General features: G+C 42.9%; 5 protein-coding genes across 7 annotated transcripts; 3 read left to right on the forward strand and 2 right to left on the reverse strand.

The window, feature by feature from the left end:
* Positions 1-2,250: 2,250 nt before the first annotated feature.
* Slc1a1 (solute carrier family 1 member 1) lies at positions 2,251-76,382 on the forward strand. Its single transcript, XM_036208752.1, has 12 exons — positions 2,251-2,460; positions 38,551-38,691; positions 55,869-55,961; positions 56,689-56,803; positions 58,247-58,289; positions 59,678-59,773; positions 63,757-63,941; positions 65,476-65,583; positions 67,433-67,555; positions 68,109-68,303; positions 73,323-73,457; positions 75,308-76,382. The coding sequence occupies exons 1-12, from the start codon at positions 2,361-2,363 to the stop codon at positions 75,552-75,554; spliced, it is 1,581 nt and encodes a 526-aa protein (XP_036064645.1). The 5' UTR covers positions 2,251-2,360; the 3' UTR covers positions 75,555-76,382.
* A 12,775-nt stretch (positions 76,383-89,157) lies between these two features.
* Positions 89,158-140,104, reverse strand: Spata6l (spermatogenesis associated 6 like). Its single transcript, XM_036208766.1, has 13 exons — positions 140,028-140,104; positions 135,772-135,909; positions 132,660-132,708; positions 126,555-126,596; positions 116,132-116,256; positions 113,712-113,789; positions 112,408-112,647; positions 109,680-109,779; positions 107,113-107,147; positions 106,207-106,391; positions 96,323-96,368; positions 95,298-95,399; positions 89,158-89,442 (listed from the first exon to the last, which is right to left on the reverse strand). Exons 1-12 carry the CDS (start codon positions 140,064-140,066, stop codon positions 95,310-95,312), a joined length of 1,167 nt encoding a protein of 388 aa, XP_036064659.1. The 5' UTR covers positions 140,067-140,104; the 3' UTR covers positions 89,158-89,442; positions 95,298-95,309.
* Positions 136,045-138,686, forward strand: Plpp6 (phospholipid phosphatase 6). Its single transcript, XM_036208777.1, has one exon. The coding sequence runs from the start codon at positions 136,216-136,218 to the stop codon at positions 137,089-137,091; it is 876 nt and encodes a 291-aa protein (XP_036064670.1). The 5' UTR covers positions 136,045-136,215; the 3' UTR covers positions 137,092-138,686.
* A 10,510-nt stretch (positions 140,105-150,614) lies between the features above and the next one.
* On the forward strand, positions 150,615-181,850 carry Cdc37l1 (cell division cycle 37 like 1). 2 transcript variants are annotated; one of them, XR_004946805.1, is made up of 8 exons: positions 150,615-150,928; positions 155,276-155,557; positions 164,104-164,194; positions 171,164-171,279; positions 171,926-172,048; positions 176,094-176,258; positions 177,068-177,188; positions 180,268-181,850. XR_004946805.1 is itself a non-coding variant. In XM_036208789.1 (7 exons), the coding sequence occupies exons 1-7, from the start codon at positions 150,797-150,799 to the stop codon at positions 180,364-180,366; spliced, it is 1,008 nt and encodes a 335-aa protein (XP_036064682.1). In that variant the 5' UTR covers positions 150,615-150,796; the 3' UTR covers positions 180,367-181,850. The 2 variants fall into 2 exon arrangements, 1 of the variants encoding a protein (XP_036064682.1); XM_036208789.1 differs by lacking the exon at positions 177,068-177,188.
* A 3,932-nt stretch (positions 181,851-185,782) lies between these two features.
* Positions 185,783-212,562, reverse strand: Ak3 (adenylate kinase 3). Of its 2 annotated transcripts, none has more exons than XM_036208827.1 (5): positions 212,485-212,562; positions 203,437-203,556; positions 191,550-191,722; positions 190,447-190,565; positions 185,783-187,185 (listed from the first exon to the last, which is right to left on the reverse strand). In XM_036208827.1, exons 2-5 carry the CDS (start codon positions 203,495-203,497, stop codon positions 187,065-187,067), a joined length of 474 nt encoding a protein of 157 aa, XP_036064720.1. In that variant the 5' UTR covers positions 203,498-203,556; positions 212,485-212,562; the 3' UTR covers positions 185,783-187,064. The 2 variants fall into 2 exon arrangements, with proteins under 2 accessions (XP_036064720.1, XP_036064711.1); XM_036208818.1 differs by lacking the exon at positions 212,485-212,562 and adding an exon at positions 212,067-212,371.
* Positions 212,563-254,769: the final 42,207 nt, after the last annotated feature.

Consider the following 254,769-nt stretch of genomic DNA (forward strand, 5'->3'; position numbering starts at 1 on the left):
AGAGACAGATAGAGTTAGATAGACAGATAGACAGATAGAGATAGATAGAGATAGATAGATAGACAGAGACAGATAGAGACAGAGATAGATAGATAGATAGAGATAGACAGAGACAGATAGAGATAGATAGCACACATTAGAGATCTCCAACTCCTCTCTCTAGTACTTGCCTCCAGCATTTCTTGGTTTGAGAAATCCCAAAGTACAAGATGCCAGCCATGGGGATAATGAATTCAGAAGTTCAGTCCCTGCTCCCATAAAATGGATTTGCTGTTGGCTTGAGTAGAGTTCATTCAGGATACCCAAGTTTCTTCTGCAAGTGGACATGTATCCTTAAAGACCTTGAGTTAAGCAAACCAGTTATTCAAGAACAACTTCCCCATCAGAGCTCTGTATGTGCCCCCTATACAGGAGGAATTAGTTCAATGACTAGGTATGGAGGCAGGCTTCCCACTTTAATCCCTCCTCCTCCTCCTCCTCCTCCTCCTCCTCCTCCTCCTCCTCCTCCTCCTAACGCAGAGAACTTGTGTATACTTCTTAACTTGATTGTGCCTAGGTTTGCCCACCCTCAAGATGAAGGTGAGGCAAGCATCTTGTTTGATTCTCGAAACTTCCACAAAATCCCAGGAGTGTCTGAGCACCCATGTCACAGATGAACTGAGACATCAGCATTAAGCAACAGGTTCAAGGCCACCTCACTCGTCAGCAGTGCAGGAACTGAAAGCAAGGTCCTCCCCACAAAGCAAAGGCTGTGAGGTAGACAAGATCTATTTCAGATCCCTCCCCTGCTTCCCATCTGCAGGGTGGGCTGGCTTTATAAATACAGTAGAGTACACTGGAGCACAACTGTGATGGACATTTCCAATCCCCAGGACACCGAGAAGGGAAAACATGAAAATGTGGTGCACCACTGCGGAATCCCAGCATATTCCACTGGGTCTTTTCTAAGTCCACAGCTCTGTTTTACAGACTGATTTTTACATACACATGATCAAATTACACATATAGTTTTTAACTTTTTTTTTCTTACCCCATGGTACTAAGGGACCCCATTAATTTCCCTTCTGTAGACTGCATATGGATTCATGTTTTATAATATATTTAACCTTGTTTTGCTTTTGTTTTTTTTTTCTACACTGGGCATTTGAGTTTGTCTTTTATCTATCTATCTATCTATCTATCTATCTATCTAAACTGTAAAATGATTCTTTTTCTTGATAGTTTGCCTTCTTCGGCCATTTTTATTTCCAGCTCTAGCCTGGGCACCCAGTGATCTTGAGTTCCCCTCTCCTGACTTTTTTTGAGAGTTTAGACCCTGGAAAGGAGATGATCTTTCATACTATAATGTACATGGTTAATAAAGTCTAATTCACTGTATTTTGAAGGTTTTTTCAAAATCACTTTAAAGCAAACTAATTGTGCAATGGGGTTCTAGCGATCAAGTAATCTGAACAAGCAGATTCCCCTGAAACCCAACTAGAGAGTAAACTCCGCAATGCCAAAAAGGTACTGGGCTCGCCTAGTTAAGGTGGTAATATGCTAAGGCAAGTAGAGTCTGCTTAAGTGAGGGTGAAAAGAGAAAGCGAAAATCAGCTAGTGCAGTTTGTGTGTCCACACTAACCTAGATTCTCCAACTACATCCCGAAAGGCATTTGGCCTTAGGGATGGGATGGGCCCGCCCACCTTCCCACACCAGCCAGGCCTGGTTCGAAGCCCTGATTACCGAGTGGTGGCCACAGAGCAAGTCCTAGGGGTGCAATTGCTAAATTGTGCAAGGCACCTAAAGAGGTCAATTGTTCAGGTGACCACCGTCCTCGCGCAGGCTGTACGACCAAGGCTGGGTCCTGACGGATCCTGTCTGAGCCGCGAATCAGAAAATTAAACAATCCCGCGGGGAATATCAGAGACCCGGTGGGAAAATTGCCCAAACCTCCTCTAAAGTCACACTGTGTCCCATCTCCTTGTGACTCCGGCGCCCGGGATCCAAAGCAGAAAGAAACGCATCCGCTCATCGAATCCCTTCGCACGGGGACCAGGGCTGTGTGTCCCCAAGGAGGCTGGCGTGGAATCGCAGTAGGTCGGCAGCTCCGCCGGTGGGAAGCCTCCACGCGGAACAGAGGGAGACCCGATCGCCCCACGCGCGCCGCCCCACCGGGACGCTCCGCCCTGCCTCGCTGGTTGGCCGCGGCGCTGCAGCGAGCGGCGGCGGGAGGAGCCGGGCGCGCCCGCCACGCAAAACCACCGTGCTCGGTCCCCAAGCGGCGGTGGCAGCGCTGACAGCAGCCCTTGCGCTGGGTTCCCGCGGCGCCCAGCAGCAGCATCCCGCATCCGCCACGCTCCCGGAGTCCCCGCTGGAGCCAATGCCCACCATGGGGAAGCCCACGAGCTCCAGATTCGACTGGCGCCGCTTCCTGCGGAATCACTGGCTGCTGCTCTCCACCGTGGCCGCGGTGCTGCTAGGTGAGCCGCGCGGGGGGCGAGGCGCGCGCCCGGGGACAGGCCGCGGGTCCGGGCCGGGTGGGCTCGGCGTGACGCGCGCTGCCCGCGTCCCCACCGGTCTGGGCCCCCAAGCTTGGGAGCAACCTGAGCGTTTTGCTTTCACGCAGGGGAACAATGCTCGTAGGGAACCCCCATTCTGGTGCTCTGCAAGCTGCTGTCCCTGCTTTCTCCAAAATGATCAAAGGGGCTTGGAAGGTGGACGGGGGTCATTTGAAAACAAGCAGGGTTTAATTTGATCTTCATCTTTAACTGTTTCACCACCACCACCTCGGTGCCCGGCCGAGACTGTATGAATTAGTTCTAGTTCTCCGTCGGATTTGAAAATACATCTGGGCCTGCGGGATGGTGGAGCCAAGTCCCTGGCAGGGGGTAGATGCCTTCTTACAGGATTCCCCATCAATCAGATTCATGCCTGAATTCCCACCTAGCAGTTGTGGCTCTAGGGAGGCCACGAGCATCCAGCGCTAAGAGAACTCAGCTCCCTTCTTCCTCCTGGGCTACCTGCTCATCACGTTTTTCTATTAAAAATAATGTACGCCGCTTTTATTTGGTTTCACGCTCGCGTGGGTTTAAGTGGCCCATGCCTGACATATGGCTGAGCCAGGACTAGGTGCCTGTCTGAGCCCTTGCTCAGAGGTTTGAGTTACTCATTTTCTGGCCAGGCTGTCTGTCTAAGGAGAGCTCGATAATGCACTTTAGGGCGGGAACCCTGTGGGTCTTTATATCCCAGGTGGGGCCGCCCAGCAGGTACTAGGTGCACCTTGAGGGAAAGTGGATTCCTAGGCAGTCTCCACCCTCTGCCTGGAGATTGCTGCCTCTGCTGGAGAAGAGATGGGGCAGCCGGTTCTTCTCCCTGGGTATTGCACTTTGCTCTTGAGTCTGGGAACACTTGGTGTTACCTGCTCTCTCCTCCAAGGTCTTCCCCCACCAAAAATAAAATGCCTTTGGAAGTTAATGGAATCCTTGAGGTCGTAGGGGCCCCTCCAGAACCTTAGGCAAAGGGAAGTCAGGCCACTAGTAAATAAATAACACCCTGGAATCGCCTTAACAGAGGACGTTTGTGCAAGGAAAGGGGGGAAGGAGAGCCGCTAGTGTTCACTTTCCCCAGTGCCAAGTGGTTTAGGGCATTTGGGGGGAAGGCTTATCTTGCGTCATCACATTTGAATAACAGGCCCTACTAAGAGTGAATGGATTTGAAGCCATGCCTTGTTTGTTTTCCCAATGATGAGTATAGAATTTATTTTTAAATCCTTTTGAAAGCTTTGGAGGTGACTAACACTTATGTCTCCTTCCCAGTTCTGTGTGTCTGCAGCCCTGGGCGCTCCAGAGATTCCACTGGGTCACCAACTGTTTCCAACCCAGCAGTCAGCATGAGTGCTAGTGCCCCACAGTTCACACACCAACTCACCAGAGGCCGCTCTCCAAAGAAAGTCCACCGGTTCCGCACTGGCCTTTGAACCAGTAGCAAAAGCGACATCCTCAGGCCAAGAAAAGGCTTCCTTCCTAATTCACAGGCATGGCCGGTGGTCTCAGGTGGACCCCTTTGCCCCGTTTGAGTGTGAGTGAGCCACATTGGAACTTGGTTCTGGCATTTTGTCTTAACCATAAATCCACCATTTAAAATTCCAAGTGGCCAGCTGAGGTCTTAGCAATCACTTGCTCTTTCTGAGACTCGAAAGACAGACTTAGGCATGTTGCCATCTGGTATGAGACGCCTCCAGCTCAGAATATCACCAGGGTGCCCAAGCAGGCACTTGCTGGGGTCCTCCTCTTTGCCACTCAGAGTCCCTTTGGTCCGAGTGAAAACTCGAACATGCCTTTGTTCAGACTTACACTAGCTTGCCTATTTAATAAGCAACAACATCCCAGCCACTTGTCCTAAGAATTTGTCAGCCCTATTTAGGTTGTCATAGTCAGGGTTTTCTACAGCTGCCTTAATTGGTCCAGCAAAATGACCAGAGCGCTCATGAAGCCTTCTTTGGGGAGTTTTGGGGCCTATAGACCTTAAAGGGGGGAGGGATGTTAAATGCAGTTAGCTCCTTTTTGAGAGCTTCTGAACACAGCCATTGAAATATTCGGCCCCCAAAATAAGTCAGCAGCTATTGCTATGTAAAATATTTTGGTTAATGAACCTAAGGGCAAAGTTTTCTTTTTTTCCAGGCAAGGTGTCATCCCAGGAATCAGGAGGTAGAAACAGGGAGATTAGGGGTTCAAGGTCAGCCTCAGCTACATAGTGACTTTGAGGCTGTACTGAGATACATGAGACTGTTTCAAAAAACTCTGAGTGCATGTGTTCGTGTGTGTGTGTGTGTGTGTGTGTGTGTGTGTGTGTGTGTGTACCTGAGCTCCTGTTTAAAGCCTCCGATTTCCTGAGACATAGCTAGCGAGGGAAAACTATTAAAGATCCTGTTCACTAGTGTAATGCTAACTTAATTTTTAATGATCAAGGAGACTTTTTGAGAGAAATGTTTGACAAATCCTTATTTCTAAGTGGGTGACTGTCTTTGATAATTTTTGTGAAACCCTACAAGACTGTGAAAATACTATTTCACCTGGGAGGTTCATTTCAATTGGCTTCCCTGTTCCCATAGGACAGTAGAACAAGCATGGTGCCTACAGCCAGGAGCCTGGACTTGACTCCCGAATCCCCCCAGTGCTGCTATCTAGACTCATTGCTTATTCTTTGGGATCCTCAGTTCCCTCACCTTAAAAACTATGACCAGAGTTAGTAAGACAGTGCGGAAACACCCAGTTTGTGGACGGCCTACAATAGGCATTCAGTAATGCTGCATTGAAGAAAATCTGAATTTCAATAGGAGAAAATGAATATTTTGTTTTGAAATTGAGTCTCTCTATTCTGCCTAATGTCCAGTTTATAATTTGAAGTCCATAGTATCGGTTTTAATGGCATTTGATGGCCTTCAAGCCAATGCCAATCTCTATAGCATTATTCACTTTAAAAAGAGGGAATAGAAAAAGTTAATGGCTTTGTTTTTTACCCTGTGGACTAATTCTTAACTTGCTTTATAGGCAGAAAGTCAGTGGGGAGAAATGGTGTGGTCTCAGTGGGAATTATGTCCGAGCAGAATTCCTGTGTGTGAGAATTTGGCCACCCAGGCTAGGGCAGCAGCGTAGAATGCTGGGGAGATCCATGGATTCCCTGTCCCATCGATATGGGCAGTATCATCTCCCCTCCAGGCTTTGTGTGGAGAAATCTGCAATGCTCAGCTTGGGAACTTTCCCAAAAGGCCATAGATACTGCTTGCACCACAGAGCTGTCAAACTTGTCCACTGTGAAGCTGTCCCTGTGAGCTCTAAGGAAGCAATCATCTCGCTATTGTACAAGCTCTGAGCTAATTACTCCCAGTTCTGAATACCGCCCTTCTCCAGTCTGTGTCTTCTGCCCTGGAATGGCTCTGGGCATGCCTGACAGTGTCATTTGGACCTGGTCTTGGCTTTTCATTGCTTCATTTTGGAGCCAGCTGTGAATCCCAGGACTCCAGACCCAGCTCTTCATCTCACTGGCATTGGTAGAGCAGGATTTAAGTGTACCTGCCTGGCATGGTGGCACACACCTTTAATCCCAGCGCTTAGGAGGCAGAAGCAGGTAGATCTCTGTTGAGTTTGAGGCCAGCCTGGTCTACATAGTGAAGCCAGCTAGCCAACAGGTTGTGCAGATATCTGGGGCATCCTGACTCCTTGGATACATAGCAGGGAAAGGTTGGGGGTGGGGTGGGCTAGAAGGTTGAGGTGAGAAAGGGAGCTGGTAACAGAGAGGGCCAGGTTCATGTCCAAGCAAGGAGAGGAAGGGTCCCGTCCAGGCAGTGGAAAAAGGAGGGGAAGGAGGGCCATCCAGTTCATTCCCGGTGGGATGCAGTCAGAGTGAGAGCGACTGTGTCTAGCAGGATCCGGAGTTCCAGAAAGGGGTTTGGTATGGGCATATGGAGGTGGAAGAGCCTCCAGGGGCCCTTGGGTGAAGCTAGGCAGGAAGCAGGGAGTCTGGAGTCTGGAGTCGGGTTGCAAGTGGAGTGGAGTATTAGGTAGAACTTCCCAGGCTCAGGAAGAGGTTAAAGCTGGGGACAGATGAACCCATTTGAACAGGGAGATGAAAAGACCCCCGAGCTGAGGATGCAGAGTGGGGGATACTGACCAGACACCAGCAGAGTTCAGAAGTAACCAGTGCTAGGGAGGGATGCTCAGAAGTCCTGCTGTGAGTGGAGGAGGGCAGGTAACCCCAGGAGACTCTCTTTGGAGGCACTGGGGTGCGAAAGGGTTGGCAGAAAGTGGTAATTCAGTGTTACAGCCAGAGAACCTTTTCCTGCTTTGTTTTGTGTTTTAAGTCTGCTTTCATTTCAAAGGACACAATCTTAAAGGTGGAGATGAGAGAGGGGAGGAGGGAGGAAGGGAGGGAAAGGAAGAGGGGGAGGAGGAGGGGGAAGGAGAGAGAGAATATGAAGAGAGAATGCATATGAATTATGCTGGGAAGAACAGGGCCCAGGAGAACTGAATGCTTGCCCACAGGGTGGAGGGACCCAGTGAAGGCTTGACCTGAACAGGGCACTGGATCTGCCTTTTCTGGTGGCAGAGCCTGGCTGGCTCTCACTCCTCCCCTGATCCTTAGCTAACTTGCATCATACTGTAGAGGATGCTGTTCATAGGTTCCAGAGACTAAGACATGAGCCTGTCCATTTGGAGGCCACCATTGAAGTCTTCGCTATGAGAAGAGTTGAGACTGCTGTCCAAATGACCTTGCTTAGAAGCAGATCAAATTATCTCATTGGGGGCCTTAAAACAGCCTATGTATGGCTGCTGGTAGAGCAGCCCTAGCGTAGAGAGGCCATCTCTTTAGCATGGCATCGCAAACTTTCCACTGTCTACATCCATCCCACAGCCTCCTTCTTCAACACACAGACAGCTCCACTCACCTTGAGTAATGCACCTTCTTCTGAGAGATATGAAGCACCCTCCCTTCCTGTTTTGCCTTTGATAAGATCTAGGGCTTGGTGTCACTATCATAAGTGCTGTATGTGTTTCAATCTATTTCATCTTTCCAGCAAGCATATTTCCAGGAAACTGAGGCACTGACAGGAAACTTGCCCAAGGTCACTGATCAAGGGCAGAGCTGTGATTCAAACCCTGGTGGTTTGGCTCCACAGACTCTGCTACTGTCCACCATACTTCCTCCTGATATACAAAGCCCACACCTGCCAGGCACTTGTTACTCTGTCTTCTGATTTCTCTGCCTCCCCACTAACCATGGGCCTCTGATGGAAGACTTTGTGCCCACAGCACTGTCTCATTTATTTTAAGGCTTTGTACATTTGTTGAATTGTTGAGCAATTTATGACCTAGAGTATTGGGAGCCACAAACATGGTTCTTGTTTGTTAAATGAGCAAATGAACACTGATTCCACCAGGTTCCAGTTCCTTCATGGAAGTTCTTTTCTGCTTTCTTCAGTCCCTCTACTGAAGTAACTCTACATAAGTAACTCAGTTTAACACTTAACTTAGTCTGCTATACACCAGGCATACTCATTTTTCTTTCTTAAAACTAGATTACAGACCCCTTGGGGTGCTCCCATGATACCTAGCATATACTCAAAAGCAGAATGAAACCATAAAATAATGCAACTGACTCTTAAAAATCCAATATAATCCAAAATCTAATATACTTTGGGGACCTTTGTTTCATGTCAAAAAGAAAAGGGTTTATATTATCTAAAAGAGCAAGGAAGAGTCCATTCACCCGTTAATTCATTTATAGGTAGTAGATTGTCTTTCCTGGTGAAGTGTTTGCTGAGAAAGAATCAAAAGCAAAAATTCTGAAATCGATTATCCATGTCTCCCAAGGACTCAAGAGCTGGACATAGTAGTAGGTGTGCTGCATACTTGTTCCTGGGTCATGAAGCCTCTGAGGATCCTTCTAGGGTTAAAGAACCTTTAGCTCCATGGTCATATAGTCACTCTTTATGTCACTGCTAGGACCCAGAGGAACCCCTGCACAGGGTGCTAGGGAAGTAGTGGGGAGCGTTACATGAAGATGGAATGACCTTGATGTCCCTTCAGCTGTTCAGTGACGTCTTATGTGAGGCAATTAACCAGGGTAACATTCTCCATCAGTGTCAGATGGTTCCCAACAGTAATCAGAGGGCTAATAAACACATGCATCTGGCCCTGACACATCTCTAGTGCAAAACATCACTGAAACACAGACTATTCCAACTTACAAAATAAAAAACATTATCTGGCCTTTCTTTAAAGTGATAGGAATAGCTTGGTTCTGTATGTTTAAAATCACTAACTTCTGTAGCATACAATAAATAATTTGATGTAGGGAAAACAAAAGGCATGGTTTCTCATATGTAATAACAGATTTATACTATTTTTTAGATTTGGGCTTTTGATGAAGAATAGGTTTATGTAGTTCTAGAAACTGGAGAAAACAAAATTGCTGATTTAGGAGCATATTTTATTTGCAATAGTATATTTAATCCACAGCTTGCCACAGACATGACATTAGCAATAATGGTTATTACAATGGGTTTTTGTGGCATTTTCTGTAAGTGCTAAGGTTGGTAGTTTGTTGGTTACATTTGTATCATTGACTTTGTAGATGGATAAGTATATATATATGCTCTTATGTGTTAATGAAGAACTGCTTAAGTTGCCCTTCCTGAGTACCTATCTATCGAGCATCTGTCCTCATCTATCCTCAATATCTCCTTAAGTAGTACCCAGGAGTCTTTCTAGATCTAAGTTCCACATACTGAAGAGATGAAACAGGAAAATTGGGCTTTATACCTCAAACTGCTGCCACAAAATAGAAAAGAAAAGGTGCTTTCATACCCTTTCTACAAAGCCAGCTTCATATACCAAACCAGAAAACACAAGAAAGAAAACTATAAACCAGTTTCCCTGACGAACATAAATATGAATCTGGGGGAAAGTCTTGTAAACCAAATTCAGGAACATAGTAAGATCAAGCACCGTGACCAAGTTGGTTTCATTTCCAAGGATTAGAGGTTGTCTAACATGTACAAAAGCAATGCACATAATACAGCATATAAAGATCCAAGGACAGAAATTATATGATCATTTCAATTCATGCCAGAAAAAGCCTTTGAAAAACTTTAGCATCCCTTCATGACAAAAGCCTTGAAGAAAGTAGGAGTAAAAGGAACATCCACCAATGTAAGAAAGGCTATCACAACAAACCAGTACCCAACATTATAGTTAATGATGGGAAAGTGAGAGCCTTTGCTTTAAAGTCTGCCAAGAGACAGGGATACCACTCTCTCACTCATTCAATTTAGCATTCAAAGTCTTATCTAGAACAATCAGATAAGAAGTAGAAATAAAGGGATACAAATGGGAAATGAAGAAGTCAAATTATTGTACTTATAGATGATGAGATCCTAAAATATCCTAAGGACTCCCAGAAAATGCTTAGAGCTAATAAGCACTTTGACTAAGGTAGTATAATACAAAAATCAAGTTTAAACAAAGAACAACAAACAAAAACACCCAGTAGCTTCTCTATCCTTCTGTCTTAGTTAGGGTTTCTATTGCTGTGAGGAGACACCATGACCACAGCACCTCATATAAAACATTTAATTGGAGCTGGCTTACAGTTCAGAGGTTCAGTCCATTATCGTCATGGTGGAAAACATGGTGGCATGCAGGCAGACATGGTGCTGGAGCAGGAGCTGAGAGTTCAACATTTTGATCCACAGGCAGCAGAAAGTAAACTGGCTTGAGCTTATGAGACCCCAAAGCCCACCCCTTAGTGACACACTTCCTCCCACAGAGCCACACCTACTCTAACAAGGCCACACCTCCTGATAGTGCCACTCCCTATGGACCAAGTATTCAAACACATGAGTCTACAGAGGTCATTCCTATTCAAACCACCAGTAGTGATCTTGCCAAGAAAGAACTCAGGGGGGAAATCCCATTCACAAGAGCTTTTTCAAAAACCTACAAACAAACCTATCTAAGAAGGTGAAGGATCTCTATGATGAAGATGGAAAAGCCTCCCATACACACAGATTGGAATAATTAATATTGTGAAGATGACTATGTTACCAAAAGCAATCCCATCAAAATCCCAGTGTCATTCTTTGTGAAACCAGAATAACAATCATAAAATTCATGTGGGAGTGCAAATGTCCCCAAATAGTCAAGGCAATCCTTAACAGAAGGTGCAATGCTAGAGGTACCACAATAGCCTATCTCAAATTATATAACAGAGCCATAATAATAAAAATGGCATGGAGCTTGTACAAAAACAGATATGTAGATAAGCTATAGCATAGAGGGCCCAGAAACCCACACAATTACAGCCATCTAGTATTTGACAAAGTTTGTCAAAAAACATACATAGGAGAAAAGACAAAACTTTAATAAACGGTTCTGAAAAAAATTGGATTTCTACATGTAAAAGAATAAAACTATCTCTGTACAAAAGTAAATTTGAAGTAGATCAAAGACCTTAGTGTAAGACCTGAAATGTGAAACTATTAGAGCAAAACAAACAGGACACTTCAAAATACAGGCATAAACAAAGGCTTTCTTCTGATCAGGAGTCCAGTAGCAAAGGGATGAAACCTGAGAATTGATAAGTAGAATTACGAGAAATTAAAAGGCTTCCCTGCAACAACAAAGAAAATGATCACCAGCATAGACAGCCTACAATATGAGGGGAAATCTTTATCAATATTACATCAAACAATCGTTTAATATCTAGGACATAAAAAGAATATCAATGGCCAGAGAACTGTCCCAGCAGGAGTGCTTGCTGCTCTTGCAGAAGACCCAGCAGCACCCATGTCAAGTAGCTCACAATTTTTTGTAACTCCATCTCCAGGGTATCTGATGCCCTCTTCTGGACCATATGGGCACCCCCTCACATGTGCACATACTCATGCACATACACATAATTAAAAATGAAATAAAAATCTTCTTTAACTGCAATGTTTAAACATCAGAGATTAACCAATCATCCAGTCAATAAATGGGCTAACAGACTGAATAGACAGTTCTAGAGAGAAAGAGTTCAAAGATCAATAAACACTTAGAAAGTGTTTAGTATTGTTATCCATCAGGGAAATGAAAATTAATTTTTTAATTCTCTCACCCTAGTCAGAATGGCTATGATGGACAGCACAGATCACATCAAATGCAGGTGAGGATGTAGAGGAAAGGGCAACTCCTGATGGGAGTGTGAGCTTGTGCAATCACTGTGGAAATAAGGATGGAGATTCCTCAAAAAGCTAAAAACAGAACTACCATATGACCCAGACATCTAACGCATATATATGTATATAAAATGGCCCATATGTATATGAGAATTCTAAGTGAGCACACCACAGAGATACCTACACATCCATGTTCCATGTTTATTGCTGCACTATTGACAATACCTAAGAAACAGAAACAGCCTAGATGTTCATTAACAGATGAATGGATGAAGAAAACGTAATACATATGTGCAGTGAAATTTTATTCAGGCATAAAGAAAAATGAATCTATGGCATTTGCAGGACAATGGACGAAACTAAAAATCATTATGTTAAGCAAAATAAGCCAGACTCAGAAAGACAAACACCTTTTTTCTTACATGTGGAACCTAGATTTAAGACTACATATGTGTATGTGTGTATAAGTCACAAAACTAGAAGCTAGATCATGGAAAATGTGTCAGAGATCTTCAGAGATGCAGCAATAGAGAGGGCAGTGGAATACTTGTGTTAAGAAAATTGAAGGAGCCGGGAGGTGGTGGCACACACCTTTAATCCCAGCACTTGGGAGGCAGAGCCAGGCAGATCTCTGTGAGTTCGAGGCCTGCCGGGTCTACAGAGTGAGTTCCAGGGAAGGTGCAAAGCTACACAGAGAAATCCTGTCTCAAAAAAATAAAACAAAACAAAAAAACAAAAACAAAAAAAAAGAAAGAAAAAGAAAAGAAAATCAAAGAAAACAATTGTAGAGGAGAACATTTAAATGGGGGCTGTGGGGGTAGGGGAGAGCAGGGGAGTAGGGGGAGAGCAGAGGAATGGGGGAGAGCATGAGAGTGGAGGAGAGCAGGGAAGTAAGGGGGAGCAGGGGAGTGGGAAGAGAGCAGAGGAGTGGGGGGAGAGCAGGGGAGAGCGGGGGAGGGGGAACAGGAGAGAGCAGGGGAGTGGGGGAGTGGGAGGAGAACAGGAGAGTGAGGGAGAGCAGGGGAGTAGGGGGAAAACAGGAGAGTGGGGGAGAGCAGGGGAGTGGGGGGAGCAGGGGAGTGGGGGAAAGCAGGGGAGTGGGGGGAGCAGGGGAGTGGGGGGAGAACAGGAGAGTGGGGGAGAGCAGGGGAGTGGGGGGAGAGCAGGGGAATGGGGGGAGCAGGGGAGTGGGGGGAGAGCAGGGGAGTGGGGGGAGCAGGGGAGTGGTGAGTGAGAACAAATGATACAGGTACATATAAAGATGCAGCAATACAACTCGTTAGTTTGCGTGCTAACCTTCAAAAGAAACTTTAAAAAGAAAAGGAAAAACGGGCTTTAGACGCCTGTGACGGCTTTCAGTTTGAAATGAAGCCAGATCAAACGGGATTGGAAAACAAAAATCTCCGAAAAGATTCTAATTTTGGAATGTTGTTCTGTACCTCAAACCTACTAGATCAAAACCCAAAACACATTATCTAAGCAAAAGTTAGAGAATGATTCTTACAAATGATTTCACATACCAGATTCTGCACATATGTGTCCCTTTCTTCTTAATGGCTGCCTTTTGAGACTGCTTTGAATGTAAGTTGCTAATGGTTGACAAAGATTAAATGTCTAGTTAAATGCTACTTCATCTGAAACACTGTGGTTTCTTGTTGGCTTTAACTTAACAAAACTATTACTTACCTTTCAAAACTTTCGAGCACTGGGCATAACAAATAAGGAGGCTCCAAATGGAGACACGCTGTGTAGAAAATTCTGCATGCTGATTCGGTGTGTGGTAACACTCAAAGAGTAGCTAAGGTGTGTGCAAAGCCTAGGAAGGTGCAGGAAGTAGGAGGAGGACTCAGCTCTGGAGTGCGTGTGCGTGTGCGTGTGCGTGTGCGGATGTGCACACGTGTGTGTGTGTGTGTGTGTGTGTGTGTGTGTGTGTGTGCCTGTGTGCTTGACTGTGTGTCCTTGTGTGTACATGCACACACATGCACTCCTGCTCACACAGATCAAGTGTTCCATATTAATTACTTGTGAGAACTGTGATTACCTTTGACAGAGCTGAGACTGAAAATAGATGTCCTAGAGAGTCGCAACATACTGGCCTGGTGCCAGAGAAGAGTGTTCGCCTAAGGAGCTGCTAATCTCCCCAGCGTCACTGGAGAGCAAGGGCCACTTTGACTGTGGGGACTCAAACACTTAGAAGGAAATGTGCTTGTCCTAGACAACATCGAGTGACCATTTAACCCCTCTCCCCCTGCAATGGTGTCTGTTACAGCGGCCAATGCTTTAACTCCTTTTTGTATTTTGCATGTTGAACATGCACCTGGTAGAAGACAGCATTGGAGACAGTTACCATGAACCCACAATTCTCTTCAAGCCCTGAGGTTAGCAAGGTGTGTAGCTGTAGAAGGAGAGCCTTCATCCACCTTGTTGAGTGCAAGAGAGCTCTGCTGTCATTAGCACACTCAGTGGTGACACCTCTGTTGTTAGAAAGGAAGTATTTCTGTGACTCCTTTCCAGAAATGCTGCCCCATTGATTCAGTACCTGCCAACAGCCTTCCCATGACCTTCCAGCAAACACTCATATCCCAGAAGGAGGGGACCTTTCCCCCAGCTTGTGGATGCTCTACATAGCTTGTCCTGAATGGGTTCTCCCAGACAGGTTCTCCCAGCTGTGTGAGCTCCAAGGGGTCATCTCCACTCAGCCCAGTCGGGAACAATGTACCTTGTTTGACCAGAACCAGCACTGAGGAGTAAGGCCCTCCAATGGCCCTCTGCTTAGCCTGAGGCTGTGGCTCCTGGGCCCCTTCCTTCCTATGCCCTGAGGTCCAGAGGCAAGACAATGTTCATCACAGCTCTATGTGCCAAGGAAGGGTCTCGACACCATCTTCTTGTGATCTTGGCCTGCGTGTTGGGATAAAATGGTGACTGTGGAGAGTTTGTTCTTATACTGTTTTTGTTCTTATAAATGCTGAGAGAACCATCTGGGATCAGTGTTCAGGAGCTTAAAACTATAATATGTATTCAGTCAAGGGGAAAATCCTCAGGGGAGAGAGCTTAGGTGAGTCAAATTATTTTTCTACTACTGTGCTACAGTCTGGAAGTTATTTGATTACTTATAATTCAGCAAAGATCTAAGCCAAGAACAGTGACCAAAGGTATACTCACCAGAAACGTCCAATTGCAGGAAGCCTGACCTCCTGCCTCTCCATACTCCTAGAAAATGAACCCAGTTTCTATGCATGTCTCATATAATTATGTTCTGAGACACTTAGGCACCTTGGTTTCTTTCATATAGGATTCCTGGAGTTGTGAGGCTTTCAGAGACATCTGTCTCCTTTGAGAAGTTCTTGTCTGTGGTTGGGCAAAGTAATGCTAATATTTACAGGGGATTGATTTCCTGTGGACTTCATTTGCCACTAGTGTGGCTAGTAAGTTGAGGAAGCATCTGATTGGTGATGAGGAAACAGAAATGTGGGCCTTGGGTCATGGGGGTAAGAACAGAAGTGCAAACCTGGGACTGTCTGATTCTAAAGTTTAAGTTAGCATTAAGCAAGGTTTCTTCCCTTTGAGGAAATCCTGATGTACCTAATTGGTAGTTAAGGACACTGTTAACAGACCTCTTTCTTACAAAGGAGTTAAAGGCTCTTGAATTTCCTCTTTTTTTTTTTTTTTAACCTGCTCTGTCTCTGGACTCTTCTTTACCTTGTCCTTTAATTAGGAGTATTTCACACTCTTTAGTCCTTTCTCTGTAAAGCAGATTTTTCTGTCCTGCCTGCCAGCTCCCAAATAACCACACAGAGACCTTTTGTTAATTATAAAACATGGCCGATAGCTTAGGCTTGTTTCTAACTAGCTCTTAGAACTCAAATGAACCCATTTCTATTAATTTACTTTCTGCCTTTATTGCCTTTACTCTGTACTGCCTATGCTGTTTTCCTGTGCATCCTCAGTGTCTCCTCCCAACTTCAACTTTCTTATTCTCAGCATTCTCTCTGCCCTGAAAAACCTGCCTAGCTGTTGGCCATTTAGCTTTATATTCAACCAATCTGAGAGATACTTCTTCGCAGTGTACAAAAAGATTATTCCACAACACTTCTCTTACATAAACTCTCTGTCTTAAGTTATATCTCAAATGAACTTAGCTAGTACTTGCTTTCTCATGATGGGTTGGACTTTGTGGCACCAATGCTCAGATGTTTCATCTACCATTATCCTGCCTATTGACGATGGCTCTTATTCCTATTTTTATTGTATAGACTTATCTGATTGCTCAGAGGTCATCTCCCTTCTTCATACCCTTATAGCCACAAATTTATATTCACGAATTATCAGTATTCACATCATCACCCCCTAGCCTACCCTGTGGCAGACATCACTAATTGATGACAACACCTTTTGCTTGGATACTTAAAACTGTGTTCCAGACAGCCACGGTTCATCAAACAGAATAGGCATATGAGATGAAAAGTATAGTCTGTGGCTAGGAAAATCAATCTATTTAGCAGCCAACGAGGAAAGTAATTTAAAGTGAACAAGAATGGACATTACTGGCAAGAGATGAAGAGTCAGATGTCTGTGATCTATTGCCTCAGTCTGTTTGTAGCAAGGCATGTGCAAGTATCACTCACATGAGACTATAGAAAGTGGTTCTGGAAGGATGCTCCAACATTCCTTGACTTCAAATGAGAACTGGAATTGGGGCGAGGAGTTCTTAGCAGAGCCACAGCTGCAGTGGCTGTGAGCAGGTGGGGCAGGTGTGCTGGAATATTTGCAATATCAAGGTCAGATAGAAGTTTAAGATCAGTGCACGGAACTACTATTTTTTTTTTTATTCTTTGGCTTGTAAAATTCAATTATTTTTGAATAAAATTTTTTATTCAGTTGCTTGTAAAATTCAAAACTGGGGGAAAATAGTTTATTTGAGTGCAAAGCTCTGGAAACTGAGAATTCCAAGTGTACAGGGCTATGAGGTGCATGTCAGCTCATGATAGAAAAGCAGGAAAAGCAGGTGTGTCCAGAAGAAATGAAATAGAGCACTGGTTCTCAACCTATGGGTCACTACCCCTTTGAGGGTCAAACAGCCCTTTTGTAGGGATCCCTAAGACCATCCTGCATATCACATATTTATTTACATTACATTTCATAACAGTAACAAAATTACAGTTATGAAATAGCAACAAAAATAATTGTATGGTTGGGGGGGGTCACCACAACTTGAGGACCTGTATTAAAGGGTTGCTGCAGCCGCATTAGGAAGGTTGAGAACCACTGAAATAGAGGAAATAGCCTCAGCTTATTATAGCCTCCTCCTGCAGTAATATATCAGACTGAGAGAGTTAGAACCCACACGGAGAAAGGGATTAATCCTCTCTTAATGGTGTACTCACTCCTTATAGCCCCTCCTCTGAACACGACCACCGCAGCAATGAGCTTTACAGGGGGCAGACCATTTCAGGCCTGTAACAATACGTACTGTTACATTTCTCACCTCCATCTCCTGAGGGGCTAGGAATGTTGTCTTTAATGAGTATGTCATTCAGATGACGTGTAGCCTTGCATCTGCTTCATAAGAGACGCTCAAAAAATGTTTTTGATGCATTACAAAACATTCTTTAGGGTTGGAGATTTAGCTCAGTGGTAGAGCACTTGCCTAGCAAGTACAAGGCCCTGGGTTCGATCCTCAGCTCAAAAAAAAACAAAAAACAAACAAACAAAAATCATTCTTTATCCTTAGCTCAAAAAACAAAACAAACAAACAACAACAACAACAACAAAACATTCTTTACCAAAGAATAAAACATGTAAGCCCTTAATGAGTCTATCCCATTGGTCCTTTATTGCCCACACACTTGAATGAGATTTTAGGGAGCAGTGGAGGATGTTGGGAAGCTCTGCTCTGGCCTCACTCCTTCCATTCCAGACCCTGCCCCTCAGAAAGCCTGCCAAAGGTGGGTGCCTCCCCTGGAGCTGCTCAAAGACCACACCTCTAGGGTATTGAAGACCAGGCCGGTAACCTTGCGACAGGGTTTCTCCCATTCCCCCGGGACCACCTGGGAATTCTTTGCTCAGATTTATTAATTAAACCTGGACTTATTAATTTGGCCTGATCTGACATTGCATTGGTGGAGTTGCTCGTTACCGGGAGATTTTTACTTATCAGCGGACAATGTGATCTAAGCCTAAGTTCTAGTTTTGTGGGTCCCAGAGAAGAATCGAGCCTGGTTACTAACAGCTCCACAGTCACCGTGGTAGGAGCTCAGCATGGCCCAAGTGGTCAACAGCACAGTTTGAAGGATGCTGGGTCCATGGCAGAGTTCAGTAGTGGAGAACATGGTCATCATTAGTGATGTCGGCCACAGGGTGGGACTGGGAATCTGAAAGAGTCCACACCGGTGCGCATGCCCCACCCATCCCACGCCACCCCTCCCCCCACAGGATGGAAGCAGGGAAAGAACCAGCCTGCTCTCTGGAGCAAAGTGGATTATTTCTGATTTCCAATAACTGGGTCTCAAGTTCGGGCTGGAGCAGCTGCAGATGCATACGGACGTCTCAAAGGAGCGGTTCAGCTGCTTCTACGCCTTACAGTGAATTTCCGTCTAGGTGCCCCTCCTCCAAGAGTCCTTCCTCTGCTTGTCTCTTCCACTTTCTGTCAGTCTGCTGCGTGTTACAGCTGACCTTGAGCAAACTGCTGAAGCTCTGGACTTAGTCATTAAAGTAGCGCATCACAACCCATAGAACCCATTATTCAGGTCAGGAACTAACCTAGCCATCCATGCATGCATTAACACCGGCACACTTGCACACAGGGTACAGAAAGGCCTTCCCCACAAGCCGGGTCTCTCAACCAGTGGGGTGCCTGCTCTAGACAGGATTCCCTTTAGTTGACTTTCCCCAGCCAGTTCTGCTTTCACTGGAGTATAGGAGGCTCCCCAGACTCCAGGGCACCCAGGACCCTGGGAGAAGCCTCCCGCTGTAGGAACCAATCCCTCCAACTTCATGCTCGAAGAAGCTTAGCCACAGTCAAGGGACAACCAGCCCATGAGTCAAGATGGCTTCCTGGGTCACGTTTAAGATGCATCTCAGAGCTGGAATTTCACGGGAAAATGGCAGAATTTATCCCCCTGCTAGTTCCTGTAGCCTAGCTTTCTTTGAATTTCCTTTTCCCTGTCACGATCAGGTTTGATGAGGTAGTGGCTGCCTGGACATGCGCAGTAAGTAGCAACGATAAACCATTGCTGGTTCAGTTTGGTGCAGCAGGTGTCAGAGACCTGCAGTATGTGAGGCTCAGTGCTGGGAGGTGGAGTACAGCGCTGGGCACACGGTGCCTCAACCTCCAGCTTGGGACAGAGAGACAGGGGCTGCTCAGAGGGTGTGACATGCAGATAAGACTCAGAAGGGGCCAGCATGACCGCAGCTCAGAGACAGGCCTAAAGAAAGGCAGTTTAAGGAGGACTGGGAAGACGTCTTGAGGCAGCGACAGAATAAAAGTTTTCCAGAGAGGAGCATCTGTGTGAACAGGGGTGTGGAAGCCAGACACTACAGAGCTTCTTTATGAAGCATCAGGCCGCTGGGCGGTGGTGGCGAACGCCTTTAATCCCAGCACTCGGGAGGCAGAGGCAGACGGATCTTTGTGAGTTCTAGGCCAGCCTGGTCTACAGAGCAAGAACCAGGACAGGCTCCAAAGCTACTCAGAGAAACCCTGTCTCAACCCCCCCCCCTCCAAAAAAAGCATCAGGGAGTTTGTGGTGACTGGAAATATAGAGACTGAGGTTGGGAAGGTGGCCTGCATCAACTAGGTACCCGACAAGAAACCAATGGCACACTTACTCAGACAAGTTTCCCCAAACAGAACCCCATCACAGGGCTATTATAGAGTCAGACAGAGTTACGGGAAGGCTGGGAGGGCCCAGGGACCAACAGCTGTGGCTTGCTATAATCTCCCTGGGGCCTGAACAGGCCATGTTAGCATGTTAGATGGGCTGAGGTTATGGCCGAGGGACCAAATGACAGGGCTTTTACAGCACTCAAGAAACCAAGTCACCTGGTCTACAAAGCAAGTTCTGGGACAGCCAGAGCTATTGTTACACAGAGAAACATTGTCTCAAAAACCCAACTATGTATATACAAAGCTGTTGCCAGAACCCTAGCAAGGAAGGAAAGAAAGGAGAAATACAGTACCTATTCCTGGCTCCACTATCAAGATCTTCAGCTTGTATTGCTCCTTGACTACATCCAAAACCAGAGAGCAAGGAACCCTGGGATAGATGGCCAGCACACAGAGCAGGACAAAGAGCGGCCGAGAGTGAACCTGGGAGGCAAGTGGGGACTGAGCCACCCAGAAGCAAGTGCACCAGATGCTGTGCCGAAGCATTTTCAGAACACCATTATCAAAAAGAAATAAACATTGAAAAGAAACAGAAGATCCAGGATTGGCCAGGAGTTATTACCATCATACTGGTGATAATTGGTGGCTGCCCCTAATGGCCACTGTAGGAGGTGAGGTAATAATGGTTTCAACCCTTCTGTAGCTCAATACCAACAAGGCCACTTTCATCCCCTTGACCTGCCCCACAAACTTCTGGCCCCATATCTGATAGGCCTCGCACCCATATCACCAGCCTGTCTTCATTGCAACTAGGCCGTATGTGTTTGACGAAGGAATTACTCAGAGAACCATAGCCACCTTCTCCCCTGCTTCCCACCTGTAATCTATTGGAAGTGCTAGAAAATCCAGTTCAAACAGGTTTAAGTCAGAAATGGAGGAGAGTGAGAGAATTTATGGCTCTCATAACTTAGGCATCCAAAAATATGGTGTATTCACTCCTGGGTAGAGCTGTATCCCGGGACTGAAGCCATGTCATCTGAACTCATTCTTTCCTTGTGTCTCATCTGTGCATCTCTGCACTCCTGTGTTGTTTTCAGTGGGCACAAGACTCCCCTGGCTAGCATGTTAGTTCCCAGTATTCAGTGTTTTCCTGTTCTGCACAAGAGAGAGGTTCTGATCCCTGTAGGATCAAGCTACACATCCCAGCCTCCCCTGAGGCTCCCCCAACCCTAATTAGGTCATAGACTCATTCCTCAACTAAGTCCTCAGACAAAGAATTGGCCAGATGGAGTCACTCCTTGATCCTACCCTGTTCCCTCAAATGTCTCCAGTAGGTGTGGGACTGGCTGCACCTGGAACCGGTTGAGAGTTAGGAGGTATATTAGCTTTTGTTGTTGTTCTTTTATATTTCCAGCTTTCATATTACATATTAATTATATAAGGTGATAGATTTCTTCTTGGCAACTCAGTACATGCATATAACATCTTTTGACCACTTTCAAAATTATTCTCTCCTCCTTCCCTGGTCCCTCACCTCTTCATAGTACTTCACTTTTCACTTATATGTCTTTGGTTTGGTTTGGTTTTTTTTTCTAGTTTCTACATATGAAAGGAAACATGCAATACTTGTTTGAGTCTGACTTATTTTGCTTAACATGATAATCTCCAATTCTATCTGCTTTCCTGCAAATGGCATAAGCTTTATTTTAGCTCCCCTGAGTGTATAGATACAGCCTTGTCCATTCTTCCGCTGACAGGCACGTAGGTCGATTCCACAATGTGGCCATTGGGAATGGTGTCATGATTAGCAAGGCTGAGTTAAGTGGTGCGGCTCCATCATGAAGTTGCTGTTTTGAACTTTTTGAAGGACCTCATACTGGTTTCCAGAGTGGCTGCACCACTTTACATTCCCACCAGCAGTGTCTAAGGGCTTTTTTTCTGTCTTGGGTTTCACTGTGACATGCTAATATATAGGTGTCATTATATTTTATGTTTTTCTGTTGATAGCCATTCTGAGTAGGATGAAATGGAATCTCAATGTAGTTTTGGTGTGCATTTTCCCCTATAACTACAGATGTTGAACACTTTTTCATATATAGGTCTTTTGTACTCACAAGTGTGTTTTAGGATTGTTTTGTTCCATTTGACATTGGGATTTCTGAACATGGACATCACTCAGTAATACATGCATTTTTATAATATTAAATGTGCCAATTCATAAACATGGGAGTTCTTTCTGTTTTCTAGTGTCTTTGACTTCTTTCTTTAGTGTTTTGGTTTTTACCATAGAGGTCTTTCTTCTTGGTCAACTTTATTTCTAGATTTGTTTGTTGTTGGTTTGTTTTGAGACAGGGTCTCTCTATGTATCCCTGGCTGTCCTGGAGCTCTCTATGTAGACCAGGCTGACCTGGAACTCAGAGATCTTCCTGCTTCTGCCTCCCCAGTGCTGGGATTAAGGGTGTGCACCACTGTGCCTGACATCCTAGATCATTTTAAGCTATTGGAAATGAATTTTCTTTCTTAATTCATTTTTCAGGGAGTTTGCTATTGGTGTATGAGAAAACTGGGAGATTGAATATTAACAGCCAAAACCATAGATACTGAATGATGATGTCCACAAACATCTTGATTTTCATCTGCTCTGTACCTAGACTGTTGCCTGGCAAGGATTAGTACATACTTGTAAGTTAAATCCTACTGCATTCATAATGTCAGGAAAGTCATTGTAGTGACTGTCTAGCCATTTTAACCACATCTTAATCGATTTTCTACCAGAGACTAGGTGATTAATAACTAAAGCTTTATTCTGCTTATTGTTCTGGAGGCTGCAAACTCCAAGGTTTAGGAGCTGCTTCTGCAAGACTGCTCTTGTTCATTGGAAATTTCTGCAGAATTCAAGTTGGCACTGGCATTATATGGCAAGAAGGATGCTCACAAGAGACAGACCCAAACTTGTGTTTAGAATAGATCCACTCTCAGGATAACCCATTAATTTAGTGGTTCTCAACCTGTGGGTTGTGATCTCTTTGGGAGCTGAATGGCCCTTTGACAGCTGGCCAAAGCCCATTGCAAAGCACAGATACTTACATGAAAATTCATAGCAGTGCCAAAATTACAGTTGTGAAGTAGCAATAAAAATAATTTTATGGTTGGGAGTCACCACAACTCTATGAAAGGGTCACAGCATTAGGAAGGTTGGGAACCACTGCATTAACCCCTTAATCCACGAATGGATTAGTTCTTGAGGGCTGGGTTCAAAATGGTCCAATTGCTTCTAAGGGCTTGTCTCTAACTCCTCAGAATAAGAATTAAACATGCAGAGTTTGGGTGGGATATTGAAATTATGGTAGCACATGGTTTGAGCCTGACTAAATTTAGACCAGAAACCATGGTAAAGTTTGAAAGAGCATGTCTTTAAACATTCAGCACACCAAATTTGCAGGAACAAAAACATTCAGACCATAACAGGAGGAGGAAAAGTAAGCAATGATTACAATGGAATTTCAACTTCAAAAATTCCTCACACTAAAAAATACTATAGCTAAAAATTCCTTATACTAAAAAATACTACAGCTAAAAAATTCCTCACATTAAAAAAAATACTAGAACTAAAAATTCCCCACATTAAAAAATACTAGAACTAAAAAAATCCACACATTAAAAAATACTAGAACTAAAAAAATCCACACATTAAAAAATACTATAGCACTAATATGTCTTTGGTGGAAAGTCTGAATGCTTTTGCCCTAGAAGTAATAAGACAAAGGTGTACAATAGATGTTCTCGCATGTATTCAGCATCTCAGTGGGAACTTTAGACAGTGCATGCAATAGGACAGGAAAAACAAGTGTGAGGCGCTGGGCGGTGGTGGCACATGCCTGTAATCCCAGCACTCAGGAGGCAAAGCCAGGCAGATCTCTGTGAGTTCGAGGCCAGCCTGGGCTACAAAGTGAGTTCCAGCAAAGCTACACAGAGAAACGCTGTCTCGAAAAACCAAAAAAAAAAAAGAAGTGTGAGGCATAGACAGACAGACATGTACACACACACACACACACACACACACACACACACACACACACACACAGAGAGAGATGGAGACACAGACACAGAGACAGACAAGCAGGTAGTCCTTACTAATAGGTGGCACAATTTTCTATGTAAGAAGTTATGAAATAACCCTTAATAGCAAGTTTGCTGTTTGTGAGGTCACCATACAAAAAAATCATTTGTTATTTCTATATTATAATAATGTACAACTGGAAATGGAAATTTTTAGGTATATAGATTAGCTCCCCAAGGCAAAAGATTGGAATACAGCTGATTCTAGAAAATTCCACATGCCAAAAACTCAGTTAATGTCATGTCTTTTGTGGAATAGGGAGCAGTAGGCTGAACAATACAACAGTGATGAAAGAAGTCAAGATCTCTGTGATTCAAAGGAAACCCACACTGGTTCATGGGCTAGATGACTAAAGACAACAGGAATGTCAGGTGTCCCACAGATGGTTTCTATAAACTTAATATGAATTTAATACAATTTTGATCAAAACATCATCAGGACTTTACTCAGGTAGGTCAGATAACCTGGTTCTAAAATTCATGCCAAAATCAAAGGGATGAGACCTAAAATAGTTTTGGAAAATAGGAAGAAAACTGGGGGAATCATACTGTTATTCTAACATGGTTAGTTAAACCAGTATAACAATAATGAAAGGCCCGGCACAGATCAATGAAGCAGGAAAGTGATTCCAGAAATAAACTTGCAAAAATGTGCCCAGCTGACACTTGACAAAGGTGATTCAAAGAAGAAGGGATATTCTTTTCAGTAGGTGACTTTGGAATAGCTGGACATTTTAGGTAAAAATAAATAAAGAAAGAAAAAGAAAGAAAGAAAGAAAGACCCATAGACCAAACATTACCTTTTATAATAATAATAATAATAATAATAATAATAATAATAATAATAATCCCACTAAGTCCAAACGGATCACAACTATAAAGGAAAAGAACAAAATATAAAACTTTAAGGAAAAAATTTTAAAAGAAAAAAATTTTACTTTATATAAAAATAAACCTTTTTCTTTATGAAAGACAAAAAAAGAACCAATAAGCTGCAGAGTAGGTGGCAACCATTGCAGATCACTTCTCTGATACATCTGCACTCCTACCAGAACATAGAAAGAACTTCCAGAACTCAGTAACAGGCAGACAAACCACCCAACTTCTAGACAGAGAGTTGCTTCACCAAAGAGTCTGTAACAAAGGAAAATAAAGACATGAAAAGATGTTTAGCATCAGATCCACTAGGGACCTGAAAATGACAGCCTTCCGGTCCTGCCAGATACCTGTTAGAATGTCTAAAGTAAGACATAAAGCTCCAAGTGTTGATGAGCAAGTGGAAGAACCAGAACTCCTACGCATTGCTAGGGCTGCTTAGAAAGCACTTTTTATAAACCTAAATATACTCGTACTATCCCCCAAAATCTCATTCTTGGATACAGACCCTAGAGAAAGAAATATTTATAGTCATATCAAAACAGGTACATAAATATTGACAGGCAGCCCTGCTCCTAACTACTCAAAATAGAAAACTCCTCAGATATCCTTCAATAAGTAGATGAGTAAGCAAATTACGGTTTATATGATACCATCTATGTGACAGTCTCAAAAAGACAAAGACATCATTGAGAACAAAGCCACATCCCTGGAGTTCCCTGAGTAACTTACAGGCAGGTACAGTAAAGATTCTCCTTTTCCCTAGCTATTGTTTATTGTTTATATGAACTTAGGAAGGGACATTTGAGCTTCCTAAATCTCTGTAAATTTTGTGGTCTTCCTGCACCTCATAAATTTCTTTAGCTTCCTGAATATTTTTTCTTTTTTTTTTTTTTTTATCTATTTATGTATTTATTTTGTTGTTGTTGTTTGAGTCAAGGATGTCCTGGAACTCATTCTGTAAGCAAGGCTGGCCTGGAATTTGGAGATCCACCTTCATCTACCTCCCAAGTACTGGGATTAAAGGCATGTGCCGCCATCACCTGGCTAGCGTCCTGAATTTTATGAACCTTCCTCCTCTTTCTAAGAGGAAATGTTTCAGCTGGGAGAAGATAGCTATCACAAGGAGGTAGAGAAGGTTTTCCAAACACTCATCTATTGAGTTTTATAGTAGCCGCCATGGCAAGCAGGAGAGTGGAGGAGCAAGGAGTGAAGTCCCAGCGCCACGGGCAGAACTCAAAGAGTGGAGGAGCGAGGTTGGAGGAAGCCCGGGGTAATCGTGCATGCTATTCTGTGTCGGGAATGACAGGGCTGGGTGTAGAAAAGAGACTCAGCTAACTGTTGGGGTCTAGGACAGGTAACCAAGGGAGTGTGATTTCCTGGAACCATGGGAAGGCTCTGCTGTTACATGCACACCGTCTCTGTGGCAGCCCTCTGGAACCTCTTTGCTTAGAGTCTGTTGTGGAGGAGATGTCAGCCCTCCCAACTCCAGCCATCTGCCAATGTCATGTCTGTGGCTGCTTTCAGATGGAGCAGCCATCATGAGCTGTCAGATAACTCTGCTTCTGTGACCACTTCCAGTATGGGTTTCTGCTTTCCCTGAAGAGAAGGACAAATGTGATGGGGGAGAAGGGGAATGGGAGGTTGCTGACTTCACGTCTTACCAACCTGTAGTCCTCAACCTGTCTTGGGGTCAGGTGTCATCCTTCCTGACCTGTGACATGACAAAGATACAGGGATGCTGCCATTTACCCTCTGTCTGAAGCTAGGAAATTTGGCCCAATTGTGTGCCCTTATACATGGCTGCCCTTATACTTTATCCTAAGTTTGCCCACTTTCCTGTCCGCTTTGGGGTCTTCACCATCTTTCTGCCTAGTCTCTAAGCCTGGTCCTTGTGCATGTTTGTTAGTCTGAAGTGTGTTGTGAGCTGAGCCGAAATAAACAGAAGTTGGGGTTCTTCCTGTTCTCAGTGGAAAATTTTGTTCCGCCATCCACTGGGAAATGTCTTTGGGCCTCCAAATTTTACACCCAAAATATCTCTATAATTGGAGTGGTTTTCTGGGAAGTAAGAATAACTGTAAAAGATCTGTATGTTCTAAAATCTGAATAGTGGACAATATTGACTTAGAATGCAAAGTGCTTCTTATGTTGCATTTTCTCCTTCTGTTTTTATTTCCTAAATAACTCTGTTGAGGTTTTCCGAGCAAAGCAACCAAAAGTGAGAGGATTAATGACAAAGCTTGGTGACAGAGATGGAACTACAACCCAGATTCTTGAATTCTCCTCCCATTACCTGACTGTCTATATTTGTACCAGGGACCACAGTATTTTGGAAGTGCTGTTCTGTCTGCTTTTGCTGTTATTATTGTCGCCCACCTCCCCTCCGCTGTCACCATTCAATCATAGCAGACACTGATTGAGCTCTCCTCTGGGACAGGGGAAGGGCTGAGTCTTGCCTTCATTATGTCATTTAGCGCTCACAATAGCCAGGTGCCTCGGCTCCTTTAACCAATATGGATACTCACTGAGGTTAAGTAGTTTGCAGTCACACTACTAGAAACTAGGATAGAAAAACTCCTGGAAATTCCTTGCAAGAAATCAGGGAGGCTGGAGAAATGCCTCGGTGGCTAAGAGCCCTTTCAGGAGATCCAGGTTTGGTTCCCAGCATCCACACAAACAGCTCATAACTCCCAATTCTAGGGATCTAACACTCTCTTCTGGCCTCTGTGGGCACCAGGTACAGATATGGTACACATCCACACATGCAGGAAAAACAGGAAATAAATCAGACCCACCGAGGCTGTAAACCATGTAGGGACCAGGACCTTCCTTCCACAAAGCTTAGCAAAATGGCTGCAAGTAGCAGGCATGAAGGTCATTCTCTCACTAATGACAGATGATGTTTTTAAACATCATTTGTTTTGATTGTTTTGTCTTCCAGTGCTTTGCAGGTAACATTCCTCTTACAATAATCCTGGCTTTCTACTGGTCGTTTTGATTCATTTCTACACTGTGGAAGTGGAAATGAGGCTCTCAAACACCTACCCTTGCAGGTTGTAAACCACAGTCTGCAATCACAACTTTCCTTAAATCGACGAGTCTCCTTTTAAGCTGTTAATAAACATGTCTGGCTTCCAACTATTATTTCCAGATGGTGAGACGTTCAGATCTGATAAGCTCTCCTACAGTCTACCAAGTGGAACAAATGCCACAGCTTTGGCAATCATTGTGCCGTTAATATGATGATGGGAAGAATAAACAAATTTCCTTATGTTGCTACCATCCCCCCACCCCAGGAAAAGCCATCAAAATAGTCACTAATCAAAATGTAAATGGATCACACTCAGTGTTAGTATCTGCTTTCCCCGCCCGCCCTCACTCCCAGACAGGTTGTTCTGTGTAGCCCTCCCCGGCTGTCCTGGAACTCGCTTTGTAGATCAGGATGACCTCGAACTCACAGAGATCCACCTGCCTCTGCTTCTGGAGTGCTGGGATTAAGGGCGTGCGCCACCACCACCTGGCTCTTCTTCCCATTTTAATCAATTTGTTCACTTATCTACAAGTGCTAAAACCTAAGCTTTTTATGAAAGCTTCATGTTCATGTGTGTGTGTGTTGTATTCTTTTAATTGAATGTAATTCACTTATATATACAATTCAATGGTATTTGCTGTGTGTAGTTTTTTAGTACAGCCATCATCATTATCTAATTTCCTATTTCTATTCATGTTCTCCTTCCCCTCCCCCATGGCAATGAGCGTTCCACTGTCTGTCTCTGTGGTTTGTCTGCTCTGGACATTTTACATTAGTAATAGCTCATATGTTTGGCTTCTTTCATTATATAAGGTTTTCAGGACTCAGCTAGGCTGGAGTGTGTGCCAGTCAGTGCTGTATTGCTTCTTATAGCCGAATAGCATTCCCCTGTGGAAATAGGCCTTACTTTGCTTAGAAGTTGATGGACATTCAGATGGCTTTCCCTTTTCGGGTATTATTACTGCTATTGTTGTGGACATTTCCTGTGGGGTTCTGTGTGGATGTCTTTTGTTTTCCTGGGTATATATCTTATCCACCTGGGAGTGGCCCCGCTGGGTTAGATGTTAACTGTGATGAACTTTTTAAAAGTGCTGCCAGTGTTCCACAGGGTCTGCACCACTCTACATTCCAACCCACAGGATGGAAGGAGTCCAGTTTTCCCATGTCCTTACACATTTTCTAACTTGAGTTTGTTACTGTTGGTGTTTTAATATGACCAGCCCAATGAGCACAAAATATTATCTTATGATTTTGATTTACTCATAACTAATCATTTATTTTCAGGAAACAGAGCTGTTCTCTCATTTCCTCATCTTCTTCAATGCCCCTGGTATAACGGACATTATTATACCTCACTAAAACCCCACCCCGATGTCCAGACGGTGCCCATCTAGCATTCTTGGGTACTTACAAGCTGTGCTTCACGTAGCCATCTGCCAGGTGGTCCTTATATTACGTTCTCCACCTGAGTTTCATCACTGCTTTCCTTGTCCACTGAGAAAAAGTTGGGGACCGAGGGGCTAAACTCATCATGAGGGACCCCACAAGTCCTGTAGGCTGGTAGCTGCCGCCTATCCCTTGTGACTGGAGCATCTGCTACAGGCCCCAGAAAAGTGTGGTTGTTTTTTTATTTTTGACTTTTAGAGATTTTGAATGTTATTATTTATTGGGATTGTATTTCCTATAATCCTCTCCATGATGAAAAGGAAACTTAATACAAGGATCTTTAGTAAATATATGCATATATATATACATATATCTCCATTAATTTATATACAGTCCAGCTTTAATAAATAAACCTTCTGATTAAGTTTTATATTAAGAATATTTTGAAAAAGAAATCATGACTCTTATGCTATTACATGAGATACTTATTATAATATATACATATATTTAAACCTTTATTAAAATCTATGTATATAACATTAAATTTATAGCTTAATCAAATCTTGTAACTAATGAATGTTCTTTTATATAAATAATTAGCATTTTAAGGTTTTATGAAACATTTAATATACCCAAAAATATTATTTTAGTAGATCTAAAGATGTTTAGAGTATTCACATTAATAAGATAGTGTGTATGTATTAGGTCTTTTAATATAGCAGTACTTAGATTTGTAAGTCTGCATGTGCATTTTAATTGGGCATGCCAAAATACAATTTTAGCATATAATAAAAATAATTTTTTTAGAAAAGGAGAACTGAAGTGGTCCCAACTTGTTAAAAAATTATTTTAACACAAACAACATATGAAAACAATTTCATAGACACGCAGGACACAATTACACAAAATCTAGGTGCACCTGCCTTAGAAAAAGATGGTACCAGGTTTATATAGCTCTGTTCCTTTAAGATGTAAGAAAGGCTTAGTAACACAGAAGACCAAAAGGTGAAGCTTATAGCAAAGATTTAAGATAATCTCCTCTGTCTCTCTGTCTCTGTCTCTGTCTCTGTCTCTGTCTCTCTCTCTGTGTCTCTCTCTCTCTCTCTCTCAATAGCTGAGGGGGAAGTACTTTTCTATTGTGTTTCAGGCTGCTCTCTAAAAGGTAAGGAAATAAGGTATATAAGGGATTGGGTTTATGATGATGTTCCCCAGAAAGGCGGTGGGACCCAGGAGCAGAGTACCTAAGAGTGTCCATTTGTGTCAGTGGTTCTCAAATATTTAGTGGGATTCTGGTCAGAAAAACAGAAGCAAAGGACACAGAACGTCTGTTTAACAGGCTCAGCCAAATGACCAAAAAGAAAACTCACTAACAAAGCTTGAAGATGGCTTTCAGCACAAATCCTTAGGAATGTTGGAGAGGAGCATAGTCTAAACTGAGATTTCTGCCTCTAAGACCAAAAGGGATTTCAGGACTGGATTGTATAATAAAGACAAGTTAATGTGGACTTGGGATAGGTAGGAGATAAAGTAGGGAAGCCAGAGAAAGAGATGAGTAGGGGCTCATTTTTAGAATTTACCTTTAGTTTTGATATAAACTCTAGAATAAACTCTAATGTTTATTTTAGCATTTCATCTCGTTATTATGAATTATCATTTTACATTTTAACTAATGCAGACTTCTTAAGAATTTTTAAGAATTTTATCATCCAGCACTTTGTTAATCACACAAGACAAACCTGTTTGGAGGTAGTAAATGTTCCCCCTTAGGGGGAACGCTAAGCCAGGCTATCCCACCCAAAAATGCTTTCAAGTTGAAAGTCAATAATTACCACATACAAAGCCAGCGGGAGTACTAGATGGCAGTTTCCTCTTTTATAGAAACTTTGTCCTCTGCCCCCACCCCTTTCCCTTTCTCATTTTGACAAAAGTATCTCAAAGGAGAAAGGGTTTTTTGTTGTTGTTGTTTTTGTTTTGTTTTGGTTTTTTGTTTGTTTGTTTGTTTTGTTTTGTTTTTCTTTTCCGAGACAGAGTTTCTCAGTGTAGCATTGGAACCTGTCCTGGATCTCACTCTGTAGCCCAGGCTGGCCTCGAACTCCCGAGTGCTGGGATTAAAGGCGTGCGCCACCACGGCCCGGCTTGAAAGGGTTCGTTTTAACCTACAGTTGAGGATGGAGCGGAAGTCTTGGTAGTGAAGGGGCTCCTCTCAGCTGTGGCAGATGTGTGAGACAGCTGGTTTCGTATCCATAGCTTGCTTTCTGTTTTTCCACTGTTTGTTCAAGATGGGACCCCAGACCAAAGGATAATGTCACCTATATTCAGCCCCCCTCCTCCCCTACTCCATTAAACCTCTCTGGAGAAACCATCACAGATAAACAAAAGGTGTGTCTTGTATGTAATTCTAAATCAGTCAAGGTGACAGTGCAGGTTTATGATCACAGCCCTCCAGCATGGACCTCTATGTTTCAGGGCAGTGAAGGCGTAGCATAAGATACTCAATACAAAACGACGCAGATTGAAATGTGACTTGTGGTTCAGATCTGCTTCAAGGTCAGCCTTGTTGGGAGGACATAAAGATGTTGGTTTACCTCCGTGGGGCCAGAGGGAGACCTCTTATCCTACAAGTTTGCAGAATTCAAACCAGAGAAAACCCATTAGATCCTGACCAAAATCAGCCTTCCTCCGGAATCAGAGTGGATTAATTTTGGTGCTAGACACTAAGGAGAGCTGAGTCACGTGGCTGACTTGCGGTCTTCATGCGCGTGTGTTAATCCCACAGAGGTGAGGAGAAAGACCACCAACCCAAAATCAATTAAAGTAAGCAATTAATTAAAGCAAGCTTTTTTCATTCCTGTACACAGGCTTCCTCTCCCCCAGGCAGGGTTCAAGAGGTCAGCATTGGATGTGAGGAAGACAAGGTTTTTATAGCTCAGGGGTAGGGGATTTCCAAATAGGGGATTTAGCAGACAAAATAGGCGGAGCTACAGGAGCAGAACAAGCAGGGGGGGGGGATCAAAGCAAGGTGATCATAACAGGTAGTCACAACAGGTAGTCATAACAGTCATAACAGGTAGTCACAACAGGTAGTCATATAACCTTGTGAAACACAGGTAAGGTTGCACAATGGTTATAAGAAACTTTTTGAAATGAAGACATGGTTGCTGTTTCCTGGAACAGGCAGTACAGAAACTGTTAAGAAACTTAACGTTTGTAGTTAAGGTTACAGGTGGGGCATAGACCAATCTTTGAGAAACAGAGGTTTAATCATAAACAGGAATGAATCTCATCTGTCTTTACTATAAAATGGCTTTCAAGCCTAAGATGGAGGCAGGCTGATTCTTCATATGTGCACATACATGTATGTACACCCACACGCATGCACCTGCCCACATACACACCTACATAGATACATGTACCCTATATACAAATATCCATACACACCTGCTCACACCCTTAAAATATTCTCTAATTATAAACCCACTAAAATGACAAGAAATGACATGTAAGAGAGAATTCAGTTGAGGTGTTCAGTGCAGAGGCTAATGTAGCATACATGAGTAGCTGCAGTGAGAGATGATAGGAAAATAAAAAATATCTCACCTTTTGTATATTTAGGTTGGAGAGTCTGTGGGTGAATTTTTGAACTTATTTTATTTACAGTGTATCTTTACCAATATAGATAGAACAGTGTTTTTGTGTTTAAGGACTTGAAAACAAAAAATAAAAGCTTTACAAACCCCTGGTTTCTAAGATAAATCTCTGTGATGAGCTTAAGGAGTGAGACAAGATAAGGAAAAGGTGCAGGCATGCTGTTGTATAGCGAAAGCAGAGAGCTGGCCCTGTGCACCCAACATATGCCTCTTGCCATAACAAAAGTTCCTTCTGTGCTTGTCACTAATGTGCAGCTCAAAATAGCTCCAGAAGGCCAGAAAGGCCTTTATATTAATGCTCAGTGTGATGCTATGGTTCTGCAAGTATTCCAGTGATAATTATTTTCCTTTGTCAGTAATGTTTATTTCAAGCTCAAATTAATTTATGTACTAGTGAACTATAATTTAAAATGTAGTGAACTATACCAACTATTACAGGTACAGGCAGGCATGTGTTTAGAATCTTTTTGCTAAATCCCCTCAAAAGGAATATTGTTGGATAGGAAATCAACTCCTATCCCAGGTTAGTTTTGTAACCATGGAAAGTGTAAGGGCCTGAGATTGGAAGAGGAGGAATAGGCTGAGCTGATGTTAGCTGCACCCCCCCACCCCCCACCCCCGCCTCTTTTTGCTTTATCATTTGTCCAGACTATGGAACATGAAATGGTGGCATTCCCTGAATCTTCTCTTCCAAACTTGAGTCTTCAAATTTAAGAATCCTTAGCTGGGGTCTTGATTAGTTTCTTCTTGTGTTCCTTATATGTTACTAATGTGTGTGTGTGTGTGTGTGTGTGTGTGTGTGTGTGTGTGTTAGCATAAGAGCTGGAGAAGGCATGGGCAGGTTTCAGTAGACATTCTGTGTTCCTATTCTAAGGTGAGAGAGTCAAAGGTAGAGTGAGATCCAGCCTCCTGAGCAGTAGAAGAGCTCTTTGGAGTCAGCTGATATAACGATTGCCCCAGCCTAAGGGAGCAGTTAAGTTAAAGAAGTTAAAGTTCACAATTGGTAAAATTTGAGCTCCTTCAACTACTACCAGTATTCTTCCTAATCTACCTCTGAACCTGCTTAGGGATCTCCTTGCAGATGTATGGGAAGGAAGCCCCAGAATGATGTATGTGTCCATTTCTAGGGCAGCTTGTGTCTAGTTAATGACTATATCTTTGAGGATTTCTCTTGGCCTCTGCCAAAGTTCTCTCTCATTAAAAAGGTCATTGATCTTCCCCCTCCCTAGTTGGAGAACTGTCCTTCCCAGGCAAACTTGGCTGTTCGCTTCCAGGTTAGAAGTTCTTCATGACACTCTCTGGCTTTGGAGACTTTGTACACCTTCATCCAGCCCAGCGTTCCTGATACCAGATGTGGACACTTGTTTGTAGGTAGAGTTTTTCTGTACTGCTGCTGCTTCCCAAATAACTGACACACAGACTCAATATTAATTACAAATACTTGGCCAATAGCTCAGGCTTGTTACTAGATACTCTTATACTTAAATTAACCCATATTTTTTATCCATGTTTTGCCGTGTGGCTTGGTACTTTTTCTCAGTGTAGTGTGCCCATCTTGCTCTCTCTGCATCTGCTGGCGACTCTCTCACTCTGGCCCTCTTCATCCCAGTATCCTCAGTTTAATTGTCCTGCCTAACTTTATCCTACCTTGCTATAGGCCAATCAACTTCTTTATTAACCAATGAGAGTAATACATATTCACAGTGTACAGAAGAATTATTCCACAGCACTTGTTGGCATGGAAACAGTAAATAAGAAACAAGCCAAACATCACAAACAAGATAGACAACACTTCATTGAAATTATTGCTCCTGAGCAACTGGGAGCCAGCACTGACCAGAGAGTTGACCAGGTTGCTCAGTAAAGAAAGGAAGAGGCAAGCATTTCATTGGGCTGTGTGAGTCTAGAACTTTCCATTAGTCATGGGTGTGAGTTTAGAAGATGCCTTTCTTCTTATGTACTAATACCCTAGCTTTATAATTCATGAACTCCCAGAATCAAGTTGTCCCAGGGATTTCTGAGTTTCCCTTACAGCTGACATTGTTGTGTTGAATAGACATCCTTAGTTAGTGTAGGCCTTGTGAAGCACTTGAGTTTCTACCATTGTCCTGAATCTGATGTTTCCAAATTTTCTGGAAACCAAAGTAAAGCACACTCACTCTCAAGCTTTACCCCTTTGTTGAGGTTACTCACCAGACCCTTTTAGATCAGGATGCCAGGGTGCTAGCTGCAAACCTCTGGTTGCTTCCTCAGAACTTGGTTCTTTGCAATGAAAGAAGAGCTATTGGGGTACTATGGCATTCAGCTTTAAACAAGCATGATAGAAATCATAATTACCAAATATAATGACCTATTTGCTCATCATGCATTACTTTCAACTATTCCACATAGCAGCTCCTTTGTTTCTCCCATAAAAATCCATATCTGGCTAAATGCTGAAAAAAAGAATAATCCAGTTTTTCCTAGCCAGCCTGCACTCATATGGGTCGGAGATGATTACAGGCATAGTTCTTGTTCATTGTTAATTTAAATGCAAAGGTTGAAAACATAGGGTCTGCTGCTCAGTGGAGCAAGTCTGTGGCTGCTCTTGTTATTAGTTCTGAGTATAGACACCTTTGTTTTTAAATACCAAGATTCCTTTTACATAAAAACCCAAGATTACCTGAAACAGCAAGCAAATTGAACATAAGCAATTTGCAAAGCAAGAAAAGAGAATGTCATGACTTTTAAATTTATTTAAAATATTTTGACTATTTTGGTATCTTAACTATTCATGAGTCTCTAACACTAGGTTTAGCATAGGAACTACATTGGATTGATAATACAGCTCTTCTGTTTTATAGCTACAATTTGGGAATTATCTAAGTATCAATACAAGTCAAGGCAGAATATATAGAAGACCAAAATTTAGGTAAAGGCTGGGGTTCTTCAAAATGTATCTTGTGGGGTTCATCCACTTTGACTAGAAGTGGGTGGATGGATACCTGTATTTGAGTGAAGATTATATTGTTCATTATAATTCATTGCCTTGTGGTGACTAACGGTGCCAGATGAGTTTTCTTAAACTCTTTGAGTTTCTGCATTTGCATATTCAGTGAGATCCTCTTTGAATCTTCCTGTGAATTAGTCATTTCCCCCTCCAGCTAACATGTCACTCATCAGGCTAACATGTCACACGCAGGGAAGAAAGGGGTGACAGTCATCCAACTCATTTATTTCTTGATTTTAAAAAAGGAGTGTGCATTGAGGGGAGGGCAAGACAAAGCAATTAGATGTTATTTGAAGGATTTGGAACAAGATATGAGAAAATCTTAATATTTTATGAGTTTTAGTGATCAAAGTCATTGTTAAATTGGGCCTCCACACAGCGGGTGGTTTTCACACAGACATTGTAAGGCAAGATTTCAGGGAATCTATAACATTTCTTATTTCTTTTTCTTCTTTTAAAAATAATTTATAAATAACCTATGATTTATTTCTGGACTTTTCCAAGCAGTGCTTTAAGACTGAGATTCATGTAGGTTACTGAAACTACAGCACATAAGATGGGGGCCTGGGCTGCTGGACACACACAAAATCCTTGTATTATTGAGATTAATGAGAGGCTCTCCTAGCCTGGGGATGCCTTTGGTTGCCAGGGAAACCAATTATGTGGTTCGACATTCCTAGGGGAGGGAGAAAGGGTCGATAAACCCATAGTCAATAACGTAATCAATCATGTCTGTATAATGAGGCTTTTATAAAGGTTTTAACACTTCTAGATAAATGAAGAAATGGAGTTTTTGGAAAGTGGCCCGCCACACAGGACGGGGAAATTCTGTACCCCTTCTCCCATTTGTGGGCCTGTGTGTCACCTCTCCTGGCCATTTGTCCCTGTGCTTTGTAATAGCCTTCATGTTCACTTCAGTCTTGTAATCTGTCCTAGCAAACCAACTGATCCCAAGGGAGGGCCATAGGCACCCTGATTTAGAGAAGTTCAGCCAGAGACTCAGGCCACTGCCCAAGGCTTATGGTAGGGGTTTAAAGTAGAGCAGCTTTCGTGAGACTGCACTTAACCTGGGGACCTGAAGATTTTTAACACTTGTGTTTACATAATTACAAATCTCAAATATAAGGAAATCAGGACCAGAAACTTCATAAAAGGACTCTTGAGGCTGGGGAGATGGCCTGGAAGTTAAAGGCATTTAGTACTTCTCCAGATGACCTGACTCCAATTCTCAGCACCCACTTGGGGACCAGCCTGCAGCTGCAGCTTCTGGGGATCTGATGCCCTCTTCTGGCCTCTACAGACACTGCACTCATGTGTGCAATTCCCTCAGCGCGCGCGTGCGCGCGCGCGCACACACACACACACACACACACACACACACACATCTATAATTAAAAATAAAAATACAATCTTTTTTTTAAAAAAAAAAAGACTCTTGATTTGATAGAGTTAAGTATTTCATGACTTTGGAATAATGAATGAAGAACATTAGACAACATTGGTATTCTAAAATGTTATTCCTGTCAAAGTAATAGTAATTTAGTTAGATGTGGTTCTACTACACACATATAATCTCAGCACTATAGCACAAATCCTAAATGGTCTTATAATAAGAACCCAGAGCCAGATATCAGGGTGAAAGCTGAAAGATCGGAGAAGCAGAGCAAGCCACAGCCACCATCTCTTACCTCACCAACTCCTCAGCCTGAAAAAGCCAAATTCCTGTCTCCTCCCACCTTATATTCCTTTCTCTGCCCAGTCATATCATTTCCTGTTTCAACCTTCCTAGTGCTGGGATTACAGGTGTGTGCCACCACTGCCTGACACTATTTCTCTTTTAGACTGGATTAATCTCAGGTAGCCTGGTGTGGCCTTGAACTCAACAGAAATCCAGATGGATCTCTGCCTCTGCCTCCCGAGTGCTAGAATTACAGGTGTGTGCCACTACTACCTTACCTCTATGGCTAGCTCTGTGGCTAGCTTTGTCCTCTGATCTTCAGGCAAGCTTTATTTCCTAGATTACAAACAATATATCACCACACAGCACTAAGGCAGGAGGATTGCAAGGTTAAAGCCACCTGGGATACATAGGGACTTGTCTAAAATCCAAATCATTAAAATTATAAAAGCTGCATAAACAGATGAATTTATTAAGAAATTATCTTGTAAAGGATTTGTTTATTCATTTGCTCTCTCTCTCTCTCTCTCTCTCTCTCTCTCTCTCTCTCTCTGTGTGTGTGTGTGTGTGTGTGTGTGTGTGTGTGTGTGTGTGTAGAACCTCATGCATGCAGGTGTATAAGTAGGTGAGATGAAGTCAGATTCCTTGAAACTGGAGTTACAGGTTGTTGTGAGACACTTCATGTGGGTACTGAGAATTGAACCTGTGTCCTCTCTAAGAGCAGCAAGCGTTCTTAACCATTGAACCATCTCTCCCGTCCTCAAAATTGGTTTTGTAAAATGCACTTATGAGAAAAATACAAATATACATAAACCATAAAATATGTAGACAGTCTCTGCTATGGATGAAGTATAAGGTGACCTGTGAAAAGATTTATAGTGGGTTACAAAAGATGATGGATTTGGGGAATGTGGTTTAGTGTTAGAGCATTCACTGAGTGTGTACGAAACCTGCACTTGCTGTTCAGTACAAAGGGGACAGGAGCGAGAAGAAACGAGACAAGGAGGGCAAAAAGTTTATGATGATGAAGTTTAGTCTTTAATGATATGTCGTTACAGTATATAGAACCAATGAGGAGGAAATGAAAACAAGATCTCTTAGGTGAAGAATATTATTTTTACATTTTTTTAAAAATGCATGCTTCCTATTCACTACCTTCTGGATTTTTTAAGTCTAAACTTCATAGATTTGCAAGAGATGCTCTAAACAGCTTTTCTCGCCATTGAAATTTGCATTCTGCAGTACTTTCCCCCAAATTATATGCAAGAGAACTAAAAGTGTTTCCTTTTCTCCCTGTTTTTCTTAGGCATTGCCATAGGAGTCTTGGTTCGTGGACACAGTGAGCTCTCAAATCTGGATAAATTCTACTTTGCTTTTCCTGGAGAAATTCTAATGAGGATGCTGAAGCTTGTCATTTTGCCATTGATTATATCCAGCATGATCACAGGTACCTTGTGTTCTCTGATTATTTAAGGAGCCCATGAGAACCTGGGTTGTTCTTTACTAATTATGGAAAAATCAAAACACATTGGGCACATTATACAGGCATGCACACAGACACACACACACACACACACACACACACAGAGAGAGAGAGAGAGAGAGAGAGAGAGAGAGAGAGAGAGAGAGAGAGAACCCTCATTTGCAAAGCACAAGGCATATTTCCCTTGACTTGAAGTGTAACGAGATTCTCAGAGTGGCCATTGCTTCATTATGTCGCTGTCCCTCTGTCCCTCTGGCACTGTTGACCACAGCGCAAACCTTTGTTTGTCCAACATGTGATGTCTTGTGCTCAAGATGCCATTTTTTAATGTATTATGAGTAAAACCCTATCTAGGGCACAGAATGGGGAAATGTATATTTGGCCATGGAAATGTCAGCTTATGTCCTCAGGAAAAATGTGGCTGTCAGTTTTGATCATACTTCCAGGAGCTGGCTCCTTTGGTTCCCAGCTCCAGCTTTCCTGCCTACTAACTTCTGGGCAACTGTCCTGAGGGTGCCTCTCTTCCTGGCTCCTCACCCACTTCCTCTCCTCCACACTAGCTACATACCTGCCCTGCAAGTCTGCCATGGTGTCAGCAGCCAAGAGCCCTGGAAAAGGTTTCATTGGAGTTTGCATCTTAGTCTAGGAGACTGGTCTTTTTAAATCTGCACTCACACCACAGTTGAGTTGGGAAATGGTTTCTCACTTTCAGATAATTATATTGCAGAGTTTCTTCAAACAGCAACAAATGTCCTATGTAGAGATTAACTTGATTTTTTTAATGCCATTCATCTGGAGTTGGTATGCTGCTGGGTGCATTCTGTGCTTCTTACACTGACTTTAATTCTGGCACTTGGTAAAAGGTGGCATGATGTCTCTCACTAGTGTTATGGGCTTGAAAACGCAAGGTTTTATATAACTATGCAATTGGGAGTCTTGACATGTCCTCTTTCCAGAACTCTCTTCTCAGTGTTGTGGCAAAGGCTCCGTCTGTTGACACTGACATTGGTGGTGCTGAGAGTGTGAGCATTTGCTGTCCTCAGCTGCATTGTCTGAGAAGCTGTCACATTTGCCGATTCCCAAGTGCTACACTCCAGTCAGACCAGAGCCCCATGCGACCATTTTTCTGAAGTGGCCTTGGTGTTCTTGGCTTATTGGAAACCTAAAGAGAACATTTAATTACTTTTACTTATGGGTTTAATTATGGTTAAAAATTAGCAGTTTCTTTCAAGCCTAATAGCCTGAGGGGTCAGAGTGGGAGACAGAAGATCTGTTATTTGTCTCATATAATGTTTGCTTAGTTAAATTATTGAAAGCATTTAAAGTTTGGAAGATTTCTTATAAACACCCAGATTTTTGGCATTTTAAAAAAAAATCAAATCTGCAAACACATGTTTCCCCACATCGATAGTGTCCTGGAGCAAGAGACAGCTATTCAATTTAGCTAGTACAAATGCATTTGAGGACACCCAAGTCACCAACCACCATTCCCTATTCGGTCCTCTCTCATTGCCTGCCTGACCCCTGTAAGCATTGTAGTTATAACAGAATTTTCTCCCTATTAAAGATCCTTAAATCAGTTCTTGTACTCTTTTAGACAATATGAAGTCATGAGCTTCTCTCTCAAGAAAAATATTCACATTTGTGCATATATAGGATATTTTGTATCTATACAAAGCTTATAAACTATGTGTGACATGGTTTGAGTCTTCTGGTTTATGGGGAAAGTAAAAAAAAAACACACCAAACTAATCCAGAATAGACAGCAGACCCAGAATTCATATAGTTAGCCAAAGTTTAGAAGAAAGGGTAAAAATATGTGTATGAATATGCTACTTCTATAATAGTGCATGTTTGGACAGTATCATTCTTGGCAGTAAATAACTCTTCCTGATTTGCAGTCTGGAAGTTTTTGTGTGTATCTTAGCCTTGCAAATTATGCAGGGAAACAACTTATGGCTCTCAGATTCCATCAGTAGCCCAGCTCTGTCCCAACCGTGGGCCACAGCTCTCGGCTTTCCCTTCACCGATCACCAGGAGCTAGAGCAAACACACATCTCATTCTTTTGATATGAAACAATGAAAGATCAAAGGCTTGAGGAACATCAACAAAAGCAGGGCTGGGAGGGAGATGCCACATTCATGTGTCTAATCGTCAGGCTAGTGAGGAGAGGGTCGGCAGGAATGTGGGGAAGAGGACCCATTTATACCTTTTCCGTTAGCATATCAACTTAGAAGCACTCTGGAAGGCAGCAGGGAAAAGTGTCTGACACTTTCAGCTAGTAATTCTTGACAGGTTTTTATCAAAGGGGGTATATTAATAGAGACCCATTCCAAGACTCAGGTGTAGTACCCTCATTTCATAATGATGATAAACAGTGTGAATGCATGTTACACACATAAGTTAATGTGTTGCAACTGCTAAAGGCCTGCTTGGATACACACCGAATGGCCCTTGAGAATGTTCCCAGTATAACTCAGAACAAAAGAAAGAAACAAATCATACAACCCAAAAGACAATGTGACAGTCTGGACTGTATTATATAGTTTTGCATTTTTAAAAGCTGGCCCAAAACTGTAAGACTAACAGCCTTTCAATGAGAATGGAAGTAAAATATGATCCATTGTGCTTTCTTTACATTTTTAGTGTTATTTTGTTATGATGCTTCTTTGTCTTGTTTTGTTTAAGAAGGAAATAGGAGAGTGGATGAGTTCGTCTCTGTGTGTTTCAGACTTTGCCTCTGCTATTCCCCTGCCTCCTTCCCTTTCCAGCTCTTTTCCTTGCCACAGCAATGCCACTTTTACCCTGGCATGCCAGTCCTTCCCTGCACTCATTGCCTCTACACCCAGAGAGAGGGTGATCCCCTTACCAATGCCTTTCCTTAGTGCAATAGTCTAATCCATTCCTGGAGGGGTGGGGGTACAACAGGAGGAAGTGTCAGGGAAGCTGTGGGTTGGGGGCAGGATTTAATCAGTCCTTCCGGAATAGGTAGAGGCAGAACTGCTAAGACTCGAACCCAAGACCAACAGAGTGAGCTCCTGCAGGAAAAACAAAATAACAACAGAAAAACTAACCTGTCATCAAAGTCTCTTGTGGACTAAAATGTATATGTTACAGCTGCATTTTTTTTTTTTTTAACATGGAGCATCCTTCTTAGTGATGTATGGTTAGGAAATCATGTTCATCAGGGAAACTGGAATTTAGACCTGATATTAAATGGTATGGGGTGACTGTTAATCATTTAGTCAAGAGGTGATAACAACGTGCAGGTATCTAAACAAAATGCCCTTATTTTCTAAATGCACATGGAACTGGGTAGAGGTGAAGTGACATAAGATCTCCAATATCCTTTAGAATGGAGGGGGTCGGGGCATGGTTTAGTGACCGGATTTCCAGAGATTGGGTGTCATAGGAAGCCAGAATTCTCACCATGATTTACATCCTGAAGAAAGAGTGCCCTCCTGCCATGGTGGAGATGTGTGCTTATGCTCTTTGAAAGTTTCAGGTTCTGAGCTAAATTCTTTCAAACTACTAGAGAAATGGGGGATGATGGTGCTGCCGGAAAACTGTGTCTCTGCGAAAGACTGGAAACAGGTATCCACGGCGCATGGGTTTATATATGCCTCACATTTCTTCATTACAATAAGTCTGATGGCTGGAGCCTTCCACCACCAGCACAAGATTGGCCTTTCCCATCTCACTCCAGTTTCTAAGGCACATCTTCCTGGATGCTCTTAGATACCACCCAGGTGAGCTGTGCTCCATCAGGCACAGCTGTGCCCCCATGCTGTCTACTGTGGCTGCTGTCACACCTCTGATTCTCACATGGTTCCCCTTCATTCCTGCATCTAATCAAGGGACTCGACAGTTCTCCATAGAGTGGATGAGGACCAAGCATTGCCAGGAACTTAGGCATAATCAGAAGCAGCTGAGACATCAGTATCCAGTCCCTTCCAGAAAGGGCTCTTCAGGGTCTGTGCTCATCAACAGGGCTCCCCTCTGCTTAGCCACCCCACTTCCAAGACAGTGGAGAAGCTTCTGCCCATACATGGGAGCATTCTAACATGTCACACCTCGGTCCCAACACCCAACACCTGATTCTAATGAGGAAAGACTTCCTTACCACCCAGGTGTCCTGTCCCAGGAAGCATGTCCTCTTCCTGTAATATGTACCATTGGAGACCATCCATCCCCCTTAGAGAAAGCCTCCTTTGATGCCTTGAAGGGTTGGTCTTTGCTTGTGAACACCATCAAAGTACTTAACCCTAGTACCTGCTGGGTTGTTGGATATCCACGTAGCCAGCAGATCCTGGAGAATGTCCAGGTCAGAATGAATCAGATCAATGTTGGCTTCCATGTGTCTTTCTTCCCCAGGTCAGGGAGAAGCTCATTCCTGTTTCCTGCAAATTCCAACAGCACACAAGGGTGTGCAGAGTGAATCGGGCGAGTTGGGGACGTCCCTCACCAATGGCTGGGGCATCCCAAGTTTATGCCGAGCTGAGAAAAGTCCCTTCTTTCCCTCCTTGTCTCTCCCAGGCCGTGTGCACGAATCCCAGGACTGAGTCCATTTCCTGAGCAGGACACATCACCAAACAATAGACATCAGTACAAACTGTCTGCCCTCCATTTATCAGAAACAGCCATGCCAGGATAGCACTGGTTGAATGATTGGGTGTATATCTGTGGTGAGATTCTCCAAGATACTTTGATGTTGTACTCGGAAGATCTCGAAAATATTGCTACAGATTATAAAGTGATTGTTACTCTAACTTCTACATTAGGATTGCAGCATGTTTCAGGTTTGGCTTCCACTATAAAAGGAAACCCCTCCTTTCCCTTAACTTTTTAACCACTGAAGCCTTCTGTGACCTTATGATTTTAAGGCAGGTGTAGTAACTCACGCCTGTAATCCCAGCACGTGGGAGGTGGAGACAGGAGGACCAGAAATTCAAGGCCAGCCTTGGCTACATAGTGACAAAGTGAGTTTGAACCCTAATTTGGGCTACCTAAGACCCTGTATAGAAAAAGGACCACTAACTATGTAATGTCTTGAGAAGGTGCTGTAGAATGAAAGGGTGGATGAGAACCAAGTGAAGTGAGTTGAAGAATTGAAGAGCCTTGCTATTTACACTGAGTCTTGCAAAACACGACCCATCAGATTGCTTCAGCTGGGGAGGGCATTCTTTTTGATATACAAGCTTTATTATTTAAAACAAAAAAAAAAAACCTTGAAAGTAAAAAAGCATCCCACACCCAAACTACCCAGACTCAAAGTCTACCTTCCTTTAATGCTGTCCATCTTGATTTACTCATGGTCTGCTGTGTGCTAGAAACACTCACACCCAGGAGAAAGACTCATGCCAGGGCCTCTCTCAGGCAGGGTTCATTCAGTGTTATTAACAAATGCTTATTAACCCCAACAACATGAAAACTAACAAGAAAGCAAACACACTTCTGAAAGGGTGAATTCCAGCCACCCACCTATTCATGGAACCAAGGTCCTCTGATAGCCAAGATGGGTGTTCCCATCCTCACAGGCAGACTTGAAGATGCATGTGTCACTTAATCATACAACTTGGTGTGCCCTGGAAGCCACCTGCTTGTAAACACAGTGGTTGACAGCCTGGATATGAACATCAGGAAGAAAGCATGCTGGCTCTTCTGGAACTTCAATAGTTCGTTATTTCACTCAGTTTTTTCTTTCTTCTTTTATTTTTATGAAATTACCATTTCAAGATGTTTTAGAGACTGAAAACCCTGGGCTGGAGAAGGCAAGGATGAGGCCCAACATGACATCCAGAACATGGGCTCATCCTGCATTTTAAATACCCTCTTTTCCTTCTCCCAGCCTTGTTTGGGAACTTGGATCTGAGCCAGGGCAGCTTTGTAAAGATGACTTAGACATCTTCCAGAGATCAAGGACATAGCTTTGATGCTAGAGGATTTACTATATTAATTTGGGTTCTATAACGCTTTCCACCCGAGGAAAGGGACACATACTGTAAAAGTGGTAGCCTTCCCATGAATGTGCTACTTGCACAGTAACAAAATGAAAATTGGCAGAGAAGTGGCTTTGCCAAGACCTGAACAGAGAATCAACCGCAGGTGAGCAGGCCTGCAGCTAGAACTGGTGCCAGCACTTTCAAGGCTCCATATGACTGGAAGAAACTCCCCCCACAGGAGTGTGAAGTACGGTAGAGGTTTTAGTGACTCTCCAATGTTCTAAAAGTATGGGTCTGGATCTGGGAGACCATTAATCCATCTTCAGTGAGCCAGGCTCTGTGGTACATCCACAATATATAAAGTTAAGGCCCATCCTAACGAGAAGGAGGATATTGCAGTGTCTAGTGGGAACAAGACAGTAGAGGCAAATATGAGGGGCTTTTGAAGGAAGGCTAGAAATCAAAAGAGAGGGGGAAGGGAATTCCATACAGAAGGGAATGGAGGAAGCCACAACATCTCAGGATAGATGTAAGACTTCAAGCAGAGTTCCAGAAACATGGGAGAGGCGGAAGTGAGATGAGAGGACACACACAAGACTTCATGTAACTCGTTAAGGGCTCTGACCAGCCTGCAGACTCAGGAAGAGAGTTACAACAGTGACGTCCACCTGTGTCATTCTCTGCAAATGGACACCTTGAGGAAGCTCCTCATGGGGAAGGATCCATCACAGCTAAACAGGAGAGTCAGACCTGGGAGCCACACTGCCTGGCTTTCAACACCGATTCTGCCGTTCACTAACTGTGAACCCTTGGATACATCACTTGTACTCGACTGTAAAAACTGGGTCCTAGTGCTTTTGGTCAACTGTCAAAGGTTTTTAGAAGGTCCCTGAATTGGCACCAGAAGTTACAATGGTCAGTATTAGGATTCGGTTAAATACGGGTGATGGAGCAAAGACTGACATTCAGAAATTGCCACCAATATTAAAAGACTCTGCCCACAGCTTGTGACATTCACCAGCATAGACGTTCTACCTAGAAGCCTCAGCTACCAATTGTAGAGAATTAAGAACTGCAAATGAGGACAATACAGCTGTGTTATGAAACAAAAATCATCTCACTGAGCTGTGTGATAGCTGTTGCTGTAAAAATATTTGTGTGGGCATTGGGAGAGAATAATTGAGTTACTCAGATCCTCTGTACCAGCGGTTATCAACCTTCCTAATGTTGAGACCCTTAAATACAGTTCATGTTATGGTGACCCTCAACCATAAGATTATTTTCATTGCTACTTCATAACTGTAATTTTGCTATGGTTATGAATTGTAATGTGTTTTCCAATAGTCTTAGGAAATAGGAAAACCTGTGTTTTCCAATAGTCTTAGGCAACCCCTGTGAAAAGTTTGTCTGACCCACAAAAGGGTTGTGACCCACAGGTTGAGAACCAATTCTTTGTACTGTGTTGAATGCATTCATTGAATAACAAGCCTTGTGAAGAGCTCCTGGGATCTTCTGAACAACTGACCCCAAACACCAGTGTCTCCAATATTCTGTGATACAGAAAAACCCAAACAGCAGAAGAATCATACACTGTGTGTGTATGTGTGTGTGTGTGTGTGTGTGTGTGTGTGTGTATGTGTGTTTATGTATGTGTGTGCAGTGGGGTGTGTTGTAGAGGTATGCATACCTGTGCATATGGGGAGTCCACAGGTCAATGTCTTCCTCTACCATTTTACACATTTGTTTTTAGAAACAGTGTTACTGAACCCGGAACTTGCCATTTTATCTAGGCTGGCTGGCTAGCAAGTTCCCAGGGCCCACCTGTCTCCCCCACATGATGCTGGGTTGCAAATTTCTACCACCACATCAAGCTTTTCTTGTGGGTGCTGAGTATCCAAACTCTAATCCTTTAGCCCGTTAGCCGTTGAGCCATATCCCCAGCCCCACTCACTGTTTCTTGACAGGCTTTGAACCATCAAACATGGACCACATGACAGCAGCTATGGAGTGATTCTACCTTAATCCTATCTAAGGATGAGTTTATTTTGTTAGCTTCACAGAGTGTAGGGTTGTGATGTAACCCTTTTTCAAGGAAATTCTTTGTATGAGTGTCTTTAAGTAACAGAGATGCCACAGTGAAACATGCGCACAAAAAATACATTCTGCATACTTCCTCTGCCTTTTCCATCCCAGAAGTATTCATCTTGACAGCTGAGATTTCCAGTACCCTCGATTAGCAAAGTGAGATTATATCCAGCCTTGTTTTCCCTAGAGAATGAAAAGAAAACATTTCAGAGTTTTAAAAATGGTCACATGTTTGTTTACACCTTGTTGCAACCCTAAGAAGTCGTCAAGTGGGCGGAGTCTTGTCTCCATCTGTAGAGATAAGGAAACCGGAGGTTGGAACAAGATTAAGCCACTTTCCCGAGATCACATTAATCACAGGGCAACACCTGGGGCAGATGAATTCCGTTCTAGAATGTTCTGCTTCCCAGAAGGCTGGGGTAGACAACCACACATGAATATGTTAGTCATACACACACACACACACACACACACACATTATATTTACTCCTTGTGTGTGTGTGTGTGTGTGTGTGTGTGTGTGTGTGTGTGTGAGAGAGAGAGAGAGAGAGAGAGAGAGAGAGAGAGAGAGAGAGAGAGAGAGAGAGAGAGAGAGAGAAAGACTTTATGAGGCTTATAGGCTAATGAGAAAAGTAAGTGTTAATGAGTCCTTTGATTTTCATTTTTAAGTGAAACCCAATAGGCACAGGATGCCAAGCATGGACTCTGGGTGCTCAGAGAAGGACCCCAAGAACTTAAAAGCCAGATGAGGAGTGGAGAATAATGGCTGGAGAGGAAGGGCATGAGTGAAGGCTCTGAGGGGAGCTCAGCCTGACAAAGAGGGCCGGGGTGTGTGTGTGTGTGTGTGTGTGTGTGTGTGTGTGTGTGTGTGTGTGTGATATATCCAGCATGTACACATGCAGGCTGCAGGGATGTCTGTGGGGTCTCATCTCCCAGGGTAAGAGTTCACTATTTTAGCCTCAATTCCACGGGAGGATTATACTGACTGGAGTGTGAAATTTTTAAGGTTTTAAAAGCTATATTGAATGACTGTGCAATGAAGGATCAGAGGGAGGGGAATGGATATGAGAATGCTTATCACGTGTGTTTTGTTGCTCAGTGACACACATCACTGACCATTGATGACGCAGCGGTAGGTGGCATCCTCACAGGCTGCGCAGGCCGAGCTTGCTCAGCTTGCTCCTCGATATCAACCTGAAGGAGATACAGGCTTTTAAAGACCACTGTGTACGGGACTAAATCGATCTTGGGGACAAAACCCATGCTTATTTCTCTTTGTGCAACTGGCCTCTCTGCTGGCGGCACAGCTGGAGGCACACCCAGACAGTGGTCTAACACTTGTATAACCCTGAACTTGGATGTTTTGTCCACTCAGACCTCTGGCGTGCTAGCAAACGCCTGACTTCAGTGACAGAGTTCATCATGACACCTGGACTAGAAGGTAGTGATTGTCATGAAAACTTCATTCTCAGGTGGGTGGCAGCTTCGTCAGAGAGCACTCTGAGGCGACTCTTGCCCTCGGATATTTATTTTTAAAGCTTGCTATTGTTTAGCCCACCCTGCTTCCTTTGTAGCGTGGTTATAAAAAGTTCAGATGATTATTCTGCTGGCCAAGTGCCAACCTCCCTGCTTGCTCGTCAGAGCCTCCTCCTGAGGTAAATAAAGAAAATGCCTTTTTCCTAAAATAAAGAGCCAGCAGGTGCCCTTAACTTCTAAGGACAACCTTGAGTTCAGTTCCTGTTTCCAGGCCACAGCCCAGCCTCAAAACTGTCTCTGGTTAGGAATGGCGATCTTGCCCTAGGCATTTCCATCCAATTCCATCCTGTCTGTCCTGGTCTCCTCTCCCTGGTGACGCCTCCTGCTCCTGTGGACTCTGCTCCAGGACTTCATGACATAGCTCATTATTAAGTGGTTCTTAATTCTAACCAGCCACAGACCTAGCTAGCCTGTCTACTCTATAATAAGTCAATACATTTTGTGGAAGTAGGAATTACAAAACAAACATCTGAATGGGTCTAGGAAGTGGGTGCACAGGAAATGAGGAAAAACAAGTTGAGGAGCCAGGCTGTGGTGGCGCACCCCTTTAATCCTAGTACTTGGGAGGTAGAGGCAGGCAGATCTCTGTGAGTTCGAGGCCAGCCTGGTCTAAGAGCTAGTTCTAGGACAGCCAGGACTACACAGAGAAGCCCTGTCTTGAAAAACAAATAAATAAATTGAGGGAACACTGAGAAGTTGAATGTGTTCTTTTGTGGACTTTTTTTTATTGGTGACAAGTATTTTCATCGGCTGCTCTGGGAACTGAAACTAAGCCACTGTGTGTAGGAGCTTTCTGAGGAGACGTCCTGCTTAGCTGACACAGTCAGTGGAGTGGACCTGTGGGTCGCTGGGGAGATGATAGCCTATAAAAGTGCAGCTCTTCCTGTCATGTGGAAAGCTTGGAGTACAAACATTCACAGAGCACTTTAATTACCACACCGCCGATCTAGGGGAGACTGAGGCTCGAGGCTTGAAATAGTAGAGGACCACATGCAAGAGAATGGAGCTTACTGTGTCTTCCTCTCATTGCCCCACGATGGCAAGGTGGAGCACATTCAAGGAGTTTTCTTAATGGAGTTAAGTCTAAGTCTGTTCCCTTGGCATGGCTGAGTGCCCACTTAATGCTGCACAGTCTGGAAAGGTGTGGAGACTGTGCCGTGTTGTGTATATGAGAGTCACAGGTCACATATGGCTATTTGAATAGAGAGTAATTTCAATTAAGTAAAATTATAATTCAGTGCTTCGGTTACTTAGACACCTGGCAAGTGCTCACTAGCCACATGCAGCTTGAGTCGACTTCAGAGGACAAGATAAACACAGTTTCCACAGTACGGGAAGGTACACGGGACAGGGCTGCTCTGGAATTTCATAGCACACGGAAGAAGTTGAGGTGTTGTAGCACATGAGAATGGGACCCGAGCTCCACCGCTCACATCCATAGCTTGCTGGCATGTTTCACAGCCACCTGAGCCAAAGATTGACCCTCTAATAATGGGCTAATAATGCCTACCTCATTAAGTTAAAATGAGAATTAAAGGATGTCTGTGGTCAATGTGCAGTCATTGCTCAAGACAGTGTCAGTTGCTGTCATCATCATCTTCTACAGATATGATGTATTTATAGTATCCAGACAGACATTTCATACTCATTAATTTCTTTGTTTCTATGATAGTTTTGAAGATAGAGCTGTTTTCCCATGTTCCTTCTCTCTATAGTGGTCATCAACAACCCCCCCCCCCCATGATGCACTGTAAGTCATCCAAAAGCCTGGGTTTAGGGGCTGTGGTACCCTCCCTTTTTTGTGACTACAATGGTAGAGAAAGTAGACAACACAGAGAAGTAGGATTGTTGATTTTAGCAACATTTTTGTCTGGCTGGGAAACATTAGTGAGTGAGGCAGATAAGAAAAACGGGAACAAAGATCTTCCTGAGGGTGAGCACAGGAGAATTGCTGCAGGTACTTGGGGTATATCTAAGACATTTCCACCAAAAATCCCATTTTTATAGAGCCTTTTGTTGCCAGCTGAGTCCTAAAGTCGAGGCTGAGGCACTGAACTCAGGGTGGTGAGAGGTGCTTCATCTCCTGGGAACAAGAAACAGAGAGAAAAATGGAGGAGCCAGGGATGAGATTGCCCCGTGTGGGGGGGTCTCTGCAAACACTGTGACCAGCAGAGTGTCGGTCTGTGGGGTGTTGGTCCAGGGAGGGCAAGAAGGAAATTTAGTTTAATACGACTCAGTAGCCAACGTTGGTTCAAAGTTGGAGAGTCTGACTCACAGTCATTTATTTTAGGCATATTTAAGCACAGCAAAATTTGGGGGAAAAAGTTTCCTGGTGATAATTAACTCAATCCCTTGTGCACAACAAAGCTTAAGACATGATTACATTGAAACTCCTGTAAAGTACATGTAACATCTTCCGTAAAGATGAGCTCATTCACTTTTGAATTGTGGCCCTCAGCTCTCTTGGGTATTTTGGTTGTCTTTACTATTGCAACTGCTACTTCTGATGGCCTTACTGTCAGGAAAACAAGTTCTCCTCAGCACACCAAACTCCATTCCTACCCACCACCCCACCCCACCCCACACACAAAGGACTACACTGACATCAAGGTTATTCTAGGATGTCTGGATTTTAGTCTTGTCCTGGAAGTTGGTGAACGAACCCTTAACAACATCTTGGGTGGACGCTAAAGGCCAGAGGCCTTCTCCAAGTGCTACCTTCCAGATGGGCAGTCCACAGGTCAAAGAACGTTGTTTAGAATGAGAAATAACTTGTTCTGTCACCTTAACAGCAATGACACCCTTGTAGAGTTTTCCTGCACTTCAGATATGTGTCAGGAAATACGAGGAGCACAATCCTCCAGCCACTTACGAAAACGGATAGGTCTTTTATGGTGTGAGGAATGCCTCTGAACACCACCTGTGCATCCTGCTGGCCCTTCAGCTCCAATGGCTTCCCTTTGGAGTTGCCTGTGACAACCTCTTCCCTTTTCCTGCTGCCCTGAACTCCAGGCTTGGCACACAGTTGTGGGACAACTCATGTTAAAATTGCAAAATCATTTCCTATGGTGATCCTTTGGCTTAAAACAGGATTCTCAGCTTGGAAATCAGGCAGTGTAGAATTTGAAACCTCCAAATGACAGCATGATGGAAAGTTTCTCAATCTGTCCCATCTCTCTCCTGGAAACTCAGAGAGCATCAAATGACTCCATTTGGGTAAGCATCCCCGATGGAAGGATGTGTTTCTAGCAGAGACAGGTGGTGCCTTCTACTGTAATACACCATCCCTTCAGACAAACCTCTCAAGACGAAGCAACATTGGGTTATCTTATTGGTAGCTAAGACTACTTGAAAGTAGACCTAACAATGTGGCCATTAAGTCTCTTGGCTTTCCAGTGCCATAGAAATTATTTGTATCCTTCCAGTCTTAGGTTTCTGAGGTATCTCACAGTAGCAAGCATGTATATAACACATTTGTTCATCTAGGAATAGTTTTGGAAATCATGAAAAGAGCTGGGAAATATGTTAGGGTGGATAATGAAATTACTATGATTTATTATTGTATTAGGTGCTGTGAGATGGTCTTTCTGTACCTGTGAATATGTGTTGTTACCATTGGTTACTAAAGAAGCTGCTATTGCCTATGGCAAGTCAGAATAGAGCCAGGTGAGGAATCCAGAGAGAGAGACAAGATGAAGAAGGCAGAGTCAGAGGAGATGCTGATGCTTCAGGGGGAGCAAGATATAATGGAACTCAGGTAACACTTTGAAGCCACATGGCAAAACATAGATTAATAGAAATGGGTCAATTTAAGATGAAAGAGCTTGCTAGCAAGAAGCTTGAGCCATAGACCAAACAGTTTGTAATTAACATTAAGCCTCTGAGTGATTAATAAGCTGCTGTGGGCTGGGCCGGACAAAGGAAAACTTCCAGCTACATTTGATGCCCACCTTTGGGCATTGATCCACATAGACCTGAAAAAGCTTAAAAAAGATTGTGAATGCACAGAAACGGAGCCACACTGGTCTCCCTAGTCTCACAGTCTCATGCCATCAGCAGCGCAGAGATGCATCTCCAGACAGCTGCCTGAGAGATGGAGCTGGCTGCCAGCTGCCATGAGCTAAGCAGCATGGCAGATTTCTGAAGTATCTCCCACAGATGGCAGAACAAAAAGGCTTCTCCCAGCCACTGCCTGCTGGACTGAGAACCAGCAGCCAAGGTGGCCACTTTGGTCCCAGCCACTTGGCAGTTTAAAGCAATGGTCAGAAAATAATTACAGATACACAATAAAACAGATTCAGATAGAAAATAAAAACCTCTAAATGGGTTACAATGTGTTTAAAAATATATGTAGGCTTGAGAAAGAAAGGAAAGGGGGTAAAGAAAGTTCTTAGAAAAGAAATAGAGTAATAAAAAGTATAATAAGCCATGTAAAGATGGAAAATACACAGAGAGTCTGGATACGGTATATTGTTGTGTTGTCTTTGAATTGTTTGACTGCTAAGGAAGGAGCAACAGCTGCTAAGAGACATTTGATTATAAATGTTGCTGGATTAATCCAACCTATATATTTTGAAAATAACTTAAAAATTTAAATCAAAAGATATGTTACTTTGGAGAAGAGGTTATGCTTCTATTTCCACAGGAAATGAGAGACTGTGGATTCATTCTGTGTTAAGAAAAATCAGGTTTGATTGAGGAAAGACCCCCTGAAAAATCTCCAGTGGGAACAGTGGCCCAGATGATCTAATGTTTGAGAGCACCTCTGTTGCAGTATCTTTTGAGTTCTGCATCCAGAAAGGCTTCAAGGCTGCTGGCTGAGATGATCCAGCCTCACAGACAACTCTAGTCAGGACTTGACCATAATCCCAAATTTTCTCAGGGTCCCCATCAGATTAATAGCACCCTTAATCATCAAGAAGTAGTCTAGAGAACTATGCCCACATTCTCAAAAATAAACTATGAATGTTTGTCATTGTTTAGGGGTGTTGTTTACAAGTTGTTATGGATAATGGTCAGGAAAAAAGGCTAAACAAAGGAGATTAGATTCAGGGAACTTGTTCTGAAAATAGAAGGGGGGACATATAAATGATAGGAAAAAAGGGTAGCTCCTTGACTCTACTTTAATCCAAAAATACAACTATTAATCTTACATATTTTACATTAGTATGGATTTTGGTTTATTGATACAAATTTAAAGTTAATTTTGTTATACTGTACGTATATTTCTACTCTTGTTTAGGGTATTATGTTCATGCAGCTCATTTTAAAAATGTAATATAGCCAGGCGGTGGTGACACACACCTTTGATCCCAGCACTCGAGAAGCAGAGGGAGGCAGATCTCTGTGAGTTCAAGGCCAGCCTGGTCTACAGAGCAAGATCCAGGACAGGCACCAAAACTACACAGAGAAATCCTGTCTTGAAAAACCAAAATAAAAATAAATAAATAAATAAATAAATAATAAAAATGTAATATATAATTAATAAATGCAGATTAATAGTCATCTATAACAGCAAACTGATGTGTTAGGTATGTTTTCAAGGTCATACAGAGATGTATTTCAGATAGATAGGCAATCTTCAAATACTGCACAGACCTACAGAATGTGGCATTTAAAATGTTTTAAGAACTTGGACTTTTCTCGACAGTGAGACATGTCTGCTCTTGCAGCACCAATTACTTTAAAGAGGATGATGGGCATCAAAGAAACTCCATATGGAGTTTTTTTTTTTTCTTTATGGCAAAAGCTAGCCATGTGGGCAAAGAAAGTGCCCTTGTCTCAACTGCTGACAGTATGCTGTCCAAATTGGACATGCAGGACACAAAAGAAAGTGACTGCAGAACTTTGTCAAGACAGGGTAGAATAGTCCTTCAAAAATCTTGCTTCACAGATAAGTCTGTCAGATATTCTAGGCCTGTAGGCCAAAGATGGATGCACCAATGTTGCAGAGGAACTTTGAGCGACTGTCCAGGCAGCCTGATATTCCTGTCATTAGGTAACATTTCACCCTTCTGGGGTCTTTGATCGAGTTGAAAACTAATAGTTATAGTTTTCCTTAGTTATAATAGAAAGTAAATTAGATACAAAACTTATATTCACCAAGATAAGATAGATAAATATTTTCTCTAATTTTGTCAAATGCAAATGATTGAATATTGTTACTGTAATTCTTACTTAATAACTTTAATAGGTTATTTTTAACTTAAAAACTTAAGTTTTACTATCTTAAGGTCAAAACCTTCCTTTTTAATTAGACAAAAAAGGGAGGGGGAATACTGTGGGATAATGCTCTTGTATGCTGTAAAGATTTGTCACTCAAATTTGTTTAGTAGAACACTGATTGGTCAGTAGCCAGGCATGAATTATAGGCAGGACAACCAGACTAGGAGAATTCTGGGAAGAGGAAGGGCAAAGTCAGGAGTCACCAGCCAGACACAGAGGAAGCAATATGAGAATGCTGCTCTGAGAAAAAGTATCACGCTACATGGCTAAACATAGATAAGAAGTATGGGTTAATTTAAGTGTAAGGGCTAGTTATTAATAAGCCTAAGCTATCAGCCAAGCATTTATAAATGATATTCAGCCTCCAAGTCAATTATTTGAGAAGCAGCTGCTGGGTATTTGGGAAGAGGCAAGCAGGAGAGAAACTTCCACCTGCACTTAGGTTCAGAGACAATCTGAAGATCCAACAACAAGGGACCAAAAAGCACATTATAGTCCAGCCACATGTCAGGCAATTTCTTTTTGTTTGTTTGTTTGTTTTGGTTTTTTGAGACAGGGTTTTCTTGTGTAACTTTGGAGCCTGTCCTGGAACTCACTGTGTAGACCAGGCTGGCCTCCATCTCACAGCGATCTGCTTGCCTCTGCCTCCCTAGTGCTGGGATCAAAGACATGTGCCACCACCACCTGGTACATGTCAGACAATTATAAACCAATGTAAATTATCTTTAGGGTAAGTTTGTGACAGTGAATACTAGTACTTTTATGTTAACTATAAAATTATCTATGTTTACAAAACTTTGAGAAGGAAATTTAGTAGAATGTTAACTATAGCTGGTGAGATAAAGTATGTTTGTGGGCAGGGGTGGTCAGTAGCTATTACCTTAATAATTATAGGCAGATATTATCTTCTCAGCTTGAGTCTCCTGATAGAAAAGACAGAGATGAACACAACTGTGATTTGCATGAATGTCACTGTACAATAAGATAATTAACTTGGTTCAAGATATATGGTTCCTCAATACTGAATTTCAAAGGAAGTTTATCTCTGCTATTGAGTGATATTTTGTACAGATCTTGACAGTGTCCATACATCACTTGCAGAAGGGGGACTCTTTCTATTTTATGACCAACCCCAAGAAAACCAGAGGCCATGGCCATGGAAATGAGCTGTGTAGGGAGTTTGTGCCCCACTGGCCTTCCACTTCTGAATTCTGCATTTGCAATTTTAAAGTGTTTGCTACATCTTACAAATTGTGTGAGATGCACCTCACGGCTCTTTATTAGAGTCCCTTGTGCTGGAAATCTGCCTTTTGACCTTAACATGACTTGACCTTTCTCCCCTCTCCCTCCAGGTGTCGCTGCACTGGATTCCAATGTGTCTGGAAAGATCGGTCTGCGCGCTGTGGTGTATTATTTCTGCACCACCATCATTGCTGTGATCCTTGGTGATGCTTAGTTCTAACTCCTTCCTCTACATATTTGTACCTTTGTGTTCAAAAAGTAATTGGGCGTCTTAAAATGCACATTTTAGCCATAAAGCAATATTGTCAGATTATCCTAGGCCTTTGATGCCTTTGAGTCTGCATAAGACCTTTTATGTGAACAAAATGCTGTAAGGACAGAATTTTGACTGTAGTACTGAGTATCAAAGTCTCTGATAAGAAACAGAGAAAGTGACATGTCTGTGCCCTGTCAGTATCACTTGGGAGAAAGATGTAAGGCCAAGAGTTATTATAATCTTAAACCAGATAATTAATCTGGAGTGGTGGAATATTATTAGAAGACAGTTCTGGAAAGGTTTCCGTGTATCTGCAGGTAGAAATAACAGAAAAGCATCAAACAAATAAAGTGCCTTTACTTCAAATTGTTCTATGCTGATTGAAGGCTGAAGAACAGGAGAAAGACTAAACCTAGTATGGCCAGAAGCTATTCTAGGAAGTCACTCATTCTTTAAAAAAGAGAAGCAAGAAGATTTCCTTGTCATGCATTTATTCACTTCAGTGGGGGCAGGGCAAAGTAGTAACTAAGGGTTAGCATTTTGTAGGGAACTTGGGGCCCTTCATGTCACAGTATTGCCTTGGCCACCTTGTCAACTGGTTCTCTAAAGGCCGCCCAGGATACTAGCTGCCCTGGAAGGTTTTAATTCTCTGTGAATACTGTCCTTGGCCACAGGTATTGTGCTGGTTGTGAGCATCAAACCTGGTGTCACTCAGAAAGTGAGTGAAATCAACAGGACAGGCAAAACCCCTGAAGTCAGCACAGTGGACGCTATGTTGGACCTGATCAGGTGAGTCTTGCTGGTGGGTGATTTCCTGGATGGGTGTCTGTGTAGTTGCACAAGGCCGCATGAGTGATTTAATGCTCTGATGTCCTGACATTTGTAGGTGTGTGTTAAATGAGTGTATGTATGGTGCACCTGTGTGGAGGTCAGAGGACGACTTAGCTTGTTGACCCTCTCCTTCTGCCTTACTTGAGTGAGGGTCTTTTAGTCAGCTTTTGTGCTGTATATGCTAGGACAGCTGGTCCTCGAGCTTCTGGAGGGTCTCCTGTATCTGCCTCCATTTGTACCATATAAGCACTGAGATTATCGATATGTACCACTGTGCCCAGATTTACATGAGTTCTTGGAATTTGAACTCAGATCCTATGCTCATGCAGCAAGTACTTTACCCACTGAACCATCCCCCCAGTCCAATATCTTAACATTTTAAATAATTTTTAAAATAATATGCATCCTCATTTTGCCATAAATCCTACAAATTATACCACCGGTCATTTCTACTTGCCAACCATGATTCAGAAAGTAATGGATAGACCAGGCCCCTGTCTGAGGGCTTAGCAGGGACAGAGATGCAGGAAATACCCTTGAAAAGATGCCGGGCAGAAGTGGGTGGCCAGTTCTGGGGGCTACTTGGAGAAATTCATGTTTTTATTATATAGAGAAACCCTTTTTTCTAAAGTGGCCAGTGCCACGAGCAAATTAACAAATTGAAAGTATCAATTCAAACAGATCAAATGTAAAAAAAAAAAAGTTATAGGATATGTACATATTGAGCAGTTTGGGGACTATGATTGTCTCTACTTGTAACCATGCACTGTAATTTCATATAATTTCTGCTGAATTTGCTGACTTATAAATGCATAGTTAGAATCCCTAGGTTCCATTTCCATAGAACGGAGCAACTGAATCATGAGAAATTGCCAAGAAAACCAAGTACTTAAATCTTTAGTTTTTCTCTTTATATTTCAACTGTCCTACCATACCTAACTTACCTGCAGAAAATACAGTCATTTGGGTTTCTTGAGTCTCCAAGGCATGTAACTTAGCTATTTATAGGGTCCATACAGTTTTCTTCACACCCATATTTTATTAGTTCACATATTTAATTTGGTAATTATGACAGAATTTGTAACTGGCATTAAGTACCCAAGAACAAATATGATAGACAGTTCTAAAAATGGAAAGATACAGAAAATCAAACAACTGTCTCAACTCTGAGTATCCATCTGCCTGTGCAGCATTTCCCCAAGAACAGCAAGGGTGTCACTTAAGGAATCTGTTAAGTGGAAGTTGACTAGGGGGACTCATCAAGTAATACTATGCAAAGCAGAAGCTAGAAGAGAAACTGGAGAATCTATCCTATGCTATCCCCAATTCTATTGATCTATAGTTTAACAGCCAAAACCATCTGTTGCCCTGATATAATCGTTCTTTCTGCTTTGCCAACAGGAACATGTTCCCCGAGAACCTGGTCCAAGCCTGTTTTCAGCAGGTAATATCAGTGGTTTTGCTCTTGAGTTGCCCCTGTGTTTCCATGACCCACTGAGACTTCATTTTCTCCAGTGACACAAGAAATGAAATGACCCCATCAAAACTTGACAGCAGAAAGTACATCTGTGAAGGATGGGGTTTCAGATGACTCCTGTCTTTAGAGCTTTCATGAAATGCGTGCCATGATTGACAGAGTTCTCTTCTCAGGCATGATCTTCTCTTCACGTAGAGAAAAGCAAGAGTCTGCCAATATGTTCTATTTTATTTATTTGTATTTTGGAGAGCCGTGTTATATTTGTAAAGAACTTGGACTTCCCGTAGATGCAATGCAATAGACAGAAGAGCTGTCCATCGCTTCCTTCTCATCCCTTTCATGGTGACCATTTGTGTCTAACTCACACCATGTTGACCAGCCCACCCAGAACTGGGCCTTCTCCTTAACATTAGGTGTCCATTGCTGGAGCTCCTCAGCAAAGCCATGGGTGTTTTACATTTTTTTTCTAATGAATGTTTACCATTGTCTTTGAGCCACTAAAAACCCCTTTTCTGTTTATCTGGACTCCTTAAGACAGCTGAGAAGATCACCAACTGCTGCATTCATTTACATAAATTATATGGACAGAGACCTCTATATAGACCAACAAAAATGGCAATTGCGTTGCTACGCTGTAGCCCCCACCAAGAACAGAACCACCTCTATTTAAGGGGTGCCTTTGCAGCTCAGTTACAGTGGTCGTTTGTAGGGTTGGGAGTTGGCAGAGATTCTGCATGGGGGACATTTCTTCCTAGCATCATAATATAGTAGCTTTTTCTCCAGCCACCATGATTGAAGCCTCATGGGACCAAACAGGCTGACAGGAGAAATTCAAACAAAATCTCACCCACAGCACAGCCCTGGAGGAACTCTTGATATGGACATAACCACCCAGTTATATCTTTCTCAGGACTTATTAGTCATCACGACTATTTTTATCAAAGCGCTAAGGTTATTTTTCCAGATTAAAAATGATGAGTTTATAAAAACAAAAATGGTTGACAGGAATCTCCCTGTCTGTGCAAGTACCTCTGGATAAAACCTGCTTCTCTTTGCATTATGTCTCCATTCACTTTCCCCTATCATGAAAGGGAGAGAACATTCTAGTATTACTGAATGGTAGTTGTGGAAGACTGGGGGGTTTAGATTTTTAGATCCCATTTTTAGTCCCAGTGCCTCCTGGGAAGGATCATCAAAAGCTAGAAGCAACAGAAGCCCCATCAGTAGAACCTTAAATGACAGTTATTTGGCCAAAATAACATCCCTGTGGTATAGCCCCAACTGGACGCTTAAAACAAACAAAGAAACAAACAAACTTCTTATTTTGTGTGCAACTGTTTTTCTCCAATGTGCAGTACAAAACCAAGCGTGAAGAAGTGAAGCCTGTCAGTGATCCTGGGAGGAATGCCACAGAGGTGTCTGTCACCACCGCCATGACCACCATGTCTAAGGTACCATCTGCCACCCCGGCCCTCCCTGGCAGGCATGTGCCAGTCTCAAGTGGCAAAAGGGAGAAAGATATTCAGTTTTATTAGTCACAGAATCCTTGTTTGTGAGTTTACCTCTTCTCCAAATGCATCTGCAGCCCTGAAACCTTTCGTGGTTCCCGCCCCAGAGTGGTACAAAACTGAGTTGCCCACAGTACCTGAGTCCAAACTGAGGTTGCATGAGGCTGCGATATATCAGTTCATTTTGGATTTCATTCAATAAACAAGCATCCATGCTGGTATATGTTTTTCCCAACTTCTGTTTTCTTTCCGTGCATTTTCTTGGTGATTTTTGTGGTCTATTTATTTTATTTTGTCCTGTATTGCATTGAGGATCTCTTTCACTGACTGTTCATGTGTGGGGGTGATAAGGGATACTGGGAATTGAACACTGGGTCTCCTGTATACCAGAGAAGCATTCTACTCTTGATCTAGTTCCCCAATGCATGCCCCCACCCCATCTCTCTCTGGCTATAATTTTGGGTACTCACATATTTCTCATGCACTTTGCTCATAGTCATCCCTGTAATCTTTTCTGTTCTGTCCTCCCTAAGAATCCCATCTACTCTCATATGATATACATATTTGTATGTGTGTGTGAGACTCTACCACTAAGCTATGCCCTAGCCCTATAGACTTTTCAACCTAGGGTCCATATATAAGGGGAAACATGCAATATTTGAGTCTGGCATATTTTGTTTCCATTCCATCTATAATTCTTTTTCCTGCAGATGATATAATTTCCCTCATCTTTGAGTCTGGCATATTTTGTTTCTGTTCCATGTGTACTTTGTTTTTCCTGCAAATGACACAATTTCCCTCATCTTTATGGATGAATGAAACTCCACTGTGTATGTACACCACATTTCCTCCATCCCTTCATCTGTCAGTCAGTGAGTACCTGTCGCCTGTCTTTGCTGTTGTGGCCAGTGCTGCAGTGAACATCAATGTGCAGCGGGGACTTGGAGTGTGTGCCCAGGAGTGGGGCTGCTACATTATAGCTGCTCCGCCTCTGCATGCTCGCCAGCACTTGCTTTCTTACCAGCAGCCACTATGACTGGGGTAGGATGGAATCTCTGTGTCCTTTCAATTTGTATCTCCCTGATGGTGAAAGATACTACACATTTTCCATATCTTTATTGGCTATTTATTGATTTTACTATATAAAACGGATGGAAGCATAGTAATAAAATGCTCTGTAATATTTCTAAGTACAAGAACACAGTGATGCACTTTGCAGAGAAAATATATGTGTTAAAGAAGCTTCATTCAGGCGTGAGTATAGTCCTGTTAGCTGTGAATTCCATGTTAATGAATCAACGTATAGAAAATTATCTCTAAATAGAAAAGCACATTAAACAGTGTCATGCACTGATTGCTTGATATAAATGATTTGACAAGGCTGTGTATTTCTCTGTGGAACTTTATAGAACATGACTACCAGGAGTAAGGAACATCAACTATTCAGAGAGAAAATGATGAGCCTTGTCACTGTACCTCAGCCACTCCATACAGTTCAGTACCTTGGGGGACTGTTTTAGGTTAGCAAAGCACAGAATACAGGCCCCTGCTTCCTTGCCTGAATCTCTCTGCCTGTATGTGCATCTGAATGCAGATCATCTTAGACTTCACAAGGATGAATGGCATGTGTGCCAGGTTCCCTCATGGAATCCAGCACCACTCCAGAATCAAGTGCCACCAATGTTTCTGTAACAAACTCATGCATGTTTTGCCAAGTAAGAAACACAGTGGCCTCATCTCCATTCAGAATAGATTTTGTCGAAAGAGTGGACCATAAAATTATCAAGAAAATCAATAGACTGTGAGAGCTATTGAGGTTTCCAGAGAATCAAATTTGTAGTTTTTAGGCCCACAGGAGACTTTTGAATGGTCTCAGAGGAAATATTGGCTCTGGGTTTGGAGTGGGAAAGGAGGAGGGAAATTTAGGAAGAAGAATATTCAGTCAACTTACTAGTTAAATTAAAGCTGGATATGATAGTGCATGCTTGTAGTCCTAGTGCTCAAGAGGTTAAGGCAAGATCATGAGTTTGAAGCCACCCTGGGCTACCAAATGAGTCCATCTAAATAAATAAGTAGGGGCCTGGAGATATGGCTCAGTGGTTAAAAGCACTTGCTGCTCTTCCAGAGGACCTGAGTTCAGTTCCCAGCCTCCCCATTGGGTAGCTCACAACTATCTGTACCAGCTTCAGGGATCTGGTACCCTCTTCTGGCCTCCATGGACATCCCCACATGCATAGCATAAACACACACACACACGAATAAAAGTAACAAATAAGTGAATAAATATAATTTAAATTCAGTAGGCCATTGTTGGCTCCCTGCTTCCTACTGCAGAACACCTTCCTTTCTCCCAACTATGGCCATGGGTCCTCTGTAGCCAGCCTTCTTATTGCCTCCCAGGGTGGGAGTGGGGCTCTCTTCTATGCAGATCCCCCTTTTACTTGCTCCTTATTCCTAACTATTGATAAGATTTCACAAACAGTGTTCTGAGCACCCTCCATATTGGAGTTGCTGCTGCACATTAAGAGGATAGTGGAAGAACAGATATGACATCGTGTGACAATATGACAGATTTGTCACATCCTCAGACAAGGAGTGACAATGTCAACTTCAGAGAAACCAGGGTGCTTTGGGAGTATTGGGGGCCATAAAGGATGAGGAAGAATCATTGAAGCAGGCTACAGAGGCCTGGTGCATCACATCTTCTGCCTATGGTGTACATCGTTCTTGAACATGCTTTATCTTTTGGGTACTATGGTGGTTTGAAAGAAAATGGCCCCCAAAGGGAGTGGTACTATTAGGAGGTGTGGTCTTGTTTCAGTGGGTGTGGCCTTGTTAGAGGAAGTGTGTCACTGTGGAGGCGGGCTTTGAAGTCTCAAATATGCTCAAGCCACGCCCAGTGTCTCAGTTCACTTCCTGTTGTTTGCCAATCAAGATGTAGGACTTGAGGTTCTAGCACCATGACTTCCTGCATACTGCTATGTCCTGCCATGTTGATAATGGACTGAACCTCTGAAACTGTAAGCTGCCACCTCTACTAAATGTTTTCCTTCGTAAGAACTGCCGTGGTCATGTCTTCACAGCAATAGAAACCCTGACTAAGACAGGGATCTACCCCTCACCTAGCTTTCCCTAACCTCACAGACAGCATTTATGCCCTAGCTTCTGTGTGACACTTGTAACTCACACTGTGGCTGTGCAGTTAAGATACTAAAACCATCTTGGTATTGGCTCATGTTCCTCACAGTTCATCTTGTCTCTCCAGCTACATTTTAAAAGCTTGTGCCATAGCCTATGCAGTTAGAACATTCTAGCTGCACCATAAACATTTGTTCTGTCATAAATAAGAAATTACTGGTACCCCAGGAGCTTATCAGGATAATTCTTTATAGATCTGGTCTGTCCTACACAGATTATGTTACCTCTTAGTAAATCTCGTGCTATTTTTTGCTCAGAATGAAGAAGTGATTCATAGTATCAGCTATCGGGCTAGTTTTCATAGCTTTAAAATCCTGATGGTCACATAAGACCGAAGATAGTGATGAATGTCCCTCGGCTTCATTATCAGGAAGGGACAGATGGTATAATGTCCTCCAAATGTTCATGCTGGTAAACACTGTGTAGTTCTTGCATTATTAATTTCTGTCTTTAAAAAAAAAAAAGTCTCCAAATGTAGCTAGTGGTTAACCCTGAAAAATACCTAGAGTCTAAAATTCATAAAAAAAAAATCACAACATTGCTGCATTGGAATTTTTAAAAAGATGTTCACAGATGGGCTTGTTAAAAAGAAAAAACAACACCTTAAACTTCAGTGGCAGGGGGCAAAGCGTTTCATGGGTAGGCTTTCTCATTATCATTATACGTCTGACTCAGATCACTCAGGTTCCCATCATGCTTCAGTATATTTTCTTGGTTTTGGTCCATAGAACACAACAAAGGAATACAAAATCGTGGGCCTGTATTCAGATGGCATCAATGTCCTGGGCTTGATCATCTTTTGCCTCGTCTTTGGACTTGTCATCGGAAAGATGGGAGAAAAGGGACAGATTCTGGTGGACTTCTTCAATGCGTTGAGTGATGCAACCATGAAAATCGTTCAGATCATCATGTGGTGAGCAGCGCTGATTAATGCCATTTTGCTTCCCCTGATAACACCTTCTCAGAACTGGAAAGAAGAGGCTTACCTTCCTTAGTGGGTCCTTACTAGAGAAGGCAGACATTTAAAATCAAGACGGGGCCATGTTGTTCAAATCTAAGATGGTTTTTTAATTAAAAAAAAAAACCCAGAGCCAGATATCAGGGTGAAAGCTCAAAAATCAGAGAAGCAGAACAGCCAGCCACTAGTTCTTACCTCTATGAAATCCTCAGCCTAAAGAGAGTGAGTTCCTGTTTCCTCACACCTTTATACCTTTCTCTGTCCAGATGTCACTTCCTGGGATTAAAGGTGTGTGTGCTTCCCAGTAGTAGGATTAAAGGTGTGTGCCACCACTGCCTGGCTCTGTTTTCTCTCCTATACTAGGTCAATCTCATGTAGCCCAGTGTAGCCTTGAACTCACAGAGATCCAGACAGATCTCTGCCTCCAAGTGATAGGATTAAAAGTGTGCGCCACCACTACCTGACCTCTATGTCTAATCTGCTGGCTGGCTCTGTCCTCTGATCCTCAGGCAAGCTTTATTAGGGTACACAATACATCACCACAGGAGTATTAACTAATTTCACATCCTCTTCTGGAATTAGTCTAGTCCTGAAAGTCTGTCAGACATTATCTCTTGCCTCGGGCCTGGAGAGCAACCTACAGCTACCCAGCATTCCTGTCAGAAAGTTCCTGGGGTCTAGGAACAGAAGGTGTTTTTCCTTTTAGGTCCTATACAGAAATGAAATTCAAAATATCACAACTGTTCTAGCCTGGGCATAATCTGAATGAGAAAACTGTCTCCCTGCATCCAGAGACACCTCCTATCTGTCCTGCCGCTGACATGCCCAAAAGTTCAGCTTTCCTGGGAGGCCCCTCGTTCCCCTAGTTCACATGCAATTGGCTCGACATTTTATAACCCAAATGGCAGGAACTGACAATGAAATATCCAGTGGTGACAGCCAGGGAAGTCACTTAATCCCACTAAAACCTCAGCGTCATCACCTGCAAGAAAAAGATAGTAAAACCTTCCCCAGGGCTAGGGGAAGAGCATCCAGTGAAATGACGTGTGTAAAGTACTTCCCCAGCGTAAGACGCAGCTAGATGGAGCTCCACAAACGGTGCTATTGTGGTCACACCGCTGCTGCTACTATTGTCTCTATGCATGACACCTGAGAAGCAAGATGATCATGGCTGGAGAGATTTGGCTCATAGGAGATGAGCAGATATGATGGTCACCAGGGTTTATGTGCACTGTGTGTGTGATTCTGTAGCGCACATCCTTGCCAGCTGCCCTTAATTTGGAGTTGAGTAGAATGAAGAGAGCATGCAGGTCCTAAGGACATTAGAGGCATACTGGCTTTGAGGCTGTACCCTTGGCTTCCCGTGGGCCTCCCAGTGGAATGAGCATGCACACTGAGCATGCCCACAACTGGCTTCTCCCCTCCCCAGCAACCAGTCTGAGAAACCCCCTGATGACTGAATTGTGTCTTTCTTGTGCTTGCTTTCTAGTTACATGCCCATTGGTATTTTGTTCCTAATTGCTGGGAAGATCATAGAAGTTGAAGACTGGGAAATATTTCGCAAGTTGGGCCTTTACATGGCCACGGTCCTGAGTGGGTATGTCGGACTCAAGAGAAGAAACTGAATTCCTGCAGAAAGGCCAGGGTGTAGCTGGTTGGATGTGGCTTTTCTCCCCTGCACAGGGAAAGATGGGGTTTGGAGATAAGAGAGCACCAAGGCTGCCCTTTAACAGCTGTGCTGTAGGTGGATCATGCTGTGCTAATTGCCAACTCCTGGCAGAACAGCTTGGACCAGACTTTGCCATTGCCTCTATTGGTTGGGTTTAAAGCAAGAGAAAAACTCATTTGTAGGCTCTTGGGGCTATCTCCTGTCCTCTCCTTCCTTCAGAATGCAAACTAATCAAGGAGGAAAGAGTGCCTCCCCCATATCCCAAGGCTGAAAGAAATTAAGAAGGACCTAAATAAATTCAACCTTAAGCACATAGGACTGGTTTTGGTTCTGATGTTCTTGTTGAGCTGGTAGCTCTGCTGTGTCTTGTGTTACCAGGGTGTCAGGGTGCCAGGGAGATCATCAGGCTATTTAGTAAGTGTTTGAGACCTTTCAGAACCCATAAAACAAACAGGAAGGCGACAGGGTTGAGTCCCTTGCATATTTCTTACAATCCAGCTGTTGGCTCCTTCAGAAGAGATGTCATAGGTTATGAATAGTTCCAACACCCGGCCAAGGACAGAATGGTCCTATATACTGAGAAATGTGGGGCAAGAGAATGAGTAAATGACAGATTAGTTTTCCCTGGGCCAGACACCCACCTTGAGCCATTGGCTTCCCTCTCCGAATCTGGCTACACTGAGGAGTTCCCACAACACAGCGTTAGTTGTTAACCCGGCGTGCTAAAAACACAGCTTCCCAGCTGTACAGAAGCAGCTTGGTCCTACAGCGGGAGGGTCGGAGTTGAATTGCTAGACCACAGAGATCAGAGAGGTGGGGCTTCTACCTTACGCCAGCCCTGCACTAGAGCTGCTGAGACAGGCAATTCCAGGGATGGGGTGGACAGTGATGTGCCTGAGGTCTGGGATAATAAGCCATTTCAGAATGGGGTTCTGTTGAGTTCTTGTCTCTTGCTCTGTTTGTTTCTAACATAATGTCATAGCTAAGATCTCAGGATCCTCTGGGCTAGGAGGACTCTCTCCTCAGACCCTCAAGATTCCTATTTGTAGTGATCACTGCTTATTACTCAATCTTGTCTAACTGAACTGTCAGCTTGCTACTTACGTGTCCACACCATCTGCTGGTGGGTCTCATTTAGTCAGCCCCATGTAGAGCAACCTGTAGATTCCAACGTGAGGCACTCTGGGAGGACAGGCATAATAAAGAAATGAGGGCCAGGTCTAAAGTACAAGTTTCTCCTTATTGCAACTCTGACTTCCCTCTTCAATAGTAGCCACCATTCACGAGCCTAGTCCAAAGTGGGATAGGGTGGGCTGTGATAAAAGCTATAATGAGGTATCATGGTTGGGGACAAATGTGACCTTGAGAGGAGGATCAGCTCAGCCAGGGAAGGGAGGTTTAAGAGAGAGAGGAGAGAGAGAGAAAGAGAGAGAGAGAGAGAGAGAGAGAGAGAGAGAGAGAGAATTCTGTAGAAGGTGGCAGAGAGGAACATCATCACACACTGAGCAAGAATGTCAATTAGAGATGGAGATGATGTGACCCTCAGTGAGCTTGGAAATCTATTCAGCTACATGATTTGCTGATAACTTTGATGTCTCATTTGCTGATTGAGCCTTGACATCCCCACCTGTGGAATGGGGATATGGTTTCGATGTCAGCATCCCCATCTCATTGGGTCTTTACAAAAGCTTAAAGGTGTCATAATTGGAAAAACTGATTGAAAACAAGGCTCAGGTCTGAGGAAGTGGTATTAAGGCCTTCTCCCTCTCGTCTGCAGGCTTGCAATCCACTCCACTGTAGTACTGCCACTGATCTATTTCATAATTGTGCGGAAGAATCCTTTCCGATTTGCCTTGGGCATGGCACAGGCTCTCCTGACGGCGCTCATGATATCTTCCAGGTAACTATAAGAGTGTCTTGGAGGAGCCTCCAGATGATGCTTCATTGGCTTTTGTCACTTGGTGAAGATGTCTCCAGCTTTTGGAGTTTGGATAGACACCTTTGAGAGATGGTGCCTGTATTCTCTGTCCATCTCCTTGAATGTATTTCTCCACCCTTTGGAATACTCCCTATACTCTTGCTGTGGCCCGATACTCAGAAAATATCCTGCTGTAACTGGGGTCAGTGGTAGGTACAGCACCTTCTGATTCCTGGACTGGCCAAAAGTACCAGCACACAGGCTGGAGAGGACCCAGGTTCAAGTCCCAACACCCACATAGTGGCTCACAAATGTCTGAGAACCAACAACTTCTTCTGGCCTCTAAGGGCACCAGGCACACAGACATGCATTTGGGCAAAACACCCATACACATAAAAATAAGAATCAACTATTTTCTTCATTACTAGCATGCTGTGGGGCCCTTGGTTCACTTTTTGGAAAACAGGGGTTCTTTTTGGGTGGAGACTGAGGCCTGGCATTCTTAGACCTAAATTCTTTTCCCTTGATGCCACAGTTCAGCAACTCTACCAGTTACGTTCCGCTGTGCAGAAGAGAAGAACCAGGTGGACAAGAGGATCACAAGATTTGTGCTGCCTGTTGGTGCCACCATCAACATGGATGGCACTGCCCTCTATGAGGCCGTGGCAGCTGTGTTTATTGCGCAGCTCAATGGCTTGGACTTGAGCATTGGGCAGATCATCACCATCAGGTGAGGCACAGTGTCTGTCACTCTTCTTTGCAACACTGCTACCTGGACTGGCTCAAGTTAACATGATCCCTGAAGACGGACCAAGAAGGACCCAGGCATGAAATGTCCTATTGGTTCAAAAGTCCCCACCCAAGATGAAGACAAGGGGTAGACTTGTGGTACATGAGATTCCTGCTTCAGGATATGGGTAGCTAAAGCATCTCTCTCTTCAGTTTAGTGTGACCAGTAGGTGTCAGATAGTGCCAGGCACAGCTTAGACACTTAAGACTCAGGGTTAAATAAGCATCAGCTCTAACAGGAGTCCCTGGTGGGTGGGGGTTAGATACCCAAATAAATGCTGGATCTGTCATTGGACTCTCATGAAAAAAATGATTGGGAGGGGGGGTCACAGGATGGCCCCAATGAGGGAAGGATCAACTCTACTTGGGAAGAGGAGGGAAGGATTCCTAGAGGGGCGGGAAGTATAGATGAATCTTAGATGAGGAACAAGAATTTTAGCAGGAAAAAGACAAAAACTAAGAGCTGAGAACAGCAGGAGTAACTCATGGCCTAATCGAAGTCAAGATTCTTTGGCCATAAAGAGCCCTGTGTGGAGAATCTAGTATAACATTTTATCATATCATAGACAGATTTGCATTTTAAAAAGATAACTAGCAGTATGATGGGAGGCTTGGATGGGAGCAGGACCACCAACTAAATCAGTAAGTCTCCAAATGACCTATATCAAGATGGACCTCTGAGTTAGTGAGTCAAAGAGCCACCTTGTGGATTCAAGCTAAGGGACAGGAAAAGGCTGAGATGCACGGTTTGAGCTAATCAGAACAAGAGACGCAAGGGGAAAACAGTTTATACTTCTTGACACATTCAATTTGAATTCCTTTAAGAATTCAAGGGGTAAACTGGGCGGTGGTGGTGCACGCCTTTAATCCCAGCACTCGGGAGGCAGAAGCAGGAGGATCTCTGTGAGTTTGAGGCCAGCCTAGTCTCCAAAGCAAGTTCCAGGAAAGGTGCAAAGCTACACAGAGAAACCCTGTCTCAAAAAAAAAAAAAAAAAAAAAAAAAAAAAATTCAAGGGGCTGGAGTGATAATTCAGTAGTTAAGAGAACTAACTGCTCTTCCAGAGGACCCAAGAAGCTACCCATGTTGGCTAGCTCAAAACTGCCTAGAAATTCAGCTCCAGGGGATCCAGTATCTCTGCCCTACATAGGCACCTATTATACTCATATTCACATGTCCACATGTGTACATGCAAACACATGCACACAAAATAATAAAAATAAAGTACAAACCAAATGGTGGTGGCACACACCTTTAATCCCAGCACTCAGGAGCACAGGCAGGCAAATCTCTGAGTTTGAGGTCAGCCTGGTCTACAAAAGGGCGTTTTAGGATAGCCATAACTACACAGTAAAACCCTGTATCAAAAAACCAAAAAGAAAATTTAAAACATTGGAAATTTTAAAAAAATCAAATGCAGATATGATTGAGGCTACAGATCTGAATTACAAACCCAAAAGTCAGGGTCAGCTGCTTATCAGTGGTCATAAGACATGTGGATTACAAGTCAGGAGTCTGTGTCTGAATCTGTCCATAACACTATCTATAACTAGTTATAACTGTAACCTTGGGCAAGCTATTTGGATTATCTATGTTCTGTTTTCTCACCTGTAAAAGGGGGAAATAACAGTGCCTATGATTTATTCAAATATGATAAGTAAGAGGATGTTTATAAAGTCTTGGTGCTGACACAGTGAGTCTCCAGGAAATGTTAGGAATGGGTGACATTATGCTGGAGGAGTTTGTGGAGAAGAGGAAAGTGAGGCAAAGCCTCAGAAAGTCCTACTAGAGGTGGATATGAGGGAGGTAAAGAGAGGAAGAAAGAACGGAGGTGGGAGGAAGCCAGGGACTTTGTGGGAACCTAGAGACAAGTGGTTTATTCTTAAGGGTTAAAATGGTTCAGTGTCTGATGGCAAAAAGAATTCAAGGCAAATGAAAAGTGAGAAGGTGGTAGAAATGGCATTGGTGAATTCCACTGGAGTTGATTCCTAGGATGGTATCACGTAGCCACTAGCCCCGTGTGTCCAACAGCTGACTGACCTGGGTAGCACAGATGTGGAAGAGTCCCATCACTACAGACAGCTCTGTTGGATGGCACTGTTTGACAGACGGGGATTCCAGTTGACCTTAGGATTGATGAAACCAGGCCAGCTTCATTTATGTATCATGCACACATTATACATAGCCATATGTGCTCATATACATATGAAATATTTGTAGTATGATTAGGTTTTGCCTGTGATCTGTCGTGTGAGACCACATGTGTAATTTTCCATTCATACTGTCACATTAGTCTTAGATTTTGGAGCATTTAGGATGCTGGATTTTCAGATTAGGTATTGACATCATCATGGCGTCACTAGGGCTGCAGGAAAAGTCTTCTCTTCTCTGATAATTTAAGGAATAGAAAAACCAGGAAAAGCCAGGTCTCAGCACTCAGCCAGGTTTTATTGATTTGTGCACGTGTACACCACACATACACACACACACACACACACACACACACACACACACACACACACACATACCCCAAAGCACACAAAAAGATAGGTTCCCCCAGTAGTAGAGAGGATCCAGAAGCCAGAATCTGGGTTTTCCAGGCAGAGCCAAAACTTTTCATGTTTGAGGGTGGATGAGTTCCCTTTCTCCCTCGGGATTGGCTGGTTTGAGATGTTGCAATGGATTGGGTAATCCAGACAAAGACAGAAAGAAAGCTGATTGGTTCCCACCATCAGAGCCCCTCCCTTCATTTAAAAGTCAACACTAGAGAGTCTCCTCTGGCAGGAAAAACATCAAGTCTTTGTCTTAAAGAGGGAGAAGGCAGGCAGCCATCTTAAATGTGTATGGGAAAGTACACTAATCTACCTAGCGCCTCTTTGCCCTGTCTCCCTGCCTACCAGACAGCTGTTAAGACTTCTGGTCCCTCAGTATGTTCAGCCGGTAAGTTGGTAATGGATGCTGTACTCAGAGCATCATGTGTATTCAGTTTTCTACACAGGTACTATCCTGAACTTTGTCGGGCTTCAGAGAAACATTTTGCTGAAGAAAATGCTCATAGTAAATTGGCAGCACCTGGAACGTAGCCAGATGTGTCTGACTCTGAAACCTGTGTCCACACTAATTCACAGCAGCCTCCAATCCTGCTGGGCCAGTGTGCTAGGAGAGAACTTGGTATCTCAGAAGCTGAAAACCCTTTTTGCTGAAGCAGGATTTGTTGAACAGATGAATAGGTTTTCATATCTTTTCCCTTATCTGAAGATAACAATGTTCTGGATGTCACACCAAAGCCAGTCAAGTGTCAGAAGTTTTGTGAGCAAGATCAAGGCTCAATGGCAGATGGAATGGATTCTGAAGCCCAGCCTCAGAATGGCTAACCATGATATATTGAGGCTTCCGAGAGGGGTCAATGAGCCTAGGCACATATCTATTCTGACAAAGAAAACCTATTGATGCATTGTTTAATTATTTTTTTCAACCAGCATTGAAATCATGTTGAATTTTTCAAAAGATGACTTAGGAAGGACAGCTCAGATGGATGATGTAAGGCTAAAACATGTAGAGATGTTGGTCCAGCTCCAGAACCCTCTAAGTCACTGTAAACCGGTAGCCATAGCCTCTAAAGAAACATGTACTAGGCAAAGAACCTGGCTGGATTTTGACCCATGAGCAGCCTCTAGAACATGGCACTAGACAGATGAGTAGGCAGCAGAATCTGTTCTCTGAGAATTCAGAGACCTTTGGGACCCAGAGGAATATGGATTTGTGGCTAGATCTGGGTTTTATCTTGTTTAACTCAGCAGTTTCTGCTCCTGTACCCTTCAGCCCACCCACATCTTGAAATGGTACTCTAGCCTGAGGGTAAGGCCATAACTCCAGAAAGCCTGTGGGTGTCCCTGCCTGCTCCTTCAATTCGGAGGACTTTCAGGGCATGGGAAGCCTTGATGGCTGGGAATGACCCAGTTAAAATAAACATACTGCTGGTGAGCAGCTGCACATTACCAGGAGAAAAATCCCTGTGCTCTAGTCTGGGTGCTCAAGGGGGAGCTTGTCAAATACATGGTGACAAAGTTCCTCCAGCTACCTACCCTGGATTCCGATCTCTCCTTTTGCCACAAAGTGCATCTGCTGGAAAGAGGGATCAGTCAGGAATGCTTGCCCATGGATGGAATCACACAGTTTCTCAATTCAGTGCCCTAAACAGGTGTCCTTGGAGAAGGTGAGAATCTTGAGATACCGGGGAAATTATGTAAAACCAGCTTCACCATCTCTTTATCCGTTTGCCGTCACCTCAGGCATCCTTGCCCACCCACTCTATTGTCTGTTGCTCTTCTCACCCTTCCAGGCAAGAGAAAGTCCTGGCACATGCTAAGTGCTCTGCAAATGACTGGGCAGCAGAGACTGGAGGAGAAAGGACATAGGTGGAGAGGGATCTGACAGTTGGGATCAGGGCATTGGATGGGTAGATAAAGCCTTGTATAAAACCTCCTGTTGGTAAATTCCTACCATCCTTCTGGGTAATTCTGCTTCAGTGTTGATGTCACTTGTTGCTATTTTATACTTCCTTGCTTTAGGGTGATATGCCAAATGCTCTCCTGCTTCCATGACATTCTGCTCCTTGTAAGCCCCAGCAGCTCCCATCATCTCTGTGTGTATACATAGATTATATATTATGCACACATATTTTACACACACACACACACACACACACACACACACACACACACACATATATATATATATATATATATATATATATATATGTGTGTGGATGGATGGATGGATAGATGGACAGATTATAGGCAGATGATACACGTGAGTCAGAAAGTCAGAACTGATATTTAACAAATAGGTTCTACCTGTCCTCTACAGGAACCTAACAGACACAGAGCCTGTTTCAGGCCTGAGGCCTGGATGGGCACTAGAGAGGTCTAACCCTTTCCTGCCATTGTGTTTTGGCTGCAGTATCACGGCCACAGCTGCTAGCATTGGAGCTGCCGGCGTGCCCCAGGCTGGTCTGGTGACCATGGTGATCGTGCTGAGTGCTGTAGGCCTGCCTGCTGAGGATGTCACCCTTATCATCGCTGTGGACTGGCTCCTGTGAGTTGGAATGAATTCCCCTGCCTCTGGTGGCTGGGCAGGCAGCTTCCTAGCCACGGGAATCTTCACCGTGCTTTCCTCCTCACATTGCCTGATGAGCCAGCTGTTGCTGTTCTCACTTCCCTTTAGCCATGCTTAAATTTAACCCTTCCTAACTTCAGCAGGGTCCTCAAGAGCCAGTGACTCCATCAGTTCATGGTATGCCTGGTGACACTTAAGGTTAGGGGCTGGGTGTGGGACAAGATAAATACAATACAGTGGAGGGTTGGGACAAAACCCTATAGCCAGATCCACATATCCCAGCCCCAAGTTAGCTTCATAAACACAGCACCACCTGCTTTGAAATCCCAGCATCTTTCTGGCTGTCTTGGAATCCTCTTGGCTGGTGACAAGAGCAAAGGTTTTAGCATATGCCTCATCTGGTCTCTTACATGTCTCTTAACCCCTCTGAGGCCCAATTGCCTTATGAGATGGGAAAAGGTTATGCCTACCTCAGTGGCTTGTTGAAGGGACTAAATGGGTTCATTTGAGCCAGGTGTCTAGAAGAATGCCTGGTAGTTCAGTACCTGCTCGGCACAGGGAACGTTCTATTGCAGTGATGGCAGTGCATCAAACCACTTAGCCCCAGACTGCTCTCTTGCATCTCATACACACACACACCCCATACACAGAACATCTGTGTGAGGATGTGCCTCCTTGATGCCCCAAATTGAAAGTGGAGCAGCCTGGTCTCTGGCTTTAGTTTTGATACATCTGCCTTCCAGTACTAAGGTGTGGCTCTGCTCCTGGGCATCAGAGTAAATATAGCTCCATATTGAACCTCACTTTAGAGAGAGACCAGGGTTGTACAGTCTGTAAACAGCAGCTAGGATTGGAGAGAGGGAAACAGTCATGCTGTAGAGGTGCCAACCTTGTACCTTCTGCACAGAAATGGGCATCTCAGGTAAAGGAAGAACCGGGCGGACTTGAACCCTGGCTTTTCCTAGAAGCAATGGCTTTCACTGCAGTGAGTGCAAGGTCCAAACTATGGGATGCAGGGATGCTGGCCAGTGCAGTCTGTGGCAAGGCTCCTGTCAGAAGGGCATCCACAGTGGCATGTGTAGTCACTGTTGGCCTTTCCCGTCTCACAGTGTCATCTCACAAGCATGCCCATGTTCACAGTTCTCTCACCAAGTCCTCGGTATCAAACTGGACACACCCTCTGGAGGCCTTCACAATAGGCTTTCCTGCCACTGGCCTCTTCTCTGGCCTGCCTGGGATTAAGACAAATGGAGGATGTATCTAAGAGGAATCCATTTCCCGGCTGGCCTATATTTTCTGGATGCCATCTTCTCCCATGTCTTTGCCAGGTTGTTCATTGAGTGACCTTATCTGGTAACGATATGAGTATACCAGGGACACACCTGAGACTCCCATACTTGGCACCATCCACCCCAACCAAATATTCAGATTCCCTCATCTTAGCCAAAAGACAGCCCACAATACCAAGGCACCTAGGAAAGCCACAAAACAGAAGTCAGCTCAAAGACTTATTGAGTTCTGAACCATCCTTAGTACCCTCCAAGTATCTCTGGAGACCCCATTCTTATTTGGGAAGAAAGGAGGGAATTCCTGGAGACTGGGAGAGGTCATTGCTACTGTCTGGGGGCATGGACCAAGTAGAGGCCATTTTCTCATTCTGTCTCCGTGGGAGCCACCTTCTGCCAGGCCATTGAGGCATCTGGCGAGTCAGGGGATAGCATTCTGCAGACTTAAATCTTAACCGGACACATCAGAACCTTTCTTTTTTCATCTATCAGCGAAGGAAGATGAAACCTGGACTCATTCTGACTCTCCTGTCTCTTTCCCAGGGACCGGTTCAGGACCATGGTGAATGTTCTGGGTGACGCATTTGGGACCGGCATCGTGGAGAAGCTCTCGAAGAAGGAGTTAGAGCAGATGGATGTTTCATCTGAAGTCAACATCGTGAACCCCTTTGCCTTGGAACCCACCATCCTCGACAATGAAGACTCCGATACCAAGAAGTCCTATGTCAATGGCGGCTTTGCAGTGGACAAATCCGATACCATCTCATTCACCCAGACCTCACAGTTCTAGAGGCCTCGCTTCCCATGACTGGGATGAGAACAGACATCTCCGCGGGAGCCATCTCTTAGCAAACTCCAACATTAAGGAATGAGAGAAACACTAAGAGTCAACTGTACATTTAGTTTGATAAACAGACCTCCAGATTATTTTCTATATTTGGCTTTATAGCCTTTGTTTCCTGGGTTTGGGACTTGGGGGTAGGGTAGACTGAAAGAAAATTAAGAAAGTTGTGTTATTTGGATTTTCTAATTCTATAAAACAAAGTGTGAAGCAGATGCAGTAGTTAGCTGTGGGATTTAGGTAGTGGATATGGAAGAGAAATTGCTTTCTCATGTATAAACCAGTGTTTGGGGGTTTTTAAACAATATTATTATTGGCTACAAATTTTTACTCAGGCTTTCTATTGGCGTGACTTCCTTTGCCTTCCCACTTTTTATAGATTATAATGCATCTCAACAGCCCTCCCTACCCAGTTAAAGTGCCAAATTTTCCATTTTGACCTCACCTTCAGCCACTCTCAAACTACTCTAACAAAAAGAAAAGGATCAGCATAATTCTGCAATAATAGTTTAAGATAGTTGTAGGGTTTAAGGGAAGGGAGAGGGTTTTTTACTCAATGTACTGTATCGGGATGCTGGTAGCTCTTTAGCCAGTGTTCGGTATAGAACTATATGTATATGTGTGTATATTTATTATTTTCATATAATTTGCAAGACAGAGATCAGTAATGAACTATCAATGTGAAATAAGACATTCTTCTTGTACTTGAATCAAAACTGCAATTCCAAGCCGGGTGGTAGTGGCGCACATCTTTAACTCCAGCACTCAGGAGGCAGAGGCAGGCAGATCTCTATGAGTTCAAGGCCAGCCTGGTCTATAAAATGAGTTCCAGGACAGCCAGGACTGTTATACAGTGAAAAACCTGTCTCAAAAAACCAACTAACTAACCAAATAAACAAACCTTGCAATTCCAGCTGAGGTATACTTTGGAGTTCACCAGAACATTGTCAGGGAGCTCTGGGATGAGACATCAAGTTGCTCGGTTACTGTGTTTTACCCCTAAAACAGAAATGTATTATGGTGGAACTCTATGGTGGCATAGGCAAGCATTTACAACTCCTGGGCTCAAGCTCCCTCCAGGGAGGAGTCCCTGTGGACACTGAGTCAATGCATTTGCAAAGGCAGCTCTCCCAAAGGCTGGATGTGCTCAGATCCAAACAGAAGGCTTCAAGGCTTCGCTCTTCAAGTACACTCAGGCCCACTTCACAAGGCTGCGCCTCAGTCCCTCTGCCCACAAGGGCAGAGACAACGGTGGCAAGCCATCATCTGAGCTATGTTTCAAAACAGGCTGCCTAAGTTGAGTAAGCCACATCTCAAGGTAACCAAGCTATCCCTATACTGTATTCTTTTTACTTTATTTTATATATTTTTTACTTTGGGGGACTTTTTTGAGGCAGGGTACCTCTACATAGGACTGGCTATCATGGAACTCACTATGTAGACTAGGCTGGCCTCAAATTCACAGAGATCCTTCTGCCTCTGCCTCCCTGGTGCGGGGCTGGAAGGTGTGCACCACCACGCCCAGCTCAATACTGAATTCTTGTAAAATAAAACCCAGGCCATGAGCTACTGGTGCCAGTGGTTCAGGGAAAATGTTTCCATTTCCTTCTGCCTCCTTAGGAAAGGATCATTCGGAGAATCTTGGCCTTGCTGCCTCGAGTCCTCTGTCTTTCTCCTGCTCATTTCTGAAGGTAGCTTATTAAAAGTCTACACTTCTGTCCTTATCCTGTAAATAAAGCTCAACAAAAAATGTGTACTTAACATGGAGACAGATTCTTAATGCCGCTGTGTTTTTGTAGTGTCGTTAGCCACCTTACACCTATGGTTTTATATTTAAGAAGCCAGAAACTGTGCCAAAGATTGCAGGGAGGTGAACGAGAGCTCAGTGTTGCCCACCTGAGCCCGAAAGCTACAAGAAATTGACACTGAATTACCTACTAAAAGTCACAGTGACCAATGACTCTGAAATCTGAAGTACAAATATCAGTATTCTTTATAGGAAGTAACTCTAAATGAAGCTAGATGAATACTTTAGAAATGAGCGGGTCTAACCCCTTATCAGGTGGCTCTCATTAGGGACACTAGAGTTTTGTAGAGCTGTTCACAAATTCACTGGGGTCATCCTTGTAGCCAGCCACTTACCACACTGTGCTGTTAACCGTGAAAAAGGACATGTTCCATTTCCTTCTCAATAAACATTTCTCCCACTCTTTGCCCCTTATCTTCCAGCCTCTTATCTATTTTTTTTATCTTATTTACCTGGGTAGGTGTGGAAAGGTAAAATGTGGGGCTAGTGTAAGAAGCTCTATGATTATTGGCTTTAAAACCACCGATGATTGGTTTGAAAACTCTATCATGCTGAGAATGAGAGGTCAGGACTTGAGGAAAACATACTGATCCTTCATGTTTACCAGTGAGGGTTACAAGGCTGAAATACAGGCTCATTATGGACAGTTGAGCTCATATTGTGTAGCTGAAATGAAAATAGAATTTTGCTAGAAATTGCTATCATGGAAGGCAGCCATATCTCAAATAGCATGATGATTTGGTTCACTGAAGGGCCAATCCTACCCTCTGAGACAGGATTACCAATTACAAGTGGCAGGATTTGAAGTGCCCTCAAATGGTGATGGCATGCTTCTACCTGAGCACCCTACTTACCAGCAAGTTCTGTAGAAGAGGACTCATTTGTGTGGTAGATATCAAAGGAACAGACAGTTTCCTGGGCCCCACTGAGGAAATGCCAGTTGCTTTCTTGCCACAGGAATACAGGACAGAGTCTTGATTGCAATGTGGGGGTGGGGACATTACCAATAACATAACCCCATAGAACAAAGTTTGGAACAGCTGGTGCAGCTGAGCAGAGGCCCAGTACATGAGCTTAGCCTTCTCCCAAAAGAGAGTGTCATTTCCGATACCAATGGAGGACTTTGATTTTCTTGTAAGCTCTCTTATGTAAACCCATCCTTGTTTTTAGGTCACCATGGGAAATTGTGTGACCTGCTGATCAGGAGACGGGAGCAGAAGCCATAGTGGCTTGGCAGGTGATTAAAAACCTTCCCTCTGTGGCAGGAGGGAAGGGGTTCTGCACACCCTTGGCAGAGCACTGATGATGTGCATCTGCACTGATATTCCACAATTAGTAATTTCTCAACAAGGAACCACAAGAGACACACAACTGGTGAGTGCTGAGGGATATTTGTACATTATGTGAAGATGTATTGCTGTGACTGATTTAATAAAGAGCCGAATGGCCAATAGCTAGGTAAGAGGTACAGGCAGAACTTCCTGATAAAAAGAGGAAGTAGGAGGAGATAATCTAGGTACACAGGAGATTCCAGGAGACATGGAGAGGAAACAGAAGGTACAAGATGGAAGAGAGGTAATGCCATGATAGAACATAGATTAACATAAATGGGTAAATTTGAGTTATGAGAGCTAGTGGGACAAGCCTAAGCTATAGGCCAAGCTTTCATAATTAAGAAGAAGTCTCTGTGCTGTTACTTGTGAGCTAGCTGGTGGGCATGTGACTCCAATACCCTCTCACTTTAGTGATCCTTTCCAGCCATTCAAGACACCTGGCCCCTCCAAAAAATAAATAAATGAAGCTGGCACAAAAGATTAAGATACTTTCCCAAGGTCACATAAGGAACAGAGGTAGGGGCATGGTGATTCACTTTTACTCAAGTCTCAGGTGACCCAAACATTTCAAGACATTTAAGAATCATTGTAGAGATCTGCTTTATAGCATAATGCCTATAATTAAAAATATTGCATTGCAATACTTACAATTTTGCTAAGGGTTTTGAGCATAGGGGAAGGGAAGAAAGGAGGGAGGGAGGGGAGGAAAGAGGGAAGCTTGCTTTGGAGGTGGTGACAGGGATGATACTGTACAGATGGTTATGTGGAATTATACACATTAAATAGTTTATTGCATGACAATCATGCTTCAATAAAGTGATTTAAATACATTAATGCGATCTTGCATTGACGATGTGCTGGCACAGAGCTAAATATTTTTTATATATATATATATAAAATAGTATTTGTTCTTTTTAACACTCCTATTGCCGTTTTCCAGATGAGGAAATTGGCCTACCAAGCTACTTGCCCAAGTTCACCCAGCTAGGACATACACATGATTCCAAGTCTTTTCCTGACTAGTCAGTTAGTTACAAGGCTTCAAGATGCAGGCAAAGCCAGGGGTGCAGGATAGCATCCAGCTTCTCCTTTCAAAGTTGTTGTGTTTTCTCACATCACTTAATTTGCTCCAACCAAATTTACTTATTCATGTTCTCCATCCCCATTTTTCCCATTCTGGCTATGGGTAATTAATGTATCTATGACCCTCCTGTCACCTAATGGCTTGGCCTCCCCTCCTTAGGACTGATTTGGTAAAATTAATATCATATCCTTCCACCCCAGTCTCCTTTACATCCTTCAGTCAAAGTCCAATTTTTCCAGAAGAGCTATCTGTTACAAAATTAGAGGTAGGCAGGCAGATACCAGAACAGAAGTCCTTTTCCTCCACACTTTTTAAGCTGTTCATCAGTCTTACCTTTGCCTTGTTTCCTCCCTCTGGCTAGAGTCTTAATCCTCTGCAGTCTGCCTTCTACCCACACAGCTCTCCAAGGTAACCAATGCCCTGTTAGCAAAATCCAAACCGGTACTTCCCCAGTCATCAGCCTCCGGTCTTCTGCAGTACTCATCAACTTGGATTAGCCTCTGACCATCCAGCTTGCTGTCTTCCCCTCCACATTTCCTGACACCTTCCTAAGCTACCCTCCTTCTGCTTTTTACTCATGATCTCAGCTTCTGCCAATGCACAGGGACCTTGAATACTGAGGGACGGGGGACCAAGCTCTGTGTCGATCTGGTGTGTCTCTGTGCCATTCCACCAGAAAGCTGTCCATTACAACTATCACTCTACACCAATGATTACCAAAACTATACAGCCACAGATGTGACTGTCACCTGCCCTGGCCTCACAGACAAACTTCAGATCCCATTTCCAGCCTCTACTGGGCTTTTAAACTGAACTTACTCCACACCAACCTCAGAACCTTTTCCAGAAGTCTCTCCTGAACTGAGCAGTATTTCCAGAACATCCTAGGATGGTAATGGTTCTTCCTGCCTTTGAATCCAACAGATCTGAGTTGTACACATGTTTACAGAGGTTGGTGCAATCATTTGAGTCCCTCTTCTGTGGGCTTCAATGGAGAACCCCTGAGTGGACCATGTTGATTCTAAAGATGATGCCCAGGATTTTGCCCTTTAGACATGACTAGTAGAACCTGAAAATCCTCTACAGCATATTTATGACAATGCAACCTTCAAAATGAGAATGAAATTCAAAAAGATTAAAAAAAAAAAAAAGCCAGGCCCGCAGTGCATGTGAACCCCTGTTCTGCCTCTCAGTACCCCACACCAAGTATTCTGAGTATTCTAGCCAGCCTGTTACAAAGAGACTATAAAAGAAAAAGAAAAAAGTCCTTTTCCAAAAGACTTTACTTGACCTCCTAGTCGCCAAGTTCATCTTGCCTCACAGCTCACAAAGAACACAGAGTTAGAAAATGAAGGAGCCCATGTCCTGAGATCGATCTACAAGGAGATTATTTTCCTGGCCAATGCTTTGCTCCTGTTACTTATGCCACACTTGCCTTACAGCTCAGCCAAGGCCACCAGCCCCACTGCTTCCTTGGAGGATCTGGATCCTGGCCCCCACCAGACCCATAGATTTTGAAACAGCACTTAGATGGGATGCCTCTTGATTTCCTCCCACCTCCAAGCTTGACCAGCCACTTCCAAATTCCAAGCAAGCTCATCAGAAAGTACTTGACTCTCTCACCCCTAAACCTTAGTGTCCATGGCACAAAGTCTAAAGCCTTTAGGGCTCATATCTAAGACACTTTAGAAGATGCCCCCAGGGACAATTCCTCCTCCTTACACGGGCCATTGTCTTCTTCAAATGCTTTACTTCTAAATTTCTGACTTGAACAACGTTTCTTACCTCCTGGAACACAGAGAAATAACAATATTTTGTCACATGATTAGATATTGCCTTTTACTAAGTTCTACAAGCCTCACTTAAATCAGTGTCATTATTTTACACCACTAAGTACAGCCATGGAGTCTTCTCTTGTTTTACATTTATATTTGGAGAATCTAAACATGTCATGGGAGACTGAAGGGGACTTTCAGTGGTCCATCTCTCTTCAGTCCCTAGCCACCATTGTTTCAAACCTCCTGTGGTTGACGGTTACAAATCCATCCCAGAGTCTTAGCCTGCAGCACTTTCTGAGAACCACACTTAGGACATCTTGTCCCCTAGTAAGGACAGAAACTCCAACAGGGGACAGGCCATAACTTGCACCTAACGTGACCTCCCCCTCCCCACAGGGTTGAGTACTGTACTGAGCACAGAGTAGGAACCTACTGACAGTCAGTGAAAAGTGGGGGATCCCCACAAGGCTGTGGAAGGGGGTCGGTTATCAGGGCTTGGACACGGCATGACCCAGTGCACAAAGGATGCCATCATATGCCCGAGCTGAACTTCCCTTACGCAGAGCCAGATGATCTCACATGACGAGTTTCCACCATGAGTCAGTCAAGCACTTCCACCAATAGCTCCTACCACTGACATTCTGTTCCTGGAAGTCATCCCACTAAAACAGGTGTGATGTTTATCTCAGATCAGAACATTGATCTAAGTGTCAGTTCCTGAAGGAAAAAGAACAGGGAGGCTTATTTTGAAGGGGGCGGGGCAGGGAGAACTTCCTAAAAATGCTATTTACAAACACAACATTTCAAGGACAGGAAATAGCAGAAAGCCCTCTTGTTGACACAAGAGGTGGCTAACCTCATTCTTAAGACTGTCAGGAGACCTGAGTTACCCTGTCACTCTGGGATAAATGATGAGTTAGTTTTTTCAAGCCCTCAGGTACAGTCTCCAGGAATTGGGATCACTAAGGTTCATGTGAAAATCAACCAAGAAGTCACAGCAAACAACAGATAAACCATGTGGTTTGGAAATAAGACAGACCAGAGTTTGGAAACCTGTTCCAACATTTGGTTTTCTGAGCCTTGATGTCCTTAGCAAGAAAATGGGAGGAAATGATGCTTTCCTTAAATGAGTCTAAGAGATGGAAATAATAATGGTAATACTTGATGGGTTCTGCTTTTGTGCTGGGCACAGATTTAACATGCTTTTTAAATGAGTCATCTGCATTTGAACACTGTGAGGCAGACAGTATCACAACCTCCATTTTAAAGGCTTAGTAAATGTTTAACTGAGGCAAGAAGAGGTTGTATTATTTGGCTCTCAAACCAGGGGCTCAATCTTTACACCTAGGTTGATATGCTTCTGAAAAGTGCTGGATACAGGCCCATGGCAAGAGATGCTAAGCAAAGGGATTAGTGGATGAGAGCAGATGTGGGCATGCAAAGGGAGGAAAGAACCTTCATCTGTGTTTATGGCTTCAGGTCCCACACACCCACCACTATCCCGAGGCGGATAATGAGGTCTCTAAAAAAACATGGCTCTCCAAATTACCCTGAAGCTGTCCTTTTCGTGGCCCCTTCCTGTGGAAGAACAAAAGACAAATTATCCTCCACATCCACCCAGACTACTCAGGACATACAACGACACACCTGTCTGGTTTAAAAACATTCCCAACCAATCCAAAGACCTAAAAACCACCCACCAGTATACCTCACAGATCACTGTTCAATTCTCTCACCTTCCAGCAAACTCTGCATTGCCAGGTCTTCCTTCTATCTCTTCAAGTGCAGTGCTGGGCTTAGAACTCATGGCCTTGAGCTTATTAGACAGGTACTCTGCCACTGAGCCATATCTCTAGCCTCCCTTTTGTTTGTTTGAAAGTCCTAATCTAGGTGTGTCTTGGGGCCAACAAGCTCCAGAATCCTGATCACTAATTCTAGGCCATCCATGGGAACCCCTCAATGTTGTCCTTTCAGAGTTCTTGGTATTGTCAAAATGATGATGAGATGCTACCCCAACACACACACACACACACACACACACACACACACACACACACACACACACCCCTCCTCAGTCATGGAAAGCAAACCTGGTACTATATATGTTGTGCGGTCTTGTGGCTGGCACAGCCTTAACAAGAAGGCAAAGCTGTGTGGCTACCACAAAGCTACAGACTGTAACTGTGCCCCAGCAGGGGATCCTTGTGGATAGGCAAGGATGATGGCATTTTAAAAATAAAGACAAGGGACAGGGAGATGGTGTTAGGTCTCAAACCTGGGACAAAGGACTGAGGTGCCTATTTAACATATCAAAGTAGACCTGGCCACCAGGTTCTCCCAGTATCCCTCAGTTCCTAGCTGCAACAGGGTTCTGCTAGCATTACCCCACTCCCTACCCTAAACTTCTCAAGCCCAGGGACTAAGCTACCCTTTCCCCAACTGCTCTCCCTATATAATCCAACCATTTTGGTTACCTGGTCCTTTTGGTCTCCACTTTACCTTCCTGAGGGCTGGCTTTCTCCTCTCCTTTTCCCTCACATGGCCCAGCTCATGTTCACTCTGGACTCTCCCAGATGTCTTTGCCTTGGCTATCCTCTCCCATTTATCTACAGTAAACTTTCTCCTCCACCACCTAAGAACAGTCATGTCTTTCCCTTTATTTTTATCTTTTTACATCAGATGGTTCAGGGGATAATCATGCTTATTTACAAGCATAAATAAGCATGATTACCTGAGTGCAAATCCTCAGCACCCATCAAAATGATTTGCTTTGGGTTCAATGAGAGACACTGTCTCAAGACAACAAGGCAGAAAGCAATAGAGGAAGACATTTGATGTCTTCTGAGTGAGCACTCAAACATGTGCAGAATGGCACACTCATATGCATGCACTATGTCATACACATCACATATAAAGATAAAAAAATCAAGTAGGGTGTTATACCTGGAATAGTGGTGCTTGGGAGGCTGAGGCAGAAGGATCGTGAGTTCATGACCATCCTACGTGAACTGGGATACTCTGCTTCGAACAACTAAGAGCAGGGGATGAGATAGAGTACTTGCCTACTATAAACAGGCCCTATGGTCAGTCCCCAGAACTGTTAGAAAACAGGAAGAAAACTATGGACTTATAGAGATGTTCTTAGAGCACTCTAAAAAACGGAGAATCACAAGGAGGGAATCTCTGGGACTGGAACCTCTGTGAAGAGGTTCTGTCAAGACACCCATCCTAAAAAAGGGCTCATTTGGCATACATGTGAATTCATTGGGCCCAATGAACCCCTACTTCTGAAGGTGAAACCAAGCAGGGGTCCTTCCCTCTGACAGTCACTTTGCCACCACAATCTGGGACCTCCAGACCCAGCGAGGAAGGCAGAAGGGTCCATACCAAGAGAATAGAAGTCCCAGTTCTTCTCAGTGTCAGTAGGATAAAGGAGGAAGGAAGGAGAGAAGGTCCCTACAAGACCTGAAAACCTGCAAGTGGTGTTAGAATGGGTGCCCTAATCAAGAAGGAGAAGGGTCCCACCCGGCAGTGCTGGAAGATTTGTGGGTCACAGCATGGACTGAAGGCATGTCCTGTTTGGATCACAGCAAGCCCCTTAAAGGAGCCTGGTTTGGGGTATGGACACATTGAGAAGGGTCCCCAACATCCAGGGACTAAGCTGATCTCACACAGGTAACTTGTCAAGCTTTTCAAGCTAGCACCTAAAGCCATTTTAGGTCAGATATTATCTTTCATGCTTTCCTTTTTATCTCTGTTATAATTCAAAGCCTACAGGCTTCATCCAGTCTGGTGAGCAGAGAGAAAGGTGTCCTGTATAGACACTATTATTCTTAGAAGGCCCAGGTTCAACAAAGGATGCGGTCTCGGGAGCTTATACAATCCCAAACACCATGAAATACACTTGTAAAATGTAGTCCTGGATTTGTCAGATCTGCAACTGTGAAAGCCAAGAAAGGGATTATAAACCAAAACATGACAGGAATTCTTTTTCATTATATTTAATGTTCTAGCCACTCTTCTATTGCTGTGAAGAGACGCAATGACCAAGGCAACTCTTAGAAAAGAGAGCAATTAATTTGGGGGCTTGATTACAGTTTCAGGGGTTTAGTCCAAATGTCATTGGGGAGGGAGCATCAACACACAATGAGCTGGAGCAGTGGCTGAGAGCTACAACCTGATTCACAGGCTAAGGGAGACAGACACTGGGCTTGGCATGGGCTCTTGAAACCTCAAAGCCCACCCCCAGTGACATGCTTCCTCCAACAAGGCCACACCTCTTAATCTTCTTAATCCTTTCAAATAGTGCCATTCCTTGGTGACTAAGCATGAAATATATGAGACTATTGTGGTGGTATTGTGTTCCCCAAAATATTGTGCACCCTAAAAATTTATCTGGGGTCAGAGAACAGATAGCCACTATATACAGAGGCTAGAAAATGGTGGCACTCACGCCTTTAATCCTAGCATTCCAGAAGCAGAAATTTGTCTGGATCTCTGTGAGTTCAAGGCCACAAGGATACAGCCAAGCGTGGTGACACAAGCCTTTAATCCCAGGGAGTGATGGCAGGATGCCAAAGATATATAAGGCGTGAAGACCAGAAAGTAGAAGCATTTGGCTGGTTAAGCTTTTAGGCTTTGAGGAGCAGCAGTTCAGCTGAGACCCATTCAGATAAGGACAAAGAGGCTTCCAGCCTAAGGAAAGAGGATCAGCTGAGGAACTGTCGAGGTGAGGAAACTGTGGCTTGTTCTGCTTCTCTGATCTTCTAGCATTCACCCCAATACCTGGCCTCAGGTTTGATTTTATCAACAAGACTCTTTAAGATTCCTGCTACAGTCTATAGGGACCATTTTTATTCAAACCACCACAGCGATACAGTTCTGCCCATAGCAAACCAAACCCCCACTATCACAAAATGATCTGTGCTATCATAGACTCCAAAAGCAAGATACCTGAATTTCAATCCCTGCCTCTATAGGGCTCCTCAAAGCTTAAATAGTTCCTTAAAAAATAAAAAAATAAAATAATTTAAACAATAAAATTATCAGATCATAAAATAAAAAAGGGGCATAATTTGTTGAGAAACAAAAGGGGGACTTCATATAAAAATGAGCATTTACGCTCTTATTAAATTAAGAAATCATGATTGAGCTCCCCTCCCCCCTAAAAAGGTACACCAGATGTGGTGATAGGTTCTGTATCCTAATAAATTTATCTGGAGATCAGAAGACAGAGCCAGCCACTAGATTAGACATAGAGGCCAGACAGTGATGGCACACACCCTTAATCCTATCACTCAAGAGGCAGAGATCGTCTGGGTCTCTGTGAGTTCAAGGCCACATTGGGAACAGAGCCAGGCAGTGGTGGCACATGCCTTTAATCCCAGCGCTAGGAAGAACAGAAGATGGCAGGGCACAGAAAGGTATATAAGGCCAGAGTAAACAGGAAGTCTCTCTGGAGACTGAGGAGTTGGTAAGGTGAGGTTGCCTGTGGCTTGTTCTGTTTCTCTGATCTTTCAGTTTCTACCCCAGTATCTGGCTCTGGGTTTTTTTTTATTAATAAGACCGTTTACCAATTTGTGTTACAACCAGAGACAGAGATGGCTGAGCAGTTAAGAGCACTTGATGTCTCTTCAGAGGACCCAAGTTTGATTCCTAGCTCTCATCTTTAGCAGCTCACAACTGCCAGGAACTCCAGCTCTGGGGGGGATCGGACACCTGTGACCACAGCAGGCACCTGAACTCATATGCACATAGCCACATATAGATACACAATTAGGAAAAATAAGTGTTTTAAAATCAATACTGAATGTGTCGACACATATTTTAACAACTGAAATTAGATGCAAACTCATTAGGGCTGACTTGTATCATGCAGGTAGCCCTCTTCTGAGAACTAGATTGAAACCTTATCATGACACGGTTTTAGTTTTTAGTAGCGTGTTTCTGATGACTACTTAAAATTCACATCAAAATAACAAACTGACCTGTTACAGCGACACTGTGACCATTTAAAAGGACTCATAACTTCGACCTCCAAAGATGGAATGCACCCTCACTTGACAAATTCTGAGAGAAGGATAAATGAGTTTTGTTTCAGGAGTATCTTTGTTTGTTTGTTTTAATATTTACTTATTCCTAATTTACCTTTGAAAACCAATTCCTTATGGCAAAAAGAAAAACAAAATCAAACCCAGCTCCCACATGCCTTAACTAAATGGTTTTTAATGTACTTTGGGGGATGGTAGGACAAGACTCCATAAACTAGGTATAGCTTATAAACAAAAGAAACTTGTTTCTCACGGTTCTAGAGGCCAAGATGTCCAAGGTCAAGGTGCTAGCAAATTTGGAATCTGGTAAAGGCCTTTGCTTGGTTCACCTCACTGTGTGTGTCCTCGTGTGTTAGGAGGGTCACGTCCCACTGCCTATTTCACAGCCTCATCCATGGGGCTCTTCCCTCGACTCCCACGAAGCTCCGTTTCCTAACGGTATCACCGTTTGAGTTAGGACTTCAAGGAGACGCAAGCATTCAGACGCAGCAGATGAGGGAGAAGAAGAAGTAGGAGGGCAAAAGGAAGACAGCATGCCTGCAGCCCCTTCCAGCATCTTCCTCTTCCTGCTCCCCCAGGCTGCCTAAGCGTTTCATAAGGGCTCCTGCGGATGAACTCGAAGTCTGGCTGGGTGGCATGCTCTGTGGAATCTATTTACTTAAAGCAGTTCTCTTAGGAAAATGCTTGCAGAACATTTTGTTTCTGATCTATATTTATTAAGAACTGTTGGGAGGAGGCGAAAGGAAGAGGGAATAGTTTAAGCTACAGAAATTAGCTCCTCTCAAAAATTCATCTTAGAAAGTTAAGCTTTAAAATGAGACCAGAATTCTTCATATGTTAATATTCTTTTTCTTGGACTTTAAGGGACCTGATGCCATTTAAGCCTAGCATACACAAAAGTGAAACACAAAAATCAGATTTATCAAAAAGAGACAATCAGGTTGCTGGTCTTTTCCCAGTTAATTTATCAGGTTGTTTCCCTAGATAAACAACTCCCTGGCTCATGTAAGACAATTTTTTAAATATATTTTTGTAATGAGTCTTTTTCTGTCCTGCCAGCCAGCTCCCAAATAATGACATGGAGACCCATTATTAATTATCAAAGTTTAGCTTATAGCTTAGCTGTTCCTAACCAGCTCTTTTTTTTTTCCAAGACAGGGTTTCTCTGTGTAGCTTTGCACCTGTCCTGAATCTCGCTCTGTAGACCAGGCTGGCCTTGAACTCACAGAGATCCACCTGGCCCTGCCTCCCGAGTACTATGTTTTACCATGTGGTTTTTTACCCTTTATTCTGTATGTCTGACTCCCTCCATGTGTCATTGGCATCTCCCTGCACCTTGATTATCTCCTCCTACTTTCTCTCTGCCCCCAAATCCTGCCTATACCTCCTGTCTAGCTATTGGCCATTCAATTCTTTATTAAACCAATCACAGTAATATGTTTTCATATGGTGTACAAATATCCCACAACATATTTTTGTTACAATTTTAAAAATGCTTCCCAAATGGAAAAGCCCCTGACACACTTCTATTATGTTTCCTATTTTTCATGCTCAAAACAAACACAAATTCTCCACATGACAAGTGTGAATGAGAGCCCCAAACAGAATTTAATCAACAATTCTTACCTTGGGCACAAAAGACTGAGTATAAGGTTTGATTTAATGGGGGCTAGGTACCAGTAACTCAACCCAGACCACAAAGAATGCTGTTCACTTCTCCAAGGATGTGTCAATGTCTCAATGACTGAGGCCTTCATCCTTCTTCAGGTTTCATTCATGTTCCCCTGTGAAATTTAAAGATCACATCTACATGTGGTATTGAGAAAAAGGTGGATAATTGACACGGCCAAGGAGAAAAACATGAACTATCCTAATCTCAGATCCAGCTCAGCCTCGGAATTGCCTGTGCTCTGAGCCCCTTCCCCTATATCCCTGGTTCAGAATAAGGCAAAGCATTTGACCTCTTTGTATAATAGCAGAGCGATGGCACTCAGAGCATCTACCTCCCAGTGCTATGTGTGGAGTTAATGAAGTTCTTGGTTCATGGCAAATGTGTCCAGACTTACTGGATGTTATCAAGTGAGAGTGTTAGAGACATTCTAATCTGCTGTTCTGTAGAACAATTGTTGCGCATGAAAGGGTGTCAAGTTTGGAACTGGGTGATGGGGTGGGTCTTCTGAATTCCCCATTCTCACAAAACTCAAGTCTACTTAGAGATCTCAGTCTTAAAAGTGCATATACTATCCTAACAAGCAACTTCCTGTAGCATCCCATCACTGGGCACCACGGGGATTAAACTGGTGAGGAATAATAGAGCATGGGCTCTAGGTTTACAGAGCTCCTCCAGCGACCCTAAGGCTCTTGATGCCTACAGGCCTGAGAATTTGCCGACCACCTGTGTGGTCTGTTGGATGCTGACAGGGGCTTCCAGGATGAACACAGATTGTGTATCATTATCCATCACATCAGTCCCCCACAAGCCACCAAAGGACAAGTCCCTCAGATGCTGGTGCCCAAATCTAGATGGAAATGCTGACTGAAGGAGCTTGGGCTTTGCCAGATGAGGTTGCTTTACTTTCAGCTGGTAACAGATGTAAATGATCCTCGAGGACAGGTGAGACGAAAACCTACGGCCACTACTGTCCCAGGAGCTGGGGCGACAGCCCATGCCCAGATCAGAAACCAGCACCTTAAACCACCAATTCAACTTTTCACTCACTGTACTTTCTTGTTGTTGTTGAGTTTTACAAAAGGCAGGAGACTACAATTTCCCGTGTCTAAGGAAATGCTGACGAGTTCCTTGACTACCATCTACTTAAAAGCATGACAGTATGGCTGGTTCCTGCTCTCTCTCCCTGAGGGTTAGCTCCAGATAAAATCTGGGAGCAGATGGGGAGACTGTAAGCATTCAGTGGGCTAGAGCTGGTGTATGTGGTCAGCACCCCTCACCTATTGAGGGCCTAACACTGCCTGGGGGACTGGGACCATCAGAGACAGCCTTTGGAGACCACTCTGGTAGAGGATTCTCAGTTGTAACACTAGACATGGGCATCAGCTCACTACAGGCCAGAGCATAGGAATAATCATCTCTTCAAGAGAACTGGGGGTACCTATGGCATTTGGAGGATTTATGGGATTCTCCTATTTGTTCAGGGTGGCTGTGTTCATTTGGTAGGAAATGTTATCATTTTCAAGTATGCCAGAGATAATCCACCTATACCCCAAGTCCCACGTCCTGACACATCAGAATAAAGATACATCAATGTCTTATATTTCCTCTACCCACCTTCTCCCCATTCCACATCTACCAGGACAGACAATGGGACTTCCTGTTTGGGGTTCAAAGTTTCTTGGTATTTTTGTGACTAAGGGTCTTTTGCATTTTTTCTGGGAAGCTGAGACCACAAGGAAGCCAGGACAGGGAAGGTAGACCACAGTGGAAGCTGATGTGGAGCCTCAAGGGAGCTAGGTTGGGGTCTGTCATTGGAGTCCTTGGGAACTAGAGCAGGGACACATAGTGAAGATTGAGGATGCTCTGCTGTGTGTCAAGGAGTCCCCCACTCTGGACTCTGTCTTCCCAAACCTAGCTCCAGTCTCCTCTCACAAGTCCTTGACCTTGCTTTTCCCCAGGTCTACTGGGTCACTCATAATAAATGCCCAGGTACCTTCAGAGTTGCCTAGTCCATCTTGTTTGGATTTGTTTCTTTCAACCTGGAGACCCTTCCCTACTTATGTCCTTTGGGATCCTTGACTTACTAGGGATCCAGGTTCAAAAAGTAACATTAAAGCCGGGCTGTGGTGGCGCACGCCTTTAATCCCAGCACTCAGGAGGCAGAGCCAGGCGGATCTCTGCAAGTTCGAGGCCAGCCTGGTCTCCAAAGTGAGTGCCAGGAAAGGCGCAAACCCTGTCTCGAAAACCAAAAAAGTAACATTAATCAAAGGAAGAAAGGCCACTTCTGGGAAAGGTCTATGAACTTCTTCCAAACCTTGTGTGGGGACTCCTGTAAAGCAACCCATTTCCCAAGGCAGAATTGGCAATGGGGGTGGGAGTCTATCTTCTGATCTTCCTAGCCCCCTTCACATCAGTGTCCAGATATCAGCTTTATGAAACTTGCTTTTAGACACATAGAAACTTAATGTAATTTAGCATTTGGTAACTGTGTTCCATGCGACAGCCTAATGAAGGCATAGAGACTCTTGCAATGAGAGATTAAGTGCCCCAGAATCCACTCTTTAATCTACCAAGCAGAACGTTCTAAAGGAAAGCCTACGGAATGAGCAATTATCAAGATGTCCTCCTTCCTTTGTGCTGAAGGCAGAGAACCCTGCCAGCCCCCTGGCAAGGCTGAAGCATAAATGACCCTCAAGGCAGACTTTCGGGTGCCTGACTAGGGAAATCTAGCAGGTCATCCCATTCTCCTTCATTGCTTAAAAAGGCCTGCTCCTTTCTGATGACCGTAAGATACAACACGATTCCTCCTAGGGGGAAACATTCAAAGGCAGCCCCATCCCCACACTGCCTGGGTGCCAAAGGGCTGCCATTTACAGACACACCTACTCCTTAGCATTCTTTTGTCATACTCTAGCTTTGGAAAGGCAACAGAAAATGGAAGTTCAGGGCATGGTCTCTGAGGTCTACTGTGCTAAGGAGTCCCATCAATCATAGTCTTGCCTCTGCCACTGACTAGCCACGTCACTTTGAGCAAGGTATCCGACCTCTCTGTACCCCAGTCTTCCTAGCTTAAAAACACAACTTAGTAGAAGCACCCTTCTCCTGGAGTTGTAAGAACTAAACATTAATTCACTTAGTTTGTGGGATGTACTTGGCCAGCTCTTGACCCTATGTAGGGAATACTAAGGAAAAGTGAAAAGCTGTCTGCATGATGGTAGAACCCTAGTTCCCCAACCTCACTCCCATCCACAGAAATCCAACTTACGTCTGTCCACAGGCAAGCATGCCACTTTTGAAAAACACAATTATTATTTGGGGCATGGATTAAGGAGGAAAATTAAGAAATGATGACCTGCCACTCTATCACCAAGTACCTCATCAGCACCCTAGACCTACCTCAGCACTTCCTTCAGCATAGAAGCACACTTGCTAGTGACCACTCTGGAGGGTCAACAGATGTAAGGACAATAGGATGGTGAGTGTGGGAAGGCAGGGCCTTGCTCAGGATCCCAGCCCAAGATGAGATGGTCCATGTACTACACTGCTAGCCAGAATTTCAGACAACCTTACCCATTACTCTGAGACTGGCTGCAGACTCTACAGCTTGTCCCATTGAGACCTAACTAAGCTTCCTTACAGGACCCCACAGAGATACTGTTGCTCGCTATATAGCAAGAAGCATTTCCTAAGAAAAGAATGCCCCCTCTACCAAAGATTTCATTTTTCTCTGGGTTATGGATAATGGTTTGCCGGTGGAACAATAAAAATTAGCTATTATCCTTAAGAAAAGAAAAAGGGGAATGGATAGGTGTAGGATATTAAGGTAGATTATTGTATATACTAGTAAACTAATTTAGTAAAATATCAGCCTTAGATAATTTGCACGCTTATGGATTCTTATAAATGATTTTATATTCCTATTTAAGGTAATTTGTATATTAATACAAATATAAAGCTATATTTGTTATATTGTACATATATTTCTACTCCTATTTGAAATATCTTGTATAGTGATACAAATGTAAAATTATATTTATTATATGTTCTACCTCTGTTTAAGATATTTTGTATATTGATACATATTTAGGATTGTTATCATATTACATATTGCACTATACATTTCTACCTCTGTTTAGGACATTTTGTGTATTGTCACAATTTTGAGGTCAATGTCCTTTTATAATACATTTGCTTATAGACAGTATACCTTGTTTTTGTGAAGCCTTAGTCCTTAGGTTATTTAGGTAGATAAATAAGACTTAGAGTTTTATAGTCACCCATGCTTGTCATTTCTATAGTTATGTTAGTTAAGTTCTCCAGATTTACAGATACATAGGTCAGATGGATAGGTAATCTTCAGACACTTCATAGACCTAGAGAGTATGACATTTAAATAACTTAGATTCTGTTGATGTGAGACACATTGCTCCTGGCAGCACCAATCTGATTCCAAGAGAATGTTGGGCTTCTGAGACATTTCCATTTGGAAGCTTAACTTCTTCTTGACGCATAATGGTCTGCTGGGCAAAGAACTGCCCTTGCCTCAACTGCTGATAGCATGAATGCTGTCCTTTCTGGCTGAATGGGACACAAGGAAAAGCAACTACTGAGCTCTGCCAAGATAGGGTAAGATGGTCTTTCAAAATTCCTGCTTCTGACAATGGTCCATCAGATATTCTAGGCCTGTACCTAAATTGGATGCCCCAATGATGCTGAGAAACTTTAGGTGACTGTCCAGGCTGCCAGCTGTCTCTGTCTATTCTCGAAAGATTTTCAAAAATTGCTTGCATGCATTTCCCATTTCTCAGGTCTTATTATATTCCTTCCCAGGTCTTTGATGGGGTTGAAGACTAATAGTTACAATTACAATCTTCTCTCGGATCTTAGCTAGAACATTTTAAGTACTAGATTCAGGTTCTTCAGGACAGAACAGCTTTGGAATAATCTCTGTAACACACCATCTACCTGTGTTCTGGACATCTCTGGATTTTAGTATGTGTCCCTTATTTGATGTTGTTCCTGTTGGTTGTAGTTCCATTTTTCTTAGGTCGTTACCCTTTATTTCTCCTTGGCAATACTTAATAATCGTTCCTATTGTATATAGTTTTGTGTTAGGTTAGAACTTTCTTATTTAGACAAAAGGGGGAGACAGAGATCTAATGGGTAGCTGTTCTTGCTATGACCTTGAAGCACCGCCCCTAGTGAGGTAACAGGTAACTGTTACACCTGCCTATGACCTTGAAGTACATAGACCCCTGGGGCATGGCTGCTTAGGACTCTTAGGACCTGGGATGCATGTACAAGGCTCTCTCTTTGTTCCCTCATGGTTTTGGACGCTGGGACAGACCAGGCAGATCTCAGGCAGAAAAACAGCGTGGGACCATGCCTCACCTTTCCGGGATGCTGCGACAAATTCCTCTATTCCGTCTTGTGCATTTTCTTTCCCAAATAAATTCCTTTGCCCTTCAAGCAGACTCTGTGATTTCTCCCACTAGGGCTTCCTTGTACTGAGCTAAATGCGGGGTTTCTGTTTTGGTCTAGTATAAAAGACTGATTTTTAAACAGTAAGTAGTAATACATTGTTTGTACTTTGGAAAGAAACAGGCAGGGTACTAAAGGGTCTGTGTCAGAAGAGCAGGGAGAGTCAATGGAGAGTCACGGACTTGAGGATGAACTGAAGGTACTCCATTTGCGACAGGAGTCCAGGTGGCATGCGGAGGGCCCAAGGCAGGGGAAAAGAAGCTCAAGCGTCCTCTGCATAAGAGGGAGGGAGGTGTGGGACAAGGGGGCGTGACAACTGGTGTGTTCCACCGAGGGAGGGGCAGGTTCGGGGAGGGGAAGGGGGAGTTCTCAGAGCCCCTCCCCACCTCTTCCACATTTCCTAGCTACTTTGGTGACAGTGGGAGACAGATGGGAACTGTTTTTAGCAAACCACAATAACAAACAGTACTTAAGCTGCTTACTTACATGATATAGTGGTTAAAAATATCTCTGTTCATGCAGTGGGTGTTTCTTCAGTGGGTATCTTGGTCTTTCATTGATATATTTTGTTTCGGAGATGAAATTTTCCTATAATAAAACACATCCAGCCATGGCATTACCCAGGACATAATAAAGATTGGTAATACCTAGACACGTGACCTTTGGTGTGAAGAGGTCTGTGCATCCCCTATGTGTCATGCAAATGGGGTCTACTTTGTGTGTGTGTGTGTGTGTGTGTGTGTGTGTGTGTGTGTGTGTGTGTGTTTCTTTCCCTGTTCTCCATCTTAAGGAGATTTGTTTCCTTTAGGTTGGGAAATAAGATTAAGCCAGAGCTCTTCAGAGAGGAAGAAAAGACACTGACTACTCCCGTAGGTACCATGACCAATACCCACTTACAAATGAATGTCATCCTGCCAGCCTGGTATAAGCTAGACTGTATGGCATGATCAGCTCCAGAAACTGAGGGCCCTTTTGACACTTCACTGGAATGCCTTTAAATTCAGGTCAAGATCACCAAGCTGTGTGTCTACAGTAAACATCAAGTACCCTCCCTAAGCTCACAGAAAACATCAAACAGCCAAAAACATCTTATTAAACTACTGAAGCCATTTCTTCCAGATTGTGGCCCTACGTGGGCCCCCACATAAATGTTTTCCTTCTCTGTGTTGGGACTGCTGTGAACAGAGGGTAAGAGCATGCCTGGTCCACTGGACTGCTCCCCAGACCTCTGCCTGAAGAATGCTGTGCCAAATGAACCGCTCACATTAACCTCCTCTGTCTCTTCCTCTGGAAACCTGCCCTGATTCCCAGCCACACAGTCAGGCTCAGAACACCATGTTCTCTTCTGGGCAAGTGTTAAAATTTTATATTGTTTCTATGGTTACTTTACTAATGTCTGCTTCCCTCACTGGACTTCAAATTCCAATTCTCAAATTTACCAGCAAGGATCTAGTTTCACCAGAACCCCTAACCTTTGGGTAAGTTCTGTGGGATGTCAGAAGGCTGCATACCCTCTCATGGATCTTCTTCCACGTGGACTGAGAACAAGGCTGGAACCTGCCCAACAGAGTAAACAGAGTGGAGCATTATGCAGCAACTAAAAAGGATACTGACTTAGAGTACTTAAAAATAAGGGTTGAAACATAACTACAAGCTAAAATGTCAGTGTGCAAAATAGTACACCTATGATTTTAACGCTGGCATCCAAACTCCACATGAGGGATGTGGGAATGCATTCCACCAACACGGTCAAAACGAGCTGTGCTTGGTGTCCACCTAGGAACCATTCTTCTTGGACAATACTGTTTTCAGGGAATTTGCTAATGAGAAAATCCTACTTTTTCAACCCCAAACTGTACTTTTGAAACTTATTCTCAATTGTTCTCTGTCACAGACTTTATTTTATATCTCATCTAGTTTAGGCCACTCAGAGCCCAAACTTAAGCACAAGCCAGATAATGTCTTCCTTCCAGCTCCTCATCCACAGAACTTTCTCTCTTCCACAGATTGCTTTGTGTAGAGCACGGCACCCTTCCCACCCAATCCCTACTTTCATTGACTCCCAACTACTCTTCTGGGATCAACTCCATTGCTGATTTCTCAAGGAGTCCTTCCCAAGCCTCACCCCCACCCCCAGCTCCCAGGTCAGCTGACCCGTATGTTCATCATTTCACAATGCTTCTGACAGTGGACACTGGCCCCGTCTGGTTAATGTGTCCACTAGACTGAGACCTGGGCTGAGTCTCTGGTTAATATCTCATCCCAGACTTAAGTGTGGTGGCACATACCTGTAATCCTAGCCCTAAGGGGACTGGGGCAGAAGGATCATGAGTTTGAGGGTAGCCTGGGCTATACAACAGAACCCTGTCTCAAAGAGACAAAAGTAAAACTCCTCTCAGGTCACAGCAGGTATTGAATACCACAGTGGGGTTTAAAGAGTATTGGTTGAGGGTCTGGAGTGAGGGGTGACTCAATAGTTAAGAGCATTTATTGCTCTTGCAGAGGACTTGGGTTCAGTTCCCAGCACCCACATCTTCTGCCTCACAACTACCTTTAACTCCAGTGCCAGGGGATCCACTTCTGGTCTCCATGGGAATGTGCATGCACATGATGCACAGATATACACCCAATCCCACAAAATAAATCTTTGAAAAAAATAACGTGTTTGAGTAGTGAATTCATTCGCTCTGTGGTGAGTATCAAATCCTAAATTCTGAGGATCACTAAGCTAAAGGTGTACACAGAAAGTTGATGATGAAAAGTGCAGACACTGTTTCCTTAAAATGCTCAAAGAATTCTAACAACTCAGGTAAAATCATCCCCTCTGGTAATGTGTGAGAAACACTAGAATGGCACAGGTATTTCAGATGTTAACAAGGATTGCCACCAAGAATATGTAGAGAACCATGCATTCGCAGACGATAGAAGGTGGGTGGTTGTCAGGACCATGATGCCGATGCTCCCCTGCAGCTCCTCCTGTCTGGAGTTCGTGCCCATTCATCTCCCATTACACCCTTCTCTGGGAGCAAGAACTGGGACCCAAGTAGAGCTGAGTCCACACATCTGTTACCAACCCAGGAAAACAAGGGGCGGCAAAGGGCTGCACACTCAATGCACTGCTGTGTTGCAGAAAACACCATGTATGTAATTTCTGCTCTCTCTAAGAATCTTATGAGAAATACACCAAGTCTTTAAAAATAGCCACCAGCTGGACACATAGGCCTTAAAAATACTATATTTGCATGCAAGGACTAGAGCTGTATCATCCCAGCCTTCTCTGTAATTCTTCTTACATACTAGAAGAGTGGGATTGTGTGGTGACAGCAGGAAACATGCTGCAGATGGGGGAGATGGGAAGCGGGGATTGTCTCTCTTTCCTTTGGGACTACATTCTTCACTCTGGCATTCAAAAGGCTTTGTACATCTTCCACTAAAATCTTGGGCTTGAAAGCCGACAATTAAGTCTACCATATGACCCAGCAATACCACTCCTTGGTAGAGGCTCAAAGGACTTGGTATCCTACTCCACAGAAACTTGCTTGGCAAGGCTTATTTCCACCCTATTTACAATAGCTAGAAAATGGAAACAACCTAAATATCCTTCAAGAGATGAATGGATTGGAAAAATGTACTATATATGCACTATGGAATGCTAGTCCGTTGTAAAGAAAAATGGAATTGTGAAATTTTCAGGTAAGTGGGTGGAACTAGAAAAGATTATATTGAATGAAGTAACTTGGACCTAAACAAATGTCACATGTTCTCTCTTATTTGGGGCTAGGCTCCAATGTAAGCACACAGCATGAGTAACCACAGAAACCAGTAAATTATAAAAAGGCACTGTGGGAGGTGGGGGATTGAGAGAGGAATAGAATACAAGTGATTTGAAGGGGGAAAGAGAAAATGAGAAGAAGGGGGGATAAATCACACCAAGGTTGTCTGATAAAGGCTCAAGGAATCATAAGATTTTATATTTACCTAAAATTATACACAATATATGTAAGTGTATGTGTGTGTGTGTGTGTGTGTGTGTGTGTGTGTGTGTGTGTGTTAAATGAAGTTGTGCCACTTGGGTTTACAATGCTCCCTTTAAGAACAATATACTAACAGTACCAGGCATGAGAAACTTCCTTTTTGAGTGGTTGGTCAAGGTAGTCCAAATGACTCCCCAAACAACATAGGTTACTGATGTTGCCCGGGGATACCTCTCAATGGTTGATATTAAGACCCCATTGCTGAAGACACTGAACACTTAGGACACAGGGCTTGTATTATTTGAACTGGATCTAATCTGAAAGCATCCTCCCCACATCTAGTTCACATAGTATCATAAAGTACTATACAAGCTACCAAGGGAGGGGAGCAATTACTCGTCCTACCCAGCCATAACACCTATGAACCACACAATGACCAGCATAGCAAGATATCCATAAGATGCAATAGTGGCACTCCCATGTTGGTAGCAACCAACAGCTATTTCAGTGTCCATTCAACATGAAAGAAAGCATGCCTAGTACTAGAAACCTAGCCAACTACCTGGGGCTAACGAGGTTATAAATTTTAGAAGAGAATCTACTATCCCCACTTTGCTAGACCAGTGTGATTCTTCAGCTGCATTCTAAATCTTAACCTTATAACCACAGGTAAGTCTAGCTATCACCCCTTGTCAAAGAGGCTTCTCCTCTTTGACAAATAGATAGCATTGCAGAAAACCACAACTGGACACGTTGAAAAGATCAGTGGGTTGTGGGAGGCCCAGCCCCAGTGGATACATCTGTAGTGTAGCTCCTATATCTATGGCCGTGTGGCTGCCTCTCCTAGAAACTGTTGTATAAACAGGATCTGAATAATGGAAAATATCAATGGACATGTTAACATGAAAAAGATAAAAATCTCACAGGGCCCCACCCCTAAACAAAAAAACTATAGGCAACTGGTGACTGCCTGAGAGGGGAGTTCACCTCTTCCAGGGATGAGCCCCATGACTAGTTATCTAATACAAAGTGCTCAGCGCTGAAACCATATGTGAGTGTGAAATATATATAGAGAGAATAAAATAGACGCATCAGGTTATATCTATATATCTATCTGTGTGTGCGTGTGCGTGTGCGTGTGTGTGTGTGTGTGTGTGTGTGTGTGTGTGTAACAAAAGAAGAGGGGCTATCAACTTGAGAGTGGGGAGAACACAGAAGGGGTTGGATAGAGGAAAAGGAAAAGAGAAAGTGATGAATTACATTTAAAAATGTAAAGTGTTAATTTTTTAAATTGGGCTGACTACAGAATGGGAGAAATTTTTTGCCAACAATACATCAAACAGGTGATTAATGTCTAGAATACATAAATAACTGCCAAAAAAAGTATCATAAAAAATCAAAGCCTCTGGGTAATAAATGGACTGGTAAACTGAATACAGTTCTCAAAGAAACACAAATGGACAATAAATCATTGAAAAAATGTTCAGCATCCTTAGCTATCAGGGAAATGCAAACAAAACTGCTTCGAGAGCCCATCCTATCATTTCATAAGAATTTATGCTGGCGAGGACGAGGAGAAGGAGGAGCTCCTCATCTACTGACAGTGAGAGCGCAAACTGACGCAGCCATTGTGGAAATCAGTGCAAAGCTTCTGAAAAATAAAAATCACAGTAGAGCTACCATATGATCCAACTACATCCTGGGCATGTATCAGGAGTTCTCTAAGTCAATATACCATAGAGACATCTGCACATCCATGTTCACCGCTGTGGTGTTCACAATAGCTAGGATATAGGACCAGCCCATACGCCCATCAGTAGACAAATGGATAAAGTCAATGTGAGAATAATCACAATGGGATTTTAGTCTACCATAAAGAAAAACATGCTGACATCTGAAGGAAAATGGATGGAACTGGAAATCATTATGTCACGCAAACAAAGCCAGATTCACAAAGACAAATAATGTATGTTTTCTCTCATGTAAATCATAAAACTAGAAAGGGAACTAACTACTACCTGAATAGTTTTATGTCAACTTGGCATAAGCTATAGTCAGCTGAGAGGAGGGAGCCTCAATTAAGAAAATGGATCAGGCTGCAGGCATGCCTGTAAATCATTTTCTTAACTAGTGATCAATGGGGAAGGGCCCAGCCCATTGTGGGTGGTGTCATACCTGGGCTGGTGGTCCTGAGTTCTATAAAAAAGCAGGATGAGCAAGTCAAGAGGAGCACTCCTCCATGGCATCTGCATCTGCTCCTGCCTCCAGGTCCCCGCCTTGCTTGATTCCTGTCCTGACTAAGCCCTTTCCTCCCCAAGCTGTTTTGGTCATAGTGTTTTTCATCACAGCAATGGTGACACTAACTAGGATAGAAATTATGTAAGAAGAGACCATGAGGTAGATGCTGGGAGGAGGGTAATGGCATACATGTGACATCAGGGAGGCTGTTGCAGGGTAAGGAAGGGAATCAGCGAGGAGCTTGAGGGGCTAGGGAAGGGTGGGAGTTTGGTATAAAAAGAACAAAATACATATGAAATGTCATAACGAGATCATTACTTTGCATACTATCTTGGGCCCCCTCACCCCTACAAGCTGAGCATCGACAGCCTCCAGGGGGAAGCTAACAGAATCTCAAGAGACGTTTCTTACGCACCCTTGTGAGGGCCTGGTATTGTTGGCCTTGCTGTCAGAGCAGTCAGAGTGCAAAGAACAAGGCATTATAGCCACCAAGGTGCCAGACATCTGCCTCGGTGAAGGGCTAAACTTGTCAAGGGGGCAATGGCATCTCCCCAGAGCATAGGAAAGGCAAAGCCATAAACTCCCACACTGGCTCCCACACCAGCTTCCACACAAGCTTCCACACTGACTTCCACACTGGCTCCCACACAGGCTCCCACACTGGTTCCCACACTGGCTCCCACACCAGCTTCCACACCAGCTTCCACACTGACTTCCACACTGGCTCCCACACAGGCTCCCACACTGGCTCCAACACTGGCTCCCACACTGGCTTCCACATCGGTTTCCACACCGACTCCCACACCAACTTCCACACCAGCTCCCACACCAGCTTCCACACTGACTTCTACACTGACTTCCACACTGGTTTCCACACTGACTTCCACACTGGCTCCCACACTGGCTCCCACACCAGCTTCCACACCAGCTTCCACACTGACTTCCACACTGGTTTCCACACTGACTTCCACACTGGCTCCCACCCTGACTCCCACACCGGCTTCCACCCTGACTCCCACACTGGCTCCATCAGTTTCCATTCCCATATCAGTGAAGGAAGGCCTCCTTCTCCCCACATGCCTGCCAGCATACATCATCATATGAAAACAGCTTTCTTTTCTTTTGTTTTCTTTTTACAAGACAAGGTTTCTTTGTGTAGCCCTGGGTGCCCTGGACAACTCCTGTAGACCAGGCTGGCCTCAAACTCAGAGATCCACCTGCTTCTGCCTCTTGAGTGCTGGGATTAAAGGTGTGTACCACCACTGCCTGGTGAAAACAGGTTTCTTTAAAAGATGGCATTTAAGGCCACTTCTCTAATGGAAAGGTGACCAACTAACTTTGCTTAACCAGGACTCAGGACTTTCCCACAATGCGGGACTTGGAAGCTAGCCATAGGCCTACTGGATGGCCTTTCTGTGGTCACAGTTCTTTGTCATTGTGGATCATGGCCTTCTTTCACACTTTGTAGTCCAGTTTGGTCCAAAGTCACCTGTTCAGAATGACTGAACACACTGAGTTTGCTGCCTCATTTGAGATGACTGAAGGCTCTCTCGCCTTCCTTAGGCTCCCTGCCCTGCCTCCATTGACTGAACATTCTGGAGCTCTCCTGTCTTTTAAATCTCAGTGGCACTTCCACAGTTATCCTCAGATTCTGGAGGCCTGGGACCTAATGGTTCCCCAAATTCATCTTACTGCTGGACGCTAACAATACCCCTGTCTTCTCACCTCCCATCCCTACCCTCTATTAACTTAATCATGAACCAGTCTTCTTCAGGGTCCACATGAAACATCACCTCCTCTACCAAACTGAAGAGCCGATCTCACTTATTCTTGAAAAGTTCCCATAAAGTGCTGCCTTGTAGAAATCAGTGTGTGTGTGTGTGTGTGTGTGTGTGTGTGTGTGTGTGTGTGTGTGTGCACGCGCGTGTGCGTGCATGAGTATGCATGTGTATTTTTATTCTGTGCTATGGCTATGTCACAAGTTGTCAGAGAACAGGAGAGATGTGTTACATGTTAGTCTCCATTCAGGACTTGGTAAACAGATTATCAATCTTAACACTTTCTCATGCACTCAACTCCAATCCCGTTGGTCGTTTGACTCTGTAAGTATGAGGCAATTCTTTCATCAGCCAGAACTGAGGATCAACTGGCTGGTTACATGAAGATGCACACCAAAGGGGAGCTGAATGGATGCATAAATGCATATGCTGTCTGACATATTCAGATGCAGCAGGGCCCTTCCTCTGCACTCCCGCCTGTGGGAATTAACTTCTATCTGCTCTGTCCTCCCCTGCAGTTGGACTACTGTTGAGGGCATACCATGATCTAGGTCATGTTAAGCAGGATGGATGGGGTTATGTCTACCTTCTTGTCTAGTTTGTGAGCCCCTGGAAAGTAGAGATGTGTCCTCATCAGGTCTAATACAAATAGTTGTCTGAGGATTTCACAGGTGCTTTAGTGTCAGAAAAGCCTGCTGTTCTAACCCTAGGAGTTAGGAAGGTGTCACTAAACAAAGCACACAGACAAAAGCTGTGGGCTACCCCAGTTCCTGCAGCAGAAAAACCCTGTGGCCAAAAGCAGATGGGCTTGTGATCTTCACAGTGGTCTTCATGGGAAAACAGGAATACTGCTGAGATCACATATCTCCTAAAGACAAGTGTCACTAGAGCCCACATCTCCAGGTCACCACCAGTCCCCATGCTCTGGGTCTTTGAATACTGAATAGCGCTCTCCTTGCCAGCCTGGAAAAGGCACAAGCCAGGGCGAAAGGAGACTAGGCCCAAGGCAGGAATAACTGACTCTGACCATCTCACCCTGGTGTCTTTCAATCTATTACACCATTTCTAATAAGGTGAATAATCAAGAATTGACAGTAATTATCTTATTAATATATTTTATGTAATTTAACATTTTAATATAGTTGTTCTATCATTTCTGAAAAACACTAAAAAATGGATTGTTACTTTCTTATACTACCTCAGACTCAAGTATGATTCCTGTTAGATTTCCAGGGCCACTCAAGTTCTGGGGCTGTTTAAAGTAGGTCCCTCTGTGTGAAGCAATTGTGTTTTCTGGGGAAGAGAATGTCCAACACTCATCACTAACAATGGAGAGAAAAGCCAACTGGCATGTCTTTCTTTCAAAGCTGCTTTCTGATTTTAGTTTTCAGTTGCCCTTCCATGGAGTAAAAGTAACCGATCCCTTCTGCTGATTTGCCTGAGTGACAGGGTTCCCCAAAACAGGGCTTTGGCTAACCCTGGCAGACTTAAGCAAACCAAATGGCTATTCATCTTATTTGAGATGTCACCTCTTTGGACAGAGCCTTGTTGTGGAATATTATTTTAAGATGTATTACATTCATTTATGCTGTGGAACATTTGTTTAATGATAAGAAGATGTGTTGTATTCTTTTCTCTTGCATTTCTTTAACTCTGTCAAGCTGTGTTACTGTGCCTGACTAAAATACCTGATTGGTCTAATAAAGAGCTGAATGGCCAATGGTGAGGCAGGAGAAGGGATAGGCAGGGCTGGCAGGCAGAGAGGATAAACAGGAGGAGAAATCTGGGAGGAGAAGATCGAGGAGCATGAAAAGGAGGAGAGAAGACATCAGGGGCCAGTCACCCAGCTACACAGCAAACCATGGAGTAAGAAGTAAAGAAAGGAATAGAGAATAGAGAAATATAAAAGCCCAGAGGCAAAAAAAAAAAAAAATTAAGAAAAGCTGGCTAGAAACAAGCCAAGGCTTGGCATTCATAAGAAAGATTAAGTTTCCGTGTATTTATCTGGGAGCTGAGTGACGGATCCCTACAAAGAGCAAAGAGCAAAGAGAAAAAAACAACAACAGAGTCTTAGTCAAATGTTTCTCACTACTTGCAGTAATGTCAACAAACCAAGAAACTCTGTCTATGAATATAAGATGTGCACACTAATGATGTCACTCTGTCTATGAATATAAGATGTGCACACTAATGATGTCACTCTGTCTATGAATATAAGATGTGCACACTAATGATGTCACTCTGTCTATGAATATAAGATGTGCACACTAATGATGTCACTCTGTCTATGAATATAAGATGTGCACACTAATGATGTCACTCTATGAATATAAGATGTGCACACTAATGATGTCACTCTGTCTATGAATATAAGATGTGCACACTAATGATGTCACTCTATGAATATAAGATGGGCACACTAATGATGTCACTCTGTCTATGAATATAAGATGTGCACACTAATGATGTCACTCTGTCTATGAATATAGATGTGCACACTAATGATGTCCTCTGTCTATGAATATAAGATGTGCACACTAATGATGTCACTCTGTCTATGAATATAAGATGGGCACACTAATGATGTCACTCTGTCTATGAATATAAGATGTGCACACTAATGATGTCACTCTGTCTATGAATATAAGATATGCACATTAATGATGTCTATTGTTGATTGGTGGGACATAGGTGATTTCCCCAACTCCTTTTTGTTGATGTATAGCTTCTAAAATGTCCAGTGAACCCCTTTATATTGTAAAACTAAACACTTCAGTTTTAAAATTTATGACAGAGAAAAATGGGTATGTGTACATGTGTGCATTCATGCATTCATGTGTGTGTGTGTGTGTGTGTGTTGTGTGTGTGTGTGTGTGTGTACGTGTGTGCAGCAAAGGAAGATGTTGAGTGCCCCCTGTCACTTGCCCTCTGCCTTATTCCCTTGAGATAGGTTCTCTCACTGAACCTGAAGTGCAAGCTCTGTCTTCAACCCAACCCTACCCAACTCTCCTCCAGCAGTGGGCCACACCTGGCTTTCTGATGTGGGTGCTGGGAATCGGAACTCAGGCCTTCACCGCAGCAAGTATGCACTTTCCCTCACTGGGTTGTCTCCCTGACTGTTTTCCATTGTTTGTGGTGATGGCTTGCTTTGGTTTTTCTTTCTGGCAGTACTGGGGATCAAACCTAGGGCCTCATGTGTGCTACACCACTAAACCTAAACCAGGCACCCTCAAACCCTTTCCCAAGGAAAGAGAAGAAGCTAACGGTGCTTTGTGCAGGTTTGAAAAGGAAGAGTCACATTCACCAGCTGAATATTCCAGCAAAACAAATTGACGGGGCGTGCAGGCTTTATTCCTGACACAGCACAGGACTCATCGGGCAAGGAGATGGGTACCAGCTGCTGACCTTTCTTGGAGAAGAGGCTGATCCAGAGGGCTGGGAGATCTGGAATGCTGGGGGGTGGAAACTGGAGTTTTCGGCTGGAAATCGGCATCCCCTTGGTGACAGGGTGAAGGTTTTCTGAACTTCCTTGGATCTAAAGGTGGCGGTGACTGACTTAAAACAATTCGCTCATCTGGCTCTCTAGTAACCTGAGTGACAACATGAATTAGTCTTCACTTGTAGTTTTGGGTTTGATTTGCCTAATATAGAGCTAGGGGCAAGCTAGGACAAGGAAGAGAAATTGAGGTACGTGGTCAGGGATCTCCCACAAATAAAAAGAGGGGGCTGTGGTACAGAAGCCTCAGGAATATGGGCAAGGGGGACATGTCCAAAAGGCTCTGTGTTTGTCAGCATTAATAACACAGTAAACTCACACATAGAACTTGGATTTCTGAGGACACTGCCTTTTTTTTTGGTTCCGGGAAAGATCAAATTTTTAAACAAAGTGTGTCTGTCCTGTACATATGCAATGCAGAATATACTTCATTTCCTTCACATACATCTCTGTCTGTAGCATACAAGTTGGAGCTTTCAGTGGGGCAAACTGGTCATGCTTGAGGTTGTGATCACCACCTCACTGTATAAAGGTATCTGATTAGAGACAGGCCACATGAGTGATAAAGTAATAATCGGCCTCTAGAAACCCTTCCTTGGTGACTAGTCACACAAGTGAAAGAAGGGGAGCAAGGCAATGAACCCCAGAGGGAAGCAGACAGAGGGGCCTGAGCACCGTTCTGCATAAACCCCACCTACGCTATGCCGCCCTAACGTGAGCGGCACAGCCAGGAACACATTCTCCCCACCAACTGCACAGGGCTTGACATAGACACTGGAAATTGATCATTTTACAGATGCTACTGCTAAAATTACCTTGATGTTTGGTGCAAGGCTGTCAAGAGAAGATGCTAGAAGAAAGAGGAACAGGCATGTGAGGAACTCATTGTCACCAGTTAGCCATAAAATTGCTGATACATACATCCCATCTAAGAACCAAGGTTTGAGACAATAAATAACTAATAAAGGAACTAAAATGCTGCCTTGTACAATCCAAGGTCACAACTGAGTCTCCCTTGGGGCACTGCAGGTCTATGGGAGCCCCCTGTCTTCCTGGGGTCCACAGTCAGGTTGTGTTCTCAGTGGCAGCACAGCTGGGAAGGGGGTGAGGGGACAAACATGCCATGGAGCAGAAGTTCAAGACCCTTACAGCCTTAAAGAGAACACGTTTGCCCAGATGCCCAGAGCCTCGAAGAAGACAATGTGGATTTAATATAACGTTCCCGTGCTCTGCCGCAGGAGCCCTGGTTGGTTTCTGGAGACCTACTAACATAGAAGCTCTGGAGTATACTTGTCTAAGGTAAACATAAATGTGAAATCGAGCCAATGGATAGATAAGAAACACAATGCATCCAAACCACAAATCATTGTCATTACCCTGAATGTCTATGGGAGCTAAGCAGATCTCATACTAGTGCATGGCAAGGATGACTAGAAGGCAGAGCACTAGCCTAATATGTCCAAGGCCCTAATTCCAAAACAAAACAAAACAAAACATTGCAGTACTAAAATTTAATTCCAAAAGTAATAAATACACATGGAGAACACTGAAATGCAAGTGGCTTTTCCCCCCCCCAAGTTTAATGACAAAACATTCTCCAGATTCCTCATCCCCTTACACCACCAGATGCAAGAAGGAAGAGAGATTTTTAAAGCCTGACTCCTTCCCTATCTGGGCACACTCATCTGTGTGTGCCTATGGTCCTGGGAAACCCACCACCACCACCACCACCCTAAGTAGGACAAGGAATCATCAATGCTAAGTCCCTATCAGCTCTACCTACAAAACGCTCCTGAGGCCTAGGAAGTACTGCATGGACATGTGTTCTGCTTTTGACCCCTTGTTTCTCAAGGGGCAATGCATGACCCCGCAGCACAAGGACCACCTGGAAGCATGTGAGCAAAGGACCCAGGCCCCACCCCAGTGCTTTATCAAGATGTGTAGCTCAAGACGAGCCCCAGCTGGCTCAGAGGCACAGGGAATCTTGAGGCATGGTTTTATTCTCCCGTAGATCTGGAGGTGGCCTAAGCATGGGGATGGCCCAAAAGAACCAGGGATTACAGCTTGGTATATGACTTGCACTCACACCCTAACTTTGGGAAATTCCGTCCTCACTTGCCAGGATCAAGAAACGGCAAAGACCAAGGCAAGCATGGTGTACGAGTGCCGTCAGAGGCAAGCAAGCATCAAGCTCCACTGTCTTTCCCAGGAACGGACACGTGCTGTTGCTTGCTTTCACTGTGACAGGGGAGATGGCATTGCTTTTCTGTGCTGCGCCAGTGATTTTTCAAATGCAGTGCTTAAATTAAATGTCAGAGGTGACGAAGCACTTTCTCCTCCCAACCCCACACTCTGTCCGGGGCAGCTATCATCAGTCACTCTGTCTGGCCTGAGTTATCACAAAACAGTCTGCAGCCCTTTAAAAGTACAAACCATCAAGCCGAACACAGAGAACCCCACTGTTTGGACATCACAAGTCTAATCCCACCGTGAGGTAACAGAAGGGACCATCACCAGCCCTGTCTAGACTTAGAACTCCAGGCAAGCTGCCATGACCTTTACTAGGGACAGTCTCACACATTTCAGTCCTGAGGCAAAACCCTCCCAGGATGCCCTAACACCAACACTGTTAATTGGTAGCATACAGTCCAGGAACCTCAAAGAGGGTGAGGGGTCCCTTCAGAACCTTTCATGAAACACCCAAATTAAAGCCTGCATTCATAACTACATTCCTCTCATTCTCCCACATGGTAACAAAAGTCACCACAGCACACCATAACGTTATTATTCTGACTTTTCCAATGGTATATTACATCTTACAATGACTCACTTTCAATTTCTAGCATGCTAAATGAGGCTAGCCATCAACCATGTCAATCAAAGCCCTTTAACGTCCTCAATATCATTTGCAAATGGAGCCTGGAATTGATAGCCCCAAAGATGACTACATTAGCCTAACTGCTTCAGAGAGCTGGCTCCTTCCTCATAACATGGAATCTGGTCAGCTGGGGTCAGGATACGTTCAGTCTCTTGCTCCTTTGCCCCCAGAAAAATGGCATAACAACAATGCATTTGCTAACTGTCAGGGATGCCTTTGGAAGGAGTTTACACCAGGAGAAGCTGCTGTGTGCTTTGCCAGCCTAGCCACGGGCTGTAGCCACATGCGGTTAGTCTCACCATCCAGCTCCGTCCCCTTCAAGTACTGAGGGAAACTTGAAAATAAACTGCTTCTCAGTTGCCTCTGCCCCATGAGAATGCCTCGGCTGGTGAGACCTTGAGAATCAGTCCACAGTTTGCAATGTAACCTGTAGTACCTCGGAGCAAAGGATGCCAAGTGGGATGCACTCATCAAGGGAATATTAGTAATGAGAAACTCAAGTACCTTTTCTCATTGGAAAAGCAAAGTCCAAAAACTTAGGTTTTCTCCTGGACTTCTGTAAACGTGTCAAACTGCCTTCACCAAAGGGGTTTCCACTGTCCACCTGAAAGTGAAAGAAACAGGTTAGACTCTACCTACAGGAGCTTGGATTACCTTCTCATTACCCATAATGCCTCCTCCTTCCACCCCACCCCCCATTCAGAGAGAAGCTTGGAAAATAACCTAAATCACAGTCTCCAAAAATGGTATGTTATACCCCACAAAGAAACCGTCCACCATCTCCACTGAGGCTAGATAGGAGGTGTGTGTTAAATGTGAGCATACAGAACTGAAGATAGATAAAAAACAAACAAACAAACAAATAAATAAATAATAAATAAATAAATAAATAAATAAATGAAAGACAGTGCCAAGCTTCTGCCTTCTGAGGGACTGAAGGTGTGAGATGCCACCCCTGGCTCAGAATCCTTTAGCCTGCATAGAGTATGCCAGGCACAAGAGATTGACCATTCAGATTCCTTTCCAATCTACCATCTAGATTCTTTTAAAACACAACAGAGCCCAGCAGTGGTAACACACACTTTAATCCCAGCAGCACTCCAGAGGCAGGCAGACTGAGGTTCAAGGCTAACCTGGTCTACAGAACAAGTTCTAAGATAGTCAGGGCTACACAGAGAAAGCCGTCTCAAAAACCAAAAAACAAAGCCACAAAAGCCCACAATAGCGGTAACCACTCTTTTCCTTAAAATGACAGACCATGTTTCCTAAGACAAATGGGTCAACATGATCTGCAGAAAGCAGGTCAAAAGGCTTGAAAAAGATTGTTCTACAGCATAAATTTTAAAATAGACTTTGAAATGTTTATTTATTTTTTTCAGTAAAGCAGGCTACAATGCTACTTTCTATTGTATGTCAAGAAATAGACTGTGTTTCCTAATTTAAAACCTTTTAATGTGTCGAAGTGTTTTGTTTGCATGTATATTCATGTACTACATGTGTGCTGGTACCCAGAGAGGCCAGAAGAGGGCATCAGATCCCCTGGAACTGGAGTTACAAACAGGAATTCGATGTGGGTGCTGGGAATTGAACCTGGGTCCTCTGGAAGAACAGCCAATGCTCTGAGCTGCTGAGCCACCTCTACAGACACAAGTTCTCTAGATGTTAATGCTTCCATCAAGGATGCCTCACATATGATCAGAAAACCTGGCTAATCAAGTATGTAAGAGCTTAGCAGATAGTAAAAACTGTAATAATTTGTTAAACAATAGAAATGTACATTTTTACTCCCTAAGAATGCTAACCATTTTTTAAAAAGATTAATCACTCCACAGTGACAGGGACTGCATTTTATAAGTATGTGTATGGAACAGACTAAGTCACACTGTCCAAAAGATACAAGCTATCAACACTTCTATAGAATCACATTCAATGGAAGCTTGCTACATTTTTTTGCCAGGCATATTTACCAAGACCAACAACAACAACAACAACAACAACAACAAAAAACAGCCATTTAGCATTCCTGTGTCTATGAATAGTTCTTATTTGTAGATTAGCTAGTCGGTCTTTCCTAGCCAGAAAGCTCAATTCTACCTACAAACAAATTACACACAACCATCTCAACAGCACCTTGACTGAGATTGATGCCACCTCATACCTCACATCAAATGCACAATCATAATTTCTCATGACTTTAAGTGAAAATATCAACAATTTATCCATCACTAACATTCTGAAGAAAGTCACTAACTGGAATGTATGGTAGAGCACACAAGAAGTATGAAATAAGAGAAAATGTTAATTTGAATGTGTGTGTGTGTGTGTGTGTGTGTGTGTGTGTGTGTGTGTATGTGTATTATCATTACAGCTTCATGGAAAACATAAAGGCTATGAATACAAAAACTGAAGAAATTAATCAAATTAATGATTTGTGGCTGATGTGTGTCTGTGTGTGTGTATAACTCAGTAGCTTAGATTTTCCTGGAACATGCTATATAGCCCAGGCTAGCCTCAAACTCATGGTAATCTTCCTGTCTTAGCCTCCCAAGTGCTGGGATTGCAAGGGCACATCACCATACCTCACTCCAGATGTTCTTTTATTACACTGATGAGCCGATGTGTAAACTTATCTTGAATGTCTCCGTCTCATAATACAGTAATTAAAAACACATTTTCAAGACAGCCACGAGGACTACAGTGACTAACCATGCCCAGGGCTTCCGGTGACTAAGATTCAGGTGGCTCTTTGAGTGAGGCCCATCGCTGCTTTTCCCCACTCACATCCTGTCCCCAGGGGCTCAGCATTTGGCTACTGAGCACCGATCTCATTGAGAAAGTGAAAACTGTTTCTATAAAGGGATGGAGCTTCAGCTTTGAATTGATGCACCTTATCAGCCAGCCTTTGACTGACATCTTCAGTTCCTGGCAGTTCACAGACTCCTCTGAGCAATGGTGAGTTACCATCTACAGACGTCACACTCTATTAATAATGTTCAAAAATTAAAAATGGGGTGATTGACATCTGCTGAGTAAATTCCCTCTGAGATGCCTTTATAGACATTTCCTAAAATGACACTGGAAAATGAACATCATTGAGTGACAGTCATTATTCATGAGAATTCCCTCTTTAGTTACCACTGCCCACTTGTTTGCACGGCTCAACACTTCTTTTCCCACGCTCATCTGCAAACCCACTGCAGCAAGTTACTCGGAAAAATCACTTTAAGCTCACATGTCTAACCACAAAGGGAGGCTTTCTTTCTCCAGGGAGCCTGAAGCTTTTTCCAAGGTTCAGCTGAGTCAGCTGGTGCAGGTGGAGACGTCTGGGGGGAGATGGGGAGGTTGCCCCGGACTGTGTGCCTTTAGGAAATCGGTCAGGACTTTTCTCCTTTGGCTTTGTTTTTCTGTTATGTGGGGGAGCTCTTTGCCCACGTGATTTCGATAAAAGCCTTTGTGATTTACACTTCTCTTCCTGAAAGTGGAAAACAAACAAACAGAAATTTGCTGTTTCGTTTTTTTAGGCCTTAAACATGCTTGGAAGGCTCTCTGCCTGTGAGCTACACCTCCAGCCAAAAATATTCTTTTGATTGGGAAAAAAAGATGATAATTCAATCAAGAATATAATATAATTAATTGAACATTTAAAAACTAAGATAGAAGACTGCCTCAGGTTTATAGAACAAACCTTTAGAGAAAGGCATTTATTTACTGGATCTACCATTTAGTTGACCATAATTAGTATGTATAACTTACTAAAGTCACATATTTTAAGTAATAACAGTGAGGTTTATTTGTATTAGGGCAAAGTTTGAGAACAGCAGATAAACAGGCATACTCCAAGCACAGGCAGATTATTGACATGGATTGAGAAGCATGAATAGCACAGATAGGTGGATGCAACCATTTCACTTCAAAGAATTTATTAAAAGTAATCAAGTGTTGCTGTGTGTGCAGCAATGACAGCATTTCTAAAAGTTTCCGGAGGGTGTTGTTTTTTAGAGTCAGGGTTTGACCATGTACCCTAGGCTGCCATTCTGCAGTAGCAAGCTCCCACCCACCTCAGCATCCCAAGGGCTACAATTATAGACATGTGTCACCCCAACCAGCTTAAAATGGCTTTACAAATTAAAAGCTAGCTGTCCCAGAGAACAATCAGTCATCTTAGCTGAAAGCCCATCTCAGCTCTATGACACTGTGGCAGGGACTCTGGGAGGCTCCTGTTTGTTCCCCCAGCTGTTCTGTTTGGTGATGGGTCGGGGTGGGGGTGGGGACAGGGGGCTAATGGTCCACATTCTGTGTGACACTGTCACTTAACCATTCACTTGAACACCACCGCTCTGAATACATGGCAAACATACTCCAGCAGGACAGGCTGAGCAAATGGTTTGAATACAGAAATCAAACTTGGCAAGGACTGCCCAGGTTACTGTCTGCTCAGTGTCCTTCAAACTCAGCAAACGGGGTTCAGGCTAGCAGTCTTTAAATTGGGGGTAGGGGCTCTTGTATTTATGCCATTGTCCTTTTAATGATACTTACAAAAAATCTGTCTTTATGCGGGAACACACATTCTCGGATGGCTGTCCTTGTAGAAAACTCTAGTTTGGGAGCAATACCCTAAAAAATAAGGCAGCATAAAGAGAAGCAAATAAAATGACTGGAAACAATCCTTTGCCCATCTCATCTTCCCCAGAAATCCACTAAGAACCCAAATGTCCTGCTGCAGTCAGCATAATCAGAATACATTTTTAAAAAGGCACAAAAGAAGACCTGAACACATATATGATGTGTATGCTATAATAAGCCATGGCCTAAGCCAACTTGGAATATACGCTCATACTCCTAACACAACCCTGTGAAGCGGGTCCTAATAAAATTGTCATTTGGACATGAATGAGCTCAGACACTTTCAGTAGCCTGTCAGGCTGGCAACCGCATAATTGGACCTAGGCATCTGGGTTCCAGTGTGCATGCTGTTAGCCACTCTATCTGAAACACAGGAATGTGAAAATGAGATTAATGAGGAGGAGGGACAGGAAGAGGGTCTCCTTCCCTAACTACTTGCCTTGGAAAACCTGGCTTTCATCTTCTATCACACATTTACACTCATCAGGTCTATTCTCAAACCGTTCTAGTAACTACTATTTGGGTACTATTTGGGTAACTACTATACTGTTGAGATATAAAGTGAAGTAAAAACAATGTATGCAAATACAAAAGAAAATCCCACCATAGTGGAGAAAAATCAACCTAATTGTTAATGAACACAGTGAGACACAGTAAGCAGGTGAATGGTTTGCCTGACCTATACAGGCCATTCATTCTCATTTTCTATGGTAGTAATAAAAACCAAGAAGGGTGAACTGAAATAAATCCAAGAGAATTAGCATCATGTTTGTGGCTAAGGGTATAAACCCAAAAGCACCAGAATGCCTGTTCTCTGAGCCTAAGCACATTTCTGATGCACAACCTGTCCCCCTCCATAGGATGGACAGGATGGACAGAATAAGACAATCCCTGCTGTGAGCCCCATACACACCACGAGCGTCAACTGCTCCCGAAACTCTGGCAAGTGGCTGGATTTTGACTTGTGAAATATTTCAGAGGAAGTGAACCACTCTATCTTTTTGTCTATCCATCAAATTGTTCATAGAGTTTGATAAAACTCAATTACAAGAAGTGATACTGATGCGTGAAGGTATTTCAATGCATTTTAAAGCTTTTTCCTGATAATCATCTCCATTTATAAATCGCTACAAATGCACCTTCATACAGGATAGTCTTTCTATACATGCCCAGAACATTCAACATGTGAGTGACACTTGAGGAAAAATAAATGCTTCTCCTTATTTTGATTTTGAAGATGACAAAGGAAAACAAAGTGAATATGAGAGTTTCCTCAAGCTGGTTCCCATTAACTTTTGTTCCCTTTTGGACTCTGAAGGGCAACACGCCATTAGCTTGAAGTAATAAAGGTGAGTATCTCACAGGTACCATGGACTTAAATGATACATGAAGGTGATGTTGTGAAAAGAAAAAAGGTGGTTTTAGGAATATTTGCCAGGCCCTGAAAGATAACAAGGAGGAGGGCTTAAAGTTAAAGGTATGCAGAATTCTGAGTAGGACAACTTTTGATGAATGTTTGTGTTTGGCAAATCAGTCATCAGAAGCATTAAAGGAACAATTACACCCTCTGCAGAGAAATCTCAGCAGGGTGGGGACAGTAACACATCACTACATTATTAACAGCAATTCACAAGGTAGAGACAGAAAGCTTAAGTATTAATTATGCTTTTTATAATTCACAAACATGTGTCCCTTAAAGAGGAGGTCATCCAAAAGATTTAAAAATCCACTAAAAACACAGTGGTTGTTTCAAAAACAGAAATCATAGACCATAATATCAGAATGAATGTCTTGAATTTGGGTTCATATAAATGCCTCCAAACAGGTTATCAGTTGCCTATCTGCTGCACCGTGCATGGGTCCTCAGTAACTGCCTCGATGGGTTCCCCTCTGCTAAAGGGGAACTGCTCAATATCAGCCTTGGCTAATTTGTAAATTGCTAGGAAGAGAATAACTAAAAATGTAGACGGTTGAAGGTTTAAAACAAATGTGAGATAATATTATTGCTGTCATTACTCTAGTGAAAACAGCTGTGACAAAACAGATCTTTCTGTTAATCTGCAATAAGAAGTTGAAAGAGGAACATCATGTGACAGCGTAACATGGCAACCATACAGCTTAGTTAGATAATGAAACTTTCAGCTTGTAGATCAACAGTAGAAATCAGTATAGTTTGGTATCATAAACTGGGCATCTGACCCTGGATGAAAACAGGACTGAGGTAACTAAGCAAGACAAAGATACCTGCCCAAGATCAACCCTGTCAGGAATAAAATGCTCATGGCCCAAGAATTTCTCTCCCTGGAGAAGCCCAGGTGGGGAAAGTCACTCACTGGAAAACCTGTTGCTGTCTTCATGAGTACCTCCCTATGCATGCCAAGGTGTGAGGATGTCAGCTTGGGCTCGGGGAATAGAAAGTCACGTGTGTTTTCTTCGTAGTAGGCCAGCTCTTCCCATACTAGAAGGAAATGAGAAAAGGCATAAGCAAATGTGTTCTACACTCCTCAAGTTTAACAAAACAGCTGCTCAGATGGCGTGCTGGTTAGCTTTATGTCAACTTGACACAATTTATAGCCATCTGAGAGGAGGGAGCATCAACTGAGAAAATGCCTCCTTGAGATCATGCTATAGGCAAGCCTGTGGGGCATTTTAAATTAGTGATTGATGTGGGAGGGCCTATCCCATTATGGGAGGTACCACTCCTGGGCTGGTGGTCCTGGGTTCTATAAGAAAGCAGGCTGAGCAAGCCAACAAGCATTACTCTTCCATGGCCTCTGTATCAGCTTCTGCCTCCAGGTTCCTGTCCTGTCCTGTGCCTTCAGGTACTTTCCTTCATGATGAATAATGATATGAAAATGTAAGCCAAACAAACCCTTTCTTCTACCAGTTGCTTTGGTCATGGTGTTTCATCACAGCCACAGTAACCCTAACTAAGACCAATGGTGTCAGGCAGGGCACTTAGGTCAAACTAGACATTTTGAACCTACTATTTGTTACTCAAAAATAAATTAATTTCTATTACTTTTTATCTTGTGAATAATTTACCTCATGCATAGTCTTCTTGAAAAAAATGGAAGCTTGCTACACAAAATTAAACAAAATAAAATTAATCTATCCGTCTATCCATCCATCCACCTATCCATCCTTTCCTTCACCAAATATTTATCAAAGACAAATTTTGAGCTATACCTTGAAGGCAGACAGGAATGAGGTGGACACAATCCTGCTCACACAAAGCTTATACTTCAAGTGGGCTCTGTATGTTTGGGTACAGGCTTGCCAATGGCCCAGAGAGCAACCAGGCTTGAGATCCTTGGCAAGAATAATATCAACACAGGGATGCTTAAGACATGTGTTAAGATTATTTATGAGAAGGAGCCAGCAATGTTACAGTATCCTGTGGAGGTCAGGACATCTCTACAATTTTCTCTACCGTCCATGACTTTCTAATATCCTACTAGACATTTCTTTAGGCTAAAAATAATTTAATAATTATCTGAGCCTGGAACCTAAAATTATGTTACAAAGAACTTATTGTAAGATTTTACAATACTTTGACTTTTCTAGAAGTATGGGTATTGCATAAATAGAAGAACAATTTTGCTTTTTTGTTGTTTGGATTTCTACTGAGAACTATTGGGCATTTTGAAAACCATATCACATCTAAATACATTATTATTCCCAGCATTTACATTCTAAAATGCATCCTGTTTCATTATAAGCCTTTTTTCTTCCCTTTTTTCTCCCTCACACTGAAGCTGGAATATTATACCGATTTCTGCAGTGACCTGTCCAAGTTGGTTATGTTAACTATAAATCGTATTTCATTGTCATGGTAGTTTGAATGTAATTGGCCCCCATAATCCCATAATTCCATAATCTCATAGGAAGTGGCACTATTAGGAGGTGTGGCTTTGTTGGAGTGGGTGTGGCCTTGTTGGAGGAAATGTGTCACTGTGAAGGTGGGCTTTGAGGTTTCTTATACTCAGGATACCTCTCAGTGTGTCAGTTGATTTCCTGTTGCCTGCAAGATGTAGCAGTCTCAGCTCCAGCACCACATCTGCCTGCACATCCTCATGCTCCCTGCCATAATGAAAACTGACTGAACCTCTGAAACTGTAAGTGAGCCCTCTCAATTGAATGTTCTCTTTATAAGAGTTGTCGTGGTCATGGTGTCTCCTCACAGCAATAGTAAACCCTAACAAAGACAACCGTGATAAAGGGTATATTAAAGAGAATGCTCGTTATCAAAAATGATCTCAGGTATAACAGAACAGACACATCCATGGACAGGAAAGCTGCCATCCAAGCCAGCCTTATAAGCACAGCAGGTACTCCATCATCAGGTCGAACAGAGAGTGGCCCCTACCCAGAACACCAGCAAAAGTCACTATAGGTAATAAAATAAATAGCTTTTCTGCTTGGTGGCTGTTTGGTTTCTTGTGAGTAGAATTTTGATGAGGATAAATTTTAGGTTTAGTAGCTATAGAAGACAATAAATGACCTTCCATCAAATGATAGGGTGGACTAGCTTCTTCTTCATACTTATTGCATTCAATATGCAAGTAAGGATCAAGATATAGAATATGGCATTCTCTACTTTGGTTCTATGTCATTTCTCTCCACTCCTGCCTTAGCAGACAAGCTTCCACCACAGTGGACTGGCTGAGGCATCTTCCCTTCTTACAAAGCACTTCTACAGCTTGAGCGGTGCTCCTCCTGTGGTTGAGATCCTATTCTTTCAAGGTTCACTATGAAATCAACTTAAAATCTTCCCTTAACTTTGCATATCAGAATAAAACCCATGTACCACTCAGTGGGGTGGTAAACAGCTTTAATCTCAGAACCCCAGAGGCAGAGATAGGTAGGTCTCTGTGAGTTCAAGACAGCCTGATCTACATAGCAAATTCCAGGACTACCAGGGTTACACCAAGGCCTGCTCTCGAAACAAAACAAAACACTAGTAAGATACAACCTGCTACCTAATTGGCCTTCAAGGTTTTATGTAAATCAGGCCTCTAATCACTGCTGCTACTTCATTAATGACCCTTTTAGTAATGGCTTTTTGTCCCTGGAGTCATTCTTGCCACACCATAGACATATCAAAGTCACCTCTAAAGCTGTTTGTGTTTCTTTCTTTCTTCAGTTTGTTGCTTTTCTTAAGACAGGACCTTATGTAGTCCAGACAGGTCTTGAATTGGCTATACAACCAGAGATAGCCTTGAACTCCTCTACCTGCCAAGTGCTAGGATTACCCACACCCATCTCTCTGTTCTCTGCATTCCCCTTAACAATCCTTCCCCATGTCCTTGAATGGCTGGCTCCCTCTTATCAAATGATGTCCTTGATTTAAATGTCCTAGATACTTGATTTAAGTGTCCTAGACACTCCCAAACCTGTGGAAGAATGCCTGGCACCTAGTGGAGACTCTGTACACAATCCTTATCTCCACTCATGAAGAAACATAAATATTAAAATGAGACAACTTAAGTTCCTACTTCTTTCTATCAGTCACTCAACAAAACAATTACCCTTTTTGAAATTCAGTTTCCACAATTGTTAAAACAAGTTACAAAGACCAAATGTTCTCTAAAATCTTTTTAACTCTTGCTCTCCATTCATTCTTCAAAGATTTCTTTACATTCACACATTCAAAAAACAGTAATTGAGAACTTACTGCACGCCAAGAGTGCTAGATTGGCTTGTGGGTAAGCCTGTGTGCATTTTCTTGATTGATGATTGAAATGAGAGGGCCTAGGTCACTGTAGACAGTGTCCTGGGCTAGTGGTTCTGGGTGCTACAAGAAAGAGGTTGAGTAAGCCATGACGAACAAGCCAATAAATAGGACTCTTTCATGGCCTCTGCATCAGTTCCTGCTTCCACGTTCCTGCCTGGAGTTCCTACCCTGACTTTTCTGCATGATGGACAATTACCTGGAAGTATAAAATAAAATAAACCATTTCCTCCCCAAATTGCTTTTGGCATGATATTTTATCATAGCAACAGAAACCCGAACTAAGACATAGCCCCTCGGTCTACTGTGTGAAAAATGGCAAAAAGAGTTACTGTTCTAACAATGGTCTCACACTTTCTAGTCTATATTAACATCGTCTCATTCCTACAGAAACATACACCCAAGACACATGCATATCACACTGCACACTAGGCTTTTCCCTTTCCTCTCACAGGTTCTTGGACCGTTCTTGTCACTACATCCAAAAAATTATAGCTATTAAATTATCATTCATATATTTGCCAAGAATTCAAATAAAAAAAAAGAAGCCAGAGAAGTATAGACAAACTAATTCACTGTCTCTGGAATACCAAGAACAGACTGATGATGGTTAGCACTAATTACCAATTTGCAGAATCCAGAATCACCTGGAAAATAGGCCTCTGGGCATTCATGTGTAGAATTATTTTGATTTCCTTAATTGAGGTGGAAATATCCATCCACTATGGATGGCTCCATTCCCTAGATGGGATGCTGGGCTATATAAGTAAAAAAAAGTGTGTGGGGGGGGCCCTGAGCAACAGCATGAATAAGTCACCCCATCTTAGTCAAAGTTCCATTGCTGAAGAGACACCATGACCACAACAACTCTTATGAAAGAAAGCATTGGGGCTTGCTTACATTCAGAAGCTTAGTCCATTATGGCAAGAAGCATGGGGTCATGCAGGTAGACATAGTATTGGAGAGGCAGCTAAGAGTTCTACATCTCATCTACAGGAAGAGAGAGAGGCACTAGGCCTAGCTTGAGCATTTGAAACCTCAAAGCTCACCTTCAGTGACACACTTCCTCCACCACACCTACTCCAACAAGGCCACAGCTCCTACTAGTGCCCGTCCCGATGGGCCCATGGGGGCCATTTCCGTCCAAATCACCTCATACCCTTTGCTTCCTGACTGTGGATGCCTCGTAAGCAGCTGCCACAGGCTCCTGCTACTCAGGCTTCCCCGCCATGATGGACTGCACCCTCAAACCACGATCCAAATAAGCCTCTCCTTCCTTAGATTGCTGTGGTCAGGACATTTTAAATGTGTGTGGCAAGGTCAGAGTCCCTTGCAAGGGGGCCTTGAGAGGTCACTGTGTCAGGCTGTAAAGGTGAAGCTATAAATGTGAAGACTGCAAATTCCAAGATCCTGGAGAGGCCATGAATGTAGGACACCCACCAAGGGCCGCTGTGGGCACGGAGTGGAATCAAACTAATGGAGAAGTTGTATGTGCTACAAGTTGCAGATCTGGAGGGATGAGGTTACTCAAGCCCCTTGGAGCACAAGGCATTTCATCATGTGCCCAGATGCTGGACATGCAGCTGCAGGGTTTGATGTTTTCCCTGATGCATTTTGGTCTCACTTAGATCATTCCTTCCTATACTCTGATGCCTCCACTTCTGAAATGGGAATATTTATTTTGAGTCTTTTGGAAGTGTACAACTTGTTTTTTATTTTATAGGGACTTACAGTTAAGAGATTGCCTTGAGCCTCAGACATAGGCTTTGGACTTTTAGAGTGTTGGAATTGTTAAAGACAAAGGGAACTTCTGAAGATAGACTGTGTTGCATTATGAGGTGGACTCGAGACTTTGGAGACAAGGGTTGGAAGAGTATGACTCAGAGTGATACACTGGGGTGGACCTGAAGGGGGTCAGTGGTTAAGAGAGCTTCCTGCTTTTCCAGAGGACCCGGTTTAGTTCCCAGCACTCATGTTGGATGTGTCACAACTACCTATAACTCCAGCTCAAGATGATAAGACCATCTTCTAGTTGTGTAGCAGGAATCTTAAAGGTCTTATTAACAAAAACAAACCTGAGGCCAGTTATTGGGGTGACTGGTGGAAGATCAGAGAAGCAGAACAAGCCACAGTTTCCTCACCTCGACAGTTCCTCAGGTGATCCTGTTTCCTCAGGCTGGAAGCTTCTGAGTCCTCATCCAGAATGAATCTCAGCTGAACTGTGCTGCTCCAAAGCCCAAAAGCTTAACCAGCCAAATGCTGCTAGTTTCTGGTCTTCCCACCTTATATATCTTTCTGCTTTCTACTGTCACTCCCATGGATTAAAGGCATGTGTCACCAGGCCTGGCTGTTTCTAATGTGGCCTTGAACTCAGAGATCCATAGGTATTTCTGTCTCTGGAATGCTAGGATTAAAGGTGTGTGCTGCACTGCCTATTCTCATGTTTAATATTGTGGCTGTCCTGCTCTCTGACCCCAGATAAGTTTATTTCGGGGAACACACAATATTTCAGGGGACACAATACTCACCACATAGCTGTCACAAGTATTCACATCCATAACATATATTTACACAGATATAGATATATACATAAATAAAAATGATAAAAAATTTTTAAGTGATGTGTTTGGAGGACTGGAGATATAACTCAGTAGTCAAGAGCGCTGGTTACTCTGCTCTTCTAGAGATCCTGAGTTCAATTCCCAGCAACCACATGGTGGCTCTCAACCATCTATAATGGGATCTGATGTCCTCTTCTATTGTACAGGCATATACACAGATAAAGCACTCACGTACACAAAATACATAAACAAATAAACCTTGTTTTTAAAGTGATGTATTTGGGTATCAAGTTGACTAGAGTGGAGTTCTGATGGTTAATCTTTATTGCCAACTAAGTGCTGTGGATATCGCTCTGTATAAATAAAATGCTGTTTGGCCAGTGGCCAGGCAGGAAGTATAGGCGGGACAAGAGAGAAGAGAATTCTGGGAGGTAGAAGGCTGGGGAGAGAGACGCTGCCAGCCACCACCATGACAAGGAAGATGTAAGGTACAGGTAAGCCACAAACCAAGTGACAAAGTATAGACTAATAGAAATGGATTAATTTAAGATAGAAGAAGTAGATAACAAGAAGCCTGCCACAGCCATACAATTTATAAGTAATATAAGCATCTGAGTGATTATTTTATACCTGAATTGTAGGACCGCAGGGGCTTGTGGCACCTGGAGAGAAGCTCTCTAGCTACAACCAAATGAGACATGGAATTATATGGGAGCCTGGTATATGGGCATGCCAGTGGGGTGTTATCTTGAGTAGGTTAATTGAGGCAGTAAGATTCATAGACTGTGGTTGGCACCATGCAGTGAGCTGGAATCCTGGACTATACAAAAAGAAGGAAGTTGAACACAAACACTAAATACTCTCTGCTTCTTGACTATAGATGCAATGTGTCCAGCTGACCCCGTGACTTCCTTCACTGATCTACTATAACCTTGAATTATAAGCCCCCAGAAATCATTTCCTTCCTGGGTTGCTTTTGTTAGAGATTTTATTACAACAGAAAAGTAAGATAAGACTGAAATGGGGTTAGAAGGCTATAAAGTATCTTAAAACCATCTCCTGAATTTGGTCATTTTGCGCTACCCAATTTGTAGTCAATATGGGAAGGTCAGCACATAATGAGATGTTACAGAGCCTTGGCAATAAATAATGAGAGTGCTCAGACTGTCTAATCTTAAAAGCCAAGTAAAGTGGTTGCAAGCACTCATTGTTCTCAATTGGCTGATGACGTAGACAGTGACACCATCAGTGTGTCAGTGAACAACTTCTTCCCCAAAAGGAAATGAATGAGACTATAAGAAAAGAAAATTTTAGTTTGAAAACTACCTTGCGTTTCTAGAGCACAGCTCAGTTAGCACCATGCTTCTAGGTAGAGTAAGCTCATTGGGCTTTCTTTGAGACCGAGAGTTTAATGTAGCTGTCATAATGCCACATGGCAAAGTAGGAATTCAAAGCCATGTCTGCAGGCCATCTTCCCTTACTCCCTTCTAGTGACCATTACTGACTGCAGTGAAAAGCTGAGCTCTGACTCAGCACACAGGTGCCCAGGGAAGGGGGACTTTACAGTTATATTGACTATATATGACTTGCCAAAGAGAAGGTATTAACTCTGGAGGTTAATAAAAAGAAAGCGCCAAGCTCCCAGTCAAACAGCATTACACTGCCCCCCTGTGTCCATCATTGTTTGTGAACTGACAACCAGAGGCTGGTCTTCATTTCCTGGGAGCAAAGTCACTGACTCTCTTTAGTCACTACAGTCAGCTACAAGCAGACCTGAGCATCACTACTGTATCCCTAACCTGATGCTCAAATGCCCTTTGACTGTGCGTCTGAAGACGTGAAAACTATCACACAAGAATGCGCTGTCTACAGCAGAACAAAGAGGTCATGGGTCAGCTAGTAAAAGAACTGGCCTCTGAGAACTCAAAAATGGTCCATATGACCCTACAGGAGACTTTACGCAAATTTCTTTTACCCAGTTAGCACCAAGGACCACTGCTGCTGCTCTATGCCGCGTTGAAATAATTAACTGATTAATAGGCACAGTACCTGACACGGGAGTGAACCTGTTATTTTCAGTCATTCAAACTGAGTGCCACTAAAATCACAGTCTGAAATCTGAGGGCTGTGGACAAAAAGTTAGCAAGCGCAATAAGGCTCCCAGTTTGCCTATGGTTAACTTGTGAGTTATAAACAGTATGTATGCTGTCAGCTTGACTATTCCCCAGTCTTCCTTTCCTCATTGTAAGGCAATGATGCTCATCACCTCACACACACAGATATGTGGCCACATGGAAGACCTGTGAATCCTAGCACTCAGCAGGGTAAGACAGGAGGATCATGGGTTCAAAGCCAGCATGGGCTTGACTTAAAAAAAAAAAAAAAAAAGGAATAATTTTTAACACATAAAATTCTAAAAAGTAAGTTAGAAAGTGTTTATATTCAATGTATTTACACATAATATCTTATGTATAGGATAGACAATTGTATATAGGCGTGGTGTGTGTCTCTTTGGAGTTAGGTATACATGCCAATACATTATATATTAAGTGCATTTTTTAAAGTCTAAAAAAAAAAAAACCAACAAATTGCCAATAAAGTATCTATGAGGTATCATTAATGAATGGGTTCTTTTTACTTTTAATCTATATAATCATGTGTTAGTTGAAATTTCTACATTGGGTGGTTTTACATTGGGTATCTTTTTTTTAATTAATACAGTTCATAGGGTTATATGCTTAAACATAAAATTGGGTCAAACAAGAAAAAAAACTTATGGAAAAAAACTCAATGGCCTGGTTTTAGTCTGTCCTTTTTTTCTTTTTTCTTTCTTTCTTTCTTTTTTGTATAAAAAAAGAAAAGCCATTCAGTGAGGTGTTGCTCTGTATTGTCTACTAAAACAAGTAATTCTTGAATGGATAGACTCATACTATAATATTCAAGTTTCTATACCTAGATTCACATCATAATCTGTAGATTAACCCTGTGGTATCTGAGTGTCTTGTTTATCCCTAGGTTAACACCATAACATTCAGATGTTTATCCTCAGATTTACACAGTACCATTTGAATGTCCATCTATAAATTCACACCACAAATTCGAGAATTTATCTCTGGATTCACACTGTAGTATCTGAATGACTATACCTAGATTCAGATTACATCTGTGTCCACAGTCAGAGCACTTCTCCCTACATACATGCCATAATAGTTGAGCACCTATCTATAGATTCAGACCAAAATATTGGAGTACCTATCCCTAGTTCACACCATAATAATTGTCTATCACTAGATTCACACTGCAATAATTTGAAGGTTTATCCCTATATTCTTAGAGTGTAGTGTTCTTATTTGTTTCCAAGGCTACTTTTGCTAAAGAACCAAGGAGCGTGTGCCTTGCTCTACACCCTTTCTTGGGCCCCTTACCTGCCACAGGGATCCAATTACGGGTAGATCCACAACCTTCACAAAAAGCCTCTACTCAACCTTCCGCCCCCTTTTAGCTGAGACATCTTCCATACAGGTCACTGCTCTTTTCTCAGTAACTCTCAAGGAAAAAAAGAAAGTTCCCTTGAGAAAATATCAATGAAACAATGACCAGAAGGAAAAAAACAAATAATAATATGGGAAAAATTGAAACCTTTAAGAAGGAAACTTTAAATTTAGGATTACACATCAGATCTAAAAAAATATAGGGTCATAAAAATATGGTAAAACATATCTAAACTAATGTACAATTCAAAAGTAATAAATTCAAATGATAATGCCCAGTTTAGTTGAGATAGATATGAGGAACAGGCATGCTCTACTGAGAACCATTTTGTCCCAGGCTCACAGGCATAGTTCAGTCTAGGAAATCTACTCTGTAAATATATTAAGGGAGAAAAGAAAAAGAATTTTCATGGTTATATGAAAGAAAAAGAAAACATAAATGACAATTTAAGAATAATAATAATACCATGGAAATAGATAACTATTAAAAATGACAAATACATTAACTCTGGTAACAAGGTCAAGAAAACAAAAGTTCCCAAAATACTATATAACCACATTGTTCATAGTTTGTGAAGATACACAAGAAGCCAGTGATGGGAGTGTGTGCTTGTAATCCCAGTTACTCAGGAGACTCAGACAGGAAAGTTATGAGCTCAAGGTCAGCCTAAGTGATTCAATGAAACTTGGCCTCAAAATTAAATCCATTTTTTAAAAGACTAGGGATGTAGCTCAGTGGTTCAGTGCTTACCTAACATGTATGAAGCCCTGGGTTCAGTCCTCAGAAACACATACACACACACACACACACACACACACACACACATAAATTAATGAAATTCTTTATAACTATCAAAGATGATGGTATAGAGTATATCATTAAAAATGATTCAGTCATAAAACTGAAATCCTGTCCCCATTCCTTCAAATTGAAATCGCTAGTTTAGAAGTACGTTTATAGGCATATTACCTGGAGACACTAGCTGTATCAATTCAAACCTGGTTAGGAAGCCTAAAAAAGAAAACAGAAAGAAAAAACATGAGATTTTAATATGTCAGAAAATTTGCCTGTTTCTTAACATATGCTAAATTAAAACTACCATAGCTCATTTACACTACTGATAACAACAGAATAATTGGTCCTCTATATTCATAGGTTCCCTATTTACAGGTTCTAGAACTGTCTTTTAACTGACTACAGACAGAAAATGTTTACAAAGTACTCACATCTGTGCACTAATATGTGTGCTCTTTTCTCTTTATTCTCTAAACAATGCAGAATACCACCTTCATACAGCGTTTACAGTATATAATATAGAGATAATCCAAATTATGTGGGATACACACACACACACACACACACACACACACACACACACACACACTCATGGATAGGTTACAAGCAGTTCTACATCCTTTTACTTATGATCCTTTAGCACCTATATACTTTGGTATGTGTGGAGGTCATGGAACCATTTTCCCAAGGGCATCAAAGAACCAAAGAACAACTATAATTTAAAATAAAAGTGCCATGGCAATGATGAAACAGATTTTCATAAAACGAGGGAGTGGAGCAAAGATGAGTGAGCTACAGAATTAGCTTTTTACTTCCTGGATATAGTATTTTGTCTCTTAAAGGTATACTCAGAGCTGGAAAGATGGCTCAATGTCAAGAGAGCATACTGCTCTTGCAGAGGACCCAAGTTCTAGTCCCAGCACCTGTGTCAGGCGGCTAACAACTGCCTGTAACTCCAGCTCCAGAGGATCCAATCCCCTCTCCAGCCTTTGTGGGCACCTATGCATATACATGGCACACAAACACATAAAAGGATGAATATATATATTCATAGAGTACTAAAATAGCAACATATTTTTTCATTTTAAAGATTGAAAAGCCAATGTTATCCATTAATGCAAAAGTTTAGCTTGCCTGTAAAGCATGCTATACAAAGGTGTCATAAAAGGTATCTTATTATGTCCTTGAGATGAACATATTTTTGAAGAGGCCATCTGTAATATCTATAAAGACAAGACTACGATGTAAATCTTGGGCTAGGAGAGATGACTCGGCAGGTTAAAGCAGGTGTCTGTCACTCAAGCCTGGTGGTTTGAGTTCAATCCCCAGAACCCTCAGACACAGCGGATAACCAACTCCTAAAGTTACCTTTTGACTTTCACCCACACTCACATGTCACACACACACACACACACACACACACACACACACACACACACACAGTGGTATGCACATGCTTGCACATGTATCACACACATATAATAATAATAACAGGTTTTAAATACTGGGAAAAACTAAAGAAGAAACTAGAAGATGAAAAAAAAATCCATGCTCACATGAATTGACAGGATATTATGCAAATTACTGTAACAAAATGTGATCTACAGATCAGCTCAATTGCCATCAAAATTTCAGTGACACTCTTCACAGAAATATTCAAATGGAAGCCACACACACAAGATAGCTAAAGCACATTAGAACTGAGCAGGAGAAGGAGAAAGGGCAACCCACTCAGGAAGTGAGGCTCTGGGTGGTGGGGCGCTATTATGGTGAGCAGACATGTGGTGAGGTATGAGAGAGAGAGAATGGTTCATGTCCTCTGGAGAGAGGCAGATCTGAAGAGGTGAAGGCAGTGAGGAGCAAGCTGAGGTGGGCAGCTTGCTTGTCATCTGGGGCCATGGTGATGTCCAGGCCTAGGCTGTTGCCAAGGGCCATGTCTGGGTCTGTGGCCCTGCTGTAGCCATGGTTTGTAGCTCCTGTTACCACCAGATGCCAGAAAGGATGGGGCTACACAGAGTTGGCCCTACCCCTCACTGGCTGCAACACTAGGGAGAACTGGCCCTGCCTCTCACCAGCTGCAGCACTCAGGAGAATGGGTCCTACACCTCTTTTGGGCAGCACAGTAGAGCTGACTCTGTTTGCAGGGGCATTGGTGAGCTTGCCTTAAGAACATGAAAGTGGGAAATCTTGTACTGCCCCTCATCTGCCATATGGTGGTATAGGCAAGGGAGAGATACCCTTCCCCTCCTTGCCACCTGTGGCAGGTGGGAGAGCTGGTCCTGCCCCACCCCCTGACTTGGGCAACACAGGCCCTGGTAGTATAGGTATGGGTGAGCTGGCTTTGAGGGTATGAATGCAGAACTGGTCCCATCCCTTGCTCCTTGCTGCATAGCTAGCTGGAGCAATGTTTGTGAGCTCACCCTGGTGGTGAAGATGGGGGAGAGCTGGTGGGCTGACCCTGCCACTACCCAGACCCAGAACCAGGGCTATGAGTTGGCCCATCCCCATATCCACCCCATCTATGATCTGCTGGAGTACATGAAGGGGCTGGTCCTGCAGACCCAAAGCTACAGGATGTCCACGACACAGGGCAACAACAGGAAATACAAGAGGAATCCCAGTGAGGGCCCAGTATCTATAGTGTAGCAGAAACCAGAGGCCTCCAATCAGACAATGACTTTTTGCAATGAACACTTGCAAGTAAAGATGTATGGACAAAGGGTTTGCTGTGTGGACTCACTATGTCATACCACAGCTTCAATGACTAGATTTTCTTTTTTATCTTTTTCTTCTCTTTTTTCCTTTTTTATTAAATTTTATTTTATTTGTGGGGGGAGGCTGCAAGGGCAGAGGGCAGATATGAAGGGACAGAAAGATGAACGGGATTGAGATGTAGGATGTGAAAACCACAAGGAATAAATAAAAAATTAAAAAAAGAAGACAGCTAAAGCAATCCTTAGAAAATGAACACAGGCAGGGATATGGCAATGCCTGATTCAAGTCATACCCAGAGCTACAGTAACAAAACAACAGGACAGAAAAGTCCATGACAAACAATACAATAGAATGGCATGTCCACAGACAAGCACTCACAGTTACAGCCACCCTTTTCAGAAAAATGTCAAAACATATACTGGAGAAGACACCCTCTTCAACAAAGGGTGCTGGAGCCACAGATAGCGAACAGAGCTATAACCTTACATCTCATCCTGTACAAAAATCAGTTAGAAAGAGACTAAAGGTCTTACTAGGAGACTGAGAGTGTGAGGGGAAAACTCTTTAAGATACAGGTAAAGGCAAGAGTTCTGTGAAAACGACTCAACAGTTCAAGAAGCCATACCAAGGACTGATGGATGATGGGACTGCCTGACATTAAGTCTTCTCCATAGCAAAGGAAGTTAAGTGAAAAGGCCCCAGAACCAGGGAGAATCTTCACTAACTCTCTATCTAGTAAAGGATTACTATCTAGAATGTATAAAGAACTCCAAAACCTTAACACCCAAAATCAAACAACCCGATCAACAATGGGCTAATGAAAGGAATACACAATAGTCAAAAGATGAAGCAGAAACGAAGAATAAACAGACGAGAAAGGGCAGGTGTGATGGCACACACCTGTAACCCAGCTCTGAGGAGGTGGAGACAGGAGAATCGAGAATGAAGGCTATCCTCAACTACATAGTAAGTTTAAGGCCAGCCTGACCTACCTGAGACCTTGTCTCATAAAAAAAAAAAAAAAAAAAGGAAAAATGTTCAACATCCTTAGGCACAAAGAGAACACAAATTAAAACTTCAGTCAAATTCATTATCAAGAAAACAACAAATGTTGATAAGAATCTAGGAAGGGAAAGAGACCATTATACACTGCTGGTGGGAATGTGAATTGGTCCAGTTGGTACAGAGCTTCCTCCAAAAACCTACAAATGGAAGTATCATATGACCCAGCTATAGCGCTTCTTGGTATATACCCAGAGAACTCAAGGCAACATACAACCATGATAGATACTCATGTTTACTGCGGTACTAGTCACAACAGCCTAGCTATAAAGTCAGCCCAGCCTGTCATCAGCAGCTGGATAAAGAAAACAGAGTGCATAGACACTATGGAGATTTATTCATACTGTCTTGGTTATGTTTCTGGAGCTGTGATAAGACACTATGACCAAGGCAACTTATAAAAGAAAACGTTTAATTTGTGTCTCACAGTTGTAGAGGGCTAGAGTTTGTAACCATCATGGCAGGGAGCATGGCAACAGGCAGGCAGGCATGGTGCTGAGCAGTTGCTAAGAGCTTGCATCTTGAGCCATAAGTGGGAGGTAGAGGAAGAAACACTGACCCTCAAAGCCCACCCCCAGTGACACATCTCTTAATCATTTCCAAGTAGTCCCACCAACTGAGAAGCCAGTATTCAAATATGGCACCATCCTCATTCAAACCTCCACACAGACAAGGAAGAGGAAGTGAAAGGTACTAGCAGCAGAAAATAGATGTAACTGTAGATTGCCATATTAAGTGAAAGTCAAATATTAGATATTTTCTCTCATTTGAAACTCTTGGGATTCTTTATGAAGAATGCTTTTAACTCAGTTTTGGAGAAAGACAACCCTGTCAAAAAGTAGGAAGAAAACATGAGTAGGTATTTCTCCAAAGTACACTCAACCCAATTAGCTATTAGGGACATGCAAAACAATGGTGAGAAAGCACTTCACACCCACAGGCTTCGACCAATCAAAATGACAGCAGAAACAAATACTGTCCAAAACAGGAGAGAAAGAATGAACCCTAGAAACACTGCTGGTTCATTGTAAAGTGATTCAGCTGCTTTGGTAAGTAGTACAGGCGGCTTAAAAAGTTACTAACTACACTCTAAGTTACTACGTGATCCAGCAGTCCCACTTACATGAGTGTGTTTGTATATGTTTGTGTGTGTGTGTGTGTGTGTGTGTGTGTGTGTGTGTGCGCGCGCGCGCGTGTGTGTGTGTGTGTGGAGTGTGTATGTCCAAGAGAGTTGAGAACATATTTCCATATAAAAATTTACATACAAATATTCATAACAGTATTATTCACTATATTCTAAAAGCATAAGCAACCCAAGTGTCTATTAATTGATGACTAGAAAAACAAAATGTGGTAAATTCATATAACAGAATGTTAAAGAATGAAGTATTGGCAAATTCTATATTATAAATGAACTTTAACAACATTACACTAAGCAAAAGAAGCTGATCATAGAGGACCACATACTGTACACACTCCTACATACAACATATCCAAAATAAGCAGATCACTGCTCACTGGGCATTGTGGCACATTCCTGTAACCCCAGCACACAGGAGACAGAGAAAGGAGTTCGAGGCCAGTGTAGGCTCTGAGATGGAGAAATTGACATTTGCATTTGAAAGTAAACTGCTAACAGGTGTACAGTTTCTTTTTGAGGCATTGGAAATGTTCTAATGGATCAAATAATCTAATTGATTGCTGTGACAGAATCTACTAAATGTTTATAATAACCAAACAGAATCATATCATCCAGAAAAACCATATCTATAATACAAAATTTTGAGGGTTTTTTGTTAGTGGTGGTAGTAGTTTTAGAGACAATGTCTCATGTAGCCCAGGCTAGCCTCAAGGTAGATAGATCTATTACCACAGTTAACCTTGAACTCCTGATCCTCTTGCCTCTGCCTTCCAAGTACTGAGGTTAGAGTCAGGTGCCACCATATCTGGTTTCACATCTGTATTGAAAAAGTTGTTTATAACAATGAAAACAATGATTCATGGTAGGTGTGATGGGTGGTGAGATCATTCAGTGGGTAAAGGCTCAGAATCCTGAGCATCTGAGTTCCATCTCAAAAACTCCTGAGGGAAGGAGAGAACCAACTCACCAATGTTGTCCTATGTCTCGAGCACACATGGCACACTCACACCCATATTCACATGCACATTAGTGTGTATACACATACACACACACACACACACACACACACACACAGTAATAATAATAAATCAAAACATTTAAAGGCTGGTGTGATGGCATATGCCTATAATCCCAGTACCTAGATAGTGGAGGCAGGAGGGAGTTCAAGGCCAGCCTAAACTACATAACAAGATTATTTCTCTAAAAACCAACCAAACAACAAATAAATCATGAACCAAATTTCACCACAGATTTTCCCTAAGTTTAAATATTGATGAAACACAGAAATACCACACTTGAGAAGCAGCAGAATTCTGTACCTGCTGATTACATATGAGTCTTTTATTCTCTTAAGTACCTACTTTCTAAAATTTCTGCAACAGCTCCAGGATCTATTGCATTTTCAAATGTCTACAGAGAAAAACAAGGAAAAGAAAATTTCAAGGTTTTAGTAAAATATATTTCTAGAAACCATTACTTTATGTTCTTTCAAGTAATTAGCATATAGAAAATCAAGCCATATAATATTTTAGGATTAAACAGGAACATTACTAATAAGTGTGTGGTAAAAGTACACCAAATAGCTGAAGCACAGATTAATTAAAACTATCAGAATGATAAGTGCGAAGAAATTTGAGTTAGCTAAATCTATCACATGCTTAAAATGCCATCAGTTTGACCTACTGTACAAGCAAACACATCTTGCATTAACCTGAGTCTTGAGTACATAGAAAAGCATTCTACATACAGCAGGTACTCATCAACATATAGAACTTTTGTTTCTCTGTTTTGTTTTTTTGGTGCCTGTCCTGGATCTTGCTCTGTAGACCGGGCTGGCCTCGAACTCACAAAGCTCTGCCTGGCTTTGCCTCCTGAGTGCTGGGATTAAAGGCATGTGCCACCACTGCCAGGCAAAATAGAACTTTTAACCATAGTGGCAGGGGTGGGGCTGGGGGGACTCTACCATGGAGCACAGGAAAACATTACTATATCACCTTTAAACACTGTCAGATCTGCATATTTTGTTCTTGAAATAAAAGGTGTTAAGGCAGCCCTGAAACAGAACAGGCCTCCAAGGACTTTATGAAAACAAAAGGTTTCCAGTAGTTTTTCAGTAATACCTTCAGCCTTTAAACTGATGACTTAAATGAGGTTTAAAGGTAAGCATGGTTAAAATTCTGCTTGAGGTTTCAAAGCCAGATCTCTTTTGAGGGCAAAATATGGACACTGTTTTGCTGCTTGCATTTATTAAATAAATGTGGCTAACATTCTTTTTTGGCCTAAGCCATTTCAGTAGTTGCGTCCTTCCATTCCACACTGTTATCAGTTGAATTGTGTCCCTGTCAAAACTCGAAGGTTGACATCTAACCCCAGTATCTCAGGATATGATCTTATTTCCAAATAGGCCACTATAGATTTGCTTAGTTAAAATTTGAATGAGGTCATACTGGAGTAGGTTGCGCACTTAACACATGATTGATGCCTTTTATTTAGTAAAAAATAAACTAAATTCATGAGTGTACTTGAGCAGAGAAAAATTCATGAACCAGACAGTGCTCAGAAGGGGCCACTATCACAAACTGGGCACGAAGTTTTTACTCTCATGTGCAAAGCAGAGAAAGCAAACGTGGTTGATTGCTTGGAGTGGACAGACCAAGCTCGGATCACCTGACATGTTTTATCCATGAATTTTTTGCTTTGATTTTACTATTCACACATATCTTCTTTTGACCTAAAGAACTAGAGCTTCTCTGGTCTAATGCTCAGAATGTTTTTAACTCCATGCACTATGGAGAATAAATGGTTACATTGTGCATATTGGAATCATAAGTCAGAGAAATATCCTTCCCTCATGCCTTGGGAAGTACCAGGGCCCCGCCAACATTTTGCTCTGACTTCTAGCCCCCAGTACCGAAACAGTAAGTTTGCTGCCCATGGGTTCCTTCTGTATGTCGCCTCTAAGAGCCTAATAAATCTCATAAAAGGGTTTTCTCATGTGTGATCTCAGGGAGAAGTCAGCTTGGCCTATTCAAATACAATGGCTCATGAATTTTTATAAAGAATTTGTTTACCCCGATGCTTTTAAGTATTCAAATCTGAGCCACACAAAGAGGCTGTGGGGAAAGAAAATGCTTTCGCTACTTGCTCCAAGTATTTTCAGCTAAAAAATGGAACAGATTGCAAGAAACCTGGAACTAAAAGAAACTAGAAAAAGAGCCTAAACAACTAGGTTGTGGGGGGAGGTCCCATGCATGGTATGTTTAACTCGTCATCTCAAGCCAACTGTTTCTACACAGCAGTAGAGAAGCATCTAAAGTTTGAGTCTCAGACATTCTCCTTTTAAAAAACAAAGGAGGTTGGACTTGGTAAGTTCCCAAGGTGGTTGATGGAGCTTGCACAATTTTGTAGCTATGGGCTTCTTACAAATGTATCTTAGAAGTCTTCTACAGTGCTGTTGAAACTGATAAATGAAGAAAGTGTTGGGAGGAAAAACACTTAATTTTCAACACCTGCTTTTCATCACCTGCCTATGACCAGAAGGATCATCGGGGCTCTGACTCTATTTTCCAAGAGAATAACTATTTGCTCTTTTACCCAACCAGTCTGACATATTTTTAAATGAATAGGCTGAATTTTTTTTTATTGTTACAAACTATCTTCATCTTTTCTCCCTACCTTGGGTCAAAAGAGACAGGTAGGTTTCTGGGCACCACTCTCCAGACCCTTGAAAGTGATGTCCCTCTGCCCCAAAAATCTGCCTCGGTGACACTATTTGGGCAAAATCATTAGGCTTACTAAAGATAATTCCAATTTCATCTCTAAGTCCCAAACTAAAGTAGTTGGTGATTACAGAGCACTGAACTGGAATGAATGTTCTACAGCATACTGTAGTGGGAAGCCCTGGCTAATGTTTTGGCTGTATTTAAAAAAAAAAAACAAAACAAAAAAAAAACATGATTGCGTTCACTGGAATGGAATCTAGTCCTTACTGCTGTTACATAACACACTTAAGGAAACTCAGAAAATATGAAGGGCTTTCTTGTGTTTAGTTACAAGATTTAACCAATTTAGTTATAGTTTTACATTATTTTTCTAGGCTTAAGAAAATTTTTTTTTCTCAAGGTCTGCAGTTTATTAATAGCCCCTTTCATAAATGTAATGCAACTGTCTCTAACATCTCCAAGAACATTCAGAAACGCTCTCTGCTCCAGTTAGGAAATGCCATGGGAGTTCCAAGAATAGAAAGCATCCACCAGGGTATTTAGCACTCGATTGACAGAACTTGGCTGGGACCTGCAGAGCAAAAGTAAGTCTTCCAAACTGTGGTTTCGCCTCAAGGCCGCCTGTACTTTTAAACTATACTAAATTGCCTGAGGGTCACTTTTTTAAAAGAAAAAAATGTACAAAAACACTATTCTTTATAACTATTACGCTGACTTCAGACAGCAAAACCCACTGAGAAGTCAAGATCACCTTTTCAAATCTCATGCTCTGTTGAATCGCAATAGGGAACACAGAGGGAAAGCAGTTTGTCTCCAGGTACTGATTCAGGAGGTAGATTCCAAGGTATACACCTTCCTTGTCCGGCAGGAACACTCCCGGGCAAGAAATCTTAAAAAGAAGAGGACGGCAATCAGGGTTTGTTTTTCTGCAACAGGGCTGTGTTTCTCCTAACCTCCCACAGCCTGTGAAATGACCCCATCACTGCATCCTTCACCTCTACCTCCTAGGAAAAGCATCCTCCCTCCTCAAACTGGATATTCCGGTCCCCTCCCTCGTCTCCGCCAGGTGTCACAATCCCGCTCTGCAGCTCTTCGGCCCGCCCTCCAGGATGGCTGTGCGGAAGCGGAAGAGGCTGTCGGGCCGGGAAGCCTCTCTCCCGTCTGGCCGGGGCCCCGGGACCTGCCGCCCGCCGCGATGCCGAGCCCCAGGAGGACCATCGAGGGACGGCCGCTGGGCACCTCGGGCGGGAGCAGCGTCCCGGGCAGCCCGGCCCACGGCGGCGGCAGCGGCGGCAGGTTCGAGTTCCAGTCGCTGCTGAGCGGCCGCGCGGGTGCGGATCCTACTTGCGCCCGGCTGCGCGCTTCCGACAGCCCGGTGCACCGGCGCGGCTCCTTCCCGCTGGCCTCCGCCGGCCCCGCGCAAGCAGCCCCGGCCCTGCCACCCGAGGACGACCGCATGAACTTGAACCCGTCCTTCCTGGGCATCGCCCTGCGCTCCCTGCTGGCCATCGACCTGTGGCTGTCCAAGAAGCTGGGGGTGTGTGCCGGGGAGAGCTCGGCCTGGGGCAGCGTGCGGCCCCTGATGAAGCTGCTGGAGATCTCGGGGCACGGCATCCCCTGGCTGCTGGGCACCATCTACTGCCTGCTTAGGAGCGACAGCTGGGCCGGGCGCGAAGTGCTCATGAACCTGCTCTTCTCCCTGCTGTTGGACCTGCTGCTGGTGGCTGTGATTAAAGGGCTGGTCCGCAGGCGCCGACCAGCGCACAATCAGATGGACATGTTTTTCACCCTCTCGGTGGACAAGTACTCCTTCCCCTCGGGCCACGCCACGAGGGCCGCCCTGGTGTCGCGGTTCATCCTGAACCACCTGGTCCTGGCCATTCCACTGAGGGTGCTGGTGGTACTGTGGGCCTTCGTCTTAGGTCTCTCCAGGATCATGCTTGGGCGGCACAACGTCACTGATGTAGCTTTTGGCTTTTTTATGGGCTACACGCTGTACAGCATTGTGGATTATTGCTGGCTGTCACCCCACAATGTTCCGGTCCTCTTTGTACTGTGGAATCAACAGTGACACCATCTCATTGATTGTTGGCACCAGGAGGTCTGAAGGTCACGAGAAGTCTGACTTAAACCAGAGCCATCCAGTTGCCCCTCAGACATTTCAGGCACCTTTGTGAATTCTGGGATCCCACTGTCTTGACATGTTCCTAGGTCGGAGTATGTGCTGGCTATTACTGAACACAGCCATACTAGAGAAAGAAAGTCTATTGTGTATATATATGCAACAGCTGTTTATCTCCAAGAAAATGTAAAGAAATCAAGCTGGCTGATTATATGATTGCTATTTATTTAAAGTTGACAGATTAGTGTTAATTAGTAATCGCCCCCAAAAAACAATTTATCACTTGCAAATTGAATTTTAAGAGATCTGAGCTTCCAGGTAAGCCATGCACTATTCCCAGCCCTTTCCCTGTGGTATATTTTAAACAGTATTTTTAAAGTTTAACGCAGACTTTTCCAGTTTATTCTCTGAACATCTGTTGCCATAATTGGAGATTTGTCTTTATCCCGATGCTTAACAAGCTCCCCCACCTTTGTGTATTAGGTAGTAAGAAGAGGTTACATACAGTACTTGCCTTCCTATACCTCTCGAAAGTCTTTAGATGTTTACTTTCCACTACTCTCTAGTAATGTCTTTTAGCTTTCATGGAACAAACCAAGATGTTACAGAAGCCACACTCATAAAGTGGGCTTGTCCGAGGTCCCGCAGAAAGTAAGTACGAGACTACTGTGCGTTTCTGTTGACAGCCAGGAGCAGTGCGGACCAGGGGGCCAAGAAGATGAGCTGCTGGGGCGAGTCAGGGGAACTAAGAGTCTGGAAATAGGCAGACCACAGATGTCAGTGGCCAGCGGTGAGAGATGAAGCCCTGGTGCCCATCATCTCTACCCAACAGAGTAAGTGGTCCTCTAGTAAGTAAAAAATGGAAAGCGACGTGATGTTCAGTGCACAAAGAGAAGACTGTATGCTGTCCCTTCTCATATCAATTCTACTGTGTTGTATCCAGCACATTTTAGGGAACAGGACTTAACTTGAAATTCTTCAGGAGAGCCTGTGGCCCTACATGAGCACTAGGTATAACTCCTCAGTTTCTGTTTACATGGAAAGCTGCTCATTCACACACCTCCCCCAGTCATGAGACCAAAGATGACCAAATAATGTGGTAGGCTGATTGTTGTCTGACCTGGAAAGACCAAAGAGAGTTTGTGCTATATAAATCTGTAAACACTGCTCTGCCTGGAAAGACCTTTAAATCACCCGTGGTGGTGATGTCATCAGATAATCTTAATGACCAATTGTTCTGGCATTTATAAACAGAACAGATTGTTGGCTGTAATCTAACAAGCAAGGATGTGGACCTGGCTGTCCAGAATGGCTGTGCTGAACAGGTTCTTCTCACTGCGAGGAAGCAGGACCTTTGAGAGTGGGGGTCAGGCACACCAACAATAAAACAGTCATTGCATTTCTTTCCACAACACCCTGAACACTGACTACCTCTTTGCTTACTAACTCTGCCAAGCTGTGAGGTTCTAAGTGGTCTGAGTGTGTTGTTTACACTTTCGGATTTTTTTTTTTTTTCCCGGATCATGGTTTCTCTGTGTAGCCCTGTCTGTCTGTCTTGCAACTCACTTTGTAGACAGGGCTGACCTCAAACTCAGAGATCCACCTGCCTCTGCCTCCTGAGTGCTGGGATTAAAGGCAGCACCTCCACCACCACCACCTGGCTTTAGAGATCATTTTTAATTGTAACGTTCAGGCCAGACATTTGAAAGGGCGGTGTTTGCTCTTATTGTGTCCCCATGTCTGACTACTGAGGACCTATCTTCTAGGTACACTTCTGGAATTCCATGTTTTGTTTGCCAGGGCCTGAGTTTGCCGGCTTTTTAAAGCACAGATCAGATCAAGTTACCCGACTTCATGGGTTCTCTAGAGTAAAAAACTGATTTTTGTTGTTGTTGTTAATTACTTGTATATTGAAGGATGCCTTTTAAAAGTCAAAATAAATTAACTGATAATGTTAAATGATATAAGATGATGTCTTAGTTTCTGTTCTTGCTGTTGTTTATTTGTTGTGGTTTTTTTTTTTTAGCTGAGGACTGAACCCAGGGCCTTGCTAGGAAAGCACTCTACCACTGAGCTAAATACCCAACCTGTTCTTGCTTTAAGAGAGATCTCATGGCCTTGTAGGGATTCCTTCGTGTTCCTGAGCATTTGAAATTGATACAGTACAATTGATAACTGTCAGTAAAATGGAACCCAAACCAGGACCCTTTAATTTTAACATGCTCAACGAGACCTAGGAGTTTGCTATTATATGGCATCTAGCTGAATTTCCATGCAGCGTCCTGTTAGCATTGGCTTGTGACTATGGCCAGTAGTGAAGCCCCTTATAACTGGGAGGCCAAGCTCCGTGCCAGTCTTGTTGCTATAAATGGGAGGATGGGGGGGTAGGGGGAGACTGGAACGGTGGCCACCCTGCTCCAGCACCTCACTTAAGAAGGAGCTGGTGGGTAATTACAAAGTGTTTCTTGTTAGACTGAGTGTCCTGTTGAAATTAGCAACCCAAAGCCATGGGAATGCGCTTTGCCTCCTAGAGGTGGCATATTTATCAAGGGTGGAGTTTAAAATTCATATGTTCTTTGATTACTTAAAGAAACAAAATTAAATCCTTTAACAAAGTCTTTATCTTTTGAAATGAAAATCCTTCTTGAAACTACGTCAGGATCGTTTAAAAGAAGCCAAGAAACTTGATGGTTTGGGGAAAAAAGAAAAAACAAAACAAAACAAAACAACCAGGACAGACTGAACTGGATTAAAGGCTAAGAGGGCCCAGGGTGATAAATGTGCAGAATCTTAGGGACAGAAGAACAGTGTGTCCCAAAAGCGATGTGTGTGGAGTAAGTGGAGGGCAATGTGGGGTTAAAAGGGCAGGCTGGCTGATCTCTTACCGCCCGGATTTGGAGCTCCACCACCACCTCCAGAGGCATCCTTCCCTGTGTGGGCGAAAGCACCGGGAAGACAAGATCCTTTTGTGCTGAGCCTTGAACCAATTATTTTAGTTTACATCAAGGCGAGTGTTTTCCAGAAGCTTCCCTGGCCCCCCACCCCTTGGTTACCCCATCAGTCCCCCCAGCCCAGGTCCCTCCCACCGGACCGGGTATCTCACAACAAGCTATGGATTGTAAGCTTGCTGAAGGCCAAAGCGTCGGGTTGCCATGGACACTCAAACGCTCAACCTTCTCTCCTGGAACGCTGGAAAGGCCAATGCGCAGGCGCGCTAATGCTCGGCTGGGAACCTGAGTTCTTGTCAGCCTCCCTGGAAGTGGGCCGGGCCCACTGACTACTGCCTAAGGGCCTGGGAACCTGCCTGCAGGTGCTAGGAGCTTTTGCTGTCTCCCTGGACAGTCTGCGGCCTCGGTTACTGTGTTCAAATATTTAACAGTTTCCACCCCAAAAGTAGGATGAGATCATAGCTCTGTTATGTAATCACTTTTAGTGGCTATGGGACCCCGGACACTGGGATTCCTGTAACAATTTCTATTTAGCATAGTTGCTTGTTCCCTAGGGGATTCCCTTATTAAATGTCTTGTCTCCTTTTGCCTCCAAAAACATGTTCACTGTCGTTAAGGAATGGAAGTGTACTAACTAGAAATAGATCATTTCTAAAGAGACTTAAGTTAGAAATCTCAGGTCTGGATGTCAGTTCCTCTTCACTGCACAGTTCAGCCTTTCCAAGTAGTTTAAGACAAGCATTAAATTGCATCATCTCCCAGAAGACATCGGTCAGGTGGAAGACAGAGTAAGACTTCTCAAGTGGCAAGAGAAATGACATTTTTTTTTCTATTTTATGTGATTTTTAAAACAACAACAGTGGACAGGAGGAGAATGGAGCCGTTTTTAGCAGATCCAAAATTTCTCAGAAGGCCAACGTCTCAAAAAAATTAAACAAGTAAATACATAATAATCTTAAAGAGTTGGGGCTAGGCCATGTGGTTCAGCTGGTAATGTTTGCCCAGGCTAGTAGTGTTCAGCAGAACTACATAAATCTGTCTTTAACTGATGTTTGTACTCCTGGCACTGGTAAGAGAATAAAAAATTCAAAATTAGCCTGTAATATCTAATGATATTCAGACTGGACCACATGAGACCCTGCCTCCATAAAAGAGAATTTAAAAAATTACCTTGTGATGTATTATTAATATTTTACATTGAGATCTATGCAGTTGGAAACGGTGCAGGAAGATGTCCCTAAAAAGATACCTCTGAAGCTATTCACTTCAGTAGTCATACTTCATTTTTCTGAAAGGAAAAAAGCCAGTGTGAGGAAGAATGGAGCATTACGTCTATACCCAGTTCCTAGTGCTCTCTCTGCACCCACAGATGTATACAGATGGGTGCCAGCTCTCTGGATGCCCAGAGCACAGGTGTGTCCTAAGAGCTAACTAGCACAACACCAGTAATATCACAGGGATAGCACTAGTAGATAAAACTGTGTCAAAACAAATTTGTAGTTAAGTTTCTGGGAGCAAAATAGAAGAAGGAATCAATTCTTACCGAAGATCTACAAAAAGGTGGGTATGTTGCATGTGATCATTTCATTGGCACAGTAAATCTCTGAGAGAGATGTTACCTGTATTTTACAGCTTCAGACTGGAAGCCAAACAGCCTTTTCCCCCAAGGCTACATAACTATTAACAGTCATGTTTGTGTCCAGGTCCCTACCACCTCACTGCCTCCACAAACAGATCTTAATGGTCCCTGGAGACCCTGTCCTATCCACATGCTCTTTGTTTGCTGGTCCTCCTCTTGATATTATTAGATTCTCCTCTCTTCCTAACACTTGATATTACTAGACTGCTGTGGAATAATCCTTTTGTACACTGTGAAGATTTGTCTCTCAGATGGGTTTAATAAAAAGCTGATTGGCTGATAGCCAGGCAAGAACTATAGGTGGGACAATCAAACTGAGGATGATGGGAAGAAGGGCAGAGTGAGAAGAGATACCAGCAGACTCAGAAGGAGTAAGACATGCTGGAGAGCAGGTAAAGCCACGAGCCACATGACAGTATATAGATTAACAGAAGTGGATAATTTAAGTTGTCAGTAAGCCTGAGCTATTGGCCAACCATTCATACTATTAAGCCTCTTTGTGTCTTATTTTGGAGCCAGCAGTCAGGACAGGAAAATTCTGCCTACACTAGACTCACCTCGATGGAATGGTAGAGCCCTGAATTCTTTGGATTTCCCTTGACTATATAGCCATTCTTTTCATCTGTGTTTTCTCTCCTTTACCTGGCCAAGTAGTATTTTTAAAATCCTTTGTTTAACTCATTGTCTTTTGTAGCTCGAATCTTAAAGGTTCTTGTTAATAAAAAACAAAAACAAACAAACAAAAAAAAAAAAACCCGGGAGTCAGATATTGGGGTGAACGATGAAAGATCAGAGAAACAGAACAAGCCACAGCTAACCTCACCTTGCCAGTTCCTCAGCTGTTCCTGTTTTCTCTGACTGGAAGCCTCTGAGTCCTCATCCGAATGGATCTCAGCTGAACTGTTGCTCAAAAGCCTAAAAGCTGAAAAAGGCTCTAGTTCCTGGTCCGCATGCCTTATATACCTTTCTGCTTCCTGCCATCACTTCCTGAGATTAAAGGCATGTGTCACCATGCCTGGCTGTTTCCAGTGTGGCTTTGAACTCACAGAGACCAGATAGATCTCTGCCTCCAGAATGCTAGGATTAAAGGCGTGTGTGCCACCATTTTCTGGCCTCTATACCTAGTGGCTGTTCTGTTCTCTGACCCCAGATAGTTTATTAGGGTGCACAATATACTGGGGAACACAATTATCACCACAGTCCTTTGTTGAGGTGACACTCAATATAGATACTGGTTAGCACACACAAATTTGCATATGCCGCCCTGGCTTCTATTTAGCTCTTCCTATTAAGGTTGCTTTTTCCCCACCATGGTCATCTCAGACTCCAAGATGCCATAGAAATGTGGAAGTTGCTACAGATGTAATGTGTCAAGCCTGTCTTACAAACCATTTAATCAGTGATGCTGCCTGTTGTGGCTGGAGACCAAGCAAAGCCATGCAAGGACTGGATTGTCACTTAGTCAAGTGGGAGGAATGGCTTCATCTCCCATGTAGCTACCTGTACTGTTTTTTGTTTGTTTGTTTTTTGGTGTTGTTTTGTTTTGTTTTTGTTTTTTTGGTTTTTTTTTTTTTTTTTTTCAACTTGACACAAGCCAAGACATATCTGGGAAGGACTTTTAATTGAGAAAATGCCTTCATAAGACTAGCCTGTGAGTAAGTTTGTGGGGATTGTCTTGATTAACAATTGATGTGAAAGAGAACATCCCACAGGGATGGTGCCATCCCTGGGCAGGGTGTCCTGAGGTGTATAAGAAAGAAAAGCTGAGCAAGCCAATGAGCAGTCCCCCATGGCTTCAGCTTTGAGTTCCTGCTCTGATTGGCCTCAGTGACAGAATGTGACCTGAGAGTTGGAAGATGAAATAAACACTTTCCTCACCATGTTGATCTTGCTCATGGTGTTTTATTACAATAGAAACATTAAGACAGTAGGTTTTGTGGTAATAAACAGATGCCAGTGATCTTGCTCATGGTGTTTTATTACAATAGAAACATTAAGACAGTAGGTTTTGTGGTAATAAACAGATGCCAGTGAACATCCTCTACTCCCGAGTGCTGCTGCAGTGCAGCTCAATGGCCTCAGGACGCAGAAATGAAGCATCACCCATCCTGTTCACATCCTGGTCGCAGGAGAGAAAACAAAAGCACTCTCCAAATGGGAATTTCCAAAGAGTGAATTAACCAGAGTAAGAATGTGACAATCAGCTCCTAATGATCAAGATGTTCCTTTTAACTTAAAACAAGGAAGTATTGAACCAACATCATAAATACTTTTCAAATAACAGAAACAGCGTTCATGTGAGGGGAGAAACTTATTTTAAAGGAATAAAAGGAAAGGGTGTGAGGAAATACATAGTTTTGGTGGGAATGAAAATTTTTTAAATGTATGAGTAGTCTATGGCTGCTATAACAAATTTCTATATTTTCAGGAACTTAAATTTTTATTTTCTTCCAGGTTTTTTTTTTTTGGAACAAGAATCTAACTTACATCTTACCAGGCAAAAATGTAGGTGGCAGGAGGTCTGTACCCCAGCATCTTTTAGTTCTCTTTCATTTCCAGCTTCTAAAGTTTTCCAGTACTCCTTGGCTCAAAGCTCCCCTTCCTCCATCTTCAAAGCCAGCAATATCAAATCAAGTCTTGCTCATATTCCTTTGTTTTGATTCTGTTCTTCACTTTTTATGAACTTTGTGACTGGGCTGGATCGAGGTTTAAAAGCCCTTGCAGAGGACCCAAGTTTGGTTCCCACCACCAATGCTGAATGGCTTGCTGAAGCCTGTAAATCAAGCTGCAGATGACCTGATGACTCTGGCCTCTGCTGGCACTGGCACTCATGTGCATATACCTACACACACACACACACACACACACACACACACACACACGCACGCATAATTTAAAATAAGATAATCTTTTTAAAAAGATCTTTGTGACCACATCAAGACCACTCAAGAGAATCCAAGAGAATTATTTTCACCTGAAACCTCAATACCCCCTTTATTATGTAAGATAACATACTTTCAGTCTCCATGTTTAGGATATGGACATATTTGGGGACAATTATTCTGCTTACAAAATACAACTTCTTTAGAAAGTGATTTGATAATGTCTCTCAAAAATTTTAATTTGGCTCAGTATTTCTGCTGCTAGGAATTTATTCTGTGGATATACTTTCACAAAGATACCATGAAGATTATATGCTGCATCAGTAAGATTTTTTAAAAAAGAATCAATCAAATGTTCATGAAATAGAGTCATATTAAAGCTGATAGATATTAAGCAGCAGGAAAAAAAGAATAAAGCAGGTCTGGAAGTTTTAACAGTAAATAATCTCTAAGAAGAAAATAAATGCATGCCATAAAAATACATCTAATACACTGCCATTTCAGGGAGAAGGAAAATAAAATATACATAATTATGCTTAACGTATTTCTGGGGCTGGAGGGCAAGGAATCACTAGAGACTTAATACTGTATACTTTAGGAAAGAGCCTCAGATAGAGTATAGAAGGGAACCTTGCTTTTCATTTCATACCCTTAGATGCTGTTAAATGGTGTTTTCCCCGATAACTTCCATTACTAAACCCCCCAAAAGAAAACAAATTAAACAATTTAAAAAAAAACATAAAACAATAGAAAAAGAGAGGCCTATAAACATAGAAAAGAGCAAGAGCCCACACTTCAACTGTTGGAGCCAAAGCCTATGTATTCCATGTCACAAAAACACCCATGCAAATGTATCTGTCACTTCTACTTCCAAGGTAAGGGATTGTATCCCATGACCCACAAGTGTTTTGGGAATCCCACCCCTGAAATGGTAGGCAACCTTCCCTGCATGTTTAGAAATGAATTGTTCTAGAAGAAAGCCTGCTGCTTTCTTCAGGGTTTCAAAGGACTGTTAGTCACATCAGGTTATAGGAGCACTTCTGAGTGCTCCTTGAGATCTCTAACATCCAGTGAGCTCCCCGGGGTAAGTGTGCAGAGTGGGGAGGCCAGCTGGGTTATCAGACACGGTGCCTGTTAGAACAGAGGCCTTCTCCTCTTCATTACATTTATACCTTCTTATTACTCCTAGATGTTTCTCTGGGAAGGCAGCTATATTCCATGATAAATGATTGAAAGGCCTTTAAGTACTGTTCGAATCCATTTATTTATGTCTGCACTCCGTGGGCTCATCTGTTAGGCCCTACAGTCTTCCATGCCAGTTAATTCTCCTTTAGCAAGCATGAGTAGCAGCAGAAGATTGAGTTTCCAAAGTGAGTTATTATCAGCATTTGTGAGAAATGCCTGCTGCAAAGACAACCCAGATTTTCTCAGCAATAATGCATTTCCAGAACACTAATTTGTTTTTTGTGCACAAATCCAGCTTTAAGATAGGTATAAGCTTTAAGATAAGACTATCTCTTATATCCATCCTTTCCCAAAGTCTGTCTTTAAAATGTTCTTTAACAATTCAGCTTTCTCACAGTCTAATATGTCAAGAAGAAATTTTACCTTTCCTTTACTATGAATAAATGAACTGCTCCCGACTCTTTCCTTCATTTTAACAAACTGTGTAAAGACAAAGTTTATATTTTAAAAATTATTTAAATTGCATCCTTTGGGGAACTACCCAAGAATGATCAGGCTGTTGCTAATTACATCACTATGGTAACACTATATGCTTATCTATTTAATTCACAGGATGGATCTACAGGAAGCATTTTGATTGGGAAAATGTACATTAAGTTGAATCAGGCTATTAGTGCTGCATTGCCAATATGGTGGCAACATATAACTAAGTTAGCTAAAACAAAAGAAATTTAGTTCCTCAGTGGCACCAGTTACATTCCCAGTGCTCAGGAGCCACATGTGGCTAGTGACTATCACAGTAGATAGTGCAAAGAGATCATTCTCACCATCAAAGACCGTTCTAGCGTGTAGCATTGCTCTAGACTTAACTGCTCTTAAAGGACATGAGGGATAAACATGTTTTCATTTTTTTTCTTTGTTTTAGTGTCAGGTGTAAAACCTAAGGCCTAGTGCATGGTAGGCAAGTCCTCCACCACTGAGCAATGTGGCCAGCTAAGAAACACATTAATGACACCACAAAGAAGCCATCCTATAAGTCACATCTAGAACGTAGAGCCTTCTATGTGACAACTCAGTCAATGCCATTGTTAGAACAAAGGAAAGGTTGGCAGGAACTGGTATAGATTTTAAAAATATCAATAACCAAATATTGTATGTGGGCCATTTTTGCACCTTGAGTTTTAATAAACCAACTCAGTGTTTGAGAATTCCCAGAAATTTTGACTATATTCTACAATACCCAGTGATTAATTTTGATAGGTATGATAAAGCCTTTGTGTCTTTGTTTAGACATATTAACTTTGTTTGAGATGCACATTAAGGCACTGTATTATTATTACCATTTTGTTACTGTGCAAACATACCTGACAATTCAAGGAAAGGTTTCCTTTGGCTCAGAGTTTGAGAGTACAGTAGTCCGCCATGGCGGGCAGGACACAGCAGCAGGAGTGAAGCTGCTGCCCACTTTGCTTGGGTCCACAGTCAGGAAACTGAATGAGAAGAATGCTGGTGTTCCACTTGCTCCAGAGCCTGTCAACTCCACTGATAGCCAGCGTGCCTTGCCAGCGTGGGACTGTGGGTTCCTCCCCAGCAGTCAACTGGAAGGGGCCACCCACTTCAAGTGTGGGTCAATAAAGACTGATCGTCAGAGGCATGAATGACAAAAAGCTTAGATTTTACTTTCAAGTATTCCAGGAAATGAATACAAGGAATAGAGCAAACATAACAAAATCCTGACAATGATTGAGTTGGGTGATGGTGATATGAGGTTTCTGTGGTCTAAACATTAGTGTGTTCACAATATATGCCTTTCAATCTGTAATATGTGCTTAAATAGGAAAAGCTATCACATGCTTACATTGACCTCCCGCCCTACAATGACCCATTAAAAGGACTCTTGGTGGCATCAGTCTTAAATTTCTTTTCATAGCCATATCACGCACACATAAAAGGAAAATATGGTGATAAATTCAATCAGGATTTAAGGAAAGGCACAAAGCTACAGAGAGAAACCCTGTCTTGTGGGGGGGAGGAGCACCATGGAAAGAAGAATGCAGCCCTGCACTGTGAGAACAGTGGTCTTCATGCCCAGCACAAAGTGGCAATTCTTAATGAATACATAGCTCTCAGCCAGGGCTATGAGAGAGACCCGTCTCAAACAACAAAATAAAATCAACCAACCAAACAAAAATGAATACTTAGTTCTCTGGAATTTTGGGGAATGCTTCCAAAGAAAGAGCAAATTAAAATGAAAAGTCCTTTAACAATCTTGAAGCCATTTGGGATCTGAGCCTACACATGGGCTCTGGCTTAAGCTGGACTCATTGGCATTTGTGGGCTCAACACTGACAATGATGGCAAACCCTTCCTTAAGAACAGCTGCTCGGAATTTGTACTATATACTCTACAGTTGGAAAGTCATCACTTTCAGAAAAACTAGCTTGTTCGTTAGAAGGCAAATTAAAACATAAATCAACTTGTAGAAAATTTTATTTTCCAACATAAGAATATAAAGAAATATGATAAAGTTCCAAAACTTATTTTATTATTGTTGTTATTTTAAGTATTAGGACTAGTGAGATGAATCTATGGCCAAAGTACTTGCCACGTGAACCTAGCAACCTGAGCTCAAATTCTAAGGAACTAGCTCATATTCGGACATGTTGAACTTTAAATGTGCATAACACACTTAAACGGGGATGTCCAAACTGCAGATACACAATATGAGGCTAACTGGGGTTAAAGTCAAGGCTTAGATTACTGTCTGGGAACGGCCAATACCCAGATGTTATTTAAACCTATGGTCATTGACAAGATCCTTCCCCACACAACATCTGAGGATTTCTAAAATTAGAGATCAGGCAGAAGAGAGGGAAATCCAGGAGAGCAACTTAGAACTCACAGAGAACTCTGCATCGACAGAGAGCTGGTTTCTTTGCCAGGCACCACTCGAAGCACTTTGTGGTTTCAATTAAAGAGGGGAAGAAGTTTTTCCCTTTCCTCTCGCCCGTCACACCTTCCCCGGTGGCTTTTTAAACTTGACCTCAACAGGGGTTGAGTGAAATGCTTTTCAACTTTCATTTACAATTATAAAGTTATACACTTGTAGGAAAATCATCAATCAGCACAATACAGGGATGCTAACAGTGAAAGTGAGACCCTCAGAATCTTTCCTCCATGGCCTCAGCCACCAGGGTAAGTATTTAATTTCTTCTATACCTTCCAAGATTTACACACACACACACACACACACACACACACACACACCCCTTTAAAAAAAAGTATGTTCTCACTCTACACAGATTTCCTTAACTCAGTGCCCTGTCTATTGTAGCCCAGGGTGGTGGTGAACTTGATACTCCTTACGCCTCAGCCCTCTCCAGGATACAGACGCGTACCACCATACTTAGTTAATTTCAGAGATATTTCCATATCAGCCCACCTAGATCTACTTTATTTTTCAACTGTGAGCAATTCCATTGCTTCTACTTAATTATTTTTAGCTTTCCTTTACCACCTCAAAACATCTTTGTAGATACAATCTTTGGCTACTGCTGTAAAAATATTGTTGCGTATTTTGCTGGTCGTGAAAAATCAGAACAGAAGCACATAAGCCTCTCATGTCATTCCTCTTCCCTAAAGGTTACACGGCATTTCTAACTACATTTTTCTCATGCATTAGTCAACCATTAGGATTCAGAGCTTGCCGGACCAGAGCAAGGGAAGACGGGTCACTGGGTAAGAACGCTAGCAGCGTAAGCATGAGGACCTTAGTTCAAACCCGCAACAATTGTGTAAAAAGCCTGCACCTCTGTAAGAAGACTGAGGCAGAGGGATCGCGGGGCTTGCCTAGTGCAAGTCTCGAGTTCTCCAAGCTCAGGGAGAGACTTTGTCTCAAGGGAAGAGGGTGAAGAATGATGGAGCAGGCCAACTGATGTGGTCCTCCGGCTTATTCCTGTGAACCTCCTCCCCCTCGCACACCGTTTGCCAATCAAAGGCTGAAAGACTGAGGTTCTGTTGTCTGGTCTAATTATGAGCAGGCAACAGGCCTGATTGTTAAACATACAGGTTAAGTTAGACTCCCTGCACCCTCGCTGTTTCTCTTTCTGTCCTAGAAATTGAAATTGGGGCCTTATCTGTGCTAGGGAAGGGCTTTACCACCGAGGTACACTCTCAGTCCCTGGGTCTCTGTCTGTCTCTCTGTTTTGTTTTGTTTTTCAAGACAGAGGTTCTCTGTGCTGTCCTGGAACTAAAACCGTAGACAGGCTGGCCTCGAACTCACAGAGATCTGCCTTCCTCTGCCTCATGAATGCTGGGATTAAAGGGATGCACCACCACCGCCCCGCCTCTGGGTCTTTCTCTTAAAATGTGGTCTCTGGCCATTTGGAATCATTTCATCAGCCAGTGAGCGCATTGATCTTCACGATTCTACAAGACATGAGGGACAGGAAGCCCTCCGATATATCTGCCACTTGTCTCAATTCTTCACAAACGTGTCTGCTCCCGTTTTTTTATTTTTAGTGTCTTGTCGTGGGTAACTTGAAGTTAAAGCAAAGTTGGCTCTGCTTCCTAAAACGCCCCCGCCCAACACACACACTCCCTGCCCATCCCCGACGCCGACTTAGACTGCAGTGCACGAAGGAGCTGCAGTTTGGAAGCACGAGAGGAGGAAGAAGCCAAAACTCCTTTTGACCACCGAGATCCGAACCCCCAAGACCCCGGGCCTCCCTGGACAGTCAGCTCCAGACCCGACCCCCTCTGCTCAGGCGCGGCCACGCCCTGTCTCGCCCACCGGAAATGACGCCGCGGCCGGCTACTTCTTCTTCCGCAGTCCCGGGGCGGTACGGCCCAGGCCTGTTCGGGGCGTGCGTCGGCTTGGCCGGCGGCCGAGGAATTCTGGGTAACGACCGTGGCCGGCGGGGCGGCTGGCTCCGCCCAGCAGGTTCTACTCACGCCAGGGCAGTTGGCGGTGGCGGTTGTCGGGCCCGGACCAGCGGGACATGGAGCAGCCGTGGCCGCCGCCGGGCCCCTGGAGCTTCCCGAGGACTGTCGGGGAGGCCGAGGAGGAGAGCGACTTGGACGTGTCCCCCTCTTCTTCCCACTACCCGCCGGTGCCTGGCGGCGGCGCCCAGGTGAGAACAGCCTGCGTTCCTGGGGGGAGGGGAGGGGAGGGGATGGCAGGGGAGGCGGGGAACGTCCGCGGGCATCGCGGGGGTCCGGGTGCCAACCCACAGCGCAGGCAGCATCTTCCGCGAGAGAGGGGCTGGCCACGCGCTCCTTCCCGACCTCCACGTCCACGCACACTGGTCCCTTCTCCTCGGCCGACAACCCCTCACCTTTGCAAGAGGTCCCTCCCTCTCCCCGTCGTGTCGGCGCCGAGGTACGGGGGCGGCTCGGGCTGTGTAACTTGACTTTTATTTGTCCCCCTCGTACGTGCTTTCATCCGAGCCTTTATTCCAAGCCCCAGCTACTTTGTGCACAGTTGATAGGAACAGTGAGTGATTGTACTTCTATAATAGTACACCGAGTCCTGACATCAACATCTCACGTGCTCTTTCCCACGCTGACATCTCAGCAGATTCTGTAAGCCTCGCCTTTGACGTTGGCACACACCTCCCTTTCACTCAATCATTGGTCCCTTGCTGTAAAAATCGTTTCATTCCGCCTCAGTCTCCAGTGTAACGTAACAGCCACGGAAGTGGCTTTGCTTTCACAGAGCTACCCCAATCCCTGATATTACTTGTGGGTTTCTGCCCAGCTTTCCTGCCTCAGAAACTGCCAAGTGTGATATGTCATTTAGTTTTTCTGGGAGTGCTTACATACATCATGACTTCTCACCTGGGTGTGTTTTGAACCAGGTTTCAGGAGCACAGACAAAACACTTAATTTGTTTAATGAAATTGATTGTCTTTTTTTCTAGGCTTTTTTTTTTTTTTCCAAAACGCAGTACAATATTGTAACAAAATTAGTAGTTGTTTTTTTTTTTTTGTTTGTTTGTTTGTTTTTTTAAATAAAAATGACCGGTTTAAATTGTTTGCCAGCAAGTGTAGGATGATGGTGTTATGTCAGCCAGCTGAGTTAACTGGGCTCACACACAATATGCTGTTTCATAACCACAGACTGTATTCATCCAACTATTCACAGGGAAAGTGAGGCAAAATGAGAGTTGATGGGTCAGAAATCGCCTACTAATTATGGCTCACTAGTGTCATCTGTGTATACATAGCCTTACAGAGGGAGGAAATGAACAATTGCTAGTGTCAGTTTGAACAGATGTGGCGAGGGAAAATGATCTCAGGAATTTCAGTGCACTGTGGCTGGAAAAAAGAAGTAATCCAAGAGATTCAGTATTTTAAAACAAGTTTTTCCTGTGCATTTGTTTAGGGGATGGGGGATTGAAAGTAAAGAGGCTTATTTCCTTCATTAAAAGAGATTTCCCTGAGGTTGTCTAGTTAGTGGCAGACTCCTCACTAGTACTCCTAGTCCACTGTTTTTTCCAACCCACTTCTACACTGCCTATCTGGAGAAATACTATAAAATTTTATTTGTATGAGAAGGCCTTTAAATGGTGATGAAATGTGCCAAGTCATTACTCCTGCAGACATAAAAATTACAAGCCTACTTATATTTCTTGTTAGCTTTAGGACTTAAATTTGGGGGTTAGAATATTTAAAAACATAAAATGTTTAATCAATCAACAGGCTTTTAAAATCTGCATTAAATGGCTATCTTAATTTTTTATCAAATATGAGAGAGAGTGCTATCTCAATATAACAAGTGATGTGTGAAAAGACAAGCCAGAATTTAGAAGTCCTATTTGAGAACTTAAAAAAAATTCTCTATATTTTTTTATTGACTTTTTCATATACTATGTTTTGATCATGTTTTTCCACTCTCCTAACTCCTCCCTGATCCTCCCATCTCTCTACCCACCCACCTTTATGTTCTTTCTCTTTTAAAAACAAAAAGCAAAACCACCACCTGAGTGAAAATCAAACAAGAAAAAGACCAGTAAGAATAATTAAATGAAATATTTTTAAAATGCTAAAATGAAACAAAATGTTCACAAAATCCCATGGAGTTCCTTTTGTGTTGGCCAACTACTCCTCAGCATAGGGCCTGCCCTAGAGTATGGTTGCTGGTACCCAGAAACATTCCAGTGAAGAAAAGTGATTTTCCCTTTTCTAGCAGGTATCACTTGCACATTGCTTCTTGGTTAGGGGTGGGGCCCATGTCCACTTAGCCCTCTCAGTGCTGGGACCCTGTCTGGCCAGCTATTTGAGGACTTTTGATGTAAAGTCACACCAGTGGGCTTGAATAGTAACAGTTCCTTTGCAGAGTTTTCGTTCATTAAAATTACGTCCTTCTAAAATGTTATATTATCACAGATTAAAATAAGACCTAATATAGGCTGGGAATGTAGCTCAGCAGAGAGTTCTTGCCCTAACATGGGTAAAATTCCCTGTATTGCATTCTTTTTAAAAGATTCGATATTATACTTAGTCATTCCAATGCATGTTGGATAGTATGGCCAAATGGTATATGGGTAGTCTATGGAGAATAATTTAAATATAAATAATTCTTGTATTTGGCTTGATTTGAGAAACATTTGCTTCAATAGCCTTTATTGGTATGGCTTTGTCTTTTACAAATTAAGTTTTACAGCTTCATTTTCTCCTTTTTATGGCTTCATTTTAAAGCGCAGTTAACTTATTTTTCTTTTAAAAAAAAAATCATTTTACTTATGTATATGAGTGTTTGCTTGCACGAATGTTTGTGCACTCCGTGCATTCCTGATGCCTGCCAAGTTCAGAAAAGGGTGTTGAATGCCCTGGAGTTACAGACAATTGTGAGTCATCATATGGGTGGGAGGAATCGAACTCAGGTCCTCTGCAAGAGCAGCAAGTGCTCTTAAACACTGAGCTAACCCTCTAACTCCATAATTTTTCTAGTGTATCAAAAAGTAAAAATAAGTGTTGGTTATTTAGAGACAAGGTGGTATCTGGGCTTTAAGCCTTCATAATGACTAAATAAGGTGCCAGGATAACAAGTGTCCACATAGAGCCACAGTCCACATACACATACTGTAGAAATCTTGAATGTGCCCGGAAACTCAGGAAGTAGGAGAGGCTTGTTTATTGCCTGCCTCAGAACAGTTTGTTCAAGAAATAAAGATTAGTTTCATCTAACAGTTATTAAATTCTGACTCCTTACAAAGCTGGTAGTCAGAGAGAAAACTAAATATATACCCCGTTGAAAATAAACACCACTTGGGAGGCCAAGGCAGATGGAACTCTGTGAGTTCAAGGCCAGCTTGATTTATAGAGTGAGTTTCAGGACATCCAGGGTACACACAGAAACCCTGTCTCAAAAAAACCAACACAGAAAACCCACTATAGAAATGTGTATAGCTGGGGTTTGGAAAGAATGGACAAGAAAAGGCTGAAGTATTGGGCAGGAGTTGGGTAGAGGACAGAGGGTTGTCAGGGAAAACACGGTCCCGAGGGTGGGAAGAATAAGCCAGGAAGCAAAAGTAAATGGAACTCAGGAGTCTGTGCTTTCTAATAATGGACTCTAATAAACAGCATGAACCCCCACCACTCCTTTTTTGGAAGGATCACCCTAGTAGAGTATAAAATGGCTAATCAGGACTAAAAAAATAGGATTATAGTTGTACAATTGAGATGTAAAATTATAAAGGCTTGAATACTGAAACAGGTGTGCAAACAGATTGAGAACAGTGATTCTCAGTAAGTAATATAAAATTGTGCTTTTAACCAAGAAATCCTAAAAAAAAAAAAAAAAAGCTTCAGCTTTTGTTGTTGAAACAAGGAATATAAGGAATTAAATACCTATTGCATTTACATAAGTAATTATGCAGATATTAAAAGTAACTACTCAGTAGAGCAGAGTCACCAGGACAGACCAGTTGGCACTTCTTAATTTAACCTTTACTTTTTTGATTTGGATTAAGTCAATATATATAGTACCTATATGATATAATCCTTTATAAGTAGAATTTTCTATTACAAGCTCTCACATCACCACAAATTGTGATAACACAAAAGTAGAAATCAATAAAAGTATGCTCAGTGCAGGGAGAACTTGCAGGCTACAGCTCGAAAGGTCTGGTTTTCAGGATGAGAAGCCACAAATAACTGAGGAACTGGACTTAAGCTTTGCTTTCCTTCTGGTGAAGGATTCTGGAGCCTGCACATCTGATGCTTGTTGTGGGCCAGCTGTTGCAAGTTACTGACAGTTGCCAGGCTTTGTGTTGCTAGTTGTCAGGGGAGGGGCGTAGATGAACAAAGCTCAGAGTCTAATTGGTGAATGTGAAATGTCATTGAGGACAAAGAATACGGATGTGCTATGCTCCAGAAACATCACAGAGACCCTTGGAGTTGAAAAGCAGTGGACTGTGGTGTTGCTACCACCACCTCCATTCCTTACTAATACTGTTGTTGTTACTTTTTATTTAGATGTATAGCGATGGGATTGAGCTAGCTTGCCAAAAGCAGAAAGAATTTGTGCAGAGCTCTGTGGCGTGCAAATGGAATCTTGCTGAAGCCCAGCAGAAACTTGGCAGCTTAGCACTGCATAACTCTGAGTCCTTGGATCAGGAACAGGCCAGAGCACAGACCGCGGTGTCAGAACTGAGGCAGCGGGAGGAAGAATGGCGGCAGAAGGAGGAGGCTCTGGTCCAGAGAGAGAGGATGAGTCTCTGGAACATGGATGCCGTTAGCAAGGATGTTTTCAATAAGGTATGATCTCTTGTTGGACCATAAAGAAAGAAGACAAGGGGCTGGGTATGTGGCTCAGAGGTAGAGCATGCAAGAGACCCTGGGTTCCGTTCCCAGCACCACAGATACAAATGAAGAAGGAAAACAGACGCTTCTGTAAATAACTGTTAGCATAGCAAACATCTCCAGGCCTTGCTTTCTTCAACATGTAGGGTAGCTGGGAAGATGAAGTCGGGTAGCGTGATAGCATGGGCCTGTGTCCTGCAGCTAACATGTGAGTGCTTCCTGATGGCACTCTGCTGTCAGCTTCCTGTCAGTTTTGTAACACATAGTTACTGGATTTGTAAATAAATCGTTCAGTTTACCAGCACAGGTTTAGTAAACTCGGGTAATCTTTTTTTTTTTTTTTTTTAATTTAAGTTTTATTATACTAGGTTACGTAAAGCCATTTTCATGCAAGTATACAATGTATACATGTGCTTTGACATAGTCAGCTCTTATACCCTTCCATTCTCCCTTTTCTCACCCATTCTTCTTCCTGTTAGTTGCCTGTGTGCCCCTAGATAGTTTCACGTTGTACTTTAGTGATTGTGTATATTTATAGAAAATCTAGGGCCTACACATGATAGAAAACAGGCAATATGACTATATCCAGGTACAATTTATTTTCTTGCAAATCACATAACCTCATTTTTTTTTTTTTTTATGGCTATAAAACAGTGTGTTTTTATCTGTGTATACTGGTGTATATTTACTCTCACTTTATCCATTCAGTTATTGGACACCCATGTTAGTCCCATAACTTAGCTTTTGTCATAGCTAATAAAACAGTGCTGCAACAAATTTTGGTGTGCAAATATCTCTGATATATTGACTGACATTCTTTTAGGTAATTATCCAGGAGAAATATAGCTGGACCCTATGGTAGATCTATTTTTAGTTTCTTGAGAAACCTACATTCTGACTTCCATAGTAGCTGGGCTCTCATACATTCCTATTAGTGTGTAAGTGTTCCCTTTTGTCTGCAACCTTGCCAGCTTTTGTTTTGTTTTTTTGTCATCCCCCCCCTCCTCCTCAAGCCTGGATTTCTCTGTAGTTTTGGTGCCAGTCCTGATTTGTAGATCAGCCTGGCCTCGAACTCAAGGAGATCCACCTGCCTTTGCCTCCCAAGTGCTGGGATTAAAGGCGTGCCCACCACTGCCTGGCTGTTACTTGTTTTTGTAATGGCTGCTGTTCTGGTTGGGGTGAGATGGAATCTCAATATAGTTTTAATTTGTATTTCTTGGATGGCTGGTGGTGTCAAAATTTTTTCATATATTTATTAGCCATTTGTATTTTATCTTTTGAGAATTGTCTGCTCATTTCATTAGCCCATTTATTGATTGGGCTGTTTGTTTTGATTCTTTGTGAACTATAGTAAAAAACATTAGGGGCAGTGAGACAGTTCAGCAGGTAAACATGGCTTGCCACCAAGTCTAATGACCTGAGTTTGATCCTTTGGACCCACTTGGTGAAGGAAGAAACACTTGGAGATTGTCTTCTGACCACCACACATGTTCTGTTGCACGCACACATATACATGCTCATTATGCAAAATAAACAAGTAAATGTAATAAAACATTTTAATCTTAAAACTGGTATTAGACCTCTGAGATATAACTAACACAGATTTTTATCTCATTTTCTAGGTTATCTCTTTGTTTTTCTATGGGGAAACTCTGTATAAAGTCTCTGGTTAATTACTGGTGTTATTTCTTGACTGACTGGAGTCCTATTCAGAGTCTTTCCTATGCCATTATCTTAAAGTGTTTTCTGTACCTTTTCCTTTACTAATATCAAAGTTTCAGGTCTCTCTTGTTTGGTTGTTTTTTTACTTCTTATTCTTTGGGGGCCTGCCACCTAGCTCCCAAATAAATCACACACAGAGTCTTATTATTTCATATGAATGCCCAGCCTTAGCTTGGTTTGTTTCTTGCCAGCTTTTCTTATATTATCCCATCTACCTTTTGCCTCTGGGCTTTTACCTTTCTCTGTTTCTGTATATCTTTTCTTTCCTTCTTATTCTCTGCCCAGCTGGGTGGCTGGCTCCTAGAGTCCTCCTCTCCTTTTCTTGTTCCTTGATCCCCTCCTCCGAGATTTCTCTTCTTTTATTCTCTATGCCTGCTAGCCCTGTCTATCCTTTCTCCTGCCTTGCTATTGGCCATTCAGCTCTTTATTAGACCAGTCAGGTGTTTTTATAAAGACAGGCACAGTAACACAGCTTCACAGAGTTAAACAAATGCAACATAAAAGAATGCAACACATCTTTGCATCATTAAACAAATGTTCCACTGTGGTAGAATATTATTTTAAGGTGTTACTTTTGTTTATGTTGCATTTAACTCTGTGAAGCTGTGTTACTGTGCCTGTCTAAAACACCTGATGGTCTAATAAAGAACTGAATGCCCAATAGTGAGACAGGAGAAGGGATGGGCAGGGCTGACAGGCAGAGAGGATAAATCAAAGGAGAAATCTGGGAGGAGAGGAGAAGCAGCCAGAGAAAGAGCCATGGAGTAAGAGTAAGATTTACAGAGGAGAACAGGAAAAGCCCAGATGCAAAAGCTAGATGGGATAATTTAAGGAAAGCTGGCAAGAAACAAGCCAAGCTAAGGCCAGGCATTCATAATTAAGAATAAGCTTCCATGTGAGACTTATTTGGGAGCTGAGTGGCGAGCCCCCCAAAAGATCATAAACAGTTGTAACACATCTTAAAATAATATTCCACAACAGGTCTCACATTAAGGTCTTTGATCCTTTTGGGTGAAGATAAGGATCTAGATTTTTCCATGTGTGGATATCCAGTTTTGCCATTACCACTTAAAGAGGCTGCCTTTTCTCTGATCTATTAATTTACTTTTGACACCTTTGTCAGCTGTGGCTGCATGGTAGTGTACTGTTTTTGTTACTATGGCTCTAGTACCATTGAAGTCAAGTACACTGATAAGCTCTGGCATTGTTCTTTTAGCACAGTGGTGTGGGGCTGTCTGGTCTTTGTGCTTCCATTTGAATGTTTGGGGTTTTTTCTCTTTCTGTGAAGAAACACATTGGGATTTTGATGGAGATTGCATTGAATCTGTAATAGCTCTTGATATGATAGCCATTTTTACAGTATTAAATCTTGTATTCCATCAACATAGGAGATCTTTCCATTTCCTTTGATTTCTTGCCTCAGCGTTTTAGGGTTTGTACTATAGATGGTATCTTTTACTTCCTGGGTAGAGGTAGATTTATTCCAAGGTCTTTTGTTTTGTCTCTATTTAAGGCAATTGTGATGCAATCTTTTTTTCTGATTTATTTCTCAGCATGTTACTAGTCTGTAAGCTATTGATTTTTGTTAGTTTTGTATCCTACAGTTTTGCTGAAAGTGTATCAAATTAAAGATATTTCTAGTGTAGTCGGGTCTCCGACCAATAGGATTATATTATTTACAAATAAGAACACATTACTTCTTCCTTTTCTGTTCTTCTTCTGTCTTAATGCTGTGAGACATCAAGCGCCATATCGACTAAGAGTGAAGGAACTAGGCACCTTGTCTTGTTTTGGGTGCCAGTCTTCTCTTATAAGTATTAGTATCGACACTTTGAAACAGCCCTTTACAATTAATAATCTAGATAGTTCAGACTTTTAGATAGTATAATACTTTTGCCAAATTAATACAGAGTTCTGTTATTTATTAGGCAGAATCAGTTTGTTTTGTTTTGTCTTACTTTGTTTTTTAGATAGGGTCCCATTGTGTAGCCCTGGCTGGTCTGGAACTTGCTCTATACCCCAGGCAGGCCTCAAACTCAGAGCTCTGCCTGCCTCTGCTTCCCCCCCAAAAAAGACATGTGGCACCACACCCAGTCTTGAGACTGGTTCTTGCCATGTATCCATGTCTCACTCCAAACTCATAATCAGCAGGGCATTGTGTCACATGCCTTCAAACCCCAGCCAGAGTCAGGAGGGTCCCTGTAAGTTGAGGCCAATCTGGTTCACATAGCTTCCAGGATAGATTTGTCTACATAAAGAGACTCTGACTCAAAAAACAAAGCAAAATAAAAAACAACACAACAAAACAAACAACTCTTCTTCCTTAGCTTGTGAGTGGTGGGACCACTAGCTGGCAGAGTTAGTAGTTTTTTTTTTGTTTTTTGTTTTTTTTTTTTTAAATTACAGGTGTGTGTGTGTGTGTGTGTGTGTGTGTGTGTGTGTGTGTGTGTGTATGTATGTATAAGTATAAGGAGGATGCGGGGAGAGAGCAGGTGTGTGCACAAGAGCAAGCTTACTAGGGCATTGTAAGTCTTAAAAGTTCTTATAATAAAAAAAACCCAGAGCCAGATATTGGGGTGAAAGCTGAAAGAGCAGAGAAGCAGAACAGCCAGCTACTAGCTTATCTCTACAAAATCTTCAGCCTCAAGAGAGTGTGTTCCTGTTTCCTCATGCCTTATATACCTTTCTGTGTCCTGCAATATTAATTCCTGGGGTTAAAGGCATGTGTCACCACTGCCTGGTTCTGTTTCTCTCATGTAGCCCAGTGTGGTCTTGAACTCATAGAGATCAGGCGGATCTCTGCCTCCTGAATGGTAGAATTACAGGTATGTGCCACCACTGCCTGACCTCTATGTCTAATTTAGTGGCAAGCTCTGTCCTCTGATCCTCAGGCAAGCTTTGTTGGGGTACACAGTATCACCCAGGGGATGTGTGTGAAGGTCAGAGGATAAGTTAGTGGAGTTGGTCCTTTCTTTATATAATGTAAGGCCTTCAGTCCCTTGACCTGCCTGGCCACCTCACCAGCTCTAAGTTTTCTTCAAGACATTATTCGGTTTCTCACTAGTGTATAGAAGCCTTAGCTTTCCCTTTTGAATCTGAAGAAGAAATGGATTTAAATTGTAGAAGCTGAGAGCTTGTTGTTGAAAGAATGTGGCAGAGCCAATTTAAGCAAATTGTGAAAACATTTTGGTGTTATCCACCCAGCATTTTTATCTTCAAGTAGTGGGGAAAAAAATGACAGTTCATCCTACTTAATGAAGTTCACCACTGTGTTATAAAATTCATGTTAGGGCATATATAGTGTTACTTCTTAAATACAATTGCTTAAATTGTATTTAAAAGTTTGAAAGCTCTTACAGCTACAGATTAGTACCTGCAATTTTGTTGTTGTTGTTGTTGTTTTTGTTTGTTTTAGGGGTTTTATTTTTGTGTTACTGGAAGTCAAGTGCAAGGCACTGTACTATGGAGCTGATACCCCCTAACCTCTGTAGGCACTTTTCATTTACTGTCTAAAATACTGTTTATATACATGAGGAAATGTGTAGAAAAGTGTTCACTGTTTTTAAGGATAGAGGCCTTTATACTGATGGGAGCAACTAAGTCAAAGTTAAGATTACTTTGCTCACAGCCCTCATTCTGTGCCTCCTGAAGCAGTGGTCAAAGCTTCAGAGATTTTTAATTGAGCCACCTTATTTTATTAATGAAGAAGCTGAAAATTAAGTACCTAATCAAGTACTGGATTAAGTCTGAGGAAGGAATGCTAAACTGTGGGACTGAAAGATTAAGAGTACTGTCCACTCTTGTAGAGAACCTAGGTCTGTGTTCTAGCACCCAGATGGTGGCTCAAACTGTCTGCAATTCTAGTTCCAGGGAATCCAATGCCCTTTTCTGGCCCCTGTGGTCACAGTCATGTGTGTGGTGCACATTATATGTAAGGCTAAACACCCAAACACATAAACTATAAAATGGAAAAAAGAAAGAGATGTCTTTAAGAATGGAAACATTTCTACTTGGCCTGATGGTATAGGCTTGTAATCCAGCCTACTTGGGAGGATGAGGCAGACATTGTACCAGGTTCAAGGTAAGCCTGGGCCATTTAGTGAGACTTTATCTCAAAATAAAGAAGTCAAAAGGACTGAGGCTGGAGCTCAGTGAAGAGCCCCTGTGTAGTGTGTCAAGACCCAGGCTCAGTTCCTAGAACCACACACACACCCCACAAAATAAAAAGGAAAGAAAGAAAATGATGTCCCTATAATGATGTTCATTGGTAGTGCTAATAAGTACTAACAAAGGACATCATTAGCTTGGCTGAACTATTAAAATCCCATTTTTCTCAAACTTCTCTGGGTTTATATATTTGTTTCCTATTTGGAAACTAGAGTTTCTAAAGATTGATTTCATGGTGCATGAAAAAGGGGAGAAAGGTGAACCTTGATAACTTAGGAACTTATGAGTGTATTTAATACAGAATAAAACTTGAGTAAATATTGAAGAATAGTAACCTCTGCTAAGCATTACTTTGGTGAAACGTAAGTCTGTGAATATACAGGTAGGTATAAATATTTTGATTCTCTTTTTGTCAAAATGGCTATGGAAAACAGTTCACAGAAGCTAAAAGCTTTATTTCTATGATAAAGGTAGATCTTGTTTATTAGTGTTTTCTGAGTCTGAAACAGTACTATATTTCTGAAGAGAATTTAGAGCAATGAGGCCTTTACACTTCATCATTTCCCTTCACTAACTCATGGGCATACACTTGGGGGGGAATTGGGATCTTTTTAAAGTTTAAAGTTTAGGCTGGAGAGATAGCTCAGCGGTTAAGAGCACTGGCTGTTCTTCCAAAGGTCCTGAGTTCAATTCCCAGCAACCACATGGTGGCTCACAACCATCTGTAATGAGATCTGGTGCCCTCTTCTGGCAGGCAGAACACTGTATACATAAAGTTTAAATTTTTAAAGTTTTTTTATGTATATGCATGTATGTTTGTGTGATTGCAAGCCACATGTGCACAGGTTCTGGAGGAGGCCAGAATAGGATACTAGATTCTGTTTAGCTGGAACTAAAGGCATTTGTGAGATCTTTGATGTGCCAAGAACCAAACTCTGGAAGAGCAGCAAGCATTCTTAACCCCATTGGGCTTAAAGTTTAAATTTCAATATGGAAAATTTCTCTGGACAGGGAGTAACTAGGAGCCCCATGTTCCACATCTTGCTTTGGTATGCTTGTAACATAGGTAGAATTTTACCAAGTAGGTATACTCTATTAAGATACGCAATTTAAAACTTAAAATATAGACCAGGGCTGGCAAGATGACTCATCAGTTAAGAGCACGTTCTTCTTGCAGAGGACCCGTGTTCAGTTCTCAGCACCTGCATGGCAGCTTACAACCATCTGTAACTTCAGTTCTAGGGGATGCAACAACTCTTCTGACCTTTCTGGTCACTGGGCATGCATATGGAATGCACACATGCAGACAGGCAAAATACTCAATCACATGAAGCAAATCCAAAACATGTGTGTGTGTGTGTGTGTGTGTGTGTGTGTGTGTGTGTGTATGTAATTTTATATAGAATAAATATATATAATATGTAGTTAATATATTCATATATAGAATGCTTCATAATTTTGAATGTTATCCTTGCTCAGGGGCCATGCTAATAAGTATCACATGAGCTACTGAGTACTTGAAATGTGGTTAATCCAATTTGGGATGTTCTATAAGTGTAAAAGTATACACCAGATTCCATTACTCAATACCAAAACACCAGAAGGGAAATGCTTTGTTAATAATTTTTTGGTTGAATATGTTAGGTTATGAACGTCATTTGTGTATTTCTGCTTTTTAATGGGGCTAGTAGAAAATTTTAAGGTATATTTGTGACTAGGACAGTATTGGTCTAGATTTTTTAAAAAAATACAAGGTGCTTTTATTTTGAAATATGAGCTGGCAGGGAGCTAATTTGTGCTTTTCAGTTTGGCAGTGCTAATATCTGGGTATAAAGTGTATCAGTCGCAGAATACTCTGGGAAACTTGTGCTAGCTTTTCTGGTAAGATGAGAAACTTGTTGGTCTGTTTCATGACTTACTTAACAAATGTAAATACTTCCTTAGTAGAAGTTGGTTCTTTTTTGTTTGTTTGTTTGTTTTTTGAGACAGGGTTTCTCTGTAGCTTTGGAGCCTGTCCTGGACTAGCTCTGTAGACCAGGCTGGCCTCGAACTCATAGAGATCCACCTGCCTCTGCCTCCTGAGTGCTGGGATTACAGGCGTGCGCCACCACTGCTCGGGGAAGTTGGTTCTTAGTTTTAAGAATTAAACTATTTAGCCTCCCAAGAGAAAGTTTTTAAGACATGCAGTCAAGGTTTATATTTTTGTTTTATCTCTTCTCAAAGAATTTATAGTAAATATCTTTGACTCTATGTACTTTGGCTTACTGAGTTTGCTTCAGAGATTAGGCTAGAGTTGCAAGTATTTATTGGAAATGAGTAACTCATGTAAAGAATCTTTCTATTCCTGTCTTTGATAGGGTAATCTGGTTAATGAAAAGTCATTCAACTATTTTCCCTGTGTGATTCCTAGATAAATTTATAATTTAAAACAAAATTAAACTACCAAATGAGAATGTTTAACTTTTTAATGACAAATTTTAACAGATTAGTTTAATGATGCGTAGTACTATTCAATATTTTTATTACATCCTGTCTATAGAAAAGATTGCTAAGCACTCAGCATCTGAAGAAATTAAATTAAAATATTGATTTTAATTACTAAATTTTTTCAGAGTTTTATTAATCAAGATAAAAGAAAAACAGAAGATGAAGATAAATCACAATCATTTATGCAGAAATATGAGCAAAAAATCCGACATTTTGGTGAGTCTGCTTTTTAAGTGTTCTTTTTTATTGTGTTTGATATCATCCGTATGTGTATAAAACTGACCCTCTTAAATGAGGTCCAAAAAACATGTGACCAGCCCCATGTGTGTTGTTGCTTGTGGCAGGGTTGACAGTTGTGCTTTAGACCTTGCTTGTATCTAAAACTAGGTTGTAAAGAGAAGCACAGTTCAGTCTGCTAATACTGCTTTCTGTGATGGTGTCACCGCTTTGCATTTCTTGACTGATTGTATGTTTTGTTTTTTTGTTGTTTCTTTGCTATTTTTTCTTAGCATTAAAAGATAAGCATTCATTTAAAAGTTTTATATATTTTCTTTTCATGGGCATTGGGGAGGGGTCAAGTGCATGCCACAGCACATGTGTAGAGGGCAGAGCACAACTGGATGGAATCAGTTTTCTCCTTTTCCACTATGTGGGTTCATGGATTGAACTTAGGTCATTAGGTTTGGTGCAAGTACCTTTACCCACTGAGTCATCCTACCAGTTCCAACACTCATTTTTTCCTTTTCTCAGGTTTAGATAGATGATGTGTAATTCATAGTTCCTTGACATGTTGCTCAGATAATACACACACACACACACACACACACACACACACACACACACATCTAAAATACAACTTTTGACATTTTTTAAGATTTTTTAATCTTTATGTTTATTTGTTTGTGTCTATGTAAGTGTATTCCACATGTGTAAGGGACCCATGGAGACCACAAGAGGGCGTCAGATCCCTTGGAGCAGAAGTTATGATTGGTTGTGAACCACCTAACCATGGAATCAGAACACACACACACACACACACACACACACACACACACACACACACACCATTTTTTAAGATGTTCTATTCTTTATGTATTTGTATCTCTATAAGTAGGGGGCCCATGAAGATCACAAGAGGGCCTCAGATCTCCTGGAGCAGGAGTTAGGGGTGGTTGTGAGCCTCCCAACATGGGTGCTGGGACAGGAAGCACTCGTAATGACTGAACCATCTCTCCAGTCCCCACCTGGCTTTTTCTATTGTGGGAAGATGGGGGGGGGGGTTGAAATTGAAGTAAATGAAGGATTCCTAGGGGAGGAGGCAATGTTTGAGTTTGTTTAGGAAAGGCAGATAAGGATTTTCCATGGAGATTAGGCAACAGCATTAGAAATTGCAGAATCAGAAAATACATGCATATGTTCTGAAACTTACAAGCAGTGCGATACTGCTAGATTGAAAATGCTGCTTGGAAGTGTGAGGAATTGAGTTTCAGACCATATATATATATTTAATTCAAGTATTGTGTGAATTAACAGACATGATTCTTGTTGTGTTTTATTCATTATGGCATGTTGAAACCTTTTTCCATTTGTGCCCCCTGAAAGTATTTTTTGCTTCTAAAGGAAAAACTGTAGTTAATTCAAGAATAGTTAGTACCTGAAGAAAGCTGGGCATGATGGCATGTGCTTGTAATCCCAGCACTGAAGAGGCTGAAGCTAGGGGATCACAAATCCAGAGCTAGCCTAGACTATGAGACTCTGTTACAAATAGCCCCCAAAAAAAAAAGCTAGTATTTGAAGAGCTAAACACACAAGTTCACATTTCTACATGCATCATTGTGTCATTTCATATATAGAAACAGAAGGAATAAGCAGCAGGGTCTTTAATCACGGATAGAAGATAGTAATTTGTAAACAAGTCCTAGGTTGTTGGTTACCATTCCTACTTCAGTCCTGCCACCAAGACCCATGTGTCTGCTGCAGGAGCATGGTGTGCCATCTACTGATGCTCCTTTCTGCACACACATGGCATTTGAGAGAATAGTGTCATGAGTGGTGCTTTGGCCCAACTGGCATTCTATAGGCTGGTTGCTTTGAAGCCATGTCACCTAGTAGGTGAGAAATAGTCCCTTCTTTTGTTGTAGATTGCAGTTCTGTGTGGGAAAACATCCCAGCTTCACAAGATGTTGTAATCCACCTGACACTGAGACTCAGTCTTCAGTAGACCCTTTCCTCACTGTGTAAAACCGGCTGTTTCTGAGTAGTCCATGGTAAGACAGTGAATTTCATGAGTTCATGTTCATCATTTATTTTGATATAAAATGAGCCAAAAATAATGGGGTACAGTGACCAGTCCATCTAGTACACCCCAAAATGTAATTTGGTAGAAGCATGGTAAGAGAGAGGACACTTCAGCTCTAGAAAGGGCTTGTTCATGTGAGGGATTATTGATCCCTCCAAGAAGAAATTGGACCAATATACTCAAGCTGCTACTTTATGACTGGATAATCAATTCTATAAAATGTTGTGCCATATTGGGGTTTTAGCATGAGTTTCTGCTCCTGGAAAATTTGGTATTCATTGATTCTCCTGGACTAAGTTACCGAAATATCCCTGATGAAAAGATTCCATGTTCTTGAGTCTGTGTATAATCTTAAGCCTATGCCTACCTAAGACATGGTCCCTTAGTTTATGAAACTGTTGTGTGCTTAATCAGATGGCCAAGAAAAAGGGCTGGCTTGACATCCATCAGTGATTAATAAGCAGTTGTTTACCATTGCATGTTGTGAGCTTCCAGCATCTCATCTTGTAATACTAACCAGACCCTTGCTGTCTTCAAATCCAACCAGACTTATAGCCACTCCCAGATTCACATTGTACCTGTTTGTTAGTGGAAATGCACATTGGCTTTTCACTTTGGAGGAGATACCCTACTTGCTGCAGCACATTGGATCCACAGAAATGTTCCTAAGGTAGTAGGCTCCCAAACTTTTCATGTGTTTAACTTTCCACTCTCTGGCATATGTGTATCTTATTATATATAAATAGGCATCTGGGGCATCTGCTACTTCTGCTTGCCAAGTTCCATGAACATAGAGTGGACTAAATTAACAGTTACAGAGGTGATAAGATAGCAAAATCCACGTTTACAAAGTGATAGCACAGTTGATGGAGTCCTGAAATGAGAGTTTGAAGGTTTGATGCAGTCCACCTTTGCAGAAAGCAAATACTTATGCTAGTGTGTGCTATTAGTAAAGAAAAAAAACATTGTCAGACTGATAGGTATAGTGATGAACTCCTTAAAAAACATCTGGAATGGCAGCTGCAATTAAAGCTTCCAAGTGGAGACTGTCCAAAGTTGGATTCCATTATAGACTCCTAAAAGGGCCTGGTGAAGGTGAGCTGTCTGTGTAGCACAGCAGGCACTTCAAACCGATACTTGTCTCTTACATTCTTCATAGTTCTTCCTAATTCTTCCTTGTACTGTTTGATGTCTTTTCTCCTGCTGCTTTTTATCCTTCTACTTAGATGAAGTTTACCAATTAAATGGTGCCATTGTTGTAGTGTTAAAGATTATTGAATCTGATTTTCCTTTACATTTTTGTTGGTTGGTTGATTCATGCTTTAGAAATAAAAGTGCTGATTTAGACACAGCTTGTTTACTATTCAGATTCACAACAGTTTACAGTTATTTAGCTGTTTAACACCTTTAACATCACTGTCTTTGTGGTTCTTGGAGCTGCCTTTTGAATTGTGCAATGGTTTTTCAGAGCACATCACTTTCCCATCCAGCCATAGTTAACTTTGATTCAGCATTTTCTGAATCTGTGTAGGATGTAGTCACTGGAAAATTTATCAAAAACTACAAACATTTGTATAAAAACCTTTTCATTTATAATATCTTGATTCTGTTCACTCATGCTTTACTTTAAAAAAATTAATATCCTGTTTTTAAAAAACATGCTATGAAGAACTGAATAAAATATGAAGTAAAATGAACTGAAAACATGTATTGTAGGATTTAGATTGTCTCTATGATAGAATTACATTTTTTTTTTAAATTTGGGAACCAAGTTCTTCACAACAAATTATTTATTCTAAAATTTTGGCATGGCTTAATATTTAAAAGCGTATTTAGTATATAATAGTATAGTCACTGAACGTCATGGTCAGTTTGATGCCAGAGAAATGGGAAGTCAGAGGAGTTTCTAGAATACCTGAGGTAACCTGAAACCTCAGGAGCACTGTGGGGTGGCAGGGAGAAGGATGGATTTGGTTTTTACTAACATGACTGTGCCTAGGCATGGAGATAAAAACCAATTGTCTGGTCATAGAAACGCCCTCAGGCAGGAAAAGCAGTCTTCTCAAGGGTCTTGCAGCCTAGCTAGAGGAGTTGTAGCAGATAGTTACGGTAAATGGTATAAAATGTTAAGTGTATCCTGTAAATATAATGCAGAGTTATGTGTACTGGGAGCAGTTTTAAGAATAAGATAGACCATTGAGAACTGATAACATATGGCTTGAAGTATGTAATTAACTTAATTTGTCAAAGTAAGCTAGTCTAAGAATTCAGAGAAATTGGTTAGTTTGAGTGGTTGGCTTCTTAACCAAAAGATTGTCTTAATAAGTATTTGCTATATGAATGAGTTATTCACTATTGTGTTAATACATGCCGCCAAGTATTTACAAGTGAGGTCCTGTTCTAAAAGCTTTCTATGAATTAATATCTTTAATTCATAAAAATCCTTCATGTCAGGTACCGTTTTAACTCTACTACTTGGGAAGATACCAAGGTGTATGAGGGCACTTGCCCAAGGTGAAGCTGAGGTCCAGACCATGGCTGTCCATCATTCTGGATTGTGTTACTCTGTTTACAAATTTCAAAATAACAGCAATTTCAGATATGTTCTGTTGTTATAACTCTGGAGTCACTTTAAATACTTTGTTATAAAATTCCACACCTTTTCTCTTTAAGACCTAGATGGACTACTTGTAACTTCACCATTTCATACTAATCCAGATCTGATATCTTTGTCGAGTCTCAAACGGCTTAGGTATTAAAAAGATAAAAACTTCAGCGTGTAACGGATTGGTAGCAAGTGTTACCAGTTCTTTTCATACTGTCTTTAATTCACAGTCCAAATGGACAGACAGGATTTTGTAAAGTCATAATGCTGCCAAAGTCAGCCTGGTTCCATGAGATACTCTCAAAACCAAGTATGGGGGAGGGCAGAAACTGCCATAGGAGGCATTTTATGTCTTTAGGTGTAAGAAATAAGGATTGTACTTCATGAGCTCCGATTTTCAGCATTTGTTAACTCCTGGGGAAATAGTTTTAAATAAATTTGCAGAATCATTCTGTGTCTCAGAATCTTCAATGATCCAACTGTCAGAAAAGTATGGTGCACACTTCTAATCCTATCACTGAGAGGCAGAGGCAGGAGAAGTTTAAAGATTGAGGGATTCTTGAGTTATGTAGAAGACTCTGCCCACCCCCCTTTTTCTTAACTGAAAAAAAAAAAAAAAGACTAAAATTGCCCCCAGTTTTTTTCTAAAGATAGTGTATTTTCAGTTGGTTCCCCACATGTTGCAATGTAAGGTATTTGTCTTTGATTTCGATCTTATGTTCTCTCATGAAATTCAGTATGTAGGAATTCATTTTGTGTTGAGAGCTAAGTTTTATTGTCATATTCTCAAGACAGTCCTATGAAACTTCAATAATGGCTTAGTAATATCCACACTGTTTTTGCTCTGTGTGTAAACTAAAGTTTCTGACGTTGTGATACTCAGTTCATTCAAATGTAACCCTGAACAGCACGCTTCAGGTCCCATGTTTCTTGGCAATAGTGTCTTTGTTAAATTAGGTAAAGATGCAGATGCATGCTAAGTACTACTTACAGTCATTAATATCTTGAAACAAAATGGCAGCATTTACATATGTTCAACTACTTTTTAAAACAATAATTATTTACTGTATATACTGAACAGACAGCATTAGCAATTGCCTGATGTGACTAAAATAATTGCAGTATATTAGTTACTATAATACTGACTTGCTTGTTTTCTAGTTGATAAAGTTCCTGAATTGATAAATGTCTACATTTGACTCTATTATCTTGGACTCTTTTAAAAAAAAATTAGAGATATTCTAATTTATTTTGAATGTTTAGTACGCCCTTAAATTTGCCACATATAATTTTTTAAAGTTTTGCTTTTTACAAATTTTTGTGCTAGAGCCTCAGGCCTCATGCATAATAATAGGCAAACACTTGGATCATTGAACCAGCCCCTAGCCCTTTGTTTGTTTGTTTGTTGGGGTTTCTTTTTTTGTTTGAGACAAGGTCTTGCAATGTTGCTCAGGCTGTCCTTGAACAAGCTCTGTGGCCATCTGCAGGCTTTTGCTGCAGCCACTCAGTAACAGAGCCTTTTTTTTTTTTAAGATTTGTTTGTTTGTTTATTATGTAAACAGTATCCTGTCTGCACATATCCCTGCAGGCCAGAAGAGGGCACCAGATCTCATTACAGATGGTTGTGAGCCCCCATGTGGTTGCTGGGAATTGAACTCAGGACCTTTGAAGAACAAGTAGTGCTCTTAACCTCTGAGCCATCTCTCCAGCCCCTAAATGTGTGTGGGGTTTTTGTTGTTGTTTTGTTTGTTTGTTTGTTTGTTTGTTTTTGGTTTTTTGAGACCGGGTTTCTCTGTGTAGCTTTGTGCCTTTCCTGGAACTCACTTTGGAGACCAGGCTGGCCTCAAACTCAAGAGATCCACCTGGCTCTGCCTCCTGAGTGCTGGGATTAAAGGCGTGCGCTACCACCGCCCTGCTAGTAACAGATTCTTAACCCTCTTTCTAATGAAGAGCATTCTGCTCTCTTAGTAGAAGATATATTCCGAAATCATCTGCTCTCCTTTAACAGCCGCAGTGTGTGGAGGACTCTGTCAGGTGTTTCTATGAGCAGCGGAATTCAACCGGTCACTCCTCCTTAGTCAGGCTAGCTGAAATAAAACTTACTGTCATTCAGTCTGCTGGATATTGCTTTAAGAGATATTAGTGCTCTTGGCTTGCCCTGTCACATACACACTGCTCTGGTACTGGGAATTGTCTTTAAAGAGAAACATTTAGAATTCACTTTTTGCCTCACAGGAAGGAAGAAAATAGTTGACATTTGTGATTCAATTCTCTTTTATAGGTATGTTGAGTCGGTGGGATGATAGTCAGAGATTTCTGTCTGACCATCCGTACATTGTATGTGAAGAAACTGCTAAATACCTTATTTTATGGTGTTTTCATCTAGAAGCTGAGCAGGTATTGTATGAACCTTGAGTGTCTGGAAACTTTAATAGAATCCTTCCTTCCTTCCTTCCTTCCTTCCTTCCTTCCTTCCTTCCTTCCTTCCTTCCATTGTTCACTTTAAATGAAAGCAGGAGGTCGGGCAGTGGTGGCGCACACCTTTAATCCCAGCACTCCAGAGGCAGAGGCAGAGGCAGGTAGATCTCTGAGTTCAAGGCCAGCCTGGTCTACAAAGCTGGTTCCAGGACAGCCAGGGCTCCACAGAGAAACCCTGTCTTGAAAAACAACAACAACAACAACAATAATAAAGAAGGCAGGAAGGTCATTAGAAGGAATTGTGAAGTCCTCCTATTGTCTTCAAGCTTACTGCAAGGGTTTACTGTTGTTTCCAATGTGCTCACTCTGCTGCCTTCTCATGCACTCTAGTCAGAAAGTCACCTTTGAAATTTCTCATGGAGTAATCAGGATGTGAACCAAGCCAAAAGCATGTAGTTATTCTGGTCCACATAACAGCAGTAAGACATTCACTTTATGGCTAGCTAGTATTTTACTTAATAAAGAGTAAAATCTAAGGTACTCTAAAAATTCAAAATTTGCCTCAGTACCAATTCAGTCTCTTTCCAGAAGTATTTTCTGTAACTCTGGTATGTGTCTTTTTCAGAAAGGTGCTCTAATGGAACAAATAGCACATCAGGCTGTGGTAATGCAGTTTATTATGGAAATGGCCAAAAACTGTAATGTGGATCCAAGAGGCTGTTTTCGTTTGTTTTTCCAGAAAGCCAAAGTAAGTAGTTACTTGGTATTGTTCATTAAGAAGGTTGGACTGTAACTGAGCTCTCTTTGTTGTACACATATCAGGAAGTTATCTGGGTAATAGGCTGCTAAATGCTGTAGGTTTTCTAGTGAAAAGAAATGTACAGTATTAATACTTAGTACCATGTAAGCTAGTATAGTGCTTATGTAGTATAAGTTAGCATTTATAATAGAATGCAGTATTACAATTCTTTGCTGATTGAGAGTTAAAATGAGTTAAGAGGCTACACTAGACCATATATTTAAAACTCATTTTTGAAACCCACGCAAATGAATGTGACTATTCTGGAGTACTTCATCATTTACCCATTTATTATGTAGAGTGTTTACTAATGGAAAGCAAAGCCATTTCAAATGTAGTGTTGAGCAAAACAGATATAGCATCCTCCACATGTAGAATTCACCATTTAAGAAACCAAATTTGGCCGGGCAGTGGTGGCGCACGCCTTTAATCCCAGCACTCAGGAGGCAGAGCCAGGTGGATCTCTGTGAGTTCGAGGCCAGTCTGGTCTACAGAATGAGTTCCAGAACAGGCACCAAAACTACACAGAGAAACCCTGTCTTGGAAAAAAAAAAAAAAAGAAAGAAAGAAAGAGAGAGAGAGAAACCAAATTTGTAATGAAAAAATATAAAATATACTATAAACTCGGGAGGCTGAGGCAAGCGGATTATGAGTTGGAGGTCAGCACAGGCCGAGCTAGTGAGATCCTACTGTGGGACAGTAGAGGAGGGAGGAGGAGGAAGAAGCAAGCATGCAGCCTAAACATTTCACATTTAAGGATGATTTCCATAAAGAATGTGTACTGCATACAGAATGTTATGCAGCTATTATATATTTATGGAACATTGTTCATAATCTAGGAAAATGTTTGTGTTACAAGTTTAAAATAGGAGATGCATGGTTTATAGACGCATAATGTTGGCCCTACTAAAGAAAATAGATACTTATAGAAAAATTACTGTTTCATGTTTACTGGATCAGTAATAATTAAAAGTTTCCTAAGAAGCAAAATAATAAGACTTGAATTCACTGTTAGTAGAAGTATACATTAGAATAGCTCCTTTGGAACTGAGCAAGTGCACATTTGAATAGCAAGACCATTTTGAGGAATGCACCCTAGAGAGCAGGTTCTCAGCATGTGTTCAGGAGTCCTGACAGTCGGGAGGCCCCCAGTGACAGTGAGTTCATAATGCAGCTGTGATGGCTGCTTTCACTCTCCTTGAGGAGTGTGCAGTTGGTGTGAAGCAGTAGTGAAGCCTTTTATCCTCAGCTAAGCCAAACATGAGAGACTTGACAAGATGAAAAGCATATTTCACTGCTCTCACCTGTTGGGGGAGGGTGCTTTAAAGAGTAGTTTTTGTCTTTTAAATATTACATACTGTGTACATGCAAGTTTACTTATATAAAGTGTAGAGGCCAGAACTTGACAGCGGGTAAATGGCTCCCATTTTCCAAGACAGGGTCTCTCAGTGAACTTGAAGCTGGCCATTGTGGCTAGGCCAGCAAGCCCCCAGGATCTGCTTGTTTTTGTCACCTCCCCTTCCCTTTAGTGCTGGGGTTCCAGATGTGTGCCACCATGCCGGAATGTTACCTGGGAGACGAGGATCCAAACTTAGGTCCTTGTCCTTAAGGTGTCACTGCTGCACGCATGTACATGCACACACATGCGCACACACATGCGCACATACACACACACACACACACACACACACACACACATATGGTTTCTTGCCCATTTCATCATACATAATTAGAAGTTAAAAGGAAATACACCAGAAGTTTAACTTTAGCTATGCTTGAGTGGTAGTATAATTAAATTCTATTTTTAAATGTAAAAAACAAACAAACAAACAAAAACAACTCTGGGGGCTAGAGAGATGGCTCAGAGGTTAAGAGCACTGACTGCTCTTCCAGAGGTCCTGAGTTCAATTCCCAACAACCACCTGTAATGAGATCTGGAGCCCTCTTCTGGCTTGCAAGAACACATGCAGGCAGAACACTGTATATGTAATAAATAAATACATCTTAAAAAAAAAAAAAATCTGAAGTGCAGTCTAATCCTGCAGTTTCCTACAATCTTATCCTACAGTTTATAGTGAACTTTTTTTTTAATTTTTATTTTTTTCCCCAGAGCTGAGGACCGAACCCAGGGCCTTGTGCTTGCTAAGCAAGCACTCTACCACTGAGCTAAATCCCCAACCCAGTAACTAAATTTTTACTTAACTCATGGAAGCAAAGGTATAGTTTTTATTTTGGGTTTGATCCTCAGCTAAAACAAAACAAAACAAAACTATGCCTTTTAGTGATACCTTAATGTGTTTAAACCTATACTTAATATGTAATGGGATGTTGCCACACTACATGTAAATTTTTTTCTTTGATAAAACAGAACTGAAAAAAAATCTTCACCCTTAACAGTTTTCATATTAACAATTAGGTAAGAATATTCATTGGGTGCTTCTGTCATGACAGGCACTGTTTTAAGCTTTTCACATGAGTTAACTTATGAAATCATTCTGCACTTTATGAAGCTTTTTACTCCTGTTTTGTAAGGGAGGAAACTGGCGTAAAGAAAATTAACAATGTCTTGTCATTAAACAGAGTCAGGTCTCTTGATAAGCCTTGGCGTTAGGATTACAGTAGTCAGCTATCATGTTGTTTGCCTTGGATAGCGATTACCTTTGGACGCAAGCATTGGACAGTAGTAGCATAGGGCCACACAAGTACTAGCTAGCTATTACTACAATAAGATGTTAAGCTTAACTAAAGAAATTATCCAAAAAGATAGGATACCCTCCCAGAACATAATTTCCATTGTTTATGTAACCCAGAACTAATCTACAATCTCAACCAAGTTCTACGACCTAAACTCCATTAACAAGATCTCTTTCGCCCTTGAACTTAAAGCCAGCAAGCATACTGTTAGCACAGGGCATGTACCCTGCCAGGTACACATAGGAGGAGCATTTAAAAAGAGGCCTCTGTCAGAAGGTGGGGGCTTGTCGTGGAGAACTCCTACATCATTGGATGCCAGAGAGTGAGCCCCTTCCCTCAGCCAAAGTTAACATGCTTGTTTGTCTCCAGATGCCAGACACTGGCTCAACTAGAACACTTAAAATGTCCTTACAGTAATGAAACTGAATGTTGAGTTTGTCTTGTATAACTTTTACAAATAGTCTTAAAAGGTCAAAGATGTACTAGATAGGTCATAGTGCCCCATCCCCAGTTAAGTGAGAATAGAGTGAATGTGAGAGCTTGATAAAGTTTGTTTTGCAATTCTAGGGGTTGAGCCCTGTCCATGCTAACCAAGTGCCCTGTCTCAAAATGAAAAGTTATTAAAAAAAAAAAAAAAGTAACTTGTGGTTTTGATTTGTTTTTCAAGACAGGGTTCCTCTGTAATAGTCCTGGCTGTCCTAGAACTTGCTCTGTAGACCAGGCTGACCTTGAACTCACAGAGATCCATCCACCCAAGGGTCTCACTAAATTGCCCTGTTCCTGGTAAATTCACTCTTTTGACTACCAGACCTTGAACTGGGTATTCTCCTGCCTTAGCCTCCTGAATAGCTTAAAAACTGTACTACCAGGCCACTCCCACTTTGTGTGTTTGTATAGGAGTATTGTTTCCTATTAATTTTGTTGAAGCAGAAAGAAATATAGAGCAGACCAACTCTTTGTAAATGTTCCTGTAAAAGAAACTTCACAGTCTGTGAGGAGACTGTACTGGTTTCTGCATTTTCACTGTTCTGTATTGCCTCTACTCCAGCTCTGTTATATGCTTTTGCAATTTACTCTGTGGTTTAGGAGTCCAGAAACATTCCTTTTTTGTTGTTGTTTTTCCAAGACAAGGTTTCTCTGTGTAGCTTTGGAATCTGTTCTGGAACTGGCGCTTGTAGACCACGCTGGTCTGGAATTCACAGAGATCCACCTGCCTCTGCCTCTCCAGCGCTGGGATTAAAGGTGTGTGCCACCACTGCCCGGCCCAGAAACATTCTTTTTGTTTGTTTTTATGTTCTAGGCAGAGGAAGAAGGTTATTTTGAGGCATTCAGAAATGAACTTGAAGCTTTCAAGTCAAGAGTAAGACTTTATGCTCAATCACAAAGCTTTCAACCTGTAACAGTTCAGAATCATGGTCCCCATTCTGGTGTTGGATGCATAGGCTCCTTAGAATCCTTAACACAGGTAAGCTGGAAAAGGGAATACTCATTTCATAAATGAACTCACATAATTTTCTTCTTTAGGACCACTTGTGCATAATGTATGTATGACCACTTAAAATTTTCTTGACTCAGAAAATAATCCTTAGTGTTGATGTGGTGGCTCGTGCCTTTAATCCAAGCGCTCGGGAAGCAGAGGCAGATGGATCAGTCTCTGTGAGCTCCAGGCCTGATTGCCATAGGGAGAATGTTGAGAGACCCAGTCTCCAAAATAAATAAATAATAATAATAATAATCCTTAGTCTTATTTCATTCCATGCCTTGGCATTGAGTCTCTTCTACCTCTTAGAGACACCAAATTCTGTCTCACCTTAATGTGGAAAAGATGAGCTGTACCTAAACATTTTAATGTCAAGTGTTATCTCAGTCATAAACTCCGGGTGGCTCCCCCCAAACATCTCCTTCTGATGTTTTTTAAAGGATGAAAGGATGAAAGGATGAAATTAGCTTGAGAACAGACATGTGAGTGATAGCTAGAGTGATCTGTTGCATGGCTTTATATAATTAATACTTTGTTAAGTAGCATTTTTTGTATGTTATATATCTAGTGATAGTGTTAGCAACTGTTTGAACTTCCTCAGAATCTGTTGTTAGATCAAGAGAAAAACTATGCTGTTACCACACACATACACAAATATCAGTGAAAAGAGGGGGGCAGACACTAGTGCAGCTGATACTACTTCCTAGAGCTTTTAAGATATTGTCAGACAGTCCCTGCCCATTGTGATTTTAGAAGTAGCCACTTAATAGAGCCCAGTTATCTCTCATTTCCAGGCTCCAAGATTTTAAGACCAGCTTTAGCCAGTTTATTCTGTTGTCTACATTGGGAGATGGAAAGTGTCATTCAGAAGACAATGTGAGGAGAGTCCTGTATTTATCTTTAAGCCTCAAAATGGTAAAAATTGAAATTTTCAATGTCTTGACCTTATGTCACTATAATTTTACCATTTTAGTAACATGTACTTAAACAGCTGTTAAGTTTTACACAGCACTTTAACCTAATGTAGTATCTAAAATAGTAAGGAAAGCAACTGGTCATATTTAACTCAATCAAAAACATTTTCAAGGGTGTAAATAATCACATTCTGACTTTAAATAATTACTAGTGTTCTCCTTTAATTAGACATGTCAGGAATTGCCCCCTGAAAAATGCCTACAGATCACTTCTTTATTTTTAATTTTTTAAGATTTATTTTATGTGAATGAAAATATTTTGCCTGCATGTACATATGTGCACCACATGTGTGCCTGGTGCTCACAGAGGGAGGTCAGAAGAGGGCTTTGGGTTCCCTGGAACTGTTCATTACAGATGGTTGTGAGCCACCATGTGGGTGCTGGGAAGTGAACCCTGGTCCTCTGCAAGGGAACATGTGCTCTAAACTGCTGAGCCATCTCTAGCCCCCAGATCACTTCTTTAATGATACTTAAATACTATATTGAGAAGTAGCACATGAGAAAGCAGTTTTTTCCAAGGGAGTTTTATGATGATGTCAAAGGCAGTAAGATAAACCTAAAATTAGTCACCTCATGTATACAGTGGAATAAGAGACTAAGATGTCAGTGGTTCTTTACATATATTAAAATATAAGCAACCTGTATTCTCAAGATGCTTCTGGTTTGAGAGAAGTCATTCTTATACATACCAGTTAACAGCTGTTAAACGTGGCTAGGCCTCCATTGTTACTTGTGGTAGAGAAGGTGGGAGTCCTATAATTTTGTCATTTGAATTATTACTATTATCAGGAATCTTCATACTTAGTTAAGTTACTCTGGGTTAATAGACTAGTTGCTCCTTACAGGGTAAGAATTTAGGCATTCTGACCGAGACTGCCTCAGGGAGAGGAAGGAGGAGGCCATCCAAGGGGTCAAGATGACAGTTTTGAAGTCTGAAAACAATCTTATTGTAATAATGGTATACCATTTTTATATCACTTCATAGTTGTACAATATGTTGACATGTATCATTTAATCACAGCGCTGTGGGATATCTTTCTGTATGCTGTGAATATGCATTACTCCATTGGCTAACAAATAAGCTGCATTGGCCTGTGGCAGGGCAGGATGGAGCCAGGCAGGAAAATCCAAGAGAGTGAGAGGAGAAAGAGTGGGGAGATGCCAAACCGCCATCCAAAGAGCAACATGTAATGGGGTGCAGACAAAGCCATGGAACACATGGTGATACATAGATTAATAGTTATGGGTTCATTTGTAACAGCTAGCTAGCAAGAAGCCTGAGCCAATAGGCCACAGAATTTGCAATTAATATTAAGCCTCTGAGTGATTATTTTATAAACTTCATCTACATTTCATGGGTTGTACAATATGTTGACATGTATCATTTAATCTTCTTAAATATGCTGTGATTATTTAAATTCATTTTTGCCCATAAGCAAATTGAAATTTTCAAAAGTTAAATTACTTTGCCCAAAGCCAACACAGTAAGGATGGGCTGATGCTCTGATTTTGAACGTCCTTCTCTGGTCTTGGGGGTCACACACTGCAAGTGGTCATGCTTTGGGGAGAACTGCATTCTGAGAGAAGTGAAGTGCTGAGAATCCTGACAGATGAACAGACAGGGCAACCAGGGGAATTTCAGTGTCACTTAGGTTAGGGATATTGATTGCTTTTAGTTCTGAGTATCATGCTAGAGTGACTGTAAGTTTGGTCTTTAAGGGCTCTAGAATCTGAATCGAATATCAGAAAAGACTTAGCACTACTTTGTGGAAACAGGGTAATATAACAAGAATATTGACTTTTATAAAGCTTAGAATTCAGTAACACTCTTCTTGGTTTTAGTTTTTTATAGTGAAAAACAGTCCTCTGAAACATGTCATCTACCGCCACTCTTGGCCTTGAGAGGACTCAGCAGTGGCTTCTTGGAGCAGCCGCTTCATGTTTAAGTTGGCTTCTGATATGTTAAGTTGTTGTGATATGTTTCTTTCTCCCTGAGTATTAATAATACTAAATAGAAGCATTAAAACAAAATAAAAAATATTCTCTTGGAAATAATCAAGTTCCTATGTAGCTTTTGGCTTTTACTAAAGAAACCTATCTTATTTGGATAACTTTGCTCATTAATGTTTATTAAAAGTAAATGAAATTAGATAGTAAAAGTAATAAAAAGTCCAAGTCACTGGAAAATACTCAGAATAACTGAGGAGAAAAAAAATTACTTAAAAAGAAGGAAATAGCCAAGTAAATTTTGGGTTTTAAGACCTTACACTTATACCCATGGAACATTTAAAAATCATGCATTTAGTTTTGCGTTAATTGAACAATATTCTGAACTCATATTTTTTTAAATGTAAGCAGAAGCACCTCTCAAGAAAAGTAAAGTTTTTTTTTTCTTTGTTTACTTTACTCAGGACATGGATTTTGCCTTTATCAAAATGTTTGACATTTATAGTACTTAACTGTTGTAATTAGTTATCTTAAGGATACATTGCTGACTAAAAACTGTATTTTAACATTTTTTCAAATTTTATTATTTTATGTGTATGGGTGTTTTGCCTAAATACATGTCCGTGCACCATGTGCATGCAGCACCCATAGAGGCCAAACAGGCTGTCAGATCCCCTGGTCCTTTGGAAGAGCAACAAGTGCTCTTAACTGCTGAGTCACCTCTCTGGCCCCCCCAAAAGTCATATTAATTAAAATACAATGCTCACGGGGAAATTTAGCCTTGTATGGTTAAAGAATTAAAATTAGTTTTGTTGAAAGGGTTAAAAAAGTGAGGTACTTGTTACATTTCTGTTGACATATATCCACTCTTGTCTTTATCACCACATCTCTTTGGATTCAGTAATGTCATCCTACCCTCAGTTCTTTGTACTTCAGTAGACTCCAAAAATCCATTTCTTTCCTATTTTGTTGTGCTTCAGAGGAACAGAGAGCACGAAGCCATGTGTGCAGTTGAATGTCCTGGTGTGAGTGAAGCTGCTTATCCAGTGCTGTCCCCTTCCTCTCTCCCCCAGAATCCAGATTATCTCCATCATTCTATCAGCCCACCGCTCTGCAGTGTCAGCTCAGTGGTACATAAAGAGGAAGAGGAGAAAATGATGGATACTGTGTAACTCGTGGCAGACTGCTGAGGCCAAGGACTATTTTGTTACAGGAAAGGAAGAGCTTGGCTATTTTCTTGACACTTTGATGGGTGCTGCACTTTATTTTTGTTCGGTTTTTGATGGGAGGAAGAGTACTGAAATGTTCTGCAACTTTTTTTATGTGCTGCTAGGGTTTTTTGTGGTTTGGTTTTGTTTCTGAAGGGGGGAGTGGTACCATATGTTGCAGGAAGTCAAACTGGACTCTCCCCCACCCCTCAGTTACTAAATTTGCCTTTAACTGTTCTTAATTTGGAATCAAAGTATGAAAATCTGCACAATGCAATGTTTACAAGACTGGCCGACTGAGGAGGCATCTGCTACGTGGTCTTTTTACCGTGGATGTGTACATGTCCTATTTCGTGGAAAGAATTAAAGATACAAGTGTGCTTATGTCCCACTGCAAAGTTCAGCTGTCACATCTGGTGTTCATCACATTAAAAGCAATAAATTAGTAGTGGTAACCTACTTTACTAATAAGTACACTGGATGGCACAAATTATTGTTTTAAGGTAATATTTACGTTTGTATTTTCGGCACCACCAGTTAACTCCTTGACTATAAATTTGGTGTTAAAAACATGACATTTACCCTCAAGTAGTCTCAAAACTGTTGAGAAGTTGACTTTGTCCTGATGACTGTTTAAATATTGAGTGTAGCACGTGTAGAAAGCGATACAGTTTTCTGTTTTCCAACAAGATGAACTGCAAGCTTACTCTGATCTCTTTACTTGACATAGTCTGGGACCTCTCAGGGAGTAAGTTTTAAAAGAATAGCAAGGGCCTGTAAGAACAAACGGGAAGAGTAAGGTCACTGTTAAATCACCATTGTTGTGTGCTTTCTCTGGTGAAGCCTTGAGAAACGTTGTAGCGCTAAGCTGCCTTGAGCTGCCAGCCATGTCTAAGAACTTGATAACAGTCACCCTCAGTGGTGATGATGGGTTTCACTCCATCTGTTACTAGCTTCTAGCTCAGTTACGAGATGCTTCTGAGCTTTACTTCTTCCTATGTAAGTCACTGCAGATCCACCAGGATATTTGATGATTCTTTTTATTTAGAATTAGATGACAGTGCCAATTATGATATCCTTATTATTTGAGGATTAATCTTCTGACATACAGGACCATTAGCCTTGATTATTTTTGAGTGTAATCTTTGGCTCAGTACCCACTTTAATTCATAGCAAATATTTGGAAAGTGGGTGCCTGGGGTTGGAAATATAGGTCTCAGTTTGAGTAAGAAAATCATGTTAAGCAGCCTGCATGGGTCAGAGCGGTGACCTTGGCTTCATCTGTCTTCTGTCAGCCAAGGGGGCTGAATCAATACTTGTGGAAATGGACTGGAATCATTGAATCATACTCCTGTAATGTCACAATCTTCCTGGTTCCCAGAATAAAAGTCTTTTTGTGCTTTTGATATAAATATATATACTCTATAATAAAATGTTTGACTAATTTATAAGGTAGTGCTCACTGGCTTGTAGTTCTTTTTAATCAGTGGCCTAATCATGGAAGGTTTTTTTGTTTTTGTTGTATTTTTTCCTCTTGTCTGGAGCATGCTCTCCGTTCTCCTCTTCCTGTCAAATGGACAGACTAGAAGAGAATGAACCCTGCCCTCACAGAAGTGGACTGGACTGACCCGTTTCCACTCCTTCTGCCCACAGCTTGTCTGCTTTTCTGTGCTCAGCCAAGTGGTTGTGACTTTCATTTTGCCTTCTATAATTTAAACTCTTAATGGCCAAAAACTGGTGACAAAAAAGTACTAACAAAGTGAGTATATAATTAAAGTTTATTTTGGTTTTATTTTCTGAGACAAAAATTGATTAAGAAAAAATACCTGTTCTTTGAAATTTGACTAGAATTTTTTCCCAAAGGAAGTGTTCTATGTTTTAGTGTGTAAAAGTGTGATTGATTTGTTTGGGGGATCCACTAACGGATGTCATAATTTGCACTTAAGGATGGTGATTTACCCATTGGCAGGACTTTAGTATTAAGACAGTATATTGGGCTAGGTGTGGTAGCACACTCCTTTAATCCCAGCACTTGGGAGGCGATCTCTAAGTTTGAGGACAGTCTGGTCTACAGAGCCAGTTCCAGGACAGCTACATACAGAAGCCCTGTCTCAAGAAATCAAAACCAAAACGACGTTATATTGGAGTCCTTTTATTTCCTTTATTTTGAAAATATCCTTAGTATTGAGAGCTGGCCGTCTCCTGCCAAAATAAATTTCCTATCTTGTTTTCTTAAGAAGTAGTGAAGAGTAGTAATACTTAGCAAATAGGTAACTCATATCTCAGGTTAGAAAATTTGTCCCTAATCTATGAGAAGTTCAAACTAGTGAAAAATATTTGATATCAAAATATTTAACAAAGATTGCTGTTTTACTTGGTAAATCTCATGTGTTGTTGAATAAAATATTTTCTTTTTTGAATGAACTCGCTGGGGACTTAAGATTCAGCTCAGTTGGTAAATGTCTTGCTTAGGATACACAAAGCCCTGACTGTCCCAAGCACCACATAAACTGGGCATGGTGGCACACACCTGCGGCCCTCGTGCTGGGGAGGTGGAGACAGGAGAGCTCGTGCTTTTCCTCAGCTGCATAGCAAGTTCAAGGTTGCCTTGTGGCTACATGAGACTGTCTTAGAAGGAGAGAGAGAAACAAATAGTTGTAACTCCATTACCCTGTGAACTGTCATTCCATTGATGGTAATGGAGAAAGTACTGCTTAGAATTACTGCTGTGCAAGTCTCTTCATTATACCGTCTGTGGTTCTTTCATAATTTTTGCACAATGAGCTTATAATATCCTATAATTTCTCCTCAGAAATATTAGGCTTTGTTCAGACCAGCATTCATATTATTTTTAAAGTGAATAAGGGCTGTTGCTATGGCTCCCTTGAATAAAGGTGTTTGCTGCCAAGCCCAACAACCTGCATCCAATATCTGGGACCTAAATGGTGGAAAGAGAATGAACTCTAAGTTTCAGCAGACCTTCATCCATGCACAGGAGAACACATACACAAACAGTTTAATTTTTTTTATTAATTAAAAATTGTTTTAAATTGTTAAATGAATTAACACACTTCCCCAAAGAACACACACATCTCTGTTACTGCGTGGTTTTCATTAGTGTAGAAATGTAGGTAAGGCGATTCTCAAGTTAATCGTAGGGTATTTTCAGAGAAAAGCAAAAGTCAATTTACTATTTTCAGAGTTAGTCACATTTCAGTCCTTATATTGATGTGGGACAAAGGTAGTACTTGTCTGGGTTGGGTTTCCCATTTCCATTTTCCAGCATTCCGTTCACATTTTAGCAAGAAGACCCTTAGAGCCTGCAGCCTTCAGTTCCCACCTGTGTGGCTACGTTTGTCCTGTTTCATAGCTTGGCCAAGAAGCTGGTTCAGTTGGTATTGGTTTGCTCGGTGTCAGTTAATGGAAAAGTACAAAGATGAGTACGCGTTGGCTATGGATTGCTTACCATCAGTAACAGGTGAAAATGTTTTCAGAGGCCTGCCGTAGAGAACTAGACCTTTTCCATTTGGTTTCTCATGTTACCTTCGGACACCTGGGGAAATATGAAGCTGCTGGGCCAATCTACACTTGGCAAGACACTCCTTGTGTGCTATATGTGGAAAAATTCAAGGTTTTTAGAGATCTTTAAAAGGGGGTTGGGGGACTAGAGGGATGAATCGCTGGTTAGGAACACTTGCTGCTTTTGCAGAGGGCCAGAGTTTACTTCCAATACCCATGTCAGGTGTTCACAAGCTCCTGTAACTCCAGTTCCAGGAGACCTGATGTCCTCTTTTAGCCTCTGCAGGCACCTACACACATGTGCACATACACACTAAAAATGAAACCTTTAAAAAAAAATTGCAGGGGAATGCTACAGATTCAGAAACCTTACTGGCTTTGACCAGTGCTTTTTGAGCCCAGCTAGACTATTTTAATTGTTTAAAAAAAAAAAAATGAATCCTAACTTCCAGAATGAAAATCTTTAGTTGCAAGCTATTAATGCAGGGATTTTGTTGAAGGCATGCTCCCGCCCAGGGCATTCAACTCCATGCCTACTCCATATGACACAAAAATAAAAGCTCTTACACTGGTCACCACACATTTGCTATTCAGTAATGGTACTTTAAAAAAATTTTATGTGTATGGGTATTTGCCTGTATATGTCTGTGCAGTGTGTGTGTGCATGGTGCCTGTGGAGGCCAGAAGAGGGCACTGGATTCCCTAGAAAGAGTTACAGAAGGTTATAAGTTGCCATGGGGTGCTGGAATCAAACCCAGGTCCTCTTGTAGAGCAGCCAATACACCTAAATGCCATCTGTCCAGCCCCAGCAATGATATCCTTTATCAGTGTCTGACATCAACCTATCCAACAGAAAACAGGTCCCTTTTGTCTATTTTAATAGAAAAGCGATACACCATTCCCAAGTGGATGTATATACAATATCTTGGTTGTTCTGGTCACAGGAAAAAAATTTCACTTCATGTTGTCCAATCCTCTAACCTCCATATCTCCAAACAGTGTCATGACAATCAATGTGACTACATCAATACAGCAGGAGAGAAAGAATTTCATAAGATGCTTCGTGGGAAGACCTGTTTATTGGAAAGGTACTGTTTGAAGACCACTTATTAGAAAGAAGCCAGTGAGAAGCCACGGCAGAAAACAGGAAGGGGTTGGGGGGCCTGTGAAGGGCCAGAGGCAAAGGATGACAGCCACAGTGCTGATGTCACCATATGTAACAGAACCCACCGATCAGTCCTAAGTTTAGGTAGTTCACATCGTTGTTAGAAAGCAGTTATCAACATTCAGATAAAGCGTTCTAGAAACATCGACACAGGACAAGATGTTCATTGGAATCCGGTTTGAAGGCCTAGTCCACTTTGAAAGAAGAATGGTGAAATTTAAAGAGCAAAGATTGCTCCCCCACTCCCAGATATATAAGAACCACTTGCTGCCATTTGTACCTCAAGTGTCTGAAATAAAATAGGCCAAAATTTCAAAGGCTTGTACAGGGCTTGATTCTTTGATTTAGCACCAAGTAAAATACAGAGTACATCTTCCTGGAAGGTAGAGTTGTCTTTTCTTCCACTTCTCCTATTTTCTCACTTCAGGCCACAGTATCGAAGGACATGTCCTTACTCCACTAAGGAGACTGGAGTTTAAAATGGTTTCTCAGGCTTGCTTTAGTGGTACATACCTGTAATTTAAGCACTAAGGAGGTTGAAACAAGAGGATCATGAACATGAGGCCACCTTGGACTACATTATTTCAAGCAACCTGGGTTATATAGTGAGACCCTGTCTCAAAAACTAAAGGCTGGGGCCCGGAGTGGTGATCCACACTTTTAATCCCAGCACTTGGGAGGCAGAGGCAGATGGATCTCTGTGAGTGTGAAGCTAGCTGGTCGTTCCAGGACAGCCAGGACTACATAACAGCCTGTCACAAAAAAGCCCGAAAGGCTAAGGCTGGAGATGGAGCACAGTGGTAGGGTGCTTGCCCAGCACACAAGGCTAATTGGATCCACAGTGCTGTAGGTGGAAGAGGAGGCTGCTTAGATGGTACAAGAAAAGTTGTTCGCTTTGAAGTAGGGAGGCAACTGGAGCACCCAGTGATCCCAGCACTTGAGAGGCGGAGACAAGAGGGCCTTGAAATCAAGGACTGATACAGATGTAAATGTCTGAGGGAACTCAGTTCCAGTGCTTTTTAACCCAGCCTGCAAATTCGTTTTGTTGCTACACCTGTTGACTAGTTGACTGGCCTTTCTATCAAGGGGCTGTCCCCAGAATATCCCATCTACTTCAGTGGCAAACTACCCTGGGTGTTCTCTTACCCTCTCGTTTTCTTTGTACTACCACTTGCTCATTAAGGCAGACTGTCCTTTTGTATGAAAGAGAGAAACTGACAGGCCCTAAAACCTAGTCTTCAGCCTGAGTGATGTGTGAGAACCTAGGACTGTTCCACTGTCATTGCTGGTGTTCCTCCCAGAACTTAGCAGAAATCATATCCCGCAGTACATGCATGTTTGGAAAAGAAAACAAGCCAGACCAAAGTCGTGTGTTCTTAAGTGCCAGGGGCTGCATTTTCATAGCAGATGGAAAACTAGGCAATGGAAGACACGGCATGGTGGCCTATGTCCCTGCTTTTCCTGAAAAGGCAGCAGTGCATTTGCATCTGGCAACATCTGGCAATGAAGGCAGTTGCTTTCTTTTTAGAATCTATGGGCAGTCTTCCCAAATACCACATCCCTTTGGGCTAGAAGGGGCATTGGCTTATACAAAGGCCTTTCAATGAGATATTTGTCTGCCTCAAGTAATTTGTAATTTTTTGAACTTTTCCAGGAAAACGTGAAAATGTGATCAACCACTTTAACTGAACAGAGGGGTAGACGATTACCAGTTCTTTTTCATTGTGCTCTGATTGTTTTCTTAAGTTTCAACAGCTGTGATGTTTTCCAATTGCACATCCACAGAAGACAACTAGATTAAACATCCGAGGTTATTTGAACAGATCAGCCTTAGTGTCTGACTCATTTGGCACATCCTTAGTAACATCCAGAAGAAAGCCATTAGGAAGAAGTCAAAATTTTCAGAAAAGTCTTAGGAAAAGAGCTTCGAAAAACCGAGGCGAGACGGCCCTGCTTCATCCTGCTAATCACTCCCTCCTCAGGGAGTGACAGAGGCTTTTTGGGTAGTTTCTGGAACCTTCGTCTGTAGGAAGGAATATACATGGGGCCAGATCTTGTTGGTTTCTGTTCCAGAGAATGTTTCCAACACCCCTTTTCTCCTAAAGATGAAAAACAAAATAGGTAGGTAGATAGGTAAATAGATTACACAGGTCTGTGTGTGCCTAATGTGCTTTTTCTAAGGAATTTGTCAAGTTCATGTGAGTTTAGAAGTTCTGTGAGTTTAGGCCTCTGATCCAGGGGAAGGACATAGGAAAATCTAGATTCTAGTTTGTGCTTTTTCCTCTGCCACAAGGAAAAGGCTCTTTAAAAGGATGTCAGCTGTCAAAGTGAGCCTGTGCTGCCGGCCAAGCCGATACTAATGCTTCGTATCTTGTCCAATGCCCAGAGGCTCCTACTTACAGATACACTTGCCTTCTGCGAAGTGACTCAGCCTCAATCCCCGGGCCAGCAGGCCAGAAACACGGCCCATCAGCCACCAGGACATCATCCCTGCCTGGCTTTGTCTCCCACTGAAGTCTCCGAAAGTTTCCAACACTCATTATCCTTTTTACCAAGTTCCTTTGCCCACTATTCTGCTTTCCTGAATTTTCTCTTGTCAGAGTTCTCTGTTTATCCCTGCAGCTTGGTTGACTTGTCCCTAGACAGACCAGCCATCAAAGGAGTTAGTTATTTTAATCCAGTGTTCAGTAGGAGGAAGGATGAAGTGTGGGGCTCAGAATCCTGGGGTTTGCTTCTCAAACCACAGACTACCTTAAGGTTCGGAACTCCCCCAACCCACGCACATTTCTTGGGTGTGCACAATGGTTCGCAGGTCACCCAACTTGATTTATGACTCCGCAGCCATTCTCAATAGGCTTTCGCTGGGACAAAAGGACCCCTTTATTGACAACTCCTAACATTTGCCGTGGTGAAATAAAATAACCGTAGCTGCTTTCTGTGTGAAAGTATCTGCTACAGAGAAAAGTTATGCAAAGGGAGTATTTACACAGAAGAAGCCTTTTAGCATCTAAATTCACACAGGCAGGTGGAGCTTTCAGGAGAGCAAGCTTTGAACAGGAAAGCTTCTTGGAGATGACACTTTAGTATCAGCTATGATGCCAGCAGTGATATACTATGAGGGGACAGGAGCGAACTCTAGGGAACGGGCACCTGGTCCCGCCTCACATTTGCATTGTAATTTCTCTGTAATGAAATGTAACCAGCTAGACAAATGAGTCTTCCAAAGAGTAAGAACGTCACGTTCTAGACGAACGAGCGTTCTCCAGCTGGGAAGAATAAGGAGACTATTATGAAGTTTCTTTTTTAAGGCTATTTCCATTTTTAGGTAAGCCTGTAAGTCTACACATGAGATCTTAGGTGGAAAGACTTGTATATATGGCAAGAAGCAGCAGGAGCCAGGAGCCCTGAAAGAAAGAGCCCCAAGTCACTAATTTCCGTAGCTTTTCTCAACCTCCCATCTTGTGTCAGAACTAATCCCAAGAGGCATTTCCTCTACTCACAGCCTCTTGAGAGTATTGTTATCTGCCCAGGCACAAGGTGTTCTCCGTTGTGAGTCCTATTGACGGTCAGGCGGACCACACTCGGTACATGAGGTTTACGTGAGACTGTTCCCACACCCTCTCTTCAACAGTGCGTGGCTGGAGCTAATTTTGCTTGGGGGGAAGGTGTCTCTTTTCTGCTGAGTCAGTAGAGCTGGCAGGTGCTGAGCTAAAGTCAGAAGACACTGCAGCCACCTGGGACTGAAGCCAACCCAGGCAATGGAGCTGAAAGGGCTGAGTTTGGACATACTCCCTAAGCCCCTGGACCAGCAGCCATCTGTATGTGGACTTCTTGGTTATAGGACTAACACCAACCCCAACCCCAGTTTGCTTAGGCCAGTGTGGTTTCTGATGATAAGCACCAGTTGTATCTCAATGCACGATGCAGCTTGTTTGCACTGTTTTCCTTTTTATCCATACAAGGTGACTGTCTCGGAGGCCTGTAGGAACTGAGTCTAACTGTCTGCTTAGACAAGGGCCTGGCACAGTGCCAGCAGGGTCCCCAACAGTGGCTGATTCCGTAGCTGGGGCCTGCTCTGAGCCTCTGCAGAAGCTCTCTCAGTCCCAGCCTCTAGTAGTTCTGGAAGTGGGTATTTAATACTGACTGGCCGTAAATAAGGAATCAGAAGAGAGATGCCTTGCCCAGGGTTATAGAGCCAGGCTCAGTATACAACACAAGCTTAAAATAATGGCCACTGTAAAAAGTGAATCACCAACTCTTGTAATTTCACCCTCTAGAAATTAACCGTTAGAAATATTGGGACAGTTCGTGGAGACTGGTTCAGATTTTCCTGCATACTTATCCTAATGTAGTAATAGCCACCACAATAACAGTTAATATATGTCCAGTGCTTCCTGTACATGCAGGACAATTTTATGCATTCCACATATTAACTCACTTTCAAGCCTCACCCACATTTTATGCAAGAGAAACCAGACAGAGCTTAAGCGCTTAAGCAAGAGGCGAAGGCCGTGTTAATTAAATAGCGAGCTGGGCTTTGAACTTGGGCCTCTGACTCTGGGGTCTATGCTCTTATTGCAACAGCATGTACTGCTTTGCCCCCGAAGCACTGCAGGACACAATGAAGGCAAGCACTCATCCCTGGAAGAAGGGCTGGGTAAGAACACCACACTGCTTCTTGGCCTGAGTTGGGTACAGCTCAAGGTAGTTCTTGTATTCCTTGTATGGTACAGTCGTCCTTGAAGAACAGATTAAAAAAAAAAAACCACAAGTGTGAGTAGGAGCTTCCAAAGACTGTTGACCACAGAATGATTCCAAGGGTTGGCTGTTATTTGAAATTCTATGCTTAAGCGACATCTCTTGGCACACTTGGTGGGCTCTACTGGGATTACTGGCCCAGCACTGGCTCCAGCACTCCACCACATGGCAGAATGTGGGTAGAAATGAGCCCACAAACCTTGGATGTGGGCTAGCCTGTATCGACCCTCCCTAGCCCCATGGTTGATTCTGGAGCTGGCTTACAACAGTAAGTATGAGGTTTCCTGGCCAGTGGCTGTTCGGTTTCATCTGAGTGATGCTCAGAGCTTTTGTTCACTGAATAAAACGTTTGCTTCTCAGCCCTTCAGGAAAGAGGAAGGCGTGGCCTTTCTGGCAAGTACCAGCAACCATGCAGGAAGGCCGGAGCCAGGACACAGAAGCGGGCGAGACTAAGAACGGCAAGCCTGAGGAAAGCTAGGAAACCGAAGCCCTGCCTTCTTTCTGGTACAGACGCCTAAAACCTCCTATTGCTTAAGCCAGCTGTGAAGTGTGGAAACTGGAAACTGGCTGTATGAGAGACAGTAAGAAAAGCAAGAACTCACCGGTAATACTGCAGGACGGGCTCTGTCTGGGCTTCATAGGCCTTTAGTCTCTTGATCACCGTCTCTGGCTTGTCGTCCTCACGCTGAATCAGAGGTTCTCCTGTCAGGTCATCGATGCCCTGGACAGCCGTTGAAGAATGTCAGCTCAGCGCGACAGTGTCTTTCTAACCAGACAGCCTCTCTATTCCAGCACCCATCACAGAAATGTGCTAATGTTTCAGTGAACAGCGGCAGATGATTGCCGCTGTGAGAACCCCCAGGGCCATTTCCATAGTGCTGTACGGTTTGGATTGGGATGCCCCTGTCTGTCCCTAGGCCCAGGTCCTCGAGTGTTGGTTCCCCGGTGTGATAGAAATTCCAACCGCAAGCCAGTGTTGCAGATCCTCACCGCCTCTGCCCTTCACTCACACCCTGGCACCGAGTAGGAAAATCAACAATTTTGTCTGTGTCAGGTTTCTCATTGCTGTAGCCAACACCAGAGAAAACCAAGTAGAAAAGAGGAGCTGTGTATCTGGGCAGATCATTTCAGAGGGCTCAGGTCTTGGCTGCTTGGGCTCATGAGCTTGACCGTGAGAACATCATGGTTGGATTGTGTGTGTGTATGTGTCTGCATGTGTGTGTTGGGGGGGGGCGCACGCACGCACGTGCACGGGTACATGCACACACACACACACACACACACACACACACGCATGCACACACACACACGCACACACACATGCAACTTTCTTCACAGGATGCACAAGAAGAAGGTCAGGGAAGGGACTAAGGATCATGCATAATCTGCAGAAGCACTGTCCCAGTGACCCACTTTTCCAGTTAGGCTCCACCTCAGAAACTACACCACCAGTTGGGGACCAAGCAGTCACCACATTGAGCCTATGGGAGATCTTTCATAGTTAAACCATAACACTTGAGTGAGGCGCAGACATGTTCCAGAGGAACGCATCTTTACTACCAAGCTTGAGTGGACCAGACCCATCAAGTACCCTGGCAGTAATCTTGGTCAGACAGAGGATGTCCAGGGTTACAGAACTATGCCTGTGAGCGTTAGAGAACTCGGAGACATTCTGGTGTGTGTCAGCCCCACTGTAGTTCCTCACCACAGTCTTGGGAGGGTTGAATTCAATGTTGTACACTCGGCCACTGGCAGGATGAATCCAGCGAGCAGTAAGACGTTGTTTGATGACCTCAAAGGGCACGTTGAGGTTTATCACTGTGTCTATCTGGTAAACTCTATCCAGGGCTTCTGCCTGTGGAAGTGTCCTTGGAAAACCTGTGTATGAGGAGGAGGGAGGGGAAGACAAAGAGAAAGGGTTAGTGTTAGGCAAACTGAAGCCAGGAGTGAAGCCAGGCAGGTGGACCAGAACTGTAACACAACAGTTACAGCGAATTTCTTGGTGTCTACTTGACTATAGAGTGCCCCGATACTTGGTCAAACATCCCGAGTGTGCATTCGAGGGTATTTCTGTATAATACAGCACATCGCTCTCCTGGGGTGGTAAGCTTCAGTGAAACAGTTGGAAGCCTGTGGAGATGGAGACTGTCTGCCTGCCATCATGCTTACCAGCCAAACTGAATTCAAGTTGGATATGACGGCATGCTTGCCGTCTCGGCACTTGGGAATTGGGGGCGGGAGGGAGGGTGGAGCAAGGGATCCGGAATTCAAAGCCTTGGCCATGTGTTAGAAATGGAGTTCAAGGCCAATCTGGGCTACATGAGACTCTGTCCTAAAAACAAACAAAAGGGGCTGGAGAGAGAGCTCAGTGGTTTAAAGCACTTTCTGCTGCTGTACAGGACCCAGGTTCGGTCCCTAGCACCCATATGGCAGCTCAAAACCATCCATAACTCTAAGTTGTAAGGGTTCTGACTTTACCTTCTGGCCTCCATGGGTGCCAGGCATGCACGTGGTACGCATACATAACATGCAAGCGCAACACTCATAAATCTTAAATGAAACAAGTGTGAGTCACCACACTTAGCTCTCTAAAACAAAACAAAACAAAAACAAAAACAAACAAAAAACCTATAAAATAAAAAAACAACCAAATATAAAGAATCCTCATCCAGTGGCTCATACCACCTGCAACTCCAGCTCCCAGGGATCTGACACCTCTGGTCAACAACACCTCCTGCACACGCACACACACACACACAAACACACACATACTTACAATTTTTTAAAATAAGACAGGAATGGTAGCAGCACTCAGGAGGCAGAGAGGAAGGCTGAATTCTTAATTTGAGGCCAGCCTGGTCTACAGAGTGAGTTCCAAGCTAACCAGAGCTACACAGTAAGACCCTATCTTTAAAAAAAAAAAAAAAATGTATATGGGAAAGGACTTATCAGGAGTATCAGGAGGACATCATCTTCATTCAAAATCTCAGAAGGCTGAGTTTGGAATATGACAGAAACCAAACAGAGGAACAAGCCCTGACATATAAAACAATTTTTACAATCTGAACATCCCTAATCCAGAAGTCTAGATCCAGTGATGTCAGAACGTGTCCAATTTGGGGTTTAGGGTACTCAGGAATGCTCAGCTGGTAAAGACCACAGCTAGAAGTACAAAACTCTGAAGTAGGAAACATGTGGTCTCAGGCATTTGAAAAACGGGATACACAGCCAGTGCAGCTAAAATCGTTTAAACAATGTGGTTCAAAAACACAGAGAAAAACAACTAGAAATGATTGAGTCCCAAAATAGACCCAAGTGCACTGGGGAATTTGAAATAGTATCTGATCCCAAACTTTTTACTTTATAATGTTATGACTAGGAACATTCTGTCCAGGGCACAAGGAAAAGTTAAAATTTATGAAAGTAATACATTTCTCAAGGGTGACAGAGGCTAAAATGCACATGCAGTGATTTGGTAGCACTAAAAACACAGCTTACTAAAGCTCAAACATGGAAAATGTGGCTTATGACTTAGAGCTCATAATGGGATAAAATAACTATTGAGGAACCCGGATCGAGGGACAGTGGCCCCAAAGAAAGTTAATGGCAAGAGATTCAGCCTGGAACACTTTATGTAGGCCCAAGATGAAAGAAAATAGCAAGCATTTACTGTAAAATTTATAATGAAGTCATCGTGAGAGAAACAATTTGAATATCTTTAATGAGACTAATAGAGTATAATAGCTCATTCCACAGAATGCTTTCAGATGCCAACAGCCATGCGTTCAAGGTTTTAGAGCGGCCATTTCTTTCAACTGCTCTAATGCCCACGAGAGAGATGCTGTTGTTAGCTCCACTTTACAAATGAGGAAGGAGGCAGAGCGACAGCAAATGCCTTGCTGTCGCTCACGAAGCGGCTAAGCAGTGGCAGTCACAGTGAACACAAGCAGTCTATGTAACCTAACACCTGCGCTTGTCACCAAGGAGTACGCACTGAAAAGAAGTCTTAACAAAAATACCTCTCTATCGGCCCAATTCTTAGTACAGTGTTCATACTGCTGCTCTTGTGGAGGGCCCAGGTTCGATTCCCATCACCCACATAGCACCCACAAACATCTGAAACTCTACTTCCAGGAGCTCAGATGCCCTTTTCTGGCTTCTATGGGCGCCATACCATGTGGTGTACATACATGCTTGCAGGCAAAGCACTCTACACAAATATTTTAAATGTTTATCTTCAGTAACTTAGAACAAAACATCCAGTGGGATGAAAGGCCTGAATCAAAATACCTTGTGACAGGAGAAGAAATGTAAGGCTACGTTTCTGCAGCATCATTCCAAACACTGAAAACCTGGCTGCCACCCAAGTGCTCCTCAAGTAGGGAATTAAAATATAATATGTATGCTAAATGCAAGAAAATGCACCTTTTAGCCCACCAAGACAAAACTGTCCTTGTAATTTAATTCAACTGCAATGCAAATTGCAAAAGTCGATTTATGTGTGTGTTAGCTAGGATTCTCTGGAGGAACAGAACTTATAGAATGGATACATATATATGAATTTATTAGACTGACTTACAGGCTGAGGTCCAGCTAGTCCAACAATGGCTGTCTACTAACAAAAGGTCCAAGATTCCAATAGTTGTTCAGTTCATGAGGCTGGATGTCTTAGCTAGTCTTCAGTATATGCCAAGTAGGCTCTAATGCCAGTGAAGGAATGGACTGGCCACCAAGAGCTAGAGCAAGCAGGCAAAGAGAGCACCCAGACATAATCCTTCTTACCTCCATTGTGGTGAAGAAATCCAATTTCCCCTTGGTAATCTGGATCAATCACTCTTCCTAACACAGTTTATTCCTTTCTTAGTCGGTTGGCTTAAAGGCATCAGAAGCTCAAAGTGGCTAGGGGAAGCCTGAGTTTCCCGATCAATGAAATGTTTGTTGTATCTCCTGGCAGGGCTACCCCCAATCCTCTCTGGAATCAAAAGTTCTAGATAGACCAGCAGAACTTAAGGTCATGGGAATAGGAAGCAAAATATTTCCTAGTGGGTCACCAGAGATGACAGTGAGTGAAAAGAAACTATTCCCTTTTCCACTATCTTAGTTAGGGTCCCTACTGCTGTGAGGAGACACCATGACCACAGCTACTCTTATAAAGGAAATCATTTAATGGAATGGCCTATGATTCAGAGGGTTAGTTCATTATTATGGTGGAACATGGCAGTGTACAGGCAGACATGGTGCTGGAAAAGGAGCTGAAAATTTTACATCTTGATCCAAAGGCAGCAGGAAGTAGACTGTCTCACTGGGCATGGCTTGAGCATATATGAGACCTCAAAGCCCATCTCCATAGTAATATACTTCCTCCAACAAGGCCACACCTCCTAACAGTACCACTCCCTTTGTGGGGTACTTCCTTTCAAACCGCCACATCCACCCCTTGATTCCTGGACCCGTGGATCCTGGCTATGAGAGAAACAGTACCATATATATTGTGCACTGATTCAGAACATACACTGCCTTCTGGAGAACCCTAGCCCTGCCCTCCATGCTGCTGTCATCTAATTGGTGCTGTAACTGTGTTTTCAAAAGTCCATTCCATATTTCTGTCAGACCAGCTGGTTCAGGATGGTGGGGAACATGGTAAGAGACCAGTGGGTTCCATGTCATGGGCCTGCTGCTGCACTACTCAAGCTGTGGCCTGAGTTCCTTGGTCAGAGGCAATCCTGTGTGGAATACTATGACGGTGGATCAGGCAATCTGTAAGCCTGTGCATGGTGGTTTCGGCAGAAGCATTACATGTATTGAAAGGCAAATCTATAACCAGAACAAGTACCTATTTCAGTAAGGACAAAGTATTGTCCTTTCCACAGGAAATGGTCTAGTGTAGTCAACCTGTTACCAGGTAGCTGTCTGGTCACCCCTGGGAATGGTGCCATATCTGGGACTCATTGTTGGTCTCTGCTGTTGGCAGATCTGGCACTCAGCCCCAGTTGTAGCCAGGTCAGTCTTGGTGAGTAGAAGTCCCTGTTGTTGAGACCAGGCATAACCTTCATCTCTGCCACCGTGGCCACTTTGTTTATGTGTCCACTGGGCAGTGACAGGGATGCCTGGGCAAAGCGGCTGACTGTCCACAGAACAGGCATCACTGAACTCCTCGTCTGCTGAAGCCATCTTTTCACGAACATTTGGCTGGGACACACGTGTCTTCACATCCTTCGCCCATTTGCAGAGATCTATCCACATACTTCTTCCCCAGATATCTTTCCCACCAATTTTCTAATAATGCTCTTTCCAGGTCCCTGACCATCCAGCCAGTCCATTGGCTACAGCCCATAAATCAGTGAACAATCACATATTTGGCCACCCCCTCCAAATAAAATGTATGACCATGTGCACTGCCCTAAGTTCTGCCCACTGTGAAGATTTCCCTTCACAGGTATCTTTCAAGGATTTTATAATGCTGCAGCTGCCCATTTCTGAGTGGTGTCAACAAAATGTGCAGAACCATCAGCAAACCAGGCCCTAGTCTTCTCTTCCTCAGTCAACTAATCACAGGGCACATCCCATGCGGCGGCTATAGGTGCATACTTGGCAGCAGATGGCATTGTAATGGGAGTAGAAACCATAGGCATTTCAGCAACTTCTTTATGTAACTTGCTTGTGCCTTCAGGCCCTGCTCGGGCCTGGTCACATATATACCACTTCCATTTGACAATGGATTGCTGCTGTACACGTCCTACTTCATGACTTGGTGGATATATATATAACACTCAGCTCATTCATAATGGGCAGCTCAGGTCAAATGGTAACTTGGTGGCCCACTGTCAAATGTTCAGTTTCCACTAAGACCCAATAGCAGACCAAAAGCTGTGTCTCAAAGGGAAAATAATTGTCTACAGATGATGGTAGAGCCTTGCTCCAAAACCCCAAAGGACTCTTCTGTGATTCACCTACAGGGCCTTCCAAAGGCTCCAAACAGCATCTCTATCTGCCACTGACATCTCAAGTACCATTGGCTCTGAGGGACCATGTGGTCCAAGTAGGAGAGCAGCCTGCACAGCAGCCTGGACTTGTTGAAGGACCTTCTCATATTCCAGGCCCCACACAAAGCTAGCAGCTTTCCTAGTCACCTGGTAAATAGGCCAGAGTAACACACCCAAATGAGGAATGTGCTATCTCCAGAATCCAAATAGGCCCACTTAATGTTGTGCTTCTTTCTTGGTGGTGGGAGGGGCCAGGTGCACTAATTTAGCCTTCACTTTAGAAGGATTCTCTCTGCATGCCCCACACCGCTGGACTCCTAAGAATTTCACGGAAGTAGAACGTCCTTCCTTGAATTTTGGTTGGATTTATTTCCCATCCTCTGATATGCATGTGTTACCAATGCACTCAAAGTGGTTGCTGCCTCCTGCTCACTTGGTCCAATCAGCATGATGTCATCAATATAGTGCACCTGTATAATACTTTGTGGACAAGACAGACGATCAAGATCCCTTCTAATTAAGTTGTGACACAGGGCTGGAGAATTAATCCTTGAGGTAAAACTGGAAAGGTATACTGCTGGCATTAAAGCAAATTTCGTCTAGGGGTCCTTGTGAACAGGTACCAAGAGAAATGTATTTGCTAGATCAATAGCTGCACACCATATACCAAAAGATGTGTTGATCTTAAGTAAGAACACAACATCTGGTATATCAGCTGGAATTGGAGTCACTATTTGATTGAGTTTTTGATAGTCCATTGTCATTCTCCATGGTCCATCAGTCTCCTGCACTGGCCAGATAGGAGAGTTAAAGGGAGATGAGGTGGGAACCACCACCCTTGCATCTTTCAAGTCCTTGATAGTGACACTAATTCCTCCAGGGTCATGATACTGTTTTTGATTCACTATTTTCCCTGGTAGAGTGTTGGAGCCCACCGAGGTTTACTTCACCCTGCAGGACTGCATAAGAGGATGATTGGGCCACGGGCCTGGGTACCAGGTGTTTGGAAGGGTCTACACTTGGTTGTATCTAGCAGGGGGAGATCTTTTTGCCTCACTCTTTGGCACTGTTATAAAAAGCCCTTTGGAATAAAGTTCTGACTGGTGGGTTTTGACCCAGGCCCTCCCAAGGCTATCCTGTGTTCCTGTCTTTTCTCTCATCATTGTCTAGGTATCTCTTTCTATCTAAATATTCCTCACTTCTCCCTGCTCAAGAGTAAGTACCCTGGTCGTAAAAGTGGGGGCTGGTCCCCCACAGCAGAGGCAACTCTAAAGACTTCATTTACACTTTCCAACCATAATATTCCCCAGTGCATAGGTGAGAACCAATGGGAGATTTCTGTTAACTTCTAAGTATGTCTATCCCAATTATATATTCTGGAACTGGGGAAATAACCACAGGATGAGTTTGGGAACCCAATGGACCTGCTGTGAGTCAGACATCAGCCAAAACTCCATTAATCACCTGACCTCCATAAGCCCCTACTTTAACTGGAGGGCCACAGCATTTCTTGGGATTTCCCGGAATCAGTGTTAATCCAGAGCCAGTATCCAACAGACCCTGGAATTGTTCCCTTTCCCCCAGTGTATGTATGGCTACACTTGTGAAAGGCCTCAGGTCCTTTGGCTGCAAGAACTGGAGAAAGGCCAACAGTAATACTTTTATGTGTTTTATCAAGGTCCTTCCTCAGGGGAACCTGGCCATCCTTTCTTTCAGGGGTTCTGGGCCTGCAAACTGGCTCAAGTCTGGTTCATGGGCCAAGATTTCCTTTTGCCACTATCCAATGTAGACTTCCTTTCATTTGTTTGAGAAATTTTTCCACTTATCCAGCTCAAAGAAAAAGGCAGTAGGCTTCTTATCTATTTCATGCCTGGAAACACTGTGATTGATTAGCCAGTACCAAAAGTCCATAAAAGTCATGCCACCATAAAAATCACTTTTCCTGTGCTGCCCATTATGGGCCAGGTCATCATGGACATTGCTTTGCCTATGCTGCCCATATGATAACTGTGCCTTTGGCATTCAGTACTGTCACCTGGCCCTGCTCCTTTGGGGCCCAGTTAAACCCACAGCATTTAATCCTTTTAACCAGTGTCTCCAACCCTAGGTCTGGCACCAGGGACAAGGGAGACGACAAAGCTCTTCAAATGTACTGGTGCCCTCTCCCCATTTTGTATGTTATAGGATTAATAAAGGGCATGTATTCCGGGCCTTCCCATTGTGGAGGATTAGGTTTTACATAGCGTAGCCACGCTTAACATTGCAATTTCTCTGAGCCTTAACATCCCTTCCACAACACTAAGCCCAGGGATATCAAGTACCTCTAACTCCGTTTCATCTTTCGAGAATGCTTCGGCCAACCATTCAGACAAACCTTTGGCAGACTTTTCATCTGTGCGAGCTTCCATATTTAACCTCGAATCTCCGCTCAGTGAGCCCACATCAATACACTCAGTCTGGTCCAGTTTTATGTTCCCTCCACCATTATCCCACACCATTAAAATCCATTCCCCCACATAATTCCCCAGACTTCTGCTTGAATGAATTAGCAAGCTCATTAAGCTTTTTGTAGTGTAGTATACCTCTTCATGGACTACACTTTCTACCTCCAGGAGCCTGCTTAGCCTTAAGTCTGGTTATAGTCTAGAGGCAACTATTGGTGGACCCGGAGGCGCATCACTAATGTCTTGCCTGGCATTTTCTTCAGAGAAATGCACTGCTGGGTTAGCAGACAATGAAGGATTAATTTCCTCAGTCAAAGGCAGAAAAGGCAGTATTTCAGGGGGTGGGAATACAACCTTTGCTGAGGGAAAGTAGAGAGACTGCTTCCTCAGGTGAGATAAACCCTTGAGAATCTGAGGATCCAAAGTTCCAGTCTCAATGGGGTCCTCCCACACATCCCCATGCCAAGTTACAGGATCCCATTCCTACCAGTGGATGCCAGTGGATGCCCTTACTCTAATCACCAGCACCCTCTGAGGCTGGGACTTGAATTTACACTGTAATTCAGCCAGCCTTATGATGAGGGCTTCGGGTTGATTTTCTGAAACTTGAGCTCTGAGGCCCCTGGAGAGAAGATTCTCTTCCAGGACACATAGAAACCTTGAGACTGTGTATGCACATCTTGAGCTAGTTAATTTTATCAGTGAGTTCATTGTCCTTCACCATATTCTAAGATGCTAGAACTTGGTTAATTTTATCATGGAACTCATTCTTTTCCTTTGTCAATTTATCCAGAGATGCCAAGAGCAACCGACCAGCATCTTTTTCCTTATTTTTCCACAAATTGTCAAAAGTTTAATATACAGAGTCACCAAATCCATTTTGCTTCTCACAATTGGTGAATCAGGATAACCAAATACATTTGTTTCCCTAAGCTTGTTTGGTTTGGTTCTTTGGTTTTTTTGTTTGTTTCGAGACAGGGTTTCTCTGTGTAGCACTGGCTGTCCTGGAACTTGCTCTGTAGGCCAGGTTAGCCTCAGACTCATAGAGATCTGCCTGCTTCTGCCTCCTGAGTGCTGAGACTAAAGGCGTACACCACCACTACCCAGCTATTTGTTGCCTTAAGTTTGTAAACTAGTTCACATCATGGGCTTTCATTTCAGTATTGTGCAAGCTTCTAGGAGAGGCTTCAGTAACTGGAAAGGCTTCAGTGGGTTTTGCAACTTGGAAAGCTAATTCAAGATACTTAAAAAAAAAAAAAAAAGTCATCCTTATACTTTCTGTTGCTCTCTAACCACTTCTGGTACAAAAAAAAAAAAAAAAAAAATCTGTATCTGTATTAGACAAAGTCCTCTAAAGGAACAGGACTTACAGGGGGGAAAATGGCATTTATTAGGATGGCTTACAGGCTGTGGTCCAGCTAGTCCAATAATGGCTGTCTACCAGCAGAAGATCCAATAATCTGTAGTTGTTCAGTTCATGAGGCTGGATGTCTCAGCTCATTTTCAGTATATGCCAGAATAGTGAAGAAATAGGTTCTAATGCCAGTGAAGGAATGGGCTTGCCAGAGGGAGAGCCAGGGCAAGCAGGCAAAGAGCCAACACTTCCTTCTTCCATGTTCTCTACATAGGCTGCCAGCAGAAGACATGGCCCAGATTAAAAGTGGGTCTTCCCACCTCAAATGTTGTGGATTAAAGGTGAGTCTTCCTGCTTCAAACGACTTGGGAAAAAAATTCCTCACAGGTGTACCCAGCTGCTTGGTTTTAGTTAATTCCAGATGTGGTCAAGTTGACAACCAAGAAGAGCCATCACAGCATGTATCCACGTGTGTGTATATGTTACAGTTTGGATAATAAGTTGTATCCTCCAAAAGCTTATATGTTGATGTCTTGGTCCCTAGTTGGCAGCTCCCATCATTAAAAGAAATGGCTGTGACTCCATTGATGAATTAATTCATAGGTACAGTCAATGGTGTCATAAAGAGAGTGGCCTCAATTCAGTCACGCTGTCAACAAGGCGCAGAAACAACATGGGCAGCAGCATGGGCTGAAAACTCTGAAACCAAAACCCAAATAAATCATCCCTCTTTCCACGTGTCTCTCTGAAGTATTTGCCCCTCCAGCAAAAAGAAAAACAATATTAATTATTACTTGGTGGAGAGAGCAAAACATATCTAATAATAGATGGAAGTTTGGATATATGTGTAACTTTTTATTACTGTAGAGAATGCCTGCTTAAAGAGAGGCAATGGAGGGTGGGAGGAGGGAAGAAAGGGGGATCTATGATTGGTATGTAAAATGAATAAAAAATTTCTTAATTATAAAAAAAGAGAGGCAATTAAATGTAGTTGCTGTAGGAGGGCGTGATCATTGAGGACTCTATTTCTCTTATACATTTTCATCTGCTTTAGTTTTTCTAAAGGAAAATCCATTGTGACAGTACATCAATAAAGAAATAAAAGACAAATATTCCACATTCCAGGCCCTTCCCCTGATGCCCTAGTTCCCAGATATACTCCACTGATGGCCATGGGCTGGTCTCTTGGGAAATTTGCCACTTCCCTGTGCTGGGCAGCATCTACACTCAACCTTCCATGTACTCCATTCCTTCAGCAGAAGAGACCCACATAGGCTGCCTGTCAACAGGAGTACTTCTAGATCCCAGCATCTCACAAAAGCAAGGCTTCATCAAACCTGAGAATAAAATGCTGGCTCATGTATCCAAAATTTCTACCAGAAAAGGAAGCACATATCTGCCTGCTCTTCACATGGCTCTCTGTTCACATCAACGTTGAATCTGGGCTTATCCAAACTTTTCTACTAGAATATACTGTCCATAAAAGCAAGGAGTTTGTTCTTGCTCAGGTTCAGTGCCCAGACCAGCTTTGTGTACCTAGAAGGCACTCAGTCAACATTTATGTCATGAATAAATATATGCAGCCTGGTGTATTCAGCCACTGGTCTTCAGCATGGTATCCACACACCAAAGACCTATAAGTGCTTCAAGAATGTTTAAGTCCTGGAGATTCTGTGTACACACTGACCGACATACAGGCAAGCGTATGTTTGCTGTTGTTTACTTCTTGACACTAGCGTTAATAAACCAGAGTAAGGAACTCTGCCCTGCCGCTCCCTTTGCTCATTCTTTACCTCGCCTTTCTGAGTCATCTAGAACCTTTTTGCAGTTAGGAACTGAGACACCTTCTCTGGCTGCTAGCAAGCTGGGCAACAGCAAGCTGGGCTGCAGGGCTCAGTGGCAGCACTGAGGACTTCCGTGTGAAGGTGGAGAACGGGGTTAAGTACAAGAAAAGCAAACAGACCAGGTTAGCACACCCCTTCCAAGACAGTATTAGAACTTTGATCTTGAAGGAAAGTGTCCCATGTTTAAAGGCCTCTTCTGTGTCCTCCATCAGCAAGCAGAGTCTACAAGCCACCCCACCCCGAGACTCTGCCAGAACTCAGGCTAGGAAAAGTCTACAGCTTATTGTGTGTCACTCTTCAGTCTAATTTTTTTGTGTGCAGATCCTCTCTTAGCACTGAATATTCGCAGCTGGGTATGGTGCTGCATGCCTGGAATCCCGGCTCTTGGGGGAGGGGCTGAGGTAGAAGGCTCACAAGTTCAAGGTCAGCCTGGGCTACATAATAAGACCTTGTCTCAAAAAGCAAAACAACCAAGGCTTAAAAAGTCAAAGAATATTCTTTAAAGGGGGCATGGAACTAAAGTTACATCTGAAGAAGCAGTCTAGAAATCATGCGGTCCAACACCCTTTTTCCTTTCAAATAAAAAACCAGACTCCCAGGCTTGGGATCTAGCTCAGTCAGTAGCATGCCTACCTAACATGTAGGAAACCCTGAGTTTGATCACCACACCATACAGACAAGCTTGGCCACCCATTGCTGTAGCCCCAGCATCTGGGAGGCAAAGACAAGAAGATCAAAATTTGTAGTTCATCCTTAGCTACATAGCAAATTGGAGGCCAGTAGGGGATATGTAAGACCTTGCCTCAAAATAAGTTAATCAGTTCACCTGGTTAAATTTTAAAATTAGACTCAAAGGTGACCGACTGCCCTCCTTCTGACTGTCCATAGTTCCGACTGCTCATTCTCCTGCTGGCACTCACTACTTCGGGCGGCAGAGATACCCAGGACATTGCAGATCTGTACTTACCATCCAACAGCCAGCTATACTGCGTGAGGTTTTTCAGCTCGTGAAGGGCCAGCCGAGTCATGACATCATCTGGGATGAGCTTCCCTTGGTCAATGAAAGTCTTGGCCAACACACCAATTTCTACAGCAGAGGGAAAAGCCAGTGAGTTTGCTTCATCAAACTAGCCCAGATCTCAGGAACTGGTCTTCTACAGGATGCTGCCGGATGTCAGGCCTATGAGAAAGTGCATTATTAACAGCTCTTCTGCTACAAACAGAGGTTATGCTGGACGTAGTGGCGCACACCTGTAATACCAGCAGGAAGGATGATGCTGAGTTCAAAGCCAGCCCCAGGTACATGCATGGGGTTGAGGGCCGTTTGTGCTACAGAGGGCCCTGTCTCAACAAAACCAACCAACCAAAGGGAACCAAAGACAGTGGGAATACCCCAAGTTCAACCCCCACCTAGTCTGCATACCAAGTCCCAGACCATCCAGGGCTATCTAATGAGACTCTGTCTCAAAAGAACAAAACCAAATGGGTGTGGTGTGGCGGTGCACTCAGAAGGTCAAGGCAGGAGGATTTCTACCAGATTGAGGCCAACCCCAGCTACATGGTGAGTTCCAGGCAGCCAGAGATACACAGCAAGACCATGTCTCAAAAACCACAAACACAGTAAGGGGCAGGAAGAGGACTGGGAATGTAGCTGAGCTTTTAGCTTGCTTAGCATGAAAGAACCTGGGCTTAGCTCTGCAGCGTAAGACTGAATGTGGTGGGGGAACACCTGTAATCTCAGCCCCAGGGAAGTGGAAACAGGAGTATCAGATATTCAAGATTATCCTCAGCTACACAGAGAGTTCATGGCCCATCCAAGAGACCCTGACTCCAAAAAAAAAAATAAAGTAAGCCTATTCCTAATAAAGTAGTGTGTACAACTATATAAAGACTGATGTCTGCATATTTCACTGTTCCACAGCTTCTACACATTTTTATTAGGAAAAAATACTACAGAAGGGCTAAAGAGGGTGGTAGCTCAGTCAGTAAAGCGTGAAGACCTCAGTTCAGTCCCCAGAATCTACATAAAACAAAAGCTCTGTGGTGCCATGGGCTTGTAAGGCAGCATAAGGCAGCAAAAACAGGTGGGTCCCTGGGTTTGCTGGCCAGAGAGCCTACCTTACTTGGTAGGTTCCAGGCTAGTGTGAGGCCCTATCCCAAAGAAAAAAGTGGATGACGCCTAACTATGAACCTACCGTTACTAAAACTTATGGTTACTAAATCAACTGCCATTTGACAAGCATACCACCAAGTTTACAATGTCCAGGAGAGGACTTGGGTTCTGGGAAAGTGTCCTCCAAACCCACTAAAGTTTGGAAGGGCTGGTGATGTGGATCTGCTGTTCAGAGCACTTGCTGCTCTTTCAGAGTACCTGAGTGCAGGTCCCAGCACCAACACTGAGTGGCTAAAAACACCAGTTTTAACTCCAGCTCCAGGAGGTTCAGTGCCCTCTTCTGGCCTCCACTGGCACTGCACTCGCATGTTATACACACACACACACACACACACACACACACACACACACACACACTAAAAAGAAAAGAATATTTAAAGGTAACTAAATAAAATAGCCTTTGGAAAGTCCCATGTCCTTAATATATCTAGACTTCATTTGTTTCTTTTGATCACTTCTTTTTAAAAAGTAATGTGTAAGAATGTTTTGTCTACATGAATGTCTGGGCACATGTGCATACCTGGTTCCCAAAGAGGCTGGAAGAGGGCCTCAGATCCCCGAACTGGAGTTAAGGATGGTTGTGAGCTGCCATGTGGGTGCTGGGAATCAAACCTGGTCCTCTGGAAGAACAGTAGTTCTCTTACTGACTGAGCCATCTCTCCATGCCCCTGGATGTGCTTCTAATTCTTATTCTACCCTTCTTACCTAGCTAAAAAAAAAAAAAAAAAACCAAAACCTTCAGATATTGACTATTTCACAAGAATTACATTTTAAACAAAATATTGAACACCGAAATCTCCCTTGGCCATCATTCCAAACAGCTAGAAAAGGCTTCCTCTTCCAGACCTATCTGTCTCCTGCTCCCTCCTCACTGGGCTTCAGGACAGAATTTCAGCCCAGCTCCACAGGCCTGGCAGTGGTACTGTGCTTGCCTAGCATGCACAGGGTCCTTGTAAGCGCTTACCTAGCATGCACAGGGTCCTTGAGTCCGCCTTCATCCTTCTACCTCTTCCCTCCCTCACTGTGCTCTCTTCCTTACACACACACACACACACACACACACACACACACACACACACATATGCCAGGAGAGTAACAAACCCTTGCTTTGGCTAAAGTCCCTTGTTTTTTTGGTAGATAATCTGACTCATCACCCCATTTGGGATGTGGTTTATTCAAAATAAGCAAACCAAAAGATACAGATATGTGTAAGGGTGGCCAGACATTCATGAGCCAGACCTCATTTAAAAAAAAAAAAAAAAAAATCTGCTGCCCAGAGAAACAATGTTAAGAGGAGGTAGAATCTCTGCGAGGTGTTTGGGTTCTGAGTTCACCCTCATAAAGGGATTAATGATGCTGGGTGAGTGAGGAGTGGAGCCCAGGTAACTGCTTCCTGTGGCTTCTCTCTTCACACACCCACTTGCTCTTCCACTGGTCTGCCTGGGATAACCCAGCACAGACCTTTGCCAGTGGCAGCCACCAGATCTCGGCACTTCCGATACCAATAACGGTGCACTGGATAAGCTTTTTTATTTTCTTCTTCTTTTTTTTTTTATAAATTATTCAATGTCTAGTGTCAGGTTATAGCAATGAAAACAGATATTATTTTAAAAGACTCTTATGGCAAGACAGCATCGACCTCCTAGGTAACCAAAAGTTCCCCTGTAAGGCTCCTGAAATGTCACAAGTGCTCTCGAGCTTACTGGTGTGGTGGTGGTGGTGTGGTGTGTGTGTGTGTGTGTGTGTGTGTGTGTGTGTGTGTGTGTGTATGTGTGTGTGTGTGTGTGTTCTCTCTCTGTGTCTCTCTCTTTCCCTCCCTCTCCCCCTCTCTCCCCCGAAACCACACATCTAATCCTGCTATGGACTGAGTAGTTTGTCCCAAGTCCATATGCTGAAACCCTAACCTAACCCCTACAGTGACTATATTTAGACTGTATTTACCTTTAAGAAGGTAATTAAGGTTGAAGGGAGTCATAGGGTGGGGCTTCAATCTGATAGGAACTGTGTGTAAACATTGAGGGGGAGACAGCGAGTGCCTGAGCACAGAATAAAGGCCATAAAGTGAGAACGTGGCTGGTTACCACCAGAAAGGCAAGCCTCGCCAGAAACCAACTCTTCCAGAGCCTTGGTCTTGGACCTCTAGGCTCTCAAAACAGTTCTGCTATCTAAGCCACCTAGTCTGTGCTATTATGGCAGTCACTGTGACTAACAGACATCCATGTATCTGTCTGACCCCAAATCCACACCGTGATTGTGAGCGCCTTCAGTGAAATCCCCCACTCTGTGTGCATGCCTAATGGACCCATCCATCACTGGGTGGATGGATCAGTATGTGGGCACACAGACAAGGGTCAGGATTCTCCTGAGGTCCAGCTATGGTGTTTTATTAAATATTAATCTATGAATTCGGGCAGTGTGCTGTGGGGGACAGATGTGAACAAAATACATTGACAGCTATGCATGAAAGCATCAAAAAGAAACCCTTTGTTTTGTATATGAAAAAAAACAAACAAACAACAATTTAGCAGCTTACTTTTTGTGGCAGTCCTAAACCAATTTCTCTTTTTTAAGATTGGTGTGAAGATTACTTAGATACAAAATAATGAAAAAAAGGAAGCTAATTCAAATATCAACTAAACAAAATGTAAAACATCCATATAACACAATAAAAAGTAACCAAGTCCTAATATTCCAGCATGAGAGGATCTTTAAAAGCCCAAGTCAAGCTCAGCACAGTGGCATTCACCCCCAGTTTCAGCTCCAAGGAGGCAGAGGTAAGAGGATCGTTTGAGCCCAGATTCCGTATTCAGCCTGGGCAACTCAGTGAGACAGTGTCAAAACCGCAGACACAGATCAGAGGTCAAAGAGGCTTGCCACCGAACCTTACACCCCGAGTTGGAGTCCTGTACCCACATGATAGAGAGTGACAGTCCCCCCACCCCAAGTTGTCCTCTGACCTCCACATACATAGTCTGGCACACATATACACAAGTGCACATGCACTCTAAGTAAAAAAATATAATTAAGAAAAATAATGTGCTAAGTGAAAGAAGCCAGAGAGAAAGCCTGCAGACTACCATTTCATTTCTGTGACAGGTCCAGAATGTGAGAACTGAAAGATTCAGTAGTGTTGCCAGAGGGTTGGGTGGGGTGGGTGGGGATGGGAGTGACTCATAGGTATGAGGTTTCTTTTGTGGGTAATAAAAGTGTTCTAAAATCTGTTGTGGTGTCAGTTACCTAACTGTTTTATACTTCGTGCGCTGGATTTTACATAGATACACTTTAAATGTTGAAGTTCCATGACAGTGAGTCATGCCAACCAGGCAGTGCTAGGGGAGAAATGAAGCGCTCCTGGAAAGCGTACTGTTGACTGTGGAAGGTTCTGCACATTATGGACTTGTGTTGTCACTTACAGAAAACACCAAGGGAAGACAGGCTAGCGTCAAGTCATGTGTGCATGAAATATCTTACAAGGCTCTCATCACTAATTGTTCATTTAGATGTCTTTTTGGAATTCCAAACCATGTAAATGTATTGACTGTTACAAATCACCATTATAAACATAATCTGCTCTACCATCAGTTTGGGTCTAGTTTATAAACACTACGCTTCGTGGGTCCACACAACGATGCTTGGCCATATGGACACTTGGGGACCCGAGATTATCTACTGAGTTAGACTCTCGCAACATACAGATGACATTCAAATGAGATAAAGCCCTCTGGTCTGGCACCACAGAGGAAGCACCCACCAATGAGCCAGACTCTGCCACTCAGATGCTCACCTTAGGAGGTCTGCCACATCTGAATTATTACTGTGTTTCCTTTAAGCAACACACCTTTTAAATACGCTAAAATGTTCACAAAATATATGTTCTTTTGGGCAAATACACCTTGAAATAAAGAAAGAAAAAGTCTATCTAAAATGACCTCATGAACCTCAATTTGGGAAGTACTGCCCTGTGGAAAGAATATATAACTGACACTTGAGGCTTGGGTTTCCACTCTGGTACCCCAGAAAATGCTGTTTAGTTTCATTTTGGATTTTGTGTATATAGGAGGGGGTAGTTCATGAATTTGAATCTCATCCTTTTCTGGGCCCATACTAATGGATTCTGTAGCATACCAACTTCATATGTGTTACCCAGGTGAGTAGAGAAAGGCTGTTTATCCCCGAGGAAATTCTTCAACCTCTGTGGCACTCAGTTTTCTCAGGAAAGGAATGAGGATTACAGAAAGGTGTGAGTCTCAGATTCCAACCTTCTGACCCCACTGTCCTGGTTGGTGCTCTAGGGTCTCAGACCTGCTGGTGGCATGAGGTCACCTAGTGTTTCCAGAGCCATTATTATCTCTCTGGAGCTGACTGTTTTTCTCACATACACTTTTTGTTTTAATGAATACTATCCACAACTTTCATTTTAAATCAAATGTAAAGTTGAGGAAGGTGTCTAGGTCCAAAAATGGGTAACAGAGAAGTGATTATTGCTGGAAGGAATAGACCCTCCCACCACCACCAAACACATTTTAGATGACTACACTGTCGGGCATTAGAAAACAGCACTTTTGTGACATGATGGTTCGTTCCTAAAAATGCCACACCTGGAATTTAATCAAAGGAAAAGAAGCAAAGTTGCAGCCAACTGTTCAGGTGCACAGCAGTATTTATTACAGCAGAAAACAGCTAACAACCTAAATGTCCAGTGAATAGGGGTCTGCAGAGCCAGCTCCGGGGTATAGTGCTTGCTTAGCATCCACAGGCTCCAGATTTGGTTTCTGGCATCGGGAAAAAAAAAAAAAAAATTCAATAGCTGATAGCAGGGGCAAAGTTTAAATTAATTGTGCAACCTTCCTGAAATTAAGTTTGAGACTTGATGATATATGAACATGCTCACAACAAATGGGAATAAAAAGCATCTAATAACAATTGTACAACTGCAGACAGACGCAACCAGAAGGAAAAGAATCAAGAAGTCACCAAAGGCTAACCAACCATGTCTCCTGGTGAGGCCAACACACAGGAAGTCAGTTTCGTCTTCTGATTTCTCAGGCCCTTTCTTTCTTACGATTTTTTTTAAAGATTAGTTCTCCTTCTGCTGTGTCTTTGGGAAATATCCAATCCTTTCACAAATATTTAATGGGGCTATATTCCAGTCCTGACCTACGGGACCTGCTGGATTCCATTTAGTGAAAAATACTCTGCATAGCAAACTATTAACATCTGTGAAAACAATCTCATGATACCCCCAAGCTCCGCCTTCTGTTCTTGCTAAGGCATTGCCCATACTTCTTTGAAGAGCAAGTGACCTGACCATCCTAGGACCTGCCAGTTCTAGATTTCAGGCATCAGCCAGATGTGCCAGACTCGGGGGAAACCATCCCTAGGGCTTCCCTATGAGATCTGTAACTTTTCCCAGCTGCACAGAGACTAACCTCCTGTGTGTACCTTGAATTTTGACCTGCAAAGACTCCTTTGACAATCCTTAGTTCTTCTAGCAGGGCCTGGTGAGTCTGTAATCCTAACACTCATGAGATTGAAGCAGGAGGATTGCTACGTAAGTTCAAGGCCAGCCAAAACTACTGCGAGCGATCCTGTTAAAACGAAAAAACCACCTCCTTCTGATAATGAATAAGGTTTTAAGAAAGTATTTGTCTCTCGGTGTCTTAAAAAAGAAAAGAGCTGCCCATTAAAACTACAGAATGAGCTGCTGAACATCTTTGTGTCCCCCTTCCCCTTCCATGTTACAGTTGCAATCCCTGACTCTTGCATATATTAAAATGAAGCAAGGAGCATTGTTGCTTTATCCAAATGCTCCTTCATTTACTCCTAAAATGCTCTATGTTCCCCTAAGTCAGTGAGCCGTACCACCCCCAGGTGAGCTGAGTCAGCCTGCAGTCTTTCCCTAAAGTCTTTCTCTGTACTTTGGATAGCGGCAAACCAAGCAGACGTCTCCAGGCCTGGGGACTGTTTGCCCTCGATAAAATTGCAATCTGTTGCACTAAGAACATTTAGCAAGAATCAAACAACCTTTTGATATCGTTTAATTAACTGCAACCTTTATTATTTTTTAAGGTCGACATGAGAAAAGAGCGAAAACAGGCTCCAGAGGTGTTAGGAGCCAACCAAAGAAACTCAAAACAGTGTATGGATTCCCCGACCCCATGCGAAAGTCCATGTCTTTTAAACAAAAACAAAAAAGCACCCTTCCCTGCAAAGTAGTTACGCACCCATCAGGAGGGAGGGGACAGGTAAAATCATTCATGGTAGATTCAGCAAACAAACTAAACAAACAGGGTAAAGGCCATATGGAATGACGGACAGGATCAGAGTGTGAAAACAGGGATGCTGAGTAAATATATGGTAACAAGATTCAACACAGAGGGTACACACATGAGCTTGTACCTAAAGAGACACTTCCGAAGGGAAATGCATTGTTTCTCTCTGAAGAGCAGGGCAGGGCGGGGACTAAGACAAAGCCTGGCTTTTTACTTTCTTCCCTTCTGGCTCCCCTTCTCTCCAGGGCCTTTACTTTCTTCTTCCTTTCTTTTTATTCTTTTACCTTGAACAGGCATTATTTCTATGTAAATGAGCTTCAAATGAATTTCAAAATAGGCACTAGTTTGGAACTGAAGGTCAACACTGTTGTGAAGAAAACATTTGGAGTTAACTTTTTAAAAACAGCCTGCGGCTGTTAGTTGCCTGTACCTGTAATCCCAGCAATCACTAGGGAGGCTGAGGCAGGAGGATCTCAAGTTAAAGTTAACTTTGGCTACACCGAATGACACTGTCTCAAAAATAAATTTAAAATGCTTTTCTTAAAATAGAACCACAAACTCATCCATTGTAAAGTGGGGTTTGTTTGTTGAGTTAGAAGAATTTGGCAGGAGAGACACAACAATCGTTTATGTAACCGTGCACAAGGATAACTTTCGCGCCTAAGAAATGTCTGCGGGCATTAAAATCTAAGCCAATTTTGTGACTGCAAAAAGTATAAGTAATACTTGACCTTGAAGAGAGAAAGGTCAGGGCTACAAGATCCCACGGAGTTTACCAAGGGCGGGAGTGGGGCTGGGGTGGGGGGCGGAGGGGAGTGCAGAAAGAAAGTTAACCCTGGCAGAGTGGAAGCCTGCCTTCGGAGTGTACAAGGACACGTGGTAGTGTCGGGTACAGCTCCCCAGGCTAGGCCCCCAGCAGCTGCCAGCCGGGTCGGATGTGCGCCTAGAACAAGGCCGAGGGCTTTCCTTCAGTCTTTGAACTTTCTAGTCCCACCCCCACCCCACCCACCCCCGCAATCTACCCGAAGCTGCCCACTGAGGTTTCTAGCTTTCCCCAGGCGAGGTCGGGGAGCACTGCAGGACCCTCGACCCCGGCCCGCAAAGCCCCTCCGGGACGATCGCACGTTGCCAGCCCTCGGTCTCAGCTCCCACCTGTGCCCTGCAGCATGTTCTGGCGGAGCAGGTCCCCGCTGGAGAGGTGCTTCAGCTCGAAGTGTTTGGTGATGCGCGAAGACACGGTGCCCTTGCCGGAGCCTGGGGCCCCCATGATCACGGCGCGCAGCAGCCGCCCCGACGCCCCCATGGTGACGGACGGGGGCCCGAGCTGCGCAGACGCTGGGCTGCGGCCTGGCCTGCACGCTCACAAGCTCCACGGCCGCAGCGAGCAGGCAGCTGCCAGCGGGCGGTGGCCAGGGCGCCAGGCTCTCCCGGAAGTGAGCGCTGGCCACCGGGGCCGCCCCACCCGCTGCTGCACCGCCCCTCCGCGCCCCTGCACCCCGCTCCCCTCGGCTCCACCCCTGCGCCTCTCGGCGTCCCCAGACCCTCTTGCCCTGTGCTGCCAGGTCCCAACCTGCAGGATGCGCCCGACTGCATTCTCCCCGTGGGCAACCTCTGAGCGGTTCCTTCTACTTCTGGTCGCCCCTTGGCCCCCTCTGGGTGACTGGGTTTCGTTTTCTCTGTGTTCATCTTTTTCACCCTTAGCCCTTTCTAAGAGTCAGGCCCCGCCCTATTCAGTCCCAACAGGAAGTTGGGTGCCCCATTTTATGTACCCTCTGCTCCCCTGGCTTGCCAGATCCCCCCAATACACACACCTTTTCATGACAATCCTCCCTTCACCTTCTCCCCTCTCTCTTTTCGCCCCATTTCCTTCTCCTCCCAGGGGTGCCCTTGAACCCTTCTCGCTGAAGGGAAGTTTGGTCCACAGGTCAGTGGAAGTGTGTCTTATCTCCCAGAAGCACTTTCAGAACCAAAAGTAGCTGCCACGGTCACTCCACCCAGGTCAAAAGTACTGGTTCCTTCAGGAATGCAGACTTTTCAGGAAAAACTTAACCAGTGCCTGTTGCTTGCCGCCGTTCTTTTTTTTTTTTTTTTTTTTTAATTTTATTTATTTATTATGTATACAGGAGAGGGTGCCAGATCTCATTACAGATGGTTGTGAACCACCATGTGGTTGCTGGGAATTGAACTCAGAACCTCTGGAAGAGCAGTCAGTGCTCTTAACCTCTGAGCCATCTCTCCAGCCCAATTTGTATATTGATACAACTACACAACTATGTTTGTTATGTTGTACACATATTTTTACTCTTATTTGTAATATTTGTATATTGATACAAATGTAAATTTATATCTGTCATACTGTATGTATATTCTACTTCTGTTTAAGATATTCTGTATACTGATATATATTTAGGATTATTATTGCATATTGCACTATATACATTCCTACCTCTGTTAAAGATATTTTGTGTATTGTCACAATTTAAAGTCATTGTCCTTTTACTATACATTTGCTTACAGACTGTTTGCCTTATTTATAGGAAGCCTTAGTCCTTAGGTTGTTTAGGTAGATAAGACTTATAAATTTATTGTCACCTATGCTTGTCATCTCTGTAATTATGTTAGTTAGGTTATCCAGATTTATAAATACATAGGTCAGATGGACAGGTAATCTTCAAACACTTCATAGACCTAGAGAATATGGCATTTAAATAACTTAGAATTCTGTTGACGTGAGACACAATTGCTCCTGACAGCACCAATTTGATCCAGAGAGAATGTTGGGCTTCTAAGACATTTCCATTTGGAAGTTTGTCTTCTTGGCACAAAATGGCCTACTGGGCAAAGAACTGCCCTTGCCTCAACTGCTGACAGTACAAATGCTGTCCTTTCTGGACAAGTGGGACACAAGGAAAGTGACCACTATACTTTGCCAAGACAGGATAAGATGGTCTTTCAGAATTCCTGCTTCTGAAAGTGATCTGTAAGATACTCTAGGCCTGTAGCCAATTTGAATGCACCAGCAATGCTGAGAAACATTAGGTGACTGTCCAGGCTGCCAGCTGTCTCTGTCTACTCTTGCGAGACTCCCGAAAGTTGCTTTTGTCCTTCTCCCATTTCTCAGGTATTATTATATTCCTTCTCAGGTCTTTGATGAGGTTAAAGACTAGCAGTTATAGTTACAACTTAGTATATATATACATATATAATATCTTAGATAGAATATATTAAGAATTAGACTCAGGTTCTTTAGGATAGGACACCTTTTGGAATGACCTTCGTAAGATGCCACCTAACCACGCTCTAGACTTCCCTGGATTTTAGTATGTGTTTTTTGCTTGATATTGTTTGCATTTATTGTAATTCCAACTTATCTAGGTCATTATCCCTCATTACTCCTGGACAATATTTGATAACCATTTCTTTGTATATAGTCTTGTATTAGGTTAGAACCTTCTTATTTAGATGAAAGGGGGAGATGTAGTGGGTAGCCATTCCAGCCTTGGCCTGGAAGTTCCAACCTCCACTGCGGCTTCGGTAATGGTCACGCCCATAAGGCGGGGCTGAGGGAGGAAGCTGAAGACCCAGGATCAAGAGGAGAGGTCTCTCTTGTTTCCGGGACCCTGGATGCTGGAGGTAGACCGAGCAGAGTTCTCCAAAGAACACCACGGGACTGCGCCATACCTTTGCCAGACTCTACAACCTAACCCTTCATTTGTAAGTTATCCCACAAAATAAACCTCCCTTTTAACTGTGTGGCGTGGCTTTAATATCAAGGGCCTCCCAGAATGCTGTGCTGGACAAACCAAGTTTCTGCTGTTGGCGTTTTTAAAAGTCTAGCGGCAGAAGCAACGGAGTAAGACCATTTATAATAAATAAATAAACAAACAAACAAACAAAATAAAACAAACCAGCGGGCGGTGGTGGCACAGGCCTTTAATGCCAGCACTAAGGAGGCAGAGGCAGTCTGTCCCTGAGTTCGAGACCAGCCTGGTCTACAGAGTTCCAGGACAGCCAGCTTAACACAATGAAACCCTGTCATGAAAACAACAACAACAAAGAATAGCCAACAACAACAACAAAACAAACAGAGTGTAGGCGAGTGGAGAGTGGGACAGGGCTGTTTTAGAACAGGGAGCAGTGAGGCTGTGAAGCGCTGGCGTTGGCTGGAAATACAAACTGAATTGAAGACAGAGGGAGATGACCCCGGCCTACGGCAAGGCCCAGCAGCGCCAAGTCTGGCATGCTCCGGGAAGAGGTGGAAGGGAAGGAGCTGAGGAGTATTTGCTCTGTAAAATGTGATTAGTGGAGTAGTCAAACTGTCCATGAGTGGCCTGTGCAACACCAGGTACCAGGCAAGTGCTCCGGGAAGGCCGCCCACTGTGCATGGGGTGTAGTTTCTGTGTGCTGGGCCCAGGGAAGACAGAAAGGAGCCTCTGAAAGGAAACACCATGTGTCCCCCCTCAGAGGCTGCCAAATGATAGGTTCAAAACTACCTGCAGTTTCCAAGTAGAAAGTACTTCCAGAAAAAAAAAAAAAGTGAGGTTTACCTGCTGAGAGAGAGGAAGGACCTGATCTGGGTGGCAAGGTGAGGCGGACAGGCCTGAACTTACAAAGAAAACAAGTGGTTCTTACATAGTTACTACTGCGCAAGAAGGACTAAAGATAAATCAAAGAGCCAGCGCCTTGGTGCGGGGTTAGGAAGGAGCATGAGAGACCCAAGGAAAACAAAGGAAGGGAGAGAGTAAGTAACAGGCAAGAATGGAAAGGTCTGGGCAAGACCAGGTTATGCAACACCAGACCAGAAAACCTGATGGTGGAGAAGAGCGTTTCTAATCTCCCAAGTTGGGAACCTTTGTGGTTTCAGCCCTCAGCGACACTTGAAAACACATCTTTGGAAATTTGGGTTATGAGGGGGAAATGTTCAAACAAACAGGGATGGAGCAGGTAAGGGTCACCCAGCACAGCAAACACACACAAACCTGAACGACAGTCATACATGCCTTCTTCCCTCCGAGCTAACGTCCCGTTGGGGGTAAGAAGACAGAAGCAAACACAGGAATATATAAAATGTCAGGTGTTTAGAGACGTAAAGCAGAGTGTGTGGGCACGTTAACAGGCCCTCAGAAGCCAGCCAATTTTGGCTTCCCAGAAGGCTCTTGATTACAGAGGAGTATGAGAGGCTGCCAAACTGGGAAGTCTCCTGGCAACCGGGCACAGGGCAGTGATTTCGCCACACAGAGGCATTTATTTATGTGAGTCTTTGTTTTCCTGTTTAACTCATACCATTGGGAAGGACAGAGCCTAATTTAAATTTTAATCTAGCAAGGGTGCCCAAACAACATATGGCCAAATGTTTATACAGATTCATTTGTATTGAAGAAAGCTCTGATGAGTATTAGGCATTCTATAAATGTCTGTTGATGAAATACTCAGGATTACTGTTTTGTCACATCAAAGGCTGGAATATTTTAAAGCCTTAGAATGTATAGTGGAGCAGGGACTATAGGTATGTGTCGTAGGTTGAACTCTATCTTCACAAAATATAGAGGTGTGGTTGATATTTTGTCCTAGTACCTCGGAAGAGCTGTAACAGACTAGTTAGGGAGATCACACTGGGGTTCTTGGTCATTTTCTTTACCAGATGCAATATGACAGCATGGGGAGAATAGTGTGTGGGAACAGCAAGAGATTGGAGTTAAAGGCTGCAAGTCAAGGAACACCAAAGAGCATTGGCAACACCAATGCCTAGAGAAAGACATGGAACTGTTTTCTTAGAGACCTTGTGAGAACTCCCAACCCGCCAATGCCTTGCTTTTGGCTCAGAATCTCCCAAACTATGAGAGAAAGCATCTCTTTCCTTTAAGCTCCACATTCCCTGGCAATTTGTTACAGCAGGCCTAGGAAGAGAATCTACTTGTTCCAGAAATGTGAGCGCATTGTCCCAACATGAGTCAGGTGAGTGAGAATAAAGGATAGACAGGTTTAGCATCTGGGAAGCTACAATTGGCATGGGGTTGGGTAAAGAGACAGAAAGAAGCCAGAAGAGGAGGGTGTGTTTGGTACTTATTGCAGTAGAAGCTGTCCCAGCCTTTGCTGGCTTAGCACACCATGGTTTAGTTTCTCACACTGATTTCTCATGGCTTACCCTCTGTGCTGGATGGCTAGAACAGCCTGGAGAGATGGGTGTTTGTCCATCTGTCAGTCTCCTGATCTTCAGAGTCTACGGAGTCTGAGTTCCTGGCAGGGTAGTGTATTGATGAAATCCTTCTTACATTTCTTCCTGCTTCATTCTTGTGATACCTCATTGGCCAAAGCAAGTCCCTTGGCCCAAGCCAGTGTGTGTGTGTGTGTGTGTGTGTGTGTGTGTGTGTGTGTGTGTGTGTGCGCGCTCATGTGCCTAGATACAGAGATGAGTCATAAGAAACCATTAATAAGCTGGACGTTGGTGACGCATGCCTTTAGTTCCACCACTTGGGAGGCAGAGGCAGGCAGATCTCTTTGAGTTCAAGGCCAGCCTGGTCTACAAAGCTAGTTCTAGGAAAGGCACAAAGCTACACAGAGAAACCCTGTCTCGAAAACACACACACACACACACACACACACACACACACACAAATTAATAAAATAATCTCAGAGACTCTTTAATTATCTATTACAACTTAACCAATTATCCCAAAACTTAGTAATAGCTAACCAGGCAGTGGTGGTGCACACCTATAATCTCAGCACTTGGGAGGCAGAGACAGGGAGGGAGATCTCAGAGTTTGAGGCCAGCTTGGTCTACAGAATGAGTTTCAGGACAGCTGGAACTACAAGGAGAAACCCTGTCTCAGAAAAGCCAGAAAAACAAAACAAAACCAACAAACAACAAAAACAATAATAGCTACTGTCTCTTGGGTACCATACACCAGGAATGCAGACCCAGGCACCGCTCAGGTGCCTCTGGCTCAGGGTCTCACAAAATGCTTGAGCAAAGATATTGACTGAGGCTACTATCTTCTCCAATCACAGCCTAGAGAGGATTCACCTCCAATCCACCCCCCATGTTGCTGTTGGTAAATCTCAGGTCTTCAGTGACTATTAGTCAAAGAGAGCAGTTTCAATGCTATGAAAAGGAGTGGGGATGTAGCTCAATGGGAGAGTAATTCTCTGATGAGATGAGGATCTGCCTGTGACTCCAGAATACAACAAACAAACACACCCACCTGAGCAAAGGAGATTACATTACCTGTTCTCTTGAGCTAATGTTCTGTTGGGGAGAGATGATGAACACAAACACAAAAATATAGGAAATGACAGGTGTTTGGAGAAAAATACAGAAGGAAAGGGAGAGGAGAGTTAGGATAAGGCCACTGCTGTTATATAAAGAAATAGGAAGTATTGTTATAAAGGTCAACGATTTGAGACCTGAGAGCAAGCATCCAGATAATCGAAGGAAGAATGCTCTGGAGAGAGAATGAGGAGAGCCAAAGAAACGGCACTGAGGGAGAAGAAAGCTTGGGCTTTCAAAAAGCAGTCTAGAAGCCATTGTGTCTGGAGCAAAGAAGTGAGGAGAAAAACAGAGGCGCACAGGATATAGTGAGAGTCCAGATCCCTCACGGGGGCAAGTGAGACTGTCCAAAGATGGCCACAGCGTGCACCTGGCTTACAGTCCTTAGGCTCTTCTCACTTGTGATTTTGACACTTCTCCACTGAAGACTTCAGTCTGTGTCCCCTCAACCTCTGAACTGGATGAGCTCCTGTTCTGATGAACTGCGTGTGGTATAAGGGATACGGTGTGACTTCTAAGGCTAGGCCATGAACGATGATACAGCTTCTGACTCTTGGCTGCAACGTTCGGTTTGGAAACCTGCAGCCGCCACATGTAAGGACACTGCAATGTAGGAGAGCCTCGCCCGCAGGGAGAAGCCACCCTGAGGGACCCCGAGACTGCCTGAAGAAAGCAATGTTTCACCCTCTCTGGTACAACTTCAGCCATCTGGCAGCACCTGCACAAGTCATCTCTAGTTTAAACCCTCCAGCTGAACTCTTCCCAAATGCCTAACCCACCAGCCCTGTGTGTGATAAAAGAAAATGATTGTGACGGTTTTAGTCTTTGTGTGAGCAGGAGTGATGATGGCTTACACAATGTACAGGTGATGAGAACTGGGACCTGGGTTCAATTTCTGAAAATAATCTCAAATTAAGCTAGGTGTGGTGATATGTGCCTTTAATCCCTATTTGGGAGGCACAGGCAGGCAGCTCTCTGTGTGTTCTAGCCTAGCCAGGGCTATATAATGAGATCCTGCCAGACAAGATGTGCTCATGGGGCAATAATGGAGAGATTGTCATGATAGTAACCAACTACTTCCTGTTTGGGTTTGAGACCAACTCCATAAGAGGTGATTCATGCCTGGCACAATAAACATGGTCAAAAGCCTATGGCTGAGGAGGTTATAGGCCCTGTGGGGCAGGGAGTGGGGAGCTACTGCTGTTGTTTTGATAAATGAACATGTCATCAAACTGCCTTCTGAATATGCTTGTACTCATAGGTTAATGGTGCTCTCGACCTTGGTCGAAGAAGCTTCGTGCATTGGGCAGCAGTCCATGTCGAGACGCCTACTTAAAAGTGCTGAGAAAAGGTGAGTTGAGTGTTCAGCTGTAAATGGGACATCTCTATCAACCTCCCCAAGTCTCAAGAAACACTGTAGAAGAGGGGGAGAAAGAATGTGGAACCGGGGGATGGCGCAGAGTTCTAGGAACTGTTGTCCTCTGGACATGAAATGACCATTGTACTCATGAGCTTGGGACAGCTGTGGTTATTTGCATAAAACTTACACAGGATTAAGCCAATCAAAATCCAGTGTGAACTGGGAGGAGAGGTCATACGCCTGCACCCCAACTAAGGAGCTATTGACAGTTAATGGCATCTGGGGAAGGAGTGTACTGGCCATGGTGGAGTGTTCTAGTAGGTTGTCCATACTCTGGTGGATGGCCCAACACCCAGGCACATTTGGGCAGCACTGATTGAACTGGGTTATTTTTTCTTATTGTTTTGTTTCATGTTTTATTACATCAATGGCTTGAGAATTAGTTAACTTCAGAAAATATTGGAAATAGAAAAATGAATTCTGCAGAATTTCACAATATAATTCAATGGCTAAGCAGTTATAATGCTATGGACATTCACCACAACTGTGCTGAACTAGAAAACAAGAAAAGAGAGACATGGAAATACTTCAGTGGGTTTTTGTTTTTATTTTTATTTATTTATTTATTTAGTTTGTTTGTTTTTCAAGACAGGGTTTCTCTGTGTAACAACGGTACTAGTTGTCCTGGAACTCTAGCTGTCCTGGAACTTGCTCTGTAGACCAGGCTGGCCTCGAACTCACAGAGATCTGCCTGTCTCTGCCTCCCGAGTGCTGGGATTACTGGCGTGCACCACCACCTGGCTGGTTATTTTGTTTTTAAAGAAGAGGACATTAAAGTAGGAAGGGGACATGGTGGTGGTGGGAACCTGAAGGAGTGGGAAAGGAGAGTTGTGCTTGGATATGTTCAAGATTCATTGTATACACTATGGCATCGTCAAAATGTAAATCTAAATTAAAAAAAAAAAAAAAAACAGGTCTGGTGGTGCATGCATTAATCTCACCACTGGGAAGGTGGAGCCAGGTGTATCCCTGGAGCTTGCTGGTCAGTCAGCCTTGCTGACCATCCTGTCTCAAAAAATGAGGTGGGCATACCTGATGAATGACGCCTGAAGTTGCCCTCTGTCTCCATCATGTACCTGAACACATGTGTTCATAAACACACCACACACACACACACACACACACACACACACACACACACACACACAAGCACATGCACACACAAATACAGAAATTGCTCTCTTTGAGGACAAGCTTCTCAGGGGACAGAGTTGAGACAGTCTAGAAGCAGAATTACTGAGGGAGGGGAGAGAGAAAGAATGTACAGACCAAAGTAGGGGAACAGAACAGAGAAGGCAAAACCCAGGAAGTGCAAGGTCTCATGTTTTACATTTGCAAAAGCAACAGAGGGGAGCCTAAGAAATAAGACAATTTATCATGGTGTTTATTTGAAAGGATAAATAAGTAAAAATATATAGGCAATTATAAAATATAAAAAAATGAAAACATTAGAAATTCTGTAAAATAAGGTAGAATTGGCACATCTGACACCATTTTTGTCTACTATAACATACTGCTTGAAACTAGGTAATTTATAATGAAAAGATGCTTGTTGTCTCACAGTTCTGGAAGTTGGGAGCTTCAAAAGCAAGATGCTAGCATCTGGCAAGGGCCTTCCTTTTGTGTCTCGCTATGATAGAAGGACTGACAGCCCACATACCAACTGCTCTTTAGTAAGGCTATGTATTTACCTACTTAGAGAGTGGAGACCCACAGCCGAGCCAATTCCCAGCACTATCACAGTGGAAATTTCATCATGAGTTCTGAAGGGAGAACTGTTCAAACCATAGAACTCCACCCCTGCACCCTTCTGAACACCCATGTCCTTCTTAAATGAAAAAAATACATTCATTCCACTTAAGCAGCTTCGAAAGCCTTAATTCATTTCAACTCTGGCGTTCCCTCCAGCTTCAAACCTGTGAAATCAGACAAGTTAAATGCTTTCAAAGTGCATTCTTGAGACAGGGATGAGTTAGACATTCTCATTTCAGAAGGGAAAAACAGAAAACAAGAAAGGGGTAACAGGTCCCAAGCAAACTCACAACTCCACAGGGGATGTCACGTAAGATCTCAAGGCCTAAGAATAATCTTTGACTCTAGGTCCCACTGTTCCATCATGAGAGCACATCACGGCTCCTGACAGCTGTTTTGGGTGCAGTCCACCTCTCTCCAACTGGAGTCACGACTTGGCTTTTCTAGGCAGTCCTTTCCCATTGGTGGTTCTGTAGTTCTGGGGTCTCAGAGGTGGTCTGTCTCTATGATGCCTCTAAGGATTCTCTTAGTGGAGGTGCTAGTCAGAGATGCCGAGGCAAGATGGAAAGACAGAAGGAATTACAGGAACATGAGACAGGCCCAAAGCTCCTTCTAGAATCTCGTCTACATTTCTCACTGGCTAAGAGTCAAGAATATCAACCCAATTGGCAAAATCAGGGAAGATTGCCTACAGAGACAGCCATGCTTTTTCTCAGCGAGATCTCCAAGTTCAGAGAAACAAATGCCCCATCATTGCTTAAAGCCTAAGCTGTCTGTGACCTGTAGGTTTAACTTTATCAGCACTCCTATCTGATCCTTAAGCCTGAAAGTACACCCCACAAACTTCCTTAGGACTGCATTTAAATGAGGAAATTCTTTAAAATAAAAGAAACACATAAGCCAGCTCATTTTCTACCTTCATTTTAAAACTGTACTAAATTTTCATACTGCTAAATCTTTGAATCTTGTTGTAAATTACATTCGTTAAGCATTGTCACTTCAAAAGCCACAAGAACATTTACATGTGCATACACACACACACACACACACACATACATACATACATACATACATACATACACATTCTTAGTTAAGACACTTAGGTGTTTCTCTCTAAATGCCCATGCTCAAACTTAAAGTGTATACTATCAAACATTGCTTTAAAAATACAACTCTGGGGGTTGGGAATTTAGCTCAGTGGTAGAGCACTTGCCTAGCAAGCACAAGGCCCTGGGTTCAGTCCTCAGCTTTGGAAAAAAAAATTAAAAATACAACTCTGGCCGGGTGTTGGTGGCACATGCCTTTAATCCCAGCACTTGGGAGGCAGAGCCAGGCAGATCTCTGTGAGTTCGAGGCCAGCCTGGTCTACAGAATGAGTTCCAGGAAAGGCGCAAAGCTACATAGAGAAACCCTGTCTCGAAAAACCAATATATATATATATATATATATATATATATATATATATATATATATATATATATATATATATATTTATAACTCAGATTCATGCTGATTCATTTTGAAATTATTTTTTGGAGACCAGCCAGGTGGGCTCAGCAAGTAAAGATTCTTACTGCTAAGTTTGACAAGCTGAGTTCAATTCCTGAGACCCACATGGCGGGAGGAGAGAAACAAGTCCCATTATTTAACTTCCGACCTTTGAAATGTAGGTGAGAAAGCCTTCACAGCTTTTGCAAACTGTGAGCTTGCAGGATGGGCACCAAGTAGCCACAAAGGTTTGCCCTGTGCACCTTCTGTTGCTGCTGTGTGGCCAGCCTCCAGCAGCTCAGGGCTTGAAAGGAATCCACAGCATTGGTGCATACTCAGACTTTCTATCTGAGGGGGTTAGGGAAAAACACACTCACACATTCTCTTGATGGTTTCCTTCTTTATTCTCTCTGTTCTTCTTTACTATATACTTTTTTTCTATAGCTTGTATATCCCAACAAAATCTTTCAGGCAACACAAGAATTACAATGTAGTTGCATTCCATTTTTCAAGTGAACAATTATAATATATACAGGTAAAAACATGTTTTTCATCTCCCTTACATGATTAAAAACAAAGTCACCCTGATAACCCACACACATTTACATCTAAGTAACTTGTTACAGATTAACAGAACATGAGCAAGCAGAAAGTATTTTTTCTCAGCCAACTTTTTCATTGGCAGGCTATGTATTGCAGTTACAAAGAAAGAATCAATAATTTTATTATTTATCTTGAAGGATAATCTTATAAGGAATCTTAAAGGGATCACAAACCTAAACTTTTATGCATAAAAAACAATCAATCAGCTGTACTTTGAATCCTGAGAGTACATACCATTCATCAATAGTCTCTTATATCAGGAGACTGAGGGCAGGAATGAGTACAAGGAGTTAATCATCACCTTTGGTCATAAACCAAACCTAGCAAGAAAAGTATGTCAGCTAGCAACAATCAGCCTGCTTTGTATTTTTGACCCCAACCTAATGAATCTATAACTCAGCTATGTGTCCTTGTGAACTTTAGATTGTATCCTGGGGTTTTTCAACTTAAAACTGTTATCACAACATCTGATCTAACCTGGAGTTATTCAAAAGCTTTGTTTCAGCTAATGGTATACACTGAAACCTGTGACTCAGTCTTTCAGCATCAAGATTAAAGAAATTTGAGCCAGCCTGGCTCCTGGGACTTAATTGTTTTTCTTAATCATTAATTTGAGCTGTGACCTCATGTATCTCCTTAGTGGGATCTCATAGGCTCTAGCTGTGCAACATTTCCTTGTTGTTGTTTTTTGTTTGTTTGTTTGTTTTGTTTTTGTTTTTTTTTCCGAGACAGGGTTTCTCTGTATAGCTTTGCACCTTTCCTAGAACTCACTTGGTAGCCCAGGCTGGCCTCGAACTCAAAGAGATCTGCCTGCCTCTGCCACCAACTCCCAGCATTCCTTGTATTTATTTTTATTCATCAAAACTCTGTATAAGCTATCATTATTGTTATCAGTTAGACAATATAGCTTAGGGATAAATCATCTCCATGACAATTCACAGATAAAAATGCCCAGTAGGACAGGATGTATCATGAGATAAACACACTACATTACAGGCAGCGGGGCTCTCCCCACACCATTCACACCATGCCAGATCCCAGAGGAAGATAAGCAGCAGCAGTCAGGTAAAGGCACAGGAGAAGCAAAGGACAGTCCTGGGCCTGTGGTCTCAGAGCCTTGCCTAACCAAAATGACCCATCAGAGAGTCTCCTCATGGTGGGCTGACACCTTGAGCTTCAGTGGCCGCCTGCTGAGTTGGATTTATTAAGCAATGATAGTATACACTTTAAGTTTAAGCATGAGCATTTAGAGAGAAACATCTAAGTGTTTTAACTAATTATGTGTATGTATATGCATGTGTGTGTGTGTGTGTGTGTGTGTGTGTGTGTGTGTGAGTGTGTGTGTGTGTGTGTGTGTGTGTGTGTATGATCTTGTGGCTTTTGAAGTGGCAATGCTCTGAAACAAAATTCTGACATGGCACCAGCAACCTTCCTCTCTCAGTTGTGGCTAGGGCTACATGAACCCCAGCTGATCCAGGAGACCCAGAGCAGAATCCTGGCACAGCCTTGGGCAGGGAACCAGCCATTCTGCCCACAAGAGCTTGGGCATAGTGAACCTGTAATGGGCAGGGCATTGATCATCTCTGAGATACTGTGTGTGTTGGGGGTGGGGGTGGGACATAGTACCTGGCTTCCTTGTAGCCTTAGTAGAGCTCTTGGTCACCCCTATAACGGGGCCCCAGACCTTAGTACGCCCTCAGACCTTAGCACAACTGACTCCATGATGGAAGTGCCAGTTAGGCTGTAAAACTCAGCATGTAGACAGCACTAAAACAAAGGCCTAATCCATCAAAGTCCTTATAGTTCTGGGAAAGTCTCTAAATGTACTAACCTTGCTTTTTTTGCTTCTATAGTTCTGTTTCTGGCTAACTGTTCTTATTCACAGAGCATGGATTGTAGTGGGTAGCCATCCCAGCATTGGCCTGGAAGTTCCAACTCCCATTGAGGCTTCAGTAATGGTCAGGCCCACAACGGGGCGCGGAGGAGGAAGCAGAAGACCCAGGATCAGGAGGAGGGGCATGCTCTCTCTTGGTTCTGGGACGCTGGACGCTGGAGGTAGACTGAGCAGAGTTCTCCAAAGAACACTGCCGGACTGCACCATACCTTTGCCAGACCCTGCAACCTATCCCTTCATTTGTAAGTTACCCCACAAAATAAACCTCCCTTTTAACTACGTGGAGTGGCCTTAATAATTTCACCAATAATGGGTTTTGTGCTTAAAAGCTCATCCTGAAAGAGGATCAGTACTACACTGGGATCCTGAGCACCTGGTACAGTTGTGAGCTGACTAGCAAAGACTTTCTGTTGGCTTAAACCCATGTCTGAGCAGTCTTTTCTGGTGGATACCCCACAACAACCTTCAGCCTCATTTTGTTTTCAAGCTTACTTTTCCATTCTTCATTAGACTAGGCTGGTGTTTTTCACATCTTTATGGCCTGTCTCTTTTTAAAAGATAAATTCAGTAAGGTGATGATGATATACACCTTTAATCCCAGCATTCAAAAGGCAGTGAAATCCAAGATCAAAGTAGACATGGCAGATAGTAGAGGGGCAAGGTGGAGGCTGTGCTGTGCAAAGGCGGAGCAGAGAACACAGGCCCCAAAGCCCTTATAAAGGCTGTAAGCCTGTCCGGGAGGGCAGAGCTTCCATGGCTCAGCAGCTTTCCAGATGTGTCCTTTCCCAAAGCCTAATCCTACCACACAGAAGCTGATTCAGGCCAATCCTCAGGTCAGCCTGTGCTACATGGCCAGACCCTGTCTCAAAATAAAATTAAATAAAGGTAATTAAAAGTTGACACATTGGCATGCACCTTTAATCCCAATACTCAGGAGGCAGAAGCAAATGCAGAAGGATCTCTGTGAGTTCAAGGCCAGCCTGGTCTACAGAGTGAGTTTCAGGATAGCCAGGACTATGTAGAGAGACCCTGTCTAAAAAATAAAAAATAAATAAAAAAAAATTAAATTACAAAAGAGAGAGTTGACATGTTTTCTAGGAAAACATTTCAAAGAACATTAATAAAGCATAGGAAATATTAAAAGTAAACTTAATTTAATCTAGAAATTTAATACATTATAGTCATATCAGTGGGGGGGAGGCCTTAATATAGAGCCTTGAGGTGAAGGATAGCTAACAGAGAAAGAAGCAATCTAATTCAGTGAGGGGAGGGAGATGTTTTCAAGACAGGGTTTCACTGTGTAGTTCTGGCTGTCTTGGAACTAGCTCTATAGACCAGGCTGACCTCAAACTCAGAGTACTGGGACTCAGTGAATCAAAGACCATATATTTGTTCTTTTTCCTTCCATTTGTCTATTTGCTGTGCTGGGAACTGAATCCAATGTTGTTCACATGCATGGCAAACATTCTATACCAGAATCTCTTACTTGGTATGTTGAGGGCTTGGATGGGATGTATGTCTGTGTAATTGATGACTGAGCCCAGGGGTTTGCACATCAGGTAAGTGCTCTACTACTGTTATATCCTCAGTTCCTTAGTTGTGTGTATGTGTGTGGTTGTGCTATGCACAGGAACATGTAAGGAAGAAGACATTGGGTGTCATGCTCTATACCTTTCCATATTCCTGGACTTGGAGCTAGGCTGGCCCCCAGCAAGCTCTGGCAATCCTCGTATTTCCACCCACTACAGCCCTGGAGTTAATACTGTCTTAAGGTATGCCCAGTTTTTTTATGTGTGTGCCAGAAATGTGAATTCAGGTCCTCATGCTTGCACAATAAGTTTGTTTGCTAACTGGGCCATATCCTGAGGCCCCCTTAAATTTTTTAAAGAAATGAAATTAGATAAATAATAGAAGAAAATGTCTAAGAAATTTGTGAGGGGTGTGAGGAAATGGGGAAAAGGTCAAAATTTGAAACATAAAAATATGATTTTTGTAGAGCAAAATGTATCATAAGCAAAAGAAAAAGACTTGAAAAACTAGAGGGAAATTTTCCAATTTCGTTATAGAAAAGGGGTTTATTGGGTGATTGTGACACATGCCTGTAATCTTAGCACTTGAAACGCAGGTGGATCTCTGTGAGTTTGAGGTCAGCCTGGTCTACAAAGTGAGTTCCAGGACAGCCAGGGCTACACAGAAAAACCCTGTCTCAAAAACAACAACAACAAAAGGATGGGGAGTATTAAATATCCAGTGGCATGTTCCTGGTAGGGGCAGTTTATAGTTTCTCAACGTCCAGAGAGTAAGTAGTCCTACTACAGCAACGTGATATCAAATATACTAGTGTTATATGAGCTGCAATAAAACTTCTGAAAATGTAACAAGCAGCTCTTGTGCAGTGCAGGGCCAGGTCCAACACACTGTTGCTAAGGTCTCTAACAGAGGGCCTTTGAAAGGCCAAAAGAACCGGGAAAGCAGGATACAGGTGGAGAACAGGGCAGAAATACAAGCCATTCACAGTCCAGAAGAAGAAAAGGAGGAAGTTAAGTGTGAAGGAAGAAGAGGGGAGGGGGAAGAGGAGAGGAGGAAGAAGAAGTAAAGAAAGAGAGAGGGAGTGGAGGAGGGGAGAGAGAGAGAAGGAAGAAAGGAAGGAAGGAAGGAAGGAAGGAAGGAAGGAAGGAAGGAAGAAAGAAAGAAAGAAAGAAAGAAAGAAAGAAAGAAAGAAAGAAAGAAAGAAAGAAAGAAAGAAGTAAAAGAATGAGACGAGCCGGGCAGTAGTGGCACACGCCTTTAACCCCAGCACTAGGGAGGCAGAGGCAGGCGGATCTCTGTGAGTTCTAGGCCAGCCTGGGAGTTCCAGGAAAGGCACAAAGCTACACAGAGAAACCCTGTCTCGAAAAACCAAAAAAACAAACAAACAAATAAATAAATAATAAAAAATAAAAAAGAATGAGAAGAATAAGTTTTTGGGGCTGGGGTGTAACTCAGTTGTCAAAGTGTTTGCACACAGAAGTAAAGGGGTCAAAAGTTCAAGGGTTACAGCTGGAAAGATGGCTCTGTGGTTAAGAGCACTGGCTACTCTTCCAGAGGACCTGACTTCATCGCCTAGCACCCACATTAATGTTTGTAATTCCAGTTTTAAGGGATGTGATACCCTCTTCTGGACTCTAAGGGTACCTGTACTCATGTGCACACACACATAAAAATAGTAATAAATATTCTTAAAAGACCCTCAGTTATGTTCATAATAAAATAAATGCAAATAAAAACTAGTTGAGTAAGGATAGAAAAACAGGGGAAATTAATGGGATGTGGGAAAAAATAACCCCCCATTATAGACCTTTGTTGAAGTCTCATCAGCTAAGAATCAATAATACCAGCACCGTTAACACTTGCTGTGAAGGCTGCAAACGTAAATGTCTATTCCTTGTGTGTAGAGATATTTTTAAATAATATGGTTAGTATAGTAATGAACTCATGTGTAGGCCGTGAGCATTTGTGAACTGCAGAAACAACCTATTCCTTTCCCAAATGTTTTCTGGAAATCTCGCAAACAACACAATTTATGGCATTACAGTGAACTTCCCAAGCAACTCTTAATCTCGGCTTTTACCTCAGCAGCTGCAATCCTGTCTGGAGGATCTGGGGCCCCACCCTGTGGTCACATTCAAATTCCTTGCAACACTGTAAAGCTAATAACATCAGAAGTCACCAAAATCGAGCCAGTAAGATGGCTCAGCAGGTGAAGGGGCTCAGTTTGAGCCCCCCAAGATCTACATGGTAAAAGAAGAGAACTGACTGAACTCCACACCTACTGTGGCAATGTGCACCCTCACCCCCACCCCACACAATAAATATAATGCAACTTATTTTTTAACCGCCAAACTCCCACACATATATATTGTTATAAAGACAATAACTTCTTTTAGAAGGAAACACCCACACTCTTGGGTAGCCTGACTTGTTCTCTGAACTCTTTTCTGTTACCCATCTCTACACATTTTAATCTATATTAAAAATCTCTTTTAGGGCCAGGAATGTAGTTCAGTGGGGAACGAATGCCTGGCATGTGTGAGGCCTTAGGTTTACTCTCCAGGATGGATGGGGCATGGTGGGGGGAGCCCCTTTTAATAAACTGTTGTTCTGTTTTTGAATCGGCTAATCCTGGCATTGTTTTCTGCAGGAAAGTCCTGGCTGACCTTTACCTGGGAGGAGGGAGGCTACAGCTCAGGCCAATACAAGCAGTGGCAGTGTGTCTCAGTTTAAGATCCGCCACTGCTGACAGTGAATTACTGTCTCAACTGTCAGGTTAGCACAGGTCTGAAAGTGAAGAACACCATGAGAAGAGAAGGCAATGGAGAACAGGCACTCATATTTTGTTAAAGGAAATGAAAAATGATGCAATGCGTGGAGAAGGAATTTGGTAATACTTAGCAAAATTTTATAGATACGTACTTGATAATCCAAAAACCCCACTTCTAAGACCCTAGCAAACTGGGCATGGTGGTACAGGTTTGCAATCCTAGCACTCGGGTGACTAAAGCCAAGAAGACCGAGAGTTCAAGGCTAGCCTGCGCTACATAGGGAAACCAAAAGAAAAGAAGAGTCTTGGCAAAAAACACAGAAAAACATCCTTAATTGGTTGAAATAATAGGAGACTTGGAATCCCCGAATCGATTCATCATAGAGGGCTGTGATCCATTCATATACTGGAATAGCATGTACTTGTGGAAACAAGTGAGAAACATCTCTGTATACTGATATGTGTATCATATATGTTTCAAGGTTTAAAGCTGAAATTCCCAGAAAAACTGAAAGCTATACCTATGTTAAAGATGCTAGAAGGCAGCTGGGAGGTGGTGGTGCACACCTTTAATCTCATCACTCAAGAGGCAGAGGCAGGTAGGTAGATCTCTGAGTTTAAGGACAGCCTGGTCTACAGAGCAAGGGTCGGGACAGCCAGAACTACACAGAGAAACCCTGTCTCAAAAACAAAAACAAAAACAAAACAAAAAAAAAAGGAAGAAAAAGAAAAAGAGCTGGGTGGTGGTGGCGCATGCCCTTAATCCCAGCACTCGGGAGGCAATGCCAGGCGGATCTCTGTGAGTTCGAGGCCAGCCTGGCCTACAAAGTGAGTTCCAGGAAAGGCACAAAGCTACACAGAGAAACCCTGTCTTGAAAACAAAACAAAACAAAACAAAACAAAACAAAACAAAACAACAACAACAAAAAAAGAAAGAAAAAAAGATTCCAGAAGGGTAACAACTGAACTTCATGAGACTGTTGAAGACGAGGCATTGGAGTGATGTCTCAGTGAGTAAGAGCACTTGATGTACAAACATGAGGACCTGAGTTCAGATCCCCAGCAGTCGTGTGAAAAGCCAAACATGGTCACAGGCACCTGTAACCCAGCATGGAGGAGGTGGGAGGAGGTGGGAGTCGGGTATGGAGACAGATAGAGCCTGTTGCTCAGCCAGCCTATCGAAAACCAGTTAGCTTCTGGTTCAGGCTGCTTTGTCTCAAGGGAATAGGCAGAGAGGGACAGAGAAAGACACCTGACATCTCCAGCTGGCCTCTGTGCACATACACGCATGCCTGCCCTGCACACATACACACACATGCACGCTCATGTACACATCCTCACACACCCAAAGAATGTTACAGACCAGAGCAAAATATCTTGGGCTATTTTTAGTCCTTTTGAAAGCCATTTATTGCCCATTCCCATGTCTGACCCAATATGTATTCTTAATGGACCACTAGTTTCCACTAGCCCAAAAAGTTAAAATCTGAGACCTATAGTAGATGCTTCCTTGCTTTGCTGTAGCCCGCCTACCTGTTGTCCCTACCAGTGTATTTGCCAATTGCCTTGACTTATGACTTTGTTTCATAACTTAATAAATCTCATGTAATCCTTTGCAGTGGAATGTATCTTTCTGGGTGACCTGGATCCATGTTCTTGGGCTGTGGTTACTCATATTTGGCTCCAAAATAAACTATCTATTCCACATGCAGCAAGAACTGTGTTTTGTAACAACGGGGGCGGGGGGTGGGGGGAGTGAGAAGTTTCTCCATGCTGCTTAGGGACTAACAGTGGACATTCAGAAGAAGTCTGTTCACTACCCCATACAGCAGCTGAGGACATACACCTGTGGAGAATGTCACACGGAAGTAAAAGGGATTCTGAAGAGGCCTAACGTAACTTGAGTGCAGCCATGACAGGCTGCAGACTGGCGATACTGAAACTAGACCTCATCTCACAATAGCCAGGAAAAGCCACAAACTGTGCCCTGTGGGAGGCCAACCAGATTTGAGACAAACAAGTCCGAGATGTGATATGGCTGGGTGGAGAAAGGCATATAAGGTGGAGGAGTCAGGAACTCAGCCTTTTGACTGAGGACTCAGAGGTGTTTAGTCTGAGTGTTCGTGGAGACAGGGTCTTCTCTTTTCAGTTGAGGAGTTGGCGAGGTGAGAAATGGCTGCGGCTTGTTTCCTCTGATCTTTCAGTATTTACTCCAATATCTGGCTCTGAAATTTTATTATAAGACCATTTAGGATTTGTGCAACACTGTATAGATAGGGGCTGTATAGATAGGGGCTGTATAGATAGGGGCTGTATAGATAGAGGACTGGATAGATAGAGGACTGGATAGATAGAGGGCTGGATAGATAGAGGACTGGATAGATAGAGGACTGGATAGATAGAGGACTGGATAGATAGGGGCTGGATAAATAGAGGACTGGATAGATAGGGGCTGGATAGATAGAGGACTGGATAGATAGAGGACTGGATAGATAGAGGACTGGATAGATAGAGGACTGGATAGATAGAGGACTGGATAGATAGGGGCTGGATAGATAGAGGACTGGATACATAGAGGACTGGATAGATAGAGGACTGGATAGATAGAGGACTGGATAGATAGAGGACTGGATAGATGATAGAGGACTGGCTAGATAGGACTGACTGCTCTTTTGGGATCAATTCCCAGCACCCAAATGATGGCTCAAAGACCAATGTAGCTCCAGTTCCAGGGGTTCTTGGCCACTGGGCGCACAAGCAGAACACAGATATGCATGTGTGCAAGGCACTTATACACATAAGATAAAAATAAAATAAAAACAGGACAAAATTAAACATTGCTGCCTGGGAAAGGAGAGAATGGAGATGAAGCACAGGTTTGAACCTAAATTCCTGTGTGTGTGTGTGTGTGTGTGTACCAGCACTGGCAGTGAAATCCAGACTTTTGTGCATAATGTGCAAGCATTCTATCATTGAGTTACATCACCAGCTATATTATTTTTGCTTGGTTTGGTTTGGTTTGGTTTGGTTTGTGTGTGTGTGTGTGTGTGTGTGTGTGTGTGTGTGTGTGTGTGTGTGTATTTCTGAGAATAGGTATGTTTGTGTGAAGGCCAGAGGACAACTTCAGATGTCCTTCAGGTACCATCCAGGTCTTGGAGAGAGAGACAAGGTCCCTTGTCAGCCTGAAACTCCCCAAGTTGGCTAGCCAGCAGACCCCAGGGATCCGCTGGTCTCCACTTTCCCAGAACTGGCGCTGGGTTTACAAGCATGCACCCCATGGGTGTTTTTTCACATGGGTTCTGGGGATGGAACTCAGGTCTTTAAGCTTGTTGACTGAACTGTCTCTCCAGCCCTGTGTTTTGGTCTTAAGTTAGTTTCGTTAATTGCACAAGATTTTATTTCTTAAAATGTTCCAAACATAAGCTCAAGGTCCTGCTCCCTAGAGGGGATCTCACGTATTCCTCTGGGTGCAATGTTTCTTGAAATTCAAGTTCCTAGCCAGATAGGACAAGCTGAGAGGCCCAGAACAAGATAACAGAGCTCTTTTAGCTTAATTCTTCAGGTTTATGGAACAGAGGGGGACAACACCTTATGGGGCCATTGGGAGGCTTGCGTAGATTTTGTGTGTAAAATGCTAAACATAACAAGCATCCCTTCAAGCGTCCCGTTTCCCAGAGTCCTGCTCTTCCCTCCCTTTCACTTGCTGTCTTTTTCTTCAATGAAATAAGAAGTGCTGTGAAAAAGGGAGCTGAGGAGGAAAATAAGTCTGTGGACAAGTATTTTAAATGCTACCCACTCTTTTAAGTCCCTCATTCCAACCTCCACTACAACCAAGATTCCCTCCAAGCTACACGAGGTGCAGACACACAGTGCACAATGGAAAGGCTGAGTCTGGCAAGTCCTGGTTCCATGGGTAACTTGCTTGCCGGGTGGGGCAAGAGCTGAACGCATCTGAGCCTGACTTCTCTCGATAGTAAGTCGGAGACCATGGCTGTCAGCCTCATCATACAGACGCTCCTGTTATTCTGTGAATGGGAGACCACTAGTATGAACAGTCACTCTAGGCAAAGTGTGTGTGATCCGCTGAGAATTCTCCACCCTCTCTTCCCTTCTCAACCTTTGAACCAAGGGTTAAAGATGAACATTTAGACAACTGTGTCAGCACTTTCAGAGATTAACACCCCGAGATAACCTGGGAGAGTGGTTAGTCTAATAAGCCCCAACAGATAGCAAAATCCGAACACTTCAGGGAATAAAGAGGGAGTTCAGAACGGAATGAGAGGGTCGAGAGGCAGGGCCAGGAAAGTCACAACTGGTTTCAGGCCAGCCTGGTCTACATGAAGAGTTCTGGATCAGCCAGGGCTACATAGTAAGACCCTACCCCCACCCTCCACCCCCCCCCCCCACCCCCATCCCCCCCCCCCACCCCCCGCCGCCACAAAAAAAAAAAAAAAAAGCACAAAAGGAAGGTAGAGAGCCACGGCCTTGGGTTCTAGAGGAACCTTTTGGAGGTCTCTTCACGTGTTAGCTGCCTTTCTTCAGGGAGTCACTCCCTCACTTGGGGAGAGCTGCATCTCCCATCGAGACGTCCTAATAAAAAAGCCTTGTTTGGCCCATGGATCTAGGCTCCTGACTGTGTTTCTGGGTCTGAACACCCAGCTCCAGCAAGTGGCAATAGTACTGTGTAACAGCACTTTTATCTCAGTGGCACACAACAAAACACGCTTGTTTCCTGGCTGGTGAGTCTATGCGTTGGTGGGGCCCCCCTCTGGACTGGGGCGGCAGGTCCAGTCTAGGTTACTTCAGTCTAGGCCTAAACAAGGCCATCACTGATGAATGGCGTGGCAAAAGCAAGTTGGACAAGCTTTCTTGGCACGTGCAAAGCTTCATCTCATGTCAGCTTCACTAACGTGATAGTGGTCAACAGCAGCCATGGACTGTTCCTCTGTTAAGGAAGGTATTCTGGCTGTACTAGCACAAGGCTTCGGGGAGGAGCATGGGAACAACAGTCCAAATGCAGGGAGTGAAAGATTTGGGTCGCGACATACACTGCTAGTGAAATGGCAACTAGCAGCATTATAGATTGTGTATTATCATAGTAGATCCTACATTCTATATCATAAAAGATATAATGTATTGTAATGATTACATTATGTCCAATCATTCTTAATTTACAAGTATATTTCTAATTTATTATAAATGATACAACAGAGTGATGAGATGGTAACTAACATTTATTGAGTCTTTTGTGTTAGCACTTTGAAAACATACTTGGAATAAATTAACTCATTTAACACTCACAGCAATACTGTGAGGAGGACAGCATTACGATCTGTATTTCACAGATGATAACCAGACACAGCACGGGCAAGGGAAAACCCAGATCACACAGTAAATGACACGGGACAACAGTGGCAATTATGAGGGCAAATTGTACACTTCCCCTTTCCTTTACTGTGCCGCCTCCTCCTCCTCCTGTCCTCCTCTGCCCAGCTAGTCCCCTCCCACTGTCCTCTAACCACGCTGAGGTCCCTCACCTAGGCCCATTCACCCCTCCCTGACCACTGTCAGCGGCTCCTTCACTCAGCTCTGCCAGCTTCTCCTTCCTGGTCGCCCTCACTCCACTCAGGACTCGACACTTCTTTCCCTGAGATCTGCTGTCAGCCTTGCTGCCCGTGAAATCTTGGTTGAGTCACTCACTCTCCTGTGTCAGAAGTTTCTATGATCTCTGGTGCTCTGCAGACAAAGTCGGTCTGATATACAGGCCCTTTGTTTTCCTGATTAAAAAAAAAAGAAAAGAAAAGAAAATGCGAGTGTGGGTCTGCTTACACTCTCCACTGCATCCCCATGCTACTGGCGGATGCAGTGGGGTCACAGGCCCCGTCGCCTTTGGAGATTTTCCTGCTTTGCTCCATAGTTACTTCTCCCCCTTAAAATGCCCCTCGTGGGATTTCCTGTTTCCCAGAATCACCTAGATCCCAGGACCTAGTGCATTAACTACAGTCCTTGTGGAGCGGAGCCTCAGAGTCTGAATTTCCATTCCGAGATGACCCCGACTGGTGCTGAATTTAAGAAGTACCACACTAGGCGGGGCGGTGGTATTTCTCGTGGTACTGAACCACTGAGCACAGAGCCTGGCACTTCTCCAACGCGTTCGGAATGAATGGGTGAAATGAGCTGCCCCGCTCCCACCCCACCCACCCACGTGGAGGTGCCAGGCCAATGAGCACTCAGTTGCTAGGATTCCACCTGCCAGCAGGTGGCGCTGAGTCGACGTAAATGCTTTCCCAGGAAATGTTTTACTGGAATTTAAGCCTCAAAGGCAGCACGACTGAATATTTATTTTTTTTCGTACTTATTTTGTCTACAGCTCTCACTCGTATGATTAAATTGGTTTTCGAAGGCATGCTTTGAAGTAGAGAAGCCTGGGCAGGTTAGGAAGGGACTGGACAGACGTTCCTAATCGGCCCAGCTTCCATCCTCTGAGAGTGAAATTACTCCAAGACACACATGAATCTGCCATTTCAGCAAGAGAGTGCAGCTAGCCTGTAATTTCTGTTAGTCATCTACTATTTCCTTTAATGGGCGTTAAATGTGACTAAGCTTTTAAAATCCTGTTTGTCACAAAGCCTACTGAAGGCCAGTCTTGGCCAAGCGCTGTCTTTTCAGATGCTGAAAAGTCACCCCACAGTGAAAGGCTGGGGCCTCAAGCCAACGCCTCCCTCCCTTCCCCCAAAGGGCATCTGCGTGCGAATGCCTGATAGGGTTGCTCTGGGCCAACAGCCGACTATCAGGCAAGGCCATGGCCCCAGCTGAACGTTTTCTTCTGCAAGCAGAGTTCTCAGCCAGGGGCCCTGAAGGAGGAACCATCCCGAGAGTCTGCTGTCTTCCCAGGCTCCAAGCCAAAGGCAGAGAGAGTGACAGCTTGGGGTGGAAGCAGAGTCTGCGGCGCAGACCCAGTGTACGCAGTTCCAGGGAGTCACACAGTTTAGGGGGTCACACATGGCAGAACTAACTATCAAGTTCTGAGTGGTCAGGAATAAACGGACAGAGGAGTTTAGAAGAGGCTAGTGGAAGACTTACAGGGAGGACCAGGAGTAGCGTTTTGCTGGGGGAGAGGAGAGGAAGGGAGGGGAGAGGATGGAAGGAGTGGGAGAGGAGGCAGGGAGAGGCTACACACTTTTTTAAAAAATGCTGTAATGGCAAGGCAGTGGTGGCATGCACCTTTAATCCCAGCGCTCTGGGAAGCAGCGTCATGTGGAGCTCTGTAAATTTGAGGCCAGCCTGGTTCACAGAGTGAGTTTCAGGACAGCCAGGGCTACATGAGAAACCCTGTCTCAAAAAAAAAAAAAAAAAAAAGACTACTACCATGTAAACAACTTTAAATAACAAGAGTGTGGATTCGGTTACTCTTTCCCTTTCTTGAATAATCTGGTGTACAGTTAGACAGGGGCTAAGCAAGACAGGCAGCCAGGAGCCAGTGTGACTGTCCAAACTGATTCATAGGGAGCCCAAGTGGGATAATGGTGTCCCCTCAGAGAAACACTCTGATGTAGGAGAGAAAGGTCACTCCAAGGCTGTGCATACAGATGTGTTGGGGTTAATGGGAGCAAAATTTCTCATTATTGCAAAGTTAGGACGTAACTAGAGAGAAGACTACCATGAAAGCTGCATGGGGACGAAATGAGAATATCAAGACAATGTGCATTCAGGTAATAAATCGAGAGGTCCCTGTAGGGACGTGCTTGCCTGGCTGCGTGTTCACATCCATATGTACCTAGTTTTGTGTGCTGAGAGCAGGGGAGACCAGCAGTGCTGTGTACTGGTTTCTAAACAGAATCAGTAAAAGGATCAAGACCCCCTAGACTAGAGGACTGACTGAGTGACTGACTGTAAGGTCAGTAGCTGTGCCTGGCTACTCAGGGCCTGAGGCAGGAGGATTACAAGGTCTAGGGCTTTCAGGTCTCCAGCAAGAGACCTTGTTTCAAAATAAAAAGTAAAGCAAGGGCCAGGGGTATATGGTTTAATGGTAGAGAGCTTGCCAAGCATGCATGAAGCCCCTGGTTCAAGACCCAGCATGGTTAAAAAAAAAAAACAAACAAACAAAAAAACAAATAAAAATAAATAAAGCACCAGGACCATAAATAAAATAAAGATGGAGCCTAAAAAATTTGTGCCAGAAAGTAAGCAAGCTCTGAGAGAAGGACACTTAAACTAGCCTCAAATATTCCTGCTGGCCAAAGCTGGGACAATCTGAACATCAAAATAACGATTTTATAGCTCATAACTCCATATTTATATGAAGTGATATAAAGAAATACAAAGGAGTTTTGAAGAGTGAAAAATTTACAGTATCTAAGTTCTTTGGTACCAAATACCTATTTATTACAAAAAGAAAAAGTGGTTTACAATCAAGAAGCATGGTAGATACCACCTTAATGATGTAATTGAAGTGCAAAGCTCAGTGGTCTGACATGTGCTGTGGAATAATGCTTTTGTACCCTGGTTTAATAAAATGCTGATTGGCCAGTAGCCAGGCAGGAAGTATAGGTGGGATAAGCAGACAAGGAGAATTCTGGGAAGAGGAATGCTGAGTCAGGAGATGCCAGCCCACAGTCCGGGGAGCAGCATGTAACAGCACACAGGTAAAGCCACAGAACACGTGGCGACATATGGATTAACAGAAATGGGCTGAGTTTAAGTGTAAGAGCTAGTCAGTAGTTAGCCTGAGCTAACGGCCAAGCAGTTATAATTAACATAAGCCTTTGTGCGTTTACTTGGGTCTGAGTGGCTGCGGACCAGGTGGGACACAGGAAAACATTCAGCTACAGAAATGTGAAAACATGGATGCCAAAAGAAGAACACACCGTGGCTTCATTAGTACTTCAGCCACAGAAAGATACAGCACCTGAATCTAATCATGAGGAAACGTCAAACTGTGGTTTCAAAATGATCAAAAGTAATGAAAGAAAATGTCAAGGACTTTTCCAGATTGAAGGAGACTAAAAATGCATGACAAATCCATGTAGTGTGTGATCCTGAACTGGTACCCATACTGAAGATAGGACAGAAACAGAGGATGAAACCAGAACAGAACTGCACCACGTCAGTGTGCGACTGTTGTCTTCTGATTTTAGGAGTGTGGACACAAAAACACAGCTCTTGCCTCAAAGGAGATAGTTTGTTCTGATGCCAACTATGACTGACCACGTCCCCCCAAATTCCTTGTTCCAACATGGAAGCAATTTCATGAATTTTTTTTTTTTATATATATAAGTAGTAATGGAACCAAGAACAAAGTCATACATAAATCCAGGCCCTTTTCAAATGTGTTGGAGGAACTGCTAAGTAGGCAGGTATAGCAAAGCTGAGTAGTAGTATTAGCTGTTAGCCTCAGATGCTATGTGAGGCCTCTCTGGGAGACTGTGGGCTCAGGGAAAGAGTCATAGGGAACCTACTTCCCCACCACTCTCTGCAGGGGTGAGATCCAGGGGTTGTCCCTTCCTTACAAAGTACAACAATGGAGCCTTGATTTCAGTTCCCAAATGACTCTCCCTTATCTCAGTAACTGGCACTGCCCTTTGTCCGATTTGTTGACACTAGGAAACTGGGCATGGTCTTCGGTTCAGATCTTTCCATTTCTCATTCAGTCCATGAGCCAATCCAGCCATGTCTGCTTCACAACTCTACCTTCTACGACCCTTCCCTTCTTCCCCATTCCATATAGTCCTCACTACTACAGGCTGCTGCCTAGACAGCAATCTACTCCTCACCCAGGAGCCAAGGTAGACTTTCCCTGCGATCCTACCACAGCACTCAGCTCATAACCTTTGGAGCACTTACTTTATTGTGATTATTCACCTTGTTCTCTGCCCCAGTGGGACATGGATCCTTGGTTGTTCACTCTTCAATCTTTCTGGCCTACCAGAATAGGTAAGTAAATAAGTTTTTTGTTTGTCTTGTTTTTTTGAGACAGGATCTCTTTATGTAGTCCTGGCTTTCCTGGAGCTGTCTATTTAGACCAGGCTGGCCTTGATCTCCCTCCCGTCTCTGCCTCTCAAGTGCTGGGATTAAGTTTGTGTGCCACCACGACCAGCAGTAAATAGTTTTTGTTTTTGTTTTTTTTAATTAGGCTAAGGAAATTGCATTTGAGTCAACAAGCAACGAGAAACTGTCACATATCAAAGCAAAAGACAAGGAGGCTGAAGAAATAAATTTTGGTCTCTCTTCATTGACTGTTCTCTAATTGACATAAAATCCCAGAAGACAGGCTGGGACCCTATGGTGGGCATTTCAAAGAAGAATCCACAGTCTGTCTATCTATCTATCTATCTATCTATCTATCTATCTATCTATCTATCTATCTTTGTTTTGTTTCCAGACAAGGTTTCTCTGTGTAGCTTTGGCACCTTTCCTGGAACTTACTTTATATTTTCTGTGTGTTGCTGGAGGTTGAATTCAGGGCCTCATACATCCCAGGGTGCGCACAGCCACAGAGCCACATGTTCAGCCCAGGAGCCACGCCTTCAGCCCCAGAGCCATGCCTTCAGGCCCAGACTTCCATCTTCTTGACCGTGTTGAGAGGAGTGACTAGCAATGACATGATAAAGTTTGGTAGACCAGAAGAGGTGTTATATCTTCTCTTGATAAAGATGGCATGGCGAGGAGGAACCTCACATTTGAAGATGAACTCCATTTTCAGATGCTTTGAACTTGAAGTGACTCGGGTATTTCCTGTGAACCAGTGAGAGAAGGGAAGTGGGAACACTCTCAGCAGTTGGTAAGATCCTAGATGGTCATGTATCTTATTCCTAATGTCCTTATCCAAAACTCAACAAGTTGAAATGAGTCCCACAAATCAACCAGAGAGGAGAGGCATACAACTCTAGAAATTCTAAAGCCTGCTAAACAAAATTTAAGGACAGGCCCAAAGGAGTTCTGAATCACAAATTTTAAAATTAAATGTAACCATTAATAGGTATGCTATTTAAGAAGTCTTGTCATTTTAAAATTTCTACACCACCCCCATTTCTATTTTTTGTTTGTTTGTTTGTTTGTTTGTTTGTTTTTTGAGACAGGGTTTCTCTGTAGTTTTGGTGCCTGTCCTGGATCTCACTCTGTAGACCAGGCTGGCCTCGAACTCACAGAGATCCACCTGGCTCTGCCTCCCAAGTGCTGGGATTAAAGGCGTGCCCCCTGCCCGGCTTTAATTTTTTTAAAATGTTTTTGGTTGTTGCTTTTCCCCTTGAAATAGGGTCTCACTCTGTAGTTAATGCTAGCCAGCACTCGTTATGTAGACCAAGGGGAACTTGAACTCACAGAGACCCTCCTGTCTCTGCCTCCTGAGTACTGAAATTAAAGGCAGATGCTACTACACCTGGCTTGTGTTCCCCAAATTTTCTCTTTTTACTTTTTCTCTTTTTAGGTTTTTAAGACAGGCTCTTGCTATATGTAGCTCTGGTTAGCTTGGTACTCACTTGAATTTTTGGTAATGCCCCAGCCTCAGCGCCCCTAGTGTCAGAATTACAGGTGTTCCACACCATACCAATTCCAAGTCATTTTCTATGGTGGCATGTGTCAGTGGAACACTTCAAAAACTAAACTCACTTGGTTGTGTAGTTCTGAGTAAATACCTTTGGGACAAGTTCCTTGCCTTAGAAACTCTAAACATATGTAAGCACAGAAATTACCACTGTTTCTAGAAATCTTACACACACACACCCCAACAAACACATGTTTTAACATTTCTTGGACTTCGCTACAGTTGTTTGCCCTTCAGACTGTCTTGGTCCCAAAAATCACCCAACTAAAAATTATACAATAAGTCAGCCCATTTTTCCAATGCTCCCTATAGGCAAACTTTGGTAATTTTTTCCTTTTGTTATTGTTTCAGATCTAGGCCTAACTATCATCCTTTGTTATGGATGTGGTTTTGATCACACAGAGAACTGTCAGATCAAAATGTCGTTTATTGTCTTTGCGTTACTGTATTAGGGATTCCATTCGACCAACTCCCAGCTTGGAAGGCAGTAGAGTTGGGAGTAGGTGGTAGAGAATAATAAATCCTTAGTGCAAGCTTTTTGTTTCTGGGAGTACCAGAGAAAATGACTAAGAAAGAGAGTGGTCTAGAAATAATTTCTCTGAGGGATCTTAGAAAATATTACACGAAGGAAAGAATGGGGCATGTTGGGATTAAATTTACTCAAATAACCAATATAGCAAAAAGGGAAGGGAAGATGTAGACTTGATATATAATGAAGCAAGATGGAACATACTGGTTCGTCTAATGCAAGCTCCCTATCCATTGAGCCTATGTGAGGAACGTGGAAGACCATAATCTGGGGATATATACAGAGATGCTTAAAGTTGGATAGAATATGGAAATCAGTCTGTCCTAAAATCTGCAAGTCTGAATAAGTACGATTCCATTTATAATTAATAATAAAACTGTAGACTGATATTAATGTTTGTAGGGAGTGGAAGAAGTCCCAAGTGGGTGAAGTCTTGAGTGAATGAATATTTTGAGATGTGCACGTCCTATTGAGAATGTCAAGGCCAATTGCCCCGTGAGAAATTGGCAAAGCCATTACCCATATGGACATGGCAAAGCTTTCCTTAGGGGGTTGAGTATGAGTTTATGAATGATTGGTCAGTGTGTGCAAAGACTGGCAACCACAGCTTCCTCCTCCTGGGTGTTTACAGCCTAAGACTGCTCACCTGCAGAGACCCCCCCCCCCCACAGAGACCAGCTAGCTCCTCCCCTGTGCTGTACCTAATAAAGACACAGAATGTTCCAGGTTCTGCTGCAGCGATAGCCTTAAAGAACTCCACATGATCCCAGCTTCACTATATGTGTGTCTGTGTGTCTGTCCTTTGTTTGTTCCTTTGGTCCCCCAGCCAGGGTTTCAGGTCCCAAGCCACAGGGGATGCAACACTCCCTCCTCAGCTTCCTTCTTTTATTTATTTTTTAAACAGGGTCTTATCATGTAGTCCAAGTTGGCCTTGGCTTCTTGCTTCTCATGCTTTAGCCTCTTCAGTGCAGAGATTCCAGTTTGTGTGTTGTTCTTTGGATGGCAGTGATGGCCTGGTCGGTGCCTTGGCCACTTCCCAGTTGGCAGTCGTCAGTGTCTTCAGCTACATTGAGGCCTCGGGTCTCCATAATAAAGAGCTACATCAAGGCTCTCTTGGGCTAGGCTGTGCTGTGTTGCAACCCCCACATGCCAGCAGCCTGAGACAGCCAAGAGTCATTTCTCACTCCGGCTCTATGTCCATGGTGAATTGGTTGCTACACTGTGGTGGATTTTACTCCAGGATCTGAGCGAATGGAGCAGCTTCTAACCAGAAAAATACTGATCACCATGGCAAAAGGAAAGTTTTTCAGCCTGCCACTGACACAGATGACTTCTGCTCATATTTCATAGGTCAAAACAATGCATGGTCACTATGTTAGTCAAGGATCTCTAGAGGAACAGAACGGATGGGGTAAATCTACATGTAGTAAAAGGCCATTTGTCACAGTGACTTAGAAGTTGTGGTCCAGCCAATACAATGATGGCTGTTATCCGACAGAGAGGCCAGGAATGTGGTATTTGTTCAGTCCACCAGGCTGGATTCTCAGCGGGGGCTTTAGTATATATTGGAATCCCAAAGAAGTAGGTTTTAATAGTAGCAAAGGAATGTCTTAGCAGCAGGATAGATGAACTTGCCAGTCAGGTGAGGGCAAGCAGGCATAAAGCTAAACCTTCCTTCCTCCCATCCTTTCATATGGGTTGCCATCAGAAGGTATGGCACAGATTTAGAATGAATCTTGCCATCCCTGATTTAGGATGGGTCTTTGTTGTGAAATATTTAACTATGTAAAGATGTCTTATATTCATTTATGCTGTGGAATATTACTAACTGTATAAAGATGTGTTGCATATGTTTCTGCTACATTTGTTTAACAATGTAAGGATGTTACATTTATTTATACTGTGTTTATTATGAAACAATGTGTTGCTGTTTCACCTTGCCTGCCTAAGACACCTGATTGGTCTAATAAAAAGCCGAATGGCCAATATCTAGGCAAGAGAGGGATAGGTGGGGCTGGCAGGCAGAGAGAATAAACAGAAGAGGAACGAGAGAACAAGAGAACAAGAGAGGCCCGGGCAAGAAGCCAGGAGGCTACCAGTAAGCCAGACATAAGAAACAGTGAAAGTAGGACATACAGAGGGAAAGAAAAGTTAAAAGCCCCAAGGCAAAACGTAGATAAAGAGAAACAGGTTAATTTAAGTTAAATGAGCTAGCCAGAAATGAGCCTAAGCTAAGCTGAGCATTCATAACTAATAAGTCTCTGTGTCCTGATTTGGGAGCTGGTTAGTGGCCCTAAAAGAAAGCCTGGTACAGGTCTTTCCAATGTCCAATCAAGAATCCCTCACTGGCATGCCCAGCTGCTTGGGTTTTAGTTGATTCTAGGTGTAGCAGCAAGCTGACAACCAAGATTGGTCATCACAGTCACACTAGTGGGCAGCAAAAAGAAAACAACAACAACAACAAACCTTTCCAATGTTTTTTTAAATGGTTAAATAAAAAAAAAAAAAAGAGCATACCAATATTGTGCATTTACAATCTTGAAAGAATTACAAGTCTGAAGAGATGATACAGCAGTCAGAGCATTGGCTGTTCTTCCAGAGGACCCAGATTCGATTCCCAGCACCCACATGGCAGCTCACAACTCCCTTGAACTCCAGTTCCAGGTAATCCAACACCATTTTCTGATCTCCTTGAACACCAGGTGTAGCTGGAGAGCTTCTCTCCAGGTGCCACCAAGCCCCCGTGGTCCCACAACCCACGTATAAAATAATCACTCGGACAATTATATTACTTATAAACTGTATGGCCAGGGCAGGCTTCTTGATATCTACTTCTTCTATCTTAAATTAACCCATTTCTATTAATCTATAACTTGCCATGTGACTCGTGGCTTACTTGTACCTTACATCTCGCTTGTCATGGCAGCAGCTGGCAGCTCTTTCTGCCTCCTCCTTCCACTTCCCAGAATTCTCTTCTCTGCTTTTCCCACCTATATTTCCTGTCTGGCTACCGGTCAATCAATGTTTTATTTTAACCAATCAGAGCAACACATTTGACATACTTGAACATCCCACAGCAACCAGGTGTGCATATGATGCTCATGCAGGGTTACAAAATCAGCACTTGTGCACATAAAATAAAAATACAACTAAAAAAACCCATGAATAGAACTTTTTAAAAGATTTATTATGTATATAGTGTTCTGCCTGCATGCCACAAGAGGGTGTCAGATCTTATTACAGATGGTTGAGAGCCACTATGTGGTTGCTGGGAATTGAACTCAGGACCTCTGTAAGAACAGCCAGTTCTCTTAACCTCCAAGCCATCTCTCCAGTCCCTGAATAGAACTTTTGAAGCACTTCACTGGGCTTTGGAACAATTTGTTCTTTGTTCTCTCAAGTAATTTCAATATTATTTCAGTTGGTCAACAGGAGGTTGTAATCCCTGGGGATGGTGGATTCTTAACTCAATATTTATGGGTAGGAAAAGGAAAACTTCAGAGGTGGAAACTAGCAAGAATCCATGTGTCATGAATGAGGCAAGTTTTATTTTAATTTTACTTATTTTCAGATTTAGTTATGAGTAGAAGCTTATCCATATTTATGAACTCTTTGCAGTTTTGCCCTGTACTGCCCAGCTGTGTTCAGACAAATGTATCTTTATTTCCAAATGCAGGCTAGAGAGGCATCCCCTGCTTCACAAAAATTTCCATCAGATATTTTAAGCCTATAAATTGAAAAATGGATGCTCCAAGCAGCCAGCTATCTTTGTTCTTTCTATGGTTTTGGAAGTTGTTTGCTCTACACTTTCTGTTTACTCAGGTGGTATTATATCCTTCTTGGGTCTTTGATTGGGTTGAAGCCTAGACAATTATAGTTTTACAGTTTTCTTTATTACCAAATTCAAAACAGATACTTATATAAGATATGTAAAGTTTATAAGATTGAGAAACAGGACAGCTTAAGTTGTTTATCAAAGATGTTTCAAGGTCTAAAAAGTTATTTTTAGGATGATAATACAAGTTATAATAGAAAGTTTAGGTATAAAACTTTGGATTCATCAGGATAGGATAGATAATAGAGTATTTTCTCCAAAATTGCCAAATACAAATGGACTGGACATTTTAAATGTAATTCTTAACCATTGAGCCATCTCTGCAGCCTGTAAATGTAATTGTTAACTGATACATGTTCTTATTGTATATAGTTTTATTGTGTTAGAGTTAAACCCTTTCCTTTCTATTTAGACAAAACGGGGAAAATGTGGAATATTTGTTTACATTGTGGAGATGTGTCTTTATCAAGGAGTCTTCTGATTGGTTGAATAAAGATCTGAATGGCCAATAGCTAGGCAAGAAGAGGTTAGGTAGGACTTCCAGGGACAGAGAGGACTCTGGGAAGAAGAAAGGCAAGGAAACAGGATGGGCAGTATGGAGATGAGGTAACAAGCCTTGTAAAAGAGTGTAGATTTTAAAATATGGGTTAATTTAAGTTATAAGATCTAGTTAGGAACAAGCCTAAGCTAAGGCAGAGCTTTTATAATTAATAATAAGTCTCCATGCTGTTATTTGTGAGCTGGCGGCCCAAATAAATATCTGACAACATAGCACTCCTCCATGGCCTCTGCATCAGCCCCTGCCTCCAGATTCCTGCCCTGTTAAAGTCCCTGTCCTGATTTCCTTTGATGATGAATGGCACTATGGATCTGTAAGCTAAATAAACACTTTCATCCCCAACTTGTCTTTTGGTCATGGTGTTTCATCACAGAAATAAAAACCCTAACTAAGACAGGGAGGAAAGGGTTTATCTGGCTTACACTTTCACATCATAATATATCATTGAAGGAAATCATGGCAGGAACCCAAACAGTGCAGGAACATGGAGGCAGGGGCTGATGTGAAGGAAATTGTTCAAAAATTGTGGAGAAGCAATTAAAGACACATGATGTATCTTAGGTTCTGGGTACATGTGTGCATGTGCGTGTGCATGTATATATATGTATAAGGTTACTTTTGCCTTCACATATGCATGCATAGGTGTACATATATTCATATAACACACACACACACACTCACACGCACACGCACATGCACATGTACACAGGATCTAAGACAATCTTTTGTCTTTCACCAGCAAAGCAGTTCACAGAAGCAAGGGTTCTGTTCACCAAGTCCTCCTAGGTAGCAGACAACAAACTATACTCAAGGGAGAGTTTAATTTTATATATTTAGAGTTTTTAGTGCATCGTATCAACAAAATGATGAACATTACTACTCTGTTTTTTGGAACACACTGATTTTGTCCATATGGTCTCTTTTAAATTGGGAAACACACTTAAAGACCAAATTGTACTTGAAATTTGATGCAAAAAAGAAAAAGAAAAGGGCATACATTTCAAATCACCATGAACATGTAAGACAACAGCAGGAGGTTTATGTTTAAGGCTGTGGTTGCATTGTTCCAAGTGTCCTCTCCTTGTACCTTGCTCCCAGAATCTCCGTGGAAAACCACGGGTGATTTTATATTCCAAACCCCAGAGCTTGTTACTCTATATTCTGAATGTTGGCAGAACACAGCTGGTATTAAATAGTCAGTGGAACTGGAGAGAGAAAATCCCACAATTTATTAAAGCTAAATTCTTGAACAATATTCTTTTTCAAATAAAGCAAAAGGCAAGAAAAGACTGAGTTTCCCCCCTGTATTTTGGAGGAGTTACTTCATTATTTATTTTTATTTATTTAATTTTTTTGAGACAGGGTTTCTCTGTGTAGCTTTGGTGCCTGTTCTGGATCTCACTCTGTAGCCCAGGCTGGCCTTGAACTCACAGAGATCCGCCTGGCTCTGCCTCCAGAGTGCTGGGATTAAAGGCGTGCGCCACCACTGCCCGGTGAGGAGTTACTTTAAAAAATTTTTTTTTTCTTTTTAAAACTTGGATAGATTTTATATATAAATTTTTTTCACTTTACATATCAACCCCAGTTCCCCCTCCCTCCCCTTCTCCCGCCTCCTCACCTCCCTCCCACTCTACCCCCATCCACTCCTCAGAGTGGGTAAGGCCTCCCATGGTAGTTAACAAAGTCTGGCATACCAAGTTGAAGGAGAGCTTAGCCCCTCCCCATTGTATCAAGGCTGAGCAAGGTATCCCACCAAAGGGAATGGGCTCCATAAAGTCAGTTCATGCACCTGGGATAGGTCCTGGTCCTGCTGCCAGGGACCCCACAAACAGATCAGGCCACACAACTGTCACCCACATTCAGTGGGTCTAGTTCAGTCCCATGCAGGTTCCTGAGCTGTCAGTCCAGAGTCAGTGAGCTCCAACTAGTATGGGTCAGCTGTCTCTGTGGGTTCTTTTTCTCCTCCTCCTCCTCCTCCTGCTCCTCCTCCTTCTCCTCCTCCTTCTTCAATGCCAAATGCTGTTTATTGAAGGAGGGAGGAGGTCTTAAATACAGGCTTTATGGCACAATGGGAGAACCCCAGAGGGCAGAAGTTCACTTCTTTCTTTCTTTCTTTTTTTAATGGAGCTGAGGATCAAACTCCGTGACTTGTGCTTGCTAGGCAAGTGTTCTACCACTGAACTAAATCCCAACTCCAGCTCCTGATGTTTTATAGTCCTGCATCTAAGCTGTTAATGCCCAATATGCTGGATACACAGACAAGGAACATCCCTTAAGCATTCAGGAGGGTGGAATCTCACAGGGAATTAGCATAGGGAAGATATCTAGGTCAAGGTTGGCAAGCAAGGCCATAGTTACCCAAAATGGGGGCCAGGTCCCCCCCTTTTACTAAAAAAATGAGGTTCTGAATTAGGTTGCATGGGATGTCAGCAGGTCACCTTACCCATCATGGAGATGCCTGTCCAGGCCACACAGGCGGTCTGTCTTAGGTTGGTGAGCTCCACCCCCCCACACACACACACATTACCCGTTGTGAGAGCTGAAGAATTAACTGTTGCCAAAGATCTCTAAGTGGCGCTGGGCTTGCAATCTGTGTGATGAACACAGAAAAGACCAACAGAAGTCTTAATCCACCCATAGCTGGTAGGCTAAAGGCAAGTGAGCCATTCCCTTCCTTAAGGAGCCTTACTGCAAATTGGAGTCCTTGTAAGATGGTATCCCGAGAGCAAATGGAACTTGAGTTTGTAAATGTATAACTTTCAAAGCCAATTGAAATGTATGTAACTATTGATTTAAATTTGTCATGCCCAATAGAATGAAAGATTAATTAACTGTGGTAGCTACTTTTGCTGCCAGGGTCTCCACTGTGCTAGCTGTAGTAACCAGTTATGAAATGACAATTCCAGAAACAGTAGTAGTGGTGGTCGCCACTGTTATAACAGCAACAATGGCAGCAGCAATGTCATATTCTCTTCTGGAGCATGTGGGCATCCATTGGCATGGATACAACTCCAGGAACATGAACCACCAAGGCCCCTTATTCTTGATCCCAGCACGACTTAAGCTGGCAGCTCTTCTGGAGAATCTAAGTGCATGGCTGCTGCTCCTAGGCTTATGTTAATGCTTGCCAAAGCTGGCCATATTGGACTGTCAATCCTCATTGGCATCTGAAGGGGAGAGTTTTTCCACAAAGGCCCAATAGGTTTCTGCCATGTTGGGCTTCTGCTGCAGCCATAGGGCACACTCAGCGCTCAGAAACCCTATGAGGAATTTCATTGGGTGAAGTTTCATTGAGGGTTGCTCAGTAATTGAGTAATACCAAATCTTATTATAAGCAACAGTCATTCTAGGGTCTCCCATGCCATATATATAGCCTTATGGTTCTGTGGGTTACAGTCTGATTGTTCTTTGTTTTCTATCTAGAATTTACTTATGAGTGAGTACATACCATGTTTGTCCTTCTGGGTTTGGGTTACCTCACTCAGGATGACTTTTTCTAGTTCCATCCATTTGCCTGCAAATTTTGTTCTGTCATTGTTTTTCTCTGTTGAGTAGTACTCCATTGTGAATATGTACCACATCTTCTTAATCCATTCTTCAGTTGATGGGCATCTAGGTTGTTTCAAGGTTTGGCTATTACAAATAATGCTGCTATGAACATAGTTGAGCATGTATCTTTGTGGGATGGTTGAGCATTCCTTGGGTATATGCCCAAGAGTGGTATGGCTGGGTCTTGAGGTAGTTCGATTCCCAATTTTCTGAGAAACCGCCATACTGACTTCCACAGTGGTTGTACAAGTTTGCATTCCCACCAACAGTGGAGTAGTGTTGCCTTTGCTCTGCATCCTCTCCAACATTGACTGTCGTTAGTGTTTTTGATCATAGCCATCCTGACAGGTGTAAGGTGATATCTCAGAGTCATTTTGATTTGCATTTCTCTGATGATTAAGGATGTTGGACATTTCTTTAAATGTCTTTCAGCCATTTGTGATTCTTGTTTTGTGAATCCTCTGTTTAGCTCTTTAGCCCATTTTGTAATTAAACTTGGATAGATTTTTAAAATTACAGTACCTTTATGGTTTCATTAAGGATTAATGGAGATGATGATGTTAGACTTGAGCAAAATTCAATATAGGCCAAGAAACTTATATGTATCTGTGTTACGCTCATCTCTAACTTATGGAAATGTGGAGACTTTAGAACTAGAAGTATTTATGAACTGGTTGTCCTGGAACTCCCTCTATAGACCAGACTGGCCTCAAACTCAGAGATTCTCCTGGCTCTGCCTCCCAATGTTTTTTTTTTTTTTCTTTTGTTTTTTGAGAAAGGGTCTTACTATGCAACTCTGGCTAGAACTCTCTATGTAGACCAGGCTGGCCTCAAATGCAGAGACCCACCTGTGCCTCTGGAGTGCTCTAGCCCAGGCTTACTTGTACCTCTCCCCATAGACTGGCCTGGCTTTGAATTCCCAGCCAGCCTCCTATCGCAGCCTTCCAGATTCTGGGATTACAGGTGTGAGCCACCACATCCAGCAGACTTCAGCTATGTTTAATTAAGAAATAATGTTATGTATTAGGGTAAGATCTGAGGAATGACTGTATGAATTCATAATAGTCATAACCTAAATATATTGCATCCCTTATCAAGCTAATTCACAAATATTTAAACTGTGCTCTTCTGATTTGTGAACTAATAAAAAGATGTTTCATAAAAAGGTGGGAAAAGGCTGTGTACAGAAGAAGAGGCATAGACAATTCCTTCTCTTTCAAATGTATGTGTATGTGGGAGTGTATGCCACATGTGTGGGAGTGGAGACCGGAAGAGAGCACTGGATCTCCCAGAGCTGGAGTTACAGGCAGTTGTGTGCCATCCAGCTTGGGTGCTGGGAACCGAACACAGGTCCTCGGCAAGAGCAGCAAACCCCTTAAACCACCGAGCCACCTCTCCAGCCACGTCCGTGGACAATTTCAGTAGCAGTTGCTCAGAATGGATTAGCTGCTTCTGATCCAGAGGACGTGTAGCATCCATCCTTTCCTTACCCTTCCTTCCTTCCTTCCTTCCTTCCTTCCTCCCTCCCTCTCTTCCTTCCTTCCTTCCTTCCTCCCTCCCTCTCTTCCTTCCTTTCTTTCTTTTTTAAACTTTCATCTGTGTTTATTTTATGATGCATTTATTCCCGTTTTTGTGTCTTCAGGGATGTCTTTCACAACCTCCTCTTCTGGCTTTGGAACCATTTGTTCTTTTCAGTGAGGATCACCTCAGTGTGTCTCACATATGGTTAATCCAGCCATGAGTGCTGTGAGTTCAATGACACATTTTGGGTGTTTGGTTCACCTGGATATATTTGATGACTAGAGAATCTACATCTAACCCCCTAAGTTGAACATTACTTTCTACATTTTAAAGCATGCACAGAAAAAATTCAGCACTTTTTTGGGGCCACCAACCCTGTGCCCAGCCCCAGAGTTCAGCATAGGCATACCCACCGACTCCATCATTATATTGGCAGCACACATTGCTTCTTTAAAATGACATCTTTCAGGGCTGGCCAGATGGCACAGTGGTTAAGAGCACTGACCGCTCTTCCAGAGTTCTGTTCCCAGGACCCACATGACAGCCTGCTTCTGGCCTCTGAAGGCACCAGGAGCACATATGGTGCACACACATGTACAGGCAAACACTCATACACATGAGACAAAAACCAATCTTTTAGTTGGACGGTGGTGTCACATACCTTTAATCCCAATGCTTGGAGGCAGAGGCAGGTGGATCTCTGAGTTTGAAGCCAGCCTGGTCTATAGAGTAAATGCTACACAGAAAAACCTTGTCTTGAAAAACAAAATGACATCTTTGGTGGCTTTTTGGATGTGCATACACTTGATGGCTTGAGCAGTTTCATGGGTTTCTTAAAGTGAACACAAAGAATTAAATTTCTTTATTTGCATTTTATAGGTTTTCTTGGATCAAAAAAGTAGCAAGAAGAGTCTTCACAGGTTAGCTCAGGCCACTTACAGGAAGAGCTGTTCTTTTTCTTTTCATTTTTGTCTAAATAAACACAACCTAATAAATGTGACTCAATACCACATAAATACTAGCAGAGTCCAGGATGTCTGTGTCAATACCACATGTGGCAACTTCTGGAGATGAAACACTCCCTACAGCAATGACAGTGTGCTTTGGGGCTTACTGACTCAGTCAGCAAATGTTGTCCTAGTGACTGTCATGTTTCTACTATTAGACTATTGTTTTCACTGTTTTGTTTATTTCTAACACACAAGTTACACACTTTATTGAGACAAGTCACATGATATAAAACTCCCAATTTTTAAAATTTCAAAGTACACAATTCAGTGGTTTCAAAATGTACATTCCCTGTATATTCCCAATGTTGCATAACATTTATGACTTTTTTAACTCTAGAACATTCTGTCACCCCAGAACAAAACTTCACACCTCCTATCTTTCTCAACTTTAATCCCCCGGGAACGACTACCACTATTTTACTTTCTTTCCATATTTTTTCTGTTCTGTGCATTACATACAAATGGAATCATAAATCTTGCAACCTTTTGTGTCTTGCTTCTTTCTTTTCACCTAATGTTTTCTAGACTCGTCAATACTGTAGATGTTCCTTTATCATTATGCAGAAACACCACATTGTTTGTTCACTAGTTGATGGACATTTGAATTGCTTGTACATTTTGGTTTTTACAAATGAGAGTGTGGTATTCAAGATTGAACCCAGGGCCTTGCACATCAGGTGTGTGCTGTGGGGGAGAGGGTGGAAGGAGAGAGCATGGGGAGGGACAACTGGAATTGGCATTTGGGGGGTGGTGTAGGAACCTAGCAGTAGAAACTCATTTTTGGTTTTTTGAGACAGGGTTTCTCTGAAGCTTTGGAGCCTGTCATGGACTAGCTCTGTAGACCAGCAACTTTTTCTGTGTAGTAGGAAGAATTTACTTCTACCCTGGCTCTTAAACCCAATGCCCTGTGGCTGAGTCCAGCAGATTTTGTCCTTATTAGCATAGAAGAGGTATAGAAGTGACCACAGAATGAGATGTGTGCCGTTTATCATTTAGTTAGGCAGAAGACTCTATGAACAGATTAATAAATTGTACATGACAATGTAAATATAGGCAAAATTCAACAGAACTATGTCATAAGCTTCTGTCTATGTATAGTCCAATTTGTGAACGAGCTTGGTGTGAAGACAAAATCAGATCCCATATACAAGGCTCTTATTGTAGAAACTGACTGCAGGCATGCACTCAGTAATATCATAGGAACATTTGCTGGGGCTTGCTAACCCCTCGATGTTCGGGGATGTGTAGTGATCTTATCTAAATGGAAACAACACATTCGTACCACAGTAAATCATTTTCAGTTATTTATTATTGTGTAACAAACCATCCCAAGCCCATGGCTTAAAACAGTGGCAATACTTTGTGGATATGCAGTTTGGGCAAAGCTCAGTGGAACAGCTCATCTGTGCCCCAGATGGCATTAGTGAGGGTGGCTCCAAAGACCAGTCACAGGGCAGGTGACGAGTGAAATCCCTGGGGGCTTACCCGAGACCCTACCCAAGACCCTACCCGGCACTTGATTCTGGCGCGGGGCAGCTAGCACTCTTCTCTGTGTGGATTTTGCTGCATTCTCCAGCTGTGTTGAAGCCAGTCCCCCTCCCCCCTTTTAATAGAAGGTTCAGCAGTCTAAAAGACCAGATAAACAAATGGAGTTTTCACTTAGACTCTGCTAGTTACTATGTTGCTCACAGCAAGCCCCTCCTCTTCCCCTTCTGAATCTCAGTTCTCAAATTTTATAAGTCAGGACTTCATCTCAGAACGAAGATGCCGGAAGAAGATGCTGAGGCAGAACTTAGGGTGGACATAATTTAGTTGAGAGTTAATTCCAGCACATATCGGAAGGAAGTTGGAAGGAGATACAGGAAAAGAAGCCAGGAAATGGTGCAACCAAGAAAATACCACAGTCAGTAACTCGATCTTAAAGAGCAGTACGAAGTTACCTCACCTAAGGGTGAAGGGAGCCTGGATATTATTTCCATGTCGGCTCCAGTCAGTCAGTGCTTGGAGACAGCAAATTCGAGGTGGGGTTGAAAAATCTGGAAGCAGAGAGGAGTCGCTGATGGACCCAAACTGAGCAGGTTTACAACGAAAACAATGAGATCTGAACGGATGTGAACATTCTTTACTGAATAATAGTTTTCTTAAGATTATTAAGTAATTAAACGAGGTAGTGTTAAATAAGAAAGTAAAAACTCCATTCCTGTTGTGAAAGTACTCCCTGGTACTTCAGTAGTCTTCCTAACAGCATTTAGAGGAGCCTCGAGGGTCCTGGAGCTTTTCCAACGCTGCCCATCAGAACACTCTGAGCAGTGTAAAGGCAGTCTCCCAGAACAGCGGCGTTACCAGGAGTGCGTTAGCTGCCACTGTGGACTTTAGGACTAATCCATAAACTCTGTGCTTCTGCGCTCACTGCCTCCCTTCAGGTGCTCCTCTGGGGTTTCCTCACTGTCACCCGCTTAGGCTGGTCACTCAGCTCCCTCCCATTCCCATCCTCCACTGTGCTTTCTGAGACTCGAGGTCTGGTGCTACCGCCCATAAACGGCTGCAAATTTAACATTAAGATACTGGGTTCCTAAGTTGATA

The sequence above is a fragment of the Onychomys torridus genome, chromosome 1 (genome assembly GCF_903995425.1).
Source record: "Onychomys torridus chromosome 1, mOncTor1.1, whole genome shotgun sequence".
In the NCBI taxonomy this organism is placed as follows: Eukaryota; Metazoa; Chordata; class Mammalia; order Rodentia; family Cricetidae; genus Onychomys; species Onychomys torridus.

Bases quoted from the DNA above. Each gene is read 5' to 3' on its own strand.
- Ak3 (XM_036208818.1), bottom strand. From the start codon at position 212,217: ATGGGGGCGTCGGGGCGGCTGCTGCGCGCCGTGATCATGGGGGCCCCA. The intron at 191,723-203,436 runs GTAAGTACAGAT...CCTCATACACAG, and splicing joins GTATAGCTGGCTGTTGGATG to GTTTTCCAAGGACACTTCCA. The intron at 187,186-190,446 runs GTGAGTTCTTGC...TTTCATCTTTAG, and splicing joins CCCGTCCTGCAGTATTACCG to GAGAAAAGGGGTGTTGGAAA.
- Spata6l (XM_036208766.1), bottom strand. From the start codon at position 140,066: ATGCCTCTGGAGGTGGTGGTGGAGCTCCAAATCCGGGCG. The intron at 112,648-113,711 runs GTAAGTATCATT...TTCCACTTTCAG, and splicing joins CGCATAAAGACAGATTTTTT to GAAGAGAAGTGTAAATCACA. The intron at 109,780-112,407 runs GTGAGCTTAAAG...TTTCACTTTCAG, and splicing joins CTCCCTTTGTGGTTAGACAT to GTGGACAGTGGAAACCCCTT.
- Cdc37l1 (XM_036208789.1), top strand. From the start codon at position 150,797: ATGGAGCAGCCGTGGCCGCCGCCGGGCCCCTGGAGCTTCCCGAGGACT. The intron at 150,929-155,275 runs GTGAGAACAGCC...CTTTTTATTTAG, and splicing joins TGCCTGGCGGCGGCGCCCAG to ATGTATAGCGATGGGATTGA. The intron at 155,558-164,103 runs GTATGATCTCTT...AAATTTTTTCAG, and splicing joins GCAAGGATGTTTTCAATAAG to AGTTTTATTAATCAAGATAA.
- Slc1a1 (XM_036208752.1), top strand. From the start codon at position 2,361: ATGCCCACCATGGGGAAGCCCACGAGCTCCAGATTCGACTGGCGCCGC. The intron at 38,692-55,868 runs GTACCTTGTGTT...CTCTCCCTCCAG, and splicing joins TATATCCAGCATGATCACAG to GTGTCGCTGCACTGGATTCC. The intron at 65,584-67,432 runs GTATGTCGGACT...TCTCGTCTGCAG, and splicing joins ATGGCCACGGTCCTGAGTGG to GCTTGCAATCCACTCCACTG.
- Plpp6 (XM_036208777.1), top strand. From the start codon at position 136,216: ATGCCGAGCCCCAGGAGGACCATCGAGGGACGGCCGCTGGGCACCTCG.